General features: G+C 47.1%; 9 protein-coding genes and 1 long non-coding RNA gene across 18 annotated transcripts; 6 read left to right on the forward strand and 4 right to left on the reverse strand.

The window, feature by feature from the left end:
- Nucleotides 1-819: 819 nt before the first annotated feature.
- Nucleotides 820-17,163, reverse strand: DLST (dihydrolipoamide S-succinyltransferase). Its single transcript, XM_053944993.1, has 15 exons — nt 17,049-17,163; nt 12,619-12,652; nt 11,376-11,424; nt 10,272-10,327; nt 9,842-9,916; nt 9,357-9,412; nt 8,552-8,663; nt 7,847-8,002; nt 7,480-7,565; nt 6,738-6,835; nt 4,745-4,875; nt 4,106-4,179; nt 3,169-3,252; nt 2,484-2,651; nt 820-2,029 (listed from the first exon to the last, which is right to left on the reverse strand). The coding sequence occupies exons 1-15, from the start codon at nt 17,115-17,117 to the stop codon at nt 1,895-1,897; spliced, it is 1,383 nt and encodes a 460-aa protein (XP_053800968.1). The 5' UTR covers nt 17,118-17,163; the 3' UTR covers nt 820-1,894.
- A 2,000-nt stretch (nt 17,164-19,163) lies between these two features.
- Nucleotides 19,164-25,856, forward strand: PROX2 (prospero homeobox 2). The gene is made up of 5 exons (XM_053945763.1): nt 19,164-19,233; nt 21,240-22,843; nt 23,355-23,466; nt 23,912-24,106; nt 24,207-25,856. Exons 2-5 carry the CDS (start codon nt 21,312-21,314, stop codon nt 24,390-24,392), a joined length of 2,025 nt encoding a protein of 674 aa, XP_053801738.1. The 5' UTR covers nt 19,164-19,233; nt 21,240-21,311; the 3' UTR covers nt 24,393-25,856.
- Nucleotides 25,857-42,365: 16,509 nt separating this feature from the next.
- YLPM1 (YLP motif containing 1) lies at nt 42,366-78,118 on the reverse strand. Of its 5 annotated transcripts, none has more exons than XM_053944723.1 (21): nt 77,044-78,118; nt 71,813-72,046; nt 70,701-70,895; nt 68,798-69,540; nt 64,333-66,645; nt 61,880-61,985; nt 59,043-59,286; nt 57,785-57,877; nt 57,247-57,421; nt 56,974-57,119; nt 56,436-56,623; nt 55,754-55,816; nt 55,343-55,462; nt 54,862-55,038; nt 54,550-54,633; nt 54,236-54,319; nt 52,688-52,774; nt 49,680-49,731; nt 44,714-44,844; nt 43,137-43,316; nt 42,366-42,765 (listed from the first exon to the last, which is right to left on the reverse strand). In XM_053944723.1, exons 1-20 carry the CDS (start codon nt 78,079-78,081, stop codon nt 43,170-43,172), a joined length of 6,420 nt encoding a protein of 2,139 aa, XP_053800698.1. In that variant the 5' UTR covers nt 78,082-78,118; the 3' UTR covers nt 42,366-42,765; nt 43,137-43,169. The 5 variants fall into 5 exon arrangements, 4 of the variants coding, with proteins under 4 accessions (XP_053800698.1, XP_053800697.1, XP_053800696.1 ...); XM_053944722.1 differs by having other exon boundaries at nt 56,436-56,590; nt 59,043-59,523; XM_053944721.1 differs by having other exon boundaries at nt 59,043-59,523.
- A 2,795-nt stretch (nt 78,119-80,913) lies between these two features.
- On the reverse strand, nt 80,914-88,130 carry FCF1 (FCF1 rRNA-processing protein). Its single transcript, XM_053946380.1, has 8 exons — nt 88,084-88,130; nt 87,927-87,994; nt 87,697-87,768; nt 87,287-87,435; nt 86,803-86,875; nt 85,837-85,924; nt 85,289-85,383; nt 80,914-83,143 (listed from the first exon to the last, which is right to left on the reverse strand). Exons 1-8 carry the CDS (start codon nt 88,084-88,086, stop codon nt 83,095-83,097), a joined length of 597 nt encoding a protein of 198 aa, XP_053802355.1. The 5' UTR covers nt 88,087-88,130; the 3' UTR covers nt 80,914-83,094.
- A 26-nt stretch (nt 88,131-88,156) lies between these two features.
- Nucleotides 88,157-111,049, forward strand: AREL1 (apoptosis resistant E3 ubiquitin protein ligase 1). 3 transcript variants are annotated; one of them, XM_053946377.1, is made up of 20 exons: nt 88,157-88,236; nt 93,132-93,374; nt 94,529-94,588; nt 95,249-95,475; nt 97,088-97,325; nt 98,299-98,468; nt 98,547-98,727; nt 99,423-99,670; nt 101,393-101,470; nt 101,970-102,111; nt 102,500-102,621; nt 104,365-104,440; nt 104,858-104,967; nt 105,481-105,660; nt 105,810-105,935; nt 106,130-106,259; nt 106,336-106,394; nt 106,560-106,649; nt 107,547-107,722; nt 107,902-111,049. In XM_053946377.1, the coding sequence occupies exons 2-20, from the start codon at nt 93,284-93,286 to the stop codon at nt 108,002-108,004; spliced, it is 2,607 nt and encodes an 868-aa protein (XP_053802352.1). In that variant the 5' UTR covers nt 88,157-88,236; nt 93,132-93,283; the 3' UTR covers nt 108,005-111,049. The 3 variants fall into 3 exon arrangements, with proteins under 3 accessions (XP_053802352.1, XP_053802354.1, XP_053802353.1); XM_053946379.1 differs by lacking the exons at nt 107,547-107,722; nt 107,902-111,049 and having other exon boundaries at nt 106,130-106,228; nt 106,560-106,646; XM_053946378.1 differs by lacking the exons at nt 88,157-88,236; nt 94,529-94,588; nt 95,249-95,475 and having other exon boundaries at nt 93,310-93,374.
- Nucleotides 111,050-126,108: 15,059 nt separating this feature from the next.
- LOC128789990 (uncharacterized) lies at nt 126,109-127,065 on the forward strand. Its single transcript, XR_008431599.1, has 2 exons — nt 126,109-126,284; nt 126,399-127,065. It is a non-coding gene; the product is annotated as an uncharacterized LOC128789990 (long non-coding RNA).
- A 5,322-nt stretch (nt 127,066-132,387) lies between these two features.
- On the forward strand, nt 132,388-204,529 carry LTBP2 (latent transforming growth factor beta binding protein 2). The gene is made up of 35 exons (XM_053946376.1): nt 132,388-132,927; nt 140,942-141,012; nt 147,028-147,271; nt 165,164-165,345; nt 166,774-166,944; nt 168,519-168,719; nt 169,055-169,323; nt 170,863-170,965; nt 179,477-179,551; nt 183,338-183,460; nt 183,924-184,088; nt 184,889-185,119; nt 185,654-185,676; nt 187,374-187,413; nt 187,831-187,917; nt 188,942-189,067; nt 189,259-189,387; nt 189,786-189,905; nt 190,840-190,959; nt 191,164-191,286; nt 191,485-191,610; nt 193,990-194,112; nt 194,416-194,541; nt 194,638-194,760; nt 194,990-195,121; nt 196,076-196,201; nt 196,964-197,107; nt 197,383-197,574; nt 197,697-197,777; nt 198,386-198,514; nt 198,748-198,888; nt 199,134-199,301; nt 199,798-200,061; nt 200,276-200,425; nt 203,660-204,529. Exons 1-35 carry the CDS (start codon nt 132,473-132,475, stop codon nt 203,824-203,826), a joined length of 5,250 nt encoding a protein of 1,749 aa, XP_053802351.1. The 5' UTR covers nt 132,388-132,472; the 3' UTR covers nt 203,827-204,529.
- A 652-nt stretch (nt 204,530-205,181) lies between these two features.
- NPC2 (NPC intracellular cholesterol transporter 2) lies at nt 205,182-207,314 on the reverse strand. The gene is made up of 4 exons (XM_053945668.1): nt 207,170-207,314; nt 206,976-207,083; nt 206,613-206,785; nt 205,182-205,987 (listed from the first exon to the last, which is right to left on the reverse strand). Exons 1-4 carry the CDS (start codon nt 207,252-207,254, stop codon nt 205,901-205,903), a joined length of 453 nt encoding a protein of 150 aa, XP_053801643.1. The 5' UTR covers nt 207,255-207,314; the 3' UTR covers nt 205,182-205,900.
- Nucleotides 207,315-211,507: 4,193 nt separating this feature from the next.
- Nucleotides 211,508-212,935, forward strand: ISCA2 (iron-sulfur cluster assembly 2). Its single transcript, XM_053946736.1, has 4 exons — nt 211,508-211,609; nt 211,771-211,939; nt 212,079-212,194; nt 212,387-212,935. Exons 1-4 carry the CDS (start codon nt 211,524-211,526, stop codon nt 212,559-212,561), a joined length of 546 nt encoding a protein of 181 aa, XP_053802711.1. The 5' UTR covers nt 211,508-211,523; the 3' UTR covers nt 212,562-212,935.
- Nucleotides 212,936-249,968: 37,033 nt separating this feature from the next.
- On the forward strand, nt 249,969-266,046 carry SYNDIG1L (synapse differentiation inducing 1 like). Of its 3 annotated transcripts, XM_053946939.1 has the most exons (5): nt 250,031-250,104; nt 253,897-254,066; nt 260,918-261,376; nt 262,617-262,754; nt 264,296-266,046. In XM_053946939.1, exons 3-5 carry the CDS (start codon nt 260,948-260,950, stop codon nt 264,452-264,454), a joined length of 726 nt encoding a protein of 241 aa, XP_053802914.1. In that variant the 5' UTR covers nt 250,031-250,104; nt 253,897-254,066; nt 260,918-260,947; the 3' UTR covers nt 264,455-266,046. The 3 variants fall into 3 exon arrangements, with proteins under 3 accessions (XP_053802916.1, XP_053802914.1, XP_053802915.1); XM_053946941.1 differs by lacking the exon at nt 253,897-254,066 and having other exon boundaries at nt 249,969-250,104; XM_053946940.1 differs by lacking the exons at nt 250,031-250,104; nt 253,897-254,066 and adding an exon at nt 254,800-254,819.
- Nucleotides 266,047-266,662: the final 616 nt, after the last annotated feature.

The following is a 266,662-nucleotide window of genomic DNA, read 5'->3' on the forward strand; positions in this document are numbered from 1 at the left end:
CCTCTTTCACTCGACTTATTTGTGCAAGAATTAGACTCTCTACCCTTCCCAGAACAAGGAAGGGTTTTTTCCTTTTCCCCTAACCTATCTTAGCCAGGGCCAGGCAAAGAAAGCCGACTCTGCACTCTGTTTTTGTCCCTAGCTGCCAGGAAAATGCAGGCACCAGTACCAGGAACTGCCCTTGCTTTCATCTGCTTGGCAGCTGTGAGTGCAATCGTTTTCTGTTAGAAGGGACTGCCCTCTTCAGCTGTAGCTGGGAAGGGTAAACCATCTCTGAAGTTGATGTCAGCACTGGGAAAACCCTGCCATGATCCAGGAATGATTTTGTGTTGTCCCAACGAGGACAGCTTCTTAGGAAAACACCCAGCACCACAGACAGCTTCCACTCTTCCTTGTTCTTGCTTCCTTTCTCCCTCTGCAAAAGCCTTTCCACACCAGCATGAATTACAACTGTCCCGTTGCAGCAGCAAAAATTCAACTTCTGAAAAACTTTATGAACCTGTCCCAGGTCTCCCTCTTGGCCATCATGTCCTTTAGCTAGCACTGGGAATTCCTCACCATCTGCAACAGTTCCATTGCTAGAAAAGGATGATTTCCAGCCCTAAAAAACCTCCTCTTTCCTGGGAAGAGCCAATTCTTTGGCAGAGAGTTTGAGGCCAGCAGTGTTCACAGGCAGAGAAAACTCAATTTAGTACCAGCAGCAATGGGCTTAGCTCCCATTGCCTCTTTTCTCTCACCAACAGATAACAGGACTCTTGCACTACACTCACGATGCTGCTGATGCCAGTCCTTGCCCACGCAAACACACCCCACCTTGCAGTCGTTGCACAGTTTTATTTCATTTAAAATCCGCTGTGTTAAATATTTTTGTTACAAGTTCAGTGTAGGGGGTAAGAGTAATAGACTCTGCAGGCACTAGCAACCCCCTCACCCCTCAATTCATGTGTGCGCTATCAGATTAAGAACTGCCCCCCTCCCCCCAAAACCAGCACCCGTGGGCTGGGATATACATTACAGTGAAAGGCCTGGCCCCCCAGCTGTGTGTGGGCTGGGAGCAGGCCAAGCCCCCGCACGCAGGAAGCCAGCAGTCAGACCCACCACCAGTGAGCTGTGTGTCAGGGAGAGCTGCTGGGGGCTGGTTCTCACCCCCATGTCGGTCATGTAATGGTGAAAGGGTTGTCCCCAGGAACAGTGCTACCTCCACAGAGGTCACGGGCTCTGCCCGCCCCAACAAGAACATTCACGCCACAGTGACTGGGCTGGTGAAAGACAATCGCCAAGGGAAAGTAGGGGAGCTGCCACCCCGTGTTACTGTCTGTGGAGGGAGTGTAACTAGGGCACTGCCAGAAGCACAACACCTACTTCAAGCCCTGCTCTGACCAAAACTTTTCCTGCAAGTGGCCTCGGGGTCAGACCACCCTTGCAAGGCAGACGAATGTGAAATATTTTCAAGCAAAACATGGATAGGACAGTAGCCTTTCCTCTCCTCTCCCTCCCAGGAACCTTAGTGCTAGGCAATAAAGCTGAACCTGCCATGGAGGGGCAGGGAAGGGTACCCTAGCACAGCAGCAGCAAGCAGTTTCCAGTGGTATAAGACAAGCTAGAGGTGAGAGTTTGGTGCTCTGAGGGAGAGGATGCCATACAGATGGCTCTGGAAAGGCAGTGCCATTCAGTGGTTGGCCCACTGCATGGCAGCTCTTGTGAGATACTAAACCTTCATTAAACAAAATAGGAAAGGAGGTAGGAGCTATCCCTGTAATTCCCTCTGGGACAGCTCCAATCACAGCGGAGGGAGAAAGACTGGAATGACCCCTGCCAGTTCCTGAATGCCCTGCATCGTCCCTGCTGGTGCTGCGGCCCTGTCCTGGGTGGGTTGTGTGGGGGTGTGGCTGCCCTACAGGTCGAGCAGCAGCACGCGGGGATCCTCCACCGCTGCCTTGATCTTGCGCAGGAAGGTCACGGCCTCTCTGCCGTCGATGAGCCGGTGATCGTAGGTCAGCGCCACGTACATCATAGGCCGCACCTCGATCTGAGGAGGGACAGGGATTAGTGCGCTCAGCGCTCCTGCCTGCATGGTCCCCTCCTGTGAGGTCAGGGAAGACCTGGCTTCTTCCCACCCCAAATCCTGCGTTCAGGTGCTCCTGGATATGTCCTGCCTGGTAAAATTATCCACCCAGGCTGGGTCCATGCCACATACAAGATAAGGTCCCTTCCTGGAACCGTTCCCTATCACAAAGGCTACAACTTCATCCTTCCCACACCTAAGCAAATTATAACCAGTTTGCCCACTCACAGATAGGACAAAGTCCCCTGCACAGCTCAGGCAAGTACCAGGGCCAGCAAAGGTGCCCTATACCCATTAGTCTCTGCTTCTTTTTCACATTGAAGTGTTTCAGAAGTGACACCAACCCCTTAGAAAAATGTTCTCAGTCTGCTGAGCCCTGTCCTTTGTTCCCTAAAACCTCCTGTGCAGGTCCACCTACCTTGCCTCCCACAGCCACAGGCCTGTCAAAGATGGCATGCATGCCTAAGATGGCAGACTGGGGTGGGTTAATGATAGGTGTTCCAAAGAGTGACCCAAAAACCCCACCATTGCTGATTGTGAAAGTGCCGCCATCCATGTCTTCAATGGCCAGTTCATTCTTCCGTGCCTAGAAGTAAAAATAAGGTCTTAGAAAGCCACACAGACCATAGAGAGCAAAGAACGAGGGTTTGGACATCCACTCTCTTCAGGAATAAATACTGATTGCAAGAGCTTGCTTATTGATTTGTTCAGCTGAAAACCAGCACAAATTGCTCAAAAATGCATCCCGTGTTTATTAGAGTGAACATCTAGTGGCTTTGGGGAAGGATTCTCTCGCCTTTGCTTCCAACTCCTGCTTTTGCAGGAGACAGACACAGGGACTTCTACCCCAGGGCAGTTCAGCCTTGGCCTCTAAAGACAAAGGCCATGTCACTAATGCACAGATTGCAGTCTTCTGGACGGGCAACAAGTAGAACTGTCCTAAAAGGCAAAGGCACAGCCAGACAAGTAACTGGATCACTCCCCACAGCACAACTCAGTGTGTTAGAGGTCAGAGATGACGACACAGAGACCAAATCAATACATGACAATCCAGCATTTCCAATTTCCATTCCTCCAAACCCTCTTCAGAAAACTTTCCTTACCTTCTCCCCCAACTCGTAGATAGCACGCTCTATGTCAGCAAAGTTCATGTTTTCTACATTCCTAACCACAGGGACCACCAGACCCTGGGGAGAAGCAAAGTCCATGAATAGCAAATTCAGTGCAGCAACACACAGATAGCTGTCATGCAGCAGGAATCTGGACACAGCCCCAGAGAGCTCCTGCCTCCCCATCAGCCCACAGCAGCTGGTTGGCAGAGCTGCCTCACACCCTGGTAGCCTGACAGGAAACCTGGCATGACACACATTAAAGGCTGACACCTTAAATTGAGTCATCATCTTTGCCTTTGCTAGCCTATCTCATAAAATCAACCAGGTCTGTCTGGAGCCAGCTCCACATTGATAAATTCCCAGGTGAGGCACTGGGAGATTTCAGCTGGCAGCTCTTTCTCTCACCTCTTTTTGCTGGGCCTCCCCTACACTTTGGGAGAAGACAGTGACATAACTTCAGTCTTTGTCAAACCTCTGCTTCATAGCAGAACCTTCTAATCAAGAAGGTAATTCACTAATTCAACATCTGTAACTCCATCCCATACGCTCCCTGGACAGACACATCTCTGTGGAACAGCACAGCAAAATTAGCCAGAGGACAGGATGTTCAAAGCTTTTACTGCCTATGTCATGGATTCATGATAAGAAAGGGTTTCTCTAACCTGGCCCTCCTCATTAACAACTGAGATCTATATTGACCCTCTTACCAGATCTCTTATTGAGATGAAATTAGTGGTATTCTTGGTCCTCCACCTTCTCTCAAAAGCTATCTCAGCAGTCCATAGTGCAGCAAGTGTCTCATTTATAGAATCAGTCTTATCAGTTAATTTCTGCTGCAGCAGAGCACAAAGCTGAGCTGGCTCAAAGTATATGATCATCCTATACAAAAGGCTGCAGGAAGCATGGACAAAACATCCAAGGTACATACCCGGGGAGTTGCTACAGCAACACTGATGTCCACATAGTCCCTGTACACAATCTCTTTGGTCGTGTCATCAATCACTAGAATGAGAAAAAACTTGTGTTACATATGCAGAACCTAAGATCAAGGGTTTGACAGGTGAAAAAAATCGTAACAACTTGCTGATGTCTAGCTTAAACATAACTCCAAAGAGTGGTTCCTTGCTGTACCTGTGGGAGAGGCACCAGGATAGACAGAAAGAAAACAGTCCACAATGCTCAGTCCTCCTCAGTTATTCTCCCCTTGGTTAATCTGCTCTTCTGTGTTTCAGCAAGCACCTCTGACACACCCAGGAACTGCACTTTGCCTACAGCAGTCACCTGTACACCAACCAGCAGGCTCTGCCTTCTGCAAGCTGCATATGCATGGCCCCAGCCCCACTCCTGGTCACCCCTTCCTAACTGAGTCCCTCTTGGCAAGCTGTCCTCTACCTATGAAAGTGGCTTTAGCAAAATCAGCAGCAGCATGCAGGTCTGTCCCCATGTTTTCTGTGTGTTTGACTTGCTTCTCCAAGCTACTTCTCCTGTCATGGACTTGGCCATTGGCTTTCCCCCATTCTGCCATGTTCCCTAGACATGCAAGTAACCAGCAAGGGTCACCACTCACCTGCATTCACAACAGGCTGGTCCTGCAGAGCAAAGGCTGCAGCTTTCACAAAAGCTGACATGAAACCAAGCTTCAAGTTGTGCTTTTTCAGAAAGGTATCCTTGTGTACAGCTCTCATCTCCCGGATGTTGCTGCGAAACACACGGTAACACTGGTAAACGGGGAGTCCAAGAAAACTCCGCTCCCTCACTCTGTAACAGATTTCAGTGCCAGCCCCAAGGACGCAAATCTGTGCCACCGAGTGGGAAATCTCCAGTCTGCTGCAAAAGCCTTCACGTGTGATACAAACATGGCTCTAAGGTTCCTGCCAAAGGATCAAACAGAAACTGGTCCTGGACCACGAGCTCCACAGCCAGGGTAAACCTGCAAGGACCACACTGCCAAGAACAGAAGCAAGATGTGGCATGGTATATTTCCTGCTTAGGCCCGATGTTGCCACCTGTTCTCTGGAGACAATAGTGCTCGTACCAGTGTGGCATCACAGACAGCAAATGCAGGTGTGGCTGGACTGACACAGAAGGGTGAAAAACCACAATGTGGCAAAAGCAGTAAACATGCAGGAAATAAAATCAAAGTGATCAAAGGAAAAGACCTCAACCACTCTGCAAATTCAGCACCAGACAGCACAACACCACTTTTGTACCCAACTCTCTGGCTTTGGGAATTGAGTGAATATGAAAGGAATTTTCCCAGGAGCTATGGTAGTGGGTGCCAGTCCACCCATAGCTCTTGACCAGACAAATCATGTTTTCCCACTGTTTCTATTAATCAAAATTGAGGCCATTTACAAAACATCAACCAAGCTGTAGCTACAAGCTCTGCCTATTCTAGCCTAACATCAGATGGTGTGGAATTGCATGGTTCATCCCCTCCCCCTTCAGAGACCTTCAGTCTTTGAAGAGACAGTTTCACCAAGAAGCAGGATTTTCCACGGTTTAGAGTGTTTGTTTTCCTGTGTCTAACCTTGTTTAGAGTTAGGATTACTGCCCAAAGACATTAGTGCCTCCCAAGACACAAGGGCTGCAGCAATGAGGATACGACTTGCTGTGGAACTGCCTCATTAAGGCCTCCTCCTTTCAGACACTGACCCCCGTGGGAAGCAAGAGGCCCCAGCACAGGTCTTCACAAATCAACTTCACAGTAATCAATCCAAACCATATTACCAGATGCAATGAGAGCCCCAGGCTGGTGTAAAGCGACACCTCAGTGAGCCTCTGAGAGGAGATAAAGCTGCAGCACTTCCCTCCAATCAAGACTATTTTGCCAGCCTTATTGTTCTGAGATCCAAATATTTACATGTTTTGTCTTAAGGAGTAGCATAGGATTTCACAAGGCAATTTGATTTGGGCACAATTTCCCCTTAATGCACTGTAACATAAGCTGCCCACCCTTCAAAGACATTAGTGTGCTCAGTCCATGCAAGCACTTGAGTCAGGAGCCCTCCACCTGCTTGAGAGGATGGGGAAGGGTGCTGGTCTGTCTCTAGAAAGCTGTACTATCTGACAGCAAAGGCCTTAGGCCTAAGCAATGCTCACCTGAAAGGCTGATGAGCCCTGGAGAACCAACTCACTGGAAGTTAAACACCTCCAAAAGCAGTAACCTGGTGGAGTGGCAGAAAGCAGATGCTCCATCTTGCTGTCTTCTAACAGCTACTATATGCAAGTGATACTATCCCCTTCTGGTCTTCTGCTCAACATTTACCAGTCTTCCACCAAAAAGCCCACAAAAGAGGAATCAGAGACTACCTCTATTACAAGTAGCAGGTGACGCCCAAGGAACGACAGGCAATTAGGAAGCTGTGCACCCCTCATGCCACAACACCCACGTGGTCCTGAAGAAGCTGCGCAGACTATAGCACATATCTAAGAAAGAGGGCCCAAAAGACATGCTGCCAGCCTCTCCAAAGAAAACCTGCAAGGTTTTGACAGCTATTTAAAGATTACTGCCTTAATCTGTTTCTACTCATAAAGGGAAAAAGAGGTTTACTTCTCACCTCATATCAATCTCATTGAAAGTGGTCAGCATGGCACAAGTATTCTGAGCCTCTTTCAGCCGCTGAGCAATACGCTGACGCATCCTATTCATTTTCACCTGCAAATTAAGAAGGTATAAGCAGAAGCTGCCTAAAGCTCATCCAAGGACAGAAAGCATAAGAAATCCAAAAGGCCCTCCTCTTGCCTAGGGCCAAGGTTTTCACTCTAGGACAGGAGCACAATGGGTTGAGGAGTTTATTTCACTGCTCAGCTCAATGCACAGTTCACTTGAAAAGCAGTGCTGAAATGCATCACAGTATAGCTACTTCTGACCTCTGCATTCCTCAAGACCCCCAAGCATGCATAGCTTTCTGTGTGGCTAATATGAGAAGAGCAAGACTGCTAAGAAAGCAGGTTGCTCAACCATGCTCTCTTAAGAATGCACAAGGCAGTTTCAGCAGCCTCAACCCTTTGCTGATGGCTTGTGGACAAACCAAGCAGATCACACGGAGTCCTTCTGTCCTGAGTCAGCAGAGCTCAAGGCAAGACTTTTGCCTAGAAAAGACCCGTGCCAGATTGGTCCAGGCTCTTCTTCCACACCACCTGTAAGTGGTTCTCTCATGTAGACAATTTCCCCACCTGTCACAGCTCTACTAGCTGGCTGTGTACAGGTGGATACAGACGCATCTGGAAAGCTCAAGCCAGAACAGATTATCACCTAGCAACAGAAGTGCTGGCAAGGTCCCTGTTCCCACAGCTTACCCTATGCTCTGATCTGGCACCTTTGGTGGGCACTGCCTCCCCAGGAGGGGCTGCCGCTGGGGCTACAGCCGGCTTCACAGCAGACACTGAGGGTAAAAAACACATCAGTCAAAAACAGAAGCCAGGTAGAAAAAGCTCTGAGGTAGAAAGCACATTTGAGCTCTTTGCTTAAGTGACACACTATGGAAGCAGTCCTGAATTAGACTGGGAAGGTTCCAGGCATAGCTGAGCAATCCAGTCTGGAGCAAGCAGGGCAATACTGCAGGAGGCCTTCATCATAAATGCCTCTGTTTGATGTCTTTAACCTTACACACTCTCCCCCAGAACAGAGAGACTCAAGAACAGGAACAAATGGCTATTGCCTCACCTGGTTTGCTGTCGATAGGCTGAGTTGACACAGGCGGCACTGGTGGCATTGTAGTGGGAATTGGTGCTGCAGCAGGGGGAGGAGCAGGCGCAGCTACAGGTTCAGGGGCTGCAGGAGGAGGAGGGGCTGCTGCTGGTTTAGCCTTGGCAGGAGCAGCTGAAAGACAAGGAAGAACCATGGTAAGGGCACCAGCTTCCACTGGCAGAGATCTGTGAGTCCAACCAACCTAACAAAAGTAAACCCTCAGGCAGAGTGCCTTTATGTTCTCAGCACTACTGAGAACATAACAGCTCACTACTGAGCTGACAGAAGTCACCACAAGAGAAAGGCATTGTGAAAGTGTTTTACTCATCAACACCCTTGACCTCCTTACTGGAGAAGGCTGGATGCTACAGAGAAGAGGGCACAGAAGGGAGTTAGGGGAATTCTCAACTAGTTATAGCTAAGAGCTCAGTCTCCTCCAGAGGGAACAAAAGAGAAGACCCCCCCAGAAGGACTAAAATTATGCTTTTCTAATGGACAACAAAATAGGAGTATTTTCTTCCAGTTACAGAGGTAGATGGAAGAATTATTTAACCTCTCTCAAGATCCCTCTAAATGCTTTGCTAAATGCTAAAAAGCATTTTATTCTAAATGCTTAAATCTTCAGAAAAAAAAACGGGCAGAAACACAAAGGCCTATGCAAGTTATACATGCCTGACTTACCTCCAGTTTTCCTGAGTTTGAACAGAGGTGTCCCCCCTTCTACTTTGCCACCATCAGGTACCAGAAGGGCTTCAATCACACCAGCTGCTGGGGCTGGAACTTGTACTGATGTCTGAAAAAAAAGAAAATCAGTGGAATTCTCCCAAACATCAGTTGGAGAACAAGAGCCCAAGAGAAGATGCCAATATGTGCAGATAAACATTGTAATTTGGCGGACCGCAGCTATGTCTCACACTATTTGCACCAGTTTTCACACCCTCCACCGGGATTTTGTGCCAATAGTTAGAGGCTTTAGGAGATGCTGGCAGTGTAACGTATAGCCTGATCTCCAGGGTACTGGAGAAGAACTGACCCACTGCCAGCATCTTCCTGACAGCAAAGCTGAAAACAGAACTCAGCAGAGAATTCAGAAAGAACTTCAAGGCTTAACGGTCCTTTCAGGGGTGGATAACCTTAAAGTCTAAATTTAAAACAATCTGAAGACAACCTATGGCTTGCAGATTTCTCCTTTGTTTAAACACAAACAAGTCTCAAAACTCAAAGCACTCAAATTGGAAGGAGTAAAATTACAGCTCCAATAAACAACAACACTAGTGATGATTAATCAAATGGATGAGTAAAGGTTATCAAGAATTCTCACTTAAAGCACAGCAAGTTTTCATACTAGATGAGAAAAGCTTTTCTCCATGAAGAAAACAGGAGACACAGTCAGGGTCCTGCAGGCTCTAGGAGCTCTTAGCAAGAGAGAAGCCATACAGGGTACCTTCTACAGAACTAGAAAAAGTTTTGGTCCAGAAACTCCTACCTTGTCTGTTTCAATCTCACACACCACTTCATCTTCCGCCACTGTGTCTCCAACAGCTGAATGACAGATATGAAGACCACTGTGAGGAGGGAGGTGTGCTCTGGCCTCCCCTCTTTACCCACAGCAGTTTCCCACGCTAACCCATAACTTTTTCATCCCAGTTCTCCACAACTTCTAAAGAAAAAACTAGCTCAAGCAATCTACTGCACACTTAAGAGTCTGATTCCAGCTCAGACATCTCCCTTCATCCAACACTACCCCTGACAGAGAGGTGATGAGGCAGTAACTGCAATTCTCAATCCTTTTGAGGTTAAGAATGAAGCTGAGGCTTCAATTAAATGAGGCTGCATTTAAATGCCTCATTTGTCACAGACTGAAAGGCACAGAGCAGGATGTCAGCCAGTGAACTGTAATGCATCCCCAAGGTGTCTGTCCAACACAGCAGTAACAGCAATGACAATGTCAGGGAAGAGGCAATTGCTTACCTTTCTCCCACCTGACATCTCCTTCTGTGACTGACTCTGCAAAGGCTGGTGTGTTCACCGTAACCACGTCATCCCCTGTGAGAGAGACAAACAGACTTGACTGCTTTCAGAGCTAAAAATTTATGGTATTGCTTCATTCTTGTCATCACAACTCTGCTAAAGGGGGTAGGCCATCAGACATCAATTGCTGTCCTTCTCCTCACTTCAACATGGATCAACGTTTAAACACCAGAGAAATTCGCATTTGACTGAAAGCCACATTGTGACAGGAATGCCAGACAAAATCTTTAGGGCCCTGGGGATATAAACCCTGAGTCATCCATGCAGGTAGGATAGCAGTGAGCCTTGACCAAGGATGGAAGGTAGATATTGGCAGGACAGCAAGAGGAAGCAAAAGAAGCATCAGGCTGATTCTTGCCTTTTTACTTACTATGTACCGCAGTGGTTCTGAAATAGCGGACAGTGAAGACACTGGAGCTATTTACTCTGCAGAAAGAGAGAAAAGTATGAACACAGAAGAACACTCCTCTGCAGGCTGCCAGCACCAAGCTCAAGTACAGAATTTACACTAGCTTAACTGGTGTGAAAGGCCGCTCGGCTGTTCTGATGTGTTTGTTCCAAAGGACTCCTATTTACTGTTCAAGCTGCAACAATCCAGTACGAAAGGAAGCATTACATCATACCATCATTAGTGCTCTCAAAACTCAGTGAGAACTGATTTGTATGGAATTTCCATGTACACAGACAACCCTACAGAACCCTCATAGCTTAAATACTGATTAAAGGGTGACCTGGCCAGCCCACACAATGCCCAAGACTAGTGCAGCAACAATTTTTTTTTACCTCCAGATTAGGACCATCACCTCTACAGAAGTTGTTGGATTGCTCCAAAAAAAAAAGAAAAGCACCATAAATTGCCTATGGCAACACATCCAAAAACCAGCTATTTCCCTCCACCACGTTTCTTCACAGGGAGCTGTCAATCCCAAGCATTCCAAAGGATGATTTTTATATCTACTGACATCACATTTGGAAAACTGAAACAAACATGCTTTAGCATTTCCACTAGCACAGGCTACTTTGTACAAAGGATTTCAAAGTATTTCAGGCTTTTATGCATGTACTCTTATGGTTATCTCCCCAAAACATTTTTATAAGACCACCTCATTAGTGCAACCCTGACATATGAACAACAGCTCTGTGAATGACCCCACTTCTCCTGACAGAAAATCTACCAGGAGACCATCATAGAGCAAAGGACACCTCTAGCTGGATAATCAAAGAGTAGAAATCCATTTATTGCTGATTTCCTCATTCCTGTCCCTTCCCTGTCCCAGTATCTGGCTGCAGACAAAGCCTGTTTTGCGTTCCCAACCTGCAAAACCTAGATTTTGTTAGGGCTAACTCCATACTCCTACAATGTGCACAAGAATTTCATGACAGCCAACCATATTCTGATTCTCAGATCTCAAATCTTATCATGGCTAGAGCAGCCACAGTCTCCCCACATGACAGTTTTCCTATGGACACTTACACAAGCTTCCTGCTGTTTGTGTAAGCCAGTCCTTGGCTCCCAGACACACCTGTGAATGAGAAAGAAGTTATATTATCCAGCTGTCCAGCCCTCAAGTATCCTTGTCAGATAAAAGAAGGCAGAGGACACCACTGCCTGCCCTGAAAGAAGTTTGGGACCAAATGGGGAATATATCCATGCAGAGACACCTCAGTGTCATCAAACCTGCCCAGAGCTTGCCAAGAACAGTGGTTTTGTCTTCATCTAGATTTATAGGGATGGAGAAAACAGTTATAGCTTGACAACAAAGCTAATAAGGATAACTTTGAAAAGGGCAAAAAAAGCAGCAGCTACCCCATTCAGAGCAAAACCAGGGAAGAGCTATGAGGAACCACCTCCAGAACTGCTGAGTTATCCACACCCATACGAAGCATGGAACAAGGTATCAGCCCTGTAAGAGGCACCCCAGAAAGCCCCGCAGTGGCAGACAGAGCTAAGGAGGAAAAAAAGGACTGAAAAGAGGGTGTAGGGCAGAGTCATGAGCCACCATCATCCCTCTTCTCTGCCTACTCCCTGTCCAGAGAAAATTATTTTCCAAAACTCGCAGTAGGGAAATACTTGCACAGCTTCCCAGTTTCAGATACCCACTGTCCTCTTCCCACACTGCTCATGTGCCCTGACACTGCATTTTTAAATTATGAACTGGACTCCTGTCCTTTGTCACTTACAGGGCACTGGGCAGTTTTCCAGACTGATCTTAAAAGAGAGTCAGCGTAGTAAGTGGAGAACATAATTATCTCAATTACACAATGCCAGAGGGAAGAACCATTTCCCCACTTGATTTTTTAAAAAATCAGCACAATTTCTACAGTACAGCTAGAAAAACCAGAGCTCTAAGGAAAAACAGTTTAAGCCTCAAGGTGGAGTTCACAGGCACACTAGATTTGACATGTCACTTAAGTCATCCATCATTTTCAAAGTTTATTAGAAAGCTAGGGTTCTGCAACAGCATGTGCTTCGAGCACTGCAGTGCCTGAAATACACTGTGCTGCTGCTGTGAAATCTTCACCAGAGCCAAATGGATCAGGCAGCATTGTACATCAGGCAAGGGAGGCACTCCCATGGAAACTTAGTTCATGCCACTGCTTCTTCACTACATGACTGACAGAAATAAACCCCAATCAGACCTATTACCAACCTCCATCATCAGCTCTGTTCTTTCTAGGTAGCCTGAAATGAAATAACATAAAATTGTAAGACTCACCAGACAGAGGGCATCTTGCCAGAGTACAGTTCCCCTGTCAGAGAGAGAAGGATGTATCAGTATTGCCAGAAGACAAACCCATCCTAGAAGGACTTTGGTTTTTCCCTGAGATCTGAATCAGACACAGGACCCACCATTCTCATGCTCCAGTCTGCAGGCATACTACTTTCCCACAGTGTGCAAGAGCAGGAGAACACCTATGCCCTTCTTTATCCTTTGTCTTCTCCCAGGGTGCTTTATGATGCAGTGATGTTAAATTTGATGCTTGCATTTTCCAGTTCTGGATCCAGAAGTTTTGACCTTCTCACGCACATTTTTATCTTTAAGAAGGAACAGATTTCCAATAGAATTTGCTATGAATGAGAAGGTAAAGAGTAGCTACTGGATATGATGATAAAACATCTCATGATGTTTACTCCTACAGTCATGAATGCTTCAACTAGGGGTTTTAAAATTTTTTTCTAAAGCTATGGAGCCTTTGAACTCCAGAAGACCAGAATTCCTCTCAGTGGCAAAATTTGTACTGCTGTCAGTTAACCAGGAATTCCACATTCTTTGATGTTTCACTTCATACCTGTGTAATCATTGACTGCACTCCTAGCTCAGCATAACAGTGCTCAAAAGTAGAACACATTTCAAAATATTGCAATTACTTCCCCTACTGTTATTACATATTTCTCTCACATCAAACCTGCAGGATTGGAGAAGATAAGAACTCTTTAAAAGCAATTGGAAAATAGCACTGTAGCCATGATGGAAAGGCACTTGACTGGCTTAGAATGACAGCAACTCAAGAGCTCAAAGCACCCTTATCCAGCAGCTAAGGTAAAAGTTAGATTTCCTTCATGCCTTCAGCATCTGAAGTTTGCATACAAGCCCTGATTTCAGCTTTAGCAAAGGAAGCAGGAATGGGATATAACTGACCTTAAATATCAAAATAATTTGAGGAGCTGTGTGGCAAGACAACAGAGACCAAGGACCAACAATATACTTAAGCTCGGCACACCATCTATAGGACTGAGTGCTGCAGCATACAAAAATATATTCAATGAACACTTTGTATCAAAACTACTAACAGGCCTGGAATCCACCCCTTGGTCATTTAATTATCCAAGCTTATAAATGGATTTGACTTGTTGGATATTAACACAGAGACAACTCAATGATCAATGGGCAAGTCAACAGGGTTAAGATTAGCTGTGCCAAGGATGCAGGCAGCCAGTGTGAGTTACTGCTAAGCTCCAGCACAACACCACACAGCTACCCTGCTTGCCAGTTCAGTACAGGGATCGACGATCCTGAACCAACAGTCCTGCAAAACCAGCTTCTGGACTGCTGGAGCCCCTGCCCCAAGTCTGCCTGGGAAAGGGAAAGCAGGAAGTACTGTGCACATTTGTAGAGTCATCTTGAATGCAACCAAAACTAATCTTGGTGCAGCACTGGCCCCTGCTAACTCAGATCTGGTTTGTGCAGAGCCAGCTCTAAGTCAGGATCAGTAAGACAAACACCAACTTAACTCCACTGGGTCAGCTCTCTAGAGCACCACAATCCTCAGCACTCTGCATTGATCATATTTTTCCCACTTTTTTATAGTGTCCCAGATAGCATAGAGTCAATCACAAATTGATTATCAAGCGACCTGAGTTCCCCTCTATCCATTAATGCTTCCCTGGGTGCTTTATTAAAAACAGTGGTTAAAGGCATTCCTAGCATGCCAGACAAATTGTTAAGAAAGGAACAGCCTCAGACTGATGCTAAACCAGACAATTTTATTTACTCAAGACCAGTTTACTGTGGAGTTTAAACAAAAAGGAAAATTTAGAAGGTCTGTCCTAAAATAAATTGCTCTGAGAAAACACATCTGCAGCTCTCTTCCACCAGTGGTGTCAAGTAGCAAAATTAAGGAAAAAATTGGTAACACTCTACCCTTTGCCTTTAAGGTTAAGAAATTAGGGGAAGAGTTTAATGTGAGAAGGAAACCACTAATAAAAGATACTGTGATTTCTCTGGCTTACATTCTGCAGAACTGCTGTGTGTCTATCTCTTAACCACAGTACCTCAGAGATGAACATGCAGCTTCAGGAGACAGTGGACAGGGCCACTTCCTGTTCCCTTTTTCTCCTGAAGGAATCTTTCTGATTGCACCTCTTCCTGGATCACTTGGCTAAATCTGCCTTCTGCTTCCTCTTGGAGCTTTTTCAGTGAGAATGGAAATATTTCAGTTTTGCTATGTGGCATTAGCACTTTGGGTCAGTTTAGAAAGACAGCCTTCACTGGGGGAAAGAAGTCTTGGTCTAATTAGCCAGTGACTCATGTACCAAGTGATTAATATTTCCCTCTCGTTTCACATGACTTCTCAGAATTGTTTTTATAACTGTTACTACGTCAAAGTGACCCTGGTATGCACCATCCCAGGCCACACCTTTCAAGGAGCCATCACCTTCCAGCAGGTCACTACACAATGAAATAAAGGATGGAATACATCAGCTAAAGCAATAGCCTGTATACCAACAGTGAGGAACCAGTTCAGGTAAGGAATCTGATGAACTTGACAGTGCGGCTCATTTGAACAGAGGCAAACCAGAAGGCCAGTGCTGTGCAGCTCCAACAACAGGCAAAGCAGCAATTGGTTCTCCAGCCATGGCTTCTTGAGAGCAAAGCAGCTGCTGCTTCGACAAGGATGAGCACAAACCCCTGCTCCACGCGAAAACCCACTGCACAGTTTTCATAGGTATCAAAACAATTATATATAGCATGGGAGGGCAGATACCAAGATGGGATGCAGATAACAATGCTGAGTGGTGGATGCTGTTACTAAGACAACAGGCTCAGAACTCCCCCAGCATGAGGGGAGGATCAAACAGGGAAGAAAAAGTTCTTTATGAACTCCTGCCCAGATAAAGAGAAGGATTTGACTCTCAAAGCACTTTACGCAGCTCCTGATCAAACCTATCTTTTCCAGACTAGCTCTTCTCTGGACTTTTTCACATAGCCTTCAATGTCTGCCTGCCCCTGCTCCAACTCTTACATGCTACAAGCTATTGATGCACATTCCTGGTTTCTACTTTATATGAATTCAGGACCTTTTCTTCTTTTACAGTCAAAACCCAGTCAAGCCTTCCTCACCCCCACTGACTCCACTCTTCTCCCATTCAATCCTCCACTTCTGAATTTTGTACATGTCTACTGTTCTCACGTCTGCCATCAGAGGTTTGCCAAGTTCTGGAATTTCTTTCTACCTCTCCAAAAAAACCTGTTTTACATAATAATCAAAATTTACTTCCCATATCACTGTTCAAGTGGAAATCAAACTACTACTATAACTTTTCCAGTACATCTAACAGGTTAACTAGCATTCAGCCTAAAACCTCCTGATTTTCAGACTAGTTTGTAATAGGTTTGAATACTCCATCTGACTTCTTCCTGTTCTTTATAATTACACAGCACCACTGAGACCTGACAAAGGCTAAATATTATTAAAATGTCACTTTAATAAACTTGTTTGAACTGCATTATAATAATTTTTTTCTACATATATGTATAACAAACTGTAACTATACAGTTGCTTGTAAGTTGTTCATAACGCCGTTTTACATGTATACACACACATTTATAAACACAAAGGTGTCAGTACATTACAATCGGTTGTCAACACTTGCTCGCCCACATTTACAGAATGTCTAAAACCAAGTCTCATGCTCGAGGGCTCCAGCTGGTCACTGGAAGAGGAGTGATCTTTCTCATGCCGTAGGTGTGCACATATATGTGTGTGCACACGAAGCTGCGCACGTTTGTGTTTAAATGGAAGATGTGTGCAGCAGGACACAGGACCCAGCTGGCCAAGGGCAGCCCCAGGGTTAAGTAGCTATTGGGCTCTGTCAGCCCACGCTGCAGCCAGCAGAGGTTACCACCGTCTGCAGCGGTTCAATGACTGCCTGAAAACCGAGCACAGAATTTAAACAACAAACCGCGTACCGGTTTGTTGCCGATCCTGCACCGGGCGCACCCCGGCCGGGGGGGGGGTTCTGCCAGCGCAGGCCGGTGGCTGCCAACAGCGAGCGCCCCAAATGCCACAGCCACTGTCAGGAGGGGACGGCGGAGCCCGAGAGCGGCGGCGTTCGGAAGCCCTTCCCGCCGTTCAGCTCTGCCCGGTGCCGCTGCGCCGCCGCCCTTCCCGCGGGGCCGGGCCTGGCAGCGGGGCAGCGGCACCCGCTGGGAAGGGGCAGCGCCGCGCTCACCGCGGCCCCTGCTGGGGGACGGCCTCGCCGCCCCTTCCCGTGCCCGGCCCTGCCGTGCCCCCGGGGCGGCGGCGCCGAGCGCCAGGCAGCAGGGGACGCGTCCCGGTGCCCTTGGCGCCGCCGACCTCGCCCGCCCAGCCGCCGTCCTCCCTCGCTGCCCCGCTCCCCGCGGCCGGTGCCCGCGGGCCGTACCTGTCGGAGGGCGCGCAGCGAGCGGCCCAGCGCGCGGCCGAGGCAGCGGGACCGCCACAGCGGCACCATCGCGGCGGCGGCGGCGGCGGCGGCGGGAGGGGCCGCAGGGCGGACACCGGAACCAGGCCCGGCGCGAGGCGGAAGCGCGGGGGGCCGGACCAACCTCCCCAGAACGGGGGGAGCAGCCGGGGCGGGACCATCGCGGGCTGTGGGGCAGGGCCAGGCCGGGACGAGGGTCTGCTCCTAATGTTGCTATGTGTTACCAGTTAAGTAATAATAGAGGTATTAACGCATCCTCTATAATATATGTTATATTAAACACTATTACTTATAGATCACATACGTATAAAATATCTATGTATTACATCTGTTTATATAAACACGTATACGTATATATATAGATGCTATTATATGTAATAGTAGAAGTATATGTGTAATAAATAACCCTGTGCTTTACGAAGAGTGCCGTTTTATGACGCTCTTCTCTGAACCAGCTCTGGGTCGCTGTAGGGCAGCGATCCCGCGGTTTTCCTGCTCACCTTGGCGAACCACGGGGCTGAGCTCGTGTGGGATGATAGGAACTCGTGTGGGATGATATTGCCACAAGCATCAGCCAGTGGGATGCTGCATGGTTTGAAATGGGCAATGAGGTCATCTCACCATGGCAAGCAGGAAAATGAGTCCACAAGTAAGCCCTGTTCCTCAGGTGTGCTCTGTATGTTGAAAACATTTGAAAATTCCCTGCCTAGCTTTTGTTTTTTGCTTGCTTCCAGGCAGGGAACCACAGGTGGAAGAAAAGCCAAGGAACCTATTTACAGATTCTGAGAATCAGCCTGGGATAGTTATAAAGGGCTGTCTGGCAGCCAGGCATCTCTCAAGGAGCCAAGTCTGGGTTATGCACATGTGCCTAATTTAGCCACAGCTTAATAATATATGAATGGTTAACTGCAAGCTTCAAAATATGAGATCATTTTCAAAGGAAAGAGATTGAATAAAAATCAACAGGGGATAGTCTCTGAGGCTTTGAGGATGAGCTGACTGCTCTAGTAAATGGTAACGGAGCCAGAAAGGCTCTCTGCCAGGGATTTCTCTGTGATCTGTCTTTTGAAGGCTAATATCCTTGAACAATATTGGCCACCTGATGTCAACTGCCTTTAACCACAGCCTCCTGCCTACCCAGTGAATACACTAAGCACTGCCAGGCTCAGTTAGCGTGTGGAAGCAAAGCAGATGAAGCCCCAGAGGTGGCACGCATGGCTAGACTTTGCCCACCCACCCACAGCTCCTGCATGAGGAGAAGTTTCTGCCAAGTACATGTGCTGCTGGGCAGATAGGTTTGTCCTGGGGCTGGGTCAGGATGTGCTCAGCTGGGAGTGATGCCAGCTCTGCTGGTGCTGTCTGTAAAGCACCCTGTGACAAGCAAGGGACTCTGTGTTGCTGCTTTTCCTGTGTTGTCCCATTTCTTGGCCATGTCCTATGCTGCAGACTTCCAGGACGGCCGAATTGCCTCCGGGGCCGCATAGTGTGGGATGTGGGAAATGCCTGGCCACTTTCCGTGGAAGACGGGTAGCTGGTGGGATCTGGGCCAGCTCCTTCCTTGCTTGTGGCACTGCATGTCAGCCCGGTGTATTTGCATCGTCTCACCAACATTTCACTATCCTGGGTCCTGAATGAGGCTTCCGGCCAAATTCCAGCAGAAAATTGCTCCTCTGGGCCTGTGCCCACCTGGGCAGCCAGCAACTCGGCACCGGATAGCCCTTGCCTGCCTGGCCCCAGGGGCTCCGAGTGCGGGACACAGCAGGGAAGGTGGCCGGACGCTGGTGTTGGATCTGACCTCCTGGGTGTCCATCTGCATATTCAGAAGTCGTTCCCAGCTGGTTGGCTGCCTCCGGCCTCCCCACTCCCTCTTTAAAGGCCCCGAGCGCGGCGGGAGGAGGCGCCGGCGCTGCCCTGCGGCGTCCCGCGCTGCCGGGGCACCGCGCTCCCCGCGGCCCGGCTCGGGCACCGCGCCCGCAGACCCAGGGATGCGGCGGCTGGGGACGGCTCTGCGGGGAAGGGACAGCACGCTGCTCCGTGCTCGGCTGTCCCACCTAGGAGCGCCCATGAGGGGTGGCTTCAGTTTTGGAGAAGGCACACTGCCCTCGTCTTCTGAGCATCTTCGTTTCGTTCCTGTCTTTTTCTTCAGGTAGGAGGAGTCTCGGCTGCTTTTTAGTGTTCTGGAGGGTGGCACTAGTGAAAGCTGCCAGTAAGAGTGGGAACCAAAGCACGCACCTGCTAACTTCGTGGGGAAAGAGCTGCATCAGCAGGAGCAGTTTGCTTAGGGCAGCACCGTCTGGTTCTGCGGTGCCGGGGGTGCTGTGAGGGGGAGCCAAGGCCACCCACAGCGGGATGCCATGGCCTGGGTCGGGAGGCTCTGCTCCCTCCCTCCCAGTCTCCAGAAGAAAGGCGGTGGTGCTGGAAACCTTAACCAAGTGGAGGTCACCTTGCCAGCTCTGACTCGATCTGCTTAAAAGGGCTGTACCAGCCAGGTTCCAGGGGGCTGGGAAACCTCAGCCCAGGGGACAGGTAAGCTCCTGACCTTGCTGTTGAGCACAGCAGATGAGAGAAATTGCGAGCAAGTGTCAAAAGAAGGTGTTTCTATAGAAAAACAAGTGAGGTTACAGGACCACACCATTGAGGAAAGGATTAGGGTTGGCAGGAATCTATGACTGCAATGTGTTTGCTGTGTGACTTCGCTGGGTGCAGATGGCAGGCTCAGAGGCAGCTGCAGGCAATGGTGAAGTTTGTAACACAAGGGCGAGGCAGGATGTTGAGAGCTGCTGGCACCCCAGCCTTGTGCTGCCTGTGGAGAAACTGAGCAGTTTGAAAGACCCTACAGCAGACACTCAGGAAAATGAAACCCCAGTGGTCAGGACGGGTGGGGAGACAACACAAATCAACATGTGGTGTCAGATAACCCAGAAAGTACTTGGTTTGTCAGGACTATGACTCTGCAAAAGGTAGAGCTCTCCCAAGCACCTGCCTGGAATTCAGGGGTGTTTGAAGAAAGGCATCCTGCTGAAAACCCCTGAGAAGAAACCCATTTTCTACACTGCCTGGAGGACTTGGTGCAGAGCAGTTACAGGGACAGGAGACTGATGGTGTTGAAAATGATCAGGCATTTCTGTGAATAGCAAAAGAATATCAGACTTTAAAGGTGTCTGGAAGAGACAAGAGCTGTCCTAATTTAGTGGTGCAAAGCTACTGCTAATTAAGGTGGATAAGGAAGAAACATCCCACAGGGAGGGTTACTGTGCAATCGCCCAGGATACAATGTTTTACACCTTCTTTTGCGAAGCTGTGCAAGCGGGGAATGAGTGGAGGGGGTGAATCCCTGCTTGGAGCCAGCATGACAATTTTAAGCCTGGGGCTGCTGGCTCAGTATTTTTTCCCTTCCCTGATAATCCCCATCCTCATTTCTTTTATTCAGTGTTTAGCCAAGCACTTAGGAACCCCATATTATGTTAGCCTGAACATCTCAATGTATCCTGCTCACAGCAGGTCACATTGCACTTTTACCCTCTCTGTGCCCTCCTCCACCAGCCTGTTTGTGCTGGCCCAGCGCCCAAGTGCTGCCACCCATCCCCGTGCTTGGGGGCTCTGCTGGCAGCTGTTGGGGCCAGCAGAAGCCAGCAGCACCCATGGCCTAGCTGTGAATATCTTCACCAGGGACGCAGCTGCTCCTCTGTGCTCTGCCAACACCCAGCAGCACTCAAACCCACCCCTTTGCCCAGGTGTACGTGGCAGAGGGCTCTGCCTGGTGCTCCCTGCCCTCATACCAGAGTCCACAAGCCCAGAGGGCAGTTTCCCCAATGCACCAATGCATCTGGTGCAGATGCAGCTGGTGATGTGGGAAGTTTGTGCTGCCAGGCACTGCCAGGCCCAAAGCAGGTGAAATGTACTCCAGACATGATGAATGCCTGGCTGGTAGGTGGGAGGTGTAGTGGTGCCCAGGGTGTTGCTGCTGTCATGTGACATCTGACAGCGTGCTCACAGGTTTTGCAGTGCCTGGAGGTTTCTGCCTGGGTCATTCCCTGGTGAAATAGCTTTTGCAGGGCAGCAGGGAAGCCATGGAAATCTGGGAGAAAAAAATCTCTGGCCCCATGCTTGGAAAACTGCTGTATGAGGTCCTGTTTCTTGTTCTTTTTCCAGTTCCACACCAGTAGCAGGCTGAAACATCAAACACCTGGGAAATCTGCCAGTCTGTCCAGGCAGGAAGAAAATATGATGGACAGCAGGATTGGCTTTGAGCAGGATAGAGACTGTGCCACTTCAGGGCATGGCCAGGGGCTGAAATTGGAGCCCTGTTTCCAGACTGACTCTCACTTGCCTTCCCCCAGTGCATCCCTGATACCACAGCTCCTCAGCCACACAGTGGTTGGCAGGAACCTGGATCCCACCATTCTTTTCCCTTCCTCTCAGGCAGTGGCCCTGCCTCATGACTACAAATGTGGTGCATGTCCTGGAGAAGAAGCTCAAGCCCTGGCTTTCCCCAGAACCCGTGCCCCAGCTCCCATGCCCTGTGCTGGTGATGGGGACCAGCTCTCTAACCAGCACCCACGGGAGCAGCTCTGTGAACAGCACTTACGAGCCAAGCGGGCCAGGGTGGAGAGCATCATCCAGGGCATGAACCTCCCACCAACCCCACGGGCATTTGACATGAGCCTGGAGGCAGCCTTTAGGCATGAGAGGGAAAGGGGTGGTGAGATGCCCCAGGAGAGCAAGAGGAAGCCAAGGGTGCCCCAGCAGGGCATGGGGGCAGCTGGACGAGTGGCTCCCACAGGGGGCAGCTCCCATGCCAAGGGCTGCCAGCAGCTGAAAGAGCAGCTCTGCTTTTTAGAGCAGCAGTTGAGGTGGCTTCAGGAGAAGTTCTACCAAGTCTGTGACACTGAGGATACTGCCCAAATGCAGGAAGATTCAGAGAAAGTGCAGCCACTGCCTGGAAAGCCTGAAGACAGACTGAACAAGGACAGTGCTACTTCCACCAGCAAGCCACACAAAGTGCCTCTCAGGAGGAGTGTCCTGGAGGTGTGTGGACTGGAGGAGGCTGAGGACAGAGGTGACACAGGTGGTCTGCCCTCGGCAGTGAGGGTGCTCTCACAGGCACTGAAGCACGAGCTGTCTGCGGTGACATCCCAGGTAGTGGACTCTGTCCTGAAGACTGTCTGGCTGAAGGCAGACAGCCACATCCAGAAGCACCACAGTCTTCCAATGCTGGGGCCAGATGCCAGGAGAGAGTATTCTGCTGGTGGGAAATGCAGAAAGCCACTTGCTAAGCCATCTCCCATGAATGCACCAGGCTCCCTGGGCTCACCCCAGGCTGAGGTCCTGCCAAGAGCTTTGGGGAAGGGCCTAGGCTCTTATGCTGCCTCCTTCAGTTCAAAGGGGGTCAGAAAATCCTCTCGGGCACCCAGCATGGGTTATTCACTGGGCTCAGCCATCCCTGTCCAGCACAGCCAGCTGCTGAGCCAGCTGTTGGGCTACGGCCAGCACAGCCTCTGGGGCAGTGACTCTCATGAGAGCCCATCTGCTCTGGAGAGGGGCTGTCCAGAGCCCCTCAACTTGCCCTGGGGAACCGTTAAACTGAGGTCATCGATTGTGAGACAGCAGCAGCACCATCCCCTGCCCCTGAGCCCTGCCAGCACGGAGAGCCTGGCACTACTGCCGGCTGGCAGGGATGGCCATGGTGAGCTGCCAGCTGCAAATGACGGAGTGCCCTTTGCCTCGACCCATATATCCTTTGGGGGCAGCTGGAGGTCCCTGGGGAATGTGCTCCCCCTTGTCCTCTGCAGCCACAGCTTGGCACTGCCCCGCTGGTCTCCCCAGCAAGGCCAAGGTCCCTGCTGCTCCATAGGGGCTAAACAGGTGTGGGCAGGAAAGGGTTATAGAGGATAGAGCATAAGCCATGGAGGGGCACTGCCACTCCTCAGGGCTGGTCAGCTGCTGTAGCGTAGCTGTGGGTATAAGCCAGGAGCTACCAAGCCTCCTCTTGGGCCATACTGGGGATCCTGTCATCCTAAACCATGAACAGGAGTCTCATGGAAATTCTGGTTCTCACATGACTGTGAAGTGCTGTGGGGAGCACTAGCTTCCTCAGGGATTCTCAAGGGATAAAACAGTGGCTGTCCAGCCAAGGATGAACCCCCTCTGCCTCACTGAGAGGCCATGCGGGGCTATGAGGGCACTAGCCATGCATGTGTCAGGGGTGGTGCTCAGGGACATGCCGAGCTCAGGGTTTGCTACGTGTAGGCTTTCCTTGACCCCAAGGCAGATGCTGGAGGCGCTGACCCCTGGGCACCTGAAGAAGGCCAAGCTGATGTTTTTCTTCACCCGATACCCCAGCTCCACTCTGCTGAAGACCTACTTCCTTGATGTGCAGGTAAAAGAGCGGCAGCCAGAACTGCTGCTGGGCGGGGCTCCCGTGTGGTGTGGCACCTAGCCTGCCTCCCTGGGGAACCATGAGGAAAGGGCTGCTCTTGTGTCCCCTTGCCTTGCTGCCAGGAGATGAAGGACAGCACCCATTCCAGTATGGGCTGCCCAGGAGCAGGTGCACAGGGCTGTGGCAGATATGGGCTATCAGCTGTTCACTCTGTGCAATCGAGATATTCAGATTAAAGCACCCCATGAATGTGCCTTCTCACTGCAGGGCAGCTGGGATCCGAATCTCTGTGGAGAACACCTTGGACACCCTGATGTCATTGCCCCAGCTTGGGGCAGGGCTGGGTTTGGGCCACTCCAGCAGTGCCCGGCTGGGTTTGCAGGGGCTCGTGGGTATGGAGGATCCAATCTGGCCTAACACCATCCTCTGGCTCTCCCCCCACCAGTTCAGCCGCTGCATCACCTCCCAGCTCATCAAGTGGTTCAGCAACTTCCGTGAGTTTTACTACATCCAGGTGGAGAAGTTTGCCCGGCAGGCCCTGCTGGAGGGTGTTGTGGATGCTTGCACTCTCCAGGTCTCCCGGGACTCAGAGCTCTTCCGTGCCCTCAACATGCACTACAACAAGGGGAATGACTTCGAGGTGAGGAGGGGGATCGGGGGGAAGGGGGTGGTGGCGTTTGTGGGGGTAAGAAGGAACCATAACAGGGTGGTGTCACTGGCTGATGCCTGTCTTGCTGCAGGTGCCAGGGCGGTTCCTGGAGGTGGCCAGCCTGACACTGCAGGAGTTCTTCAGCGCCGTCAGGGCAGGCAAGGATGCTGATCCCTCCTGGAAGAAACCCATTTACAAAATCATTTCCAAACTGGACAGTGACATCCCAGAAGGGTTCAAAGCTGCTGGCTGCTCCCAGGAACTGCTCCACAGCTGAGTTTCTGTGAAAGCAGCCCTAGGTTGTGTGTGCAGCCACTATATGCACCTCATGGGCACTCTGTACAGCACCGGTTATTCGGGGTATTCTCTCTCTGAGGGCCATGCGCTCTCTGTAAGACAGCTCCTTAGGTGAGGCCTATCACTTGCCTCATGTGCTGGGATTTTATGCTGTGCATTGTATTCTGCTGCTCAGAACTGGTGAGGACCGCCAGAAGGGAGGGACAGAGATGAAGCCATCAGGTTGGAGCCTGAGAAGTTGCCCTGCCCCAGCTCTCCCTATGACCCTGACTGAGCTGCCTTCATTCTCTCTTCCAGAGGGTCACAAACCAGGGCAAACAGCCTTGCTGTTTATAAAACAGGAAGAGGTCCTAGTAGTGTAAGTGGGCAAAGTTTCCTTGGCACAGCAGACTAGCGGATGTACTGAGTCCAAAAGCATGACTCAGTTTCTGTCCAGATACAACACACCAGTGTCCAAAGAAAACAGCTGGTGAATTCCAGCACTTCAAGCACTCCATGGAGATAGTTGTTCCTGTCTGGGATATGTAAAAACTATGTTTGTTGTAGCCAACAAGAAGAACACTCTCTTCCACCCCCCTGCTCTGTTAGACAAGATGCCCCCATGCAGCTGTGTGCTGTGGCCAAGCAGGTGTGTGCTCCACAGCAGTGCTCTCTGGGATGCTGCAGGAGAGCAGGGTGCACAGGCAGCTCTGCTTGGCACTCCAAAAAGCCTCCATCAGCCCGTCACCTGGGAGGACAGCTCCATGTTAAACACCCACCCACATTCCCTCACACCATGTTCCTGCTGGTAAAACTGCCCCAAGCATCTCTGTTCTACACTCTGCCCTTGGTGAAAGAGGAGAATGCTGAGATCCATCAGTCCCTGTGGGTTTAACGTGAACTGAGGAAGAGCTGGACCTTGACATCAACAACCCCATTGCTGTAAGGGCTGTAAACACAGGGAGGTTTCTTTACCCTGTGGCCAAGACTTAGTGACCACTTTTCTACCTGAATGGAGCATGGTGAAGCATTTTGTGTTAAGGGCTCTCTAATCCTGACAGAGGTGGCAGTGGAGAGGAAAAGGCTGTGAAGAGGAGGGAGTCCTGATAGAGGCACTGGGAGGGCACTGGGAGGGCAGTGATGAGCAACAACAAAACCACGCAAAACCCTCAGGGAGAAGAAGACTGGGAAAAGGCCAAGGTAATTTTGGGTGTGCTGTAAGGTGTCAGCTGGTACTAGAGTGCAGCAAGTGACTCTTGAGAGGAGAATCACAGCTCCAGCATCAGACGAGCACATGGGGTGACCCACAGGCAATGCATCTACAGGAGTACAGAACTCGTAACATCAGGACACAATGGGGAGCTCTGAAATAGGAGTAGTTCCCCTGGTGTGCCCACCCAGATTTCCTGCTGCTTTTTGTATGTTTATTTCTCCAAGTTTGTATATTTTACAACCCCAACACCAAATTTATGTGATTCCTTTTAAAATAAACACATTGTTTAAGTTACCCCTTTACATCCCTGTAGACCTATTTGATAACATCTGTTCTAAAGAGTTATCCTAGAAAATTCTTGCTTTTTGTTGGGAAAAATAACACTGCAGCAAAAGGGCAGTCCTTCTGCCAGCATCTCTGTGGAGTCAAGCAGGCCCCACTAATCAACACCAGCTCCTTTAAACCTGCCCCCTCACCCCAATGCCTCATGGTTAGTCTGCTCTGAAGTGCAGCTTGTGAGGATCAGGAACAGGGGGGCTGGAGGCACACAGAGACATATCCCAAAGCTTAAGGGTACAACATCAGATAAATGCTGCTGGTGGTGCCATGAATGTGCAATTCCTGCAGGCAATAAAGACCTCAGAGCTAAAGTAATGCTTTGGATAGGAAAAACCAAAGCTGCTGGAAAGGGAAATGATGGGCTGGCTCAGGGAAGGGTCATCAAATTCAGCTGTGCGTAGCTAAATAATTAGGGAACATAAGGTTTACTGGAGGCATCCTGCTGAAACAAAGCCTTTTTTCAGAGTTCCTGCTGGGGTAGCAGTTTCTTGCTTTCTGTGCTAACACACGAGTCCATGAGTGTCAGTAAAACAGCAGGTGGGGGACCAAGGACAAGACAGTGCCCCAAATCCCAGTCATGCCGTGGCTGAGGTTGTAGGAGATGTCTTCAGGTCATCTTGTCAACCCCCCTGCTCTAGCAGGGCCACTGAGAGATGGTTGCCCAGGACCATGTCAGAGGAGTTTTAAGTATCTCCAAGTAAGGAGGGACTCTACAACCTGATCATTAATGAAGACATTTAACAGGATTGGACTATTTGCAGCAGTATTTTTGCTCCAGTGGTTGCCGTATAATTACAAGTGGGAACTAGAGAGCTGTGTATTACACTGTTTTTTGGGAAATGTGGGCCACTATGCCCACGACAAACAGCACCTGGCAGCGGTTATCCTTTGCCTGTGATGAGGTCTCACTACTTGTATCCATGGTTCAATTCTGCCCATGTAAATTTCCATCTAACAAAGACATAAAAAAACCAAACCCAAGAAATCCCAAAATAGACAAAACAAAAAAACCCCACACCACCACTCCAAAAAACAACATCAAAACAAAACCCCAGAAAACAAAACAAAAAGGCCCCCAGCATGGCTAGAGAGACTCTGCAAAGGACTCAAGATCACAGGGCACTTGTATTGGCTGGCATCTGCTTTGGCAGCTTTTTAACCTCTGTTTACCTTCAGCCAAGTGTGACAGAGACCACAGAAGTGTCAGAGATGCAGAGGTAGAATCTACCCACCTTTTTGTCACCCTATGGTCCTCCTGCAGGCAGAGATCCTGTCTGGGGAGCCTGGAGTGCAGCTGCCACCTCCAGGGCCACTTGTCTGTTTGCAAGCAAGGAGGTTGCACTCAGACAGGCACAACTCTGCTGCTGAAGTCGAGTGAGCTGAATCAAAAAGCCTTGTGCTCCTATGAGAGCCTTGGAAAGCAGTGAGAAAGAAGGAGCTCACACTGCCTTCCCTCCTATCCAAGTCACAGAATACTGATATGGAGAAGGCAGCACATCTGCTGGGAGGTGGGGAAAGCTGGAGTTACTCTAGGGGCAATGGAGCCTGAAGAGTGAGGGAAATAGGGTGTGAATTCCAACACTGTCCAGTTACTAGTGGAGTTCTGCAGGGCTCCAGTTCTCTTCAAACACCTTCATTAATGACTTAGGACTCAAAAGAATACTCAGAATACTAAGCTTGCCAATGTTAACTCCCTTGAGGGCAGAGAGGTCCTGCAGAGAGACCTCAACAAGTCAGGCAGATGGGCAATCACCAACTGTATGAAGCTGGACAAGGGCAAGTGCTGGACTCTGCACCTGGGATGGGGCAACCCTGGCTGTGTGTTTCCAGCATCCTCAGAAGGCAAAGCAGAGGGGCAGGCACTGATTTCTTCTCTCTGGTGACCAGTGACAGGACTTGAGGAAACGGAATGAAGCAGAGTCAGTTTAGGTTTGATATCAGGAAAAGGTGTTTCACCCAGAGGGTGGTTGGAAACTGACACAGACTCCCCAGGGAAGTGGTCACAGCCTCAAGCTTGGCAGAGTTCAAGAATTATTTGAACAATGCTCTCAGACACATGGTGTAGCTCTTGGGGTGTCCTGTGCAGAGCGGGGAGTTGAATGTTGATGATCCTGATGAGTCCTTTCCAACTGAGCATATTCTACACTTCTATGAAATGAATGTTTCACTACTTGTGCTGTGCAGGGTATGGCGTGTAACGTCATTTACGTTCTAGTCGTACCCAGGACATAGGAGCTAGTTTTCAAACAAAGCCTAATGGGTGTCCATCACAGAGAGAGTCCTCCTGAGAAAGTGAGTCTGCTTGGAGGGCTGAGGGGAGAAAGAAGAGCTGCTGCCCACACAGACTATGGTCATAACTCCCAGGTTTTGCTGGTCTCTTGCTTCACCATTTCCCACTAATTAGCCAAGGAAGCAATTTGGGTAGTGCAGTTACTACTGCTGAGTTCCACCTTTAAATAAAAAAAAAAAAAATCCTTTCCTTCCATCTATCCAAATTTCCATGGTATATGCAAAAAGCCCAGAGGCACCCATAACTATCTCCTCTGGGCTATCCTTTTACATTCCCAGTTGCACCCCCAGCCCATCCACAACAACACACAAGTCCATCCACACAGCTATACTGCAGCAAAGGCTGCTAAATATTTTAAATCACTGACTCCTGCCTCCAGGCTGTGGCTGCTGAAAGAGGGAGGTGTGACCACACTGACTAAGCTGGCAAGGGCCTTAGAGCCCTTACTTACACCTCTATGTTAATACTTACCATAAGAGCCCTTATTACTCATGTGTAGCTAATTAGAGCTTGAAGAAGTTCCTACTGAATGTTTGCTCTGCGTGCCAAAATAGCTTGGGGGAAATTGACAATAAAACATATCTGGTTTTTCTTTTCTTCTATTTAATGACTTGCACCTGTCTACAGTGACTGAACCAGCCCTCGAAGGTCCCAGCTCAAAGAATGTTCGTGAAAGGGTCCTTCCCTCAAATACACACCTCAGATGCTTATTTGACATCAGGGCAGCTCTCCATGTAAGTATTCCTTGGTGAACCAGTGGCCCATGTTCACGAAAACTCAGTATTTGCTGTCCCATTATAAGCACTGGAAGGACATATTAATCCAGGCTATAATACAATTACCACATTTGAGAGATCTGACTTTTCTCTGGAGAAGACAGCCCTTCCTCTGCCTCTTGTGCACAGAGCTGCCCTGTGCTGCAGACCCAGCACCACCTGGGGAGAAGGTGAAGCGATGCACGGAGAGACTGTGGAGAGCAGTCTTAAGGATAAAACAGGCTGTGGGGTCACTCAGGACAGACTGGTATGTCTAGCTGATAGCAAAAGCTTTTTCCTTTTGCACACCAGGAAATAATGTATTAGTTGAATCATGGACGAGGAGATGTGAACTGGGGCTCTGCCAGGTGCCAGCTTCATAGCAGCAGCCAGGTGAGCTGCTCTCCCTTGACTTACTCAATGAAAAGCCCTGTTTTGATAGTGGGAAAGGAGCCACACAGCCATGGCTGCCCTGGCTCATCAGCCTGCTCTAGCAGCTCAGGTGCAAGCACAAAAGTTCAGGTGCAGAGATGAGCATGCTGGAGAAGGGAGATTGGGAGTTTTGCCCAGACAAGACACCACAGGCTGGTGCACCATGACAGGGACGCCATCGTGTAGCGCAGGGGCTTTTGAGGCAGATACTCTGATCAAGGGTACACAAGGGAGTGAGAGCACAGTCAGCCTCTGCTGGAAGCTGTCTCCACCACCCAAACCCCAAAGGCTGATGCTTGTCTTGGAGGGGTGGTGGCTGTGGTGGGAGAAGATGACAGACAGGCTGCTAGAGGAAAAGCACACGTGTCCATGCAGACATAAACACCAAACCAATATATTCATTTTTAAAAGCAGGCCTGATAGAGAAGGATTGACAATGACTATTCAAGTAAAACCAGGGAGAGTTGTGCACAAATCTCAAGGAAAATCAGATTTAGGTCAGCACTCAACACTTGTGAGGATACAGTTCATATTCATATACTAATTCCTTCTCATCTAACTGTACAGGCTGCTGAGTGGCAGGTGAAGTCTCATGTCACTAAGGGCCATGATCAACATTTTCCTTTTTTCTGGTAACATACAAACATTAGAGAGACCTAAAATTCGAGAAAATTTCTGATTTTCCCCTTTTTAGGTGGCTTTTAGCATTTTTACAGCAAGCAATCCCACCCATCATCATCTTCTGCAGTATTTCTACAGGTTTTCCAAATTTAGTCATGTTATTTGGCACTAGGCTTTTAATTAAAAGTTTATGGGGTAATTTTCATTTTATGTACAAGGGTTAAACACTGTGCTTGTTTTTGCTAATCCAATAAAACAGGCACTACAGATTACCTACTAAGCAACTCTTAATGACACAGCATGAAGTCCAACTGGCATGAACTGAAGTGGCAGCTTCCCTCCTGGTGTTTATTGCTTTCTCACTAGTTGTTTTACTAGATTTAAAAGGATCATTTTTAAATGTGCCAGTCTGTACCCAACAGCATCAATCTTTTTGTCTTACTGCAATCATAGAAAATAAGCAGCTAAAACTAAGTGGTGAAGTGAAAAGGTGAGTATATGAAAACTACAAATAGAGGAAAAAACCATGAAACTTCAAGGAATTTTACTGGATTTCCCAAAGCACATTTGTGTCATCCATAGCTTTACACAGAGAGATGATAAAAAATACTTTGTATGTATCTATACATCTCAATAGAAAACCTCTCCTCATTTGGTTCTCAAGAGAGCAAACACAGAATATACAACAGCTTAAGTAATTCTTTTTCATGTCTAGTTTCCAGGGTTTTAGGAAAAAGTAACCATAAGGAGAACAATAAAAGCCACCAAGAATTCATGCTCAAGGGAAAAGTGAGCCCAGCCCTATACATCTCTGCAGGTACTGAGTCCCTATGATTGGCAATGCAACCTGTGTTGACATAAAAACAATTACAAAGGCTGGTTTTAGATATAACTCTTTTGGAATAGCACCTAGTTACAAAAAGGTAATGCTGTAAAATGTTTTTGAAACCCAGAGTGCTCGCCCCTCTTGCACAATCATTATAAAGCAGAACCTGTTCACGTTTCCCAATGTCCCAAGCTGCAACTGTGAGCCCACAGATTTTTCAGTCTGTTGTTTCTTTTGAGGAAGGCTGTGTCCATACAATGGCATTTCCTTCTGAGCACAGAACACCAGGCACTTTTTACTCGGCCGTGCTCTTCAAATAACCTCTTGGGAAAGCACAAGCTCCAGTGCAGCACCTGAAGTCACTGCTGCTGTCAGAGCTTCACTGCTCTATGACTTCAAAGAAACAATTTTTTCTGTGACTTCAAACAAACCACTTATTCTGCAGCTATCTAACCTCTGAGCTTCAAAGCAATCACCTCCATTTCTGACTAAGCTTTTAATAAGCAATGTTATCCAAGAGACCAGGGCAATTTTTACAGGAACTGGAAGCATCAGGAAGTAAGAAACATCATCTCGGTAACGGTCTTGTCCGTGAAAGCATTCATGGCACAGGTTCTTAGCTGTAACAAACTTGTAACAGACCAGGCCAAGGTGGGAGTGTGTGATCTGGTGAGAAACGTTCTGCTTCAAAAACTTCATGGAGCTTTGATTATTTATTGAAAGGCACAGAAGTGACAATAATATACTCACCCATATGTGGGCATGTAACTGGAGACACATCCATTAACACGGTATGATTTGCCTGTGTAAGCATCTTCCAAACTGCCATGTAACCGGATGCTGCCGGCAACATTTTCTGCATTTGAATAGTCATACTGACCAGGGAAACAAAATCCTTGCAGATCCTGGGCTTACTCATAAGACGACTGCATGTCATTTTTTAGAAGGGGTCACCTCATGCTAGGAGGAATTATCTTTGGACTGGTGTTTCTTGACAAGCTACAGTGGAGAAGATTGCAGCAGCACAGAGCACCTGTTTGGCGCAGAACAAATTGTTGCTGTATGAACTCTTGAGTAGCTAAGACAAAACTACAGAATCGGCTTTCTCCTGAGCTGCTGTAAGGCTGTTTCTATAAAACTGCTTTGGGTATTTCAAGCAAAAAAAAAAAACCAAAAAAAAAACCCAACCAATTTCTTTCCTTTACACCTTCACAACACCAATGACTACTCCATTCCCTGGTAACTTGGTGGTATTGATATACTCCGAACACCACACCACCATCTGTGATGAGTTGCCTCCAAATTTATTGGCAATGAAAAACGACTTTAGCTCTTCACTGTGTCATGAATCACAGGCCAACATTTATGTGGGAATACTCTAACTTGACAAATAATGAGTATGAAGGCCTCAGTCAATCAGCAGGCTCACAGTTACCACCACAGTATCTTACCTCTCTTAATATTACTGTGTGGCCTGTTATGTCAGCCACAGCCAAACATCAACCTCAGGGCCATCCAACTGTTTTTTCTGCAGAGGCTGTTCTCTGGCAAATAGTGGCAGTAGCAGTCCTTTGCAGACCAGCTTCTTATTGTAAACAATGCTGGAACCAGTGTGGGAGGTGTTCCTTGGGAGTACTGCACTAACATCACCTGAAAGCAGTGTGTAGTGCCCCAAAGGCCTTTTCAGAACAGTTTACTGTGCCTTGCATGATCCCTGAGACACAGTCATGATCCAAGGATCTTGCTGCTTCAGCAGTTCACAAAACTCAGTTCACCATCTCACAAAGCAGCTCCTATAAGCCTTTTGTGCTAGTTCAATTGTCTTTATTCAGTCTATTATTGAATGGTCATATGATTGCAAGCATTCAGGGACTTTTTTTCACTGGAAATAAACCACAGAATTACAAGTCCACACCCAAAACACAACATCTCTAGCACACTGGAAGCTAAAACGAGAAAGGATTCTCAGACATACAAAATAATAGTTAAGAAATCTGGGGGACAGGGAAGTAGAGAGGATAGAGAAATGCAAGTACTGTAGATGTAATTCAGATACCATGCAGGTATAAAACAGAAATCTGTAGAAGTAATGGTGTAATGACAAGGTAAATATGGCATTCCAAAAAATCCGGTTCTACATGGGAAAGGTCTACACGATAGCTCTAAATCCTGGTACAAATAAAGGAGCACTTAGAATTAACAGGGAGGAAGGTTTCATGCAGATGCCTTTCCAATGTCTGTTTTTCCCCATAACACATTTAAACACAACTGTAGCACTGGGAAAGTCTCCTGCCATGACAACTCATTTCTGCACTGATAAGATTGAGCACACAGTTATGTTATCAATATATATCAGCGTAGGATGGCTCCAGACATTCGGCGTGCCTCAGCACATGAATCCACATCATACACAGTTCCAAACTACAAGACATTCATCCACTATCCCGCACAAAGATGTAGCGTTCCCCCAAATGCAAAATGGAAGAGGACAGACTCATTAGGATAAACCCCCAGATAAAAATCAACTTAATTAGTCTATGAGGAGTTACAAGGTGATTTCTGAGAAGCACCCCTGAAGACATGCATCTTTGTGCCACTCCTGCTCACGTAAAGGGGCTTATCTGCTCCACATTAACCGTTCAGAGCTTGGCTCAGACGCATCCTGGGCACAGGACGGAATCCCTGCGTGCACAGGGTTCAAGGACAACATGTCAAGGACTGCAAGAGATAGGCTGCTGCTTCCAAAAGCAAAACTGCTCTTAAACTAAATTCTGTGACAATTACATCAGCAAAAACCACAGCCAAAGAAAAAAATACCAGTTGGTAACAGTGTAAGTAAAAAAAATGTGGTGCCTAATTGCAAAAGTGGTATTTTACATATTATCCTATTTTCCAAACCTTTATCTATTATCACAGTTAGAAAATCAGCGAAAAAAGAGGAATCTGACACTTAATGCTGAACTCCAATTCTTATTTTTTCACAATGTATTCCTATTCTTTTACACTTTCCAAAATTCCTTAGAGTATCAATCTCGATTTTGCTGCCAATCATACTCTATTTGCCAGGGGAACATGCCAACCATATGCATATTTGTAAAATATTTTAATAATGTTAATTATTTTAAACTCGTTATTTCCATTATTGCTTGTGTATCAAAGGTTTGGAACAGTGAAACTAGTAAAAAAAAAAGCACCTACATACTGCAGAAAGTTAGTAATGGCTCTACTACATATAGACTCCATGTGTACATCCAGCTACACTGAACTCTACTTGCCAGGTGTATGCAACTTGACCCCAACAGTGAGAAAAAAGAAATTACAGCAAAGTCTGAAACTTGAAAAATACCAGTGCAGAAGGCTCTGAAGGCCATGTACAGGTCTTAAATCTCTGTTGGATAGGACTAATCCAGCTGGAGAACTGAATGTAAAGGAAACCAATTTCATCATCACACATCTACGTTTTATATAATATACACATGAGGTGCATCACGCATTTGTTCATGACCTGTGCTAGAAAATGTATTAAAAAAATTATGCCCAAGTAAGTTAATTATCATAAGACAGAAGTTCTTTATTTGTCTCTCCTGTATCTCAAGGCTAGCAAGTAGCTTCCACTGTTGAAAAAAGATGTCCCTCATCTTGATGCATATAGCCAAGGACAAGTTAAGATAAAAGGAAATGTCACAACAGTCCAGAAAAGAAAAACCAATGTATTACACTCCTGCAAGAATGTAGTTGTCTCATTACTAACCCTGGACGTCATGCAGACTTGTAAGTAGTGTGCACATGAAGTTTTGTTTCACTAGAAATGATAAACAACTGCCCATGCACAAAAACAGCACCTGCATTTTCTGTTCACATAACTTAACACAAAAACGTCATATGCTAAGAAGAAATGTCTGAATGAAGAGAGAAGTGTTGCAATATTCCTTGATAAAGACAATCTGTATGAGATTGTTCAGCAATAACAGACACTGCTGAGGAACTTGTCTCCAAAACTCTGCAATGGCTGCTGCTGCATCACAGGATGTAGTAAAAAACAGCCTTTGAAAGAGAAATTCTCTGAACAACTGTAGCTTTTCAAATGAAATTACTTATATATATAATGCAAAAAACTATCAAAGCAGAGTGCAGTATGACATGATACAGTCAGCATTTTTGCATAAGCAAAACAAATTGTGCCAGTTTTAACTTCTAGAAAGTCCTTTCCTTCAACATAGCACATTGTTAAGTCTAGCCAAGGAACAAGAGAAGGATGGAAGTCTTTAGGACTCAGACAACCTTCTACAAGCCAGCACTGGATACAACTGATAAGGAAGGTGATGAAGAAATATTTATCACTGAAGGTCACAGGTCTCAACAGTTCCCCAAAACTGAACCAAAGTCAAACAGTCATTTCTGGTTTTACTGAGGTAAATCTAGCTTTTGAGTTAGATTTTTATTTTGCTCCAAGTCTGCCTTCAAATAGAACATAACTGGCACGCACTGTTAGCATACTGCTAGCAATGCGGCATACTCACCAATTTAGTGTCTCTTCCAAAAGATTAGTAAAATAATTGCTTAAAAGGCACCTGAATATTCTTCTCAAGCTGTATCTGAACCATATACACTGCAACGAGACTACAACAGGTAGGCTTTGGAGTAAAAATGAAGAAGTTTATACCCAAGTTAACATCAGGGCCATCCCTTCAGCCTTACAGCAAACTTTCTCTGGCTACTGAGAGAAGGGAAAGGAGATACAAATAGTTATATTCTTAATAAAGCAACATGTAGATTGCAAACTTCTTGGAAAAGAATATTCATGTTCCTCCCTAACTATAAAGTACCTCCTGCAAACTGTGCAGCAATCATACTGCACATTGTGGAAACCTATTTGAACAGTTTGCATTAGAGCTGCAAGTTTGTTCCATTATGACAGATCTTGGTAGTGCCTCTGGATCCAGCTGAAGTTCTGAGCCTTCTTAGCCAGAGTTTTTCTACAAGAAGTATGTATCCTTAGTGTTTTGGCTTCGATATTTCTCCTTACTTTTCTTCACTGCAAGAAGAAAAAAAACCCAAAAAACCAAAACCCACAAAAGAAGCAATAAGAAACTTTCGAAGGCTTCAGAAGCATTATTTCTTACTACAATATATTTAAAGACTTTACACTCCAAAAGCAGCTATTAGCAAGTTAAATCCCATTTTCCATAAGAAGTCAGCAGCTGTCAAGGTTTTAGGAGGATATATATGACCATTTATTTTTGATGCCTCTCATTAAAGCAGAAGAAAGATCTTATTCCATGTTAATACAGCCTGCAGGTTCAATGGAGCACAAAATCTTGACTGTGACCTGCAAGTGATATTCCACACAACAGCACAATGTTAATAACTGATTTTTTTTTTCATAGAAAAATGGTCACTTTCCTTCATGAAGTAGAAGTTACTATTTTATAACTGTATCAGGCAATATGAAACTACAAAAATCAAATTATTGTGTAATTAATATCACATTTTCCTCCCCAATTTAATCGTAATATTAATTCAACGCTTTAGTGCCATCTGGTTGTCATTACCTGAAAAATCTTGATTTCTGTGTGACCAATTGAGGAGTACAATCAGATCTGGTACCAGACTAGTTGATCTGTCCATGCCTTCAAAGAAAAGAATTTGGCAACTGTAGTTCAATAGAAATTGGACTGGAAAAACAAACACCTCAAAGCAGAGCAGTAAAGGCTCATGGCTTGCACGAAAGTTTTGAGCATTCACAGATGAATACAGTGAAACAATGTAGGTGTTTGTCAGCAAGGTTTTCTGTCCTTCCAACAGTAATATGGTCTTCTCAAAAAAACAGAAGCCACATATATACAAAACCTTGTACCTGGGTCAGTAAAAGCAGTCAAATAAAACTTTTATTTTTATTATTTGCATCAAACTTACCAAAACAGAAAAAAAAACCCAAACCCTGCTCTTTAAGATATCTTGTCATCCACATGCAGTGTTACGTTACCACTAAAGTAATCTTCAATACAAATATTTAGATTTTCTGCAGTTAAAGACTATTTACATTCTGATGCCAGGAAGACTTGCAGCTCTGTTCCCTTCCTGTGCTAATCCCAGAGAATTAATATCCTACAAGATTTAAACAGAAAACATTTTAGATTTGAAAGGCTTTTTTTTTTTCCTTTGGTAATGTTTCAGTTTATATGTAACCCTTAAAAAGCTTCTACAAGACAAACTGCTTTCTAAATCAGCTTGCTCAACTATACTCTTGACCTGCAGGCAAAAAATAGCAGGGATTAATTTACGATTCTCCTCCATAAACATATATGCAGCCAGTAGCTAAATCAGACACCTCAGACAGTGGAGTTGTTAGCACATTCTACCCACACAAGACAGATTCCAGCTCTGATAATTAGAGTAAAACTACCTGAACTCCTTTTCCTTCTTTGGGTTTGGTTTTTTCCCTCCATGGACCATTGCAGTTATAATTTTTCTCCAAGGACAGCAGCATCACAGGAATTAGTGATAACAACCTTGCAGTCTTCATGTATTCCTAACAGTACTAACTGTTCAAACAGTAACTTCATATAGGAATATACTGGTCTCAGCAGACAGTTCAGATGCCCTCCTAAAGCATAGCATTAGGAATTTCTTGTGTAAAGCTGAACATCCATTCATACAGGTGTATCTTGACCAGTTATGGAAACAAAAGTTGTCCCTGTACACGCGTACAAGGGAAACAGTATAGAGAAACACTTTACTGACAGACACTCCAGAGCACGAGCTGTAGGGAGAGGTTCTCCCCTCCCAAAAAGATTCAATCTAAGAGTTCCATGAGGTAGAAAAATCTTAGGAAAAAAAGAAACTGTGACATTTCCACCAGGACAACTTTACATCTTTGGTTTTGCATATTGAAATACTAAATCCTACAATTCAAGGAGACTAGAGCCTACTGTCTAGAAACCTAACACAGAATAGAAAATATAAGCAACTACAAAACACTTTTGCCTCTCCATTTGCAGTAACCTGCTGTGCCTTTGTTTGGTAACAGTACTTCAGCTTACCTGATTTAAGCAAAATCATGAATAAAAATACATTCTTCTTCCAAAGAGTATTAATCAGCTAGAAGGTGATAATTCACCTGAATGGAATATTGTCGTTACTAATTTTCCAATCTACATGCATGAGGAAGACTTAAGGCTCCAGGCTGCAGATTCAGTACCATGCAAATTTGGAAGAGAAATCACAATTGCTGGAACACTCCACAGGTAAGAATAAAACAAAACAGTTCCACCATGAAGAAGTAAGTGATTAATCTTAAGCAGAAATTATAAGTGCTCCTTGGAGTAAACAGTGCTTTAGTTGGCTGAAGGATTCTGACTCACGCATGTAGAAATAGATGAGCAGAAGAGAAAACAATTTTGATTCAAGTTTTATGAGAGAATAAAGATGATTGCTCTAGAGACTCAAAACCAGAAATGTGCCATTCATATTTTAAATTCCATGAAACTTTTGTTCTTTCTCTTCTCATTTCTGCTATGACAAGAAAACTAAGTATAACCACAGTTCAAGATTAGCTGATGCTCCAAGTGTACAGATCTCAACTGAGATAGCCACCTTTGCTCCGCAAATATTTTACCTCATAGTATGCAAGCTGTCCTGCTGCAGTTTGATCCCAAATTGTCAGTGGACCCAAGTTCAGAATTTAGAACTCATTTTCCAGAGGTAATCTGAGAAACATTAAACAGTGAAGAGAGACATAACAGAAAGGAACCATGTATCCATCATTATTTAGCTTCCTGAGGATGCATGCCATGTGAACATTTCACAAGCACAGTAAATGCAGTACTGCTTCTCCTTTCCAGTCCTTGAATGCTGAATTACAATACTCCAGGAGAGTTCCAGGCCTTCAGTTCAGTCAGCTCACAGTTACCTAGCTCCATGCTGCCAGAGACAGCACGAACTTCATAGCAAAAAAGCACATCCTGCGTCCAAACCCAGCTCAACCATGTTTCTTCAAATCCCAAGGACTGTCCAGTATTGTGTGGGTGGAAGCAACATGAATAATAATAAGATGGCATAGCCTGCTAAGGGAAATTGTGCCCTAAGGGCACAAAAAAAGCTTCACCATGACAGCTGCATTTATATAAATCAACAAAGTATTTTTTCTTCTGGTAACAATAAATTTGTTTATATGACAGCAAGGTGTCCCATAGGCAGAATTACTTGATTCCTTTCAAAAGGATTCTCAAAATGTTCTGATGATGTTGAAATCTCAAATTGGGAGAAACTGATTTTGGCTGGTGAGGTCATGTTCTTCTTTCTCATTTAAAAGCACACTACCCACAGACTCTTCTTTTGCAGGAATCATACTTTGTAACATGACTTGCAACTTACAGTTCTATGAACATTTTTAACTATTCAACTGCATTAGATGTGGGCTTTTTGGGGATAGGTTAATACATGTTTCAGTGTAATGTCACTACTCTTCCAGTTCAATCCTTTCAGAAAAGATTCTACTGAAATCCTCTCAGTATCTCCATGGTTGCCCAGAGATTAAAAGGTTTCTGAAAATAGTTAAAACAATGCCTTATAAAGAGAAAAGCAGTGATGTATTCTGTGTATTGACAGGCAAGGAAAAACTAATGGATAGGGTTAACAAAGATGACTGAAGCAAAGTCTAAATATGCCAAACCCGACTTGATGTGTGAAAAGTAAAACTAAGTTGTACCAATATCAATTCTTCCCTTCTAAAGACTGGGAACTAATAATGCAAGGTAAGTTATTTATCTTTGTTGATGTAAACATTCAAGGAAACAGAAAAATAAATTTCTAGAATTGACCTAATACTCTCAGCTATTATTTCACTCTTTCTTACCATAGTCAGACCATCACACCTACAGTAAAACACAAGGTGACTGAAGATGACAACTGTGCTCTATTCACATAGCACAGCATGTTGCACAACCCCTTGCAAAAACCACATGTACTTCTCTCATGAGACAGGTAGCTTCTATATAAAAAAAGCAAACTGATTTGAAAAAAGCCGAAGTGTTATAAGAAGCTATAATTCACAGAAAATACTGTTTTAACAGTCAATTTTGCTGAGAAGGTAGCAACACCATTCTGCAGCAGCTGATGTTTATTTCAGAACTGAATTTTTCAATGTGATGCACAGAAACAGCTCAACTTAAGAGTTAGCATAATTGCATGCATGGTCAAAGATGGATCATTACATGAGATGCTAGATGCATATCTTCCTATTTAGTTATCAATGAAAGTTGGTATTCCTTCTGCTCAGTGCTGTGAAAGGTTCTACTGACAATTTCAGCGAGCATAAGAGTAAGAGCTAAATCAGGATCAAGACAATGTATTCTGTACTGAAGGACTTCCCAGACAAAAGCAAAATTACTAATCACCAATCTCTGGTTAGGAGCCAAGCAAGGGACTAGCTAGCTATTCTCAGTTCTGCCAGCAGCAATGATGAATTTTTCCTTTTTGTTTGATTTCTTCAGTCACTGAATGTCTGGAGTATGTAGAATCTGCTATAGGTTGTAGTTCTGGCATAAGTTATTTTCTTTCAGAGCCACTTCCCATCAAGAAGTTGAAGAGTGATCTGCTAAACATTCAAACCAACTGAAACAAATGGCAAAGGTTATGGATATATTGATATTTCTGCACTAAAGAAGGGGAAGACTTCTGAACTTCAGTAAAAGAACAAAACTCAAGCCCTTCAGCCTTTTCAGGTTAAACAGTCTGACAGCAGTCTACAATGGTATGTTTTCATAACTGAATTTCGCTTTAAACTTCAAGATAGATATATTTTCGGTCTGTTCTCATCAGGGTAAAGTATAATTTTATGAGTATAATTTTATGTATATTCTCTGTTCGTTTTTCTTTAGTTCTACATGCACCACAGAATAAACAGCATGATATAGCTTCTCGGTATTATCTGCTAAAATAATTCCAAAATTTATAAAACCAGCAAACAATATTGTAACTTCTGACAGACAATATCCATTTGAATGCTCAAGAAGTCTCCTTAGTCTGAAAAAAAAATGTTAGAAAAGGATCTGGTACAGTTGTATTACCAAAAATACAGACAAAATCACTATCAGTTCTTAAGAGTCAAGAAGCAGCATCAACTCATTGTGTGCCACAAGAACTCCAGTTTTGTTACGAAGAACTGAGTATAGACTGAAACCCATTTTACACATACCTGAGAGTAACTTCTCCAAAGTGAAGCTCACTTGATTTCCACAGCAGTACACAGTACTCATTTCTTGTTAACTATTAGTTTCCCTTTGTCAACAATTCTCTGTCACAATTCAAAGAATACTTACTGAGCAACATTTTGAGAAGTATATATGCTATGTAAAGTAAGTGTACGCAGAAAATGTGCATTTAATACCTTCTATTTTAAAAATGCCGCATTCAGGGAGCTTAATTTTCTTGTATTAAACATATTCAGGGCATAATACAAGTTCAGCTATTCCCCTTGTTTACTGAAGAACTTTTAATCATGCACCACAGAGAAGGCTGAGAAGCAGCCAATAAACCAAAACATTAGAATGGCAAACAAACCCATCTATTACAACCACGCTCTCCTTTAACAACCTGAACTACCACCAAACCAGAACAAGCTGATTTACCAACCTAGATGCAAAGCACAATGTAATCACTCAACAGAGAAGGAAAATTCAGGACTTCATTTTCTTTCCTCAGAAAGATCAGGAGAAAAATTCAATTCACCATTAAAACAGCAATTACTTTCAGATTTAGATCTCTTTCCTGGTTACAACATCGTTAATGCAAAGCATTTGCTTTGAAACCTGTGAGGACAAAAGAAAGTTTTCATCAGCAAACCTGATGCTCTGCAGAAGTGATAACCAAGCATCTATGAAAAATCTGTACCACTTTTAATAGTGTGGACTATTATTAATTCTTTTTTTAAATCAAGCTTAACATATTTATCAAAGGAAAAGAAAGGTATAACTTATGGTCTTTGTCACTTCTTTTAATGATGTATCTCTATGACTGAGTAGACTTATGAATAGAATTAAACACCCTGATAGGGATCAGTGTTGACTAAAAAACATAGTATGACCAAAATCAATTTTCTAGGCTGCCCCTCAGAAAACTCTGTAGTACCTGTTTTCATATGGAGCATTAAAGACAAGTTTTTCATACACTGCTACCTTGAACATTACAGAACCACCCAACAGAATTCATACTCACGTAGTAATGAAAATTTGACATAACTGAGAAACTAGAATCCAAACATAACAATATTCCTGCTTTCCAGGAACATGAAGTCCTAAAGGCCAGCAAGACCTGGGGCCTTAATGGATCTATCTATGAGAAGAAGAGCAGGTGAAAAATCTAGAAGACAGGACATGTTCCAGAATACGAGCACAGTATGTCTTCCAGGTAAGGATGGTTCTGAGCACTAACATGTGAACACAGACCACATTTAAAACATCAAACAAAAACCATACTCTATGGTCCACCAAGAACACTGAGTTTATAGTGAAATTTATTCTTCTGCTTCCTAATACAATAAGCTACAAGGTACATACAGTATAAAACGAGAACATCCACAGAGCAAAGGTGATAAACATTCTGTGATGGTACAGTGGAGGTAACATCTGTCTAATCCTTCCACTTTATCCCACAAAGAGCAGCTAAAACTACCGACCCTCCCCCTCCCTCCCCTCCAAAAATATTAAAAAGTAAACTTTCTCTCTCACTTAGGAGTAGTGGGATTCAATGAGTTTTTTGAGGGCACTGGTTATCTGCCAGTATCTCAAGAAAATTGCTGAAACTAAAGTAACAAAGAAAAACTGTGAAGGTGGGAGTGACATGATCCATGCAAGATGCTCAAGACACCTTGGTTCACATCTCCGCAGAGCAAATGGCCTGTAAAGAAAGGAAAAGTTTGTTATGTAACATAAACCAGCAATTAACATGGTTAGAATTAAGATAAAATAAGCCACACCTGAACTCAACAGGATTAGTAGGCACACAGCTAAACTACTCTAAATGGAACCACAAGCTTCCTTGTAATAAGGTTGGGAGGTCTGAGAGCTGATAATCCTTCCCCCTTTATTGTCAGGTGCTGTACAGAAGTGTGCATGTTGACATAGGCACAGCTGACACCTATTATACAAAGTTCCAAATCAAATAACCTTGTCTGGGAGAACTCTAACAATGAGGTCAACTGCAGCCTCAACTCTTGAAAAACATCAAGGCTATAAATATTGATGAAACAATGGAAGATGAATATTTACCTTAAAGGCACAAAAATCCACTTAACCACTTTTTCATATATACTTGGTGCGGTTGAGGGCTCTCTCGGCAAGGTGGCCACTTTCATCTGTTATCTTCTCCCAGTCGGTTTGTCCAACAACAAAACCGATGGCCCTTTTCCTGTCAGCATCTTTTTTTTCTTCTAGATCTGCCCATCGCACCTATGGAGAACATCCTATCAGTACAATAATCTTCCAAGAAACCCTGATATGAATCTAGGCTTTCCACTGCAAGTAAGAATACAAGAATACTAATCTCTACTAATTTTCCTTAGAACAGGTAAGTATTATTTTTTTCTGATAGGTAAAGAGGAGAATTATTTTTAATTGAATATACCAGGTGCTCTATGGAGTAGATGAAAGATATAGATGGTAAGCTTTTTCCATTTCAGTGCTATAGTTCTGAGAGTTGAAGTGTAACTACTACAATTATTTCTCTGTTCAAAGCAACACTTTCTGCAGGAAGAATTATCCAAGACTCATTTACGGTTTTAATTTTCTGGGAAATCCGTCTTTCAATTGCACAATGGAAACATCTAGAAGATGACTATGAAACTACAGAAAGACAGTGTTAAAGAGTAAGTCAGCAACAAATAAATGAAGGAAGGACAGTTTTCTTCTCTGTCTTCCCTAATATATTTCTATTTAAATTTTTCCACTATTTCTTTACACTAAGTAACGTTTTCATACATATGTTATTTCCCCATCTTTACATCTCTTTATCTGCATTGCACCTCTTCGTGGTAATGCAGATTCCTTTAATTTATCCTGTTCAACATACACAGTGACACCTCCAAAACAAGACAGCAATGGGAGGGAGAGAGGGAGAGATGCAATGAAGAAAGGCTCCAGGCCAGAAACTCAGCTGAAACACACCATTGCAGGACAAGAAAAAACACTAAGTGAAAGAGTTCTTTGCATACTGACTAGTCTCATTCAGGCCTGTGTGAACATAGCCCTATCAATTTTCCGCCAGCGCATCCCAGTCCACAGTCTACCTGGATTTCTCCTGACATTTCTACTGATAAGCAATGTCAGCTTTCTTCCACCGTCATTCTCCTCCAATGCCTTAAGTACCTCCATTTCTCTCAGACACACTGTCCAGTGCTATCAGTTTACTATTTGACATTACAGAGCAAAACAATACCCAAACACTGACAATTCAAATTACTTCTAGTTGCAAAAGCTGGTCTTTCTATTTTGCAAAGAAAAAAAAAAAAAAAAAGCATTACCTCTTTCTATTACCTCTTTTGTCTCCCTCTATGATTTACCCCCTTTTTTCACAACAGAATTTAAACATGCAGCCCTTGGTATTCAGACCATGTCATGCACAGTTAATCTGTATTATCTACAATTCCTAGCCCTGTTATAACTGTTTACCTCTGGAAGACGCTACTTGCAAGCATAATCTCTTACTGAATCTAATGGAACAGCAAAATGAAAAGGGAGTCAATGAAATTCCCATATTCATAGACATTGAATGACTTGATATAAACTCTCTTTCACAGAGACCATTAAAGGGTTACACACAGACAGTAAGTCATTTGAAAATTTATTACCCTTTTCTTTCCAGGTTCAGAAGCACGTGTATCATAGTCATCTGGAAGCTGCAGATAATCTTCTATTCTGCTGGCAATTGCTTCCCAGTCACGTTTTCTTTTAGTGCCAGTCCGCAAACCGTCCAGCTTGTCTGAGAACAAACACAGAGCCTCAGCGTTAAGGGAGATTATTTTTCCCATTATTCACACAAACAAGACGAGAGTGGAAATTTTTTCAAAAGAATGAGCAGCAGAATTTGTACATCCAGTTTGTCTTGACAGGTGTAATGATAAGAGTTGAAATAAACTAAAGAAGACTCAACACAGTTTTCAAGTTTTATTGATCTTTCATGTTAACTGTGTGGCAATAACACTCAGTGTTGTTTTCTATATGAGGGAGAAAAAGTTTGCTCTTCTGGATCTACATGGAGTCTGTCCTTACAGGTACAATACAGCCAACAATAGCTAGGAACCACGGATCCATCTTTCTGTATTTGAACACAATACTAAAGCTGTAGCATTTTTCCCAAATTTGGGGATCAATACTGTGTCAAACATGACATACATGCAGTTTCAGAGAACAAGTGGCAATTATATAACTTAATGCATCAAAGACAAGTTTTTGAGATACTGCTTCTGCTAAACAAAACGCTCCTTGGAAAGCCTGATCCTTCCCTTTCTTTTTCTCTCCCCATAAGGCAAACCACTTAAAAAGTCTTCCAGGACTGGGAGAAAAATATCTCAGAATCTTTTCTTTCATGGTGTAAGAGGTCAGTCATAATTATTTGAGCAGTACGTTTGTCCAACAGTCCTCATTTTCTTCTTTTTCTTATTGAACCGATACATGAGGAGAAACAATTCCGTTCTTAGGTTCTAAAATTTTGTTCCACTTTAGACACTTATTCTTAGTAAAGAAAACAACACCTTCTTGAAATTATGTGGCAAACTGTCTTTGGAAAGGAGATGAAACATTCATTGTAAGATTATGAACAACAAAGCATGAAAGGAAAACCAGCTCTACAAGTCAAAGGAAATTCTGTTACTTCTGTCAATGTAAACTACCAATTTATAAGCCAACAATTCAGGTATGTGTAGAAGGAACACTAAAGCTTGGCAATTACATTCATTAAATCATTACCAGTGATGTTAGAAATACTGTTTCAAAAGTCACTGTTGTAATTATATTCACCCACAAAAGGCCTCAGAAATAGACCAAATACAAGGCAGCATTATTTTCTGGATAGCAGAAGATGATGTTCAAAATGTATGTACTTAAAGAAACTCAGTTCAGAGATGAGTTTTTTACTTAATATGAGAGAGAGAAGAGTAACAATGGAGATAATGAGAGGGAATGGTACTGTAGACATGCTAGTATAATTTAAAGTCCATAAACCAATTAAGTTATTTCTCCCTCATACACCTCAAAACCTTTTAAAGACTCCACCTCTGCCCCATTTCCCTGGAACAGATACAGAACTTTCTCTAATAAAACATTATAATCCCTCTGCTTCTTAAAATAGCCAACATTTAAGAAAAATGTTCAGAATATTTGTATCTATTACATTATTTAGTTAAGGTTCTTCTTTTGCTCTAAGTTACATCTGCCAAATTTGATGCTCAATCTCCACAGAAAGGCGACACTCCCTCTAGAAGACAAAATTGATTTATACAAAATTCCTCTGTTACTCCAGCTACATTCAATCAGTGCAGATCATTTGTGGCATTAAACATTTCCAGAAAAAAATAACATTGAAAAAGAGATCAACAAACTCATTGAGGAGTATTTAGGAACATGAAGAAGTGAAAATGGAGGAGCTCTCTGTTGGGAAGTACCTGTAGACAGACATATTCCTGCTGGAAAGAAGCCATGGTGCAAGCTCACCTCATTACCGATGTGAAAGTAAATTAAGTCTCCCACTCCTTGCTGCACACCAAACAACTGAAACCATCACCAAGGAATGTGTAATGTTCAAATGCCAGTAGAGAGCTCAGAAGCTGTTCTGAATATACAGTTCCCCTCTGTCCCTCTTTTTTACTGCTACACAGGATTTATTTTAAGAAGTTATGTCCTTCCATGTTTGAAGCTGGATTGCTTTTCCAGAGAGGTCTGCTCCCATCCATACTATTGCAGTTCAAGGTACATGTGTCATGCAGCAGGCACTACACAAATGTCAAAAACCTGCCATAAAGGATTATTTCAGAATATTCTTTTCTGAAAATGGGTCAAGGTGTTATTTTGTAACACTGGTGCTTGTGATTCAAGGTGTCATTTTGTAATACTGGTACTTGTGATTATTTATGGCTGATGATTATTTCGTGCTAAACTACTGAACATCATTTTATCATATCATACCATATTTAAAAACAACAAAGCAGAAGCATTTCTGAAAACCCACAAAACTTAAAAACTCACCTTTAGAATTTTTAAAGTAGCATCTGAAAGCAACTAATTTAATTAGCTCCTTCAAAACCTAAATAAATCAATCAGTTAAATTTTGCTCTTCTTATACAAAAGCCACAAAATTTTATGTAGAATCCCACTTGTATTCTAGAGCAAATTTTACAATGGTATCAAAGTTTCAGGTACACCAGAGCTCATTTCTCCATTCCTGAAAGTTTGTAGAACTTGTCACTAAGCCACACCTTGAAACAGAGTATTGCACTAAACACTACAGTCAAATTTTAAAAACTAGAGTCGGTTATTTAAATTTCAATATAAGAATCTTTGTGCACTAGCACTGAGAAGACCCATGAACAGACTTTCAGAATGAGACTGTGGCTGTGCACAGCACATAAGGAAATGATAAATCACACACATACTTAAGAGGAATGTAAGAATAAAGTAAATTTGTGCTGAAGCGAGAGCTCTGGGGCATATGTTTGGTGACTGTCACAAGTCAGTGTTTGCAGCTAGAACTCAAACTTTTCAGACATTTTCTGAGGTTTATTACAATCAGCAAGACTTTACTGTGCTCTCCTGTAACAACTTCTACTCAGAAAGAAAACAAAAAAAGGAAAACAAGACCCAGAGCATTGTTTTTGGAGTCTGCACTTACATCATTCTGCAAATGTGTGCCCTCTGGGACTAATGCAATAAACCTAATGGGCAGGCCAGCTCCCAGGAAATAACTCATTTTTGGAGTAACTCATGCACACCACAGCTTACATGCTTTTCCAGAAATAATTATAATTGATCATCTACAATGAAGCGTTATTGTGAACTAAATATAGTAATTCTTACTCACAGACTACAAGTACTTCTAATATACACCTTAAGCTAAACATTGACTGCCCTGGCAGAGTAATTTTCCAAAGAAACTGCATTCTTTACATAGGAATACCTGGTTTTTCAAAAAAGTAAGTTCTGTCAGAATTTACTTTTAATCTACAGACCTACATATATATGAAACTGAATCTAGAGGGTAGTTACAAAAGTAAAATTGTGAATACAGATTTAATAGAAAGCCCTTCTCAGCACCTGGATCTGTGTCTTGCAGCATGCTAACATCCTGTTTGTTAATGAAGTTTGACTGTTAAAGGATTATTTCAACAGCCTTGCAAGTAACTTCAGCATAAAAGTGACTCTGCTGCTTGCTCCCCATTTTACATTTAAGTGGAGACCGTATAAAAATGTTTTTTAGGTTATGGAGTTTTCATTATGGAAGGAAATGCAACACAGTTCTTAGCATGAACTTCAGAAATATTTTTACATTATTTAATTAATCATTGCTGGTAACAAAAATGCAGACCAATCCTAGCTTAATTGTGTAACTGCCCAGCTGTTTGGTATGCCAAAATCATTGAATACAAGGTGCCTCTGCTTGTACTGCAGGTGCCACAACATCAATGTAATCCACAACTATTCCTATGACTTAAAAGAGAGCACAGCAGGAGAAGAGATGGTGTAGCTAAGCCCTTAACAGCAAAAGGTGAAAGGCTGCTTTATGTAAACCAGATCTCCTAATGCTATTTCTATGGTGCAGTTGTGATTTTGGTTATTGGAAAGTTATGATGCACAGGGCTGTACCACACATGAAGAAGCAAACCTCAAAATGTTAAGAAATGCTGTGTCCAGTTTAGCTATTTGTAACTTCTCATGGATATGATACTAAAATAGCAGTTCTGAGCAGACTGCCTAGCTAAAACCTTCATTTAGAACTTTTACTGTTCAGTAAAAAAAAAACCACAACAAAACTGATCATAATGACCAGAAAACCCTTTCCATGAATAATGCTTTCATCACAGCCGTGGTGCATGCATTTCTGCCTGAAAGTTCCTTTTGACTTTGACAGAATCTAATATCAGCACTAATGAGAACAAAAAAGTACAGCAAAAATCATGCCCTTGTGCTCTTGGAAAGTCCATTTTTCATACTACTAAGAAGAATTCTATTGCTCTCCTAGAACTGCAAAGCATAATGAACTTTAAACTTTTCAATGCCTAAGATGTTGAAAAGATATACTGACACCTAATAATTCAGAAGCAATTTCAAAGCATGCCGCTACTTTGTCCTCACAGATGTCAATTTTGAAAAGTGAGAAACATCTTCAATACAGTTCAGCTATGAGGCATGTCGCCAAGAATGCAAAAAGTTACTAATGACGCTTAGGAAAAAAGGTATGCAATATGAAAAAGAGTACAGTGCTATGTGAGTTGACTCTTTGCTTATATAAAAATAATAAACACAGAAAGATGAAGAATATAAATACTGTTTCTTTCAAATTTGAAGACAAAGTACTTTCCTTGAACAGATGGAACAACAATTAATGAGTATATAAAACAGTGATGATTAGAAAGTAGTAAAGTCTCCTGCCTCTGGCAGAAGATAAATTCCTGTTCTGTATAGACGCTTTTGCAGCTTCAGACACATGTATGAAATAAACGCATTTATTTGTCTTTGTAAGGAGGCACAGTAAAAACAAAAATTCAAGTCTTGCAAACATCATTAGATAGCAACTATAAGAAACAGGAAAAAATAAATACCCACCTAGCTTTGCCTCAGAAGTGTCCATCTCCCATTTGCTTTTCGGAATGTAACCCTAAATCATACACAGAAAGAAGCTCGGAGGATTAGAGAGAGACACACATGCATATCACTTTTGAACTGGAAACAGCATTACAATGGGAGTTTAAGGTATTTCTTTTGGTAAGGCACAATTCTCATTATCAGATGGAGACCAGTTACTCGGTATTTCAGAACTTCTGCATCCACTTCCCATTCAGTGATTTCAGTAGCCCTTGCAAATCATTACAAGAGTGCTGCCCTCTGCAAACACAGAACTCCACAATGAGTCTGACAGACAGCAATGGCACTGTGTGCAGTTACTGTATTGTATTATTCCAGGTGGCAAAGTCACTGCAACACAACTTTCAGGCATAAAGAATATTCAAAGCTTTACAAACACAAATAAAAAATTTACCGTAAGTTTTTAAGAACACATTCCCAGATTTAGTACACACAAGCTTCACTTACTCCTTTTGAAGGGACATACTAAATTCATGTATGAGTGGTTAATCCACAATTAAACAATTTCTTTTGTTTAAATGAGAGTATCTGCTGAGTCACTAGGATTTAAGTATTACTTTTCATTTTAAAATGGTACTCTTAGCGCAACGATCTTATAAAACAATTTTGCTCTACAAATAATGTCACCATGTGTAATGACCTTTAGCCAGTTTATTCTTTGTAAATGAGCATAATGAAAATAAATTTGGCAAAAAGGTATTTATTTTAGTTAGCCTCTTGTTATATTTTCTTTTTATATTCTTTGACATAAGTAAATTGTTATTAAGTAACCCTTATTTCAGCTGTTCAGTTTTGGTATAAAAGTACTTATGTTCCTCTGCAATCACAAAGAAAAGCTCAAGGTAGTGAACGGAAGCCCTCCGAGACAATTTAATTATTTTTTAATAGAGAGGGAAAAGAACTACTCTAAAAGATTTCAAGACGAAAAGAAACAATCCACAAACCAGTTTTATTACACTAACTTCTTTCCTGCTTTATTTATAGGTTGCTTCCACTGTGGTAAAAATATATGTGTATTTGTTAATACTATGTGTTACTAAATTTGTGTATTTCACTAAATTCCAGAGAGCCACACTGCATTTGATTATATTCAGCATTGCTCTTAAAAAATCCTTGAATGACCTTTTTTCTACCAAGCATATATCAGTGACTTGAGGTTATCAGATCTCTGGATTTTCTTGGTTTTAATCAAAACTGTAATTAATGCAAACCAAACTAGTTTGTGCTGCAATATTTCCTTGTAACAAATAAACTTCATGTATATACATATGTTTATACATTTAAACCAAGTTGCACTTTCAAGCTTGCTCAAAAAGTTTACACCGCAGCATTAAAAGCCTGCATTAAACAAAGTAGTGTGGGATACTCTGGTGAGAACACTAAGTTAAATGTATCAATAATTCATACCATCAAGCACAGAAAAGCAGGAATTGTCTGAATGCTACAAACAATGGGAGTTGATAATAGCAAGAAGAGTGACTTTGATGGTGTGAAATGGCCTATTGTGTGCTGAATCTATACAATATCCTGGTCCTCAAATAGGATAAGCAAAGATTCAGACTTTATCCTTTGGTACAAGACAGTTGGGTATTTCAAAGGTATCTGCCAGATGGCAGGAGCTTCAGACCTCCCTTTTCTCACAGGATTAAATGCAGCAAAACGAATTGCAGAACCCTTATCAAATGCTCTCAAAAGGGCAAGAGATACCGAATACAGTGTCCTGTTCCACTTTCTGTCTGACATAATTCTCTGAGATTAGCCATCTGACTGAATTCCAGAGATTACACACAGCAGATAATGCTCTTTTTCATATCTTGTGAATCTGAATTGAACACATTCTAATATGCAGATTACTTTTTGCTTTCCCTTTGTCTCAAAGAAAAGGCTCAGTGTTATAAGTGCTGTACATTAGGACACTCCCCGGAACCCATAAACACACACATACACACACAGATTTATGCACAGATGTCTCAAAAGCTAAAGCCAACTTTATCTTTTAACTATAGCTCATGGAAATGGGTCTAGCAGCCATATTCTTGTAAACATGGATGCATCTTTCAAATGTTCAAGCCACACTTTATGCAGTCTCATATTCTGCACCAAAGAATAATTTAGTAAAGAGAATAAATGAGTCATGTTGAAAAAACCAGATGTTTATTAGAATCCACTTTTCCTAAGCTTTTTAAAATTCTGATTTCAACTGCTTTCTGACCTGCCACTCCTGAGTAATAGTAAATTTCCATCAAGGAAAAACACTTTGCTCAACTCAGTCATTTTTGGTTACTTCCTGTTTATTGAACTTTAACTACTTGGTTGTGGGCACCAAGATTTGAGACATTCAACTCATCAAGCACGGACCAGCTGCAGCTCCAACACATACCAAGAAGTTACAGCAGGAAGCCTTTCGTAGCTTTTTAAATACATACCTAAAAAAGCCAACCCTCAGGGCAATTCTGTAACCTTTATTTATCCAAGAGACCTAATGCCTCACCTTGGAAATACCACCTGACAAACAAAGTTAGTCAACCGTGGCAGAAAAAGCAGTTTTCATAACTGTTATCATATACTGTTATAGTTGAGGAGAGTTCTTTAGACATGTGAAAGGAAGTAAGTTAAATTAGCCTTTGCCCATTGTTCCCATCCCTCCACTTTGTGTAATTCTTAGATTATCTGGAAGACAGCACTATTATGTACTGCAATTTAAAATGTCTCTATGAAGCATGTTACCATGCTCTGTTGACAATACTGTCTGTAGCACATACTCACATATTCTTAGAAATAAATTAGGAAGAAATAATATGATTTATCATTAAAGTTTTCCTAGAAAGGTTTAAGTAAAAAACTACTAGAAACATGTTTGTTAAGATCACACTGCTAAGAACAGCAATGGGTTGGCATTTGTAAGACTGAGATTCTCTCTCAGACACATTAATGAACAATTTGTTAGGGATGGCTGATGTGTCTCCTACCAGTTCACTTTCTTCTTCCTCTGCTGTGTCCTTCTTGACTTCTTCTTTCTGGTCTTCAATATTTGCATCAAAATCCTCCATCTCCACCTGTTCCAAAGGACATGCACAGACTTACAAGGCATTATCTGGATTTTAATTATTTTCTTTTTAACAGAGTAAGTAGAGGTGTCCAAATTCAAATAGAAAAGAAAGGATTCATCTTTCAAAGTATGATGACAAAATATATATGAATTCTGTGTCCATTCTGGCTTTCCTAAGAAGTATGTTCTCTTCTAGCAACAGAATAACAAAGAATATTCTTTACAAAGATTTTCTGGGGAAAAGCAAAAATTGTTCATTCTCTTCCTTCACACGCATTCCTTGCGTTACCACTATCTATAACAGCAAGATACTTCTCTTGCTTCCCACACAATCATATTTCAAAACTTGCAATCTCAGAAAAAGTTCTTAAACTTGCCATTTATATATACCCGGAATGGCTGTCTCTGCATAGAACATCTCTACTGAGCCTTTATCTTTTATGTATTTTTAAATCATAATGAAGAATAATAGTAACCACAGAGTTCAGCATAACAAAATAGAAGAATGAAGACATAACATCTAACTCTGCTCATCTAATGCAATACTTCATGGGCTCCACACCTGTACTGGGGACCCATGCATATACTCTGGAATACATAAAACTCTCCAAGTCTGTACAGTTCTTTACATAATTTGCAAAACCTTGTAAATCCCAATCTGCCGTTCTCTGAGCCTACTTTAGAGTGGAACCTTTTGCTGTCTTCTTAAAGATTACTATTTTCCAGTACAAAGAATTTGGAGATGCAATAATAACCTGCTAACGTCATGACAAACTGCAAAGACCCTCTGTCTACTTCAGCAGTTCATCAGCTTCTATGGCCATGTCAAGATCTGTTCTGACAGCAGCAAGCTATGGTTCATTCACAAAGACCACACAACTAACACACTAATTTATGCCCAGAGCTCTTGACACAACTGCCAAAGAAGAATGCAACAATACAGTAAGCTGACACACCAAAGATGCATGTCACGGCAAAATGCAAATGAAGTGAAAAGGCAATTATAACCTTCTGCTACATGTTATTTATTTCTTCATTCTCTGCTAAACATCTGTATTTCTCAAAACAAGGACTGAGTTAAAATTTGTTTATTTCCTTATCTTATTTTCTCCAGCTGCTTTCTCAAAATATGATCTAAATAATTCAGTAACCTGTAAAAAGTACTGAGTTTCATTTAAGAGCGCAAAGATTCTCTTTAATCTCCTTAATTGGTATTCAACAGTTGCTAAGAGCAAAGTGACTTCAACTCTTGCTCAAAGACACCTAAGTCTGAGCTTCAAAAAGGTGATAAAAGGTAAAAATGTACATTCATGCTTGGGGTAATTCATAATAACAAAATACACTTTCCTGACACAGCGATTCTGGCTTTCTAAAGTGTCTTGCTGCGACCACATCTTTGTCTACTTCATATTTTCAGTATAGTCACATTGACCTAATCTGCAGTTTTAACAAGCACAGAGATTCTCACCTCTTCAATAGCAGCATCCTGCAACAGAGAACGAATGTCCAGGCGCATCATGTGGCGTGGTGCTGCCTCCCAGTGATCAGACATCTACCAAAACACACACAGAAATGAAATGCCTCTAAAAATCTAACAGATTCATTGGAAAATTTGGTTTCTGATTGCTAACAGGATGTATCCGTACTTCAGTTAATTTTAATGAATCCCATGAAATAATTACCAGTATTTCTTAGAGGAAAATTGTAAGCATTATGTAGTCTATACTTTTCAAACAACAGCGGGCCCAAAAGCACAGTATGACTCCAGATGTATGTAGTTACCCTGCTGATATCCTTGAGCTTGCGCCCATGAATATTCCTCTTGGAACACGTCTGGTTATCTGCACTCATTTCAGCTAAGTAGACCTAGAAAGAAAAAGACAATGTTAAATATTGTAAACCAATTTTTAGAGCTCTTTTTCTACCTTGTGATACACTCTGCAGTTGTACACTTTAAGAAAGGTAAATTTGTAACTGTAAACCATAGCATTTTTTCCTGAATGTGGGAGACACTTTCCAATCAAAAGTTTAGAAACATCAGCATATGGCTGATGTTCAAATGTTCAAGTTCAAATGCTACTTAGGCTCCATTACCTCAAACCCCTTTGTTTTCGCAGCACTCCAAAACTGTTCGAAGTGTCGCACTCTATCATTGATAGCATCAAGGATAATGAAGGGAAAGAAGCCGTCATCCAAGGTCTTTTTGAAAGTTTTAAACATGCTGGTACGATAGGTCTCCTCCATATCAGCTTCGTATTCGTACTCCATCACCTTTACCAAGGACAAAAGCATTAAGAAAGAGGACATCTGTAAAATGGCTAATATTCAACACCTGAATGGCATGACTACAAAGTACACTGGTGGTGGTACACTGGTGAGAAAAACACCTTTCAGGTCAGTTTTTAAGAATTTGCTCATACCACCCTAATATAACCCTAAGTTATATTGGCTTGATTTGAAAAACAGCCCACAGACCTCTGCACTCTTCCTAACCCACAGGCTGGAATTCTGATTGCCACTGTTTTTCCAGAATGACTTGTTCCTTTGTCAAGAAAAGCAACAGAATTAAGACTACCTTCTTTTTAACTTTTTTCCCTGTATCTGGGTCTCTCTCCTCTTTCTCCACTTCAGTGATAAAGTAGTCATCCAGGCTGAGCACTCTTGGCGCAGGTCCTCCACATTCTACTTCCTTATCCTGGGAAGAAAGCAAAAAGAAAGCATATACCTTTGCTGTAGAAATTCCATTCTGCTACACAGAATCTTCAAAATACTTTTGGTCAACAGCAGTTCCCTGCTCAATAGTAAAAACAAGAAGAGAGTAGTATTCCTCCTCCTTGCTAATACTGGTAGGAGATTCACACAGCACATGAAGACATGGAACATGAAATAACAACAGACTTGAATTCCAGGAAAACAGAAAGCAAACAGTAGAGGAAGAACATGTAAAAGACAAGCAGCACTACACAGTGAGTGCCTGCTTACATACCCTGATGAGTTTTGCTACATGTGTCTTTCCACTGCCAGGTAACCCTCTCATGATGATCACAATCTGAAACAAAGATCATGGAAGAAGATATGATACTGTACTACATTTAACAGACTCTCTTTTGCAAATGTTTTCTTCTGGAGAATTATGTGCTGTGGGTTCACACTTTTGCATATCATCAAGCACTGACCATATGTTTTAGAAACCAGGCTGTGAGAAATAGTAGTAGTTCCACATAATTCAGAGTTTTTGATGTTAATCATCTCAGCAGTTTAGGCTGAATGTTATGGATCTGGTTCAGTTTCACTAACTTCTTTCATTCAACTGAATGAAACTTACCTAAATGTTTTATAGCCTAAACTGTGTTCTTTTTTATATAACATGGTGCATTGCCAAATCTCTGTGTAAAGACAAGCCTTCCCCCTGATACATCAAAAACCAAAGTGAAGACCTCAGGAAAGGCCAAAACACCCTAATATTACCTACTAATTTGCTTTGAGCATTCCAATGCAGTTTATCTCTCCTGTGGACTCCTAATAGCTATACTACAACACTCCAGGCATTTGCTAAGGAACCAAGCTAATTTCCAGAGCTTCCTCAAATGTACACTTGCTCCCAACATATTACATCCACCAGCATTTATCTGAATACAGACCTTGCTGCTTTCAGAATATATACTCACCCTCTCTGGCCTGCTATCCCGTCCTGGTGGCTTTAAAATATCATCTACATTTTTAGATTCTGGCTTCCTTTCTACTCGTGGAGCAGGTGGTGGCTGACGAGGCATTGATGGAGCAGAAATAGGAATCCTTTCCTCAGGGTAATTTCTACAATCACCTTCAAATTCCAGTGTTTGGACAGAAGAATTTTCTTAGTTCAGTAAAATAAAAAAATTAAGATGTTCTGAGCTGATTTAAACAGACCTTCGTTATTTTAAGTTAAATTCACATATATGCCCTCAAAATAATTAACATTTCTAATTTTAAACCTATTGCAATGAAAGACAGTTTTTAGCAGAGTATATAACTGTTTCATTTATGATCTCAACACCAGTGAGAAACAAAACTAAATGCCACCACCCAAAGAGATTTTCCTGAGTTATATATTTTGAACAAACAAATACTGCAAATCAATTAATCTTTTACCAATTAATCTTCACCTCTTCAAGTCCATTATTTTTCGTAATATTCTAGCATGACTTTAAGATAGAGAAACTGTACCTCCAAACATGGAAGGCCCACGATCATATGCTGGACGATCTGTCTTTCGTTCATATGGTGGTCTTTCAAAACCACCTCGCCTGGAGGATGGATGGTCTTTCTTGTCACGGTAAGACTGAGTTCTTGAAGGGGTAGTAGGAAGAACCCTGCCAAAAAAGTATTTTGTGTATTTTTGTGATGGGAACATGTACCTCACAGGCCAAATGGATAGCCTGATGCACAACAATACAGCCTCAACTGTATTGATTTCCACAGTGTTCCAAAATCACGTACCTATCATCTCGGGGATGCCGCTCTTTTTCAAATCTCTCTCGTTCATAGTCCACAGAACCTCGGTCTCTGTGCAATTCTCGCTCTCTCTTGAAATCCCGATGATCTGTGTTGGAATTGCCTTGACGCTCAAAATAAGGCTCACGATCTCTTTCTCTATTGTAGCGACCTGGATGCTCTGAAGGGAGAAACCCATAGAAATCCAAACTACTATTTTGGAAAAAGAAGGCAATAGGCAAGAGTGGAAGAGAAGTATATGACACGTGAGCTAGGATGCACCTACTCAGACACTCTTTTTCAAATTGTAACAGAGAACCGTACTGTGCAGTCCTACTGAAAGCTACAAAACTGAATTTTTAAAGTGGCTAGGTTATTGACTGCAGTACTCCTCTTGAAAATATAAACTGTTATTCTTATGGACCTCTGAAGAGAATAAAGTGGTTGCAGCTTAAACAAGAGTTACTTAGTTTGACCAAGCTTTTAGCATCTTACAACTTTTCTTAAGAGCTAACTAACTGAAAGCTAGCCAAGCACCTCATACCTTTTTGAAATGTTTGCCTGTCTGGTAGAGGTTCTGGACGAAGGGTTACCCTCTCCCCATATGGAATCTGTTCCACTTTACTGGTGGTTATATCTGGTTGAAAATAAACAAAACAAAATTAATGTTTTAAAACACGTCTTGCATTTTCTTTCCTCTTCATGAAAAGTAATCAGTCAATGGCATTAAAAGTGACTATAACAAACTACCATAATTTCTTTTAATGGATAATGCAAAAAGAGCTTTACATAAATAAACAGTACCATGGTTTTTAAAGGCTGAAGTGGGTTTGTGTGTGTGTGTGTGTAAGTAAACCACTCCATCTTAACAACAGGACTTCTGCCTTTTCAGGTGAGTTCAGGTAGCATGCAGTGTCAGAAAATTATAAACATTAAAATGCTCTGTAAGTTTCAATAACTCACAGAGTTACTGTAATGTCAAGAATAGTAACAAAGTCTCACAACAATGACATTTTTTTCTAACAACTTTTAGTAAAACATCTACTTAATGGAACAGATATGGCTTCCAGTCCTGTTATGGTACTTTAGAGAGAGAAAAAATGGTCTTTAAATGACAATGCACAGTTTAAGAACTTATTTATGACATGATTTCACTCCTGTTAAAGGAGGAAGATTAATTCTATTTAAAAACTAGTGTTGAATTTTAGCTTTGGTAAGCTCAACAGTAAAAAGCAGAGCCCTCCACTACTTATGTGTTAAACAACTGTATAGGGTGTATGCCCTTCAGAACCAGACTCTGTCTCTCTCTCTGCCTAGAGGGTACCTCACACCCATTATGCAGTATATAAATAATGCAAACACCAGCCACATTCTGTTTTAAATCTAAGTCACACCTAAGAACTGTAACCATCTGAAGTACCTTCTAACCCAGTTATTTCCATACTCACCTACAAAGGGATTAAGGGAAAGTATCAGTATTAACCTAAATACAGCACATCATTTTGTATTTATTAGAAGCACCCATGGCTATACACCATTAATGGAATAGTAGCCATGGAATACACACTGTTCACCAACATGAAATAGCTCTTTCTAAAAGCATCAAGAAAAACACTAAACTCAGAGTCATAACTGGTTAAAGGTCAGAAACTCCTTATAACTGCACTGCTCAGCATTACATCATTAATGCACACAAGTCTACACATCAACTGCAGAACATGCATACTTTGCATGGCACACTCCTTAAAAAAAAAAAAAGTCAGGAGGACTAATTAGCTCTTTAAATACACTGTAATGCCCACCTCGCCCGTGGCCATAATCCACTGTCTGCTGAATGATGGGTGCTTTAGGAACTGCTGGAATAACTGAAGAAAGGGACACTGGTACAGCTGATGGAATGGAGGTGTGGACGGCAGGTACTTTCACAGGCGAAGAGACAGGTGGAGGCATCATCGACTCCTGCTTACACAACTCGTACTCCATATTTGCACCTTTATCCTCGTTTGTGTCCCACAGTCCATGGAAAGAGTCCTCATCCCAGCGTTCCTGTTCCACAGCAGAAGGTGATGGTTTTAAAGACTGACCATGACTTGGGGTTGTAGTTGGAGTAGAAACTGGAGCGTGTGGCCTTGTCATAGGTGTAGTAGGCCTTGCCAGTGGGGCACTTGGTCTTGTCACAGGGGTGGGCTGTCTGAACAACACGGGAGGCTTTATAATAACAGCAGGAGAAGGTTTAATAGCTTGGGCTTCTACTGGTGCCTCTGAAGATAGCTGAGAAGAGACCTAGATGCAGAAATCACTTTTAATGTAGATCTGTAAACTAACCTTCTCTCATCCTCAGTACGTGCAATGGCAATTGGTAGTCAAATCATACACATTTTCTAGTACCTCCATCAAGGTGCTACAGGTAGGAGGACTATTTTTAAAAACTGGTGGCCTGATTTAATTTTGCGTTTGCTCACTATGTGAAGGCTTAAACACTACTGATTTTCTTCAAAATAACCTTACCAATTTTAGCTCCAGTAGGCCTATCTCAGTTCAAAAGTGTCTACTGTTTATTCCCAAAGACTCCTGCTGTCTGCAAAGACTCCTGCTGTCTGTGTGAAGGCTGAAAATCTGAAAGTAGGACAGCTTGGTGAGATGCAAAAGGATTGATAAGGCCAGTTTCTTTGTGGAAACCACTGGAAAAAATTCAGAGAGCAGAAATACCTGGAAAAATCTTAATAAAATCAATATCAGAAGAACATATGAAATTGGAAGGTCTTGCCTAGTCGAAAACCAAACCAAACCAAATCCTTCATGAACCAAACATCCACAAGAAACTCCACATGTTCCAAGACTTTTCAGCATCAGAGCAGATGCCAAGTTACAGGCAGCCTTATTAGCAACATACAACAAAAATTGCAGGACAGATGTAGGTACAAAGCTGAGCTCTGTAATAATAACTCGAAGTCACAGCAGAACTATCTGGAGGCAAGAATTCCAAGAAAGACGAAAGTTGTTTGAAAACCTCTAGGCGGATGAGTGAAGTAGTCTGAGATACAAAATATCAAAATAGAGTAAAGTAACTTCCTAAATGCATCAACATACCTGCAGTTCTTGGTAGCAAACCAGTTCTATTATTTTACTTTACAGACACTGTAAACAAGGAAGAGGTCACCTAGGCAAAAAGAAAACTTGCAGTGCCTCATTCACTGCATAACACTTCTCTGGATGAAGGGACAAAGAAGGCTAGTCTGGCTAAATGTCAGACCCAGAATACCTTACGGCTAAATTTATTGGTGTGAGTAACTTTGGGGTTAAGATGTGATGAAGAACAAAGACGGTGCATCAGCTCAGATATCTCCTCCAATATACATTTAACAAAGCTGTTTACTCATTCTAGGAACGATCTATAAACCTGAGTTAGCATGACTGCACAAGTTCAGTCGATTTCTGAATTATCAAAAAACCCAAATATAAGCATCTGAGAACAGTTCCCAGAACTGCACAGGAAATTAAGCAGTTGCTTACAGGAGTAGTTGCATCACAACAGGATGGAGGTACACAAACATAGTTTCCATGCACTTCATGATATTCTAGAAGGTAATAAAAATTCCAATAAAAACAGCAAACAGAAGGCTAATGCCCATGCTACACTGAGATATCTCAATTTCTGATGGACATACCCTCAAGTTTTTCCAACTTGAAAGAGGAGATAATTCCTGAAGTAGAAAAAGTAGTGCAAATTTAAAGAACTTAAGCAAGGAAAAACAGGGTCTTCTTGTGAACCTTACATCCCTGTTTTGGGAGAGCTCACCTCTTTTTGCACATTATCCCACAGCAATCTAGACTGTTGAACCTCATGAGCAACCATGCCTGATGGGTCATACTCAGAAGACCTGGTGGACTTGTAGGTGTAGAAGAAGGGATCACAAATGACCTCGCCCCTGATAAGTCACAGTTATACCAATTACCAAAGAAGAACAGCCTTGCCTAATGGGCTCTGACTAATAAAGAAAAGTGTGATAGAAGGGATGGGTTGGCCAGTCAGGGAAAGCCTTGAGGAAGAGGACCTTGAGGAAGTACAGGAACCCTGAGGAAGAAGGAATGATCCAGAGAGACACAAAGAAGAATGAAACAGGGAAGAGAGTTGCTGCTGCAAAAGATCTGCTGTGACATCAGTCTGGGTCTGATAGAGTTGGAGCCTGCTGTTGGAGCCTGCAGTCATAGCTGAGCTAGGTAAAAGCCTGTGGTCAAAGGCAGCAAGGAAATACTTGCAGTCGAATTCCAGCAGGAAATAGCCAGCAGAGTCTGTCAGAGAAGCCAACAGCAGGAGTTTGCTGTAGTCAGAGTCACGACAGCTAACCTGTAAAGAAGAATAAACTGGGACCCTTTTCACATTGTTAAATGAGAGTCTGTGTCTTGGCTCATTTCCACCCTTAACGAGAGGTCTGCTGCAACACAGACTGAGTAGAAAATGCTTTGGAAAATTTAAAGAAATGAAGAAGTTATTTTGCCTCAACAGAAGATAGCTAAGGTTGTAAGGATTGCTGGGGAGGCATTCCACAGAGAAATTTGACCATCAGTGTGTAGAACTGGTCCAACATATATAAATAGTAAGTACTACCATCATGTTATCAGTGTAAGATGAATTTACCTGAAAGGCACCTGGCCTTGTGCTTGTGTTCTGTGATCTTGGAGAGTCCTGGGTGGAAATATCAGGTTTGAACTCCTTCAACTTCTGTAGCTGTTCTTTTTGCTCCCTGCACATGCATCATAAGAAAGTGTTATAAGTCTATAGTTTAAATGAAAAATTAAAGAAATCAATGCTCATGGTGAGAACACACTAGCATCAGAGAGAAAGCCAAAAGAAGAAAAGGACACAGCAGGTTTTACATGGGCAATGCTGTGATTCAGAAATCCCTGTTTCACATCCACCTAGCCATGGAGGCATTTAGTGTATTAGCTGCGTGCTTTTTGATCACAAGTTTCCTGAGACATGTAGTTATGCTTTTGTGCTTTGCATGAACCACTCCATTTGAACAGTAAAGAGAAAAGCTGGATTTTTAGCTTCTGTCAACACCTTCTGCAAGCAAGAAACCCCTTGGAAATGCATACCTAAGTGTTCTCAGTTACTTGCTCTGGTTCACATGGTAACAGGATTGAGGCCAACAAAGCACAAGAGATTACAATATATAAAAAACCAAACAGTGAGTCTAACTTTTGCTTCTTTGGTTTATATATCAAAATGCTATTTGATATACAACCAATATATAGTCTACAGAGCAGAGACCAGGTTCAGCTGTACGAACTACAATCACTGGATTACAAAGTTCTAGTGAATATGATTTCCTTTCTCTTCAGCTTTTGTTAGCATTTTTTAATCTAGGTTTTTCAATTATTAATAACTCTGTGTATTGAAGCAGTTTCTAAATGACAACTAAGAATGGGATCCCTCTGTAACAAGACTTAACAGAAACCACCCTAACCAGTAATGCATCTGTTCAGTGTTCGGCAGAAGGGGAACTTGGCTCAAGGAAAAGAATCCTCAGTGTTTTGTAAATACAAAGAGTAAACTGAGCACTACACTAGACCACAAATACAGAACAGTCTGCAACTGAGACCATACTGTTTTATACACATTAAAAACAAAGCCAGATGAAGGCTTTAGTTTTGGAGATGAAAGCAATTATGTACCACACTACTGGTATAACTCTTGGCTCAAAAAATCCCCATAAAAATTAAAAGTAATCTCCATAAAGTTTTTCCTACTGTTCAGACTTAAATCATCTGCCTATAAGAACTAATGAGAAGTACCAGTGCAACTAATTTGAAGATTACACTCATATTCTATTAAAAATCAGTAGCATGTTTATATTTCCCCTTTTTACTGGCCTTGAAAGATGTATATGTAACTACTTTTTACATAAAACATTTTAGTGACTATGTTTAAATTATTTAAGCCCTAATAAATTTCTCTCATAGTGATTCCCAAACTATGGTCCTTAGCCTACGTGACTGACTTGCAGCTAGTCACAATAAACAGCAAAACATATGCTGGGCAACTGAGGCAATGGGAAAAAGTCAGGAAGCTGAAAATAATGTTACTCCAAACTTTTAGCAAATACTACTTTATAAACACAGATTTCACAGTTAATAACACCATTGAATTAATCTAATTGCAGTAAATTTTAAAATTATTTAGAATAAAAGTCCTCCCTTAAAAAAAAATATTTTTCTTGCATTTTGGCATGCAACTAAGGCCTTCCATATGGGACAGGTGCTCAGCAATTTTAAGAATCTGAAAACAAAACAGCCTGAAGAAAAGTGCAAAACATCTCTATCATGAAATGGATTGGGTTGGAAGGGACCTCAAAAATCATCTAGTTCCAGCCTTCCTTTCAGTAGATTAGGTTGTTGAAAGCCTCATACAGTCCCATCTCTCCTATTACTAATTTCATAATAAACACGTATTAAAACCTTAGGAAGTCTAGCAGCTGTTTTCTAAAAATGCAGTCTTGATGAACTCTTGCATTCATATCCTCCTAATTGTTATATCCTTTTATGCTGAGTCCCAGGACTTAAGATCAAACCAATTTTGGCAAAATTGTTCACTGACAATATTGGGTTTTAAATGAGGAAGCTCTGTAAAAAACCCAAACAAATGAACAAAAACTCACCTATGTTTTAACTTAAAAGTGAGCAACATCAAAATAATAGGTCTTAAGAACCCCATTAATGTAGGTCTTGAGGGGTAAGTACTAAAATGCAATTATCACTAAGCTCATCTGATACCACCAAAAATACCGAAAAGCAATTACCCACAAGTATATTTGAGGATAACCAAAAGACTGGTCAGGTGATGGGACAGATTTTTCCTGGAAACTAACATACAGGGAACACCATATTCATGGGGAAAGGGACAATCATCTATTTCAGAAAAAAAAGGCCATCTACAAAAACTGTGCTAAAGGTACTCCAAATAACTTGTTCCACATGAGCTCCTACTATCATGGTGTGGGTAAAAGAAATGAAGCCATTACTGTGTTGATTCAAATGGATCCAATGGAACGGGATTCCTATTCAAAATCACAGAACCAGGCAACTCACCGAAGCATTTTGAGCTCCTGGGCAGCCTTCAGAATTATCTCATGCTGTCTTTGGCTTAGGACCATCACTCCTCCCAAGGACTGGTCAGAGTCCAGGTTTGAATCTGCTCCCAGCATATCAGACGAATGTGAAGGGGGAGGAAGGGATGCATCTGAGTGGTCATCCAAAGACCGCAGTCTCTCTCCATCATCTGGATACCACCTATCTGACAACCGTTCCCTCTCCCAGTCAGTCCTTTCAGGAAGGTAGTCTTGCTTCTCCCGCCATGTGTCATATCTCTCTGGATATTCTCGAATCCTAAGCTCCCCCCTGTCTCTGAGATCTCTGTCATAATGATCTCTATTCCTATCGTCCCTCCACCTATCTTCACGATACCTGTCCAGAGGTGGAAGGGGTGGTAATGGTGGTAGAGGGGGGATATCCAGGTCACGATTCCCCATTTCTCTGTCATCCATAGGTCTCATGTCCCAGTCTCTATCCCATTCTTTGTCTAAATCTTGATCATAACTATGTGAGGATCTTCCAGTTCTATCTAGATCTCTCTCTAGTTCCCTTTCTCTTGGCCTTTTCCAGTCATCCCACCATGAATCTCGTCTGTCGTGATCAGATGATAAAGGAGGTAGTGGTGGCAGGGGAGACAACGGAGGCAGTGAATGGTGGGATTGCAACCTGTCATCTCTGTCATATGCATGTACAGAATCATCCTGATAATCAGAGTTGTGATCTCTCCAGTATTGTTCTCTTTCCCACTCATCCAATTGCTCATGCTCCAAAGATGGGTCATCTTGACTATCTAAAGGAAATTCCTCCTGCATTGTATCATCTTCATGACCCCAAGAACCCCTGAATGTTTCATCTCGATGGTATGAAGGCAATTTGTCAGGGTCATCTCCTAGGTGAATGGGTTTACCCATATTGCCTGTTTCAGATCTTCCTGCTTCCCTCTCATGGCTATCTCCCCTTCTGATGGGACACCTCTCCCGGCTACCTGCCCGCCTGACCAGGTCCCTCTCACGGCTACCTGCCCGCCTCATGGGGACCCTCTCCCGGCTACCTGCTCGCCTGACGGGGACCCTCTCCCGGCTACCTGCCCGCCGCATGGGCTCCCTCTCTCGGCTACCTGCCCGCCGCATGGGCTCCCTCTCTCGGCTACCTGCCCGTCTGACCGGGCCTCTCTCCCGGCTTCCTGCCCGTCCCCTATCCCAGCTGCCCGCCCGTCCAGGCGGCTCTCTGTCTCGGTTAGAGAATACCCTCTCATGGCTATCTGACCGTCCACCCAGCCCCCTCTCTCGGTTGCCTGACTGTCCATCTGGCATCCTCTCCCTGCTGCCTGACCGTCTATCTGGCATCCTCTCCCTGCTGCCTGCTCTCCTGAACACTCCCCTGCCACGGATGGATGCCTGCCTAGCCTGCCCTCTGCCTCTGTATACATATCCTCTACCACAGCCATCGTCCATCCTGCCCATTCCCCGGCCATGGCCATCGTCCATCCTGCCCATTCCCCAACCACCGTCCATCCTTCCCATTCCCCGGCCACCATCCATCCTTCCCATTCCCCTGCCACGGCCCATTCCCCAGCCACGGCCATCCCCCTGCCCTCTGCCACGGCCCCTTCCTCTGCTTCCTGGTCCCTTTCCTCTATCTTCATGCATGAATGGCCCTTTTCCTCTGCTTTCTGGTCCAGGTAGGCCCTGGGTGCTATCTGAAGCAGTCAACTGGCCATCTGGTGAATCCAAATCCTGATTTCCTGTTGCAGGGGCAACTGTATTCTGGTTCTGAATAGGTGGGGTGGGTGCCTTGGACTCTTCTACTTGCTGGTTGGGATCGTGTGAACTCCATGTCCACTTTTTAGGAGGGTCTGAACTAGGTTCTTTGACTTCAGGTTTGGATGGTTCCTGTTGAGTGTCTGTCAGGTCCTCATTTGGCTCAATGGGACCTGCACTCTGTGCATCAGGAGTAGACTCAGTTCTGCTTACAGACTGCTGATTGCCAGCTGTGTCTGTAAAAGGTTCTTTGCTTTCTGACTGTGAGTCTATCTGTGTCTGCTGCTGTTGCTGCTGTCCCAAATGAGGCCTGGGCCCCATCCACCGTGGACCACTAGGTCGGGAACCGTGTCCATGTGATGCATTTGTTGTATAAAATTGTCCTGCTGGTCCTCGTGGGATAGAGCCCCATCTACTTGAAGACTGTCCATCTGTATTCTGTCGGTCAAAACGTGACCTGTATCCTTCTGAGCGCTGGGAGTCAAAACGAGGTCCTCTCGGTCTTGACCCTTCAAATTTGTCATACCCTCTTCCTCGAGGTCCGTCAAATCTACAGATGACACAATAGAAGTTTTAATCAAATGAACACGTCATATGAAAGTCCTATAGATTTGCACAAAATGGAGAACTCATGTCAAAGTCAAGTTGCTTAGATGTTTGGGATTCACAGTTGTACATCAGTGGATGAGTCAGGAAGGCCAAAACATGGCTGAAGCTGAACTTTCCAAGGGATGCAAAGAGTTCCAGGAAGGGCTTCTATAGGTATGTCAGCCAGAAAGGAAAGGTCAAAGAAAGTGTACCCCTTGGACAAACATGACTGGCAAACTGGTAAAAATGCATGAGGAAAAGACTCTTTTTTGCCTTAGTCTTCACTGACAACCCTATGCCTCCTGAGTGGATGGATTGCAAAACAGGGACTAGGGGTGCAAAGTCACTCCCATGATAAGAGAAGATCAGATTCATGATGACCTGAAGAACCTGAATATATGTGAGTCTATGGGACCTGATGAGATACATCCCAGAATACTCAGGGAATTTGCTACCATACTTGCCAAGCCACTCTCCATGATATCTGGAAAATGGTGACAGTCAGGAGAAGTACCTGGTGACCAGGAAAAGGAAAACATTGCACCTATTTCAAAAGAGGGTAGGAAGAAGGACCCTGGAAACTACTGACCTATGAGTCTTACCTCTGTGTCTGGGAAGATCATCCCAGAAGCTATGCTAATGCACATTGAGGACATGGAGGTCATTGGAGACAACCAGCATGGCTTCACCAAGGGCAAGTCCTGCCTGACCAGCCCGGTGGTCTTCTATGATGGAGTGACTAGTGGATAAAGGAAGAGCTATGGATGTCATCTGCCTGGACTTTTTTAAGGCCTTTGACATGCACCCCTAAAACATCCTTCTTTCTAAATTAAAGAGAGATGGATTTGATGGATGGGACTATTTGGTGGATGAGGAACTGGCAGGATGGTCTCATCTAGAGGATAGGGGACAATGGCTCAGTGTCCAGACAGAGATCAGTGACAAGTAGTGTCTCTCAGATGACTGGGATGAGCACTATTTTTATCTTCAGCAATGACATAGACAGTGGCATTGAGTGCACCTTCAGCAAGTTTGCAGAGGACACCAAGCTGAGTGGTGTGGGTGACATGCCTGATGGACAGGATGCCATCCAGAAGTGCCTAGAAAAGTTTGAGTAGGCCCATGGGAATCTCATGTGGCCAAGTACAAGGTCCTGCACCCGGGTCAGGGCAGCCCCTGGTCTCAGTATAGGCTGGGTGATGATGGGATCGAGAGCAGCCCTGCCGACAAGGACTTGGGGTTGCTGGTGGATGAAAAGCTGGACATGAACCAGAAATGTCTGCTCACAGCCCAGAAAGACATCCTGTGCCTATCATTGCATATCACTGAGCTCTAAACCAACACACATAAAAGACATGCACTAGCAAGTCATGAAAACAGTCTGTTTAGAACTGTACATCCAACAGATCCCCAGGAACAGAAACACTTTTTAAAAACTACCAGGAGGTAGAAAATTAGTCATTTATACAAAGCTTGTGTACATTGCTAGCAATTCAAAAATTATTATTCATGATTGATCACTTTGGAAGCAAAGAGAAGAGGAACAACCATGAAGACATTACTGTAAAGTCTAACAGAGTACGCAAGGATAGAAACAATTGAACAGAACACCACTGCCCTTTGATTCAGCAGACATCACATCAACCCATCTTGAACTAATGAGCACATGGAACAGATGTCGTTTTTGCACCCTGGTATCATGTATTAAAGAAAAATATTCAAAAAGTGAGATCTTGGATTAAATTATATAGCAGGTATAAAATCAGCAAAGACATATCAAATATTTACAACAGCTTTCCTATTTTCAAAGCAGGAGCATTCTGTCTTTATGAATGAAAAGGGGCAGCATCCTCAAGCACCTTATTAAAAAAAAAAACAACCTGCAAACTACTCTAGATTATGCCCAGGTGAAAGACATCTATGTATCCTTGCTTTAAAAATATAAATACAGAGAGCATGGTGTACGTACATTAAAAACAAAACCTCCACTGAACAAATACACACTTCACACGACTTCAAAAAGATTTGGGAAAAAGAAATATATTTAATTTCTTAATAAATCACTGAAAATCTTGTAGCCTGAAGTATGTATAAATGAACAAAAACATTCTTACCTAGGGCCTCTAGGGCCTTCAAAACGTGCTGATCTGGGAGGATCTGGAAGCAATCCACCTGACCTCACCGGTTTATCCTGCACAACAGGTGTGTGTGTTGAAGATACTGCAGAAGTGCCTTTCAGTTCCCCACACTGTTGTTCAGATGAAATATTTACAGTTTGTTTACTAAGATGACCTTGAGACTTTCCATGGTCAGATGAGCCAAAAGATGAACCTACTTGAGAATGGTAAGGTGAATAGCTAGTTGAACTAGCTATTTTTGATGCATAGGTACCAGGGGTGGGAAGGAGAGCTGGCCTTGGTGTTTCAGTAGTTTGACTGCTTTGAGAACTGGATCCTGAAGGGACAGAGGAATTGGATAACTGAGAAACAGAAGAGAGAGGCGGGGGGACCAGTGGAGGTGTAGTTGAAGGTAAAGTTGGAGGCATAATAGGAATGCCACCTTGACCAGTTTGGGAATATGGAATAAATGGAGGTGGCAGCGAAACATTTGCAGGATACTGATTCTTCAGATTTTGGAGTGAGGTCACTTTTTCCTGTAGATGTGACTGAGTAACCTTCATCTGTTCATCCCATGCTTTCCACTGTTTCTCATACTCTTGAAGCTGGTCTTTGTGAGGGTAGGTTTGAAGCTGGTGCTGCCACTGCTGGTTCATTGATCGCTCCCAATCTTTATGAAGCTGCTGGAACTGTTTTTGCTGTGCCTCAAAATGTCGCAGCTGCATGTCCACTGACATTGTCTGCAATGAGATGACAAGAATAGGTTCAAAATACCTTAGTCAGTTACTTTCAGAGCCATGTATTTCAGTATCAGTTGTAGTATCGCAATTTCTGATGACATGGGCACAAGCCTGAGGAAGAACTACACCGAAACAAAAGCAAACACCAACCGTGACATCTAAAGGTATTGTGAAAATCTATATATTTTATGATTATGTACTATATCTATGTATAGAAGACTTCAACAAGACAGCTGAAGAAACCTATAATCTGTATAAACTGTATTAATACTGCATCCTAACAATGGCTAAACCCCAAATCAATCTTCACATATATACATTATGTGACTACTTCTCAAGGTTTCAGTTTTTGCTATTAACCTGCTCAGAACTGCCTCAGCAGTCTGCAATTATTTTTCTCTAAGCCTTTGCCAGATCTTATTTGCACAAATGAAGCTTCTTTCAAGTTCTTTCATTATGTGAGGATATCGTAATATTCAAGGCTTGATTTTGCCCGAGATTTTTAAGGTTTACCCAAAGAGATTAAAAAAAAAAAAAACATTCAGACAGCCCAACCTACAAAGAAATGCCTAATGTATGAACTCTACCAACCCAGTAACAATTCTCTAATACAGTAATCAACTTCTTCTTAAAAGCTTAAAGGTTACAATACTGGTTTCAACTGATTACTTGAGTTAAAAAGAATGTGAAATACTGATCTTTTAAATTACATTTACTGTCTATTTTTGGCATCTAGATTTATCATTGTACATATTTATTTTTGTAAAAAAGAGCAGATTCCAAATTACGCTGTGCAATCATCTGTTTACCTGACCTTTCTGAATTGTTTCTCCAGTGGCAAAACATTCAAAGCTGAATAAATTCAATACTGTGTTCAGCTTTGCTCCTGTATCACCTAGGTACATCTGAAAAATCTTACAAGAAGTGTAAAATTTTGTATTTCTCATCCTACTGAAGCTTCATCACCATCTGTCAATACATTTTTCATTCTGAAGTTGAGTGACAGTAGGGAAAATAGATATAAACTTCTACCCAAGCAGAAAACATAGCTAGACAAATGAGCCAACCATTACAAATTATTCAACTATGTATTTTTCAGCAGACTATGAGTGCTGGGTCACCCAGGATGTGTATCAAACACCACCTCCTTAGTGTCTCACCTCTAAGTGTGGAGGCTGTTGCATGATCTGTTGATATTGCTGTACTATCTGCTGCAGCTGAGCGTGCTTCTGCATTATTCTCTGATACTGGAACCCAACCCGCTGATGGGGGTGCTGCTGCCATTGAGCTGCTGCTGCTTGCAATTGCTGTAATCTCAAATCCTCCTCAGGGTCATCAGGAGGTTCAATATTGAGCTACAGAAAAAGGCAAATACTATAAACAAAGGAAAGTTGCATCTGTCAGAAAAAAATACACTTGGTCACTATGCATTTTACAGGAACTTTCTCACTGTTCCCTACTGTATCACTCTATTTCAGTGTTCCAGCCACCCACAGCTTCTGGAAGGCTGATTTTTATCCTACCTTTTCTGAATGTGAACACATCTTTTCTTAATGTGAATAGTCTAATCTAAAGGTTAGGCTGATGGCAATTACGTTATTCATGTATAAAGAAACAACTTACAGGAAAGAGATTAATGAAATTCTGTTATCTTTCACTCACAGCAAATGTAATGAGAACCAGTGGTTTTTCATGATGAGGTAAAGCAACTCCAAGAGCATTATTTCTCCCACTTTGTAGGAACCTGCGTGCTGTAAGTTAAAGTGGAGCACATACTGTTCAAACATCAGTCATGGCCTCCATCTATTATACAGTAACTGTTACTGAGCATGCTGACGAAAAAACCTCTGTGCAAAATTCTTGGCTTTCAGACCAACTCTAACACACAGAGAGAAGGGGAGCCAGAATGCACAAAGTACCAGAGAGAAATGAAGAAACAGTGTCTTAAACATAGCATTCCTCAGCTACTGAGTACCTACCTGATTTTGCACTTCAATATCATGATGTGCTCTCACAGACAAAGATGAAAACGCTGTGGATGGTGTGGGAGAGTCAGCTCAGACTTGCTTGGTGCACATGTGGGTGAATATGTAATTTTATATACAAGAAGTGTATTTTCTAAATGGTGCAGCTTTAGCAAATTTTTTTTAAGACTGCTTCACAATATTTAGTAATTGTTACAAAGTATACAACAAAATTTGATGGCGCTGATTTTCCTGGGGTTTTGGCTCATCTAGGACACAAATGGAGTCCATCACTTTACAAAGCCTACCTGAGTTTCAGTGGATGTAAGAGAAGACTCATCTTTGGATGCTGGAGGCAGGGATTCATTAAGAGGTGGAGGTTCAGACTGCTGAGTTGAAGCACTCATTTTCTCTTCTTCAGGCTTTGCTCTCTGCTCATCCTTCACTACTGGACTTTTCATCTGCTGCTGTCCCTGAGCATGGGCTTTTGCCCTTTGCTGCAGGCTAAGCAGGTGCTGCTGGTACCAGTACTGCTGCTGTTCCTGTAATAGATGTAGATTTTCTAAGTTTCACAAGAAAAACAACAGAAAATCATTAATGATAGTCACTCGAATCATACTGTAGAAAAGTTTTTTAAACTGTTTTGAGGAAAAACTGACTTCTTCAGCAACAGTATTGCAATAGATGTCAGAAGATCAAATCAAAATTCAGAAACCACTACGTGATGCACTGAACCCACAACAGCATTTACTTTTTACCCCAACGAGCTTACTATTCTATAACTATAGCAAACAATACTAACAAAAATCTGGAGCACAGGCAATAATAAGCAAAATTACTACAGACATGTTATAAGTACCACGTTTATTGGTTTTACAGCTTTTTATATCTAAGAACTACAGTAAAGAGAAAAAGGAGGAAATGTACAGAAGAGATGAAGAGGATGAATAGAAATCACAGACATCAAGAAGTCTCAAAATGGCAGCTGAGAAATTGTGGTGAAGATGTTTGAACAAAGCTATGGAAAGTAAAAAGAAGAATCAGAACCTGTATATAGCGAAGATGACGTATCACCTGAATTAAGAGTACTCAAGGCAGATGACAGAAGCTTCAAAAAGTAAGCTGCCACTAACATAAAGAACAAAGACTAGAGATAAGTATCTCAACACTTAAGTAGTAGTGTCTTAAAGAGACCTGAATAAGAACCAATGGTTCTGTATCTCTTCCAATATGAGAAATATCAGGCATTAAATTAACAGAAAGACATCTGTGGGAGGCTACTCTTCACCTGACATGGTCTTGTGCCACCAGAATCCCTACTAGACACCTCTTCAAGGGCTAAAATTTTGTGGATTCAAGACATAGCTCAGAAAAATCTACATATTTTGAAAATAAATACACAATTTACAGCTAAGGCAGCTCCTGTATCCTAGGAAAGTATTGCTACATCCTTGATTTTTAAGCTGTTCTCTTAACATCTGCTTTTAGTCACTATCAAAGATAGAATGATAAAATACTCTAATTTTGGTCTAACCTACAGCAACCATTCTTGTGCTGTAAATTCCATTACCTCTGAGAATCTGTGACTGATCTTCTTCCTTTCCATCCAAGCATGCACAGTTAAGAAAAAACACCTATATAAAGCCCAGTCAGAAAAATAATAGAATCCAAAAGATGCAGGCATTTTAAAATAAAAGTGTGACAACATCAAAGCAGTAAGTGCTGTCTGATGAGATTTCTCAAAAGTGAATAACTCTGCCCATCTTTAACAGGTTTAAAAGAAGAGTAACTTTCTGCTAGAAACCTGCCTCATGCTCAGATCAGAAATGATGTTTTCTCTTGGTAGGAAACACAAATATGGAGCTGTATTTTTAAAAAAATACTTCTGTAACTTGGAAATGATGTCAATGAAATTAGAGACTGTGCTTCACAGACTTTAAATTGATCATGCAATTATTCCTGCCATGAATCTTTTTAACACGAATATGTCTCAGAAGAGTTCCATAGTTTTGGGTGGAAGAGATGCATTCACACTGCCGCACAGACTCTGTCAGAAACCTTCAACAACATGCTGAAGTGAGTGCAACTCAAGGGAGGAGCATACTTTCCCAGCTATACAAAACCTGATTCAATTATCCATCTCAAAAGGCATTCACTATAAGGTGATTTGCCATCATGGTGCTAGGTGCTGGATGATGGGTAAGCACATGTTCTACTGCCACAAAATTGTTGTCTCCACAGATCCATTTTGTTTCCTCCTCATTCCACCAACTGGACATAGGGCTAGAACTCATTATATGGCATGGGCTTTCCAGAGCTATGGAAATATAATTACTTACTATTTTCAGCAAATGAGCCAATGACATCTATTACTGTGCTATCTGAAAAGCATAAGAAAAGCAGAAAAGTAGATTTCTACAGCTTAGTCAGAGCAAAACAGAAGTGCTAGTGTAGAAAATTTTTCATGATGGAGAATTCAGTCATTGAGTGCTTACCTCCTCACAATGACTTGTCATTCAACTGAACTTGTCATTTTTCAAGTGCAATTATAATCTTTAAGCCCACGTAAAAGACGAGCATCAACACAGGCCTCTTCCTATCTCTGGCTGACCAAGAGACTAGGCCTGTTGCATTTACAGGAACTCTGAAACCAGCACTATCAGCTCCTGATCACAGGACATACCACCAAACATGTTAATGTGAAGTCCACACCAAAAGACTACTCCAAAGCTAATACAGGTGACCCTAGGCCATAACGTAATACATATTTTGGGGGACAAAATGTCCTTTCCAGGTGAAAATTGCAAAAGAATGGTTTAGCACCCTCTACAAAACAAAGGGGCTGTTTAAAGAGCGCAGCAGTCTGCTAAATGGTGACGTGGTAAAGCTGAGGGAGTTTTAATAGATGTAGATAAACGCATATTTATGGGTACAGATGTACCCATGCATCCTTGGAGTAGGAAGAGCATTGCCAGCAGGTTGAGGGAGGTGATCCTGCCCCTCTACTCAGCCCTAGTGAGGCCACACCTGGAGTGTTGTGTCCAGTTCTGGGCTCCTCAATACAAGAGACTTGAATTCCTGGAACAAGTCCAGTGGAAGGCAACGAAGATGCCAAGGGAGTGGAGCAGCTCTCTCTAATAAGAACAGGCTGAGGGAGCTGGGACTGTTCAGCCTCGAGAAGAGACAGCTCAGAGGGGACCTCGTCAATGTACACAGATATCTGAAGGGAGAGTGCCAAGAGGAAGGATCCAGGCTCTTCTTGGTGGTGCCAAGGAACAAGGAAAGGGGCAATGGGCAGAAACTGATGCACAGAAGTTCCACTGGAATATGAGAAAGAACATTTTTACCATGCAGGTGACTAAGCAGTGTAACAGATTGCCCAGAGAGACTGTGGAGTCTCTCTCACTGAAGATATTCAAGAACTGTTTGGAATACACAACCCTGTGTCATGTGCTCTGGGATGAACCTCCTTGAGCAGGGAGGTTGAACCAGATGACCCCCTGTGCTCCCTTCCAACCTTACCCAGTCTGTGACACGGTAAACAAATAGCAGCATACATTAGCCAACTATCAGATGGGACATTAAGGAAATACCACAGTTATTTTAACTGGATTTGACAAGAATCCAGCAATTTAATCCAACTCTATACCCATGGAAGAAACTACGCTAAACTCACGATACTGTCAAGGCAAAGATCAGTATCTTAGGAAAGGAAAATAATAAAACACCAACTCATACCAAATTGTGTAATATCTTCTGAGTTAAGAGAAAAACAATGATATATTTGTCTGCAGCCACTGTTACTGTGGGATGAGAAACAGAAATAATTGCTTTCAATTGCCAGTTTAAACAATGGTTTAATAGGATACTACAAATGAAAAATTACACTGTTTCTTTGCTCGGCTTTTCAGATTACTAAAAGGCATGAAAGCATCACTACACTTAGCTTTTCCTATTCCTACTTGTAATTCCAAATCCTGTTTTATTTTACAGCCTAAGATAGCCAAAATTGTATCAATCTGTTATAACAAAGTTATGATCAGGAAAATACCATATTATTTTTGAAATAACACTGAACTGTGAATGAGAGCAAGCAAACTACTCAAGATAGAAGCTGTTTGTATAAACACTTATAAACCAGACAATGTAAACTTCAGCAGTATTCTGCTGCTTCCATGAGTGCACCACACATTAAATAAAGCATTAATTGCAACTCTTCTGGAGATATTTTACCAATATTTTATCACTGAGCTCAATAATTTAAGAAGTCAATAAGCTGACTCAATACCAAATTAACACCACTTTCTACACATGACTTTTTGAGGTTTTGGTTTTGTCATTAAAAAATTAAGTCTTGTCATTATCACTGTAGAAGATTAGTTAGTACTGTCCAAAACCTTCATAAAATTAAGTGAAATTAACTGAAAGCACTAATTTGCCAGGCAGTAATTAGTTATATGGTACAAATGTAAAAATGGCATGTCCTAGCAATCAGCAAATTTAAAGTGTCAGTGACTTCAATATGACACAATAGGATTTTTGCAAACCTAGCTTCAAATCAGAACCCTAAGATAAATTTACCAAAAAAATAGACTTAAATAAAGAAATTTCAAAGTACGCAGTTCAATTTTGTTCTTGCAGGTAGATCCCAATAAGATAAACCCATGCAAAAGCCTCAGTGAATCTGCCTGACCCGTGTACATAGCTGAGGGCCTCAACACATGTGCCTTGCTGTGCATGCTGAACCTTAAGCCTGGATTGTCCCTGACAATGTAGATGAATGGTCCCATCAAGTTCACTGGAACTGGTCTCATTTAGGAAGTGAAGCATGCAAGCATTTTACAGTATTTTGGCCTAGTGTACACATAAAAATCACACAGCTATGACATTTTTCACTTCAAGGCATTTCAGAACATTTCCCTCCAATGCCCTATGCAATTTTATACTGGAAGATCAAACACGTGTAGCACAAAATGTGAATTGCGTCTAAGTAGAAGGCAAGTATGTACTTCAACAGAAACATTTCTGCAGCTGTGGTAAGATTAAAACAGTCACAATTCTACACTGATCAGGTAGAAAACTGCAACTCAACCCCTTAAAAAAAAAGCTGTAATAAAGACCTCACTGAAGACAAGTGACATCCCACAATGTGCAGCAAGGAAACAGACTGATGAATCTCACAACAGGCCAGACAAAGCCAACAGGGGTTAGGGGCAGGTACAGTACCCACATGCTGTACTTTGGAATACATTCTCCAGAGACCAGCGCACGCTCAAGAAAATTAAAGTCAGACAGGATTTACATTTTTCCCTAAACAATTTTTCTCGAGAAATGACAATTTGTTACATCCCTACAAACACCACTGGATAAGAAGGTACCCCTGAGTTGTGCCATTGCCACACTTACATGGATTGCGTCCAAATCCTTTCAATATTATGCAAATACGGTGTGTTTGTTAACTGCCCTTACTCGGGGACCTTTGCAACACCCCGTACCTGCCAGCGGCTCATCGCTACCGCTGCCAGCTGGGCGGCCTTACCTGGGGAGTCATGGTGGAGGGGTCCGGCTGCTCCGTGCCACCGCCCTCCTTGGCGGCACCTTGCGCGGCCTCCGGCTGGGCAGCGGCGGGCGGGGGCAAGGACGTCTGGGGCGGGGGGAAATGAGCCTGCGACGGCTTGACCGGGGGAGGGATGGAGGGGGCCAGGGCGGGCTGCGCGGGCTGGGAAGGAGAGGCCTGGGAAGAGAGCAGGTAGGGCTGGGGATGTGCCATGTAGCCCTGGGCAGGAGGCGGCAGGTAGGGCTGGGAGGCGGTGGCCGTCGGGGGCTCCAGGTAGGAGGGCGGGGGCTCGGAAAAGGAGGGGGGCGGCTGGGAGGGCTGCGCCCGGGGCAGGTAGGGCTGGAGCGGCGGGGACTGGGCTGGGGGCGGCTGGGCGGGGGGCAGGTAAGGCTCGGTCTGGGGCGGCGGCAGGTAGGGCTGGCCGGGGGGCAGGTAGGGTTGGGCGCCGGGCTGCGGGGACTGCGGCGGCGAGGACAGCTCCATGTCCATGGGCACCGACTCGGCGGGCACCGGCTCGCCCCAGTCGCCGTGCCCGCCCGGCGGCTCCTGCCCGTCGCGGTCCCGAGCCGCGGGGGGCGGCTTGCGGGGCGGTGGCTCACGGTGGGCGTACTGCTTCTGGTAGCTGCGGACCGGCGGCGGCACCGGTGGCACCGGTGGCTGCTGCTGCCAGTCGGTGAAGGAGCCGGGCAACGGCGGCGGCGGCAGCCCCGGCGGGGGCGGGCCCGGCGGCGGCGGGGGGCCCAAGAGTACGGACTGCAGCTGCTTCTGGTGCATCTGCTGGAGCTGCTGCAGCTGGGCCAGGTGCTGCTCCTGCAGGCTCAGGAACCCCGAAGAACCGGCGGGCGGCGGCGCGGCGGCGGGGGGCGCGGGCCCCGGCGGCGGATAGCTGGGAAGCGGCATCGGCGGAACGGCGGGAGGCGGCACGCTGGGGGGAGGGATGGGCAGCGGCGGGGGCGGGATGGAGGTGGGAGGCGGCGGGTAGTGCCCGGCCGCCCCGTACAAGCCCCAGGCCGGGTACATGGCGGAGCTCGGAGCGGACACAGGCCGCGGCGGCGGGCGGCGCAACGGCGCCTGCGCGGGGAGGCCCCACCCCCGCCGGGCAGTCGAGCCGTGAGCGCCGCGCCAGAGCGCCCCGCGCCCCGCTGGGCGGGTGGCAGCGCCGCCTAGCGGGCAGCTGCCTGCAGCGCGGGGCGGAGGCGAGCCCGGAGCGACACATCGCGCCCGCCCCGCCGGGGACAAGAGACGGGACGGGGGCTGGCGACACACGGGAGCCACTGCGGGCCCGGCGCCGGGGCTTCCGTTGCGTGTAGGGTGCCTCCCGGCCCCCCGCAAGCTAGGCTGTGTATGGCGGGCACGGCGCTGCCGAGGGCCGTGGTGTCCCCGGGGCGGCGGCGTCGATGCCCTCGGTTACCCACGCTGAAGCAGGAGTTAAACATACAAGTATGTTCTGTAGGCAGTTAGCAGTGATTTATGTCAAGTGCCGAACTCCTGTGGCAGGGCAGAGGCGCCTATGTGTGGATTCCAGCAGCTGGGCAGTGAAACCTGGCGGCTACGGGTCAGCAGGACGCCAGCACTGCCGTGTCTCTGCTCGGTCTCCTCTACAAGCACAGAAAGCCTGAGCAATTTCTGTCATGTTCACTCTCTAGTTCATGCCTGTTGAATCAAGGATCCCTGGCCAGGAGAAAGGCAGGTGTGGAGGAAAGTTCCTAAGACTTTTCAGTCAGGAGAAATATCAAGAAAATCACATTGTTAGGTAGAAAGCTTTATGCTCTCTGGTGGAAAAGCTGGACTTTATGTTCATTTGTTGTTAAATTTCAGGAAATCCACAGAGGAGCTACACCATGAATCTGCAAGAAAATATTTGACTAAATTCAACAGATGCAAATCTTTAAGAAAACTATCTTAATTTGATACTTATAGAACTGTCTTTTCTATTCTTTAGTATTCCTTTTCATTTAGAGGTGATTATTGATCCTGTTCTATTTAGGATGGTCTGTTTAGATTCCTCTTGCAGTGAATATGACTTTCAGATAGCATTTGTTTTTTTACCCTGCATCTACTGTTCATTATACTGTATTTAACATTTATATACCCAAGTTCTACGGGCCAGTTTACTCAATAAGCTTTTGAAACTCTGCCCTTCCAATATAGGGAATTCCTGTTGCAAACATCCTTTAATTTATCCTCCTGATCTATTCACTGTATGTGAGTTCTCTTGTGATCAGTTTACTAACAGTTATTTCCTGCAGGCAGGTCTCTCCTACTATTTTTGCTGTTTGTTATGCTTACTCAATATTGTCAAGAGACTTGTTACTTCTCTTGTGAGGGAATACATGTACCTAAACACTTTCAGGGCAATTGTTTCCCAGGCTACACTGTGGAAGCCAAAATATAACTTCCAAATAACTTGACAGATGCTTCTTCAATATTCAAATCTGGTCTGGGTTGCAGTACAGTTGACTCCCACCAGACAAGATACACTGGCTTTACCCAATCCTACAAAAGAAGCAACCCCGTTAAGTTCACATTATGCCCTATGATTCTTCTATTCAGAATATGTTATTTTTATTCTTTTATTCTGTTCAGTCTGTAACATTAAAGGGTGCCATCATGTTGGTTTGGGTTAATTTTTTTTTTTAATAGCTCATGTTCTTCCTGCTTCTAAACACTATTATACCACATTTCAGTTACCCCTCAATTAACCAGTGTAACATCTTGGATCAGCAGCTTAAATTTCTTCATCTGGTAAGCCTGTAGTAATCTTAAACCTTTTGGTGGCTCCAGAAAGGAATAGAAATTATTTTCTACCATTCTTTGCATATATTCAGATTTTCTTTATGTGGTGCTCCCGTATGTTCTGTCTTCTGAAGCTATGGAAACCGGCTACAGCAGGAGACAGGATGTTAGCAGGGAGGCTGAATTCTCTAATTACTAAGAAACACTGCAAGCATCTGATATCTAAGTCCTGTGCACATTTAAACCAACTGCCAGGGTTGAGTCAGGAAGGAATTTCTCTTCTGGTTTGCACTGACAGAGTTCTGCATTTGTGGAAACATCAAAATATTCTAGTTTACCAAACTCTTTCCTGTGACAATGATCTTTCCTCCTCTCATATACTGTAAATTGGATCAGACACTGGGATGCCGTTGTGTGCATGGAGTAAATATTTTCCTCTGAACCAAGTGTTTGGCACACATGTTGTGTGGCATTGCAGGAGAAGCAGCTGATCATTCAGGTGGTCCCATCCTGTCTTATTTATCTTCTGACCAGGCTCTTCGAGTTAATAGCCAAGTTTTTTGTCTTACCAATTATATTCAATTAATGAAAATTTCCTGATGGGTTTGCTCACTGCCAATACTTTCTTCTGCTCATCCTCCAACCCTCCTAACACATCTTTAGCAATTGCCTTATACCTATTCCAGATTCCTCCTCCTTTTACTAAAACAAGGCAGAATAAGATGAATAAAAGATTTCAGTAAATGAGCACATTTAGTTTGATGCCTACCCATTGTTCATGCTAAATACATATATTTCCATGAAGTCCCTGCAAAAGGCATTCTGCTGGCAGTATATGTTCCCCAAATTCATCAGGCTACTGTGCCTTTGACCTCTTCTGTGCCAGAAAGACTATTTTCAAATGCTATCCTAAATGTCCATTCCTTTCTTCTTTCTTCTCCAGTGTCCTTCCATTTAGGTTAATTCAAATGAAGTTATTTGCATTGGAATAATTCTAGTTAACTATTGACTCAAAGAAGTCTTTCAAAACTAGAATTATTCTGAAAAGCAAGTTACAGAGATCTAAACCTACAACTGTTTCTCAGTCCTCACTTGATTAAACATGGGCTTCAAGTGTTCATGACAATACTTTATCATTAGCTTAAAGAAATACAGATTGGATTGAGAGAACAAAACTAAGGATATTATTTTTGAAACATATGTATTATATACTAACTATAAAATCTCTCAGTTGTTGGCGACTTCCTGCCTAGAGGAAGAGAAAATTAACTTTAATTGTGATAGCCTGGAAGGGGCTAAATTTTCAAAGTGTCAGTATGCTGTTATTTCAGGGATGTTTAATAGGTGAGCCTGCAAGAAGCAAAGAGATAGCATGAGAGGAAGGTCTCATATGTTCCCAAAGTTTCCTGCAGTATCTGTAGAGGTATGGTGCTAGCAAGGAAGTTACCAGGATGTCAGAGCATTTCCCAGAGACAGGAAATTATCTTCACTGCATGCTGTCCAGCATACAGACAGCCAAGTTCAGCTATTATAGAGTTGTTAAGGTTGGAAGAGACCTCCAAGGTCATTGAGTCCAACCATTAACACAGCACTGCCAAATCCACCACTAGACTGTGTCTCTAAGCACCACATCCACACTTTAACACTTCCAGGCCCAGGGATTCTACCACTTCCCTAGGCAGCCTGCTCCAATGCTTGACCACCTTTTCAGTGAAGAATTTTTTTCCCAATATCCAATCTTTGCATGGCACAACTTGAGGCCATTTCCTCTAATCCTGTCACCTGTTATCTGGGAGAAGAGACAGACACCCACCTGCCTACACCTTCCTTTTTGGTAGTTGTAGAGAGTGATAAGGTCTCCCCTGAGCCTTCTTTTCTCCAGACTAAACACCAACTCCCTCAGTTACTTCTCATCCGACTTGTGCTCCAGGCCCTTCACCAGCTCCATTGTCCTTCTCTGGACACGCTCCAGCACCTCAATGTCTTGTCTTGTAATGAGGGACCTGGAACTAAACACAGGACTCAAGGTGCAGCCTCACCAGCACCAAGTACAGGGGGAGGATTGCTTCCCTAGTCCTGCTGGCCACACTATTTCTGATACAGGCAAGGATGCTGTTGGCCTTTGTGGCCACCTCGGCAGCCAAACCAGTGTAAAGGATAAAGCTCTGCTAAGGTTTGGAAATTTTCTTAATTATACCAAGAATATAAATTTTCAATCTTCTCCTGTACTACACCTCTAGCATTTTGGGCAGGGTAGGCTCCTGGTGACCCTCTCTGCACCACACAGTGGAGATCATAAGAGCAAATTATATTGCTAAAAATGAAGGAATAATGGAGGAGATATGAGAATGCCAAGTTATGGCTTTGAAATACTTTTCCCCCTACATTTCTTAATGTGGCTTAATAATTTCTTCTCCCACCCTCCCTGACCACTTCCTTCCCTGCAGCAAATTCTGCAGGTCTCTGGATCTGCAACCATTGTTCTTACTCCTCCACAACGACTGTGCTCCCAGCCCACATTAATTTTTTGCCCTTTAGGCACTTTCTTTCTTGGCCCTGATACATAACAGAAATGATAAGGCTTTGAGGTGCAGAGGACCCAAACAAACAGGAGCGAAAGACTTGTGCCGACCCAACCCTGCCCTGCCCTCCACCACTCTAAATGTAAGCAGAAGGACTGAGCTGCCAGCTAGCCAAGTACAGAAAGAGCAGTCTGAGAGGACACTTAAATAAACTTCATTCACTGTGCACTTGAATAAAAGCCTATCAATTCTGAATTAAAATCTAGACTGCTTTTCCAGAGAAAGCCACCAATGGGTGCAGATCTGATGTCTTTTCTGCAGAATGTAGATTCTGATTTGACTAAACAGGTGTGAGGTAGCTTCCCAAAGGAATACCTATCCCAGGTATACTCCAGGTGCAGCAGTAAGAAACTTTTAAAATCTCTTGTGGTTTCATTCTCAGTCAGAGTTGCATCATCAATATTTAATTCAAAATGCTGAAATCACTTTTTCCAATGGTCCTGATGCAGAGCTAGGCACATTCTTGGTCCTGCTGCCCTCTGTTTCCCATATGCTTCTCCCAGCTGTAGGTAATCAGACCAAGGCAGAGGATGGATGAATAAAACCAGACTCTTCCAAATAGCCTTTTCTTAGAAAAACAAGGTTAAGAAGTCAGTTTGGTGTTATCCACAGTCCTATGAGCAGAGTTCCAACAAAAGAAGGAAGGAGGAGGGTAGAGTCAGAAGGACCCTTATCCTGGTTCGCAGTCCTGGCATTGATGGCTTGACTGGACAGGTTAGAATCGAGGAGCTCCATAATCATCTGGCATCCTCTCAATATTGTACCTGAGAAAGAAGGAAAACTTCTGAAGACAATCTGCTCCACAATGCTCCCCTCCCCAGTGTGGTGGTGCATCTATATCCCCTCTTCCTCCTCAAGGCTGCACTACCATCTCAGGGATTCCTGCTAGGCCTTGGCCTTTGTGTAATGAGTTAGGTGGTGAAGCATCCCTTGAGCATACCAGGAAGCCTTGCATGGCTAAGGTGAGAACAGCACTGACTGTACTGGGAACTCCCATTGCTGGTCTGTGGTGAAGGATGAGATTGTCAGCCATCCTCTGACAATCCTGTCAAAGTTGTGGCCTCAGTGGAATGGTACCAATGTTACCAGAGTTTTGGAAACTCTAGTAGTTACCAGTCTGGATTGTGGCCAAGACGTAAAATTTATGCATGACTAAAAGCAATCATCTTGTGACCCTATAAGCAGTGGTCTTAAGGTGAGGCCCTTAGAGCTTTCCTGGACTGCCATGGGCTACACCAGCACCTCTCTCTGAGCAGAAAGCCTCGTGGTCTCAAGGCTGAGACACTTGAGGATTGTCACTCAAGCCTTGCCGGTTGAGAAATGCAGAGACATCCCACGTGTTTCACTGAAGCTGAGGGGAATTTTTAACTGGTACCTTTATACATTTACGTATACATCTTTGTGTCAGTGTGCATGCCTGTTGCCTGTGAATTGGCTGATATACTTTTTACTGAGTGTAGTATCAATATTGCTTCTTGAAACTATAATTAAGTCACTGTTATAATTGTAGTAATCCCTGTAGTAATAAAGTAACACTTTATAAATGTTAAATTAGTCAATGATTAAGTGCTTCCAAAATCTAACTAAAGACAGAGACTGCTGACCAAGTCTGGGACTAAGATTGGATGCAGCTGCACCTGGACTCCATCAGGAGGTTTGGAAAGCAAGGCAATCCTTACTGAACCTCATGACTCAATGAGAGGGTTGTCCTTTGCGCTTCTAGTCTCCATGCAAAACATTCTAAAGTGATTTTAAGTCAATTTTCCTTTGTATGTTTCATCCATGTAGTAAAAGAATAAACCTTGCCATTAAACTCTGTTAAAAGTCACACTGCTATGATCTTATATTAAAAGCTGCTTTTGCTAGTGTACCTTTGACAGTGATTCTTCAAGTGGACTAAAGTATTCATTTGTGACACCCATGCAGCAAGAGGCTTACAGGTAAACTGAATAGTCAATTGTTGCATTTCTATCTGCAAATCAGATCCCCAGGAAGAAAAACATTAATTCTGAAAGTAAAAAGTCTTCTTAAGGCTGCTGTTATTCTTCACCTTAAACTCAGCAATCAGACATCTCAAAAACTCACCATCTCCTGAGAAGGAAAAAAACCTGCAGTTTTGTGTGATCTGATTTAGTATTTAAGAGCAGATCACCACAGAAAATAAATGTTTAGACATTCAACTTATAATTCACAGAATCACTTAGATTGGAAAAGACCTCCAAGATCACTGAGTCCAGCCTTTGACTGAGTATCACCATGAGAATTAGACCATGGCACTAAGTGCCATGTACAGTTATTTCTTGAACACCCCCAGGGATGGTGACTCCATCACCACCCTTGGCAGTCTTTTCCAAAAGTTCATGGCCACAGTGAATAAGGAGAAAAGGTGCTTTGAGAGAAAAATCTTTTGAGCCACATTCTAATTATAAATCAGTTAAAACTTTACATATCTACAGCAATCAAGCTCCTAATTTCAAATGTGCTGCACTAGTATCCTCTGAGTTGGTTTGGTTTTTAGTTAAGAAGCAAATTCAGTCTCTTAGCTGAGGGTACACAAAGCTACCAAATAGAATATGGAACAAGAATGGTTCTTTTCTTCAAGAACCTGTAGAATGCATTTGCCTCATAGTCCTGCTGCTGCTGGTAAGCAAAACTGATCTATGAAAACGCTAGCCTTAAGAAAAAACCACTTCGTCAGGTAAAGACAAGTGAACATGTAGACTGCAATAAAAATGGGTCTGTGACCAGTCTCTTCCCAGCAGTAGCTGTACTTTAACTTCTGTGTAAACACCAGGCCCTTTACTGCAGCCTGCACTACGGACAATAAAGTAGAGAAGTACATGGTGACAGAGTCCCTGTCAGTCAAGGATTGCACTGGGCAGGATTCCTTCCTGCCAGGGGGCCCTTACCTGTGCCTGGAAATATACATTATGGGCACTCCAGGGATTTTTCGTATTCTCCGCTTGAGCTCTTTATCCACTGTGGCCACAATATAACATTTGTGCTGTAAAAAAAAGAAGGCAAGTCAGATTCAACAGCAGCGAATCTCAGAATCAAAGGAGTCATGGCTGACCAAACGTTCCTATTCAGTGAGCTCACTGAACAGGAGGCTGAGTGTCCTTAGCAAGGCATTACCAGGACTTGTACAGAATTCCACAGCAGACTACTAACATCCTTCTGCCCATCAAAATAGACTCAAGAAATCTCTGAAACTCTGTCCAGCCTTTCAAGCTGACAACTTTCCCATCCTAAGTGCTTCTTGATGCTGTCCTATACAACAAGAATGCTCAGGGAAGATAATACCTTGCATCAAATAAAGTTGTGCTAGAACTGAAAATGCCCCTTGGTGAGATTTTTATAGTTACTCAATGGGAAATTTAAGTCAGTCAGTAATTAGGAGGGTTCAGGAATTTTTAGTATGTTAGCACAGTATAGAAAATATCAGAAAGGGAAATACCTGAGTGACCCTCTGCACCAAGCAGTCATCAGCATAGGTTCCTTTGTGCATACACGGCAAGCGTTCAAACCGAGGGTCCTTGGCAATTCTGTGGGGACATAAAAAGCAGCATCACAGCAAACAGACCAGAGGGTACAGTAACACCGTATGGAGGAACAAGAACACTTCCTTCTGTGATATACAGAACACTGTTCTCAAAACAAGGGATGAAGTGGTAGAATAAACGGTAGACAAAGGTCAACTGAAATGACCTGCAAAAAAAAAAGAATGCAATTTGTCTAGTTATTACAGGTTAAGTATTTCTTATTACTAGTTTGTTGGATTCAAAATCTGTATGATGTTAGGCCATTGTCAAACAAAATAATTGGAAGTAAGTTATCTGGGAAAAACTAGAACTTCTGGCATGTGATCGTTTGTACCATGCGTAAAGGGACATTTCACCTCCTGTCTGAAGGGCAACATCAAAGCTGTTGAGGGTATGCACTCATATACTTTACAACACAGCAAGCCCAAATAAAAAGAACATTACATCTGAGTGATGTACATGAACTACATTGGACTAGTTTTGTACAGATCACACTATAACCTGGCTCTAGATTATCAGTACTTGGTACCTATTCATCCAGGAAGTATGAATGAAAACTTCTGTAAGACTTGGGTCACTTTATTCATTTTTAGAAATTCTATAATTATTTTTTTTGAGAAACAGGAAAAAGCATTACTTTGAAAGTCTTAGGAGATTAAAAGATATACAGATTAATATTGTGCAATCATACCTAGCATTTAGTTTCTAAAACTTGAACCATTGTATTGATCTTATAGAGACAGAGAAATACAACCAAGTTCAGGATCCTGCAACAACCTAACCACTCTCTAGTGCAGGAGCACCAGGCATAGCAAGTGTTTTTCCTTTATTTATGTTAAAGCATTAAGTTCTAGAAACAGAGAAGAATACCCTCCACCTACCTTAATGCCACACGGTACTTCTGTCCTAACTTCTCGATTTCACCCATTACGCAATCTGTGATACATGGAATACCTAAATGCAAAAAAAGCCCGCATTAAAACAAAGCAGTATTTATTCCCAGACCCCTACATACTGCCCACATGCCCCAGAAACATCATGGAACTCTATAATGTATTACTTACAGTGTCAACTGATAATGTTGCAAGGTGATGAAATGTAGAGCCACCAAGTTTAACTCTGCCACAGTAATTTTAGATTTTTAAGTTATGAGTACTCTAGCTTTGCTGAGATTAGCATTTTAAAACTGTTACTTGACTGAAACCAGAGACATTGCTAGGATTACCACAGCTCCATGATTACAGCACACATTCTTTTTGCAAGATTTCTGTTATTCTCAGCCAGTGGCATGAGGCTGACAAAGCACATTATGAGCACACTGGCACTATGTGGTCTGAAGAAGCTGTGAGTGGTGCAGAAACTCACATTTGGCATAGAGACAGTCCATCATCGACTGCACTAGGTCCAGTTTGGCCTTGATGGAGAAGTTGATGAAGTTAGTGTCAACCAGGATGTGGTAAGGGGGGCCCAGCTGTGTATTATATTGGAAGAACAAGCAAGAGGGATGCTGGGGGCTGCCAGGAAGACAAAGAATTCATATAAGTTAATTGCATTTAACATCACATCCAATCCTATAATTTGCATAGAATGAAAGAAGAGTAATGAACAGAAAGACCCATCAGGCTTCCTACTGCCTCCCAAGGACAATCCTTCGGTTTGGGGCACCACTTCTTCTTCTGAAAGTATCGCTCACAAACACCCTCAGTTCCAGCCTGCAGCGTGGCCGGCCCTCCCTCCTTCCTTCTCTCCCTCGCCAGTGCCTCGGCAGCACTTACACCTCCCGCTCTTTGATGGCACTCGGGTCCTCCTTCTTCTTCACGGGGGCTTTTGCGCGATCCTTCTCTTTACTGCAAAGAAACACAGACACTTCTGGGGTACAGCGGTAAGGAAGAGCTACCGGCGGCGGAGAGACCTGGGCCAGGACCTCCTCCGGCCTCTCCCGAGCGGGACACGAGGACGCTCCAGGCCCCCGCGCGGGACCGGGCCCAGCCGCAGTCACACTCACAGGCGCTCATCCCGGAGGCTGATCATGCGCTTCATGACCGCGTACTTCCGCGCCTTCTTCTGCTTCCCCTGCAAGGACACGGACACACAGCCGCGATGAGCTAAGGAGAGACCCGATCCCAGCCGGACGCACCCACCCCGGCCCGCTCCCGGCTCACCATGCCGCTCCAGCCGGTCCCGCCGCCGCCACTGCCGTGCCCCTGGTGCGTCACTGGGCCCGCCCCAGGAGCGCGTCATCTCCGGCTGCCAGCGCCGGGCACCGGCGGCGCGGGGCGGCGACAGCGGGCTTGCGGTCGTCGTCGGAGAGCACGGTAACAGCGGTAGCGCGTTTCCCTCCCCGCCGCGGGGAACGGGCTCCCGGGGCGAGGGAGCTGCATCCGCAGCCCGGGCGCCTCGCTGTGACGGGCGTCCCCCGGGGTGACGGCCCCGCTGCCGGCCCGGAGCACCCGCGGTCGGCCTGGTACAACCGCGGCGGGGTCCCCGCGCTGTCGGCGCGGGATGGCTCCGGGAGCGCCGCGGCGGGGCCGGGAAGGGCCGGGGCTCCCGGCGAGCGGGAAGGGCCGGCTCTGCCTGCCCGGCGGCGGCCTCTGGCTCTTCACTTCGGCTTAGCCTCGCCGTCTGCGCGGCGCTGCGGGGTATCGGGGGCACGGCGGGTAGGTGGGGCGGGCTGGCGCCTGGGGAAGGGCCGTGGAGATTGGTGGCCCCGCCGAGCCCACCGCTGCTGCGGGCTGCAAGGGGAACCGCAGCACACCAATCGCCCTCCTCCCCCTCTTCTTCTCTGTTTAGCAGAGCCGGGACGTTATGGAGGTCTTCAGCCCACTCACTCGAGCTTGCTGGACTGTTTTGGGTTTTTAAAGAGTTAATGTAGTAGTGGTTTTGTCACGTTCTAGCTCATGAGCTTCTTAATGAAAAGCAGTGGGTTGTCATTATCTTTAGATCTTACCTATATTTGTGATCAGAAATCTTAGCGAATGAGCATAATTTTAGCTGTACTTTATGCAGCCATTATGGTGTAGTCTGACCCAAAATGTCTTTTCTGCACATGAACAGAAATGTTCTCCAAGTTCTCGGACTGGTCTGGGACACTTGGTTTCTTGTGCCCTGTGCAGGGAAGGGAGAAAGAAAGGCTTTTATCATGAAAGCTTCTGGGATTAGTGAGATCTTGTAGCTGTTGCTATCTTCCAAATACAACCGGTTTTATCTGGTGTGCTGGTCAGAAAAAGCAGCCAATGAGGAATCACTCAGAATTTTTTTCTCTCAGGAGTGGTGACCTCTGTAGAACTGTGACTGATGCTCTGACAGTAAGAAAATTAAGACTGAAAGAAAAACTGTGTTTATTAGGAAAACTATAGCTGAGCTTTCTACCTGAGTGATCATACCTAGCTTACATCTTGGTCAAGGAAATGCAGTTGGTAGAGCTCACATGATGCTGTTCAAGTGACCCTCAGTGGTTTGGGAAGAGAAATAATTGAGGAAGAAGGGGTGATCTGCTTTCCCCACCGATGTACAGCATGGCAAGTGGCTGAATTTTGTCCTGGCTCAGGAAGCAGATTTAGTGGCAGGATGAGACTGGCCTGAAAGTTGCCATCTGGCTGGCTTGCTGTGTTTGAGGAGGACGGGAGGAGCTGACAACACTGGTGGTGGTTCATTTGCAATGAAAAGTCTTTAGACTTAAGCAGTTGACAGAAGTTTTTTTTTTGTTTGTTTTGTTGGGTTTTTTTTGTTTGTTTTGTTTTCCTGTTGCTACTGTTTTATATGACTTGTATGTAAACGTATATGACAAATTCCATCCCTATTAAGAGAATGACTGTTTTGTGTAGACACTGATCATTGATGCAGCTTTTGTCCTTGACAGCTGATACTGGATCCTGCTTAGTGCTTTTTGTGCTGACTTTTCAGTTTTCTGTGAATGTTTTTTAAAGTTAGGTTCTCGTGGGCATTTGTTGGTTTGTGCCTGCTTTACTTAGTGTAAGAAAATACTGTCTCTTTTGCTGGAGTATGGTCATCTGCGTGTGGCAAGAGACAGACATGCCATTTGTGATAGACATTTGTTGTCATGGATTGAGAGAGATTCTGCACAGAGATAAATGATTCTCTTATCTTGATTGGATGAGGTAGTATTAACCTGAAAAAAGGCTTTAAAACAAAATTAAAGGTTTGTTGTTAAAAGAATGGCAATTTTATCAGTGCACCAAATAAAATCAAGAGGCACAGTAGATTTCCTAGGAGCTCGGTACATCTGTTCTGTATAGCATGCCCCAGCTGGTTTTGTAGCTGTAGCCACATGAATGTGCCATTACTATGTTACAGTTCCTTTTGTGTGTGTTACACTTGTGCTTCCTTCTGGAGCTCTGCACTGTGTTCCTCTGGCTTCAACAGCAACAGTAACACAAACTAAATGTATTCCCATTAGTGAACTTCCTTTCCTTGCTCACTTGAGGAAGCAATGGCACTAATGCAGTTTGTTTTATGATTCCATGCTGTCTACCCTGATTATGCCAGTACCTCTCCTTGAGTCAAACAAAGGTGAAGCTTTCAAATCCCCATTTTCCCTGCAGGTGGCAGGAGACCATCGCTTACTCTGTCCTTGGATCAAGATTACTAAGACCTGTTGGATAATTCAGCATCTTTTTTTCCAGCCTAGCTATGATGGCACCTTATATTGCTGCTTTTCAGAATTTATTTCCCAGATTGTTACCCAGCAGTTCTTAGCAGAGATACCATTTTAGTTCACATCTGCATTCTGTTAAGTGAGTGGCAGTGAATCTTGGATACCACCTACTTGCAGCTAGGTTCTTCACCTCAATATGTTCCAGCTGCAAGAGCACCTTTAAAGTTGCTGGCAGTGAGTAAGCTAGAAGGAAGGTGACTGTATAACAGCCACTTCATCTCTGGTGACCACCTGAGTTGGTATATTGTTTACCACATCATGTAGGGATAATAAAATGACAAGTTACTGTGCTGATTAATTAACATAACTGACATAACTGATGTGTCCAGCAAGTTCAAAAATTCTGCAAACCAGATTGAGAGATTCAGATTCCAATAGACTTTAAAAAAACCATGAAGTTTAAATGGTGGATCTTTCTCTTTCTATGCTTAAGAGAGAGAGGCTGTGTAACCTGTAGTATGCCTCACAGAAGGGAAGCAGTTGTGGAGTGAAGCAGAAATAGCTTGAGTAGATGAACTCACAGAGACAGCTTTGTGGGGTTTTTTGTGGTGTGAAGATACTGGTTCTGGAAGATGCTAGAGGGAGATCTTGTAGATATCTAATATTGATTAGTTTCTGTGAAATTCCTCAGCTGTGTGGGGAGCAGTCACACACCTTCCACAGACAGGCCAAGCTGGAGCAGAGCTTCAACCAGTCATTTGTAGCACATCTTGGATATGTACTGTGAAATAACTAAAATACCAAGGAAGTTGCTAGGTCTGTGGTCCTTAACACACATAAATTTATGAGTTTAGAAAGCTGATGCTTTACCTAGGAGGAGAATGAGAATTTATGCCCTGGGGACTGCAACACTGTTGCAGTGAGGAAAAGTAGAGGAAGGAGGAAAATAGATGAGTGGGTGGGACTTTCCTTGAGATGGGGATGAGGAAAAGACGGTGAAAATCTGGCTGTTTCTGCAGCGTAACCAAAAAGCTCTGCACAGGTTTACTGGTTGATTTTCATGTGCATTAGAAAGGTTAGTAGAAGTGTGAAGGCAGCCAGATCTGTATGATTATTGGCATGGGGGGAAATAACAGCCATCTGAAGAGGAAGGCAGAGGAGGGGGGACTAAGGAAGAAATAACAGCTGAGGTGGTGGCATGGCAGATGGGAGGAGCACATCACATCCCCAGAAGAGGTGACTATCTTAACAGACAGCTGCCTTGGTGAACCTGGCTCTGTTGTTTTCATTCTCACTCCTTTAGGTAATCTGTGTTCTGAATGAGCAGATACTGATTGTGTAGGCTCTGTGGTGTTTCTTCTGGCATGTGTCCTGGTTTTTGTGGGCTGCGTTAATCCTTGCTGTTAAATTTTAATTTTTTTATTTCAATCTTGACAGTAAACTGTAATTTAGTGAATAGTGCTGCTGAAGCTGAAATCCCTTATAAGGATCTCAATTTCCTGAATACCTAAAAGAACAGTACCAAACCCAAAATCTAGTTTGCTTTGTGGTTCAAGAATTCTGAAAACTTTCTTTTCTTTTATTTTGAGGCTTGACTACAAATAGCCCTTTAAATCTGGGCAAAATCAGTTTAAGAATAGTATATAGCATTTTGTTGGGTATAAAGACTTGAAGTGCTACCTGATTATAGAATAGTTTGGCTTGGAAGGGACCTTAAAGATCATTTGATTCCAACTCCCCTGACATGGGCAGGGATTCCTTCCACTAGACCAGGTTGTTCAAAGCCCCGTGCAACTTGGTCATGAACACTTCCAAGGATGGGGCAGCCACAACTTTTCTGGGCAACCTGATCTGGTTCCTCATTACTCATATTGAAGAATTTCTTCCTTATATCTAATCTAAACTTACCCTCTTTCAGTTTGAAGTCCTTCCCTTTGTCCTATCACTACATGCCCTTGTAAAAAATCCCTCTGATCTTCTAGTACAGTGGGCAGTTCTTCATTCTCTCAGTCCCTGCATTTGTCTTCTGTGACTTGGTTGATGTGGCTGGAGCAGTTACTAGTGAAGACTGAGAGGAAAAAGTTGTTGAGTACCTCAGCCTTCTCATTGTCCTGGGTAAGCAGATCTCCTGTTTCCTTCTGGAGAGGGTACATGTTTTCCCTAGTCTTTCTTTCTCACTAATGTACCTATAGAAAGTTTTCATGGTGCCCTTGATATCCCTGGCAAGGTTTAGTTCTACCAGGGCTTTACCTCTTCTAACCTGAACCTTGGCTGCTGAGACAATCTCTCTGTATTCGTCCTAGGATATCAGTTCTTGCTTCCATCTCCATGAAACCTGTGGAGGCAAGGATATGTTTTGTTCCATCTTGAATGTGTTCATTTCAGGGGGTTCTATAATGAGATGAGATTGTGACAGATAGAGGTTGAGGATATGGTGAAGCTTTGCACCTCATCAACAGTGGTACATTTATAGCACCTCTCCTGGATTTGATGTCTAGTGATGCTCTTGCATCTTGCACCTCTCATGTGTTTCTGCTTGCTAGATTTATCCACAATGTAGACATCTAACGTTTCTCTTTTTTTTTGCTTTTGCAGGCTAAAGGAAACAGCACTGCAGGGCAACCCTTTTTCTACAAAGAGGAAGAAACTGCTGTGCTCCAGTCCTTGTTTTGCAGCAGTGATTCTGTGATGCAAGTTCCAAGAGTTACTCTTTCTGTGATAATCTTCTCTATGGCCTCTTCTTGCTGATGTTTGTCCCAGATCTGGGCACAAAGCAGAAGGATGCTGAAGAATGGGTACCCTCTTTTTGGCTTTTAGAACATGGGCACTTCTGTAAAGGTATGTGATTGCTCTTTGGTTGAAGGGCTGGACTATGTGCCAAGGCCAGCAAAGGGGATTTGCTGGGCTAGAAAGTCATGGCTATTGTTGGGGGGAAATACCTCGTTTAAGCTTTCTGCATGCTGATGTTTGTTATTGCTGCTGTCGAGGTGGCTGATGAATAACTCCCCTTTTGTGTTTGTTTAAAAAAAAAAAAAAGGCAGCTTGAATGCACAATGTAGCTTCTCATTAACTGAATGGTGACATGGTGAGCTATATTGTATGCATTACTGTATGCCAAATCCTTTGTCTAATTGTCACACACGTTCTTGCTGCTGCTCTTGTTCCATGTGTCAGCTATGTCTTACCAACCCTACAGCATGTTGTTCTGGGTGTGGTATTTTTACTACATGTTTGTTTAGCAGTCCCCTCAGTGAAAACTTGAGTCTAGATTGCTGTCTCTTAAAATTGCTGTAAACTTAATGGTATACAAAGAGAAGGTTTTAGCTTTTGTGTTGATCAGTGAGAGTTTCAGCAGAGAGCCTCCACTTCACAGAAGTGAGAAGGGGACTCTTTTCCAGTTGCATTTGTATGTTCTGTAGTAGACTTGCAGGGTAAAAATAGATTCACTGCTGCCCTAGAAGGATTTTGTTTTTTCTGAACAAATGGGGATGGTCTTATCTGCAACTCTTTTATTCCATAGCTTTTTCTTCCAAGGTTGCTGGCTAAGGTTTGGCTTCTGTCCATTTTGGTGGTGGCTCTGTAATGTATGCTTTCATATCAGAATAGAAGATAACTTCATGCTTGCATGTAGGTGTGACAGTTTGGATGAGTGGCTTTGGCCACTGTTGTTGGAGTTGGTGATCCTGCAAAAAATATCTCCTTCCTGCAGAGCCTTACCCAGAGCCTGCTCTTACTGTTTTCAGAGGGATGATATGTTGTCCGTCTTACAGATCCCTGAATCTGAATGGGAATTCTGTTATGGAGGGAGAACTGTTAATTGTAGCATGTTATGCTGTTCACATATTTCAATCTTATGGAATAATACTTTAGGGATGTCTTTGGAAAGGAAGACAAGTGATCAGTAGGCATTTTTTCTGAGGAGCCATAGATTAAATTTAGGCCAGTGTGTGGAGGAAGTCACTGGACTGGACGTGGCCTATTTTGTGTTCTAGATGCAGCTGTGATCCTCGGCTGTGTGTCTCACCGAAGGGACCTGATGTTTTACATTATTGGTAAGTGAAGGGAAGGCTGCCACTGTATTTGATGACCTCTCCATAGGCTTTAGAAGGGTTTTTTGAAAACCTTTGATTTAATTTTAGTTCAGAGTTTACATGACAAACATGAAGTTACTGTCACCCCACATTGTGCCTTCCACCTGGCAGACTTACCTCTTGACCATTCTTCTTGATCCAAAAGTCCTTTCATTGGCCTAATTCCTAAGCCATCACCTTACTTTTTGTTCCGAGAACTAGTGGAGGGTTGTTGCCTCTGTGATGCTTCTTAATCCAGCCATAATGTGATGTGCAGAAGTTGTCTGGTTATCTGTTTCCCTTAAAGGAATCTCTGTAGTTCTAACTTGCAACTTGAAGGGAATTCCATGTCTCTGTTGGGATGTCCGCAAGCCTTACCTGAGACTCTCTACCACCTTTAACTATTTCCTTTGTTTGCAGTCATTTGCAGAATTTTAAGAGACTTGGTATTTTCTAACCGTACTTGTATCATAACACAAACCATAAATGTTCACACAATAGCATCTGCCTTAAATACCTAATTTGCATTTGAGTAGAATACCATTAACAGAAAGGCATCTTTGGCTGATGCAGAGGGGATTTTAGAGCCTGACTCAGCCACCTTGGCTTCTGCACCCACCCTTTGTTCTCTCCCTGCTGCAGGTGGGATCACAGTATCTGTTGTAGCTTTCTTCTTCACCATTAAGTTCCTCTTTGAGCTTGCCGCACGTATAGTCAGCTTCCTTCAGCATGAGGACCGGGAGCGCCGAGGGGAGCGAACTATTTATGACTACGTGCGAGGCAACTACCTGGATCCCCGGTCCTGCAAAATCTCCTGGGATTGGAAGGACCCCTATGAGGTGGGCCATAGCATGGCCTTCCGAGTGCATGTAAGGCAATATTTTTGTTTCCATGCAGCTTTGTAGGCGGGAACAGAGGTCTGAGTTAGGAGTGGGCTCCTCAAATGTTTGGGGTTTTTTTTGTTGGGGCTAAGCCAGATGTAACTGAGCAGTGAGTAACTGGCAAGCTATCTCTTTATGCCTTCTGGTCTGTTACTATGTTGCAAAACTCTATAAGTGTATATTTGAGGTTTGCACTTCTTAAAGTCTCATCTCCCTCTCTTCTGAATCCTCTGATGAGCCAAAGGAGACCAGGCTTATCCTGATTGCTGCTTCCTGTACTGGGAAGTGAGTAGACTGAGCCTTGTGTTCAACAAACGTGGTGCTATCTTTTGGTTGTACAGCTGAATTTGGGGGTGTGGGAATAGGCATTTTACCAACCCAAGAGCTGTAAAGCTTCATGGCCACTCCCCATCAACTGCAAAATGGATTGTTAATCTGTCAGACCTGGAAAAGCCTGCCAAGGACTCTTGTTTCCCTCTAATTCCAAAAAGCCAAGTCTAGGGGAAGTAAGCTGAGTGAACACAGAGAGTTTGGAGTTATGTGGAGAACTTGAAAGGTTTTGCTGGGCTAATGTGCCTTTCTTTCTATCCCACCTTCCCATCCAGGAGGGTATCAAAATAAGAAGATAGGTTCAGCTAGGTTGCCATACCCGTCCCTCTTGGGAAGGCCTAACTCCAGGGCACAGGCAGTGAAAAAAGCTGGGGGGAAAGGGACTTGTTCTGTTCCTACTATTTAAATTTATTTCCTTCACCTTATTGACACTCATGAGCTCCAGAAATGTCCCTTTCCATTTCATGCTTGTGTGCCATTTGCTTAGCCCTTTATTCATCAACAGTAGTTTTGCATACACTAGTTTCTCCTGATGTCAGTCAAGATGCAAACTACTTCAGGCCCCACACCCTCCCTTACTTAGAAACAGGGAATAATAACTTTTTCCTGACTGCAGGCTGATTGCAGATAGTAGGAGGCTCTGGACAACAAGCTGCTGGCTCTTGAAGAGCCATGCATATAGAGTTTCAAGGTGTAATTCTTTCCTTGTAAGGAACTAGTGGTTGAGGTATGTTACCTTCTGATTGTCCAGGAGATCACTTTGGTGACTGAGCTGCCTGTGATTTTATCTAACACGTTGTTTTCATTATGATGCTTCTCAGCAATAAAGACTGGGTCAGCACCTTAGGTCAGCATCTTCATCACACTCTTTTCTGTAACAAATTGGTAAGAGTTTTTTCAGAGCTTAGCTGTAGAAATGAACAAGATCTGCTAGTTTCTCTAAAAGGGTATGGCTTTACTTTTTTCCTTTTGCTAGTGGGTTCGCATGATTTCTGCTCTAATATTGCACTACAAGTGCAGATGGGAAATGCCTAGAGGCATGTTCTTTTCAGGGCATGCATTTGAACCCCAGCACAAAAGAGAATGGGGCTGTTCAATGCCCACTTGTCCTTGTTCAGTTTGGAGAACACAGCCTGTGTGACAGAGCTATCTATGAATTATTTTTCCTTTTTTGAGCTAAGGTACTTGCCCTTCTCTAAGGCAACTTGTTTTCTCTTCCTCTGTGTGCTGTATGTTTTTGCTGACCTGGACTTCTCTGTTTCCCATGCAGTTATTCTATAAAAATGGGCAACCCTTCCCTGCTCACCGACCCGTGGGCCTGCAAGTTCACATCTGCCATGTGGAGTTAGCAATTGATATTCCTGTAACCCAGGAAGTTCTTCAAGAGCCCAATTCCAATGTGGTGAAAGTGGCTTTCACTGTGCGCAGGGCTGGGAGATACAAAATCACTGTAAAACTCGGTGGCTTGAATGTGGCCTACAGCCCCTACTACAAGGTTTTTCAGCCAGGTAAGATCTAAGTGGCCCTGTAATGATTCAAAGTAGATTTAGAGGTATTGGAGGCCCTTAGGTAAATGTGTTTCCTGCTAAAATAGGTAGGTGACAGGGAAGGGGTTACCCTTCACCATTTTCCTCCTGCCATGTGTGGATCCCAGCAACAGACCCATGAGTAAAACATACTTGTGACTACTAGTACATAATAAAAGAGAAACTGCTTTACAGAATAAGTCATTAGTGCTACTTAAAACTGTCACGTCCTCCATTTTGCAGTAACTTCTTCATAATCCATTTAGTAGTCAGAGAGTGCCTTTTGTGAAAGTATTGAGTTATTTGTATCTGAGTTGGAGATGCTGTCATAATTTGCCTCTTCTTTTTCTGAATACCCTACTCTATTCTTGTAAGCTTCTGGAGGAGTTGATACCTTTGATTACACACTTTGGTAAAACATTTCCTTTTTATCTGTCTAAAATTTGTTTTCTTCTACTTTTGTTTTTTTACCCCACTTGGCTTCTTTTGTGTTTTATGTACATTTCATTGAAAGGACCTCTATTCTTTGCTTTGTGAATAGATACAAAGCTTGCTAAAATATCTCTTCAGAAAGAAGAAGCTCAGGTTTAACCCAAATAAATTTTGTTTGGTAAGCTGCATTTGCAGGTTTTCTTAGGTGTCAGCTAGCTTATATTTTGTATGCATAGTGGGAGCAAGTTCCTGAGCAGAAAGTTAGAATGGTGGAAAAGCATTCTTTAGAGGACTAGTAACTTAGTTTGCTATATTATTGTTAAGTCTCTGATCCAAGGCACACTCTGTGCACTACACCATATTCTTCAGTGCTCAGATACTTTGCTTTTTTAATGTAGGAGCATAGAATGTGTTTAGATTTGATCCATTTTCAAGGATATTATGCCCCTACTTGCTTTTCTTTTGATTTGTGTAGCTTCACTTTGGAATTTATTTGACTCTAAATTATTGTTGTCTGTTTCAGGAATGGTGGTTCCCTCCAAAACCAAAATTGTCTGCCATTTTTCCACTCTGGTGCTGACCTGTGGGCAGCAGCACACTCTGCAGATAGCTCCCAGAGATGAATATGACAATCCCACCAGCAATTCTGTGTCTTTGATAGATGAGCACAATTACAGCCTCTCCATCCATGAGGTGAGTACAACCTCACTCCTTGCTGCTTGACTTCAGGTGAGCTGGAGAGCTCCTTTTATTAATTTGTTTTCTGTTTAGCTGGGGCCTCAAGAAGAAGAGAGCTCTGATGTGGTGTTTGAGAAGTCTGTGGTGTCCAATCGGCAAACTTGTGAGGTGTTCTTCCGACTCACCTTGCACTCGAGGGGGTGTTTCCATGCCTGCATCTCCTACCAGAGCCAGCCCATAAGCAATGGTGATTTTGACATCATTGTTCTAAGTGGTGAGTCAAGACCTAATCAGTATTCATTCTTCAGGTGTCCTCTTGCAATGTGCTTTGCATACTCATGTTGCAGAGATATTTGGGGCTTCTCTGCAGGCAGGCCATGATTACTTGCTAAAGGAAAGCCTATTCATTTAAAAATACTAAGGTAAATGAATTTGCTTCTAACAGGGGAGATCTCTGGGAGCTCATGCTCTCTGATCCATCAGCAGATAAAAAAAATGTTTTTCCCCTATTTCAGAAGGTTTACCTCTGAAATTAGGCAATGTTTATTGCTTGCTAGTAGTTGGCACCTGAACCAGACATGTATTGTATGTTAAGTTATATGGAGGAAGGACATTGCATGTAACCTATGTGGGTTTTCTTTTTTTTTTTACAATGCTATAATTCCTGGTTTCTTCAGGGGTTAGCCAGACTTCAGTGTGGCTGTCAAATGGCTATACCTTCAGGCTGGTGCTCTGAAAGGGAGGTTCTCTATGCCTTTTTTCTTCAACCAGTCACTAACAGACAAATAGCCATCTTTCATCCCACTCTTGGGTTCACTTTATCAAAGTTTCACTTGACCAGGTTTTCCTTTGGATGTATAACCTTTTCTTTAAAATCAAAGTCACTGATTTGGTGGTGGCCTGTGCATTCTTTTTTCATTCTTGACTCCATTAGGATTTACACAACTCTTTCATATCTATTTCCCTCAGAGAATGAAAAGAACATTGTAGAACGCAATGTGTCCACCTCAGGTGTCAGTATTTATTTTGAAGCTTACCTTTACGATGCTCCTAGTTATACCAACACTCAGTGGCAATTTCCACCAATGCACCCGAGCTCCTCCCAGCGCCGTCCTTCTACTGCAATTGAGGATGAAGATGAAGATTCTCCTTCTGACAGCCAGACCCCTGAGAAAGTGAAGAAGCCTAAAAAAGTGTACTGCTATGTGTCACCTAAGGTAGATATCAGAAAGCTGCCACACTGGAGTGCATGTTTAAAGTATGCTGTAACTGAAGAGCTTCCTTGTGCTCTGTATCTTAGCTCCAGATTCAGGTGCCTCAGATGTGGTTTAAAAAGGGTTTGCTTATGGCAAACATGGAGCTTGTGACTGAGAATAATGTTAAAATGAGCCTTGGAAGTTTTAGGAGTGTGTTTTAGAACTTGAAGTTTTAGGATTGTGTTTTTAGATTTTAGGATTTTTCTAGGTCTGATTCAAATCCTACTGGAAATTCTCTTGCTGATTGTTCAATAGATATTCTGTTTGCCTTTCCTTTGCTTTCTTCAGGTCAGACCTACAAATCCTATTCTCAGTTTCTGACACCTGTACATTTCAACTTAAGAGAATGTCACCTTCTCAGATTTTATGTCTTTGTCCTGTTTCTGGAATGTTTTGCTGAAAAGAAAAAGGGAAATAATGGTCAGAGAACAAAGAGTAAATTCATAAGCAGAAGAAACAGAAGAAACTGAGAGTTCTCTTATAATAAGAATATGTTAACAGTAACTATTTTCCATTATTATTGCCTAAAAGCATTCAGAACCTAGAAAGAAAATTCCTCTAAATCTAATAATGAATTTAAATTCATTTTGTTCATCTATCTCTTCAAATGCATTCTGAAAAATGCAGTGATAAATACCAAAGTGAAAGGCTAATCCAGGAATTGCTTTCTTGCCAAAGGGAAAAAGAGGGCTGTGAAACAGTTACAGGATGGAGGGAGCTGCTAGAGATTTCTAAATCTGTGCTGCGCATGGCTCTAAGAACTGACTTTGAGTGCTATGTCCTTGTGAGCTCAGCATCCTTTCACCCTTGGTGTATTGTTTTGGACTTCCATACTCTTCTCTATTGCATTACTTGGTAAAGTAGATCATCAGAAGTGGGTACTGTTAGAAGCTCCCTTTAGGTGCCAAAGTTGTTAATGTGATTCTTAGGCTTGCATAATTGTATCCCTGGATGTCTCTATGTATAGAAATAGAAACAGTAAAAAACTGTTACCATGCTGTTATTTTAAAGAGTTGCTGCTCGTATTTGGCTTGTTTGTAGACAAATGCTGATTGTCAGTTTTCCAATCATTGAAGCTAGGAAAGGTTTGTGCAGGAAATGGTTTTCTTTTGTCTAAAGATGCTAAAATTTCATCTTAACTTACTCTTCAGAAGACAGCAGTTGTGCAGTTAGTCAGTTGTTCTGGCAGAAATACACTGAGAGTAAATTTCTGCAAATCTCATGGATTTAGCAATTGCAAGTGCTTTTTAAAAGATGTTTAAAATGGTCGTGAAAACTGGGGAGTGATAGGAGCAGTCCGTTGGTGTGACTTTTGGTAGAACCTTTTTGTCAGTGCATTACAGTCTTGTCCTGAATTCAGCTTCTCAAATGTGCTTAAGATTACTTTCCAATTGGACTGGTGACATTCTGCTGAACACAATAGCTTACTGCTGTAAAATCTGTGTCATGCTGGCATCCCACATGCGTCATAAATGCACGCAGTGAAGTCCCACTGACAAGTTGCTTACGGTTCTGTGGAGCTTTAAAGGTTTTCTCAACTATTGTGCCAAATGCTGCAGAAACCTGTTCCTGGGGTTGAAGGGAGGTCTAGACTTACAGATCTGTACTCTGCCTCATGTGTTTCAGGGACAACCCTTAACAGATATGTGACATTAACATTTTCTTTTGCTTGTCATTACTCAGCAATTCTCAGTGAAAGAATTTTACCTGAAGATCATTCCATGGCGCCTTTTCACCTTTAGAGTGTGCCCTGGCACAAAGGTGAGCCTCTTTCCATGTACCTGTCACTGCACTTCCATGTTGTTAGCTTGTCATCCTCGTGAATCACAAGTCTCTTTTTTCCTTTTGGAGAGAAGGGCTTCCACTCACAGAACAACATTGTCTGGCATGAATTTCAACTCTGCAATTCCCTCTCAGTGCCTAAGTTTTTCTAATATTTGTGACTAGGAGCCAGTCTTATCACTCTTTCCTGCCTTTTGTCCCAATGCTAGGCAAAAATCTTGATTCCTTTGCATTTTTCTTAGTTATTTTCCTCATAACCTTCCTAAAATGCTGTGATTGTGTCCATTGAAGCCCTCAGAGTTGTCTGTGAAGTTTAAAGCAGCCTCCTAAATGGAGTCTGGATGCTTGAAATAGTTTTCCTCTTAACATGGGGGAGCAGAGAAAGTCTTAAAAGCACAGGTGGTGTTGCTCCATCTACTGAACATACTGTGCCTTCTGCATGATGGGTTTACCCTTTCTTGCATCTTTTTGCTGCTAGTTTTCATACCTTGGTCCTGATCCTGTGCACAAATTACTGACACTGGTGGTGGATGATGGGATCCAACCCCCTGTGGAGATCAGCTGCAAGGAGAGGAACATCTTGGCAGCCACTTTCATTCGCTCTCTGCATAAAAACATAGGTAAAGGGACAGTGAGGTGGGTACAGTAGTCAGGAAGTTAGCACTTGGGTCTGCTAGTTTCCCTGGGGATTGCTGGCACTGAATGACTTCTGATGAGAACTCTGGTTCCTGGAGTATCATGCTCTGTTCCTATTCGTGCTTCCAGTGAATGTACTTCATCACAGCAGCTGTTTCCTTTTCAGCTTGGTTTCTCTGTTAGGCTCTTTGTGAGTATGAATACCAGCAAGATTAATTGCAAAACTACCTTGAGAGTTCTGTCTCCAAACCTTGCTGTGGTAAATGCACTTTTGGGCTGTAAAGCTGATCTGTGCAGTTAATCTTAGGAATGCTCTGTAGATGTTTGAGGTGTTGACATCTCAGGCCTCACCCAAATTGTCACTCTTCTCAGGAGGCTCTGAAACCTTCCAAGACAAAGTGAACTTCTTTCAGCGAGAGCTGCGTCAGGTGCATATGAAAAGACCTCATTCGAAGGTCACGCTGAAGGTCAGCCGCCACTGCCTGCTGGAGTCGGTGAGTGAGTGAGTCATTTTACTTTAGCCCAGTGCTTCCTCCATCCTTTTGATTCTGCTCAGTGCCTAAAGAAGTCCAGACTGGAATGTGCTAGGGCAGCCATGCTAAAAATGGTTAGTCCCTCTGTTTCAAGGCAGATGCCAGCAGGCAGCTTTAGGAGGAGTTGTTAAACATAGGAAAGGGCTGCTCAGGGAGGCTGTGGAATCACCATCCTTGGAAGTGTTCAAGAAAAGCCTGGATCTAGCACTTAGTGCCATTGTCTAGTTGACAAGGTAGGATCAGTCAAAGGTGAGAATTGATGATTGTGGAGGTTTTTTTCAACTTGAATGATTCAGTGATTCTGTAAAGAGATTCATAGCCTGTAAAAGCAGGAAATCTGCTGATGCTACTCTGTCCCTACTGTACATTGGAACTCGAGGCCTGGAGAGAGACTGTCTACCTGGACTAGATTTGAGAGCAGAACATAGAGCTCCTGAGTCTTTATCTATTGTTTTTCTGGCACAGAGCCATTCAGCAAGACAAGCTGTCAAGTCAGATGTTCCTGAGCTGCATGCAATGAAACTCTTGCATCAACAGGCTACTAGTAGTGGTTCACAGTGATGATAAAATATTCTGTAGAGTCCCTTAGTAAAATCTTCACCATGCCTGACCTGAACTGTTGTGTTTCCAAAATAGAACTTAGTCATTCATATAATATAGTTCTTAAGTGACATTCTAAATACTTTGTATGCTGGGGAGGCAGTTATCCTAACTTACTGTTTCCACCTGTGTCTTCTCACAACAGTAATGTTGCAAAGATGGAAAAAACATTTCTGAGGAAAACAGGAGTGGCTGGGATTTCCCTTGATTTATACTCAGTAAATCTGTGTTTCAGAATATTTTCTGCATGTACCAGCTTGCAGTGTTTATGAGATTATATTTCAGTTAATAGCTTGGACAAAATTACTTCATTTCTAACCAGTATTTCCATGACTACTTTTTCCTGTTATTTTGGAAACTCCTGCACTGTCTTGAGCATTGTTACAGTCTAGTGAGACAAAATTAATCTAGTGCTATAATAATGATGATGATGATGATATTAATAAAAATAAATATAAGCTCTAGTGACCAAGGTTGATAGGCACAATAAACATGTTTAGTCCAGAGGTGTAAGAAGTATGATGTTCTAACCTGTTTGAGGATAAACTAAGCCAAAACTACCTGTATGACTGAAGACTACCATGTAGCTTTTAAAATTTTCTTTAATTGGAGTCGAGAATCAGGGCACAGGAAATTTTAGACACTTGGGGTATTTTATTACTTTTTTGCATCGTGACTTGCTGTAAGTATGAACTCAGTAATTCTCTTCAAGCTATTTTGTAGTGCTCTTTGAAACATTCCTATTTTAAATCTAATTCGTGGGCTGAAAGTGCTTTTCAGAAATTGCTCCTTCCCACAGGCATTTTAAAACTTCAAACAATACTTTACTGCAGCCTTGAGAGTGATATTTCTGTGCTAAGACCTCACACTGGTTTTAAGATGAGCTGTATTTTATGTGGGTAATGTGTCTCATAACAGAAAATGAGGAACTGGCTTCTGTCAGGTAAGAATTAAACCTTAGGTGTATCTAATTTTTACTTTTATACTTTCAAGTGCTAGGCTATTGGGATTTTGTGTTTGCCCATTCACATGTACAGGACTGCATATTGGGTATGGCGTGTCAAGCAGTAATGGTTGTTGCTATTTTCTTCTTCTATTTTTCAGTCATTTAAAGCAACACGAAATTTTTCTGTTTCTGACTGGAGCAAAAACTTTGAAGTGATTTTTCAGGATGAAGAAGGTGAGTTATCCTGTGAATATATATGCAGAGGAAGCAAAAGGAATGATGGCGGAATAGTTTTAGTCTGAAATTCTGGTTTCCTGTCGTATGTCCATTCTTTTGTGGCTTTCTAGCCCTTTGATTTTCTCACAGATGCTAGTGAATCATCCTGCTGGTGCTATTCTAGAGCTACTTCACATAGGGACTTTATGTAAATCCTGCCCCTCTAGCCCTAAAAAAAACCCCAAACAAACAAAGAAACCAACTAGGAGTAGGTTTGGGAGAAGAACCTATATTTTTGCAGTCCCTGTTTACTGCCACGTTGCTACAGAGCTGTTCATTGCAATGAACTCTTGTGTTGGGTAATACTGAGCAGCATGCATGAAACTCTTGAACTGATAACCCAGTTTGGATGACCAAGCTTGTTTTATTTTGTAGCTCTGGACTGGGGAGGTCCACGCAGAGAGTGGTTTGAGCTCATTTGTAAGGCATTATTTGATACCACCAGTCAACTGTTTACCCGCTTTAGTGATAACAACCAGGCCTTGGTGAGTCTGTAGTTCCTATGCTGAATGCACAGAAATGTGACCATTGATGGCTAAACAATGCTGCTAAGTGCTGTGCTACCTTACTCTTCTTTAGCTTGCCTTCATAGTCACTTCCAGTGTCTTTCTCAAAGCTTTGCTTAATGATCTTAACCCATTGAAGTGTCAAAGAACTGGCTGGATGAGCAGTAAAGGGTGGCAAGTCAGCAGGGAAGGCTGGATTTTTGGGCAAGAGGAGATGACACAAGAGTGTTTAGAGGTTTGGTTGGGTCTGAATATTTCAGAATCAATTTCTGATTTCAGAATTCAATTTCATACAGCTTCTTTTCCGTGCACGTGAAACATGTTCTTCCTACACAGGCTTAGGCATTTTATTTCTATTGCTTGGCTTTGAGGACATTACACTAAAGCTCCTTGGCCAGCTTGAGAGATGTAGTGACTTGAAATGGTCCTGTATTTGCTATGTGTGCTAGTCAGTCTGGTACCTGGATATTTCATTTTGCTTCTTCTTTGCAGGTGCATCCAAACCCAGGGCGTCCCACATATTTACGGCTCAAAGTCTATGAATTTGCGGGCCGCTTGGTAGGAAAGTGTCTTTATGAATCTTCTCTGGGAGGGGCTTACAAACAACTGGTTCGAGCTCGCTTCACTCGGTCCTTCCTGGCTCAGATCATAGGACTTCGTATGCATTACAAGGTAAAGCTTCCCAGCCCTATCTGACGTCTGTGTTGGTTTGGGGAGAAGTTGAATGTTGGTGTAGTAGCACACCCAGAATTCTGGCTAACAATGTAAGGGGTTTTTTTGTTCTTCTCTCTATGTCCCTGCTTTCTTATTCTTTCACACAGTATTTTGAAACAGATGACCCAGAGTTCTATAAATCCAAAGTGTGCTTCATACTGAATAATGATGTGAGTGAAATGGATCTGGTCTTTGCTGAAGAGAAGTATAGCAAAACAGGACAGCTGGAGAAGGTGAGGGAAGCAATTCCTGAAAGTGGGAAAGTTTAACCCCTACTGCTTGCAGCAGTGGGGACCGAGAACTCTGCTATGCCTCAGAAAATGGAGCTTACTCTGGGAAGTAACTCCTTTCTTGGTTTTTTTGTGGATGAGAGTTCAGGTATGGGAAATGCTACTGGTCACACTCATGTCAAGTGTTCTGTTTTCAGGTGGTAGAACTAGTGGCAGGAGGGGCTCAAGTACCAGTGACCAATGAAAACAAAATCTTGTACCTGAATCTGCTTGCACAGTACAGGCTGGCGAATCAGGTTAGAGAGGAGGTGGATCACTTCCTGAAAGGTAACGTGCTGCCTGCTCCCTGCTCCTCTCTGCCTTTATGTCCCAGGGCATACCACATGCTGCTCTTCTCTTCCAGGTCTTAATGAATTAGTTCCTGAGAACCTCCTGGCTATTTTTGATGAGAATGAGCTTGAGGTAATTGCTGCCTCCCTAAGCAGTTCTACATTTACTTCCCCTCCTGTCTGACAGGAAAAACCTAAAATGTTTCTTTTCTGAGGACTTTAAGTATCTGCAATTTGCACAGTAGCTGTTGCCTTTCCTGGGCTCCTGACTTTCTGACTGCAGTCTCTTGCCTTTCAGCTGCTTATGTGTGGTACTGGAGATATCAGTGTCTGTGACTTCAAGGCACATGCTGTAGTGGTAGGAGGATCTTGGCACTTCCGTGAGAAGGTAAATGAAAGGACAAACTGAAAAATTCAAGGGTGAGATAGGACTGCACACATTATGATATAATGTTTCCTCCTAGAGAGATCCCTTCTGACTGACTAGAGCTGATGCTTAATCAGATACCAGCAAGTAAAAATTGTCAGCAGTGGTCTCTTTAAAAAAATCCAACACAGCTCTATTTAAGAACAGTTCAGCAAGGAGTCAGGAGGAGTTGGTGGGAATTACTGCTACTGAAGATGTTCATGGTGATATACTTATCTCTAAGAGATGCTTGAAAAACATGCTTGCAGCCCACATGTAGTGTTTGGAGTTGAGTGCTGGGGTACTACTGATGCAGTAGCCTAAATTTGTAGCCTCTAATGGTTCTCATCCCTTTCTGCATTTCCCAGTGGGAGGGGTATGGGAATAGTAGCAGCTTTGTTTAGAAAAATAATGGAAGCTGCCAAAACACCCCAGATGAAAACAGACTGAAAATACCAGTTTCTATCTGTAAACACTGGGATGGTTCCACTTGCCTGTAGAAGTACCAGATGATGTGAAAACCTAAAAAAATAATACACATAGTGCAAGAAGGAAGTGCGCTTTCTGCATTGTAAACCTACCTCATTGCCTATGCAGGTATTTCTAAAAATAAAATCTCTGTGGGGAGAGCAGAAGCAGAAGAAGCCTTTCTGCTTTAAGGGAAAGGATTGGTGGGAGATAGTAGTGTGGGACATCTCTTAACTGATTAGGAACTATGTAATACTTGCCTCTATGTGTCAGCCTGGTAAAACAAATCAAGTCTAACTGTTAATAGAGCACTTGCTTGTGACTGCCATTGACTGATATTCTTTTAAGTTGCTGATGTGCTTGCTTGATTTCCTTGGCTGACCTGTCTTTACTTTTCCTGGTTTGTAACAGGTCATGAGGTGGTTTTGGACTGTGGTCTCCAGTTTCACACAGGAAGAGCTGGCCAGGCTTTTGCAGTTCACTACTGGTTCCTCCCAGCTGCCCCCAGGAGGGTTTGCTGCACTCTGTCCATCTTTCCAGATCATTGCAGCTCCAACTCACAGTACTTTGCCGACAGCCCACACTTGGCAAGTATCCTGGGCTGGTAGCACTTTCTTCCTTGTGCTTTTGGGAATGACACCAGCCAGCTGTAGTGGGCAAACAGTGTAATGTGTGTGATGCTTTTGTCAATCCATCTAAAGGCAGCTAATGGGGATGGTTCCCTCTCAGACCTAGTTTGAATGGAATTTTTCTTTTTTTTTTACAGTTTTAACCAGCTGTGCCTCCCTACTTATGACTCCTATGAAGAAGTGCACAAGATGCTGCAGCTAGCTATCAGCGAGGGTTGTGAGGGATTTGGCATGCTGTGATTTCCCCTTCCCAGGGGACCATTTAGCCTCTTGGCTCTTTGTGGCAAGACCCAAATTCAATCCTCTGCTTGTTCTCCTTCCCTTCACTTGGGCAGTGGAGGCAGAGCAAAGACTCCATGTAAAGGAATTTGTCATCCAGAAGATGTCATGTGGCCTTTCTGTATCCCAAATATGTCATCATGAGCTCATTTTTTCCCTTTTCCTTGTTCTCCCTTTGGTTTAATGTGAAAAAGCAAAAGGACTGGTGCATTTGTCAAGGAGATATTGCACTTGATTTCCACACACCCTGTATACCCATTCTTCTGTGAGAAGATGAAGTTCATAAGCAGAAGTTACATTGAGGTGCAGGAGATCTGCTGAGCTACCTTTACCCTAGCTCTCTAGCAGGAAGAGGGAAGACCAGCATGGAGCTCTGCTGGAAGCCTTGGCTCATAGGAAGTCTTAGTAACTTCCTTTACCCTGGCTCAACTCACCCAGTGATACTCCCTGATATCTCACTATGATTCGTGAGGGGAATAGAGTTGTCCATCCTTTCAGCACCTGACCCAGAAGGGTTTCTGGTTCTCCTTCTCCATCTTGCTCTGGATGCTGTTGTTGCCTGTGCCACAGAGAAAAAAGGGCAGTATCCACTGGAGGGAGTAACCCAAAGAAGAAAACAATCTAATTGGAGCACAAGTGCTGGCCCTGACAGTGATCCTGTACTACCTCCACCAGGGTCCAGCAGCAGAAGCGCCCTTCTCCAGCAGTGGCTGGTAATTAGCTTCTGCAAACTAACTGGAAGAGGAGTTTCTCCTCCATTGAATGTTTCTGACAGTTGATGTTGCACAGGAAGCTATTCCATGCCCTTGCCTTCTTTTCCCTTCCTCAGGAGAGAGTGTATGGGCATGAGTGTGATCCCTCAATGCTGAGCACCAATGCCTATCCCACATTCACCTTCAGGGTATGTATGTTATGTGCTAACAGTGACAGATCAATGAGCAGCTACAGTGCGCACTGTGCTTGCATTTGTTGTTGGGATGATGGTACTGGGCAGAACATGGTACCTCCACCCCAGCATCCCACAGGATCTTGGCTTCTACCTCTATCATACAGCAGCCTGAGGCTTCTCTTTCTCTATTGCATTTCAGGCAGAGTGTCCAGGGAGTTACTGGTGCCTGCAGAACAGCTAGATTTCTGCCCTTCCAACCTTCTTGCCATCTTTCTTCATCTTTCCTTTCCACATGTTCCATTCAGCGCTGTTAGCTTTCCAGCACAAAATGTTAACTAGAATTTCACTTAAGTGGTCACTCAACAGCTTGCACCCACCATTGTCTGGCTTGTGGAGAAAGGAGTGGATAGACCAGAATGAGAAGTAAGCTTATGACTGGGGTCTGTTGTAGTTGGCAATCCATTTAGCCCTTCCCAGGGAAGTAAAGGGAAGGGGAATCTGGGAATCTCGATGTGTTCTTCAGTGAAGCAAAATTCAAGATCTTCGCTTTCTAGAGTCTACAAGTAAGTCAAAGGCATGCAGGAATCATAGTGGGAGAAATTCATTGCTACTACCTGCAATGTAAGCTTTCACTGGATTATGGAATTGCTGGATTTCTTCCAGAATGGATTCTCAGACTGGCATCCCTGAGCTAATTTTAGAACACTGTATTGGATAAAATGTCACATCATCCTCTTCAGTCCCCTTCTGCTGTCCTCAGGCTGATCCGGTCAGACCTGAGCACAGTATGGATATTTTAAGTTAACTGTGTGTGCTTTTCAAATATAGCTTAGTTGAATTGACTGGGAATTTGTGGGAAATATTCTACATCTATAAAATGTTTTTAAGGCAGCACCTTAGTCATTCTTGGGCTGAGTGTGTTACTTCTGTACAGAAAAAAAAAGCCATTTTGGTGCCAAAAAGGCTGTCAGCTGAACATTGAGACTACTCAGGGGGATTTCTTTGCCTTGTGAATTCATTCCCTCACTGGCACCGAGGTGCTGCCAGGCTGCCAGCTTGATGGTTGCCACTGTTGTGCTCTGACAGATCACATTAGTAGTGGCTGTTCTCCCTTTTTTAGTGCAGGCTGCATTCTGCAAGGTTCTGACCTTCTTTGGGTGGAGAGTATGGTACCATTTTATTTATACTGCAGATGGCTTCCATGGTCAGTAGAGGTACAGCTCCTGTGTTCACCATGCCACTGCTTCAGTGCGTTCCCCAGGGATTGAGAGGAGGTGATGGTGCTCAGCTTAACTCAGTTTGTTGAGAGGCATGGCTTTGTGTTTTTTCCATATTGTAGCATCACCTGCTTGAGGATGTTTTCAGTCCTGTAGATATGGGCCAGCTCTGACAGCGACATCTCCCTCAGGAATCTTCTCCCTTCTTCTCTTGAGCTGGCCTTTTTTTATTCTGAGGATGCTGACCACTGAGTGCACTTCTACTGGAAAGAGCTCCTAAATGCTTCTCATTTCATTGCAGCCGGCACCCAACACTTCCCAGCAGCTGTGAAGATGCCAAGGACTTCCTTCCTAACACAAGTGCAGTCAGAACTGGGATGGGTACTCTTAGTCAACTAAACCCATCCCCTCTGTTTGCATAGGCCCCTAGGCTGCCCCCATGTTCCTGAGTTCCACCACAATATTTCTAAACTTATCTCTAGCTTTACGCCCTTTCCCAGTACAGTCACTTTTAATGCTGCCCTTAGCGCTGGCAATGGGGATGTGCTTTGGTCACCTATACTGTATGTTGCTTCTTGCAGAGGTTCATTACTTCCCTTTTTTACTCCTTATTTATTGGCAATTAATAGAGGCTCTTCTGTAGAAATCATTAGGATCCTGATACCATCTTAGGTTCCCTGTTTCCTGAAGCTGCTTTGAGGTGCAGGGGGCCTGGCTTCAGCCTGCACCTGCAGGCCATGTTGCATGTTTATAGAAACCAGGAGCTGTTGATGATACAGGTCAAATCCTACTTCCCTCTGGTGAATTTCTGGCAGAGTTTAGCCAAAATTTGGAAGCCTGTGGTTGTACTAGCTGATTTTGTAAATAGTTTGTATAATAAATAAAATATTTTAAAAATGATGCATTCTCAGCTCAGCATTCTTTCTGGGCTTTACAGAGAGAATCAAACTGGTGCTGTCTGTGGGCAAGGGGCCTCTCCAGGTCTTCAGATGTCTAGCAGAAATCTGGTGCAGGGGGGAGGGTATGGTTCTCCACCTGCGGCCCTTCAGGATGACTGACTGAAGCCAGGACCTGTGAGTTTTTGGGAAGAGGCAGGACTCTGGGCTGGGGCTTGCAGGCTACTGCGAGGCCTCACTGCAGGTAGGCTGGAGAATGCTGTGAAGCAGCTAGTAATGCTAGAAAGAATTCTAAGGACTCTTTTATGTAAATTAATAATGCAGTTAGTGCAATCACTTTTCTGTCTCATTGTATATTACCTGACTCTTTGAGCTTCATGTACTTGAAGAGTTGGTGCTTCACAGTACTGTCAGGATTAGGTGAAGCCAGGAGAAGAGGGGGCTTTTGAGTCCTTTACACCTTAAGGATTAAAATCATAACTTTAAAACTTGAGCTGATTCTGCAAGATGATTCTGTGTCTATTAGGATTTCTGCCTGTAAAATGATGAAACACTATTTCCTGGGCTGTTCAGATGTAGCCTGTCCTCAGCCAGCAGAGCATTGGCTGGCTGTGTGTGTTCCACCACGTAATTAGGTAGATGTTCTCACACGTGAAACCAGCATCTAGTGTTGATTCTGGCTTTCAGGCCATAAGCACTGGCTAAAGAAGAGAGTGAGTGGTGAATGCAATCCTTAGGGATTGCCTCTAATGTGTTAGGTCATGCTATTACTTAAAAGCTCCTGTGCTGGACTCACATGAGGGAGGTTCCATAAAGCAGTGGTGACATTATGAATACAGAAACTGAAGTTCTAGTGTCCCCTGAAAATTGCAGAGGTTGTGAGTAGAGCTGCTGGAGTTGGGGCCAGGGTATTAAAAGGTGGGTGACTTTGCCAGCAAACCTGGCATGAGCAAACTGATACACAGCAAGCCATGTGGACATGCCTTTACAGGCCACAGCTGGTACAATTCATAAGGGGGCCAAGTAGAGCCTGGAGTTTTCAGAAAATATCTGTTTGGGTGTGAAGGAGAGAGCTCAACATGCTGGATTACTTCAGCATGAAATAAGTTCTAAAGTTTCAGCTTCTCTTTATAGGATGCATGATATCATCTGGCTGCTCACATTGTCCATCCTGATCTCCAGTTTCTTGTGATTTCTTGGAGTGATGACAGTGCCCTGTTGCTGACTCCACAGCCTCCATTTATCCTGGCATTTGGCATGGAGTTGGGGCTCTGAGAGAAATCATGCCCATGCACTTCATGCTGGAATCCTACATGCCCCAGCTTGTATATTTGGCAGTAGCAAAGAGTTGATATCTTTGGATCCTTGATTTCGTACACAGCCACTTGACCTGAGGTGTATCATGATGAGCTGCTTGGGAAAATGGATTTTTGTGCTTTCAGTTCCTCTGCTCAACTTGCTTTGCCTCAGTTGTGGAACTACAGAGAATTAATTTCTTCAGATACCTAAATGAGAAAATGGGGAAATTATGCTTGATTTGGTTAAGATCTGTTCTTACTTTCATAGTGTAATGGCTGAGTTGGTCAGTTGAACCAAGCTGTAATTCCTGGTTCCCACAGTGAATTACTACATTTTGTATGGTTTGAGCTGTTTTGCTACCATCTTGTGTCTGACTGATCTGGCACATGAGCACAGAAAGAGTTTGAATGTGTGATTAGAGGACCTCTAAAAGGGAAACACTTATGGGAAATAGCTAAGCTGATCAGAACCTCAGCCTGTCTTGGCATCAGTACAGCTGTCCTGTGCAGAATCTAAGATTTAGAATCTTCCTCTTAAAGTCTTTCGTTTTCTCATTGAATGCATGAGAGATGCTAATCTCTGCTTTCCAGAACATGAAACTTGATTGTAGGAGAGGAGGTGTTACTGCATGAACGTGTTCATTTTTAAACATAATTTGGTGTAACTTCTTTACAGTAAAACAAAACAGCTGTAGCTGAAGTTCACCCAAAATTCCCAGTGAGTTTTTTTCCAGCTACCCTTCTGCAGGAATGGAGTGCTACAAAGTGTGCTGAGACATGAGCAGTTGCACACAGGGTTGGAAGTGGAGAGTGAGGCTGAGAGCCAAGCCTCTCCACCTTGGTATAAAACTGCAATGATTACAGGCAATGGAAGTGGAGCTCTTGCAATGTATGGAGAAACTGGAACCGGCCTAAGATTGTTCCAGAGTTTTCTCTGAGGCATGTGAAGGCCAGAGTGAGTTTGGGGGGAGTGATTCTGCATGGCCAAAACCAAATTCTTCCCACCCTCTTGAGGCAATTTTCTGCTAGGCTGTGAGTATGTTGACCCATATCCGCCCCTTATTTTAGGGATTTGTGCTAACATAATAGTGAAGGCTTGTAAACCCATGCAATTTTCTGAGTAATTTTAGAAATCTCATCTCTTACCAGAAGGAACAGCTGTTTGGGGCTTTCTTGTGCTCCAGTAGCTGAAGTGTGAGGTTGCCTTGAGATAAGATAGTGCTGCTTTTACAGCAGTGGTGAAGAAATGCAAGGATATAAATTTCCCTACAGTCCTGTTGGAGGAGGATGAAAGTAGCTGTGGGGGTTTCAGGTTTGTCTGAAGAAGTGGCTTGCTGAATAGAAGCTAGCTAAGATTTGCAGAGGACTTCATTGCTGGTGTGGAACAGACTCAGACCATCACTTAAGGAAAACTGGCAGCCTCTTCTTGTCTGTGACTAGAGCAGTCAGCAGGGGTATTCAGCCTTCTCTCTCTTAGGTCCCTTTACATTGGGAAGAACATTCAATACACTGGTAGCAATTGTCTACATTGTTGAAACTAAAAATTACAGGCCAAAAATGTTGCCCTGGTGTCTTCCAGTAAGACATTGAATGGTTGCCTTTGTGCTCACCCATTGAGAGCATCTCGCTGACTGCTGTCTTCTGTGCTGACCAGTGCTGTCTTCCTTCTGCTCACTCATTTCCTGTCCATCTTCTGTTCTTTCTCTCCATCTTATTCCCCATCCTAAATAGCCTATGGACTCTCTGTGTCCAGATGTTGCATAGCCCCATGCACAATGGGGCTCTGTTTCAAGATGGGATGGAAGCTCCTAGTGCTACACAGTACTGCTATTAAAAACCGAGGGCTTAGTTATAGATAGGGCTGTCAGGGAGGAGGGACTGGGCAACTGCTGGCTGTTCTTTTGATGAATCTTTTCGGGTTTAGAAGGCTTCCATGACATCCTTCCTGGAGCCCAGGTGTGCCGCGCTGCCTGACTCAGCTCCGTGCTCTGGAGCCTTGCTGCCCGGCAGCTTTCCTAGCCGAGCCACGCTGCCCCGGCGCTGGGATGCTCGGGTGCCTCCCTCGGTGCAGGGACAGTCGCCATGCGGCAGCTCTGTTATGCCGTCAGAGCCTGATTGCGGCCCGTCGGCCACCAGAGGGGGACCGGTAGCTTTGTTTAAGAGTGGCCAACTTCAGCTCTCTTGAAACAGTGCTGTTTGACTTAATAGTTGTCTGGGTTTGTTGGTTGGTGGTTTTGTTGTTGTTGTTCAGCAGACCTCTTAATCTAGCAAACAGGTTGGCTGGTAGAGTCACTTGCTGTGCTTCTAATCCTCAAACTGGCGTGTGTGAGAAGTGAGCATCTAGAAAGCATCTGCTGGTTCTGCACAAGTCCCTGTTGCACTATCCCCCTTGCCCTTTTGTTTTCCAACAGGCAACACATTTAAAGTTCGTGAAAGGAAGTTGGATTTACATATGTACGATTAACCTGCAGCATTCTCTCAAGAGACTCAGCACAAATAGCTTAATAAGAATAATGTGCTTAATATGAACAAACAACAGCAGTAACACTAACCAGATTAGATGTGCTCCCTCAGGCTTTAAGACACAGGTTAGTCATCAGTATGTGAGGAGAGAGGGAGTATTAATGTGCGGACTAGGAAAGCAGAATTGAGCTGGTGCACAGAAAGAACTGATATTCTCTTTTTAGGACTCATTACAGCATAATGGAGTTCTTTAAATTAACTGCAGGCACCTCTAGCCATTCCAGAGAACCTGGGAGAGTGGAAGCTGACGTGAATTTGGATGAGTTGCAGTAAGTGACTGGAACAGTGCAGTAGCTCCAGGGACAGGAGAGAAAAAGGACCCTGTTACAACCCTCGGGAGGGAAACTGTCCTGAAGTGGCCTCTGCACAGGCTAGTGCCTTCCTTGAATACTCTTTGCATCAGGTTGTTTTTGAGTAGAGGTGGCTTGGGCCAGCTAACCTTACACTTAGCAGTTAGTGGTGTCAGTAGCCTGTTGGCAGTGCCTTTGGAAAGTGCTCTAAGAATGTCTTCCTAGGAGTTGGCTCTGCTGTGCCTCATCCCCTGTGGTTCTTCCTCCTGGGCAGGGCTGAGCTTCATTTCAAGTTTGAAGTGCAGAGTGTCAGAGGAGCTGTAACAAAGACATTACTGAGGTGTAATGCACTTGATGCTGTGGAGCTAACTCAGGCCTGAAGCTCTGACCTTGACAGGGCTGCTCCCCAGCAGTGTAAGGAGCAGAGGGAAAGGCACCAGGTCGGTCAACAACAGCAGAAGGTTGGAAGGTGGTAAAGAGTCATGGGACTGGTGATGTTGGACTCAAGAGGCATCTTTGGATTCTAGTGCAGAAATGCTTCTGGGTCAGAAGGTACCTGGACCTTGTGACTGTATTTCTCAGCAGGATCCCTGATTCTTAAGTGCTCACTTGAGTGCTGGAGGGTTAGGATTGTATGAACAGGTAGCTCATGGAGATGGGGAGAGGAACAGGGTTTGATATGAGGTTGTGGTATTCAAGTTTATAAGAGACCGAAGGAAACACACCACTTCTCATGCCTTTGCCTTGTTGAACAAGGTCAAAGTGACAGCCAGCAGGGATTGAAAGGCAAAAAGCACATGGCTAATCAAAACTGTCTGCTCCACATATGGAGTGAGGAAAGCATGAGCTTTCCTTCCTATCTTCCTAAGGGCAGATAAAAGAGTGTGACATGCATGTGGATAATGAAAACATCCATGGCTAAATAAGATTTAAAGCAAATGAACATCCCTGCTTCAGGGCCAAAGCCTGTCTCTGACAGACAGAAGTTAGAAAGGAGGTATTTTTCTGCTTTTCTTGAAGCTATCTACTGTCCTATGCTGGATGCTGACCAGGAGGAGTATTTGGTAGGCAGGAAGAAGAAAGTAGGATCTGCTTTAATCCTGTCATGGATATTGTGCTAATTAGGCTTGAGCCAATTTAATACATGAGTAAGGAGCAGGCACATCCTTCACAAAACTGGGTGTTAATGTCTTTCCAGAAAAACCCCTCCCATCTAGGGGAGGGCCACCCTCAGCATTCTGCTGTGTCTCTAAGAGGGACTAAATGGAGAACTGTCTCTTCCTCCTGCCCTGTGGTCCCAGTGCAGCACTTACCATGTTCCCAGTGGATGTACACCAAATATGGTGAGAAGTCTTTTACATGTTTCCAGAGTGTCTAGGAGTCTGCTGTTAGTCAAATTTCAGTATTGTTGTTCTGTTCATTGGATAGCTTATTTCCTTTTCACTCTCTGAATTGTTATATGGGTGTGGAGTGATGACAAAGCCTGAGCCTAGAAGAGAACTGTGTTGTGGCACTGCATTAGGGAGCCCCACACCTGTGCTCTTACATGTCCTGGAGCTGGCAGATTCATGGCAGGGAGTGTGCACTGCTCCATGAGGCCAACACCTGCCCCATGCCCTTCTTGAGCTGTGAAGCCTGTTTGTAGATAAAAGAGTACCTTTTGTCCTCTGTGGTCTCAGCCTAGCACAGGTTTGAGGAGAAGGAAGGTTGTCTCCTGAAACTCATCCTTGGTAAGCCCCATGGAAAGGTGGATGCAGCTGTAATTTTTTTTCTGCCTCCTCACTTTCATGCCTCTCCCTGCATCTCATCCTCTGCCTTTCTCTCTTCCACTATTGCTCTTTCCACTCTGTTTGCCAATATGGCAGTGGAGAAGATGAAGTACCCTGATGAACTCTGGCTTGGCCTTCTCCCATCTGCCCAGGGAGAGCACTCTCCCCAGTTTTCTCTGTCTGCCTTTTGCCTTTCTAATCAGTCATGGTAATTTACCCTGGCACTGTTTGGCAGGGGTTGTACCTTGGCATCATGAGCAGCCAGGGTCAGCTGTCAGCCTCTGAGCCATGAGCCTAATGCAACAGAACAGATGTAGGTATTTTTTCCAAGTTTTTCCTGGGCAGCAGGATTAAGGTCTCTGTTCTCAGCTGGGGTCCCTGGTGTAGTCACTTCCCTCTGTGTTACACAACACCCTATTAAGAAGAACAGCACAAACATGTTCATTGGGATCCCTTCCCCCAACCCTACAGGCCCAAGGAACAAAGGCAAGGGAGGTTTCCAAAGGCTGAAGAGCTGTCTGGTCCAGGAGCCCTGGGATAATCTTGCCCAGCTATCCCCCTGTGAAAGGGCTCTGCCTCTCTCTGCTGTTCTCCATCCTTGTGGTGCCAGGGGTAAGAAGAAACACAGAGGGTGGGGGTGGTGGTAAAAGAGCAGTGGGGTCATGTTGTTCTTACATACATCTGGCTGTATACCAATGCAGGGAGAAACTATTGTGGCAGCAGCATTCCTGCCAGGCCTGGTGTCCGCACCATCCTGCTGAACTGGAGGCTTCTGAGTGTGAGTGTGTGTGTGAGCACCAAGCAAACAACAGCGCGTGATGAGAAACCCCAAGGGGATTCTTGGTGCTAGCAAGGAAGAAGGGGAACGTGCAATCCACGGTCTAGACTTGCTGGAGTTCAAAGGTGTCATGTCATGAGAAGATCTGTGTCTTCTGATTGCAAAAGTACTGAGAGAGCTTGCTGGAAAGGGAGGCACTGTGCTCTCCATTGATGATCCTGAAGTGGCTGGCCACAGAGAGGGACTGCAGGCACCCTTGGTGAGCAGGAGAGGGCTTCCCCAGCAGACCAAAGGGAGCAGTCAAGTCCACGTGAGCACACGAGAATCTGCTGCCTATGTGCACCAATTACTTGCTTTAGTGACAAAAGACCATAAATGAACAAGAGAGTTAATTAGGTCTGCAGCAGGCGAGGTCTGGAAGCCTGCAGAGCCGAGAAATTTGGAAAGGGTTCAAAGGCTCTGGGGGAGGAGAAGGCCCTTGAGCTCTGGGTCGCAAAGGTTCTGCTGGTCTTTCCCCTCAGAGCACCAAGAAAAAACATCTCTGACCTGAAGGATGGTCCCCAGGACGGGGAGAGACCAGGTCTTGGCAGCATCTGTTTCTTCAGGCCTCCAATGAAGGACTTAAAAAGCTTGTTAATTCACTGCTTCGTACAGCTGCAGACCCTCCGTCATTGCAAGCAATGCCTCCAGGGCAGCGTGCGCAGTTGTGAGCCAGCTCCTTCACCGTGGCACTCTGCACTGAGGGATCCAGTGAGCTGTCAGCAGGGCTGGGGGCATACTGCAGCTGTCTGGCCCGTGTCTAGTAAAATACTCACAGCAGGTCCTTTCCATCTGCTTTGGCCCAAAAGTGACCCTTGCAAACCTCGTCTCCCTTGCAGTCGCCTCAGCAGATGGTGAGAAGGCAGAGGGAAAGAGAAATCCCTGAAGCTTTAGCAACAGAAAAGTCTGACCTTGTGATACCTCTCAGCCCACCACCCACAGGTACTGGGTTCTTGCAGTGCCACCTTAACCCCCTGAGCCGTGGTCTCTGTGTCCCTTCTCCCACTCACTTGGAGCACCTCCTGCTCCCTTCTCTGGATCTCAGTGGAGGCCCTGGATGGCATCCAGTTGGAAGAAAGCCTGCCCTAGCTCTGCAAGCAGAGTGGGAAGGGGCAGCCATGTTATGAGGGAAGCTCACAGCATGACAAGATCTGATGTGCTCTAGGTGATGTCTTGTTGGGGTCTCAGGGTTTATGATTTGGGGCTGAGGGTGTTCAGCTGTGGTGAATCACGGCAAACCACTTTGAGCAGCTGGTCTTGACTACCCCCTCTTGTACCCTGGATGCATAAAATCTGCTTTGGGAGTGGGGCCTTTCTCTACCTGCAATTGTGGCGAGTGCAGGAGTTCAAGGAGGTGGACGGGACGCTTGGCCTGTGGGAACAGTAGAGGAAGCTCCAGCTCAGCAAGGGTGTTGGGGACAGCTGAGTTGTGTATTGCCTGCCAGACTGCACCAGCTGCTCTGGAGTCAGGACTCAAACCCAAGCCTGGTCCCCATTCCAGACATTTCCTTCACCTCATTTGTTAGTGGCTTCAGATGCACATTCAGTGGCCGGTATGTGGAGGCTTGGTTGGTTTTGCAGGGCTCCTGTCCAGCTGCCCTCATTCAATCTGCCTCCCTGGTGGGCCTGGCTGGATGTGAGCACTGCAAAGGTCTAGGAGGGAATGTGTGGGGCATCCAGGTTATAGCGCTGTCACCTTCCTCTCTGTGTGATGGCAGTGGTTGGCTTGGACAGAGGACAGGCCCTTGCCATAACACCAGCTATGTTGATGCATCCAAGTATAACACAGAAGTGGAAGGTTTGCTCTGCAGTGGCTGTTCACCCCTCCTCACATTACTACAACACAGACAGCTCCTGAGAGATGACCCTTCTTCCTGCAAAATAGCTTGTGCAGGCAGTGTGGACAAGGAGCAAGAAGCAGACTGAAAAGGAATAGCAGGGTAATGGAGAAAACCTTGGAAAGGTCTCCAGGCCTGCAAATACAAAGATGTCCAGGGGCCGTGTAGAGGGGCTCAACTGTAGTGTTTGGTACCATGCCCAGCCTGAAGCTCTAGCACCATTTAGTAGGCTGGACCAGCCTTGGCCTCAGTCTTGTTTGGCTGGATGAAGCAGTTGTCATCATGTCCCAAGTACAGTATCGTTGTCACTTCTTAATTCCTCCAATGAGGTGTTGCAAACAGATATACATGTCTTGTAGCTATAGTTTAGAATTAGACTTGTCTCTGGGGGCAGGCAGTGATAAGTGTTAAGAGCTGTTTGGTTCCCAAACTCTTGTGTTCCTGAACTGGTTTCTAACAAGAGCAGAAGTCTAAGCTGGGAAGAGGCTGTGTTCCCCTCCAGACAAATCCTATGGTCTGGGAAGGTATCCTAAGCTGGTGATGCCCTCCCAGTAGTTGGGGTTAATAACCAGTTTAAGGTCATTGGTAGTGTTACCTGACAACTGCTAATTGGGTTTGCCCTTGTTCAGTGCCTGCCCCTGGAATTTCCTTGGCAGTTGCAGGGGCAGATCTGGGTCTGTGGACATGGGACCCCTGTGGGAAGAGGCTGCTGTGATAAAGGACCACTGATGAATAAGAGGACAAGGGGTAGGAGGAGAAAGTTGCCAAAGCTTTAACTCTGGTGAGTGCAGAGGTTCAGCCTGGTTCAGATCTGCTGGCAGGCAGGGAAGGGTCCTTGGCCAAGCCAGGGTGTTAACAAGCCAGAGGTGAGGTTGGGTGAACACCACATCAGGATGTATTGCATAAGTCAGACTTAAAGTGCCAGAGAAAGCCTCCAGGGAGATTAAATGTCTTAAGTGTCATCAGCTCTGCAGAGATAATGAGAGCCAGAAAACAGCAGGAGGTAAAATGGCACAGACCTGTGAAAACAGGCTTGTGGGTCTGGGATCATCATGGATCTGTGCTGACTGCAAGGACTGGAAGGGAGGGTGGCCATGGGGTAGTCTGGTGTTTATGGAGAGGCTGAAGAGTTAATCCTCCTAAATCTTAGAGGCAATCAACTCTGAAAGAAGAAAGTCTTCCTCCCAAGTGATGTCCTCTGTTCCCCACTCCTGCTTCTTCAGTTGTCTTGAACAGAAAGCAAGAAACCGGGGAAAGGGCAAGGGCTGGATCTGCTGTCACTGTGTTTGCATGATCAGGGAGAATGAGGCTCCAGGCTTAGCCTCTTGACCAGCTTGGGGGTTGAGGAAGCCCCTTGGGACTTAAGCCAGGAGGTTCAGCTTTTTGCTGAACCTGTGGGTCCACAGGTGTCACATCCCCAAGAGGGGCATGTCCACCTTCTCTGATGGGTGACCAAACCCATTACAGCAAAGTTGGTGGATGGCCACCTATGTTAGAGGTCATGAAAGAGTTAACAATGCTGGAGCAAGTTGCCCAGGGAGGCTGTGGAGCCTCCATCCTTAGAGGGGTTCAAAAACTCAACCGAATACAACTCCAGCATCCTGGCCTGAGCAGGGGCCTGAGCCCTTCTCCAGAGGTCACATCCCACCTCAACCAGTCTGTGAGTGTGTGGGAGAGCACCAGAGAATGATCTCCACTGCCAGGACAAGCTGCTTGCTTGGCTGTGGCTGAGAGGTTCATAGCTGGCTGAGGCAAGGACAGTAGGAACTTTTTGCTCCTTACCTCCACCGTGAAACCAGAGTGATGGAGTCCTTCACCACTCCCTTGCCTATGCCAATCCTTGCAGGGCTGTGGCTGAGACCTGCAGGGCAGGAGCACTCCAGGGCATAGCAGAATGCTTTTGGAAGCCATCTCAGCTGGGGCCCACAGTGGTAAAACTGATTTGGTTCCACACGTGCCAATGGGAGGCAGGGCTGTAAAGCAATGGTGGAAGTTAGGCACCACCTGGCTGTCTTTGTCATTAGGCCTGAACTGGTGAGGCTGAGGGCAGGGCTATTTCACAAAATAGTGATGAAGTATCTGGTGGGGTTTTGTTTTCCTAGCTGCCTTCTTGCTGGTGCCCTGAAAGCTTTTGGTAAAGGACAGATGTTTGCTGCTGTGCCTCAGATGTGTGCCTTCCTCTGCCCACAAAGTGCTCCCAGGCTTGAGAGAAGCTCTGTGTTGGCTGTGAGATCTCAGGTTGGATTAAGTGGCAAAGACAAATCCTCAGCTTTGGGAAGAGTACACTTGACCTTTGCCTCTACAGGGTTATGTTCTCCCTTGGGAGGAAGTGTTGGCTCAGCTGCTAAACAAAGCGCTGGCTGTCATGAGCAGGACCTGCCTGCCTAAGGGAGGGAGGGCCTGGGGTGGGGGTCAGATTTATAGTCCAGGGTGGAGGAAGAGACAACACACCCATTGACCTGTAAGCTTAGAGGTGACCAGCTTAATTTAATGAGAAATGTGAAGCTATGCTGCCTCCTCTCTCAGTAAAAATATACCATCTGGAATGGTCTGGGCAGATAGGCCCACTGGCACATACAGAAGCAAAAGGGAATTTTGCTTGGCAAGATCCAAATGATATTTTGAATCCCATTCTCTTATTTTCCAACCTGTTCTTCTCTGTAATGGCTTGCAGTGCCTCTTAACCTGAATTCCTTCTAGTCGGTTCTCAAGTCCCATGGAGAAGTATCCAGTAGCAGAACTGGGCCCTGGCATGGACTTCAGACAATGTTATTTGTGCTCAGTGGTAGGAGCAGCTAAACATGGTGGTTCCCTCTAAGCAGTGACCTGTGTACAGCTCTCACATTAATTCAGGCGTTTTCTCCTGCCCTTTGTTCTGTGCAATGTGGCTGACTCTAGCACCAGAGGGCTTAGCAAGGTATATGGGCAAACACAGAGTGGGTGTGTGGGGTGGTCTCTTCCACTTTTCCCCCAAGTTAAAAAAAAAATAAATAAAGACATAGAAATTGACTGAGTGCAAACCACAGAAATGTATTTGTATCTTCATCACTACAGGTACACTGTTTGAAGGTTTGGGGTTACCCCTGACTTTCACACCTTTCTCTCTCCCCAGGCTCCTCTACTAAATCCTCTTGAATTTGGAACCACTTTGAATTAGTGGCTCTAAAAAGGTAGTTCAATATTACTGAGAGCATGTGAGTGTGGGAAGGAAGATATTCACTGGGGTGGAGCTGATGGAAGAATCTATGTTTACCCCAGTCTCCAAATGGCTCAATGGTCTCCAACGGTGCTCAGACACTAGGTTGGCAGAGTGGTTGCTCTTTCAGGGGTGATGAGAGCATAGAGTAGTACTCAGTACTGCAGGACAGGAATGTTGCCTTCACCTGCAGGTGGACTGTCAAACTGGAAGGAGATGAGAGGATTGTTAATCAGCTGCTGATTAGCTTTGGCCCAGACCATCTGAAGATCTTGTGGGAAGCAACCACCACATTACCAAAGCTCTCCTGCATGCTGGGAGTAGAGCTACCTCCTGCCCTGGCAGCTTTCCTGGTTGTGTGTGTCTCTTGCCTCTGTCACTCACACCCCAAAGTATCGGCTGTGTTTCTGTTGGTGTGGGATGACTGGAAAGAGACCAAAATCTGTAGAGTATGTTACTGAACACTTATGTGGGAGGTCTGTTGTTAGCAGCAGTGTGAGTGCTGCACATCTGAGAAACAAATATGATGAGAGGGGCTGTGCACATGAAACAACTCATGACAGTGGGCCCCGGTCCTCCTTTAGATCTGCTTGGTGCTGACAAACCCGTTAGTGGCAGCTTGGTGTTGCTGCTGATCAGGACTTTGCTGAGAGCAAAAGCCCTGGAGTCTGTTGGCAGCTGAGCTTTGCACAGGACCAAGCTGATGGAGTCAGTTACCCCCTCCCAACCCATATGGTGCAGATTCACAATCAATTTTCTGAGCACGTGGAGTTTCTGGGAGATGTTTGGCTGAAGTCTAGGCTTTGTGTAGCTGTGTCAGCAGGTTCTGGGATGGAAGGGCACTGGATCTCACTTCCCTGTTTCCTTCCTAGAGCCTTGCTGACACAGCTTCCTGGACCACTAGTGTCAGGAAGGGGCAGTTCAGTTTCTAGAGGAAGGTGGGAGGGAGGAGAGGCTCAGCCCAACCTGCATGAGGCATAAGAAGGGCACCAAACCATCCTTGTAGCCCAGCTGCTTCCTCCACTAAAGCGACCAGACAGAGTTTCTGCCATACTCAGACTGTTCGGAAACATGTTGATAAACTTCCAAATGTCTATTTTACAATCCAGATGTGCTAGTCTTGGCTGTAAATCCTCATCTGAAGAACAGGTGTGCTATAATGTTTCTAGCAGTGGCTCTAAAGCCAGCTGGAGGCTTGAACTGAACAGGAGCCAAGGGGCTGATGCCATATAGGATATGGATACTAAGGCAGGGACAGGTGAGGCAGAGAGCTGTAGGTCAGCTGTAGTTCACATCAACTCAGAGTCAGACTGTGAGGGAAGAAAGGGACAAGCCAGAATTTCCCTCAGCCCCCAGGCTCTGCAGCACTGGCGCTGCCACTGAAGAGGCTGCCCTGCTTGTATGGGTAACACAGATGCATCCCTGCGGTGCATTGGCCTTGGTTGGATCTGTCCTGGTGAGGAGGCACAGGGCTAGAGCTGGCCACCAGCCTCTGTGATTTCTCTTGACATCCCCAGGAGCTCTGTGGTCTGGGAGGAACTGCAGGTCAGAGCCCCTCCCTGCTGGCATTGCCATGGGAACTGAAATAAGTGGGGCGGCTGCTTCCTTGGGCCAAACTTCACATGCACTTTTCTCCTGAAAAGCAAGTGTTCCTTCTGGGCTGGGAAAGGTGTCTTGCTGGGCCTAGATCTGGTTTCTGAAAGCTGTGCTGGGGAAAAACACAGTCCCAGTGGAAGGACTGGTGGCAGCAGTGGGCAGTTCTCTGGTGTGGGAAGGACAGCCAGCCCTAGGTGCAGGCTGACAGGAAGCTTGTGGACGGTGGGGATGAGGTGCTGATACCACACCACTCAGTTACATATGGTGCCTGCGAACTCAGACACGAGGTCCGTGCTGATAGCCTATTGTTCAACTCCCTAGGTCCCCAGACTTGCTCTCACATAGGATTTTAGCTCCACTGTTACCTCTCGGTAATTTGTGTAGCCTAAAGCTTTTGTCAGTGATGTTCATACCCTGCACAGTTCCCACAGATCCAGCCAAGCTTGCAGGGAAGCAGAGCCTGTCTGAGAGCATCCTGCACAGGAGCAGCTGCTTTTGCTGAAAGTGGGCAGCAAGGTCGGGGTGACTCAGGCCAGGGCCCATATGGGTACCATCTCCTCGTGGAACAAGAAACCAAAGTGGCATTGACAGGGATCCCCAGAGACAGCACTTTTCCTGCCACCTGGGGTGGCCCTGGTCATGCTCTGTGTCCAGCCAGGAGCATTCAGCATCCCCATGTCCCTTACAGTGGGCATAATGCTAGCTAGTGCTATTGCTTCATTTTCATCTGCTCCCAGATTGCACTCCTGTCTGGGGAAGAACTTTCCTGCTCTGTAGCCCTGCCTGCCTTCCTCATGGTCCTCTTCAGCAGGAGCTGCCCATAGAGCAACCCAGCTTGCGCAGCTTCAAAGCAGGCAGTTCTGACCTGATGCTGTTGATGCAAGGATGTTCCCCAGAAATATCAGGAGCTCCCCACCTCCTTCAGTCCTGCCACCCTCCAGGAGCTTCCCTTGGCTCAGGGATGCAGAGGGCCTGGCTCTGGGAGAGAGGAAGGGGAGGGTCTCTCCCACATCAGTGGTACCAGCTGCCTTCCTCAGCTGCCACCTCTGCTGTCAGGGCTTGCCAGCCATGAGAGAAAGCAGGTGGCCGCCTATGCTGTTGGCACTGCTTTGGGCTTGAGCTGTGCAAGTCTTCCTTGCCTGCTCAGATAGGCTGAAATGGGGAAAGGGGCGAGGCTGGGGAGGCAGAGGCATAGCCTGAAAAATGCATGCTAGAGCTGAGCACAGAGGTAATCATCATCATCATCATCAGAGAACATCATCCCTGCTTTTGTCTTTAGCTCCAAACTCCTTTGGGAGAGGTAAGAGAATCACAAATGCTATCTCTTTAATCATATTATGGACTTCAGTGCCTGGCATGGCCCCTGTCTGGGTGGGAAGTGGATGCTTCCCCATCTCAAGCTCCTTGCATTTCTCAGAAGATTATGACCTGATGTGGTGTGGCAAGAAAGGGGGCTTTGCTCACCACCTCTGCAGCTGACCTGCATTTATTTCTTTGTTAGACTCTCATTCATCATTATTCTTATTTCCTGTAAGAGTGTGGGTCCTTTCTTAAGGCTGTGTGCCACACCTATATGTAGTCACCACCTGACAGTAGTCAGCATGGCAACTGTGAGGGAGACTGTAGAACTGTGATGTCACCAGAGAGCAGGATTCCCAGCCTATGAAGTCATAGCTGGGAAATTGGGTACTCAGCCTAATCCCAATAATTACCCAATGGGACTGTAAAGTGTCAATGCATTAGTCTCCTGTGTGATGATTATTTAAGCTCTAACACATGCCACCTAATAATTGCCACTTTTTTCAGTTCCCTAAGATTCACTTATTAATAAGCTATTAAACATCCTCTTGAAATCATTGCATTGTAATGGGCTGAGATCATTGCTCACACAGTGATTGCAGTGCCCAAACTGGTAGGAAAGCACCTAAAATCCTGTGATAGATGTGAGCCTACAATCTCAGGATGGCAGAGTAATCAAACCAATATGCAGATATAACATCACCCCCACAAATCATTCTTATTTCAGGACCTACCATCATGAGTTTTACTCAGTGATGCAAAGCTGAAGAACTTGAAGTCCAAGTTCCGCATGCCCTGGGCAGCCACGATGAGGTTCTTAAGGAAGGAACAGCAACCTGAAGGAAACAAATTGCTTTTTAGGAAGATTGCTTTGGAATCAGAAGTAGGAATAAAGCTACTTTAATTGCAAACACTCTGTAGAATTCGAAGTTTGATTCAGGTTTGTTTTTTTCTCATCTCTTTGTTGTTAAGAAGTTCAGCATGGGATGAATTTCTCAGGAAGAGCTTCTTCATCGTAGTCTGGCATTGCCTGGTTTCTTCTGTCTTCACTGCTGGATCAACTGGTTTGCATCTCTGATATTTTCTACAGGTTGTGGTTTCGTTCAGAAGCGCTGCCTGTGAAGTTGTGCCAGACACCAGCAAGGGAGACTTTTCACTTAGGAGAGCACCTCAGGCTCTCTGCGTACCCTCAAGCTGCAGTTCCTGCTTCCCTGTTCCCTTCCAGTCTGTGACATGCTGATGTTCAATAGCTGCCACAGGAACAGCCTCCTGGCATTGAGACCCCAGTGAAAAGGGGAAGAGAAGGTTATGGTAATTCACACTATCAGGGCCCTTTCCACTGTTTTCAGCAGCGCCCTGACATCCCAAGAAGAGGGTCACAACCCATAAAAATGTCAAGATGTTCTGCTTCCTTCTTCCCTTTCCATTTCCCTTTCCTTCCTTAGTGAGGACAGCTGACAAATGAGTGGAGCAGCTGAAGTCCCCTATCCGGCTGATGTCCTGAGCAAGTTTGTTCCACAGGGAACATGTGATGGAATGGATTTCCTGGTCAGGGCAGCCTCTGTGCTCTTAGGGCATGATCAGGCTTTCCTGATTTTCAGGACCTGTTCACTGCCACGTGCAGTTCCAGCCACAGGTATTGAAGAAGCAGAGAGGCCAGACCAGCCTCTTGGGAAGAGGGAAGATTGCAGTCAGATCATTTCAAACAGGACTTCATTAATTATAAATGAACAGACTCCCTTGAGCTGCTGTAGCTCTGTATGAGTCACATTCTAACGGAGAGGGTTTTTTTCTCCTGAGGAGTTGCCAAATGGGCTCTAAATAGTGTGATGGATAAATAAGGAACCAGCTGTGCTCTGCAGCCAACCCAACCAGGTCCTTTCTACAGCAGTAGCCCACAGCAATCTCCTCTCTGCCTCACTCTGCACTCCCATCCCTTGGGTTTTGCCACCTGATCATTTTCTCCAGGTTTATTTTTCCTAGTAGCATGTCTTTGTTTTCTCTTGTAACCTCTTTCTCAGCATGTGGTCTCAGCCCTTGGTAATTCATGGACTAATGCTTAGACAACACCATGAGCACAAAATGCAGTTGTAGGACACCAGTTGCCTGGTCTGTGCCTCCATCTCAGAGATTGCCCTGGTTAAATGAAAGCAGAAGGAACAATAAAAACAGCAAGCCTTGGTTTTAGACCAGGAACTGGACAACTTCTCTTCTGTTTTCTGACAACAAACCACTGCTTACACAGCTCTTAGCTGCCTGCTGGTGGCCTCCTCCCAGGGAGAAGCCAAGATGTCCCCAAGGCTCTGAGGCACCATGAGTGTGTGGAGGTGTCTGAAGGGCCAGGCTGTGTGTCTGGCTGTAGTGGCTTGTCTGTTGGGTGGGAATGTCTACTTCCCTGGGTGCCCATAAATATGGGTGTCACAAGCTGTGGGTATCTCGCAGCAAAGGCAATGGGTGGAAATGCTGTCCATAGAGGATTTGCTGGCTGTGTTTGCAAATTCAGAAGCTGCTTTTCCTGCCTCTCTGATGCCCATGGTTACAGAGATCCTTTCCAGAGATCTCTCTGTATTGCTACCTTTAAATTGTTTCTCTATCCAGCTCTCCACAGCTGCCATGTTGTCCCTCCTGGTGTGAGATGGCTCTTTTCAGAGAAGCTGTGAGTCCTACCTCTACAAGGCTGGCTCCACACCCCGATTTTTAAGCCAGTGAACCTGGCCAACCTTCCCCTGCCCTTGAGCCCTGGGCAATGGGAGCACTCCTTCTTCCTCTGCAGGAGCTGCAGGCAGCTTCTGAATCCATGGAATGTGTCCCATCTGCAGTGTGTTACGGGTATGCTCTCAGCAGAGGAAGAAGCACATGTGGGCTGTGAACCCTTCTGAAGAGGAAGAAAAGGGGCTAATTAATCGAAGAGATACAGTGCCAGGAGCCACATCTGGGGGCCAACTGGCCCTGGAAGCATGGCTCCCAGGTGTTAACCACCCCAAGGGAATTATGCAGAGCTGGTGTGGACCCAACGGATGGGGTAGTGTAGGTGTGAGGGGGCCTAGCACAGAGGGGCCCCCATCAGCACAGTCTGGAAGAATCCCTTCTCCCTATCCTTTGAGAGGGCTCAAGATGATGTGACTTATGCTTGTCCCTCCAGGTCACAGCCTGTTTTGACCCCTCTGCCTTTGGCTCTGTGGCTTTGATCCTCAGCTGCCCAAGCACCCCACCCTGCCTGCCACAGACAGAGCAGGTAAGAAGTGTCATCAATGCAGGTCACATTTGTTCCTCTTCTCTTCAGGGTCTGATGAGCCTCTTGCTTTCTGAACTGGCTGTGAGGTCTGCCTCATTCAGCTCAGTGCCCTGGCCCTAGAAAGCATGGACTTGTAGAGGTGCTGCAACTATGTCTGCCCTCAGATTCTCCTCTGGTGCCATTTCTGTTACCTAGAAGGTCACATGGTGAATTAAGGGAAGTGAAGGCAGCAAAAAGCACTTTGAACTGCCTGCCTGAAGGTCATGTCCCCAGAGATGCCCTGTGCTCCCTGCTGCTGGGGGCTGGGCTGTCAAACCCTGCTTGCCGGCTTATTGCCCCATCCTCAATCTGCTGCTGCTGATTTCTCTTCCCAAGTAAGGGCTTGACCTCAGAAGCAAGCAGCCCAGCCATCCACTCCCTGCCTGTGTGAGTTCCTGAGCAATGAGGTATTTCATGTTTGACTGCTGAGCCCCCACTGTGCCGCATGCTGAAGCCCAACCTGCACTAGGACACCCCACACCCCCTGTCCTTCCCCTTTTCTAATGGATTTGGTTTTGGGAATGGCCAAATATGAGCCATAGAGCACCTGCACATAACTCCTGTGCCCTCAGCTCCTTGTGCCAGACAACCCTCAGGTGGGGGGATTGGAGGCCACTGGCCTCAGCTGGCCTCTGTTCTGCTGCAGCACTCCTGTGGGATCAAATGGCATCAGCACATCCCTGAAAAGCTAAGGAGTGTTTGCCTGTGTGAGGCAGCAGGGAGCTCAGTGTCCAGCTTCAGGGGGTTACTGTAAACACAAAGCTAAGCTGATTTGAGAAGGGATGCCAACTCCCTGGGCCAGGCTCCACCGCAGCCAGGGGTGGCTGTGAGAGGTGCCAGGGGGCCATTGATGGCTCTCTTTGTACATTTCATTGCTCAGCCCCATTAGGCAGGCACAAGCTCCTGGAGCCCCACTACTGTTGGTACCCCAAGTGCAGGCTCCTGTGCACATGTTGTCCCCTGGGGATGCTGAAGTCATCGTCTCTGGGGTGATCCAACACCTCTGGGAAGGAGGAATCCACTTGTGCCCCTGTTCTGGGGTCTCCTGTTCTGGCTTTGAGCTCTTGGCTCAAAAGGCCAAGCTCCCTGGCTCTTGGCTGCTTTGTTTATGGCTTTGTTTATGGCATTGATAATTTTCTCATGTCAGGTTTAGGCACAAGCATTCTTTCCACTGCTGCATAAGAAAGTAATTAGGTGAGGATGGAAAGGACATTCTTCTTCCTCAGAACAAAGAAACAAGCCACGGCTGTTAGTGAGCATTGCTTATGACATCCACTGCCATGCAAACTCCTGCCCGAGGGACTGTCTCTGCCCTGATAGGACAGAGAGGCAAGCTGATTGCATCCCAGGAGGTGCCAAAGCACCCTCTGAAATTTCTGCCTGCCCTTCAGCTGCCAGCACCAAGGTAAAGCCTGAACCCACTCTGCCCATTATTCTGGTCACACTTGCTCACCTGGGGTTACCTCCCATCTCCCTCACTTGCCATCCCCAGCCAGAAGGAATGTGCTGAGGTCCTGCTCCACCCTAGACCAAGCATGCTTTCAGTGGGATTCATTCCCTGTGCTTTTGCTCCTTTCCCAGCTTCTTTGCATGCTGGAGGGTAGGTAGCAGTGCTGCTATCCCAAGGAGGTGGCTGTGGTCTGAGAGAGCATAAAAGTCGAGGGGCAATGAGAAGAAGGGAGGTGGAACCACTGGTTTCACATAAGAGAGGCTTTAGGAGCACAACTGCTGGAGGCTGGAGAGATAGAACTGGGTGAGCTGGACAGACCCCTCTGCCACAAAGCTGTTGGAAAGCAGACAGCTTGGTGAGGACCAGGGAAGGCAGCACCTGTAGTAGGAGGTTGAAGGGAGAGGAGCATCAGTGGGATAGGGCTGTAATGGGCTGGGGAAGCAGTGGGCACAGAAGAGGAGCCAGTAGTCCTATGTTGCAGTCACCCCACAGAACAAAAGGAACAAAAGAAATCAGGTAAAATCATGGACTGATATGACAATTTGCCTTTTAAACCCAGTGGCTGAGCTGCAGCAGCTGGCTGAAGGAGCCCCTACCCTGCAAGCTGCTGGAGGATGAAAAGGTGTTCCCGAAGAATCACTCTATGCACATGCAGAGTTCCTTGTGTTCTCCTGCAGACATCCAGCTGCTGTGCTCAGGGTCACCACAGGATCCACTGCAGGCACAGAATCCAGTATCTCCTTCCTGTGAGCATCTGCTCTTATCTATCTCTTTGCATGTAGAGATGCAGCAAGAGGCCTTTAGTCACCCACTAAGGTAACAAATGCTTCTGTGGGTTGAAATGAGTCCATCCCAAATAAAGGACAGTGTCTGCAATCCAGTGGGAGGATTTGCTCCTTGCCCAAGACGGCCAAGAGCAGCAGAGATCTGTAGAGATGTGGCAGACCATGAGGTTAAGATGATGTGTGTGGCTGAAAGGGGATTTGTGCCCCTGTTCTCCCTCCTCCTACTCTTCTCTCAGTCTTTTTCAGCGCATATAAAACAAAGCAGTCATTGAAAGTCCTCCCTCGACCTCTTGGTACTCAGGCAGAGGTAGATGGGGGGAAGGATGGACATCTCTAAGCTCCTGGAATATGTCTCCTGAAGGATATCTCAGGCTGAAGGACCTGGAGCTTATAAGTGGGTCCTTTTCTAGCCTGAACTTATACAAGGAAGATTATAAACCCCTGAATGGGGTTGAGAAGATCTAAGAGCTCTGGAGCCAGCGTGGGATAGCCAGTAAGGCTCTCCCCATTGCTGTGCCTTTCTCCTGGTAGATGCGATCCAGAACAGCGAGAGGGCTAGTGGCGCTGATGCAGCTCCAGGAGTCCCCAGATGCTGAGGGGCAGCGGTGTATTCGGCATCCGTGTCTTCTGCTCCGTGCTCTCAAAGCCGGGGTCGCTCCACCTTTCCTGAGCGTTCCCAGCTGCGGCGGGGCCCGGCGGGTCGCTGCGGGCCGGGCGTCGGGGCGGGTTGCGGGAGCTGCACGCCGACTGCCGGGTCGGCGGCGGTCGGGTCTCCCTGGCCAGGCAGGGGTTAAGGCTTCTCTGTTGTAGTTTGTTTCCCTTTGCCAAAGTGGGTGTTGCTGGAATGTCTCCTCTCCTAAGAAGGGGGGCCGAGCCGTGTCCTCTGGAGAGGGGGGATGTCAGCATCAAAAAGACACAAAGGGGGAGGTTTCCAAAAATAAAACCCTCCATCCCCTCCAGGCGCTGCCAGTGCCAGAGGCAGGCGCGAAGGTGCTTGGAGCTGCCTGCGGAGCGCGGGATCTCGCTGGCAGCCCGGAGAGCGGGGACGGCCGCCCTTCTCCTCTTCTTCCTCCTGCGGGGGCCGCCCGGCAGCCCTCTCCCCTGCCTCAGCACTGCTCTCTGCGCCCCCGGCCCCGGTGGGCGGCAGGTCCCGTCGGAGTCCCGGAACGGGATGGGGCGGTGAGCGGGGGGCGGAGAGCCGGCGGTCCCCGCTGCCCCGCGCCCGCCGGGGGATGCCAGGCGGGCTCTGAGCGCTCCGCACCGCCCGTCTCCCCTCGCCACCGGCTGACACCATGAGGGGCGCTGCCGCCAGCCTCCTCCCGTTCACCTTCGCCGTCCTCCTGGGCTTCGCCCACTGTCGGCCGGACTCGGCGGCTAGGCTGGAGCCGGGGGCCGGGGGAGCGGCGCGGCTACGGAGCCGCGGGGCTGCCCTGGGGGCGGTGGGCACGGCGAACGGCCTGTCCCCAGCGTCCCGGTCCCTTCCACCGTCACGGCCCCTCCCCGCAGCCCTCCACGTGGATCGCGGCTCCGCGGCCGCCGCGGGGAGCCCGAGCGGTGCCGACGGCCGGAGGCATCGTCCCGACCGAGGGCTGCCCACGCCCCGGGGCCAAGCGGGAGATGCCGGGCTCGATCCCGGCATGGGACAGAGGAGCAGGCAGGACTCATCCCGCCAGCGGCAGGGCAGCGAGCTGAAAGCGCGAGTGGTGCCCCGGGCGAAGGAGCCAAGCGGCAGAGGGAGGATGGCGGGGTAAGTGCTGCGGCCGGGGGGGATCCTGCCGGGAGCGCGTAGCGTGAGCCCCGGTGCTCCCGGCGCTGGGGAGCCCGGGACGGAGGGGCAGAGTCCCATCCCGAGCCCCGTGTTGCATCCCTTTTCCCATCCCACGGGCGCTCCCGGCGCTGCCACGTCCCCTGCGGGACGGGGGGCAGTGCTTCCCCGCGACCGGGTCCGGAGCAGCGTGGGAGCCCACTCGATGCTCCCTGTCCTGCGGCGCGTCTGTCCCGCACTTGCGGCCTCGCCGCTCGCATCCACTCGTGGCTGCGTGTGTGTCGGTGTGCACGCAGGCGTGGCGTGTGACCCGAGTGTGCGTGGGCCGCCAGGCCGCCGTCTGCCGGTTGTGGGGGCGCGTGGTTCAGGCGTGGTCGGATGTAGTGCCCTTCTAGCAGATCGGGGCCACGGCTGGCAGACAGCTGCGCGGCAGCGGGCAGAGTGTCCCAGTTGCCCTCTGGAGCGGCCCACGGCCGTCCTGGGAGGCATGCAGGGTGGGGAACTCCCGAGGGGGATGTAATATGATTTAGGTGGTGGAGAAGCTGGAGGGGCTTGCTTGGCTCTGCGGGACGGAGTCTGTCTGCTGCCGCTCTTGCTGCAGGTACCTGGCCTCTTGGCTCCTTCCTCCCATAATGGGCCCCTTGTAAGCACTCCACGCCGGAGCTTCCCATGGCTTGAGTTGGCTCAGCCGATGGAGGCTTCCTATGACTTGCCTGGCAGGGCTGCTTCCAGCTCCAGTCTCTGGCTACAGCCCTGTGGAGGTGGAGGGGATATCATATGGCGAGGCCAGCTGCTCGGTTGTGGGGGGAGCCTGCGAGCGGGCCGTCTGGTGCACGGCTAATATACTCTTCAGCCCAGGGCCCCTTCCTCGGCAGCTCCCTCGCTGCTCCCCCGTGGCCGATGCCCTTCGAGATTAGCTCCTTTGCCATTTGCAGGGCTACCAAAACCATCACGCAGAAGTTCGACCAACCCATGTGGCACTCTGTGCGTCTGCTCTCATGTGAGCCTTGCTAGGAGGATTATGAGGGCATGCCCTGAGTTTACAGCTCTCTGACATGGGCAGAAATGTCTTCTTCTAACATCTGGCGGGGAACTTCACTAGAACACAAAAAGTCTGTCTCTGGGTTTTCTCTCTTCCACACTCATCTCCTTGTAAACTTTAGAGACAGAAATGTTTTCTGTGCCACTCTGTGTACTTTCCTTCAACAGATCCACAGATGCACCAAGTTCGCTCTACTTCTATTATGTTTGATACATAAAGTATAACTAACAGCTCGGCGTATAGGTTCTGAGCTTACCCAGCTCATTATCATGGCTTGTCAGCCACCCAGAGATGGAGTCTTGGGAAGATTAAGTCTTGCTTAGTCACATTTGGACTTTTTTGGGCTCAGAAAGATTTTACCCTTTCTGCAGTTGGAATGTTGCTTTGGGATCATGTAGCAAGTTTGGTTGAATTTGAGTCATCTGATACCTAGCATGTTTGTTTTCAGACTGCAGCTGCCTCTGGTGACAACAGCTGGCCTGTGCTGCTGTCAGGAGCATAAGGGCAGCCCCAAGGTTCACACTGTGTTCAGAAGAGTGCTGAACCTTTTTGCAAGTAGCTTTCATGCCTTAATCCAGGGTGTAAACAGGGATGTTTGGTCCAGCACTTACACACAGTTTACCTGTTATTATCTATATCTGAGAGTGCCACTGCCTCCAAGCTTAAAGGAAGAGCTGTGTCCCAGTGCTGTGTTTCTCACACAGACTCTGCTGCACTTTCAGCCTCTGCTCTGCACTGGAAGATCAAGGCTGGGGATACAGAGTTTTCTGCAACCCTCAAGAACTTCTGTTCTGCAAAGTGCCTGTAATGGCTTTCTGTCTGTTCTGGAGTCCAAAGCATCACTTTTGAAGCTTCTCTATAACTTACTGTCTCCGGAGCTTAAGAGAAAACCTAGCTGAAATAATTGTCCATAAGTAACCACATGGTGCTGCTCCTCATGGAAAGCTAGCTGCTGCTGCCTCCAGCCATTCTGGGAGACTCTGTCCTTCCACCTCATCCATCTTCTTACACCCCTTGCTGCACCAGACACATTTTCATCCAGGAAACTCAGGGCCCCTAAAAAACTTCAGTTTGTGATGTTTCATTTTTTTGCCAGGTGGGATATTTTCTGTTCTGCTGTTTACACTGAACTCCTGCTAGTATCTGGTATGACAACCTTCATTTTCCCTTACTCAGGTAACTTTGCAGGTACACTAAACCCCGGTACTATTTATTTATACAATTATTTTGCCTAAAATTCGCAACTCCTGCATGTGTTGCCTTTCCAGATTCCCCAGTCAGAGCTCTCTGCTGGTACCTTCAGGGGCCCTGCGGAGTTCTGTGGTTGCAAAAACCCATTTATTGGCACTCTATGTTTTTTCTAGATAATTATTTTCTCACCTTGTCTGATAGCTGCATACCCAAGACTGAGTTTCTTTCCTGGGTTTTTCTTTCTTTTCTTTGGATGACATCCTGCTCATGTCTGACCTTTTTGCAGGTGTGGCTTGTACAAACAATTTCATGAATGCATCCAACTTTAAGACTTGCAAGAGCTGGGTTTTAGTATTTTCCCCAGAAGACTTGCTGTGAGGTGACTTTTGATATCCCAGCAAATATCACAGAAAATTACTGAATTCTGACACTGAGTGAAGAAAAACAATCCAGCCCTGAAAACATCACTGCTTTGCTCTGCTCAGCTTAACATCCCTATTTCTCCAGCTCCCCTGACTAGAAGGATTTTCCTCTTGAGTGTTGTGGGATTAGGGTAGCCACGACACATGCCAACTATGACTGCACTTGTATGCTGGATGCATCCCTAATTTGGGCTGGCCAGTCCTGCTGTGAGGACACTGTGGGCATCTCCCTCTATGTCAGTGTCCCTTGGGATGTGTCCCCCCTTGTCCCTCTGCCTTGTGGCTGGGAGGGTGGGTCACAGTGATGAGGAAGGTGGGTAATGGGAGAATAATCTGGGGAAGCCTCTACTTCTGGTACCTGCCTGGACAGTTTCAAGGGGCATGTGAGGCTTCCCAGGTAGCAGGCAGAGAGTCCCAGACTCATTCTTTCTCACTCCCATTTTCTTTTTGGGCATTTTACACCCCAGTTCACATTTAATTGCTGTTGTCGACACCATCTGTGGCTGTATAATCCTGCTTTACCCAGGCTTTGTGGCATAGAGGTTCTTGCTGCAATGTGTTTATAGGATTGCTTAGGAGTGGAGGTAGTTAAATGCTGGTCTGAACTTGGCAGAGGGTTTTCAGTGACTCATCGATGCCAACAGCTTTTTGCTAATGTTCTTCACTGGGTCTGACTGCAAATATTTCATATGCATTTGGATGAAGTTCATTTTCCTGCAGTACAAAGGCAGACCTGATGATCTAATGGTCCCTCTGGCCTCCTGTTAGGATGCTGCACATGGTCGGAATGGAGTCAGCATATCTGGCAGCACAGAGTTCTCTGTGAAGCTGAAAGATGATGCATAGGTTGCTATTAAAATAAGTGGTGAAAAAAAGGGTTCTACTGAATGGTTCAGAAACAGTATATGATCATTGCTCTAAAAGCCATGATCTTACTACTGTTTTCTTGTTTTCCTTCCCTCTGGTGCCTGTTATGGTTGCTTGCTCTTGTTTAAGATAACACTGCAAGATCTTGCAGGCTGTTCTCATCCTGGGTACTTCTGCACACCTGAGTCTGATCCTGTTGGTGGCCTCTGGCTGCAGCAGCAAAGGAGGGGATGAAAGAGTGACTTGCAGCAGCTCCTTTGCTCAAGTCCAAGGTTGTGCCAGTGCATCCAGTCAGGCCTGTGAATGGTTCTTCTGGGCACAGGGAGGCTTCATGGCACTGGCTTCAGCTCTGTGGGGAGCTTCAAGGAGCTGTCTGTCCCAGAAAAGGAGCAGGTCGGTGAATAGTGCCTGGGAGCTCCAGTACACCAAGCTCAACATGCCAGGGATTATACCTGGGTATGGATGATGCATTCTAGCCACAGAATGAAGAAAAAGCTTGGTTTGCAGTGGCTTGCTGCTGCCTGTGCTCTTTGGAGACCTCAGGGTGTACCTGGTACTTGAGGCAGAGGCTGAGATGTGAATCCAGTGCCCCACTCTGCATCTTCCCAGAAATGCACTGAGTTGTGCCTTAGGGTTTTCTCTGATACTGTGGATATTTAGCTGTCTGAGATATTCAATGCCCTTTCTCTTCAAAAAGGGGGAACTGGCTACTGGAAATGGTCTGCTTTGGTCTGTCTGCTCTGTCTGCTTTGGTCTGAGCTGGGCTGGGAACTATTTTGGAAGGTGCTAAGCGGCCCATGAGCCCTGTAGCAGCGCAGTGTTACAAGCAATCAAGTCTCAGTGTCTTTGAATGTTCTCAGCAATGTTTCATTTCACAGGATATGTGCTAGTTGACCTGACTCTTAGGAAGGCAAATACATTATTAGCATCTTCCGCTGGTAAGGAGACAGAGATAGGAAAGATTGATCGTTTGCTGAAGGCTTGTTTTGGCATCAGTGTTATGGCTGGGATTAGGGCATCCCATGGAACGTGATCTAGTATGAGGTTCAGTGGAACTTCAGTTTGCAAGACCTACGTGTGGACATGTCTTCCCTTCTGCTTTGACTGTTGAGAGTTGAGTTGCTTTCCATTTGGGACAGCTGCTGACCTCTCCACATGCCGATTCATCCTCTGGTCCCCCTGCAGCCCAAGCTGCTCTGGATGAGGGTGTGAGTCATGCTCCCATTTCCTTTCTGCTGTGCTTCCTGTTCCAAGGAGTGGGTAAGCAGGAGAAAACCTGGATGCTAAGCTCAGGCAGCTGTTGAATGCTTCAAAGTTACAATCATGGCTCTGGCTTATGTCACTGTTAGGTCTGCCAGGGGCTCGGTGTGTCACGGCACCCAGCAGGTCCTCTTGCCGGGCGGTTCTGCCCAATGCCTTAGAAGTCCTTGTTCCCTGTGCAATGAAGGGTGATCAGAGGCTGCTCAGTGTCTGCAGGTAGCTCCTCAGGAGACACCCCCGTTGTGGTGACACCAGATCTGTAGGGACCCTGCCACTTGTTTGTTCTCCAGAAGCAGCACTGGATGGAGAGGCTGAGGGCTGGACATGTCCCACAGGGGGCTTGTGCTTGAGCCACGTCTTTGCCTAAAGTGTTTGTGGTGTCATGTGCAGCAGGACAAATGGATGTGGAAGCCACCACTCTCTCTCAAGCACCATCCCACAGTGTTGTAAACATGTCATGCTCCTTAAATTTAATGGAATTCATTCTGAATTCTTTGCAAGGCAGCACAAACTCCATGGTGCTCAAACCAGGCAAATGACAACAAAATACTTGAAGTAGAACCAGAAGTGCCCAGGAATGGGTCCCCTGCAGCAAAGCTCCCATAGCTATTTTCTTGCAGCTGATACTCTTGCTTACCTGTGCTTCATGTTCTGTGAGGTCCTGCTCACTGGGCTTTCATCAGGAAATAGTTGTGGTTCTTCTCTACCCTCCAGCACAACCTACATGTTGTTCCTTCCAACTGTTCATTTCGAGTCTAGGAGGTCCTCCCTGCCTCCATCTGTTCCCATTCTCTCATCCAGGACCTTATGGCAGGAAGGAACATTCCCATCCAGGTATTCCTTCTGCCCCTGCCTCTGAGGGCACCCCTGCCAGGTTGTCCTCCCTCCAGGAGCATCGCCCTGGTTGGTGCTGGCATCAACACCAACCCCTTCACCTGGGGCTGGCAACTCATGTCTGGGGTTGGCAGTGACACAGAGTGGCTCTACGAATAAGAGATTTGTGCTGAACCCAACAGGGGTTTCATGACTTGAGGAGTGGTCTTGTCTGCTCAGGCTTGGGCCTCGTATCTTTTTTCCTATGACCTCTGCCTTGGTGTTGGCATTGACAGCAGCTAGCAACATGCTCCCTCCAGCATGCCTGTGAGAGATGTAGATGAAATTTAAACATTAATCCCACAAAGAAGTAATAGTATGATTCAAGGCCAAAACAACTCCTCTGGAGAAGGTAGCTATTTTGCCCACAAGAAATATGATTTTCTGGATAAGCTGAGGTGGGAAAGGGCAAAGGCTTTGCTCATTGAAGAGACTGAATATGACTTATGAGGTGTGTTTCACCTGTGCCAAAGGAAGAATGGGAGCTGCGACAGTCTAAGCAAAGCTGCTTATGTTGCTGCTTGGAGTAGAGTCCCTCTCAGGACTTTAATTATCCAAAGACCTGCTCCAGCTCAATGGTTTTCTCTTTTTACTGATCGGGATACCTTAAAAGTGTTTAAGGCCTTGTGAGCTCTTATGCAGTAAATAAAGGAATTTTTTTTTAATTGTATGCTTTCTGAGGATGTCTTAAGGAAGAGACTCATACATCTCTTTGAGTTGACAGACAAAATGCTGGAAATTGGTGCTCTTGCCCAACCAGAGCAGATATGAGTGGGTGCTAGAATTACTTTGGCTTGTTCTGCTTGCAGGAAGTTACACCAAGGGAATTTAAGTGCTTTCTCCCTATAAAAATCTGCCCAGATTAATAAAACACTGATCCTGAAGGACTAGTAACACTTCTAAATGATGTGGCTTCTCAGACCACTTCCCTTTCCCACAAGGAGTAATTGTACCTCTGCAGGCAGCTTCATTTGCGAACACCAGAACAATCCTTGGCATACCTGCCACCCACTGTCCTTGGCCCTCCTAAAACATGAACGCCACAGCTTGAGCCTTGGCATTTCTGGAGTCTCATCTCAGGCCATGTGGATGCAGGAGTCAGAAGGATGCCAGTTTAGAGCAGGATCTTCCTCTGACCCTGCTGTGTTCATGTTAAAGTCAACCCAGAAGACAAATGTGCATGTTTCTGTGGTTCCTGTAAATTCTGTCAGCAGCTCTGACTGCCTTGTCCAGCATTAGAAATAAACCATACCCTCCACTTCTTTTCCAGAGGATTTCCAGAGCTTTCTGGCTATTTCTAAGTTTCTATCTTTTGACAACTGTTCTTTCTCATCTACCTCGACATGCAAAGGTTACCTATTTCTAAAATCTTCCCTCCATGATGATTAATACTCTTGGAGAGCACCCTGGAACTTGTTATTCCTTCTCATTATAGACACTTAAATATGATGTGACCAGAGGAAGCAGCATTAACTGTCTGCTTGGGCATTGCAGAACACCTCTTAGAGGCCCAGCACTGTCTATGATAGCTGTATGTTGACAGTCATCCCCACCTGAAAACACATAAGAAAGGAGAGGTGGGGAGCATGTCATTTATGTAAGGGCAGTCAAAAAGTAACTAAATCCTGGCTTCAACACTCATGGAAATTATTTCAGCATCTTGGAATTAGTGTAACTCTGTGCACATCAGGTAACATAAATTTCATAGCACTAGAGAGTCCTCAGCACCCTGGGTCACTGCACTAGAGACAGATCACAAATGCAAGACTGGGGTGCTTGCAAAGGGAGAGCAAGCTGGGGAGTGTCCCAGAGTGCAGCTTCTGACGTGCCATCGCTGCCAGGGCAGGGCTGAGCAATGAACAGCAACAGGCAGCAGCACTTAGGTGGAGAATGAAGTGTTGTCTTCGGCTGGAGCAGCTCAGGACATTGGCAGAGGCAAGATACTATGACCAAAGTTGAAATTGGGCCCAATTTACACCCAGTACCATGAAGAACCATGAGATCTTTAATGATCTTTGGCTACTGGCCTCCAATTGCTCTCAGGAGGAAAATGGTTCCTCTGAGTGCTGTGCCAGGAATCCAGCATAATGCCAGTTCAAAAGGGAGCTCCTCTCTCAGGGATCGCTCACACTGCAGCATTCACAGTCCTTGGGGGTTTCTTTTCCAAACACTTAAACAACTCAGCCCTTGTCCCATTGGTTTTGATCTCAGCTGCTGGTCCATCTGGAAGGAAATATCAGATGCTTCAGGAAATAATTTTGTGGGTGACTCAGAGGTGATGGCTGCAGCAAGACCTCAGCTTCCCCCTCTCCTAACCACACTGCTTTGTCTCTCTGCTTAGGCCAAATGTCTGTGGCAGACAGTGTTGCCCAGGATGGACCACAGCTCCAGGCACAAACCGCTGCATCAAACGTGAGTATGACAGTCTCAGCCAGTGCAAGCCTCAGGATGCACCTCTAAAAAGTGCTTCAATACTTCTGTGACCCCACACACTCCCCAAGCACTGTGCCAGGGTAGGAGATAAATCACGGGGTCTGTGCAGGCAGTGCCACAGCCTTGCTGTGGGACTGCCAGGCTATATGTCAGCTCTTCCTGTCTGCCAGCAAAGTCTGAGTACGCAGAGTAATTATGGGTTTATTTCATTATTGTTATTAGTGTCCATCCATGGCAGGATCTTGTTGGGGCAGGGCATTGCAGTAGAAAATGTGTGAGTTTTGAGCCTTGGGCTCTCACTTGGAGTCCTGCTTGGAGCAAAGATGGGTCTGTGAGAGTCCCAGCAGCTGGGAACCGGCAGACTGGGGCTGTGCTCATGTGGGTGAGCGTTGCTGATGCTGAGCGGGGAATCAGGGCTGCAAATTTTCTGAGTGCTATTAACAAAAGCAATTAATGGATTTGGCACAAGGGCTGGGATGGGTGGGGCTGGAGTATGGGGTGCCTAAAATGGCAGTGAGGTGTAGAGCACTCCTGCAGTGCAAAACTGCCTGGCCAGGACCCTCCTGCCTACCCACAGAGGAAGTATGAAGTGTTCTGCTCATCCAGGCAGCTCTGGAACAGCCCTGTGGGCTGCAGTCATTGTGGGCTCCCTGACACGGCACTGGAAGAGAAGATGTTTGGGTAGGCACCAGTGCAATGCACACCAGGGACAAGAGAACTGTCACCTCCATACTCAATAGCTCTGCAGCTCTGACTAACCCCTGTAGATACCAGCCTGGTCAGGGAGAGAGAAACAGCAATCGTTTCTCGCAGTAGCTTGTGAGAATTTTTAGAAAGTTGTAAGAATGTGATAACTTGTTAATCTAAACAATCTACAGGTGGTGTTTTTCCACCTTGCTATTTTGTTCCTCTCAAAAACAGGGTGTGAGAAAGATGTTTTTATTAACTAACCAATTGAATAAAATGTATCATATCCGTCTATTTAAGCCAAAGTTTCCTTTCCATTAAAGCGTTTTTCTTCCTTTTTACGCTGCGCCTCTCGTCTGTTCTTGTGTCACTCTTGACACAAGGGTAACAAGCCCCTGCTGTGATCCCTGTCCCTGAACAGCAGGGCTGCACCGCGCAGCTCATCTGTGGGCCTTTGCCAGGGCCTGCTGGCCCCGTGTACCTGCTTGGTCCCAGGGAGGTGCGGGGCTGCCTCTGGCGCTCGGCCAGCTGGGAGGGCAGGAGCACAGGCAGCGGCCCGGGTGGGAGCACCCAGCCCAGAACAGGCGAGAGCATCTGCCTTTACTTGAGCGGCAGCAGCTGCCCAGATGTTAAGCAGGGAAGGAGGCTCAGCTTTGTTTGCCGCGGGATCTCACGGCGCTTTGGCCATGCTGGGGTAATTGCATTAGCAATCGCTGTTTGGGAGCAGGGGGCCAAGGGCTGACTCACCTCCCTTCTCCCTCTCCCCCATGCCGACAGAAGCCAAACGGTAGAGAGCGTGCTGTGCTGCCAGACAGTGTCTGTAAACACAGCGCGGGGCCAGCCATGGCAGCATCTTTCTCTCATTAGGGATTTTGGTAGGAGCAGTAGATCTGGGCTTGCAGCCACTCAGGCTGCCTAGTGATTGCTCAGGTGCTGAGCTCTTGTTCCCAAGGATTCATTAAAAGGACAGTGTCAACATGATCAGGCCTGAAGTATCCCCCTGACTGGGGATGGTAAAGCTCAGGCAGGTCTTTGGTGGAGACTGGTGATGTGTAAACATAATTTAATTCCCAGCTATCTCCCTCCCTGAACTTTTCTGCTGGAATTCGAGCTGCTGGAGACATACAGCTGTTTTTAAAGCTGCCAAGGCAAGCTGGACAGCCCATCCCTGTTAAGTTTCTGCACTGTAATGCTGTTTAATGTCTGTTCCCATGGCCTTTGATATGTGGCGTATCAAGGAAGTCATTGAGGTAGAAATGCAGCCAGAGGGAACCTCTTAAGAATGATGAAACATGGAAGAGTGGGTATTCAGGTGTTAGACAGATACTTGTTTTTCAAGGATTTGAGCCTGGGTACAGGAGAGAGGATATGTCAAATTGTTGCCATAATCTACTTTCTCTCATCTACCAAGGGTGGTGGTTTCTTCCTTCACCCATGTTTTTGTAGGCGCTCTATTCTTTCAATATCCCTGCATATGACTTAACTCCAGCCTTAGGGAAGTGTCTCTTTGTATGTTTCAGATTTGAGGACCAAGGTTGCAATGAGGACTTGTGGAATTTTCAGACTGTGACTGAGAAGATAAAAAGAGAAATATCTTTCCCTGGAGCAACAACATCTCCTGGGAAAGCAGAAATGAGATAAGGGGGCTCAGGAGGAAGATCTTGCCTGTTTGCAGTGGGCTTGATTTCTGCCCACACACTGCCAGGTCATCACATTGAGCTGCATACAGGGGCTGTATGCAGTGAGGCTCCAGAGGTCTTCTCTCAGAAGGGGCCATTAGGGACAGTGAGCTGCATCTGAATGTAGGCCTGAAGGGTTCAACCTTCTGCCTCTTTAACTTTGTTCTGGAGTGAGACTCTGGCCATTATGTTTTTAGTTTGGTGGAGAAGAAACCTATACGTACCTGTAGATACACAAGTAGCCAGATGCCCCCTTGCACTGCCCTCATTTTCGGGGCTGTAATGGCTGCAGTGTACACTTGTCAGCAACTTAGCTGCTGCCTATTAGCTCATCATGCTCAGCCTCCCCATGTTAGTTTATCAGCCTCCACTTGCATCAGCATTATTCGTGATGGTTCTTTGCTGCTTCCAGAGATAGTACCCTGAGCTGGGCTGGGAATACAGCATGAGCTTTTTTCCTGACATGAATATTTTAAAGTTTAAAAGAAACATTTTTAATCAGTGTGTCAGGAAGGACTAAATAAACTAATGTGCTTTCCAATCTTATACAGATGGTCTTGCAGTTAAGATGGTGAATAAAGGTGCAGGGATTCCAGACTAAGTCTCTGGCTCTGCTGTGGCCTCACAGTGTGACTTCAGACAGTCCCATTAGCATCCCTAGGGCTTTTCCACATCTGCAAAATGACATTCACATGCCTCTTCATTTGTCTTTCTCCTGAACAGTAGCTATAGGGTTTTTTGAACCCTGGCTGTTCTTCACTGAAGTTCTGTTTTCTCTCTGTTATTCCTGCATTGCTGTTGATTTACCTCCCTGTCACTCTGCACGGATCTCACTTTTGGTAAACTGTGCATCCCTTCTGGGTGTGCTTCCACAGTCAGAGCTATAAGTTAGAACTGAGTTTACATACACAACTTTTCCATGAGAAAGTGGACTAAATAACCCCAGTGGTACAAGTCCTTCAGCACCTTCTCAGTTTTCCTATGGAGGCCCTAGCTGATAGACAGGTTCCCCTGCATTTTAAATGGAACTGCAGAGGAGCTGCTTACAGTGAAGATCTACATCACTCTCCCAGACGAAGAGCATGAGCAGAGCTTCAGGGACTCAGCAATCGAATGTTAACCTTGCATGTCATTGTACAACCCTGGGCCAGGTGTGCCTGCAAAGCAAAGCAAGGCTGAACTTGGTGGCATTCCCCTCTGACAGGCCTGGCTGGGTGGTCAGAGTCATGCCACAGTCATGTCTGCTGTGTGACCTTGCTGGGAAAACTTACCTCATGCACTAAAGACTAGACTTGATCTGTGAGGGCACTGCTAGGTGTTCTTGAACAAACCACATTTTCTATTGGGGACACTTCAGCAGTGCTCCAAGTCTTACTCTTTTATTAAGAATTTTGAGATGACTATTTTTGTTTCCCCTAATCCCCAGCTCCTGCAACAGGTGACTACATGAGACTCCAGTGAGGAGAAATGAGTGACTGTCATCTTAACAGAAACTGCTTATAGTACCCCAAGCTGGGGAGCAACACCTCAAAGTAACCCCTGAGGTCAGAAAACAGAAAGCAAAGTGAAAGATTTCAAATATATATAAGTATTTTAACCATCTTGTTTCTTCAGCTAATGTTATGGTTTTGGGGCCCTGACTAGTGATTTCACACACTTGTCACTGGCAGTGCTGCCACTGACTGATCAGCTGCTCTCCTTATATTGCATAGCTGAACTGAGTGAAAACCAGCAAATTTTAAAGCTTTCAAGCTCTCCTTGAATCTGTAAAGGCAACTAGGAAGGGGATTAATCCTAGAGCTGATATATTTCAGCTAGGGCAGCTCCCCATTCATCCTGCTTGAAGAGACCAGAAGACTAATCCCATTCCCTTCTTCCTCTTCTCAATGTAAACTGCCTTAGGGGCTTTTTAGAGTGCCTGGTCACTTATCACCGCTTTCCTGCTGAAGGGTACAGTCTAAGGTGACTCTGTTGGTGGGAGAGGTTGTGAGAACTGCTGTGGTTCCAGGTCCCAGCATCGTGGCTCTGCAGTATTTCAGCATCTGAAGTGGTTGTTTTCAATGGCAGGCTTCCTGGGCTGGTGGCCTTTGTTAAAAACCAGGCATTTATTGGGAGATAACAGTAGGGACTGGCAGCCTATTTAAATCACAGCTGAGTTTTGTATTATAAATTACATCAACTTCTGGAGTGCCAGACTTCCCAGAGACGCTTAATTCCTGCCTGACTGGGACCTTGTCCCTGTTCCAGAGACTGCAGTGTTGGCTGATTTATTTTACTGGGAGATTTCATCAAAACCTCTGGCTTTAACCTATACAGCCTTACGTGACTTGGGGTCTCCTTTTCCTTGAGATCTCCTTCTCTTCCTGTGTGTTAACATGGTAATAAATGTCACATGAAGCATTCCAGTGAGCATATCCTTGATCTAGTTAGGAAAAACTAATGGCAGGCTAGTTTGGGTTGTGGGGGCTAGACTGCTGTGAAAGGAATTCAAGTGTCTGCACAAGGACTTCTCTCACTTGATGACAGCAGGATGATGTAGGGATGGCACATGAGGAATGAGCCTCCCTGCTCATTCCTTTGTGTCCAGAAGCAGTGTTTCTCGCAGGCATGCTTGAATCTCACAGGAGTGGAGAGCACAGCTGGAAGGGGAGGGACACCCTGTATCTGTGTGTAAAGGTGGTGAGATGCCCCTGCAGTCCCCCCCCGGGGCAGTCCTGGGAGAGGGGGTTTCAGCAGAAGCAGTGGCTTCATGGGTTGAAACCCATTCACAGGGTTTCAAGAAGGTTAGTGGAGGTTAGCTGTGGACCCACAAACTCACAGTTAGTGTCCACCTTGTGTTGGCCAACAAGGTTTCATTACCCTTTGACCAGCTGGCACTTTCTTTCTTTGAAGGACAACACTGTTTTCCAGTGCATTTTCAATCACCCTTGCTCAGAACAATGAGCCCAGTCCTACTGGAGCAATCTGTGGATTCCTGGCTGCCACTGCCTGGGTTATAAACCCAATTTGGCATCTATTGACTTGGGAAGTGTTAGGGTCCTGTGTATAATTAATAGCACTTTCCTGCCGGGGCGCAAACTGAAGCTGATGTGCTGTAATTAGGAACACACAGGCTCAGAGGTTGATTCAGGCATAAGGTTAATGAACTGTAAGTCCCCGGAGCAGTGGAGCAATTTGAGTGTCTCCAAAATCAGCTGTGGAAGGAAAGCTGGAAGGGGAACAGGGGGGAAGGAAGGAAAACTGAAGGAGACAGGCCAGGGACACTGTGCAAATCAGACCCCAAAACAGACTAAAGGTAACATGCAATCCCTTGCTTTGTGAATTAGGACCTAGTCCTGTCCAGAGCACTCTGGCCAATGCTGGCAGCCATGTGCTCTCTGTAGGCCGTGCTGCTCATTTCTGAACTTTCTGAAATAAGTATTGCTGGAGAAGAGCTCTGCAGAGACCAGTGTGGAGTATAGAGGTGACCTTGTGTTAGGAGCCCACAGCAGTTGTAACACCAAGACTCTGAAGGTCACCTGCCTGTAGAGATGAGACGGGACTGTCCCAGTTGTGCTGCCCCAGCTGGGTGTCACCACCATGGGGCTAAAGTCCTGTGTCCACTAACTGCCTTTCTGTGTCTCCTCAGCTGTCTGCGACCCGCCATGCCAGAACAAGGGCTCCTGCAGCCGCCCCCAGGTCTGTACCTGTCGCTCAGGCTTCCAGGGCTTCCGGTGTGAAGAAGTTGTTCCTGAGCAGGAGTACCACCCGCCTGGTGCCGCTGCTGCCTTCCAGCCCCCCACAGGCTCCCTCCGGAGGAGGACCAGCACAATAGGGCGGGATGCCTCCCCGCGAGGGGCTCAGGCACCCATCCCACGGCACGTCCCAGCTGTGTAAGTCAAACCTGAGTCCTGGCATGATGCTCTGCTGATCCCTCAGGCAAATAACACCTTGGTCAGCTGGGTCACAGTCTCTGCTTCAGGAGACCAGGCAACTTAGCTCTTGATAAAAACTCCTCCATAGGCTGTGGTAGCTGACATAAGGGGGTCAGGTCCTGCTGTCCCTCCAAGGGACTCAGTTTGTTTCCAGCACTTTGTCAATGTCCCCTGGCATACACAGGAATGAGACGGGCTAATGATGATCTCATGAGGAAGGAGAACTGTGAAAGTCATCAGTTTGCCCTTGTCCTGTTGGTGAATAGCCTTGATGGTAGCAGCAGGGTAGACAGAGGAGTGGTGGGTAAATCTCTTTCCCAAGAGGATATGTTTAGAGCAATGTATCCAGGTAGTACCCACAGAAGAGTACATACATCTGAGGTGTGCTTGTAAGTGCTGGTATTAGCAAAACAGTGACACTCAGAGATGTCTCCTGGCAGACTCTAGAAATTATTGAGCCATTTGTTGTACATTTCTGAGTAATTTTGCTTTGGTTTGAGTAATTTTGGTACCCAGGTGGATGCCTGTATATTGGGTACAGAAGCAAAGATGGAGCTGTTGGAGCTCAGAGGTTCATGCAGGAGGGACTCTGAGGAGTGTATTAAGCTCAGGATGAACTGTGGCATCATCTGGTCTTTTCAGAGAGGAAGGACCTAGCACTTCAGTGCACCTCCCTCAGAACAATGCTGAGATGCTCCTGTGCCTGAGCTACCACTCCTTCACAAAACTTTGTGTTTTGTGATGTCCGGCTGGAGCTGCAGCTGTTTTTGCTGAATGTAGCAATAAAGATGGGAGAGGTGTCTTTCCCTAAGAAGCACAGCTAGTGTGCCAGCAGCTTTTTTGGGGATGGAGCATTGAGAGTAGTGCCTGCTACAACAACCCACACATATTAGGTTTCTTTAGACTATCTGCACTTCTCTGTAAGAGTCTGTGAACATGGGAGCAAAGTGTTAGACTGCATCACCCCTAAAGGCTCCTGTATTTCTTGGAGCTGTTCACTCAATTGCTGGCCCAGAAAGGCTGGTTTTGTTGGTAGCTATTAAGCAGAGAATTTTCTCATGGCTTCCAGCAGGAGCCCCTCAGTCACAGTCAGGAAGACATTACAACAGTTTACAGGTGCTTAACCAGGATATAACTTCAGTTTTTCCTTTACTTTCTCTGAACTCTTGGCTTTCTCTGTCAACATCATTGGAGCTGCACGAGGAGAGGGCAATTTGGCCTTTGTTTTTCTATTTTCCTGCAGGTTGTTTCCAATGTGCCCATTGCTCCTACAGTAGCTACTGCCTTTCTGTCTCTTTTGAAGCAGAGGCAATGCACGGGCTGGAGACAATTCTAGACCCTTGGCTGTCAACAACTTTGGAGAAGCTCAAATGACTGGCAAAGATTTTACTGGCACCTAGTTCACTGAAGCTGACATATCTTGGTGCCCAAATGGAAGACTATCTGATAGAAACCAAATTCAGGAAATGCAGAGGTGATGCTGGCAGGGAGAGGTGGTCAAGCCCCTGTCATTGCTGCTGTAAGAGAGGCTTGCTGCCCAAGTGAGCATACAGCCCTCTCGCGTGCCTGTAATCCTGGGCATTGCTGGTGAGTTTCCCTGCGGTGATGACCTCCTCCTGCCCCTCTGTGCTACCACTCTGTGCAGAGGGACTGGAGGGGAGGCAGAGCAGTGTCCTTGGAGATACAGCACCTGTTGAAAGCTTTCCCTGTAAGGAACATGACCTCAGGCTCCACACAGAGGACGGAGGGCTGTGCAGGCACTGGCAGAGTATTCTTGTCCAGTCAGTCAGACATAGCGTCTAGTGATCATTGAACTGGGATTGCTGAATGCCCAGCTGCCCAATGTACCTTAAATCCTCTGGCACTATCCCAAGGAAATAGGACTCCATTAAGGACTGTGCTGGGCTGTTCCTACTTCTCTCCCTATGAAGACCATAGGATGTCACCTTTATCTCATGCTTCAGCAAGAGAATTTGACTATCATCCTTTGCAATGTCCACAGGTAGGACACTGGGACATGTCCACCACTGACTGCCTTCTGGAGATGTCCTGAAGGATTTGCTGAGGCCACTGTGTATCTCTCCAAGAGGGAGTTGTCACCACTCCTCTGAGTGCTGTGCAATGTTTACCGCAATGTTTACCAGCCCTGCTTTGCAGGCAGGTGGAGGGCTGCCTGCACCCTGGCACTGATCTGCATTGAAATGCCTCTCTTCTGCCCCTGGGTGTTCTTCTGTACAATTCAGACACTTGGATTTTTTCTGTGGTCTGTGGAACTTAAAACATGGTGTGGTACTGCATGACTTAAAAATCTTGTTGCTGTTAGAAGAGTTATTTCCCAAAAGTTTTTGAGTGTCCCTTTCAGCATGCCAACTTCTGGGCTAGCTGCAGAGCCTGTAAGAGGGAGCATCTGCAGCTAAAGGCATGGTCTTGGCCACGGCCTCCCATTGCTTCACTTGTTGGTCCCCATCTGGTCCTCTGGGTGAGTTGGCTCAGTTCAGTAAACCAGAAAAAAAAATGAACACAGCAAAACCAAAGACAATTTTCTGCCACTTCAATGGACTAAATTGGCTTATTGGAAGATTATGAGACCAGAAGAACTGGACAGAACTGCAAGTCTAGCACTGAAGGGGAGGAAAGGAGGAGTGGGGAAGTCACTTCTCTAGGTTGGTTATTTGTCTCATGAAACCAGACTCTTAGATTTGTCTGAACTTGCAGTGACAACATCATCTCTTTCCACTGAAGTACTTTCTGTGCTTTTGCGTGAAACTTTCTTCATCCAGTTGGGCTGGAGGAGCAAAAGCAAGAAGTTTGTCTTAAAAGAGCTAGGTAGTGGTTGTTCATGTTTGCAAGTATGAGGATTTGTTCTTAGGCACTGCAAACTCAGAATTGCATTCACTGGAGTTCAGTTTACACTGTCAAGTGTGAGAGGAGCGGCTTGGCTTGTCAGGTCCATGGTCTGCACCAGGATGAGGGTGGGTTGTGCTGGTGGACACTGACTTTTCCCAGTCAGCCTTGCATGATTTCACAGGAGCTGGCTTACTTGTCTGATTTGTCAATAAGGAAGATGTAGAAGAAGTTCTTGAATGGTTCAGTGAATGGAGGACACTGGTGATTCTAGGTCAGTGTTGTGGGAAGACTCTGAGTTCCAGGACAAATATCCAGTCCCCAGCCTCCCTCTATATTTACATTGCTTACAAGCAGGAGTTGCACAAGAGTAGGAGTTTATAGACATCTAAGCCTTGTCTTGCTGTTCCAAGACAGGAAATCAATCCTCACATGAGTGAATTTGCATTCTCTTTTTGTTAATTTGCATCTATATTGGCTTTATTTGTGTTTGTTTATACAGAGCTAACTATCAGAAGCTCTGAAGCCATGCACTAGAACAGTACTATATTAGATTCCCTATAAACATGCAACAAAACCTATGAATCCTCCACAGAGAGCTGGTCTCTAAGAAGTAATTGGGTTGCTTTTGGTTTCAATGTGTTTTGAAATGAGTCTTCAGAGAGAGAGAGAGAGTTAAGGCAGCAGCCAGCTGAATTAGTTAGGAACTGCCTGGACCAAAATATTCCCCACTTACCTGAGTGATGGGACTGCTTTAACATTATTTATTGTCCTCACCTAGTTGGACTTGCTGCTTATCATGACTGCACCTTCACTGTGGGGAGTAACCTGGTCTGGAGGAAATCTTTGGGAATCTGTAGGAGCCCATAAAGTGTTTGTGAAGAGCATGCCCAGACATGGTCATGTTTTCATGGTTCTGCTTCTGGTATGTATGTGCTTCTGCTTCATGCCCTCCAGAGCCACAGTAGCCTTCTGTGGCTTCCCTGCCAGGAGAGCCCAGGAAGTGCAACTGGGACAGCAGGAGACGTTACTGTCAGTCCTCTGCCCTCAGCACACCTTCTCACCCTCGGTGAAAAGTGGCAGCTCCTTGAGCAAGAGGGCTGTACCAGTCATATGCATCTGGGTGTACTGGTTGGTTGGTTGGTATTTTCACCTATCAGATGTGAGGGCTAATGAATGGACCTGTGGGCATTCCCACTGTAGCTGTCATAGATCCTTTTCTGGGTGTGCTGGCAGTCTTGGAAAGATGTGGATGTGAAGGTCAGCTTGAATGTTGTGCTGAGCACAGGCATGGTGCTGTGGAGTTACATGTAGCCATCAGTGTTTCTGTTTGTAGAGGTACTGGGTAAAAACCACTCCATCCTTGGCTTGCCTCTATGGTGTGCATTCTCTCTTCTTCCTGGGACTAAAGAAGAAGATGTATTCAGTCTCACTTGAGCTCAACTCTTGTCCAGGGAAGGACTAGGCTAGGAGAAGGCAGCTCTGGGTCTACTTTGCTGACACCAGAGCTGGTGATGCTCCAACTGTCATCCCTGGAAATACAGGCTAAGCAATGAGTGCCACTTCCCAAATCCCTTCAGCAGTCTGTGGCTCAGTGGAGATTTGGAGTCAGGTGTCCTGAGAGCCTGTGGAGAGTTGTTAGCTGCTGCAGAAGCTGAGAGGCCCCCCATTCTGTGCTAGTTGGAACAGCAAGTGCTCTGGAGAGCAAAATCCTGGGGGTGTTAGAGACCCTCCTGGCGTGGACTAGCTGCAAATCCCCCCTCGTTTTGATCTCAGCCTGAATCTCTGCCTGGAGAAGCAAAGCCCTGATGGATGATTGTGCGGGTGGAGTTGCACCTCAGCCCAGAAGCCGAGCTAAATGGAAACAGCTTTGTTTTCCTAAGGCTGGAGTATCAGCAGAATTCATGTTTATTTAGCAGGGAGTGGAAAGGGTTTGTTCCCTTGCCCCTTACCTTCAGGATGGCTGACCAGATGTTTTTGACTCTGGCAGTGTGTACGGAGGGTCCTGTTGCTGCCACCTGAGAAGGTCCCTTCTGCCAGTAGTGTTGTGCATAAATCTGTAGCCAGCATCTGTGCAAGGGAGCTGTGCTGCCTGGATGGGAGGTATGTGCTGGGTGATGGCTGCTTGCAAAGCAAGGCATCCTTCCTCTGGGATGAGAAGAAGAGATGTCTGGGACCTGCAAAGCATTTCCCCAGTAATGCAGGCAAGAGAAAGGGACATAGCTGTGCTGTAAGGTGCTGAGACATTGTGCAGACAGCTTAATGCAGCTAAGCTCTTGAGGGCAGGGAGCTTCCTCTGAGAGGGTTCTGTTTAGGCAAGGCAGTTGCTGGGAGTTGCCTGGTGTTTTCAGGATGGAAAAGGAAGAAGGCTGAGTTGCAACATGCCTGGCCCACTGATTTCTGATCTCAGACTCTCCTCTGCAGCACCCTGGAGGAGACATCTCCTCCCTTCCTGATGAGAGGAAGTGCTATATGCAGCCCTTGAGGAGCTGTGCAAGCGCTCCTGGCCTGGGAACACTGGGAACCTCATGCCAGCAGGCAGGCTCTGCCAAAATCTCTGTTCTCTCTCCTGGAAGCAAAGGATTAGAACAGCAGGGAGCAAGCAGATGGGAGGATCTTGGGTATGTGGCAGAGGTTGCTGGATGAAGAAAGTGTATTTACCCCCATTTGAAAATTGTTCTCTTTCATTTGAAAATCCTGTCCTGGTGGTAGTCAAACGTCAAGCATGATCCTTTGCAAAGGGGAATGAAGCCCATGGATGGATACAAAGCTGTCTGCCCTGGGATCGCCACTTAAAACACGACATTGAGAACTGTGGCTTGGCAAAATCAGCTTGATGAGCTTGTTGTGACTGAGGACTAGCAGATAGAACAAAAAGTTCACTGCAAGGTCACTTGCTTTTTAAAGATGCTGCTCCAAACAGAGGCAGATTTGTCTTAATTGTTAAAGCAGGATCTGGAGCCTCCTGTCTTGCCAGCTTTGAACTTTCCATATTTATGAGAAAAAGGGGAACTTGCTTACTGCCTTACTTGGGTTGCTGACGAGTGTCCAGGACTGTTTGTCCACCATATGTCTAGCACTAGGAGGAGGTCTGTACTAGCTGTATACTTATTGAATGCATCTTTGCTCTTCTGCTCACTTATGACTGTCATTCAGTCCACTTTTATGAGGGTTACAATTTATCAATATCCAAATATCAGAGAAAATAAAAGCCAGCCCTTGATGAGAAGCATCCCCCTGTTTAAGTGCATTCCTGTGGCATGGCCTGTGGCAGCTTTCCCACTTCATCTGGTATGGGACCAGCCCAGGAGATCCGTAGTACATGATGTTGAATTCCCGGGGTAAAACACCGGTGCCAGCCTTGTGCCACTACAGTGTCTATGTTTGTAACTTGAACAGCATATTTTCTCAATGCAGATAAGCCCTAACTGCAGCTTTCTAAGGTGCTTCCCTTTGGCAGTACGGTTTTTACAAGGTGGCCGAACATTTACATTCCTTGATCCAAAGCCAACTTTGAGTTGATATCTGAGACATTGTTAAAAAAATTGAAACTAAAAAGCCAGTGCCACTCTGGGTGAGAATATGTGAAAAGGAAAATATGTCACTCAGGACAATGAGATCTCCATAAGCTCCAGATCTCGGCCCCTTTCCTGCTTTGACATAGTCAAAAGTCCTTGGCAAGCTGGATGAGAAGCCTAAAGGAAAAATTCAACCTACTCAAGAGGAGTGTAAATGCCATTTTTCTTATATAAAAAAACCTCCTATTTTTAAATAACATGATATACCTTCTCTAGTCTGGCACCAGATTCAGTTGCTTTATTTTCTAGTGTTTTAAAGCTGTCAGCACCATTCTGGTTTATATGTTTTATGTATTTACTTTCTGGGGGGTTGCATACCCTTCCGAGCAGCAGGAGAATAGCTGGCTTTCAGGCCCCTTTTTAAAACTCCAAATATGGTCTTTACATTAGACCTGTTTTTTTCTGTACCTCCTTGGGAGCCATCCCTATAGCTTAATGCAGCCTTTAGGCAGTTCAAATGTACTTTTCCTTCTAACTGAAAGAAGAGTGCTGCTACTTAATCTGAGACTCCATGCAAGAGAGCAGGGTGCAGGGCAAATACATTGTACATGTGGTAGGTAAGGTAGTCCAGAAAATCCAGTTTATAGCCTATTTTATACACTATACATATATCATTTGGGACATTTATGACAATACAATTTATCTAGCAGTTGTATAAAAAAGAAAGTTGCTAGAAGAGCACTAAAGCCACATGATCAAATGCTGGGAAGAGTTTTCCTAATGCCTGAATTTGGATTGCCATCTATCTTGCTTTCAGCTCCCTTGTGCCTGTGGATTGCTGCAGTTTCTCATACCTGACTGTGTGTTGCCTTTTTTGGTTTAAACTGGTACTTCACTAAAATCAAAGCTGTTCTATTTAGTTGTGAATGTTTCACATAAATCACCAGTGCTAGCAGGAAACAAGGGATTAATTGAAGTTGATTTGATACAAGAAGTGGTTGAAATGAAGATCTAAAAGTCTCCATATAAAATCTACTTGTTTTCTTTTCCTTTCTTCAGAAGCACTCTGAGAAATGCTGCCCTGAGTTCTTGGTGCTTGGTGGGATTGGTACCTTGCTCTCCACACCACCTCATTTTTTTTTCCACCTGTGTGAAGGCTCTCGTTTAGGCAGAAACGAAACACCTAGGCAGGAATTAAGAAGACATTCAGGCTGGAAAAATCTTATCTGTTACTGCTGAAGGAAAAATATCCTCTGTGGAAGGAAGAAATCTGAAGGAGAGGCTAAGATTTTTCAGAGTAGAAGTGAAAAGAAAATTAGTCAATGGAGGGTAACGCATGTGGTGCATACCAGGGGCTGACTGTGCTTAGGACCCAAGTCAGATGAGTTTTTTTTCCTGTACACCCTGAGCTCCTGCTCTGAGTATTCTTTATTGCCAGAAAAGATCTTGACAAATTGGAAAGAATTCTGAGGGAGGGAGGGAGGGAGGAAGAGAGCTGAGGGGAATGGTTAACAGACCCACATCTGCAAAACTGAGCCAAATGTTGGCCTCGGAGGATGAGGAGCATACTTGGAGGCTGAGGCTATCAGGATGGGGCAGAGTGTATTAGGTTGCCTGTAGCCTTGGCAGGGTGGCCGTGGTAATTTTTCAATGGTATGGCTTTCTAAAAAGCAATGTGCCAAACTATTCCAGGGATGTAATGACAGGTTGATAATGACACTGGAGCTTTGCCTTCTCTATGACTTTAGAGCTCTGCTGTTGCAGAACTAGAGTCCAGGCGCTGCCAAAGCAGGTGCAGGGCTCCACATCCCTTCTCATTGAGGAGTCTGTGAAATCTGTTCCTTCCTTACAGCCCTTGGTGTGCGTACTGAAGGCTGTGTGAGAGAGGTGTAGAGCAGATTGATGGTCATGGTACTCCTGAAGTCACTGGCTTTGCCATCAGGCATCATGCTTACGTGGCCAAGAGTGTTCCTGGTTCCCAGACAGCCACTAGCCATTCGGCTAGTAAGCAAGTGGAGGGAGGGAGCCAGTGCAGAACAGTACAGACTGAAAATCACCAGGATGCTCATTCCCTGATCCTCAGCAGGGATGAGACTTCAAGAGTGGCTAGCAAAGGTTACATCCCAACTCAGCTCTCGTGGATTGAGCACTGCAGGTGCAGGAATCCCGTGTGTGGCTGGGGATGGAGCAATGTGAGAAGACCTAACAACACTGAGGTAATAGATCCAAAGGCCAGGACATCCTGCTGGGTGTTTAACCATTATTTTAGCTTAAAATATGTCTTAGATCTACAGTGTTCCCAGGATGAGTGGGAGACCACCTGCTGTAGATGAAAAGCCTTCACTTCTTCAGATGAGAGCACTACACACATCTCTTCACGTTGTTACTCTCATGCTGTGTGTGTGTGTTCAGCCACAAACTCTTCACCCCACTCACATGCCTGGGATGAGAGAGGCTTTTCCAGCCCTCTCTGTGTCCTGTGTAGAGCAGTGGGCAGGCAGCTGGCTCCCCCCACTCCCAGGGGTACATGTGGGTGCAAGGATGAATAGGCTAAAGTGCTTTTCCAGGGCTTTGAAGCTGGCAGCCTAGTGAAGGGGGTGGGTGTTGCTAGTCAGCAAGCTGGAAATGAAACTCAAGCGTGCTTGTTTTCTCACTGTGTTATGAGGGAGATGAGTGACCTTCCTGCAACCAACACTGAGCTTTTCTCTGCTAATGCCTCTGCAGCAGGTTTCATTAGATGGCAGGCAGGCCCTCAGCTCACAGCTGTTGTGTCTTGTGGAAACAGAGGGCCCTTTGAGATGGAGATCTGTGTGCTTGTGTGTACAAGCACAGGTTGATATGTTGTCCTCTCGTCTTGTATGCCACTGCCCTAAATACAGATCCTTCCCTGCCAGGTAGGACCCTGTACTGGGGAGCATGGGGAGTAGGAGAGGGGCAGAGGAGGTGTTGCTGTGTTTGGTGGGAGGTTGAAACCTCAGTGGGGTGGTCACATTGCATGACTGACAGCCCAGCTCTGACTATGCCTGCAGCTTATGCAGGGGTTTGTGATGGTGCACAGGCTGCAGCCATGGGGTGATGTGTGCAGTAAGATGGTGACATTGATGGAAACCTGCCTGTGATGGCAGCTGTTAGGATGCTTCTGGACGTGTCTCTAATCACTAAGGTGTGACACTGCCTGTGTGACTGTGTTAGGCAGCAGTGCTGTGCCTGTTGATCGTGCTGCTCAGCACCAGCCCCTGCCAACTGAGGCAGCTTTCTCATTGTTCCAGCCCAAAGGAGTGTGCAGCTGAGCACCACAGGCCAGCCTGAGCAGTTCTGCCAGAGAGGTGGTAGTTTCTCCCTCACCATCTAAATCCCTGTTTTAGTCTATGGAGTGTTCAAGGTATGGCCCAAATGTGGCATTTTAAATCAAGTAACTTGGCATGGTTCCTCTGTTGGCTCCACTTGGAGCTCAGAGCAGTTGCAGGCTGCATTTTTATTTTTGGCATTGGCCTGCACTTCAGCTCTGGAGACAAGCAGATTGCAGACAGCTCTTTATCACATTTGGCATTTGGAAATCATGATTCTGGCCATTTTATGGATCAGCACTAAGGTCTGATGGATCCAACCATGAGCACAATCTGCAGCTCCTGGTGACCACCTGATGCCATGCCCTTGAGCAGGGCATGTTTCTGCAGCCTTGCAGGGCCAGGCAGGTGCTGTTCCCATACTTGGAGAGTTGGACTTCTTCCAGGGAGTCAGTTGCTCACTGCCTAATACATGAGAGCAAAGAAGAGAATTCAACAGAGTGGCAGGTGGCACGTGTGGCACATGTGGCAAGGGAAGGGCATTTAATGTCAGCAGAGAGCTGTGTGGAGGCATGTGAGCAGCCACTTTGGCTAAGGAGCAAGTTGGATCCCAAGAGACTGGTTAAAAAGAACTTGTTAGTTGTCTGTGAGCTTAGAGGGGTTCAGTTATGCATGAGGTGTCTGGCAACTCTGAACAGATAAAATTAGAGTTCACAGCCCTCTCCCTCTCTGTTCTCATACAATACATGGCAAGCTGGGAGTCAGCTAGGATGGCTCTGCAGCACTAGCACTGCTTTGGGGGCCAGAAGAAGGAAGATGCCATGGTGATGGTGGTGAGTCTGAGCTTGGTGGCATGAAGCAGACAGCTGCTGACTCTGCTGTCCCACTGACTTGCACATCTGTTGCTACAGTTTGTAGTGAGAGGTTCAGAGCCACTGGCACATATGTCAAGGGGAGCAGGCAGCTGGAGTTACCACTGCAATATGGCACAGGTGAGAGCCCCAAATGAGAGCCATGTGAGCTCTGTGAGAGCTTCTTAGTCACTGTGGTGAGGGATAGGGCTGGCACTTGGGTTCTGGACTGACATGACTCTTGGCATGTGCCAGTGACAGAGTATAATTTGCAGCAGGGAGCCTGACACATGTTCCTGGCCCTGCAGCCCCACTTTGTGAGTGCTGTTTGTGCCCTCCCACACAAAGGCAAAGGGTGTCATCAGCGACACTCTGCCAACGGCAGCTCTAGAGCTCTTGAAGGGGAAGAAAGATTTGGATGACTTGCACCTTGATGTCCCTGTGATGGTCCAGGTGCCTGTGTCTTGTGTCCCATCTTGCGTGACATCTGGCTGTAGGTGTCTGTGGATCTGGCACAAAGGCACCAAGCGGTCATTCTTGTGGCCTTCATGGTACATAGATTCTGCTTGGCTCTCCCAAGAAGGTCTTAGGCCTGTGGGAGGCTGGCAGCTGCTTCTTCTGTGCAGGAGACCTTCCCTGGCCTTCCATCAAATGCTGGGGAGCATGGTCTGCAGACTTCATGGTCTCCCTCATTTCAATGGGAGGTACCAGGGCTGAAGACACCAGCAGGAGGGACAGCAGGCAGGTTTCAGTGGTATTTCTGCTGCCCATGGAGATAATAAACTGAGCCAGGATTTATGGACCTAATGTGGGTGGGCTTGAAGTCAGGTACCTTGTATGGTGTGGCTTTCCCTCTCCTCCCTGAGTCTTAACAGAGCTGTCTTCCTCGTCAGCATGTTAGTGAGCTAATTGATAATAAACTTGAGTGCTCTCTAAGCAATGCCTTTCCTGTGCTCCAGGGTCTGCTGACTGAGCCATGAATCCTTTCTGCCTGCTGAGGAACCTATTTGGAATCCAAGAATGGGGAAGTTTCTGGTTTGCAGTCAATTTACTGCTTTCCAAGGCTGGCTGCTTCTCTTTCCCCCATACACACAGATGCTGGTGTTAAGACTGCCCATTCTTCTGTTATGCTTTAGTGGAAAATCAGCAACTGCTGAGCATTACCAAGGGGGAAGTGAATCACTGATTTTGGTCCCTGTGGCCCCAAGCAGGGAGGGCATCTTGCCAGAGGGAAAGGCAGATGGACAAGACAGACACCAAGTATATTGTTCAGCATTTAAAATCCAGGGGAGAACCTGTCTGTTGCCCTGGCAGGTTATCAGGGGCTGAGCATGACTCAGGCCCTGTCCTGGCTGAGCCCACTCATCATGGAGATGCACATGCAGGCTGCAGTCTGGAGTAGCTGGGGTGGACTTACCAGTGGTGCAGTGGCTGCCCTCCGTGGGACTCTGCTCCCAGCCCCAAGGGCAGCACGTGTCCTTTCTGGGTACCTGGAGTCAGCAACTGTATGCCAAGCAGCAAGCTGGTTATATTTGGAGAGATGGAGCTTGTTGGGCCCTGAGATGGGGTTTTCTGGACCCTGGGAAGATAGTTTTTTTCTCTGAGAGCTGCTTGTCTTCAGATTTGTTTTGGCCATGCTATTGTTGCCCTTCTGAGAATTGCTCCTTAGGTTTCAATAGTCTCTGTCATCTCTCCCTGATATTCAGCATGAACATCAGAAGATTTGTTTCCAGCTGGAAGAGTAAATTTCCAATCCTCATCTCTCCAGCCCCTGCCTTGTCTGGGGTTAGTGCCCCTCCCTGCTGACCACACTGCCCAGGACTCACTCTCTCCACAGTGCCTCAAGCCATCCACCCTGCTGTGGTCTGTCAGGCTTTGGCTGGGGAGAGGGTGAGGCAGGCTGGATGAAAAACCAGTAATACTCTTGTGGTACTTGGCTCTGCATTTCCTTTACAGAAATAGAAAAAAAAAAACCCACCGTTTCCCAGCTCACCAGCAATCAGGCCAAAGTCAACAGTTGGATGAAGAGCAGCTGATAGAAGCTAAATCCAGGAAAGACTGAGGTGTTGCTGCTGGGGAGAGGGAAGTGCTTTGAAGAGTTTGCCACCTTTGCCTCAGCTCCAAGGAGGATGCCTGGTGTTAAGTCACTAAGAGAACAGTTTGCCCACCTGTACTCCCTCTGGCATTTGCTTACCCAGAGAACTATGGTCATCAGAAGTGATCAGAGATTTGAAAATGCTTTCTATATCCAGTGCGTTAGGAACAGTATTGTTTTCTGGATACCTCAGTCTCAGTGATTTAGACTTGGTTATTGTGACTCTGCGTATCTAATTTTGAAATTGCAGGCTTTAAAAAAAAACCTGTGGTTGATTCAGAAAACAGAGATCCTCCTATCCATCTGTGCAGTTTCTGTGAGTCTGCCAGCTCAGTCCTCAGTAGAGTGACAGGAAATCACTCACCTGCTCCGTTCAGAGAACAGGCACCTTGTAGGTTCATCTGGGACTGGCAGGAGAGGCACGATATCCAGAGCGTACAATATTTTTGTACCTTCTCTACCATGCTAAGACTAAAGTAAATATAGAGCAGAGTGCAAGTGGTACCAAAATTCATTGAAAATAAAATGTTTACACACAAAAGTGCTGTGGCGATGTATGGGATCCCTTGCTGAATGAAATACAAGTGTTATTTGGGTCCTGCAGGGATATGTAGCACTAGAATGTAGGGGACCAGACTTCCCTTAGTTCTCTTGACTTCTAGCCTGTGTCCTCAGGCTTATAGAGAATCCATGCCATTGACGTGCACCTCAGAATAGGGCAGCTAAAAGTGCTTTTTGGATAGTTTTGAACCGTTGCAGATGTGGGTCAGTCTGTCTGCACAGCTCCTTCCCGTCCCAAATCTCTTAATTTTGACAAGCACCTAATACCTATAGCTATTTCCATGAAGGTGAAGGTGACTGAGGTCTCTCAGTCCTCAGCTAGACCTTTCAGTTGGTAGAAATCAGCAGGAGTGCACACAGCCATGCTCCTGGAAGGAGAACTCTGCTCCCTTCCCTTCTTGCCCCATGTTCTGTCCTGGACCACTGCTACTGTGAGCTCCAGAGGCAGGTGCTACAGGACAGCCCAGAAGGAGAGGTGTCCTAGGAGTCTGCATGCTCATTTTGCCCTACAGGCTGTGCCTGACACAGAGAAAGTTGTCAACTGGTCTGATGGATGAAGAGCAGGCAGTTGTCTGTAAAAGAAGAGACCACTGCCTCTTTGCAGAGATCTGTGCTGGCCATGTGCCTGGCTGAAAGAGTGGAAGTGAGTGATACCATGTTGAGGGAGGCTGTAAGACTGAATATGAGGCCCTGGGACTTTAAGTGACTGGAACATAGTGCTTGAAGTGTCAAACTCCTCTGCCTCTTCATTGTCTCTTCTCAAGCAGGTGGAGGCATGGAGCATGGTAACACAAACTCCACACTCTGCTAATTTGGAGCTACCCCATCTGTTTCCCATCCTCACTTTTCCCTCTAGGACAGCCACACCACTGAGAGAACCTGTGGCAGTGCAGATCCCTGGGAACTGGCCAAGCTCTGGCCCTATGTTTATTAAGATCCGTCAAATGGATGGGGATTGCTAATGGCTTCTGATCAGATCTGTACTGCTGTGGTGAGCTCAGATGTATTTCCTGAGACACTTCAAGGAAGCCAGTTCCCCCAGCATGGACTGACTCTGAAGGTTTGGAGGGAAAAAACTCTGTTTTGTTTTCCCTGACCATGAGCCAGCTGCTCAGCATGACAAATTGAGATGGAAAGATGCCTTTTGCCATTGACTTCTGTGGCCCAGGCTTGAATGGTATTACTCAACTCAATCCACAAATCCCAGTGCTCATCTGCCTAGAATAGAACCAAATAAACAAATTAATTCAAAGCAAATCTGACCCCCCCAACACCTCCTCCCTGCTTCAGCTCACACTGGAATGCTTTGCCAATGGGATCTCAGTAGGATGATTTTTCCTCAAGCGTTGCACACCATAGAGTAATGTTCCTACTCTGTTTTTCCTTTGTGAAGTTGGCACTGCCCCTTGTAGTAAGGTCATGTAATCCCTCTTTCTTTGGAACTGAAATGCTAATGATTATTTTATTTAAAGCCCTTCACATGTTGTTGTTACGGGGTTTTGTGGGTTTTGTTACAAAATTTGGTAATCCTGGGAATGATGAGATGTTCCTAAAGACAAAGAGTGAAGTTCCTTCTGGCAGGCAGTGCGTAGAGCCCAGCCAAGCTCTGCTACTTGCACATAGCATGCTCCCTTTTCTCAAGGGTAGACATGATGTGAGGGTTTTCAAGCAGAAGAGCTGATATCTCCCCGTGTTATGCTACTTGTCGCCTTCACCCAGTGACTCTTCAGATCTCAGGGCCAGCACTAAGACAGTCACTGGTGTTTGGGGGAATGCACTTCTTTTCCTCAGAGTGCTTCCATCTCTGCAGTAAAAGACCTTGGAATCCCAGCCGTGTTCACCCATAGGACTCTGCTTGGGATCTTTTACTAGAGATCGGAGAACAAATGTGCCTGAGCTTCCAGGGCTTGGTAGCTCTTCCCTAGCCTCCCTAGAGTTCCATATGGCTTTTCCTTTGTCACTAACAAAACTAGAATAGCACACCAGGTGACAAAGCAGTACATAACAGGCATCAGAAGTTCCTTTTCTGGCTGCAGGGCTAAATTAGCTCAGAAGTTTGTGGGCAGGTCATGCCTGGCTGCCCGGGCAGTCTGGGGTAGGTGGTACTCTGCAGAATCTCAGGGGAGCTTCTGAAAGGGACTGAGGCAGAACTGAAATAAGGTTCATTTCTCTTTAATTATTCTGGCTAGCCTTGCTGATTATTGAAAAACAAGCATTGCTTGCCATCCTCATCTCAGTATAGATCTTGATTTTAACAAGACAAGAAATATTTTTGTCAGCACACTCTCCTCTCCTGAAGAGGTTGTATCGCGAGTTTGGGAATCCACCGCTGAGGTTTTTGCAGAAGGAAGACAGCTATACTGCTGCATGTAGGCATGCTTTCTAGTAAGGAATCATTTGGCTTCAGTTTGCAGATGTTGTTAGCTCTTTACACCTGGCATTTTGTTCCTGTGGAGAAACCTGTGCTCTCTAATCAGAGCACCTCTTCATCTTTATCCTAAATTGAAGAGATTGAATACTTTAGGTTTCTTACAGAAAGGCATTTTCACCCGTCCCCCAATTATTCTGTCATATTTTTTCCTGTATTCTCTCCATATTTTTGACATCCCTTAGAAGATGTGACATACTTTACATCACAGCTAGGATGATATTATAGCATGTATACACCCTCCTGTGATGAGGACGTGTAGGGAGGCAAAAATACCTCCCTGTTCCTGCAGTGTTTCAATGTCCTAATGTCAGGGCATTGAACTGACAGTTCATATTTAATTGCTTGTCATTAGCCCTGAAATCTTTTCTGAATTGCTGTTTTCCAGGATCATCTCCAACTATCTGCAGCTGCTGCCTGCATTCCTTCTTCCTAGAAGTGTAATCCTGCATTTGGCTCTATTAAAATCCCATGTTGCTTGGATGTATTTACCCTCCACAGAGATCCAAACTGCTCTGTGTGATTGCTCTGTTCTCATCACGATACACCACATTGCAAATTTTTGTGTCAGCAGCACACATTATCAATGTCGATTGTATGTTTATTTAGATATAAAAATATTTATTTCCAGATGAAATTCTTGAATTGTGCCAGGCCTCATACTGATCACCCTGGAACCCATCTAATTCCCTCCCCAGTGACAACTACTTCTTGTGTTCTGTTTCACAGCCAGTTTGTTATTAATTTTGCATGTGCCTGATTGACATCGTATTGCCTGTTTATTTTTTTTATTGAAATAGCATAGGCTCTCAGATCGTTGGTGTGCATGTGTCTAATTCTATCAAATTATGAAAATGGACTCCTTTGGTGAGAGTGGTTCTTCACACACCTCCTTGACTCAATGTCAGTTTGTATTCCTTTTGTTTAGTTCCCAGTTAATTGACCTGTGCATCATCTTTTCCATTGTTCAGGGCTGATTTTGGGCTTGCTGGCTGACAGTTACCTTGTGTGTTGTTCTTGACCTGCTTGAATACCAGCACAGCATGAGCACCCTTTCCATCTCCACAGATCTTATTGTTATTCCAAGCTATCCAAGGAATGTCTGCAAGGCAGAGCTGCTGTCAGCCAGTTCTCATTGAATCATCCAGTCCTGTTTGGTTTAGAAATTTGCTTCCCTGTAGACACTGTAACACATCTCCTGTGCTGACTGTGACAGAGAAGATGATAAAAACCACAGAATGGGATAGACCCCTTTGGGTACTTCAGTAGGAAGTGCCACTCTTTGCCTCAGCCACTTAGTCAGAGATGGAGGTGTTGGACAGGGTATGCAGAAGAGCTGTCAGTACTGAAGTTCAGTTACAGAGGCATCCAAGGCTGGGACTCTCAAAGAAACCCAAGGAGCATGTGGGCAGCCAACTTATTTTGGCCATTGGCTGTACCAAGCCTTTTTCCTTGCAGGTAGTGCAGGTGAGAGTGAGATACTTTTGTTGAAAAGCAGAGTACCCTCTTGGAGGCTTAGTGCTGCAGTCAGGAAATGGGAGCAAGTGCAGTAGATCAAGATCTTTAACACAAAGAGCTCTGCCTTGTGATCTACATGGCTTTATAAAAGAGTGTGTAAGAGATATGACCTTGAGAGCTGGATGGCTTCTCTATGCTTAGTCCCTTGAGAGTACCAAAAGCCATAAATGCAGTTAGTGCAGAAAGTTGTAACTGCTCTTACAGACTTGAGTTCTTGGTCATTCTCTCTTGTTTGTGACTCTCATGGGCCAAGTTTTGTGTATTTGCTGGCCTCTTCTCTGACTGTCTTACTATGTTTTTAGTGCTTGTTTGGGGCTGGGAAGGCAGGTCCTGAGAAAACTTCCACCGTAAGAACAAACGTATTTGGAGCTGCTTATGTTTGCTATGGTCAAGGAACAGACCTTGAGTGTGATGGGCAGAAGTTCTTCAAGGCAGCTGAAGTATCCCTGTGGAAGGACAGACTGATGTGATGGTACAGAGAGGGTGTCTTGGCGAATACTGTGTCCTGCCAGGCTCAGGACATGGGGCATGGTTCCTAGAGGGAAACAGTGTGCTATGGTGATGACTGAAAGTAGGGGAGGAGTGGGATCCTGCACAGGTAGATAAATCTCTGTGTCCAGGTGGCAGCTCAGGCAGCTTGGCAGCGAATGTTGCTGCAAGGTACATTGGTGGACAGGCACTGTGGGTTAGTCCACATTGTTGGACAGGCACTTGTGAGGCATATTGGTTCATTTTTTCTCTTCTACAGGATTCAGAGCAGAATTGGCTCTCCTGTCTCCCCTCAGCACACAGGGTCATCAAGGACTGTCCGGCGCTACCCAGCCAGCAATGGCCAGCTCACCTCTAATGCACTCCCCAACGGGAATGGACATGAGCAGAGCAGATCTGGCTCACATGCTGTTTCCCAGGAGCACGCCTTGTCTACAAAAGGTAAGGTCTATAGGGCAGTCCCTCTTTTGGGGCTTCTTGTTGGGGTCATGGGAAAGGGCAACACTTTGACTGGGAATCCCCAAGAAATCATGGACTCCCAGGACTGTGCTGCTCAGTGGAATGAAAAGAGAAGGTCAGCATGGGCATTTCTGGGCTTGGCAAAGAAAGGGGCCCTACTGAAGGAGGACACATCAGGGAAGCAAAATGCTGATGGCCTGAGACAGGAGCCAGGGGATATGACAACTGCATCTCAGAGATGTTGAACATCACCCCAGCACACTGCCCTGAAGAGGAATTGCCTCAGTCTATAGGAATGGTGTCTTCCAGCTTACTCCTCAGTTTGAGAAGCTCTCAAGGTCAGATTGTGCAACCAACATCTATTTCTTCCCTTTGGCTGCTGCCTTGATGCCTTCTGACATGAGCAGGGATTAGGCCGGGCTGCTGGGACATGCAGATGCTGAACTCAATGCTTTCCCAGCTAGGACAGATGCCAGTGGTCTTCTGCAGCCTGGTTCACTCCTGAAGCCATGATTCCCCAAGGAAGCCCCATGTGGCACCTCAGCCCCTATGAGTAGGGCCATGAACCTGGTTGAAGCTGTAATCAGAAAGTGGGGATTGAAACAGGGAGTGGGGTGAGCACAGCAAGGGCAGCACATGACAGTTCCATCGGAGTGGGATGGAAGGCTCTGGTGTCAAGCCAGCTGGTTACACAACAGTTCTGTCTGTTGACCATTTTCCAGAAGTCCCAAAGAGCTCTGAGTGTGATTTCCTGTCATATGGGAGGATGGTGAGGGACCAGAAAAGGACCATAGCTGCAGGAGGTCAGGGGACACTTGTAGGGTGACCATGGTTTTCTTAAGACCTGATGCTCTCTCTTCTGGATGACAGTGTGTTTATGTGGAAAGACTTACAGGTTTAAGAGCAGCCAGTCTTCTGACTACTGATGTGGCTGGAGAAAGAATATTACTTAAAGTGGAAAAACTCCCTATATGATGGTTAGTTAGTGCATGTGTGTCTCTTCATACTGTTATGCCACTCCAAATGGGCAGCTTGCTGCTTGCCATTGTTCATGTGTTGACAAACTCTTACAGATGCTGGAGCAGAAAACAGGCTGGAGTAAGCAGGGGCAAGGAGAGACAGAATCACAGGATTGCAGAGTCAGCTAGGTTGGAAAATATCTTTAAGACCGAGTCAAATCAATGATATAACACCACCTTGTCAGCTAGGCCATGGCACTAAGTGCCACATCCAGTCTTTTCTTAAACACCTCCAGGGGTGGTGACTCCACCATCTGGGGGAGGGACATAAACCCCTCTTTGCACTGGGAGTGCTTTGGAGCTTGAGCTGCGAATAACAGCTTGAGCTGCGAATAACAGCTCCCCTGGCCTGGAGATGCTGTTTCCACTTAGCACTCTTTTTCTTTCCTAGGGGCCAACCTGACAGAGAAGATTAGGAAGATAAAAATTGTCTTCACACCCACCATCTGCAAACAGACGTGCCAGAGTGGGCGCTGCTACAACAGCTGCGAGAAAGGAGACACCACGACTCTCTATAGCCAAGGGGGGCATGACCACGATCCCAAATCTGGCTTCCGCATCTGTGAGCACACCTATGTCCTTCCACCTACTTTCTTGCCTGTCTCCTGCTTTTCCTGACTTGATAGACTAAGGACTTGGGCTGCTGTAGAGAGGGGAAGCAATGGCTACTCTCAGTGCCTTGGAAGATGTCTTCTAGGGTCTTTGGGGCTTACTCTCTCTCTAGGGGAGGAAGACAGACTTTGCCTCATTGCTGTCTTTCTTGGACAAGCAGATCCTGTTTCCATCTCACCCTGGGTAGAGGGGATTGTATGTATTTGAGTCAGGTTTGCAGCCAAGCCTCACCACCTCCTTCTTCTTAGAGCCAGCTCACTGCTTTAGTTGGCATCCAGTCTTGGGGCTGACTTTCATCACCTAATTTCCTCCTGTTCTCTCCTTTCACTCACATGGCAGCCAGGAGAGCTGGCTGCAGGTTGCAAACTGTTCTTATAAGCAGGGCTTGCTGAAACCACTGCTCACCTTTCAGAGCCACTGGGATTGCTCACAAGTCACTGGGATATCCAGATGTGGGTTGGTCACTTTGTCTTGGAGCGAGCTGGTGGAAGAAACAGGCTGGACTTGTTGGGACTTATCTTCTGAGTGCCTCTGTATCCCTCAAATTCTTCTAACACTGAGAGAATTAAAAGTCTTGCTGTTGTGGACACTGATGGAAGATTGTGTTCACAGAAATTTCTGCCTAGGTCCCAGTTCAAAAATGTGTCTCCTCCCCTTAAACTGGGTGCTGGGCTTGAGCAAATGAGCTTGAAACAGGATGGGTGTTCATCCTCTGGGATGAACCTGACAAGCCATTCAGGAATGTGGAGCAGCAGTGTCTCATCTCATACTGAAATGAGTCAGGATAATCTGTCAAGGAATCCCATGCGTTGCTTGAGTTTAGTTCACATTGAACCCATGCTCTGGGTTGTTCCAAGCATGATGAGGTCAGAAAGGACACGACTTTGGTTTCATCTGTGGATGCTTTTTCTGAGCTTGTGCACATGAATTGCTCCTCATTCTTTTGTCCCACTCCACACTTCTCCTACATGAACTGCTGGCAGGGCCAGGGCTGGATGTGAGACAGGCTCTGAGGATGTGGCTCTCTGCCTGTTCTGTCTGCCTCTCCCATCCTGCTGAGTTCCCTTCTAGGCTAGGAGTAAAAACCCTGCCAAGTGGGGAGGGGGCGATTCAGAAGTGAAGAAATTGGGCAGACTTGGCTACATATAGCTGCCATGGCTCCTGACCCATTCTAAAAGATCCAAAAGATCCTGCTTTTGGTGTTGTCAGCAACACCACCTTGGCAACCCCTCAGGACATGGGTGGCCCAGCCTGGCTGTGGCCCCAGAGCCCAAGGGAGGGTTCATCTTCTTCAAGCCATGACTCCAGTTGTGAGCAGAGCCTGGGGAAGATGGTGTTGCCCAGCAGGGACCTGAGCCTGCCTCCAGGCTGCAAGTGCTGACCCCAGCCCAGTGCTAGACGTAGTCCTTGGGACATCATGGGGTTAGTGCTGTCCAGGTGCAGCTGTCTGGCGTCCTCCAGCTGCCCTTGGCTAGAGCCAGTGTCTCAGTTTCCCCTCTAAGCAGACCTCTCTCTGCCTTGCAGATTTCTGTCAGATCCCCTGCCTGAATGGAGGGCGCTGCGTGGGCCGGGATGAATGCTGGTGCCCCTCCAACTCCACAGGGAAGTTTTGCCACCTGCCAGCTCCCTCTTTGGAAAAGAAGCAAGGAGGAAGAGGCCCAAAGACCCCAGCTGGCAGCTCCATGAGGCACTCCACATATACCCTGCCCTTGTCCAACCAGCTTGGTGAGCATGGCCGATGGCTCCAGACTCCACATTTTACTCCTACTTGGGTGCTCCTCAGATCTTTTCTAACAGGCCTGAGGAAGCCACTACCTCCTTATGTTTGCTATTTCAGGCCATTGTTAGACAGGAGGTTTCCCTAGTTTCTTGTGGTGATTTTGGTAGGTTTGTCCTCTTTTTAGGCCAGAGAAATATTTTCTCTTAGATGCAGTCTTCCTCTAGATTTCCTGGTGGGCTCACTCTACCTCTCCTCCCATTTGACTTTGTTCATGATGATACTCTTTGGGTGCCAAACTGTTGCCAGATTGTCACAAATGTGGTGTAAACTCATCTTCCAGCTTCCCTAAACCCTTCTCTGGTGAACGTCCACATCAACCACCCTCCAGAAGCCATTGTGCAAATTCACCAGGTGGCCAGGGTGCGGGCTGATGCAGAGGCGTCGGAGGAAAACAGTGTGGAGGCAGCCCTGGTGCCTCAGCTGGCTGCTGTGCCCTGGTACTCCTATTCCCATGGGAATGGGAACAGCATTGCCACTGAGAGCAGGCAGCAACAGCAGAGAGCCCCAGGGCTGCTGGGGAGGTGCTTTCGGGAGGCTCTCCATGGGCAGGTAAGAGGTCATCTGCAAGCGTTGGTGTATTTCTTGTTCTGGGGTAGGGGAGCGTTGGCTTTTGGGGTATAGGGGGTGGCTTTATTCTGTGAAGCTGTTCAGCATCAGCATGGGCATCATGCAGGTGCCATGGGCACAGGCAGCAATGTGTTAGTACTTGGGAAGAAAAAATTTCCTTGTTTTAATCCAACAGAGAGACCTCACTGCCTTGCCCTGACCAGGCTGTGCCCTGGGGCAGCACAGCCCAGACTTGATGGCTTTCACACACAGTCTGGTTTTAAAAGGGTGCCCTATTTATAGCAACATTTACAGCCACGCTCTGCGATTATTGTAGGAAACATATAAAACATAGGAAAATTCCTTTGCCTCTCAGACGATAAATGGAAGTCTGATTTCCATGGAACCATGCCTTCCTGGAGAGCTCGACTGGGGCTTGGGAAGCAAATGCACGTGAGGGACTTTCTCACCCCTGTCCCACAGTCATCGTAATTTCTTATTTTGTCTTTCCCCATATGTTTCTCTTGCGTCACTGGAAAAGCATTGGAGGTTTTTGGCACCCACAGGAACACCTGTGAGCTCCCTCAGAGCAGTTCATGCTCAGAGAGACCCCCAGCCTGGCAGGCTAGGACTCAGTCCCCTCCCCACTGCTCCCCAGCCTTTTTGGGGGGGCTGCTCCCAGTTCCCATCCCATCCTTTAGACACTCCCATCCAAGTAGTTTCTAGCAGGAAATATGCTTAGCCATTCTCTAGTGCAAAAATAGAGGAGATCAGAACCTGGGGCTGGAAAAGCCCTGCATCTCTGTGGGGAGATGGCAGTGCTGCGACCTTAGGAGCAGAGGATGATTATGAACGGAGATGCTTATGGATGCCTGGAGAGGCTGTAAGAGATGCTCTAGGGGCGGCAGGGGTTACCCTTGCTATGCTCACAGCTCACCCGGCTGGGCTGATGCCGTGCCTGGGAGAGGGTGAGGAGTTCGGCGGGGAGTGCCTGCCTCTCCCGCTCCGCCACAGCCGAGCCGATCGGTATGCGAGTGCTGGGCAGGCGGCCACGCGTGCCTGGACGGGCGCCAGCTCCAGCCTGTGGCCCAGCGGCTCCGCTCTAACGGGGAAGCCTCTAATCCAGAGGGCCTTGCCGAGAGTGGGGGGAAAGAGAGACTCATTCAGCAGAGGAAAGTGCCTGAAAACAAGCTCCCTGCCGGGCTGGAGTGGTGCACCCATTTCACTGGCTAATCAGTCAGGCAAGGGGCTGATTCTGGGGCTTTGCCAGGTGATATCATCTCTGGTTCATCTCTGCTCTGTTTGATGGCCCCTTCCCCTCTGAAGGGTGCAATCAAGGGAAGTTCTGTCTGCACAACTTTTTACTATCTTAATCCACATCCCTGGTCCTGCTGTGTCCCAGTGCAGAGCTGTGCCAAGAGGGCTGTGCCAGCCTCTGACCCCAGACGGTTGTTCCCTGTGCTGGCTCTGCTGCTGTCCTACCAGCTGGGCACACGTTTCTTCTGCATCCCACAGAAGCCTGATCTGCTCCTCTCTCCACAGTGCACCAACCCCCTGCCAGGGCTAACCAAGCTGGAGGATTGCTGCGGCAGTGTGGGGCTCTTTTGGGGCATGGACCAGTGCCTGGCCTGTCCCCCCCGGCCAGGTGAGTACTGCTGCTGGCCAGGAGCTGGGACACCGTGAGGGACAGCCTGCACCCTCGCTGAGCAAAGAAAACCGGCTGCCTCGTGTAGCTGAGGGAGGGAGCAGAGCTCGGGGTCTTGATACATGGCTCTCCTTGGCCCAAGATCCTCGGGGATGGGCAGCATGTCCCAGGTGAGTGCAGGGTCATGCCCCAGCCCACCAGGGAATGGTGCTCTGGGTTGGGTGCTGGGCCCAGGCTTATGTGGCCAACGGTTCCCACCATGCTAGCCCCATTCAGAGGGAGAAACAGGACAAAAGCAGCCGTGGTTTTAGGAGGTGCAGTTCTAGGTTGGAGAAGGAGGCTGCAGACTTGGCCCTATAGAGTTACAGGCTTGCTCTGGGCCCAACACGGGTTTGGCAGGGGCTCTGGAAATAACACTACATCAAACAATTGGCAGGAGCACACCCGGGGTCCGTTCCAGGGGCATGGGCGTCCAGCTCTGTTTCTGCTGCACTTGGGAGCTGGACAGACTGATCTAGCAGGAGATGGGGATTCCTCATCTGCTCTGCTCAGGGTGCCTCATGACAAGCATGGCCCCTTGCACCACAGTCACATCCTGTGTTGCGGTGGAGAAGCCATACAGGAGGACTCCTGGCTGGAGAGGAGGCAGTCTTGTGGGCACAATGGCTCCAGCATCCAGTGCTGGCTGGGTGTGGTGCAGGGCAAGGTGCACTCCCCTAGTGGAATGTGCGCAGGGACTTGCTCACCTCTTCCCTGCCTGTCTGCCTGCCTGCTCAGTCACATCCCTTTCACAGATCAAAGAACTAAAGAAAACAGACCCCATGGTTCAGGAGACTTTGGACTCCTGAAATACAGTGTAGGTATCCAAGGCAGCAGGTTTTGCAAACAAGTGTGGTGTTGTTGACTTCTAGCTCTGCTCGGAGTTTTTCCTGCTCGCTTACACACACATTCCCAAGAGCTGAATTTGCGTCTCATTATCCTCCCTCAATTCAATTCCTACTCAGCCAGGGGTAGCGCTGACTGGAGCCAAATTCCTTGCAATCACAGACGAGGTTGTCAGCATCCTGGAACCCAGTCCAGATCTTGGGAGCTCTGATTGCTGTCATCTTCCCAAGCTGCATGGATGTGCTGTGGCCTTGGCCATGCTACTTCTTGCCTGCCCTTACCCATGTGCCAGCCCCAAAAAAGTCTTAAGCATTTGTGGTGTGGGGGTGACCCTGGGGTCTGCAGGTTCAGTACAGACAAGGAAATGCCCCACATAGGCCTCAGCCCCTCTTCTTTGTCCCTGACCTTCACAATCCCAGTCATGGGTTTCTCTTCCCCATCCCACAGCAGTCTCCCTGTTTCTCAACCGTCTTTCTGTGGCCCCTCCATTAAAAAGCAAGGGAGCTGCTTAATACTTCAGTTGGGCTGCAGACTGCTGCAAAAACTCTGCACTTCTTTTCTCCTTCTCCATGCCAGGATGCAAGGTGATTGCAGAGAATGCAGCCAAAGCTGCAGCAGTGATTTGCTCCGCTGCATTTAGAGCTTCAAAATGTGTCTAATTTCAGGCTTCTAAGATGTGAAAACAGACACAAAATACCCCCATGTGCTCCTCGCAGTCAGCCAACCAGTAGAGCAAATGCACTTAAGACATGACTCCTAGCTGCCAGCAGGCTCCACAGCTCACAGCTCAACGCATGCTCTGTGTCCCAGGAGCAGTTGCAACTCAAGGCAAGTTGTCACTGTTGGTCTTTACTGAGTGGACAGATGCTTGTCTGGCTTTGTTTTCAGACTAATTCCAGGGATATATGAAAAATGTATCCATGTGTGTCTTTTGTATTCCTGTGCCACAAGAAATTCTTTCTGGCTTTGGGTGATAAAGTTCCTCCTTGGAGACTTAATGGCTCTTGTGATTTTGGCAGGAATTCAGGCTAGCTGAAGGAGCCATTTTCATCCTGTTCAATGGTATAAAAGTATCTTCCTGCTTTGTAGGAAGCTCCTGGTAAGGAGCTGCAAGGCAGACACATGATGGAGACAGCCTAAGAGAGCTCAGGTGTTTTGGAATGAGAAGCCCAGGTAGATGGCATTCCTTTCTCTGGCATGTCGTCTTCATACACAAGACAACTGACCCCAGAGTGGAGTCAGTGAAACAGATCTTTCTCAGTGACCTTACTTCTTTAACAGAGCCGCCAAGCACTGTGACCTGTCACTGCCTTGTACCTTGTCTGCCAGGTTTTCCAGTTCCATGCCAGTGTGAAGGCATTGTTCCATGTACTTCCTGCCTGTAGACCACATCCCACACTCACATTCCTTCTGCCTTCTGGTCTTGCTGGCCTGTATTGTGCTCACTCAAAGTCACTGGGCTGTAGTTCAGTGATCTGGTGTCTCGTGCACAGAGATAACATGTCCAGTGTATGTTTCCAGCTTTCTTCTTAGCATTGTGATCTTCAGAGACAACTCCTTACTCTCATGTGTTCCAGGGAAGCGTGCACCAGAGCAGACTTGACAGCATTGGGAATTTCATTCCAGCAACTAGAGACAGAAATGGCAGAAGCTAGTTCAGTGTAAACACTTACAAACGTACAGAAGTGCAGCCAGGCAAGAGCTAGACAAATGGGGAACTTGTTTGGATTGACTGTCTGCCCGAGACACTGATTGTTAGTAGAGTCTGGATACGTCCGGATGTCTCCATCGTCTGCAGCTTTCATGTTTGGTACGTATTTGTGTGCAGAAAGACATCAGAGAAGATGAATAGGAGGCAGGCATCTGTCCGAGCAAACTTACCATGACCAAGCCTCACTATTTTTTATGTTTTGCTCAGCATCAGAAAAGCCAAGGCACTCAAATGCTTTGTCTGCATCCTAATGAGACCACGTTAAAAGCTGTGTTCAAAAGTAAGGGTTGACCTAGACAGGACTCTCTGTAGTGAGTGTTACTTTAGTCTTAGATATTTCCTTAGGCCATGCTCAGGCTGTATGGTTTGCTGCTGGGGGGCTGTATATTGTTAAGTGTCTTCAGAGAAGTGGGCGCAGAGGTGGGCATTCCAGCAGGCTATAGTAGAAGTTCCTGGGAACTGCTGTTGCTCATGCAAGTGAGAACTAAAGATAGGAGCCCCATGACATGCCAGAGACAGCCCTGGCAGAAGGGGGAGAGTCAAGAGCTGTTGGAGCAAAGGCTGGTTGTTGCCTGATCCATGAAAGAAAGAGATGAGCCAGAGACAGGGCCCTGGAGGGTGGCAGGACACCTGCATGCTGCTATGCAGCTGCAGTCCTTCAGCTCTGGCCAGAATTTGGTGGATGAAATATGTTGTGTTGCAAGACAGGATAAATCAGGTGGAGACATTCAGTGACTCCCCTGTGTCTTTAGTACTTAGAGAAAGCAATGGAGCATACATTGAAAGGCTAGAACAGAAGGGTAGGGGCAAACAGGAGCTGGAAAGTAAAACCTGGAGAAGACTGATAGTAGGAAAAGGGAATTAGAGGCTGATGAAACAGCTGAAGTAGAAACACTAGGATGTGACTGAAAGGGAGCTCAGGAACCAGCACGGTAGCTGAGTGGTGCGGGTGAGGAACCTGCACTGAAGAAATGTCCTGTCCTCTGGCAAGCTCAGGATGTGGGGCTAGCAGCAGTTACACTGCTGGGCAGAGCTACTCCTGCTTACCTGCCAGACCATGTGTTATTTTGGGGGATACAGTGGTCTTATGGAAAGAATGTGTTGGAACAATATTAAGAGATAGTCTGTAGAAATTAAACCCAGTGAGACTGGAGCTACAGGTTGACACATACCCCGTGGCAGGTGTGGATTTGGATACTGGTTTTCCTAAAGCCTTGGCCCTTCTCAGGCACATGGGGATAAAGGAAACCGGTAGCAGAGAGTTCTGTCCAGAGGGGATCACAGCCCTGCTCTTCTACCTTCTCCCTGTCCATGAGACCACACACCTCTGGAACCAGCAGCATTCCAGGAGAACATCCATATCACTGGACACCATCTGCAGTACTGCCAGAAGCTACAAGTCTCACCCTTCTGTGCAAATGACAGACTTTCTGGGTGCAGGAGTAAACCTGCATTTTCTAGGTCCTGATTTTTCAGTGCCCTCTGTCCCTTATTTCCAGCTACAGTCAGCCTGGGCATTGGCTGAGCTGTGCACCCACTCATTGTGCTCACTGCAGATCTTCCTGGGCTGCTTTCTCTCCTCCTATGGGTTTTAACTGCATTAAGAAGCAAGTCTTTGAAGGCTATTGTTTTGTTTTTATTCCTACTCCATGTGTTTTTTCAAGTTTTTTGTCCTAGAGAAAAGTCTGAATTTCACTGGAAAGTTGGATCTTGTAATGTCTGGCTTGGCATCCGCAGCACTCCCCTAACAGACCTCCCACTGTGAGAGGGGTGGCAGCTCACCCATGGAGCCGTCGTCGACAGAAACGCCGAGTGGCTCTGCAAGCCTCACACTCCCCTGCGCTGTGCCTGCAGGCATTGAAACAGCCACAGGAAGCCCCATGAAAATCAACCCCCTGGTCTGCTCCTGGGAACAGATGGGGTAGGATACAGGAAAAAAATCCCTGGGAAGGAGGCTATAGAGGCCACTGTTACCATGTGCCACAGGGAGTCTGTGCAGAACAGTAAAGAAAGGCTGGAGGTGGGGGAAGAAGCTGAAACCTCTGCAAGGTTGTGCCAGGACCACAGAAAGCAATGCTTAACCTGGGAAAGCACAGCATTTTCAGGACTGCTTTGTTCTGCATAGTGCTTGTTTTGCTCATCATTCACGTACAGCGTTGTCACAGCAGCACGCAGCAGCACAGTGTTACAAAACTAGGGGTTTTTAGGTACAAGGTATCTTGTTGGAGTTGGAAGCTGCCTTGGGAGCAGAATGAGGATCTCTCTGTTGAAACACCAAATGACAAAAAGGAATTATCAGAGTCTTTTTCCTTCGAGCATCTTTTGCACCTTCAAGATCTTTACTGATCATGAGTAGAGCCAGAGGACTTTGTTTTCTATTGCACATGTAGCACTGGTGCATGCCCTCCCCACCACTACTATCCTAACCCTTGTTGGGGCATTGGAAAAAGTCTTGCTGGAGCCTCCTTACAACAGTCCATCCAGAGGAGAGCAGCCATGATAGACCTGGACAGAAGGATTTGTCTCTTTCCCTCGTGTCCATTCTGCCTTAGAACTCATCTGATCCCCACAGCCACAACCTACTTCTTGCTGTGGCACCTCTAATACATCTCTGAAGGCTGCTGTGGGGCCCAAACTGCTCTGCTTTTCTGCCAGTGAGCTCAGCAGCTCATGCCCTCTGTGCAGTGGAGGCTGATCTTCTCTACTTTACACTAAACCAGGCGGAGGCTGGACTGAGTCCACCACCCTCGTTTCTCCAGATGTCATAAGACCATTTACTCCAGCTCCTTTCACCTCCCAGGACTAGCAGAGGCACCACAGCGACCCTCAAGGTTTCTCAGTGAGTTGGTATCTTTAGTATGGTAGATGGAAAGAGTCAAAATAAATGGGCTAGCTTTCAGGAAATGGGCATTTTCTCACTTCTCATCTGGCCACAGGCTTGCTTCTTCCCCTTTTAACAGAGTCATATTGTATGGACTAATGTAATGTAATATTTCATCCAATAAACATTGTCTCACTTCATACCCTTGTGCCTACCACCACTAGGAGAAGTTTTCCACTTCACCACTACCCTGAGCTTCTCCAGACAGTGTTTGGGGAGCCAGGGCTATTGGGTAAAATCTCTTCTCCTAAGAAGCGATGAAAAATTAGCCTAATTGCTTAAAGATTATCCTGCTAGGTGACAAAATCCCTCTTCCCAATTTCCATATATTCATTTTCTTTCATATTATGATCTACTTGAGTATTTTTCTAGCTGGGGACAAAGATGCTGGTGGGAATACTGGGCTGTGGCTGCTTCACACTCACCTCCTTTCTGAGTCTGTGAGCTTATTGCATGCATGCTCCTTTGTATGAGCCCAGCCCTGACAGGGATGTCTGGTGCCTGCAGAGCTTGCAGAGAGCTAGAGGAAGCAATGAGGAGAGCCAAGAGGGACTCCTAATGTGCAGCTACCCGGTGACCACATTGGTTTGGCACAGTGTCCTCAGGGCTGAAATGCCCAGGAGGCAAGGTTCTGAAAGCACACTCTTGAATCAGGAACCAAGGCTCCCTGCCCTCAGCAAGCCTGAAATCTGTCTGCCTGACAGATGCAACTCAGCTGCTCCACCCCTAGCCTCAGGCTCTGGGAGAACCCTTCTTGGAGAGAGTGTAGACAGACACAGGAGACTGGGGCCTCCTCAGCTCTGGATGTGACAGATTTCTGCCCTCTTTGATCACTGGATTAGCTTTTTCCTTTTGGTGGGTTCCAGAGGAATAGCCTCCTACCAGCTGCATGAGAGAAGGTTGGATGCTAATCCCCTTTGCAAGAAACCTAGGTGTCCTAGGCTGTTTTTTTCAGGAGGTTTTGGCCATCTCTGTTGTCATTCAGCAACATCTGAGCTTGTGGAAGGAAATAGTCCTCTATTCAAGAAACCAAGCACAAAGCTGAGAGTTAATAGCTTAAAGCCTCCTGCAGCCACACGCTGTCTTCCCTTGTGGACAGATCCTGGCAGCCTCTATCCAATACTTCAAAACTCTCTTGGTTCCCCTCTTGGTACAGAGAGATCTGCTCACATTAGAATTATTCTTTCCAGGGAACATGGGTTTCTTTGCAGAGTTAAGATGATTATCCGTAGCCTCACAAGCAATTTGCTGAAGTAGAGAGGTTTCTCCAAACTGGAGTTTGGTAAGTGCTAATGTGGCACAGACACAAAGGTGCAACTCATATGCCCACCACTGGCATTTTCTGCCTTGCCCTCTCCCCATCATCATCTGTTGGAGGGATGCTGCAGAATCTGTTTCTCTGCAAAATTTTCAGAGGGGGAGCATGGCTCTGACATGTCATCACTGTTTGATCTCCAGCATGCTTGGCTTCTGCTCAGAGAGTTTGCACATAACAATGGTGCTTCATTTGAATGTCTGTTATCACATTAGGCTGAGGTTGACAGATGCTTCCAAGCACAGCTAATGCCTGTCAGCAGCTGGCAGCCCCGAGCCCACAAGCTATGGTGTGAGAGGACTTGAAATCCCACTGGCATACTGAACCTGGAACCCATAAGCCAGAGGGCTTTTTACCTTCCCAGAAGGTTGGAAAGGTACCCAGGGATTCCCAGTATCACCAGGAGCTCTCTCATCCCTAACATCCAGATATTTGTTAGCACCTGCTGCCTACAATTCATGACTAAACTGTAGAAGATAGATTTTTTGTCTTTGTCATTCACTCAGCTGCTGAGGATCAATGCAGACATGGAAAACCTTGTAGCTTCATTTAATATACCTGAGAAAACCAAGTTTGCTGTTCTCCTTCCTGGTACAGGCTGGTAATGATGTGTTCTCCTGTCTTTTATTTCCTAAGCACCTTTATCTTAGGAGGCTGATCTCTAACTTTTGCCTTAGAACTGTCCTAGAATGGCTTTAAATTGCTCTATAGAGTTCAAGTGTTCAGGACAAAGAGTTATGGGCATGCCTGCTCTCTGGCCCCAGAATGTGTTTGCAGGCTCTTTGTGGTCTTGAACTTTGCAGGGTCTTGCCAAGCATATCCTGCTGTAAGGATGGTCTCAATTTGTCCCTGGTTCTTGAAGTTGCAATGTGTAAGGAATCTGCCAGACCCTTGATATGACTATTGCCATGGAGGGCTTTCTACGTATGATACCAAGGAGTGAGCTTCTGATGCCAGGCAGGAGAAATCAAGAGTGGTTGGATATGCCTGGGCAGTCACTTAGCTGTTGCATGCACTCCTTGTTCCCAAGGAAAAGATCCAGAAAATTTAAAAGAAACCCCACCCTGGGAAAATCCCAACCTTAGGCAAAGTACCCTTCTTTCTACCCCGCCCCATTCTTACTCACTTCCCAACCCATCCACTCAGATTCCCTTTTCCTTGCTCCAAAATTCAGTGCCTAAATGTGACTTCCTAGGAATTTATGGGCCACATTTTACTTGCCTTTAAAAAATTTGGAGAAGTTTAATTGTGCGTGTTACAGAACATTTTGAAACCCACAAAACTATTTAAAGCAGAGATCTGAATTTTTCTTTGATGAGAGGGATTGGGGCAGGAAATCACATGCAGTATAAAAAGAAATGTAATAAACAGGGCCTGAGTTGTTATTTCAGCAGCATGTCAAGGACCTCAGCCATTCCTTTCACTCTGATCTCCCTTGTCATGTGCCACCTGGCTATCCAAACTGACCTAGAAGGAGACAAAGTGACACAGAGGTAGATATGAGACACAGGCAGCACCTCTGGGTCACCAGTTTGGCACTTGCCAAGAAGCAGAAGACACTGCATGAATAACGTGGCTGCTCTTACATTTCCCTCTGCCCTGGGACTCATCAGAGGCAGGCCGAGGGACCCTTTCCCTTCTGGAAGGAAGGCAGAGAAGGGAGGACACTGGTGGCTGGCTATACTGCCAATGTCCCACACTGTTTGCTTTTTTCCCCAGCACACCCTGTGATTGAGAATGGACAGGTTGAGTGTCCCCAGGGATACAAAAGGCTGAACCGGAGCCACTGCCAAGGTAAGGCTGCTGCTTTCATCTGTCTCTCTCCTTCTCATATCCACTGTTAGAGTTGAAATTATCTACACAAAATACATTTATCTAAATCCCTGGTATAGGTCTGGAAAGAATGTGATTTATAAAAATCTCCATGTTCTCATCAAGAATGAAAGAAAACCAGGTAACACAGGACTACGTGACTCTGCTGACAAGCACAGTGAGCACATAGTTGGGCCAGTACAAGAAAACTCCCCTGTTAAGTCCTACTGACCCAGTAAGGACCTCTGTTTATGCTAAGTGTGAGTGTAGAAACACTTCTTCCATGGTCTGAAGTAACAGAAATTCTGTTTCCTAAAAATATTTGTGAAGGTTATCAGATTGATTATTTATTCATTTACAAGCAGAAGAGTGCCAGTTTGAACATTGACGAGTGGGAGAGTGCCATAAAAGTGATGCCTGCTGTTCTGACTGTGTCACTTGTTCATGCTGCTGGCTCCCCTGCCTGCCCCATGCTGCCAGGATTGATCCATTTCTCACTTCTGTGGTCCCTCAGTTCCATATGAAGAAGGCACCGATCTCTCCCCTTTTCTCTCTGATTCATGTTTATTTAGCATTTCTTGGACCTACACTGCTTGTGTTTTTCTGTCCTCTGACTAAAGAGGAATTTTATTGTTCCCTTCTTGTGATCCCCGATAAACTGAGAGGTGTCATCTCACAGATGCAGCATGGAGCATCTGCTGAGATGCCGATGCCAGGGCTGGCAGTCCAATGACTAATCTCTTTTAGCTGGGACTTTCCACCATGCTTACTTAATTAATGATTCAACCTCCCCACATTGTCCTGAGGGAGAACTTTTAACAACACAACAACTATTCAGCTTGGTGCTCAGATCTCATCCCTTATGTGGCCACAGACAGCACTGTGGTTATGAGGAGCTACCCAGAGACATCAAATACAAGTTGGAGGAACAAAGCAGCTGGAGGGACTCATGATAGAAAGCAGAGATCTGCAGTGCCTGCTCTGGATTTCTGTCCCTTGTGGATCAGGGAGGAGCAGAGGGAGATGACAGTGTGGATTTGGCTAGAAAGATGTTTTTGCACAGGAAAAAGCATGAACCAGAGATTTGTGCCTCTGGATGCTCCTCTGTAAGCTGGACTGGAGAAATTCTGTTCTTCAGACACTACTGCTTCAAGGTGCTATTCCCATCTACTGTTGCAGCAGAATGTGTGTCAGGAAGCCTTAGCACCTCACATTTGGCTCCAGAGTGAGCAATTTGGTGGACAGATGTAGGAGAGGCTACATGGGGTCTTCTTTTGCCAGCCCAGGTAGGAGGGGAGACTACCTGGCTTTGTGGGCTATTGTTAAAGAACTGTGACTGGAGGAGGACCCTGGCAGAAGCCTACTTTCCTCTGTACAGTATGGACATAAAGGGTTTTCTCTAGTGCCTTCCAACAGAGGAAGAAATGTTTCACCTTTGCAGTATCTCATTTCCTTTCCTTGCTGCATCCTAATGAGCAGAACAAGGCTACAAGGAGTCTGAGCTGAGTGCCTGTCAGACCCAGCCAGGGATCCTCCCAGTGCTGCTGGGATTAGCAGGAAGAGATAATTTGGTTGCTAGACATGAGGAAAAGAGGTCTTGGAGGCTCAGGGATAGGGAGGTGTGCATGCAGAGCAGTCACAACACATGACACACCCTGGCACCTTGATGTCCATAAGTATATTTGGTGTCTGTTGCTGACCTGAGTCCTTTCTGCTGACCAAGCACTGGGGTAAACCAGCCCGCACCTTTCCCCCACAGGCTGCCTGACTCAGTGTGGTTGTTTCTGAGGAGCACTGGCAGGCTTGTGTGGCGTGGGAAAAAGCAGCTGAGGCAGCACATGGATCTCAGTTTGTGGTCCCTGAGGCCTCTCCTTATGGGCTAGCCCTAGCCCTGGCATGCTGCAGGGGGTAGGAGTGTGTAGCTCTGAGCATACCTGCCTGCTTTTATTCCCAGTGGGGACTTCCACTGTGGCTGACAGCAGAATAGAGGGATGTGGCCCTATTTTAGATTAAGGATATAAAGCCTAGCCTTTGGTGCTTGTTTGTTTTGTCCTCTCATTACTCTAATCCCTTCAATCTCTTTGTTCATATGGAGTCAAAGACTTTGTCCAGTTGGTCTGTCAGAATGATATAACACTCTGACCATACTGTGGGCTGACAGGGATGAGCCACGAGGCTCCTCCAGAGAGCTCTAATGTCTTTTCTGAGTGGGGTTCCCAGCATATTTGGGGTTGGCCACTGGTTGTTCTCATTAACTCTGTCCTGTGCTCGGTACAGAGCAGGAAACACTAAATTGTGCAGCCAAATCCTACTCCTTGCTGTCCTTCTGCAGATCCCTGTAGCGTTGGTACCCCTGATTGACTTAACTTCTGGCCTGGTCTTCATGGCCCTCGTATGTCTCAACTGTGTATGGAGCAGCTGGTGGGATGAATGTAGGAGTTTTAGAGCACAGGACTGGTGAGAACCTCTAGGTCATTAAGTCTGAACTTCAGCTGTCATTGCTGGTTGTGTGTCTCACAAGACAGCCCCCTCCACCAAGCAGTAGTGCTATGGCTCTGAGGAATAAGGCAGTGCTGGGAAAGCTGTTCCTGAGTCTTCGACCCCATCTATCTTGAAACAGCCCCTAGAGCACCACTGGGTGCTCTAAGGGCACTTGAAGTCTCACCAGGGCCATGTACACTGGCACTGGAACTGCCCTGTGTCTTTGCCCTAGCATCATGTTGGCATTTCTAAGTCTTGGCAGCTCAGAGCTGTCCTGTGAGCAGTGAGTGGGCCCCAAACCCTCTCACTGATGGCTTTCACCTCTTAGCTTTCAGTATATGTTCCTGTGGTTTGTCTCAGGATGGTGCTGAGGCTGCTCCCAGTCCTGCTTCTCTGCTCTTCCTGCTGCTCTGCTCTTCCTGCTGCTCTGCTCTTCCTGCACTGCTTGTGCCTCCTGACACAGCACATTTCATCAGCATTCTGACTTTTCTGGGCCAAGCTCTTTAGTGAAGATAGAAGGCTACATTATTCCATGAGGACACCTTCCTCCTTACTGTCCATCTGAAAACTGCCCTCAGCTCCCCTTAATGCGCTTTTTGCCAATCCCTGTCTTCTCTGGCTTAGCTCATACATTCTTACATGGTGCTGTAGGAAAGCCTTTATTACAGGCCAAATGGATGAGCCCAATGGTGTTTCCCTAGGATAAACCCAGCTTCCTTCCCAAAGACTGTGTCTGATGAGTGCTGAGTTGGGGCAGAGGCAGAACTTGAGGCAGAGCTTGAACGTGGTGACTTCATTTCTTAGAAGAGGGTGCAGTGAGCCACAGTCTGGCTCACTACCCCTCTACCTCTGGATGGGATCTGTCAGTGCCCTTCCTGCATGCTGGCACTGAGTTTCTCAACAAGGATCCTCTTTGGATGATAGCTCTATGGAAACAGTACCAGGAATTGGGAGAAAGGACTCACCATTCCTGGCTTGCAAACAACCATGATAATAGTGACCCTGACGGAGTGGCTTACCATAGGGGCAACATCTGTTTTCCACAAGGACCAAAAAGCAGAGCAGTCATCCACAAGCCATCCTGCAGCTGCAGCAAGCAAGCTCTGGAGATGTGGGACTACTGTCACCACAGAGGTCCCCATTGTGCTGCTTGGTGTAGAGGCTGCCTTGGACACCAGCCCAGCTGAAACCCCTTTGGTTTGCAGCACCTGAATGGGAGGCACTGGGTATGGAGTTTAGTTCACCCTCGGCTTCTTCACATCTCACAAGGTTCTCTTCTCTCCACAGATATCAATGAGTGCTTGATGCAGGGCCTCTGCAAAGATGCTGAGTGTATGAACACCCGTGGCAGTTTCCGTTGTACCTGCAAGCCTGGAACCATGCTAGACCCATCCCGTAGCCATTGCATCTGTAAGTGCTCCAGGGAACCCCTCAGTCTGGGGAGGGACTTGAGCAGGACCCCATGGCTGAGTGGAAGCCACAGCGTGCTTCACACCTCCTTTGAGTGCACCTGAGTTGGGCTGTTCTGCACTTGTGTGCAGAATGGGTCCCAGTCATGCATTATCATTCTCCATGAATATTGCACGGTCCCTGAAGAGGCTGTGGTGTGGCAGCAGAGGACACAGCCCCCTGGGATGAGAGAACTCCCACATGAGCTGGATTTTTCTTGGGGATGACACTGTTGGGGGAAAGGCCCAATGGTTGATGGCCTGGTTGATGGCCAGGGGGTGTCCTGTGGAGAAGACAAGGGCAGCCCTTGGGCAGGCTGGGAGGCAAAGCAGAGAAGGAGCCAAGGGGGAGAGCTGAGTGTCCCCCATTCTCTCTTTGGAGAGCTCGGGGCACCTCCGGCAGTGACACGGCTGTTGTGTTTCAGCGGACAAAGCGGTGTCGATGGAGCAGGGGCTGTGTTACCGCTCGGCAGCCAGAGGCGTGTGCACCTTCCCCCTCTCGCACCGCATCACCCAGCAGATCTGCTGCTGCAGCCGCGTCGGCAAGGGGTGGGGCGAGAACTGCGAGGAGTGCCCCACGCCCGGCTCAGGTGAGGTGTGCCTGCTTCAGCTCTCTTCTGGTTAGACTGGGGTTTGGGTTTGCCTGAACACAGACAGCTGCAGGACCCAGAGCTGAGCAGTGCAAATGCTGTCCTGTGAGATGGGTACAGAACCCAGGAAGCAAACCTGGATAATACTGGGAAGATGGAGAAGTCCCTGATGGGAAACCACCCTGCACCAGAGGGAGAACACAACCATATGTGTGCCTGGCTTTATTCAACAGCCCTTTTCTGTCCTACATCTTTTGCTGGGAAGAAAGACAGGTGAGGATGAGTTTGAGTATCTCAGCATGGGATTGGGTGGAAGGGAAAGCACAAAAATCCTCAGGGACCGGAAGAATGTTCAGGTAGTTTGTGCAGAGTATCTTGAGTGCTGTGCAGAGTGCTCAGTGCTGAGGTACTCCCAGTTTGCTTTTATCTGCTCCGTTGTTCAGGTTGGACCTTCCTGTGGCATGATCTCTTTCTAGCAGTACTGACCATGGGAAGGGATTTCATTTTGGGGGTCTGGGAATGCCTGTGAGAAACCCACAATGCTCTGTGAGTGCATTCCTTCTGCTTGAAGCATCCACCCACTGCAATCGAGATGTGTTTCTTTAAGAATTTAACCCTTAGAAATTACAGAAAATTATAGGACTGCGGAAACTGGCACCTGCACTCACATACATGCCTGCCCATCTTCACTCCTTTATTCCACTGCCCCACTATCATGTCTGGGAATGGTAAACCAGGTGATCCCTCCACCAGTCTCCAACCTCTGCTTTCTAAAGTTTTGATTTGATTTTCCTTCACAGAGGCCTTCAAGGAAATTTGCCCAGCAGGACATGGCTACACCTACTCCAGCTCTGATATCCGATTGTCAATGAGGAAAGCAGAGACAGAAGAGTTGCCCCTCAGCTTAGAAGAGCAAGGGGAGAACAGCAACTGGACTTTGGACTGGACAGCGAGGAGACAGCAACTGCAGGACAGCCTGCGCGGCAGCATCCTGGAGGCATTTCTCTACCCTGGCACCTCAGCAAGACAGGGTAGTGTGGGGTCTACTGCTTAAAGCTGCTCCATCTGGGCCCCTAGCAAGGGTGGAAAACTTCTCAGGTCCTGCCATATACCATGGATGGACCTCTGGCTGCAAAGGGCTCCCTACATCTGTATGACTGCAGTGTTCCTGAGGCATGAGGCACGAGGTCTTCAAGTCTTTGCAGGAAAGGTTGAGTGTTTCAGGCTCCTGCAACTGCATCTTTGCAGTTGGTGCTGACTGGCCAGGCTTCCTCCACCAGGACCTCAGGCCTGCGTGGCAAGCCTAGCACTCCAGTCCTCGGGCTTCTGTCCAGCCCAGCTGGAAGGCAGTGTGACCAACTGCTCGTGTCAGTATTTGCTGGAGCAGTTGTTCCTGGGGTCAGCACAGGAGTCCAGGTGTGTTGGATTTGGGAACAAGTTCTTGTAGACAAATGTGAGGCACTGAATGGTAGTGTCTTGGAGGTGGGGTGAACTTAGGGCAGTCAGGGTTTGAGGAGAACACCTATCTGTCTTCTCTACTCATCATGCACTGTTTCCTTTTCCAGGTGAAATTTCTCCTGCTGTGCAGGTGAGTAAAGTTTGTCTTGCTACAGTTCAATGCATCTGTGGTAACTGGATGAGCTGGAAGGGGGATGTCATACGAATTAACTAAAAGAGTGGAGATTTAGATTAGATATTAGGAAGAAGGTTTTTACTGTGAGGGTGATGAGTCACTGGAACAGATTGCCCAGAGAAGCTGTGGATGCCCCAGCCCTAGAAGTTTTCAAGACCAAATTGGATGGGGCTCTGAGCAACCTGGTCTAGTAGAAGGTGTCCCTGCCCATGGCAGGGGGGTGGAACTAGATGATCTTTAAGGTCCCTTCCAACCCAAAACATTATATGATTCTATTTCTGCTTACACTCTTTTACTGTTCATCCAGGCAGGTATGAGTTGAGGCTCCAGCCATGTCTACACTGCATCTCACAGGGATTGAAGCTCTAGACAGGAGGGATTATCCACTATAAACTCAGTCCTAAGGAGCAAAAGGGTGAATTACAGCAAGGATCTATCCCACTATAAAAGGACATCAAGGAGAATTTTGGTTTGAAATTCTGGTCTTTGCTGCATATTCAAGTTTGCTCTGCTTTCACTAACTTCAGTTAATATCAACTGTACTTACACAGCTGAGGTGTGGGCACTCACTGTCAGACTGGCCTGGCTGTAAGGCTGATGGGCAGCAGGATAAGGGGAACTGATGTAGTCAACTTTAGGCATGCTTCTCTCATGGACCCCAGTGTCCTGCTCAAGCCCTGCTCACAACCAGCTCTCCTTGTGTTGAGGTGGATGCAGCAGAAACACCACTGCAGCAGTCAGGGCAGAAGTGTCCAACACTGCTTGTGTGAATTCACTGTGTTGGGTGGAAGCAGCTTGGAGACTGATCTTCTGCTAGGCTCTCTTAGGGCTGTGTGACTTTATTTGAGTCTCACTTGAAAAATGTGTGCCTCTTGAGCTGTGCTGTCAGTAGAAGTTTGGCCATATCTCTCCTGAGCATATCTCTCTGTGCCCTCTTGCTACATCAGCTCATCCCTCAGACATGTGCAGCACCTCTGAGGGAAGGGACAGCACTACCATTGTCACTGCTTCATAAACATGAAGTAACTTGGCTCAAGTACATGTGAGAAATCTCAAAACAGGGCAGAAATTTGAACCAAAGCGTCCAAATGTGAAGTCTGGAACTTAAATTGTTCAGTTGCCTGTTTTCTTCATCCATTGTGGAAAGCTTCACGGAGCAGGGACTTGGGACTCTGGTTGTGCTCCAGCATTTCCTTTGGCAGCCATAGGTTTGCCTGGAGGGGATGCTGAGGAAGAGCTTCTAGCAGAAAACACCTTGACAGGCACTGTTGATGCAGGTCAAAGCAGCAGCTGTCCTCAGCCCTCCAGAGCTGCTGGTGACAGTGGCAATATTTACCGTGCCTGGATGACCTTCCTGGCCACCTTGAGGAGGTGCCTGCCTGGTAGCACTGCACAGTGCACAGTGCACAGGTGTCACCTGCACAGTGTGCTGCCACAGACGTTCTGTGGGTGGCCCTCGGGGCATGGCCTGAAGCTGTGTTTTGCCCAGGATGACCCAGAGTGGCCCTGCCAAATGCACCCAGTGGGGGCAGCTTCTCCTCCTAGGATGGCAGTCTTGGGGAGAAAGAGGAGCCAGGAGGTGGGTGGGAAAATGTCACAGGGGTGCTGCATCCCAGTTCCATGCACAAGAATCCTATGTTTCTGTCCCTCAGAGAACTGCTGATGCCACTGCAGAGCCTGCTGTGCGCAGAGGTGAGTGCTGTGCTGGTGGGAGGGCAAGGCACGTGTGGGGAAGGGAATGGGGCAGTGAGGAAAGTGGGGAGACTGGGAGCTCAGGCCATGCCCCGAGGGCCACCCTTCTCTGCATGACAACCCCCAGTGCTGGGCAGGACAGGCTCCTAGTTGGACTGGCTGTGGGCAGCATGGAGGACCCCATCACAGTGGGTGGCTGATGCGGGGCTATAGGAATGTGAGGAGGTAATGAATATCCAGCAAGATGAAAGAGGCTGTGTTAAATAGTAAGATGACAGAGTTGCAACCACCCTGCAGCCTCTTCCTATGTTCTCTTTTGGTGCTGTGGTTGCCAGGACAGCCAGCACAGGTAAATCTTGGGTGGTCATCTCTGCCTGGGATCAGGTAGCTTGACTTACCTCTCTTCTTCTTCCACAGCAGAGGAAGAGGAGTTCTGGCTTGGTCCTCGCCAGCCTGGCCCCACTACCACCTGGGATGCTGCTGCTCCAACACAGGTGCCAGCAGGTGGGTGTGTGTCCACCAGTCATGAGGATTTCATGCCTCTCTTTGCCTAGTACTACAGTGAAATTATGTCCTAAATTCTCCCTCAACCAGTCTGTTAATCTGCCCAAATGCCTCCTTTGACTTCCCAAAGAAAAGCCCTTGACCTGCAGCTCTTGTCCCAGCCTGGGCCCAGCTGCTGCCAGCCAGGGAAACCTGGCCGGCCTGGGAGTCCCAAGAGCGAAGCTGTATGGGGAACAGAGCGCTTGTATCTCAGTCCTTCCCTGCCTGCAGCTGCCTTGCCGGGCGCAGCAGTGCTGCCGAGAGGGGGAATCACGCACCCGCTCCGGTGGCTTTGGCCCCGCGCCCCTCCCGTGGCGTGAGCTGACTCATCGGGAAGGGGGAGCGCCGGGGGAGGCTTGTGGCTCCCGGGGCGGCTTGTTTACTGCGCCGGAAACAAGGGTACTGTTGTTCCAGGGTTGCTTAAGTGTCTGAGAGTTTGGTCCCTGCCCTGCGCCGGGGGCTGGAGCACCTTGGGGAGCAGGCCTGGCGGAGGCACCTTGCTGAGGAATGCGTCTTCCTCAATAGCCTTTTGTTTGGGGTTGGGCTGCCCCCTCACTCCCCCCGGCTGGCTTTATGCCGAGGGGTGTGTGGTGCCTCACTGCCCCTTCACTGCTGCCTGTGCTCGGCTTAGCAGGGTGGTGCGAGGCGGGGGGCCCTGCTGTCACCGCAAAAGGAACGCCATCACAGGTGTCAGGCTCTGCTGCCAGTTCTAGTTTAAGGCATGGGGCTGCAGTGCAGGTGATCAATATACGGCACTGGGGCGTGCCCGCTCAGGCCACAGGAGCCCGAGGAGATGTCAGGGTCTGCTGTGTCCTCCCTGCTGCCCCGTCGGTGCAGGCTCTGAAAAAGGAGAGGAGCAGGCTCAGCATCACTCTCCAAGAAGGGAAAAAGCAGCCTCCTGGTATGGCGCTGGGGACACAAAGCAGACACTAGATTCCATGCACCCTTTTGGTGCTGCTCCCAACCCTGTGCTCTCTCTTTGCAGGGGTCAGTGGCTGTGCCTCCTCACCCCTTTCCTGTGGAGCTGGTGCTTGTGTTCTGACTCCAGAGGGGTATAGCTGCTTGTGCCACCCTGGTTACACCTTGGACCCCAGCCGCCTCCACTGCATTGGTGGGTTGGCAATTGATGGTTTGACTGCTTGGCTTTCCAGGCCTCAACAGCCCGTTCAGTCCTTCTGGCCCTTGGGGGACGGTCTTCTGGCAGCTCTGCTGAGGCCCTGCCCACTGCGGCACTGCGGGGCTGGCAGGGGGCTGCAAGCAGAAGGTGGTGATTGCTGGTCTTCCTTCCCTGCCTGGTTGTAGATGAAGATGAGTGTCTAAAAGACCCTTGTGCTGGAAAAGGTCGCTGCATCAATAGTGTGGGCTCCTATTTCTGCCTCTGCTACTCTGGGTACACCCTGGCTGTGTCGGTGGGCAAGCAAAGCTGTGAGGGTAAGTAGTGTTCACCTGACACAGAGTTGCCATCTCTCCAGGGCCTCTTTGTTCTCTCAGCCTCACACTCTCTCATGAATGTGCACGTACATGTGCATACCTGCACATCCTCTTTCCCACAGGCCTGCCCATAGACAGCTTAATCCATAGCAATCACTCTCTCCTGCTTGCTCAGGGATAAGACCTTGTCCATGATGATCCAGGCAGGAGTCTGTGATGCCAGCCCTGATCACTGCTTCATGGCTAGGAAGATGCTAGGGCAGGTGGGGGATAGAGGAGAGCCCCAGCACAGATCCCTTGGCTAGAGCCTGCTGCAGGGGGAGCAGGTCCTCTCTTGCACCAAGCCTTCCTGACACTGGTGGGGAAAGATTCAGGACTGTCTCCCTGTGTGTTGCCAGACCGAGATGAATGTGAGCAGCCTTCTATCTGCCGAGGACAGCAATGCATCAACACACCTGGCTCCTACCACTGCCAGTGCAGGGAGGGCTTTGCCATGGGCCCCAGAGGACAGTGTGAAGGTAAAGCTTGCTGCTCCCAGTTTCCCTGCCCCTCCAACCTACCCTATGCATGGCTAAACACTTCCTTTTCTCATCACTCTGTGTTTCCTGTAAGGGAGGTAGGACACCCGCACATTTGTCTGCCCTGTGCCCTCCCCAAGGACTGCCTGTCCTCTCCTTTGACTGCTTTACTGGGCAGAGGGAATGGAGTTCTCCCAAGATTCTCTTCCATCTCTCCATGGAGTTCCCCAATGACCAGCCCATTCCAGCTTCCCATTATGGAAGGACATGCCTATATATTTTCATGCCACCTTGGCTTTGTCACAAAATTGTCATGCTGGCAGGTGGACTGCAGGGAGAGCAGGCTGCAGAGACTCAGGCCACCCATCCCCACAGCATCCCATTCACATGGCAAGACCTGGGCCCTTCAAAGCTTTCACCCTTGTCAACGTATGTTGTGCTTGATCAAAGATTTCCCTTTCTCAGTAGCTCATCTCCATCACAGAGTGGAGGCTATTTTAGGAGGCAGTACAGGAAACAGGGCATGCACAGAATGCTGCTTCCCCCCACACAGCCTCCAGAAAGCACTTGCTTTAAGGACAACTGAGCTGGAGGTTGCATCCTAATCACAGTTATGAAACGCCCTGATGAGACGGCCCTGCACAGATGTTCTCTGATCCCTTTCTCTGCCCATGCACATTCTTGGCCTTGGCAACACCCTGCAGCCATGAGTTTAGTTGCTGACTTATGTCAGCCCTCAGATGTGGGTGTAGGATCCTGAGGGATAGGTGGGGCCGTAAGAGATTTTGTCTAAGCCCCAACAAACTCTTCTCAACTCCTATTGGGTATCACTGTGCCCTGGAGGGAAACTTTGAGGATCCAGCTCGAGAGGACACATTGGAGACTGCTGCATTGTTTACTTTTGGGAGCCTGAAAGAACTGTGTTTCTTGGCAGATGTCAATGAGTGCATGGATCCCAGCTCTTGCCCCAGTGGGAGATGTGTCAATACACTAGGATCCTACAAGTGTGTCAGCTGTGCGGCTGGCTACCGGCCCAGGAACGGACGATGTATTGGTGAGAAATTGCTGCTCTGGACGGCACCCTTGCCCGCCACGGCAGCGCTCCCTGTAAGCCTCAAAAAGAGCAGGGGCACAGGCAGCGTCCTTCTCCTGCAGTCAGCCAGCCTGTTTGGCCAGGGCATATTGCACTCATAGCTTGTGTGGAGGGACTGCCCTGAGCACCCTCCCATGCCATGTTGCTTTCTGCTGTATCACACAGATGTGGATGAGTGTCTTGTGGAGGGGACTTGCGCTCATGGACAGTGCGTCAACCTGGACGGCTCCTTCCGCTGTTCCTGCTACCGGGGCTACGAGGTGGCACCTGATGGGAAGAGCTGCCAAGGTATTAGGGAGCCGTGTGTCCAGACACTCTGAAGTGTCACACACTCAGTCCAGAGGGTTCCCTGGGCTATCCCTAAGCACTTGGCTCTCCCTGAGTCCTGGCCACCATGCTGGCTGGTTCCCCCAGCACATGTGCCCCTGGTCATGGTTGCTCTGCATTTTTTCCTCTTATCCCATTCTCCCTCCTGTGTTTATGCAGACATTGATGAATGCTCAGCCCGGGCCCCCTGTCCCTCCGGACTCTGCCTCAATACTGAGGGCTCCTATTCCTGCATGTCTTGTGACACCGGCTATGCTGTCTCCAGAGATGGCAGCATGTGTGAAGGTATCCCTTCCCCAGGAACAGAGGAGTGGGTGCTGGAGGAAATGAGGGAAGAGACATTGCCAAAGCTGGGTTACTGGTGGGGCAGGAGGGCTTCTTTAGCCTCAGGATCCTTTTCCAGCTCTTTAGCTTCCTGTTCAGTAGAGTGCATGGAAGGCTGCATGCACATGTCACTTGGAGCAGCAGGAAGGTGATTTTGCTCACACAGCAAAGGGATGGGGGAAGGACTCATGGACCAATGATGATCTAGAAGATGCTGACAAAGGCCAGAGGAGTACGGGAGGCCTGGAAACATTGGCAGAATTGTGTGCCTTTTAGTTCAGAACTGTGTGTATCTACTTCAAATGTAGGTCTTCAATGGAAGGAGAAACCTTGGGTCCACAGCCCATGGAGAGACTGTGAGCACCCAGCTTTCATAATTTTTCCCCAGCCCCTAATATAACTTGGACATATTTAAAAGGGAAAGCTTAGAACAAGGTCTCTGCTGTGCCAGATATGCTGGCAGAGACTTAACAGCAGCACTGATTTGTGTTGGTTGCAGTGCTGAGACATGGGAGTTCTCAGTCCCAGCTTTACAGCTTAACTGCCCAAGCACAAGCAGGAAAACTCCATCTCTGGTGGCTGACTGTGGGGAATATCCTGGGCTTGAGATAGCTTGATGCAAATTCCCTGTTTGGAGCAAGGGAAGGGAAAGGGCAGAGCTGGCAAAGGTATTTGTTTAAAGAATGGCCATGTGCTGAGAATTTCTCTCTGGAGCACTGCAGAGCCCTGCAGCCTGCACGTAGCTGGCAAATAGAAGATCTTGTCTTTGATGTGACTTTCAGAAGGATCCCCCTGTATGGGGGCCTCCAGGAGGGGAGGAGAGGGAGGTTTTCCTCCCTTAATTCTCCTCTGATTTGCTGTCTGAGAAAGTCAGTGTGAAATGAACTTACTTTGCATTTGATTTTCGGGTGTGATGGAAGAGCCGTGGTTTGATGCCTTACATCTGCCCTCCCCTTTTCCCAGGACTCCACATGAGCTGCCCCATCTCAGCCACCTTGCCCCAGCCATTTCATGAGGGCATCTTATCAGGGTTTGATATCGTTTGGGTCACGCTGACCTGATGGCAGGATGGTATGTTCCTCCCTGCCTTGGCTGGTGGCCTTGTCTGTGGATTTAGGTTTCATATTTGAAACATGATAAGGGTTTCATGATAGTTTTTGTGTAAATAAACTAGATTTTTGGTTCCTCTCCAGAAGGATTCAATAATACTGCTTCTTGCAACCCTTTGAGACTGAAAAGCTGGGAATCCTGCCCTGAGGTGGTAGGGAGCGATGCTCTTTGTGCCTGTGGCATGCTCAGTGCTCTGCAAAGAGGAAAGTGTTCCTCCCTACCTTCAGGAGCTGCCAGTCTCACGGCTTTACCTCCTGTCAGTGCAGTGTTCTCCCGTGCTTGCCTCCCGTGCTTGCCCTCAAGGGCTGCAGACAGTCTGCTGTCATCTTGCAGCCTTCTGTGCAAGGGAAGGTATCCCTCTCTCCTCTGCTGTGAGCAAAATCCTCAGAGTGCCAGTAGATTCTGGCCAAGGCCTGGGAGAGTTGGGTGAGAGAGGGTTTGTGGAGAGCTCTGTGCTTTTGAGGCTCTTGTGCAATTGGGTAAGAGTTGTTGTAGGCCCCTGAACAGCTCTTCCACAAGGACATTGCAGACAAGTCTGGCAAGTGAGAAAGCAGAGCCTCAGAAGGTAGGGCTGGTGCTGCGTTGCACTGCTGATGTTTGCTCTTGTGCAGTTGGCTGAAGGGAGGATTTGTCAACAACTGTGACTGCATTGGCCTCTTGGTGGTTGTTGTATGCAGAGCAGAGTTCTGCTGGAGACAGACGCTGGGGTTAACAGTATCCCTGTGCTCACAGAATCACTGAATGCCTAAGGCTGGAGGGGACCTCTGGAGTTCATCTCATCAACACAATGCTCAAGCAGAGCCACCAACAGTTGTCTGCCCAGGGCTGCATCCAGATAGTTTTTCAGTATCTCCAAGAAGGGAGACTCCACGTGTCTTTGGGCAACCTAGACCAGTGCTCTGCTACTGTCACAGAAAGAGAGTGTTCAGGCAGGACCTCCTGTATTTCAGTTTGTGCCCCTTGCCTTTGGTCCTGTCACTGGGCACCACTGACTTGGTGCTGGGATAGTGTTTTGCTGGTCCCTATGATGGAAGGGAGTGAAGAGTCTGGGCTGAACCTGCACACCCCGGTAACAGGGAGTCTCTTCTCACTGTGATGGGATGGTCTGGGAAGACAGCTCAAACCCACTTTGCAGGCCAACAGCTGGGTGATGCTTCTGTGGATGGAGATCTTCTCCAGTGGTGGCAAGAGCTGGGGCCTCACTCTATGCTGTGCCCTTCCTCTTGGCAGATCTGGATGAGTGTGAGGACCCTGCTGTCCAGTGCCTGGGGGGAGAGTGCAGAAACACACTGGGCTCCTATGAGTGCAACTGCCAGACTGGCTTTGAGCTCATCAATGGCACTGTATGCGAAGGTATGAACCCCATCCATGCAGCCCTCTGGGTCCAGGACATACTGGATCCCCCTTCTTTCTCAGCAGGGAGGATGCTGGTGCCTAGGCAAGTGATGCCACCATGCATGGTACATCCATAAGGTTATAGTCAAAGTCAGGCTCACCATGGACAGGGAAGATCTCTGTTTCCATGATGAGGAAACAAAGGGCCAGGAGCCCTTTGAGGGCTGCCTGTAAGAGACTGGGTACAGGGAATCTATGTGGCTTTGGTGAAGGATGTACCCCAGGGCTGGGTGCATGGTCCTGATTCTGCTCCCTCTGCAGATATGAATGAGTGCCTGAACAGTGAGATCTGTAGTCCCAATGGTGAATGTCTCAACAGTCAAGGATCCTACTTCTGCATTTGTGCCCCTGGTTTCTCAAGTGTGGCTGGCGGAGTCAGCTGCCAAGGTGAGTTGAAGGGTGGCAGGATCCACCTTAGGTCCTGCCCTCTGCTTCCTGCCCTGCTGTGAGATCCAGGTTGATGTTTTTGTCTTGATTTCACAGATGTGGATGAATGTGCAGACAAGTCCCTGTGCTCGCAAGGCCAGTGTCTGAACACAGAAGGCTCCTACAGATGTCTGTGTGAAAATGGATTCAAACACTCCCAGGAGACTGATGATTGCGTGGGTGAGAGCTCTTTGCTGGGGAGATCAGCCTCCCAGGATTTGAGGGGACAAATGAAGCCAGTGCAGGAGGGAAGACAGTTCTGCTCCCAGCAATCAAAGTTGCTGGTGACTTGTAAGGAGGACTAGCACTGGTTCAAGGCCTCTGGCCAGCTGAAGCGGATCCAGGTGCTGCAGTGAACAAACAGGGTCCCCATCTGACCATCCTCATCCCCTTGCTCTCCTCCCTGCAGATGTGGATGAGTGTAAAGAATATGGGGATGCCATCTGCGGCACATGGCGGTGCCAGAACAGCCTGGGCTCCTACCGTTGTATCATGGGCTGCCAGCCTGGCTTCCACTGGACCCCCTTGGGTGACTGCATTGGTGAGTACAGCCCTGGGTCCTCCTGTCCCTCACCCTGGCAGGCACAGGGTGGTTGTGGGACATCTCTGCCAGAGGCGCAGGGGAGAAGGAGGAGGAGGAAATGTGTGGCTGGTGGAGAGGCAGATAATGCTGAGAATTTGTTTTCTTGGCTGCACTGCCTGCTTGTGTCTAGACTTCTCTCTTCCTGGCATCTGGAACAGACACCGCATTGTGCTGCTTTCCGCTTGGGGAGGGTCCTGGGCAGGTTACAGCCATTCCAGGCTTGGGGCTGGACCGCAGCTCCCTGTAAGCTGTGCTTGCTGGGGCCAGCGCCAGTCACCTGCCTGGCAGGCCTGGGTGAGTGGAAAGGCTGCTACCAGAGCATGCTAGGCTAGTGAGTCTGGGTTTGAAGCCCAGGCTCCAGCAAAAAGGAAGGAGCAAAGGGGTTTTTGCAGTGTTTGAGGCTCCCCCCAGCTCAGGGAAAGTTGCAGCAGGGAGGAGCTGCTGCCAGCCATTGGGGTCTGGGCTGCACTAAGACTCAGCCTTAGCACATGGAGCTGCTCCTGGCCTTGGAACCGTGGGTTGTTGACACATAGCTGTTCTGACTGCTCCAAGAAAACTTCCATGCAGCAGCTGGAGCTTGTAGGCTCTGTGTCCCTTTACCCCTCTGCAGGAAACTGCTGCCCTCAGCTACCCCTGCCAGTCACCTCCCATGCTTCCCATCAATTTCCCATTCCCACCCTGCCCCTATTGCTCTATTCACATGGTCTCTTTGTGGCTCTCAGTGTTGCAAGAAGCTTCTCTTAACATGCACACTCATAGGTGAGTAACTGGAGCAGCCAGACCCAATCCCTCACATCAAGGGAATGCCTGTCCCAGTCCCAGATCTTGGGGTCAGAGCCGAAAGGCCTGAGTAAGGGTGCCCACTGGGAGAAGTGGGAACTAGGACAATTCTTGGTTTTGGCTTTGCTGCAGACATTGATGAATGTGCCAATGAAACGTTGTGCGGGAGCCACGGCTTCTGCGAGAACTCAGATGGCTCCTTCCGCTGCCTCTGTGACCGTGGCTACGAGAGCTCACCTTCCGGGCACTACTGCATTGGTGAGTCTGCCAGGATCACTCTGCCAGTCAGGAAAGGAGAGCCATTGGCAGATGCCAGGCTGGCGTCCCTGCTGTATGATGGCTCCCAGACCACAGACAGGGACTGCTCTCATGCACTGAGAATCATGCACATGGACAGGGCAGCTCATGGAGTCAAAACCCCTTTCCATATCACAGCAGATCTTTGGGCTTGCAGAGGATCAGGCTCTGAAAAAGTGAGTGTTTAACAGTGAATATGGAGTCCTTTTCTGTCCAGGTGGAAAGGAGTCCTTGGGAGATGGAGGCACTGAAGGTGCTGGAAAGGTACTTTAATGGGTGCCTATAGAGAACAGGCAGGGTGTATTATAAGGAAGAAAATTTTCATTGTGAAGACAGGCAGAGAGTGGAACAGTTGCCTGTGATGTTTGTTCAGTTGCCATCCTTGGAGATTTTAAAGACCCAACAAGAAAAAGCTTTGAGCAGCCTGATGGGATCCTGTAAGTGAGTATGGCATTGGACTGGAGTGATCCAAACCTAGATGATTCTGTGATCCAGCAACCGACTGGATTTCAGTAAGCTGGAGTTCAGGCTCTGGATCCACTAAGAGCAGGGCATGAGGGTCCTGCCAGACTTGTGTTGAGCCCCAGTGTGAACGTAGTTCTTAGCTCGTCCCTAGCAGCTTTTGTCTCCCTACCGCAGGGTAGCTTCATGCTGCAGACCATGCACAGGCTGCCCATGCAGAGGCAGGGCTCCTGCTGCCCACTGCTGCTCTTTGCTTTGCAGACGTGAATGAGTGTGAGCTGATGGTTGCTGTGTGCGGAACTGCGCTTTGTGAGAACGTGGAGGGATCCTTCCTGTGCCTCTGCCCCAGTGACCACGAGGAGTACGACACAGAGGCAGGGCAGTGCAAGCCCCGAGCTGCCGTAGGTGAGTAGGCAACTGCGATAGAGCGTGGGTGACAGCTAGAGCAGGAGCATAGTAGCTCTGGCTGGGGTGAGATAACGATGAGGGGCTGCTAGGGCTGTACAAGCCTCCACAGATAAATGGGCAAGTTTTTGTCTGGGGAGATCTCAGAAGCCTGAAAGTGAGGACCTGAGAAAGCCACACTGCTGGTGATGGGTGTGCTCTGGGACCTCGTAGGTATGGGATGCTGCGTTGGGGTGCCAAGGACCCCATCCCGTCCCTGCTCTGCTGTCTTTTAGAGGGTTCCGACACACACGCAGCCCACCTCTCTGACAGCGCAGAGCGCAAGCAGTGTTACTACCACATCAGTGACGTTCGCCTGTGTGACAGCGTCCTGGCCAAGAACATCACCAAGGAGGAGTGCTGCTGTACTGTGGGGGCAGCCTGGGGTGACAACTGTGAGACTTACCCCTGCCCCATCCCAGGCACAGGTAGGACTGTGACCCCACCACACCAGTCAGGGCCAGTGCTCTGCCTGCCAGCTCCACCATGATTGCACTAATGAGCTGCTTATTTTCTTTCCATCTCCTCTTGGTGTCTGTATCTTGGTCAGTGGAGTACCAAGAGATCTGCCCTCTTGGGAAGGGCTATATTCCCCAGGAAGATCTGCTCTCAGGAAAAGTCTCTTTCACAGGTACTAGCACCATTTTCTTTCATTTCTTCCAGGGGGAAGAGGGAGAGCACTATGTAAAACCCTGCATGAAAATGCATTGACAAAACTATCTCCTGAGGCCTATTGTGGGGGATGCTAACATCATGCTGCTGTTTTCCCCATTCCAGAGAAATCCCAGACTGCCAGTATTGTTGAGCTGCAAGTGCCCCTGCCTCCAGTCCTGCCTTGTTGCTGGCAGTTATTCTTTCTTGGTGCAAGTTTCTCATTAAGAACCAGGGATGGGGACCATCAAGACATAGCTCTTCCCGTTACTGATCAGATCTCCCAGTGGCCAGCTCACTCAGTCTTTGGCACTTCTCGTCCATGGGGGTTGTGTGCTTAAGATACACATTAATTTCCTATTTGTGAATGTCCTGCTCACACCATCCCTCCTCCTGCTCTGTCTGGGGGTGCTTCTCCCTCTGCTCCCAAGCATGGCACCTGTGGGAGAGGTGGGAGGCTCACTCAGGGACCTGTCAGCAATCCAAGCAAGGTGCTGTGACAGCTTTTTGCAGGTATAGCACCCAGTCCCCCTTGCTTCCATGGCTCTGCTTCCTGAGACACTTGCCTTCTCTCCATCCCTCTTTCAGACATGGATGAGTGTGAGATATTTGGCTCCGAGTTCTGCCGCAATGGACAGTGTTTGAACACGGTGCCAGGCTACAAGTGCTTCTGCCGTACAGGATACTTCTATGACTCCAGCAGGCTTGAGTGTGTTGGTAAGATGGCCTCAAAGAGCAGTGGGCATCCCACTGCACATGGGGGGACAGCTGTGGTGCTACACCCAGACTTGTCCCTGCTGAACCAGGTCTAGGTCACAGACTTCTGGGACCCTCCTGGGGAACAAGGGAGGAGGGCCTGAGGGTCATGAGGTCCCCATTTGTGCAGGGAAAGGGTCACACTGCTCATGTCTGCCAGCCTGAAACGTTGCCCTGTCCTTGTGTGTGGGCAGATCAGGATGAGTGTCAGAATGAAGTGTACTGCATCAATGGCGAGTGTCTGAATACAGAAGGTTCCTACCACTGCTTCTGCAGCCTCCCTCTTGTGCTGGATGCCACTGGCAACCGGTGTGTGAATTTCTCCAGCAGGGCAGGTGAGCTTAATCCCCCACTGCAGCACACCTTTGCCCCACACATCCTGCCCCATGGCTGGGTCCTCCAAGAGGGAGCAGTGGGTGGGGACTTGGTGTCTGGCTGAGGTGTGTCAGCACCAGCACAGGGTGCAGCCAGGGCAGGGAGGGGGCAGAAGCTGGGGCACATGGTCGTCTCTCTTGGGACAAGATGGACAGGCACTCTTCTGGATTATTTCCATGGCATCCTTTGCTTGTGTCATTCACAGATGCCTTGGAGGAGTATGAAATCCACCTGGATGTCTGCTGGCAGACCGTTGCCGACTACATCTGCCAAGACCTGCTGCATGGCCAGCAGACCACGTACACTGAGTGCTGCTGCCGGCTCGGGGAAGCCTGGGGCCAGAACTGTGCACTTTGTCCCCACAGGTCCTCTGGTAAGTTGGGTGGCATGAGCAAGCATCTTCCAGCAGAGGTGGGAATGGGCTGGGCTGCCACTTGTCATGTCATGCAGGTCTGCTGCATAAGATCTCTGCACTGCTGGAGCCAGCCCAAGGAGTAGGTAACCCCACACACACTTCTCCAAGGCTGAACTGCCCCAGTGGGTAGAAAGTACCTGAAACTGATTTGCAGCAAGTCCAAGGTACTTGAGGGCAGTGTTGCCCTGTGCATCCCACTGCTTCTACACATGTTAGGAGACAGTGGTAGCCGGAGATGGGAGCACCCTGGGAACTGGGGTTCTTGCTGCTCAAGAACCTGCTGGCCCCAGACGGGAGTTAATCTTCTTGACAATCAACAAACTACAGAGCTGCAGCTTTGGAGGGCACTCAGTCCAGGCTGGTTCAGCTGACCCAGTGTGGACGCACACCCTCTGCCATATAGTGGACCTTGAGCCAGGCTGCACTGACCCTTCCTTTTCCTCACCACCTGCAGCTGATTTTGCTTTCCTGTGTAATGGGGCCAGTGAAGACAGTGAGAGAGGGGCTGAGCTCCGAGAAAGACCTAGGTATGAGTACGGACCGGGCTTGGAAGACCCCCACTATGGCCTTCCCAGCCCCTACTACAACTACCTGGAGTCTGAGTACGGAAATCCCGACGCTGGTTTCCATCGGAGGGAACCCAGCAGTGAGTTTCATGGTAGCCCTCTCCACCATGGCCCAGTGCGGTCTCCACCCCGCTACCTGCCTGGCCAAACTGGTGAGTACTGGAGACACAGAGAAGTGCTTCCCCACCCTGTGTCCATGTCCTCGTAATACCCGCCCTGGCCGGGCTGCTCCAGGCTTGGAGCAAGCTCTGTTCCTGGCTGTTCTGAGTCAGTCCTGGTCAGTCACTGTCTTGCTGCATGCCCGATATTCCCTTAGTGACTGCGCGGAGGCTCACCCTGCTCTGACCCCACCTTGCCGCCCTCCAGGTCTCTACGAGGGCTTCGAGGGGCTGCAGGCGGAGGAGTGCGGGATCCTCAACGGCTGCGAGAACGGGCGCTGCGTGCGCGTCCCGGAGGGATACACCTGCGACTGCTTCGACGGCTTCCAGCTGGACATGACCCGCATGGCCTGCGTGGGTGAGTGAGCCCCGCGTCCCCGGGCCGCGGCTGCTCCCTGCCGGTGCCAGCCGGGACGGCAGCAGGAGCAGTCCCGCTCTTCCGATTCCTTCCCATACGGCTGGGAGGGCCCTCGTGGAAGTTCAGCCGGCCACTTTCTGCGGGCAGCTAGGTAAGAGCAGCTCGAGGCATCACCGAGAGCGGCTGATGTCTACTGTCTTCTCATACCACTCTTGTACATCACAAGCCATGGTTACTGTGGTTAATGTCCTCTACATTTGCCACTGCCCTGGTGAAATTCCTCACTTTCCACCCTGCCCTATGAGACATGGTTTCTAAATCTTCTCTCTGCATTTCCTCTAAATCCCTATGCCATGTCTCCATCCTTTTCACATTATATGTCTCCAAGCCAGCTGAGATCTCAGGCACTCATCAGAGCAGATGAAGACACTCTTTTTCCTTAGTCATGGCACTTACTCCAACTCAGGGCATCCTTACTGTACAAAACAATGGTGCAGCTTCTTCATACAGAACCCATGGTCAATACCACCCCAAATGCAGCTGTGCAAAATGGCAGCCTGCAATGTTACTCCCTCTTCTGCATTTGTGCACTGTTTTCCTTTCATTGGCCATAATGCTTTGCATTTGCCTTCAGTGAATTTTGTCTGGTTGAATTTGGACCACTACTCTATCAGAGTAAGTCTGAACCCTGCTAAGTGCCTGCAGTCTGGCATCACACATATATTTTATAAGCATGGGGGTTCTTCCTTTGTCTACCTTAATGACAACATTTGCATGGAGTAGGGGTAAGAACAGACCACTGCAGCCTGTGCTTTAAAGGGTTTTTGTTGTAACAGCCAGATATTGCTAATTGTCTTTGGAGTGCAGCTGTTCAGTCCATTCTGCAATTGCCACAGTTTAATCTAGAGAGTATTTTCTCAATCTGAGTGTGTCATGTGAGAGTGTGTTGAAATCCTCACCATGGTCAAGGCACATATCCACCACTTCTCCCTTATCTGACAGGCCAGTTATCAGGTCAGGGAAGAGAACCAAATTGGCTTAACGTAATCAGGCCTTAACTGATCTGCACCAGCTATTTAATGATCCTGTTATTCTTTAGAGGGTTATGACCTAATCACTCACAAACCTGAACTGCTTAGGGGTGAGCAGACTGTAATTCTGCATTTTCCCTTCTCTGTTTTTAAAGATCGTTTTGAAATTTATCTTTTGTTGTTTTTCTGAGGCCTCCTTTATGCTCCCATTTCAGAGAGAACGGTCACCTTTTCAGGGACTGCAGGCAGCATTAAACACATGAATTTGCATTGCAGCAAACCTTTATGGATGTAACTGCTTTATATCTGATTGTTGAACCTCTCCATCACAGTGTGACCTTTCCCTCCCTGTGCTCCTGCACCCTTGTTTAAATACTTCAAACGTGGTCTGTGCTCTGTCTGATCACCATGAGTGTTTTTATGATGGCTGGAACAAAACCCGTGTTAGCTGCTCCAGCCAGCTCGACTGGCTTTTGTTTTCTCTGTTGATAAGAAATAGACTGACATTCCCCATTGTTTCCTGCTAACATATTTAGGGAGCCTTTGCTTGTTGCCTTTTCTATCCTGAACTAACTAGCCCTCATTTTACACTGGAGCCTGTTTTTTTCCTTTCAGTTCTCCTGCTTGGTTCTTAGTCATCATCATGCTTTTACCTTGCTGACTTCAGGCCTTTAGAATATTCCTGCAGCTGCTGCAGCACTTCCCCTCTCACTTCATATGGCAACAGCTAACCCATGCCCTGAAAGGTGAGCTGGGTGTCCCCACCCCTATCCAAGTGGGCAAACTCCAGGACTCGGTGCAGACTGCTAGCAACACTACACTGTCGCTGCTGGCTTTTGCGTCTCTCTGGGCTAAAGTGTTCTTGTTTCATTTCTCCTCTTGATTTGGTGGCCGGAGCAGCCTGTCTGCTCTTTCAGCTTTTACCGTCCCTTGCTTCTGAGGCTGCAAAGCACATCTCCCTTGATGTGCCTGACTTCTCCTTGGGCTTCCGAGCAAGCCATCCTGTTCATGGCAATGTCTGATTCTGAGGTTTAGGTTGAGTCCCCAGTGTCAGTTCAACAATTGGTTTGGCTGTGTGTGAAGACTACCTTGTTCCTCAAGCTCTGTCTTCTCATGTTTCCCCTCTCCATCTTCCTCCTGTGACTGCTGTGCTTTCTCTTACCTCCCTTAAAATTTTGCTTCCAGCACCCCTCCCTGGGGTTGCATTTCTCTTTCTTTGTCAGATGGCCCCTCCACCTATGTTAGAGATAATCCAAGGTCCCTGGGGTGGCAGAGCACTTTGGTCCTCCCAGGGTCCATTGGCTACTGCTTGGGGTCTTCTTTCTCCCTTGGGTGGCCAGCTTAATCCATCATCTGCTCCCCACTCCCTGCTGATCAGTGGGGGTTGAATCTGGAGTTTGTGGTGAGAGGGGTTGGGCCTGCCTTGGTAGGTGAGGATTTGGGCTCTGTTTGCACCTATAGGTGCCATGGTGAGGATTTCAACACACACACTGCACCTGTGGGTGCAAACAATGGTTCTGAGGTTGTACATGGGTGCTCTGTCCTGCTCATGGCCCCACCACAAGTTGGTGTATCTCAGGCAGAGTGTCTGGATGAATACATGTAGCAGAGCAGACCTGTCACAGTAGGGCAGCTGCTGTAGGGCTCACATGCACACTCCAGCCTGATCAACTGGCCAACTGAGCCCTTTGGCACAGTTTGCAGGTTAATAAAATAAGCTGTTGTTTGTGCAGCACGAAGTCCCTCTGTGTTTTGGTCCTGGAGATGATAACCGGCCTCTCAGGGCCACCATCATTTGCCTGGTTGACCTTGCTGGATCAGAAAAGGGCATTTTCCAAGGCTAGAAGTGGCCTTTTCCCCAGATCTTGGGCTATTATAACTTGTTAGCCAAAAACTGCTAACCAGGGGGTGTCACCAGCTGCAGAGCTTGGAGGAGCTCTTATTTGGTGTACATGGGGCAGGGTTCAGTACTGTGCTGAAGGATACTGGGGATGCCACCCTTGGATACTACAGATGCTCTGCAGATATGCTGAGGGCATGGGAGGCTGGTGGGGTCACCGTGGACATCCTGAAGGATGTTGGGAGACAGGGCAGGCAGAACCTGTGTGGGAGGGCCAGGGGGGACAGCAGTGGCACAGGGAGATAGCTGTGGGTTGGGACTACTCACTGTGCCACCAGCTCAGCCCAATCCTTCTCCTTGCAGATATCAATGAGTGTGAGGAAGTGGGCAACCCTGAGCCCCTGTGCCGAGGTGGCACCTGTGAGAACACCGAGGGCTCCTACCGCTGCCAATGCCTGCCGGGCTACGTGGCCCTGGCCCGGTCACACCACTGCGTGCCCCAGACAGCCCAGAACCCAGCAGCCGCGTAGCTCTAGGAGAGCAGGGGTGAGGGTGCTCCCCTGCACATGGCTCTGGAACCTGGGAGCACAGAGAAAGGCCTCGCACAGCTGTGGGTGCTTCGAGGCTCTTTGTTCCTTCGCCTTCGAAGCGCACAGCTTCCCCACCACCTCTCTCTATGGGTCAGGGCTGAGCTCCCAGCCTCTGCACCCCTCTTGGCCCTGCCAGCCCCTGCTCTTCCTGCAGCAGAGCCCACTCCAGCCCTCAGCACCTGTCACATTGTCCTGTGTCATGGAGGCTCACAGGACACCTTCCCTTGCCACACAGCCCCTGCCTGTCCCACTCACCCTGCCAAGAAAGGGGGTTCATCTCCCTGCCACTGCTGCACTGACAAAGTGACAAGCTTTACCCACACCACGGGTGCTGGCCCCACTCCTTGTGAAGCGTCCAGCCCCCAGGCCAGAGCCTAAGATGGGGGCTCCACCCCAGCTTTCTAGAGCTGCTGCCTAACCTTGGGGCTTGGGAAAGAGGCCTGAGGGGCCCTAGGGCCAGCTCTCCCTGTGGCCTTTAGCCCTATACTTTGTGCCCCATGCTGGCTGGGCAGGGGAAGGGGGAGCAGGTCCAGCTTCCTTTCTGTAAAGTTGTTGTTGGTTATTTTTTTTAACTGAGTCTGCTGGAAACTTCTCTCATGTTGTTAAATAAAACATTTATTTTGGGCCCCTGTGGCTCAAGACACTGGGGCTTGTCAGAACTGTGCTTGTCTTGCCTCTGCCAAGGGCAGAGCCATCCCACTTGTGAGCCAATTCTTAGCCCTCTCAGCTGGCACATGGCCTCCTCCTGTTCCCAAACCAGAGTAGAGAGCTTTGCCAGGCCAAATTCCCAGCCCAGCACCAGTAGCAGCTGGAGTTGGTGGACCAACTCCAGTCCCTGCAGACAGCACAGAAGTTGTAGCTGTTCACACTCTGCCTTGTTCTCACACAAGGGGGCTGCAGTTCCCACCTGAGCAAGTATAGGTTACTGCAGTTGGTAAGAGCTCTCTAGTGGGTCTGGGAGTTGTTTCTCCAGCCCCAGAGCCCTCAGTATGAAGATCTTTGCCTATGCTGCAGCAAGCAAGGCTATGTTCTATGCTACCATCTCTTCAGGGAGCCTTTGCACAATTTCAAGCCTGCATAGGACTAGCAAGGCAGAAGCACAGCCAGCATTGCCAGCTGGATACCAGCAGCAGAGATGTTTGGCTGCTTCCAGGACACCCACACTTAGGCCAGCATACCACCTCTATTCATGCCTTCAGCTAAGAAGTACGACCAGCTGAATCCCAGCCACTCTGGGTGCCTGGGCCACTCTGCTTTTCCTCCTGATCCTCTTCACTCACAGAATACAACACAAGCAGAATTTGTCTAGCCTTTATTAAAAGGAGAGTTATAAAAAGAGATTCAGGAGCTTGCAGCAGCTCCAAGTTAGTAGTAGTGCAAACCATTGGTTAGAGAAAGAATCATCCCTGCAGAGACACTGAACACCATTTGGCTTTGCATCCACAAAACAGGAGTTTTCCCAGCTGGAGTCCTGCTGGCTTGAGCAGAAGCCCAGGACATAGCAGGCTGTCAGCTCAGGGAAAGACTCCTCTCCTTCCCTCTGCTTCAGCTGCATGGATAGCAAATGCAGGTCCCAGGGGCATCCCGATCACAACAGAGCAGGAGAAACACAGGAGGGTGGATGCAGCCGGCATTCCAGAAGAGGCACTGAAGGGTTACCAGGTAGCAGCTCAGACAATAGCCAGGTTCATCACTGAGAAATTCCTTTGTGAGGACAGACAGCTCCAAGTCTAACAGATAAAGTGCCTCCACAGATTGGCTGGAGGATGATGCTCAGTCACTCCTGCAGCAGATACTGCTGCCCTTTGAGCTGCTAGGAGAACACCCCAGGGGTGTCACCTAAACACAGTAAGAGCACTCTGCCAGGGGCTGATCTTGCAAGGAACTCAGTGCTGGCTGCTCAGAGGCTGCAGAGCTCTGAAGAAAGCAGTAAGAAATGTTTATTATATAAAAGAATTTGGCCTGTGTTGTTTCTGGTTTTCCCCTCCCTAAGCCCTACTAATGGCAGAGCTCCTCAGCTAGTAATCTGCACTGGTATCTTCCAGCAGAACAACATCTGGTCCTGGTCGTCTACCAGCTCCCACTTCACAATCAGTTTAATCTGAAAGAGAGAGAAGTAGAGGGAAATAAGAACATTCAGAAAATCTTATAAGGCAAGGGCATGGGGAGAAAAGTTATCATTTGTGTGGAACAAGGAGGTCCTGGGAGTTCTGCACAAAGAGGACAGAGCTGGGACCTTGCCCTTGTGTGCAGTAGGTGGACCACGCTCATGCACTGATTCCTGGAGCACCATCTGTGGATGGAGAGCTCCCAGTTACATGACAGAGGAGACCTCCACATGCTGCACTCAAATTCCCACTCCCGGTGAAAGCAGAGTGAAAACACCCTGCAGCATCCCTAGCTGAACTGCACTCCAGAGTCAAGCACACTCAGTCTGGGAGCATTCAGCTGCATGCAGCAGGCTCTGGTGGGAAGCATGGCGCAGGAAGATACTGGAGTGGCTGAAGCTACTTGCCAGCAGTTGAGCTAGGCTGCTTCCTTTGCTGGGCCTGTCCCAAAGTGGGAACTTGAAACTAGAGTCATACAGCAAAAAGAACACCAGAATGTCTATGGAGTCTACTCTGTCTCACCAGAACAGAACAAGCTGTCTTCCCTTAAAGGCAGCTGGTGAGACTACTCCAGTATAGGCAGTAACTGAGAAGCCGACCAGCTGCCTGCATACTTACACTGGGGTACTCGCTCTTCACAGGGAGTTTATTCAGGTAGCTGTAGGAATGGCCCTTCTGAATGGGGCACTGGATCCCGGACTTGCATCCATCAGGCTCAGGAATAGGGAAGGGTATGTCCACGTGCAGCATCTCCCCGTACACCTTTGCTTTACTGCCCTGGCTCTCGATCTCTGCAAAACACAGAGAACACAGGTATACCACACATCACCTTCACATACCCCAGAGGCTACAAGAACACAACTAAGGGACACTCTTCCTCCCACCCAGATCCTTTTCCAGCCGCCCTTCTCCCCTCCCAGCAGTGGGACACAGAGGGGACCACCTGCCCCTGCCCACTCCCGCTGGGGATGTGCTCCTTACTGCTGGCGAAGGTGACGTTGATGCTGTAGGATGTCCCCTTGTGGAGCAGGCAGGGCTGAGTGGGGCAGGGGCTCACGTTCACCTCCTGGATGCTGCCGTCTATGGAACCTGCAAAGAAGAGTCGGGATTACCGGGCCGTCTCCGCCTGCCTCTCTCCTCCCGCTGCCCCGCGGCCGCGGGCCGGAGCCACTCACCGCAGTCAACGAAGCGGAGGGGCTCGGCCAGGGCGGTGGCGGCGGCGCCCAGCGCCAGGAGCAGGGCGAGCGGGGACGGCACCATGGCGGTAGCGGGCGCGGCAGCGGGCACGGCGGCGGCAGCGGCGGCTCGGCGGTGTCACATGAGCGCGGCGGCCCCGCCCGCCGGTCAGCTGGGGCGGGCCCCGCCCGCGGGGCCGGGCCGGAGCCACCGCGCGCTCCCGGGGGTGGCCGGGGGGAGGGACCGCCCGCCCCCGTGGCCGAGGGCAAGGTTGCAGCCGGGAAAGGGGCGGTGGGAGCGCCGTGGTGACAGGGACGACAGGACAGCCCGGGAATGGTGGTGGTGTGCTGGAACTACAGCCCTTGGACAGACAGACGGACACCGTCTCCAAAAGCGCTGCTACTGGACATCCCCACTCCCGGGCTGTCCTGGGACAGTCAGTGTCAAAGGCAGCAGCCGGAGGACAGACTCAGATACAGGCAGTGCCATGGGCCGGGAAGCTCTTTTGCTGCCCCTAGTGAAAAGGGGCTAAAACATAACGCCCACAAAGTTGCTGTAGTAGACTTGTCCATGGCCTTGTTCATACATGTCCCATAGCTCGTGTTCTGCATGTTGAAAGCTGTTTGTGTAACATGAGCGCCAAGAGTTACATCTGCTGAGTACCTGGCATGGCTGCCACCTTTCACAGAGCACACACACGTGAGTTCTGTTTCTCAAACTCGTGAATTGCCAGAGACTCCCTGCTTTGTGCTGTGGATGTCAAGGCAAACCAGATGATGCTTCAGAAAGCATTTGACCCAAGCTGAAGTTTACCAATTTCATATGGTAGCAAATTTTAGCCTTTCTGGGATCATGTCAGAACACAGTAGAGAGGCACGTGAGTGATGATTTGGTAGGAACATGGCAGAGCTGACACAGCATGCCCACTTCAGACCTCTGTCCCAGTGAGGTGTCTGCCTGCTCAGCTGCAGCTGCACAGCCAAGTGACTCAGAGGTGGCACCCCACGCTTTGCTCAGGCCCTCTGCAAAGGGTGTCACATCAGAAAGGTGTGGGGCTCTTTTTTTTTTTTTTTTTTTTTTTTTAGATTTCAGCTAAGCATTCAGTTTCCAGACACATGCATAACAGGATGCTTACCAAATCCCTATAAAAACAAACAAACAAACAACAAACCACCCTCAAAAAAAACCCTGCTGAGACTAAGCAATGTATTTAACACTACCTAGCACACTTTATAACTGACCCAGATAAAGGCTTTTCCTTGCACATGGAAAGCATGCCCTTCAAAAGGCTTCCCTTATCCACATCCTTCAAGTCTTACAGATGGTAAACAAAGCTGCCTTTGTTCTGGTAACAGAACTGCAGTCAAGTCAGAGCAACACCATAAAGTGCCGTCACACATTCACAGGATAAGCAGTGCTTGGAATTTGCTTGGGAACAAATTCCACAGTCCATTAAATCAGGATGCCTCCCTGTGAAACAACTCACCATGTCTCTTTGCTTCACAGATGCTTTTACACAATGGCAGTGACTATGTACTTACAAGTCAACACATATTTCAAAGACTTTGAACTAAAAATCATTGCATCCAGGATCAAAATTAACATCTTCCCTCTCCACACCCCAAACTGGGGTAGTAAAAAGCCTAATAAGTCTAAGTCTGTAAATCTACAGCCAAGGCCTTTACAGAAGAAAGAATCAGAAACCTTCTGCCCAAGGTTTTTAGCTGATATCATACATTACTATAGTGTCAGTTTTGCAATAGCATTACTAAAGCTTAAATTCCCCAGGGCAGCACAAGCGTCTTGGGCCAAACAGACCTTGATTTTAGGCACATGCCCCCTATGAAATCTGATAACATGCATAAGCCTCCAGGTTCCCTTGGAGCCAAAAATTGCTTAAGAAAGATTCAAATCAACTTCAGGCTGATCTCATTATTTTGCGGATGGAGGTCCTTTCCGATTACCATCGTAATTACGTACCGTGATTAGCATCACGGGGAGCTTATGCTGCAGTGCAGAAACACCAGTGGAAAAGGCTAAGAAAGCTAGCAAATTCTCTCCAGCAAGACTGATACTGGATTTGTTAATTTTTGTAGTTCAACCAACTCTATTACACGAGGAAAAAGCCTGAAGTTCCACTTCATCAGCTATCGACACCTGATTAATCCAAATCCCTCTAACAGCACAGCACTTGCAGCTCAGTAAACAGATGCGCTTGCAGGCACTACAGTGTCAGTGAAAACAGGCAGGTTCTCAAGAAAATCCACATACAGAGACTAATCAATTTAACTTTCAGCCAGAACATGCACCTTTTGCTACAGATCATCAGAATTCACATTTAAATTCATCACATCCACTCTTGCATTCAACATCATGCCACAAGTTTTATTATCACCAGTTGCTGAAGCACTGAAACAAGTTTCATTTCCCTTCAAAATAGATACAAGATGATTTTAGCATCATATTGCAAAGGAGAAATGAGCAAAATATCTAGAAAATTCAACTCTCAGATAAATATCTTCAATACAGTGCTTAAAGAGAGCTAAAGGAACTCCCCAAACCAAGACACCACAAACCAGAATAAAAACAGAAAATCAAAACACAAACTTAAAAACAGATTATGTCTACCTATCAGAAACAAGATGGCCTACAAAATCAGAACCCAAGAAGGAAGAAAAACTAGACTATAACTCCATGGAAAAAAAAGGGACCAACCATCCCTGTACCCCATAGCTGACTGAAGGAAAAAATGGCCAGTGATAAGAGATGCAAGGGAATAGCTGTTCTCCTTAGTTACCCCCACCTCCCTTTGTCACACCAAAAAGTTGTCCCCAGAACATGAGTCTCTCCTCAGCACAGAAGATTATTAATTATATTAACTGTGAGTGACGCTAGCTGGCCTTTTCTTCATTCTTTCAGTCTGCAGTAATCATTTCAGCAATGTCTCAAAGACCCTTGAAGCTGCTTGCCACACTTCTGTCACTTAACACCTTTCTGTCACTTTAACACAGTAAAAATGAAGGCAACTCCAAAGTAAGTGTCTGTTTTTGGGGCTACATCCATTCTCCAAAAGGTGTTCACAGTGAATACAGCCACAACATGGAGAAATGCAGAAAGATCAATCTAATACACCCTACAGGAGTGAGAAAGAAAGCTAATGCAATATGGAAAGAAATCAGCCATGATCCCTCCTCATCTTTTCTCCTAGGAGGTTTTCATTCCCACCTCCAAAATTGTCAGCTTTTTGGGATGCCACATTGATAATAATCGAAAAACACCCCCATATGTTTTTATTTAAACATTCAGTGTTCCGATGTGCCTGATAGGATTCATCAACTATTGCAGGTGCCTGCATTAGTACCATTCCTGCTGGGACCCTGCCTGTGGTACTTTCCTGGCTTTATCCTAGCATCATTAAAGCTAACCCAAGAGTAGGCAAAATTAGGCAGCTCAAACCAGTCTTTACGTGCTCAGGGTGGAACAAAAAGCAAAAGCCCGTGGTTACAGAAGAATCACTTTGTTTGGAGCAGGATGGTGAGAAAGCAAACTGTGACAAGTTCCTGAAGTCCTCTGAGGGTAAATCATCCCCTCCTGCTGGGATGACAGGTTTTCTTCCACCAGTCTTTGACACAGTCACTGTATGATTTTCCACAGGCCTGGCTAGAGCTGAGGAACAGGATTCCTCCCCCAGAAGCACATGAGGAACAAAGAGATAAAGATTCTTTTAACCTCGAGCTCATCCGTGATCGACCGGCCAGGCCACTGTCACACGGCAAACGATCATGAGGAGCTTAAACCACCGTGGGAGGGCAACGTGCCCCGAGTGGCCGTAGGGGCCTGCCTGGAGTCGGGTGAGCCCTCGGGGGCCGGGGCCTCCTCCCACCCTTGCTGGGGTGGGAGGCGAGGGACGGTGTGGGTGTGAGGCTGAGCACAGCCAAGCGCTCGAACTAGGGAAGACTGGCCTCCACCTGATAAAGGAGAGCAAACCAGAAAAGCCGGAATCAGGGAGAAATCCTGAAACCCCTCATCCCTGGCCCCGTGTTTGCTCTTCAGCCTACCCAACTCCCCTGCAACGGCACCTTGAGCCTTCTCTGGATTCTGCTCAGTATAACTTTGCGGCTAATGCAGGACAAGCATGCGCGGACGGACAGCGCTCGCTGCTTATTTTATTACTCTTCACTGCTTTATGGCTGCAAACACCCTCAAGAGCGAACAGCAGTTTCGTGTCCTTGAGCGCCTGTAACGCGTTCGAGCACTGCCCGCGAAGGGGCACCGCCACCGCCGCCGCCGCCGCCCCGGTGACGCCCCGCTGTGGGCGCGGCCGCTCCCGCCCGCCGCGGCCGCACTTCCGCCATGGCGGCGGGGCGGGGCTGGGCTGGCATGGCGGCGCCGGCGGCCCTGCGGTGGTCGTGGACGTTGGCGCTGGGCGGCCGGACGAGGTACCGTTCCCTTGGGCACTCGGCCCCTTGGACCCTCCCTCGGGGGCACAGAACGTCCCCGCTGCGCGGCAGGGGGTGGTGGCTGCAAGGGCCGGGCCCGCCGCCCACTCCGGCGACGCGGACCCCTCTGAGGCGCCCCCTCTCCTTTCTTCCCGAGGCAGCCGGTGCTCCGCTTCACCGTGCCCCGGCCGAGCGCTGCCGAGGCCCCCGGCCGGCCCTGCCCGCCCAGCAGGCTCCCTGCTGCGCTGGGCGTCGTCCTTGTCCGAGCCGGGCCCGACGGAGAGCGGCCCCAGCGAAGGACAGATCTTCCTCAGCGAGAGCTGCGTGAAGGTGGGGACTCTGGGAGGGGTCCGGTGTCTCTGCGAGGGTTTCCGCACTGCCTGCCCTGCCGTCACGCAGAGGAGATATTTGAGTGTTCACTAGTTTGTTCAGCAGGCCTTTTAATCCTCTTCCTCTTATTTATTTGCAGAGGCTGCTGGAGATTGCAGAAGGATCAGAGTTTCTCAGGCTGCAAGTTGAAGGAGGTGGCTGCTCTGGCTTCCAATACAAGTTTTCCTTGGACACAGTTATCAATCCTGATGACAGGCAAGGACAAAGGGACGTTTTGGTGGTCAGGTGTTACTGTTCTTGGCAAAAATGGAAGGAGGGGTATGCATAACATGATAGTATCTTGCATGGAAGGGAAGAAGCCTGTGAGATAAGGAGTATGCTGAGGTTCTGCTTCGCTGTAAGGTCTTTGGCATAGGTAATGGTTTAACATGCTGCTTTTTTTTACAGGGTGTTTGAACAAGGTGGTGCCCGTGTAGTTGTGGATGTGGACAGCCTGGCCTTTGTGAAAGGATCCATGGTGGATTTCAGCCAAGAGCTGATCCGAAGTTCCTTCCAGGTGGTGAGCAACCCCCAGGCAGAGAAGGGTTGCTCATGTGGGACTTCCTTCTCTGTCAAATTCTGACTGGACTTACCATGGATAGACAATGTTTGCAGATACTTTTGGCAGTCTCCAGAGAGTTTATGTTTGTTCTTTTCCGTGCTGCTCCCTCTTATCTCCCTTAACCTGTGACACAGCTGTTACACAATACTGCAGCTGTGTGTGTGTTTGCACTGAGCCTGTCTCCAAGACATATTGGCCTTCCCTTCAGAAACGATGAAGTAACCATGAGCATGCACACAGGAGCATCTTCAACGCCTTGTGAACCACTGGCCAGGTGGTGCTGACTGGCCTGCCCTGTCCTGATTGTGGAACTACTTAACTGTCTCTGCAAGAGAAGGCTGTATATATATGTGTGTGTGTTTATTGAAAGGTCTTACTAAAAAAAGTCTATGAGATTCATTGGTACTGCTTGTGCATTTACATGTGGGTAGAATCTAGGTTCTTTCAGGCTAGTGTTGCTTATTCCTTATCTTCCAAGCAAATGGGACTTGAAGTCTTTCTCACATGTACTGCTGACACTCCACTGCCCACCTTACAGTGGGCTTTTCCAGATACTTTTCTTTTTTCTTGCTGAACAGGATTTTCTTGGTCCCAGGAACCTATGGTGACTTTGCTGTAAATTCCTGGGATTATGGTTTTTACTTGTTCAGAGTAAGTGAAACCAAAAAAAAAAAAAAAAAGAGGTAGGAAGAATTAATAACTTGTGTCTCTTATATATAAAAAGAAGAAAAACCTTGTGTGTATATATATATATATATATATATGTAATACACAGCTCTCTATGCTCCAGTGCTATTTAAACCTGACTTGGAATTTTAGGTCATATGGACTCTCAGGTTTCGTAGTGTGGTTGCTGCCTGCTCTTGCCAGCAGGAAGGGAGGTTAAGGTGATAGACAGAGGAGAGCAGGAGTACTGCCTAAGAGTTCACAAGTCCTTTTGACTTACAGTTTTCTGGGAAGCTTTTCCATAACTTTGTTTGCCATTTTATCTCTGTCTAACGTGCATAGTTTGATGAAAGACTGGAATAGCTCCACTCCTTTCTAAGACTCCCATGGATTGGGAAGTCTAGAAGTTTCCAGAATAACATGCTTTTGATTAGTCATTTTCTAAAGTTTTTTAATCTGCCACTAGATGTCTTTTAAGTCAGTGATTCACCTGCTTCTCAATGAAAGGAGGGATGGGGAAGCTATTTTTGTTCCCTCTTCTGTGTTTTAGCTGATCATAACCAAATTGTTTAAGACTTGAATCTTTCACGTGAGTGTGGGAGCACTGCATGACTTTGGTCTCAAGGGAACCGCCTGTGGCAAACTGTGAGCTTTTCAAGGCCATGCCACAGGCATTTTTTGTTAAGCTTCCTAAAAGCCTTTTTAAACTATTTAGTAGGTCCTATGTTCAGCACTGTTTTGCCTATTTATTTCTAGTGCTCAGAGCTGATAGCCAGCTAGTTTCAGTTGCATCAGCAGATGTTACAGGAGCTGGTATATGATCTATCACATGGGGATGCACATGGATAGAATGTGGATCAATGGCTCTTTCAGTTTAGCCCTTTTTATTTCCTGTAGCAAAAAACTTCTGCCTAGTTATGTTGGTATCAGAAAGAGCTGTCACATTTTGTAAAAGGGACTAAAAGAATGTGGTTAAAAGATTTTTCTAAAACCCTTCAGGGTGTTTTAACCCTACCTTTATGCTCCCAAATCTTGAAGGTAGTGTCAGCCAGAATTGCCTTTGAAAAGTGTAAGACCTTAAAGCTTGTGTAGGTAGAATACATTAGATAAAATCAATTTCTTTCAGCTGGGATAGCTATAAGTAGGTCAGAGGAGTTGCTTTCTGAACCAGGAAGATCCATTCTTGATCCATTACACATAGACTGACCTAGGTCAAGCCTCTTTTGAGATCTTTTATGGGAAATAGAAGTGCAGCAGTAGTGCTGGAGAGGTAGCAAGCCAGCAGCTACCAAGGCTTTTCTTCCCTGGACTAAAGCCAGCCTTCAGCCCCTGTAAACATGCAGGCTTCATCTTGGATTGCTGTTCTTGCTAAGTGTAGATGTGCCATGTCTGTTCAACCTAGCCAGCTTCCACTTGCCTTCACTTGCTCTGTACCGATGCAGTAGATGGAGCTAGTGGTGTCCACGTGGGGTGCTGCCCCTTGCAGAGGGCCTGTTCCTCGCTCCAAGGGACTATGCAGAGGATGGGGCTTTGGTGCCCACCAGTGTCACGTGCAGCGTTGCTGTGAAGCTCGCATGTGTGATGTGCTCTGCCCGCGGTTCTGGCAGTACTGCTCTGACTGCACTAGGTGGACCCCTTTCTCCTTGGGACTCACTGCACTAGACATACACAGGCATTCTGGGGTGAGGTTGGATTTGCTCCATGCAGGACCTAAGCAAGAGCAAAAGTTTCTTTGCAGCTGTCTGTTTTGGAGGCAGGCTGGTATTGCTGCAGTGTGGTCTTTAGATCAGAGAAACTGCTAGGAGCTGGAGAGATTCCAGCCCATACACCTTGTTGCTCTTGGCTTCCTAGACCTGCTTCCTGGGAGAAGGTGTAATGTATTGGCGAAAGCTACTGATTTTCCAGTTCCCATTAGGGAATGGGTGCAAAGGGCTGTCTGTCACCTCCAGAGTTGTCCTGGCTCTTTAGAAGTCTGTCAGTACCTCAGAACTTCTGTCAATGTTAGGAAGTTAGCAAAGGGGCTCTTGTTGACAGAAGGGTACAAAGGTGATCTTGGTGCATTTTGGCTGTGTAGGCAGAAAGGCTGGATCTTGGTTCCTACTGAAAAAGCCTAACCTGTCAAGTTTTGTGCACTGAATAGGTGACAAAGATGGCACCACATTGTAGCCTGTGGGGCAAGACTTATGGTGCCAAGAGAAGGACACAGAAGATTAGACAGGGAATTTGATGCTGCCTGGACCATGAGGGGCTGCCAAGGCATGTCTGCAGGAGGTCTACAGTGTGGGAATAGTTGGGAACCCTTGTATTGAGCCACTGAGAAGAAGCTGAAGGAGCTGGAGCTTCATGCCAAATGAGAAACTGCAGTGGAAAATCTTTCTCTGCTCCCACATAAAGAAGGAGGATTCTCTCAGTTCACCCACCTGACAAGGAGTGAATGATCAAGAAAGATATTTATGGAAACCTTAAGATGAAACTTCAAGGGAAAAGGGCACAATCATCAGTGTCACTGACAAGAAGGTAGAAGAAGGTGGAATAGAAATTCTCCCTTTGGTGAGAGCTTCTGGGAGCTCTGTAGAGACTTGTTGGTAGATGACCAGCACATCCTCAGCCTGTGACTGGCTCTGTTCTTCAGATTCAGTATCTATCTATCTGTCTTAACATAAGGTCCCACTTCAAGGCCTCAAGCCAGGCAGTGGTAGGGAAATAGCAGATCTTCATTATCCCTTTTATTTTGTGTTTTAGAGATATGCATGAGTGCTATGCTTGTGTTGGTGGGCCCCTGTGTGGTATCATTTACTACAAAGAGCATTTTGAGGTGAGTAGCTACAATAGGACCAATGGCCAACCTAAGGTGAATGTTAGGGGAATAGCAGTCCTTCTCACCCACAAATTTTCATCTGCAAAATTTCACTAATGTCAGACCTTTCTCTTGTGTCATTATACATCTGTATAGAGCTATTGGGTGAGTCAGGAAGACAACTAGGGTTGTGGAACCAGTACCCTCTGGATGACACCCACTGGGACTTCTGCTTCTCCCACACAGTAGTGTCATTTCTTTCCACTTCAAGGGCTTATCTGAATCCAGCACCTGGGGGAGGAATCATTGAACAGTGGAGGAGGCAATAATGGGAAAGTAGAGATGTATGAAAGAAGGCTTCTCTTGTCTGTTTCCCACGCTGGGAAGGCACATGCTTTGTACCAAGACTGCCTTCAACCTTACAAACATTTCAAACATCTGGTGGCAGCTGCAAGTAAAAATCATAGTCTTTAAAATTGAGTTTTTACATTATGAATAGTTCCACTGTTCACACTGTAAGCTGGGACTGATCAGTGGAGTTTATTGTATTATAGGATGTCCTGAGTTGGAAGGGACCCACAAGGATCATTGAGTCCTACTCCTGGCCCCACACAGGATAGCCCCAAGAGTCACATGTACCTGAGAGCATTGTCCAAATGCTTCTTGAACTCTGGCAGGCCTGGTCCTGTAATCATTTCCCCACGGAGCCTAATCCAGTCTCAGTCACCCTCTGGATGAAGAATCTCTTCCTAATATCTAACCTAAACCTCCCCTGACAGAACTTCCTGCCATTTCCTTGGGTCCTGTCACTGATCACCACAAAGGAGACCAGTGTCTGCCGCTCCTCACAAGGAAGTTTTAACTGCAGTGAGGTCTCACCTCAGTCTCCTGCAGGCTGAACAGTGACCAAGTTACCTCAGCCACTCCTCATATGACTTCCTCTCAAGGCCCTCACCATCTTCATTGCCCTTCTTTGGACACTCTGTAATAGCTTTGTATCCTTATATTGTAGCAGCAAAACTGCCCCCAGCACTCGAGGTGAGGCTGCCCCAGTGCAGAGCAGAGCAGGACAATCCCCTCCTTTGCCTGGCTGGCCATGCTGTGCCTGATGCACCCCAGGACAGGGTTGGCCCTCCTGGCTGCCAGGGCACTGCTGGCTCAGATTCAGCTTGCCATCAGCCAGGACCCTGGTCCCTTTCCATGGGGCTGCTCTTGGGAGTTCAGACAAAAATTTAGAACAAGTGTGATGTATTTCCTGATAAGCTGCTACAACACATGCTTAAGGACTGAACCAAACATTGTCTCCACAAGCAAACACCACCATCAAACTCATTAGCAGAGAGCATGACAGCATGTGCAGTGTTTTGATAGTCCCTTTTCTTTGCCTGTTCTCATGCACACCAGCCAAAGCTCTGACCATGCTTCTCTGGAATGGGCCATAGCTGCCAGAGAGACTGGCAGTAGAGGACAGGATAACCTTGTGTAATGGTGTGTTTGATACAACTGTCAGCCAGCCTGGAAAAAGAACCACCGTTCAAGGACATGGAGCATTGGCAAGAATAAACTGCAGCCACCTGTATCATATCAAACTTCTATTTGGGAAGCTCTTTATTGGCTTTTTTTTTTTTTTTTCCTTTTTTCTTCTTTTTCTTCTTTTTCTTCTTTTTCTTCTTTTATTTTAGAATTTTCTGCTTCCTTTTTTTTTTTTTTTTTTTTTTTTTTTTTTTTTTAAAGGATGAATCCTCAAACCAAATGCCATTAGGGGCTAGGTAGAGGATTAATGGTGCAGTTCAGATCCTGCTGGGTTCTAAGGAATATGTTTGCTCTGCATGGTTTCCAGGATTAGGCTGCAACTGGCTTTGATCTGTGCAGATACCTGCCCAGGAAGCAGCTCAGTAGATCATGAACTTTGGGTTGGTTTAGTATCCAGCTGTGGACAGAAATACTGTGTGAGTCAGCTGAAGCTGTTCATGACAGTGAGATGGGCCATTACACCAAGGCTGTGATTCCGCAGCCCATGGGGAGCAGTTTGTGTGCAGTGCTTCCTGCCACCGGCCTTCCCAGAATTTGTATGGCTCTTAATATCTCCTGCTTGAGCAATAAGAGTTTATGGTCCTAGTCTTTGTTGTTGATTAGAACCCAAGTTTGTGCCCCTGTTTTAATCAGTGCTCATTTACCTTTGGCATCTTTCAGAGGAACAGCATGGTATGTCTTTCAGTTGCCATGGAAACAGTGAGACTAAATGCACATTTCCATGGCAACCTGCCATTATCTTCAGCTCTATCTGTGGGTCTCATTTTCTGACCATGGGGGTGGGGTAGTGAAAATGGAACTTCATCTCTTAAAAAAATAAAATGAAAAAAATAAAGAAAGATGCTACCAACAGCATCATCACCACCCCCTTTCCTCTGGCTCAGGCTTGGGGCTGAGGGAGGCCCATAACTACTGCCACCATGCCATGCACTGAGGCTCCAAGGTATTCTCTTCAGCTCCTTCTCTTCTCCCTCTAAAAATAGATACATTCAGAACAATTTGATGGCAATGTTCCAGCACTTCTCTGAATTCTTTGTTTCCTCAACTAATGTTCCTAGCAAAGGCCCTTGAAGTTAATTGAACTTTCCAACAGGTTCCAAAGGTCAAAGTGTCCCGACTTCTTTTGGTTTGAAGGGCCAAGGGCTAATTACAGGGTCTAAGACTCCAAGGAGAAGAAGCTTTTGTCTGCTGTGACTGGAGGCACCAGGGCACATCACATTAACCTCGGGAGTGAGGGATGTTCTTGCAAGGGGGGCAGCTTTGACTGTTGCAGGAGGCAGCACCCATCAGGGAGTTAGGGATGAAAGGCAATGCATATCTGTTTTGTGTGTGACTCGGGATACAGGGCAGAGAAAACAGGTATATGCTTATGATGCATCTAACAGTCCACCACCCAGAAGTGCTTTTGGCCACTGCTAAAATTTCTTCCTCCCCCAGACACTGAGTCAGGAAAAGGACAAATTCTGCTGTACTTTGAGCAATTGCACACAGCTGTTCCTTAAGCCTGCTTTCATTATTCTTGTTCTAGCTGGCATGACCTTTAGCTAATTCCTTTTATTCATGGTCTAATCTTGGTTACTGAGGGAAAAAGCTTGTGTCTTGCACAGTTCTAGCCTGATGCAATAGTTATCCAGGGAGAGGATGTGGTAGAGCTCTCCTTCTGCCCCACTAGTCTTTACGAGATGCTGAAGCAGAGGATGATAAAGCTCTGTCCATTCAGAAGTCAGCATGGAGACAGAGGTGATCTTCACAACAGGTCAGCCAGGTAAGGCAGGTGCTGCTCAAGCACGGTTTTCCTTGCTCTAGCAGACCATACATGACAAAGGGCTGTCACAGTCAGCCTGGGTTTGTGTTGTTTCATCAAGGAAAGAACAAAGACCAGTGAGTCCTCTACATTGCTGACCTCTACATTTTATCCTGGAAAGATTACTGCCTGGACACATTGCCAGGGTTTGGCTGGGAGTTATTGCTTGAAAGCACTGAGAATGTTCTCTAAGTTGTGGGGACCTCTTTAGGTGCTGAACACTGGGACAAACTCGGTGTGATTTGCATGAACAGAAGCTTGCTGGAGGATATGCTGCTGGTGCTGGACCAGGCTGGCTTGGCCCCATGAGGTGCCAAGGCAGAGGGTACAGAGAAAGTTTTGCTGTACATGCTCTGTCTGCTGTGGGGAGCTAACCTGCTGTGCAACAGCCTGAGAACAGAAACAGCCTCTTTCTGCTGAGGGCTGCTGTGGGCTGGTGAGTCTGTGCTGTGGGCTAGGACCTACAGTTTCCGTGCTAGCTCAGTCCTTGCCCTGCAGCTATGGCTCAGAGCCACACAGCCAGGGTGGCTTTAGGTGCTTCCCCTTCTCTTAATAGCAGCTGAGCAGGCACTGACTGAGGGACTGGCAGGGCCCCCTGTTCAGCTTCTCCTTGGCATCCTGTGCTGTGTCCAGGTGAGCAGGTTGGGCAGGCTGCATGGCAGGCTTCCCTTCACCTCCCTGCCTGTCCATGTATGATTGCCACGAACTTCAGACATGGAAGATTTACATTAAATATAGAAACTTTAGAGGGAAGAGCTAATAGCATTTGGAAAAGAAAATTCAGTAGCTGCCTTTGGAGACAAAGGCAGAAGTAATGGGGCAATGCTATTGTTAGCAGAACTTTATCTACCAATGTCTGCGAAAGCTTAGTGGGGAGCAGGAAAGCAGTAGGACTGTGTGGCAGATACCTTGGCGTCTTAATAAAATGCTTCCCCCTGCTGCCACTGTCCTATGTTCCCTGATAACAGGCACAGGCAAAAATAGGACTGCCATGGTGAAAGAATTTACTTAATCCTCTTCAAGCTAAGCAAAAATGTATCAGTGAAGAGGCGATTCACAGGGCAGAGCTGAAATGCATGAAAGAAAATTGTGTCTGCAAATCAAATAGAGCTCAAAGGATTGTGAGAGAGCAAAGGCAAAACAGGATAGTTTGGGAGAAGGGGGAATAGCCCAGAGAGATGCTTACAGGTGGAAGGCAACTGGATGTATATGCTGAGCCTCCCCCAGCTTTGCTATAGAAACACAGTTTGGTGGGTGAATGAACCTCTCAGAAAGTGGAAGGGCACTTAGAGCTGTCCAGATATTGTAAGAGGCAAAAGAACCTGGTAAGACCCTTGAGACTCTGAGAAGACAAGAACTGGTGAAGGGTTGGTGTATAGTTCAAGTAGATAAAAATGAAGGGGATGGAGGAACAAAGAGTAGGCAGATGGACCAAGGGAATGAAAGGCCTGAGGAGAGCATGTGCCCGTGCCTGCTGGGCACCTGTCATCCCAAGAAACAACTGTTGGGGGTGCCAAATCCATGAAGTCACTTACCTGCTCTTCTCTGCCTTGGCTGAACTTTGAATGGCAACAGTGTGCAAAAGGACCATCAGCAAACTGAAACTGCCAACGTCTCCGAGGTAAAAACCTGCCAAAGGACTGGAACGTTACCCACTTTTCAAGAACTGGGCCCCACTGGCCTGGAGAAAAGGCAGCAGATCTGAAAAGCAAGGGTGCACAGAGCCTTGGTGATTGTTTTATATACTATAAAGAGCAAGGGCTAGTTCTCAAAAGCAGTAAAGGCTCCTCTTGTAAGGATTAGAGGAACAGACTTCTGCTGCTTGAGAATGCCTACTTTTGCGGTATCCTGGACTTTGCAGGTTGATGTCCTTTTAATCTGTGCTGGATGAGATAATTTTACAGGGCAGATGACACTACTCAGTTTGGGAGACTTCGTGAAGACTGAGCCTTGGGGATGGACAGGGAGGTCCTAGCTCCCCTGGAGGCACTCTAAACACCAAGTACTTCAGCAGAACAGCTTATTGAAAGAGTTGTTTATCCCGAGACAAAAGGAAGGCACATTTGGCACAGCATGTTCGATGCTGGGCACAGAGAGGTCTCACTTACTGCCTGAGCTGCTCACTTACTGATCAGATGTGAAGGGCTTGCTACTCAAGCCTGCAAGCTACCTCTTGCCCAGAGGGACCTGGTCACATCCTCCCAGGGAAGCTGATTTATGTAACTTCTTTTGGAGTCTGTGCTCCTTTTATCCCCTCTCCTCTTGTTCATGTTTTTCAGATACATTTGATTTATACATGCTCGTTCCCTTCCTCGCAGGAATGAGTTTTGGTGTGTGTCAGTTGCGTGAGAGAAAAATTTATAGAGCAAGCTGCAGAGGAAAGCAGCTGGGATCTTTCTTAGGAGAGCTGCAGTCGTTAATTACAGGAGTCTAACTAAACCTCAGCTCAGGCAAGAAGCATTTTCCAGATCTCCCTGCTTTCTTTTGTACCTTCCTGCACAAGTTGTCACATCAAAGTCAGGATTCAGGAACGAATGAAAACAACACCCACCTTTTCACATAAAAAAGGCATGCTGAGTGCCAGGGAGCATCTCTCTTTTTGGCTCCCTCTTCTCACAAACTGGTGTGAGTGGCACTGCACCATTCCTCAACAAGGGCTGCAGACAGCATTTGTCTGTCCCTTGGGCTTGCTCACACTTCTTCCCTGCCTCAGGCAGCATGGTGATTCAGCTGCTACCTTACAAAGTCTCTCAGGTCTGATCTAAACACCTGCTTTCTTTCTCCAGCTCAATTCTGTGCAGGCAGGCCTGTTCCTTGGGACAGCAGGTTTCCCAAGAATACATTTTTTTAGCGAGGTCACTGTAGAGCTGGGTCCCAAACATCTTCACGTGTGCATCACTGGCAGAGCCAGAGCCAGCAGCACTGCAAAGGATTTTCTCTGGATGAATTTACCCCAGGGGAAGAGAGGGAGGAGACATAACCTGGACATCCTTAAAAACCTAATAATTCCTATGCATGTGCCTCTCTGATATGTTTTTGGCTGATGATCCCAGTACAGGCCATGCTATTCAGAGACTGTCTACACAGATAGCTTGTCTTAACTTTGCCAGCATGACCTTTGCTCATGTCACCTCGTGATCTGTAATGCTGAGATAAGACTATCAGCAGGAGTCTGCATTAACAGGTAAGAAAGAGATACTAAAAGGAAAGAACTGAGAACATGCCTAGGGTAGATAAAGCTCGTTTGGTGTCTTTGACAAAGAAAGTTGTTACATGTTTTCCTCAGAGTTTCACAGGGCTGCCAGGACACGTGAGTGTCTAACCAAGGGCACTGTCATCAGAAGCTGATTTTGGTGCCCCAGATGGATGTTCATGGCCTTTTGCTGGGCTTGGACAGGGAGAGAAAGGAAGGGAGGCGCTGGCTCACTAATTAAGAGGCATTCTCTCTCTGCTGTCTTTCTGCTGCTCAAAGGGGAAGGCAGAACCCGTGCCTGATGAGAGCCTCTTGCCCGTGCTGAGACCCCTCTTAAAAGCTGCTTAACATTAAAAAAATGAGAAAGAAAAAAATTCTGTGAGCACTTTGATAGTCCTCACAAGAAAGTCAAACAGAAGAGCCTTTGAGCTGCACATAAGAAAACCTCTGTGTATTGGTAGGGGAAAAAAAAGGCTGGTGAAGCTGAAATCTGGCAACAGTTCCCAGCTGGTGAGGGAGGTGCTTTTCTGCTGCAAGCTCCTGTCATGACTGATGCAGAGACAGAGAGAGGAAAAGCACAGAATCCTCTGTAGGCAATAACTAGCACCTCAACCCCCCCCCCCCCCCCCGGGGTGTCAGTGGGATGGGGAGGCCAAGCCAGTGCTCATCCTCTGCCTTCTTGCAAGGGCTCGGCCCTGGGCTCACCCCAGCAGAAGCACCCAGCCTCGCCACATCAAGCCTTCTCCTGCGGGACCCCTTCCCACTGCGGGAGCCTCCCAGCCAGGCAGCTTTCCCCTGCTTCGCCTCCTCCCGGGTTTCCATAGCAATCGGTGGTGGCAGCTGTGCAGGGAAGTCAATGGAGGAAAATGAGGGTTTCTTCCTGTCCTGGGCCAGCTGAAGGCTGGGAGAACAGGACATTCCTGATGCTTCTGATGAAGGTAGCAACACCCAGGCTGCCCCAGTTCACCCCCAGCCAGGCCAGGGAAAAGAATGTGACGGGAATGCGCAGGTCCCAGGGCTCTGCAGGGCAGGTTCTGGGGGACTGTGTGCACTCGAGAGCCATCCCCCCACACACCCTGCCCTGCTAGAAAGCTACTGATATGGAACTGATGCCACCCCTGATTTTTTGTCTTCTTCCATAGCCTCCATGTCTCGCTCCTCAGCCTGCACCATTTTTTCCCCCTTGGCACATTGTCAGTCAGCGAGGTCAGAAATTAATCTTTAGCTTTAATGGAAAACACTTTGGATGGAGACAGGGAGGGTGGAGAGTAGAGAGGCACTGGCAGTCTTGACAGCAGCATTTTTATTTTCAGGATGGAGCAACAGGGCAGTAGAGTAAAGCCTCAAGGAGGGAGAAGAGGGTAGGGAATACAGGCATTCAAGACAGTGCTCCAGCACAAAGAGAAGGAGCATCCTGTAAGTTCCCTGTATGCTTGGCTCCATGGGGAGACTAAATTTCATCATCTGCTAACCCATCCCTATTCCTCCATACAAAGATAGGAGGAAGGGGGAGCCCTGCCCATTCAAACCAAATGTAAAAATTGAGAGGGTACTTGTAAAAAATAGAATTAAAATATCAATTTGAACCCCAAATAGTTCATATTATTTAGCTTAAAAATAATTAAAAGGTAGGTTAGTTTTGAAATTGAACTGTCATGTTGAAAGAAAGCCAAGGTACTTCATTTGTAAAATGCCCAAACATAATGTTTTGACATTTTCAGGAAAAAAATTGTTCCATACATTTTCAGATAAATCTAGCTACAAATGTGTCTCATAAGTTGGGCATCCTGAAAACTGAATTTTGAGGCAAGCTTCGTATGTGCCAAGCATGTTTCACATGTTCCAGGGCACAACCCAGGCATCTGAAGCACAGCAGTGCTGGGCAAACCCCAGAGAGCTGCGCAGGGAGCAGAGCGGCTTGACACAGTTTGGGCAGGTGCCATTTGTGCCTAGGGCAGCTCCATGTGGCTGCCTTACAGTTTCCCCCTGATCCAGCTCCCACCAGCACTTCTCTGCCTGCTGTAGGAAGCATGGCACAGGTACTCACAGGATAATGTGCCTGTTCTTGCCTTTGGCTCAAGCCTCAGCTCTGCTGTTGGGGTGAAATCTGGGGCCCTGATTATATTTAATATATGATAGTGGGGAAAGGAACTATAAATAAGCTAGAACCATCCTTCAATTGTTCATGCAGCATGGGGAAAGAAACACGGAGGTTTCTGGCATAATCATGTTCATAATCAAGGGGACTCTTGGAGAGCTTGAATGCAAGATTTATAGATTGGAGAGAGGGGAGCAGGCACAGACACTGAATGCTGTGTCCTGTGTAGCCTATTGAGAGATTTATGTGCTTTTCAGCAGCAAGATTAGATGTCAAGAGGAGATTACCATTTACAACACAGTGTACCACTGCACGCTGAGACCTCTGGTCTCACACAGCACCTCTGGGCTGGGCACCAGCTGTGGTACAGCTTTGACCACCTACACACCTCTCACCAATTCCCACCCCAGGCCTCAGCAGGCTGGAGAGGCTAAGGGCACAGGTTTGGAGGGGGATTTCACAATTGCCCATGCCAGCCAGGGCTCAGCTGTCTGGGGCTTGTTTTGAGCTCAATAACACAGACCTTTACGAGATATGTCCTTGAGTCGGGAGAGTGACAAAAACTGGTGCCAGGCAGAACCCTCTGCCTCATTTCATGGCTTACATAGCTTAAAGCTTGCCTGTCACTATAACCTGTTCTGACGCACTGTGAGACCTGAGAGTCTCTGACCTATTTCCATGAGTTCAGCATTTTCCTGTCTTCACTGCTTCTTTTCCTGCAGCCTGGAGGAGGGAAAGAGAGGCCTGCTGGAGGAAGTTTGAGGAAAATACATCTGCAAAGGTAAGAGAGAAAAAAAGAAGCAGCAGTTGTGACTTGAGCTGCCTGCAAATCCCTAGAGGGACTGGAAGACTGCTGAAAGCATCTCAACTGAAGCAGCTCATTCCTGAGAATGCCTTGTGTCACTGCAACAGGCTTGACACCAGCACTCCCAGACCAGAGCCCTGAGGACCTCTCAGCCCTGACAGCTGCCTGAGACATTTACCTTAAGCCAAAGCAGGTTTCAGGGTTAACATCCTTCCCCTCTGGGGGGCTGAAAACATTCCCTGGAGCCTGATTCCTTCAAATTAGGCCATACATAGCAGCAACAGATAAAGTTTTGTCTCGGGGCACAGGTCTTCTCTGTATATATTCCTGCTTTAAAACAAAATAGCTCAAGAAATAAAGCTGTTTCCTGCCTGCAGCTGGGGCCAAGGCTCCTTGCAGCAGCCAAGGACCATGGATAGGTACAAGACGGCCCCTGTGGCAGCTGTGTAGTCCAGAGCAGACAGATGGAGCTGCACTCCCTGCCCACCTGGCTCCCAGCACCACTGCCTGCAAGCTTTCAGAAGAGAATTCAGTTGTTCTGACATTTAGAATAGATTAAAAATCGTTACAGGTTCTTCTGGAACATTTTAGAAGGTGAAGCTATTGATTTAAAAACTCAACATCAGTTTTGTAAGAGAGTTGAAACCTTCCTGGTTTCCACCTGTAAACACCAGTGCCTGGCCCTGGCTGACAGCAGGAGTACATTTATCACACTGCTCTCTATCCCTGTTTCATCTCTGCCCTATGCATTGTGCAGGGTTTTCTGACAGAGCAGTTAATTCCCCAAAAGCCTCTCAGTATATGAAGGGTGCTTGATCTCTTCCATTTTGTGGATCAGCTAGGGACTGGTGTACTTTGAGGTCTAAAAACAGCACCATGTGAACCTGCTGCTCTTTGCTGCCTGGTGTTGGGAGCATTTTGGATGCTCCTGGATCCCAAGGACATGCCACCTTAGCCAAACCACTCCTATTTCCTTCATAAGGATTGCCTCTAATGCAGGATGCAACACTGCCAATGTTTCCTAGTTGTATAGTCCACCTTACACTGTAGCAGGCTAGAATTTTTTTTTTATTTTGAATATATAAACAATATTAAAAATCTATGAAAAATTTTATTTACAGCTCACAGAAATATGCCTGAAGACACTGGCCTCAAAGGAGGGGTGTCAAACTCCATGGCCTTAGGAATGATGTCGTGAAGACTGACAGCACTGTCTGCATGACAAGTGCTTGTGCTATCAGGAAACAAGTGGCCTGGTCCTCAGTGCTCCACATGTCTCCTCCTCCTCTGTCCCCCCTCAGAGGACCCTGTGTTCAAGGAGTAACTTCACAGCTGCTGTCATTTATATCTCCTCCTGACTTCGCTGCCTCAATCTCAGATGCTGCATCCCCCAGCTAAATGTAGCATCCTGCTCTGGCTCACCATGCTGATGGCAATTAATAACTTCACTGGTTTCACTCTGAGTACAGGCAAAGGTCCTTCTCTTCATGCCTCCTGTTCATACTGGAACACTCACCTGCTCCAGCTTTGGCTGCAGAGTTGGAGAGCTGCCCAAATTTTCTCCACTTGAGCTTTGCCCTGTTGGATGCTAGGACTACTGAGACCAATTTGGTCCTGGCCAGCTGGCCTCTCTGGGTCATGAAGGACATCCAGCCTACCTTGGTGAGTACATGGACTTGCTGCGTACCTCGGGCCACTGCTGAGGACAGAGATGCTCAAGCACATGTGCCCCTGCCATGACGTGATTTGTGTTCTGGCCCATGTGCAGAACTCACTGTGCTGTGACACAGCCTGTTTCGTATGGTCTGTGGCAACAAGAGAGCCAGAAAGCAGTAGAGACTTCAGTTCCAAGAGAATTAGGCAATATATCTAGTAAAGACATTTTGTCATGCTGAGGTGTGAAAGACATCACAAAAGTGCTACACATCTGACACAGAGTGACACCAAGCTTAAACACATCATGTGCTATGATGGCTTCAGCCTGACTAAGATTTTCTTTACCAGTCTGGATGTTTTGTACTTATGATGAAAGAGCAGAGGTGATGAGGTGCCAGGTACCACCAGCACAGGCAGCAAGGGCCTGGGAATCCTTTGCCCTCCAAGTACTGAGCAGGATGAACATTTCACACTGCCCCAAGCCCTCATTTTGTGTTCACTGCCAGATGACAACCAGCTGGCATGACGCCTTCCTGGCCAAGCTCCTCAGCATCCCTGAGCTCCTCAGTACCCCCATGCCCACTGGGAGCAGGCAGGTCCCTCCTGTGGTGACATTAATGCAGCAAACTGTAGCAGTGCTCAGCCCCTCAAACTTCTTTCTCTGTCAAAAGGAATGAAATGAAATTGCCTCTGCTGCTGGCTCTGGAGCCAGCTCATATCTCCTAGCCGTTATTCAGGGCAGAGATGAAATTTCTTATCTATTAAGTAAAATGGTGCTGCATTTCAATCCGTCCAATTATTTTTTCCAATAAGTGTGAGTGAGGGGGCTGGCAGGGCCAGCTGTAGGAACTTGTACTGTCAGCAGTGAAGGGGCCCTGCCTTGGCAGGCACTTCAACCAGAGCAGCCCACACAGGATCAGTTAAAAACATCCCAAAACACATGTTCTCCTGGGTTGTGCGACCCAGGAAGGGGGCTGGGGTGGGGTGCTGTGGAGGCAGGTTGGCAGGCAGGTCCTTTGCAGCTTGTTGCCCACCATGGTGATTTCCAGGAATCCCCCCACCACGTGGCCACAGCGTGGTGTCTCTCTCTTTGGCCTGGAGAGTGGGCACTGCAGGCTGTGGGCACTCTGCTTGGCGCTTGTAAAGCAGAGATAACAGGTTCTCTGTCAAACATCAGTCTGTCTACAAGGCCAGCAAAGCTGTCATTGAAGACCTGCACAGAGGAGACCCATCCACCTCCAAGGGGATGTCTGTGCTCAACCCCAGAGCCTGAGGATCACCTCTAGTGAGCACTCAGCTGAGACCATGGAGGCCAGCCCAGCAGAGACAGCAAAAGTCAATGGCAATGAAACTTTCCCATCCTGGATCAGAGCGGAACCCTTTCCAACAGATCCAATGCCTGGGTCACCCAGCTCAAGCATTTCTCCATTCCCAGGAGGGCAACTACCTTTTCTTTCTTGCCTCTTGGAAGTCAGCAAAAGTGCGGCTAGGTGTGAAGGAGTATCAGAAAAGTGACCTTGTCACATGTAGCATTGATGTGTTGGCATCTGGAAACTCCAAACAGGGATGGGGGCACAGAGAAAAGGGAAGTGTCAGAAAAGGAGGAAAAAAACTGGGACCAACCAGAAGGTGGGAGAAGGGATGCAGGAGTCCTGGAGTAAAAAGAAAAAGGAGATGAGTCAGAGAAAGAGGTCTTGTAGGAGAAGATCAGGCAAGGTAGCAAAAGAGAGATAAAAATGAGACAAATGGAATTATCACAGAAGAGTCTTCCCTGCATCATCCTGCTTGCAGTCATGCTGAGGGGCAGGTCTAACATCACTTTACTCAGTGTGGCAACAACTGCAGCCTTCTGCCATTTCCCTTGTAGCTGTCCCTGCATCTCAAGGCACTAGCTGGGTGGGAGTAAGGCCTCCTTTCTTTAGCACTCCTCTGCAGGCTGGGCAAGCTCCACAGGAGGGGTACCCAGAGCTTGGGCTCTGCAGCAGTGAGGCTGAAGACAGGGTCAGGGACAGCACTGTCAGCCACTGCCTGGACTTGGGTGCTCCTTGATGGTCCTTAGGTGCTCAGAGCAGCTCTGGTCAGGTTTTGCTTCCCTTCACCTTGCACCTCACTGTTACATTTGTCTGGCACCTCCCTGTTACCCCAAGTCCTCTGCATTGCTGCACTGACTTCCCCAACCAGTGCTCCCTCATCCCAGTGGCTGCACCACAGCCAGTCTTGGGCTCTGGTCCACAGCTCCTCTAGCCCTTATGGGATCAGGGTGCTAGTCCTCTCTGCAGTCTTATGGATCCCTCACAGAACCTTGCTGAACCCAAATAGTTCAACCAAAGTCCCTCTTTTGGGGAGGGGGGAGTAGGCACCAGCCTCAGCTTTGGCCGGTGAAATCTGTATTTCCTAACAGAGTGATGATAGAGGCTTCATGGGGCTGGAAATCCTGGAAATCCCCTGCAACAGTAGTTCCTATGGCAAGCACCTTTACAGACAGACCTCCACATCAGCAGCAGAAAGAGGATGTTCAAATGGGATAAGGGAAACAGTTCCTGATAGTTATGCTGCCCTTCCCAAGCCATCAGAATGTGCTGCTTCACCAGGTCCATGCAGTTGCCTGCGAAGATGAGCAGCCAAAACACTGGGAAAGTAGAAATCAAGCCTCAGCTTCATGAGATGGCAGCTAAATTTTACCCCAACTTTTAATAATGAAAATATAAAGTAATAATAATTTAATGCAGTTCAGCAGTTAACATGCATACCATCCCCAGTTAATTGGGAAACTGTTTTGCAAGTTTCTGCATTAGCAAGAGAAGAAAGAGAAGCTCATTCAAGGCAGAGAAAGATGATCTGTATCTAACTGATAAAAATAGCAATTGACCATTTTTTTTCTCTAATCTTCTGAATTTCTGACTTTGAGTGAAACAAGGAGTCTTTCCTTTCCAATTGAGATTGTAGGAAAGGTTTTAGGAGAAAAACCTGCCATCTTTGCTCTTTGAAATAAGGCAAGAGGGTAGGAACTCTGCCCCAGACTAGTAGCTCCAGTGTAATGCTCAACACTGAGTTTGAGTCAGCCCCATCAGTGAAATCTCTGTTTAGTATCTATTGCTTCCAAGGACCATGAGAACAAGTACCAGGAGATCACCCTGGAAAGGTAGCCTTGTTCCTGAGAAAAGCAAAGCTGGGTGATGCAGACTTTCACCATGGTGATACTGGTTCCCAACATTTTCTAAAATGTTTTCTCTATTTACATGTTAGTTGCAAAATGGATTTGCTCTTGAATCCTCTGACTGAGTAGCAGGGGAATTAAGACAACAAAAATATGGTTGTGTAGAGCAGTTCTCCGCTGACCTCTCAGCCTTCCTCTGATGGTAGGCTTTGAGTGTGAACAGGATTCACTCGGTTTCATTTCCCATTAAAGAGGACAGATCCAGCTCACCCCCTGCCCGCCAACAGCAGAGCTGAGTTTTTACTCTGTGTTCCACCCAGTGCTGCAGACACTGCCTGGATGAAAAAAACAGGCTGCAAAAAAAATCTGATTTTAGGGAATAGGTGGCTCCTGATTTTCTGTGATGAAACTTCAGCCAAGAGTGCTCATTCAGAGCCAGGGTCGTGCATCATCCCCAGTCTTTTAATACCACTGGGCACTTCACTAAAGCACCTCACAGGGATGAAGGATTTTCTAAAAGGAGGATATAAGTGCTAAAATCTGTCTTTAATATTTGGATGTGGCTGTTTGAATCACAAATGGACTTCATCACTTTTTTTCCTCTCTTTTTTTTGTCCCCATTACTTTGTGACACATTTTTAAAGCAAAACCACCCATGTACACAAGGGAACAATTCAATACCTTGAAACCTTAGGCTAGTTTCCCTTGTGGGAGAGCACTTCACATCCTGTGCACTGGCTTTGTTTCAGACAGAAACCCCATATTCGTTATGAAAAGTAATCAAACAGTTATGAACTGCCTTGACCCAGAGAAAACAGACAAAAAGTGATGGAAACAACCCATTCCCCTGTGACACCAGCCCCTAAAAAGATCTAAAACACATGCCTCCTTCCAAAATGTCTTTTTTTCAGCAGTTGCTGGTAAAGGTCCTTCTGACATGACATTTCAAACAATTGCATTTTAGAGCAGCCCAGCTCAAGAGCACTCAAGGGAGAGGTCGGTCTGGGCTCTGCTTTAAATAATGCATATGCAGGTGACCTCCTCTTTGCCAGCCTGGCAGTTCTGTGTGTGTGATGGCCCCTTGATGCTTCTGGCAGGGCATCCTCCTCTGAAAGAATTGAGGACACAGTGTAAGAGTGTCTTCATCATCAGGGAAAATGGCATGCTGAGAGCTGTGGTCCTAAATTTTGAAAAGGAGTCTTAACACGAAAGAATTTGTTTTAATAAAAAAAAAAAAAAAAAAAAAAAAAGAAAAAGGATGTGACCTCTGGCTAGTAGCCATTCCTAGGTAATTCTCAGATTAGGAAGCCTGTGGGCCTAATGCTCAATGCTGAGACCTCTTCTGCTGTGCTTAGACGCTATTCAAGCCTCACACACATTCTTCCAAAAAATAGGATGCTGACATGGTGGACAGCCCCAGCACACTGGCTGTCATTATCTCTCACCAACCAAAAAAGTCTTTGGCAAGGCAGCCAGGGCTTCCTCCTGCCAGCAGCAGGGCACAGCAGCCAGATCAGAAATGGTTCATCCTGCAGCAGTGATGCTGGAGAGCTGAGACCCACATCCCATCCTGGTCAAGGGGATGATCCCCCTAGGTCTCCAGGAACCTGTGTTCATGGGCAGAAGCTGTACTCCTCCTCCTGTTTGCCAACAAATGGGGGTTTTGGGAAATGCTAACCAGTGGCTTGTCACTTTGACAACAATGTTTTCTTGATGGCCTGTCGACTGCTGATAATAGCAACATCCTCACACTTAGGAACACAAATCCCAGCATAATAAATCCCATGCTCTTGTCTAAGGTTGAGTGGTGGAGAGAGAGGAAATTGGGTCACTGCTGCTGCAGATTTGTCAGTGGAGTTGGGGGCACATTCAGCCAAAAACTGGTGTCTTGTGAAGGCCCTAAGCCCCAGCTTTGATGGGCCTCGCAAACATCCCATGACATTGACGAGCTGTCGGGCTGGGGCAGTGAGGTGTGTGAATCTCTGACAGCAGAAAGCAGAGGGGAAACAGCAAATACAGCACTGAGGAGGGGCTGCTTCTTCAGTTGCCAAGATGGATCTTCAGGAAGCACCAAGTGTGGTGCAAACCGCTTTGTGAAGCAGATCCAGGTAATGTTCTGCACACCCCAAGGAAGTGGTGTCAGGAAAGGATGGCTCCAGCAGGGGGGGTGGAGGTAGAAACAGTATACCAGGGGAAGAAATCCCTGCTCTGCCATCTGCACCACAGAGCCACAGGGGAAACAGTGCCATGAAATGCAACCTGGTCAGGCACATTTTCACAAAACTGGGGACTCCCCAAGGATTCAGGCTAATTCTGCTTTGAGAGGCAATGACTTTGATTAGAAACATCTCTCAGAATAAGTTGTGTCCTACCTGCTGGACCCCTTTGCCTGTTAAGACTTCCACTAGAGTACAAGGTAAATCAGTGAGTGAGAAGATGCCCATGGACACAGAAAGTAGTTTTCTGAGAGATGAGAGTGCATTTTCAGGTCAAGAGTGAAAATTAGTCTAACCAGCCCTGGAGCTAGCACCTAATTAGCACCAATCCTAATCAAGTAATCTGTTGCTGCTGCAGAACCCAGATGTAAAAGTATCCGGGCTAATGTGTCCTGCCTTAACCTAGCCCCAACTTCAGACACCCATCTTTCTACTACACTGGTCCACCCCAGGTTGGCAAGAGTTAAATAATTTTTTTTTTACATGACAGACATGTCTGTTTCTACTTGCCATAGCATGCTTCAGAGGAAATCCAGAGACCACACAGTCTCTTATGGTCTATATGGACTTTGAATTTTATGGGCTCTGATCTATAATAAGGGCTCTGATCTATAATAAGGGCTCTGAATTACAAAGCTGCTCCCACTGTGTGTAGAGGCTATTTCTGCTCCTTATAATTGTTTCCTGTGCCACATGATGTCCATGACTGAGTTCACATCAGACAAAAAGGAATAAATGTAGGGAGAGAAGTGGGACTAAAAACTAGAGCTTTGGGTGCGCAACCTTGAAGAAAAAGAATGGGCTGGGTTATAGCTTCATACACAAGCTATACATGCTTGTACCAAATAAAAGAACTGCAATACAAGATAGCCTCAGAGCTGTAAAAACAATAGAAAGACCCATACATTTAGGAGAATTACCTCTTTTTTTATGTATTGGTGCAAGTGGCCAGGATTCCAGCAGCACAAAGCTGTGCTAAGCCTAGAAACAAGACCCCATGGAGTGAGCAGCATGGGTCTGTGCTTGATGTTTAAAGCTTTGAGAGGCTGGACAAGAATAAATGGCTAGAGCCTGACAGATACTAAATAAGGGTCCTGAGAGCCTGGGTTCATCCAGACCCTGTGTGAAGATCTGTAGCTTTTGGATTCACAGGCAGAAGTATCAATTTATCAACTTTTTATAGGGAATTTGATCTATGTGAATGAAGCCACTGAGCCTCCAAAATCAAGTGTTTGCTTTTATTCCAGAAATGTGAGTTGTTTGGATACACTCCTTTTTTTTTTCCACAGGGATTCCTGATACACAAAAGAAAATCTATTTTATTCATTTCTCCCTATAGATATCAGGTGAAGCTAGCATGGTTTTGTATCATGTGGTTGAACCAGCACTGACCTGCTTTTTTGAGTTGGCTCTCTTGAGAAGACATTAAATTTCTCACTCATTATTGCAAATGGACAGAAATGCTGGATCTAGGTGTCTGTCCCCGATTGGGTATCCAAACCTTTGGGCCACTGCCATGAAGATGACCCACCGTGAAGATAACCCTCCATCCTCATGTCACACTGTGCCCTTGTGGAGAGCTGTGCATGCTTTCCACAGAGGAAAGAAAAGAGAGGACCGGTCTATGTGCTCCTCAGAACCAACACAAGAACAGCCACTGGCTTTGTGGATCTCACACGTAGTGGCCAAGTGCCTAGTGGTGCTGCAAGAGGAGTGGTGGGGAGACATTGAAACGAGGAGGCCACCACTTTCCATGTGGTGACCTCCTGGACCAGGTCAAGAAGTTTTCTTTCCATCTACTGAAGGCACTTGCTGCAAAGTGCGTCTGACTCAGCCAAAACAGCCCATGGGTGTCGGCAGGCTTCAGTTTGTAGCACTCAACTTGGAAACTGTTATGAAGACAAATGGTACACGTCACATCAAATCAGCACCTTAGCTAGCAATGGCTTAGAAGAAAGATTTGTTCAAACAATGAAGTGAGCCCTGTGTTCTTCAGAAGGAAGAGCATCTGTTCATGAATGCTTGACTAATTTCTCATTATCTTATCGAAACAGCTTATACCACTGGAAAAGCATCTCCAGCATGGCTAATGTTCAGCCAACAGTTGGTTACCTGCTTGATTTACTGAGATCATCAAGAATGACACAAGCAATATAAGAATAAGTGCAGGTATTTCAAGAGGTATTTCAGGACAGCCAAAAAGCACTTGAAGAAGAGAGGTAACTAAAATCTCTTCCTTTAAACAAGGAAAACAGGATGAACAGGAGCAGAGCTGGCGGCTCTGTGGGCCTGGCCTGTAGCTATGGCCAAGGTGAGATGATGGTCTGGGTTTGTCCAGGGACTGCTTGGATCAACTTCTAATAAATCTGTCTGTTCCCTGGGGTCTGGGTAATGAGAAGGTGAGAGTTTCTGTGAGGCTATGTGAGCTATGACTGCCTCTCATGGCATTTGCTGTGCCTGGGTCATATCCATTGCTGTGTTCAGATTCCCTGCCAAAGGGCTGCTCCCCTCAGCTTTCTCCAGCAGACAGTGTCCTGCAGTCAAGGTCCAGCCTTGGCATGGGCTTCGAGTCAGTCAGCCCTCTGCCACCTGAGCATCAAGATGGAGGCAGAAGAGTGCCAAAATTTAGGCTGAATTTCACATTGCAGATTCCAGATTTGCAGTGAAAAGTTTGCTACCACTCCCACTGGGAGAGTCAAGCTCAGCTATGGTTGGTCCCTGGGGCCAGGGCACTTGAGTGATATTTTCCATCACAGCATAAAGGGAAAGCACTCTGCCTGTGTCCTTCTCATTCATTACAGAACCCAATGATTTGTTTCAACTTCTCCATCTGTGTCACAGAGATAAAGCAATTTGCCTATCACTGCAGAGCACTTGGTGATGGCTGGGTGGAAAGCACTCCAAAGCCAGCCCTCACCTTGCTCCAGCTGTAATATCACAGCTTCCCAAAGGAGCTTAGCCAGGGGAGATGGCCCTTTCTGACATCTTACGTCAGTTTTGCATCTGCTGGCACGATGTGGATGCTCCCCAGCCAGGCTGGATCTGTGCTACTCTGGCTGTAGGAGACCTGGAAAAAGGAAATATGCCTGGGGTGTGAGGGGAGGAGGGAAGGCACAGGTAGGAAACTGATGCCTGATGTTTCTACATCTCTGGTCTTTCATCATCATTATAGTTGTAAATGACAGTATATAATTTATTAAGAGATAGAAGTAAGGAGAAAGCAGAGTGGAGAGGCTAGAAGAAGAAAGCAAGAAGAGGTAGAGAGTAAGAAATAAGAGAATTATGGACACAGTTTAAGGAAAGGAGCAGAAGGAGGAACAGTGCCAGACTTTGGAAGCAAGACGGGGACAAGGGAGTGATAGAGAGAAACAGAATCTGGCAGGGTGACAGGAGAGGCAGGAGGACAGTTCTCAGGAAATTAGCTGGAAGAAGCAGAAGATGGCTGCTTCCCTGGTGTTCAGGAGTACTGATGGATTATCGACCAAGGGAACCTAATGTGTTTCATCCAGCATATTTCATAGCTGGGAAAAGTAGGTGATGTTTGGGAGAAGAGGGAGCAGGGACTGTGGGCAGCCTTCCTTCTGGCTTCAGACAACATTAGCACTCCTAGGATTAAATCTGGATTTCAGAATGTAGAGAGAGAGAGAGAGATCAGGGATTTAGGAATCATTCAGCCTGATGGGACAGCTTTAGAAATAAAAATAAAGGAATTAAGAGGTGCAGAGAAACACAAGAGACAGTGAAAAATTGTTTGTCTAACATGTAGCAAACCAGGGCTTCTCATAGAGGTCAAGCAACTACCTAAAGCTGCAGCCTGTGAATAATGTACTGATACTTATTTGATGAAGAAATATTTTTTATTTATATGAGCCTCATGAGAATGCATACAAAATTACAGCACCTGCAAACACAAGCAGAGAATCTAGGATGCCTATACTGAAATAAAGTGACCAAAGACAGACCCTAGGCACTTTGGTTCACATATGAGGGCCAGAAAATACTATGATATCTGGGATTCAGCTCCTGACTGAGGTAACTCATTAGCTTTTTGGCCAAATGTCTCTAATGCTGGGCCTTGATCCCAGCCTTTGGTCTGGAAAAAGATCCTTGCAGAGTTCACCTGGCCAGCTTCTTCCATTTCATTTCTCCCTCTTTCAGCCTCCAAGATATTTTTTCTTTCCAGTAGGTTTTTTATCCCAGAGCTAACGTCAGGTCTGCGTGCACTGGCGCTCTCTGCCAGCTGCTTTCTCACTGCCAGAAGAGGCTGCCTCTCCAGGCAGGTAACAGCAAATCTTTGGGCAACTTATTAGGGTGTTCTCTCGATGGCTTGGTGAGTGTTGGGTTTGAAGGCCAGAGCAGCATCACATGCCAGCATAAGTCCAAGCAGCCCGTGGGACTTTGCACAGGTGTGCAATGAAGTGAAGGCTGTGGTGGGGATGAAGGGTCTCACTGAGTGAAGTGCAAAACCAGGGCTGGTTTTCTTCAGGGATATGGTGGCCCCTGGATTTCTTGGCATTTCTTGGGTGACCTCCTGATCCGCAAGCAGAGGCCAAAGTGCCATGAAGAGGAAGGAGTTGCACATGGCTGCTTAGCAATGGCAGGCAGCGTGCTGGAGGAGGGTGGGCAGCAGCCAGCCAAGATGGTTCCCATGTTTGCTTGTCACCCTTATCCTTCTTTCACACAGGCATTGAAGTCTGCTGGCAGTCTGTGAGTTGGAGGCAGTGTCTGGCATGCTTGCAGCCTGGAGAAGTCTTGGGAAGCTGAGAACCAGCACAGCTCCCTAGGTAGATGCTGTGATATCCCAGAGTCAGAAATGCAGCTGAGGTCCTTGGAAGGGTCAGCTGTGACAGCCCCCCCATCTGGTAAGGAGCTGGGCTCTGGGTTATTTCCCTCATGAGCACAGAGTGTCTTTTGCATCCATAGCCTCGAAGAGTGGTGAAGGGTGGATGATCACCACCAGACCCCTAGATGAGCAGAACTGTTGGCTTCTCCCCAGTGCAGAACAGGCAACAGCTGCTCCCCACTGCTGGCTGCACTCTTTGAAGGTTTTTCTGCAAGAGGCTTTAGAGCATGGCAGATGGACACAACACAGGATAGCAAAGGTGAGGCCTGCAGCATCAGAGACCAGACTGCCCTGTGACCACAGTATGGCTGTGGGTTGAGCTGCTGGGGATGGCAGCTGGGGGAAGCACCCATGAGCAAGATCATGTCTGTGTGGATAGATACTGAAGGAGATTGAAGGATGAAGAGAAGGTGAAGCAAAGGCATTAGCTGGGCACTTCCCAGCTTCTTTAGCTTCATGCTGCCTCCTTCACCTGCCCTCTTGTGCCTCAGCACTGAGACCCTTGGAAAAGACAAGGAGCTACAAGAGCATAACCATGGGAAGCTGGAGGAGTTCCCATCAGCTCCGTAGCCACTCACACCCAGGGACGTCATGTTCCCAGCGGGCTCCAGCACCAAGTTGTCCCAGTTTTCAGACCTGGCCAATTTAAGGTCAATTTAAGATGGCATTCCTTAGCCTCTCAAATAAGGCCCTTTTCCTGACTGGTCTTTTCTGCTTTTTATACAAGTCTTAATGAATTTCAGGGTTTGCTCCTTGCAAAGCTAGGCTTAGACAGAATTTTAATGAATATTAAGAGTAATACCTTTAATTGAAAGATAGGGTCCATCTGAGGTGAAATCTTGGCTCTGCAAGAGTCAGTGAGAAGCTTGCCAATAATTTATTAGAGCCAGGATTGTACCCATTAGAGTCCAGGGCAATTTCAGGGCTCTGGCTATTCCACAGGTTTAAAGAGAAAATGCCACAATTTTTTGTAAGAACCCAGCTCCCTTTAATGAGCAAATTAAAGTAAATTGGTGCAGAAGAGGAGGGAAAAAGAAGGTGGCAAGGAGAATGCTAAAAAGCTACCACATCAGCAGGGTGACATTCTCCTGGTGATGCTCCTCACACTGCAGCCAAAGCTTGAAGATGGAGTGACCTTCATCCATCCTCCATCCCTCTCCTTGCACATCCAGCCCATGTCCAAGTTGTGCCAATTGGCTGTGCCTGGCCTTTCTAGAGTCTGGTTTGTCCTCAGTGCATGGACAGCTCTAGCTCTAATCGGGTGCTGGCCAAAATCATGCTTTGATAGCCTCTGCTTTTCAGCTCCCAACCATGCTCTTTTATCTCTGCCTTCTTCAGGCCATGCCCAGTAGCACCTGCTTCTGTCGCCAGGATGTGATATCAATTGCTTTCTCTCTGTTGGCTTCTTCTTGAATCAAGTTTGAACTTCTCATCCTCAACTCCCTAACTCTATCCTTCCTCTCCTTTCTGTTTAGCTTCTGATCATTCTTCCTGGTCTACTGACCACTCTAGCTCTGAGCTCTCTCAAAGGCACTTCTGCTGAGTGCTATTCTAAGTCCACTTCTGGCTTTGTGCTATTATGTGCAGCATCCCAGATATGCCCTCTATATTTCCCTTTTTCATGTCCATGCAATACCTGCTGCCAGCATACTGCCTGTCACTGACATCTCTGGGTGTTAGAAAATGGTAATTACTTCAGTAATTACCATTACAAATTACATTGCAGCTGGGTGAGAAACAAGAATAATACCAATCGTGCAGTGTATTCAGGGCCCCGCCCTTCCCTCTCTATAGCAGCACTGCTGAAAGAGCAGAGAGGGCTAAGGTGAGGACAAGATTTGACAAGATTTGACAGGCTGTTCCTGTGTGGATGGAGAATGGGATTTTAAGACATCCACAATAAACATTGATGAAGGCTTTAGGGACTAGCAAGACCAAATCAATCAATCCACTGCTTTACAGGTGGCAGAAGTGAAGATGATATGATAATGAATCTCCAGCCAGTAAGCCAGTGTGCTGCTGCTTCCAGAACAACCTGCAAGGCACAATGGAGAAGCCCCGTGGAGAGGGAATTATAATAATTGAGCCAAATGGCCATGTAGGTATTTACTGCTCTTGCATGGTCATCAGGGGGTGCAGTAAATCAGAGTACAGCCTGCGCAAATTGCACTACTGGCTGAAAACAAAGAATGCACTTTGGTCCCCCACCTTCCTAGTTTCTAGAGCCAGCAGAGGTGCTGCAGGACCCTGGTGCTTTGAAAGCACACTGGTATGGGGTGCAGTGCAGGGCAATGATACTCAGTTGTGAAGAGCTGAATCAGAGCAACTTTGCAAAGTTGGCACATCAGTCTAGAGCAGAGGCTTATTTTTAAAAACATGGGACCTTTGGACCACTGAGAGATGCTGCAATAGGGAATGATGTCCAGCCACATGTCCTGGACATGCTGCTGTGAGATGATCCTGGCTGGGACACCTGAATCCAGAAGCTACATCATCATTTTGGTGCTCAGACTGTACCAGAGCCGTGGCCCCGAGCCCACAGGGCTGCACATGTGGGTCTCACCAGCTGGTGGAAGGAGGTGAAAGAAAAGGGCAGGCAGGTCTTTGGTGCAGCAATGATGCCATTTGTGCTGATGGGTTTGACATGCTGTATTAGAAATGCTGTATTAAAAATGCATCAATGAGAGAGAGGTTTGTAAAATATTTTTATTTGTATTCTCAGCTTTTAGAACTGTTTTTATGAGATTGTATCTGTGTCTCACAGATAACAGTATCCTGAGACAATTGATTATAGCACAGTCCTTCCAAACCATACCTATTTATGTCATAGCCTGGCACATTCAACACTTGAAATACTTTCCTGTTTATAAATGATCTCTAGTCTGAGGTTGAGGCAGTTAATGATATGGGTAAATCTATAACCATGAGAAGGGACCCAAATAAAAAACAAGTAGCTGTATGGACTTCATACACAGTTTGCTTTTACAACCAAGCATCCACAAGAAAACAAATATATTGGCCACTTCTTAGAGTCAAGCTCCTCACCACGGCCTGTCTGCTTGTGAACGTACCTTGGAGCTGGTCTGCAGATGCTGCAGCCTTCTCACAGGTCCATCCTGGGGGATGGATGTCCTGGGGTTAGGGAGGCAAAGCTGAATGGGCTATTTATATGACTGCTGTTTCCCTCTGGACCCCATTGCTATTGTATTTTCATCTCTATCTCCAGTCAATCTCACCTCCCAAGGTTTGTAAGACTCTTCCTCCTGCCAGTCTAGCCTCTAAAAGGTATTTCAGCAGCTGATGTGAATGATTATTGGCCTGACATGGATTTCAGATGGTGCATCAGTGCCACCCATGACAGCACTTGCTCTTCAGCAGGGAGAGTACTGTCCTTGTCCTGCTGCAATGATTGAGAGGGAGCTTCAAATGTAAGCAACTTGTTCTTGTAGTTCATCACTTTTTCTATAAATATTTCCCTTTGAGATGCACTTTCTCTTGCTTCCTTCAGTCTATAGGTAGTATATTTTGTAAAGTTTGATAATCATTTTTTGGCTGATCTGTTTCTTCAGATAGCAGGGTAATGTGTGTTTAGCACTGCAGGTATCTTCCAGATTGTGCTTTTTCTCTTCCTGCAGTTTGATACAATAACTCCAGCATAGCCCTCAGCTCACACCCAGATTTGATGTTGTCATTACGCTGGAGGACAATTTGGTTATGAGAAGCAGTTTTAAGCTGATAGCACAGTATTTAGTAGGTCCCAGTGCCTGGAGGAGCCATTGCCCTGAGAACATGAGACCGACCCCAAAGACATCCATAGGAAGTCCGCCTTGCTGTAGCACATCTGCTGCTGCTCTGCGCCAGGGCTTCTCACCCATCTCTTCAAAGCCTTATCCCAGGGCAGATCTCAGCAGGAAGGGTGCTTCCCAGCTACACAGAGGCTTCTGAACAACCTCTGAGCCTGTGACCTTCTGTAGGCTCCAGCAGTCACTTTAGGACTGCTCATTGTAATCCCCCACAGAGGACTCCATCCCTGAGTGGGTGTCGTAGCTCTACCAGCACAAAAACAAGGCAACCGTGGCCACCAAGTGACATCAGTTGTGCTTCAAAGCCCATGGCAGCCCTCTGGGAAATGGAGTTATGCTACCATCAAAACATAGCTGTGGTGTAGGCACCCAAAACTGTTCCCCTGGCAGCTCAGTGCATCCTTGGCTCATATCCCAGAGCTACATCTCTCCCATTTTTTCCTGTGACAGGTTGTTCCTGGGGATCTCCTCACCTTTACCTCCCACCGCCTGGTAATTTTCTCCCGCCACTCATCAAATTTTGGTATAATTTGAGTATTTTGGCATTGGAACAGAGGCAAGGTCCATTGGCATTGCCTTGGGTATCCTTACTGTCCTCCAGACCCACCCCAACAGAGTGCAAGCAGCCCCCAAAACAGCCTGACTGACCTCATGGGGCAACAGCAAGGCTGAAATGGTGGAGAGGACTGGTCTGAACAGATGAGCTAACATCATCCCAGAGACATGACACTTCCCCTGGCCAAGTGTAATGGACTGAGCCCACAAAAACTGCAGATTCTGCTCTCAACATATTGAGGTTTTCCTCAATGAGTTGCCACTATTTCATTCCCCTAATCCCCTGCATTTGTGGCCCCCAACTCATCCATCTTTGGATCACATCTCTTGTGTAACATTACCCCTTCCCCTCTGACACCCCAAACTCAGCCAGCCTCCAGAACCCTGTTTCACAGGTTGAAGGGTCAGTGCTAGCTCAGGTCCCTGGCAAGTACAGACAAACAGAGGCTTGGTGACACACGGGCTTCTCTGGGTGATGTTGGCTCAGCGGCTTGGGCTGCCAGAGCTGATGTTCATGCCTGACTAGCATGGATTTGCTCATCAAAAAATTTGTTGGGAGGATGCTGAGGGGGTCATAGGGTTATAGAAAAAGAATCCAAGGTCTTTCTGTGGAGAGACAAAAATGGAAATTTTGACCTTGTCTGAAAACCAGAAATGGGCTGAAGAGCCTGGTTTGACATTAATGAGCTGAGAGCAGAAGAATGGCCTCTCTGGAGGTGCCTGCCCTCAATTTATCCATTTTCTCCCTACTAAAATCATGGCACTCTTGAGGATGACAGCTACAAAGCCCATCTCAATTTGTCACTTGAATGAAGTGTTTGATCTGAGAATTATTGTTGTTATTGTTGTTGTTGTTGTTATTATTTTAATATTTGGAAGCCGATAATGCCTTTGACACTAAGACAGAACTTATGAGCAAGACAAGTTCCCATCCCAAGGAGCATAATTTGGGAGCACAATTCTAGCTTTCAGTTAGTCACAGGACATCAGAATGCTGCTCTTAATGAAAAACGATATGACGCATATGTGGTATGAGTCATTATAATGTTAACTACAGTTACTTCAAGCCTAGACATCGCCAGAATTGCTTTCCTCCCTGAAGATGATTCATGTGCCTCATGTGTGACAGCTCAGTCATTTTTTTGCTTATTCTAGTGAATTTCAATACTTTTTAAGAGTTTGGGGGGCAAAGTCCTTCTGTTCCTGTTTGACAAGTTGAATTTCCTTAATATGTTCACAAGTCAGTTTCTCAGAGATTTGATACCAGAAATGAAGAAGCAAGGAGAAATCAAGAGATTTGCAGGTCTGTGTGCAGGGGGTTGCATCAGGAGGCTGCCCTGGTGCAAGGCCCACTCCCCAATACAGCCATGAAGTGGAGGGTGCCCTCAACTGCTCATGAATTGAGCACAAGCCCCCAGGGAGGGCAGAGGGATGCTAAAGGGTCTGCAGGAAGCTACAGGATCCCAAGGACTGGGATGCAGCCCACCACTGCCCCTCTGAGCCAGCAAGGGACTGAGCACAAATGGAGAAGGTCCCTGCGGTGCTCACACAGCCGCTCGTTGATATTTTCATCCTAACCCTGCTGCCTGCCTTTCATCTGGGGCTTCAGCAGCCTGGTAAAGCTTCATTTCCAGAGGCATTGCCCCCTGCTAATAGCTGCATAAGGAGGTCCCCAGGGATCATTCTGCCAGCCTCTAAAGAGGGTTTATTCAGCAATAAGTCAGTGGGAGACCTGCTATCATGCAAGTGATGGCCACCTCAGGTAGCAGCTGTATTTCCTGGGGTTGGACTTAAACCCTCTGCCACTACATCACAGCATGTGGACAGTCTGAGAGCCCCTAACTGCTGTGGCTGTACGTGTCCCCACATGCATAGGCTGGGACATATCCTCACCCAGCATGGGTTTTTTGGGCAGAGCGGAACAGCTTTGAAAAATGAGAGGGAACAGGAAAAAACAGTAAGTAGAAGAATCTTTAATGAAGTGAAGCACACACCACAGTCTAGGCCCTTGTGAGAGAATGGGATTGAACTCTGTTGTCTCAAAGCCAGCTGTGGGACATGAGGAGTTTTCTCTTTGTCATCTCCTCTGAAAACATGGCTGAATCCTATCCTGATTCACATTTCAGTGATGACCTAACACTGGCTCTGTTCTGGTCATTTCTAGGGGACCATTCCCATTTTACCACATTGTAGAAATGAGAATCTGTCTCACTGAGTTGAATGTATGAGAACTTGCAACTATGAGAGGATGCCACCATGTCCTGCCCCCTTCATCTCCTATGCCTGAGAGACAAGCCCTAAAGATGAGTATCTGCCAAAGAGCCTCCACCTCACATCACGTACCATAATAAAAAATACCAGTGCTGCCAAATTAACAACAATGATCATCAAAAACTATCTTGGCAGTGTCTAATAATAAGCTTTTTAGAGGCCTATATATTTTGCCATATCTGCAACTCTTCAAAAATATAATGCTTTGTTTTGACTTGACTAAGGGCTGGGGTGGGTAGGTGGGTGGCCTGGAATTATTTGCTCCATGCCCTCCAAGGCCCCAGGGACTAGTGGCTGCAGTCTGTACCAGCAGTAGAACCAGCCCTGGTAACTGGAAGGCTGGATCACATCTGTCAACCATTGAACTCACTTCTCTCACAATCAGAGATGGGCAAGATTTGCCAGGCAACCACATGTCACAGACTTCTATTCTTGGGAAGAGTTATGTCAAAGTGAAGTCTTCAGTTTATGACTTAAATTCAACATAATATGGTGCAGAAGTGCACAGACAGGCCTCAAACACTCTGCCCTGTCCCAAGCACATCTACATTTTTACAGCTGAAGCTCACTGAGCTTTTTTTTGTTTCAGGCTACATGGGAATAGAGATTCAAAGTCGTATGGTTTTCCCCTTGATTTTCAGCCCCTTGATTTTCTTCATAACTCAGAGTTTTACCTTCAGCAGTTGCAGAATCACAGTGAATCAGGCTGGAAGGACTGTTCTGAGGTCATCCATGGAGGACAAGTAGTCCCACCAGCTCAGCATTTTTAAGAGACTGTTATCTTTCATGGCCAGATTTACCACAAAGCTCTGGCTGCGGGCGAAAACAGCCAAAGCATATGGAGCAGCTATTCTGGGTTTAGAGCTGCTTTGCTTTTCCAGAGCAATGAAAAGCAGCTAGACAGCACACAGGGTTCCCTTCCGTATCCCACTCGTCCTCCAGATGTCTGCTGTTTCCCTGAACATATCCCCTACATGACGTGACTGCACCCATACACACCACCTCCTTCTCCCTCCTTGCCCCCTTCATATCCTTGAAAATCTCACACTGCTCCCCAGCTCTCCAGCCTACACCGCAGCTGGCTCTGGTCCAGGAGCATCAGTTCTGATGGGGACACTTGCCCTCATGAGGACTTGCCCTTTTCCATAATGACCTCCATGTCCTGTCCTCCTAAGGCAACTGTCCAGGAGAATGGGAGTTTCTTAGCTGTGAGGAGCTGGAGATTCTGCCACATACTTTAGACATCCAGGAAGAGTTCATCGTTGGAGCAAGGAAAAGGTCACACTGAATGTCTATTCACAGCATGTCAACTGGGAGCTTAATAACTGCAGAATTCAGGTGCTTTCCAAAAGTAGCTCCTTCCTCCATCCAGCACGTGCCAAAGAACAGTGCCTGACACCTGAACACTGCTTCAGCACCACTCACAAGGGATAAGAGGCTCTCCCTTTGACATGGCTACATGAGACAGGGCCATTGGTGATGGGGAGCAAGGGAGGGATAGGAAGGGATTCCCTGTGGATTTTACTGCACTGAAGCATTTTCATCTCCAGGCTCCTCAGAAGACAACGTTTGCTAAGAAGGAGGAAAATGACACTAATTCCAGAAGGATGCTATTCATATATATTGCAAACACAGGCTTCTCAGGAGCTTTAACTACATGTGAGGTTGGAGTTATCTGTGTTATCAGGTGCTATTCACATAATATCAGAGTCCTGACAAGATCTGATGGTGAGTGCTATGTTTCATAAGGGAACTGCATCTTATGTGTTGTTTACTGTTGCCTCCTAAATGGCTAGACTTCCTCATAAACACTTTAAAAACTTCATTCTGCCCTCCAGGGCTTAATGCTTCACTTTTACAGAAGACTTGGGGTTTTTTAACTGTATTTTTCAAAATAAATTATCTGAATCTGTCTTCTAATTGAAAAGTCTCAACTTATCCATAACAGCTGAGTCATTACCAACACAGTACTGAAAAATTTTTATTATTTTCTGTATGCCTCTATGAAAGCAATCTGACAGCATGTTCAGGGTTTTTTTCCTCACCACTGTACATTAACCAGATGGTTTTCGCTCTATTGTCCACAGATACACCCACGTAATTTTTTTGCCTTCATGCTTCCAGTTAATTTAGAAATCACTAGTGATTATGAAGCACTGAACTTGTTCCTTCCAATATGTTTTACCTTCCCCCTGTCCACGCTTAATTTCTTCTCCCATCACGCTGCCCAATTAATTAGCTTTGGCTCATCCCTCTGAAGCTTCTCTCTTGTCTCTAGATTTCACTAATCTGATCATTTTTAATAGCTGCAAATATAACTTTAATCTGCTCAGTGGTCCCTTCAGCCATCATAAATAGGTACTTCAAATCCCCCCACATACCTCACGGGCACAAGGTGCGCTGAGTGCCTTTAACAAGTGAGTCCTGCCTGATGTTCTCTTGTCCTGCTGATGCAGTCACCTAAGCAGCAATGACCAGTCATCTCAGGTGTGGTTTGTTTCCCTTTCATTGTGTTTTCACTCTCTGTTTCTGCAGCTGAGCCCTCACCTTTGCAGACACCTTCCAGTTACTGGGTGTTTTAGTAGTGTCTGTCCATTTCTGGCACCAAATCTTTCATCGCAGCACTCCGCTTGTGATTGTTTGGCAGGAGTTCAGGTTTTTAGTCTTGAGTGATCTGGGGGTTTTTTTTGGCTGTCAATAAAGTAATGTTACCAAATTTGTCATGGCATATTTATCTGTTGCTATGTCTGTAGTTAAATGAAGCATGTGAAGCTCAGAACATATTGGCAGGCAGATTTTAATGTTTGAGAGAACATAATCAAAAACAAAACCCCACCTTTCCATGCCAAGCAGGCCTGAAACACAAGTATAGCCTTTTCCTTTGTATTTTATGGCTCCAGCAACATTTTTTCTAATTATTTTTTGAAGAGGTGCATCATTTGGATTGTATAACAAGTCCAGTGGGATAGTGCATCAGCTAATATTTAATGTAATAAGATCTCATTTCCTTCTGTTGGATGGGTTCTCAACAGAGTCTCCCTTGCAGCTGAGAGCAAAGGGCCATTTTGATATCCATTTTAATTTCATGCATCCCAGTGGATGCATAAATACAACAAGAAGTTTCAGTGGAGTGGGAGGCTCTGTGCATTTTGCTACATTCCTTTCAGAGTCTGTCCCTTTTCTTTTTCTGGGCAGGAAAGTTTCCAACTGGCAGCTTATCCTCAGTGCCCCAGAAGTGTTTTATCTCTGGCTGACTCTTCTAGGTCACACAGCCTCTTGCCTCATGTCACCTCCCAGGGACACTGCCTATCTCTAATCTGGACTGAATGGCTGTGGTTATAAAAGCAAAGCCCCAAACCACATTACTTTAGGCTGATTTTCACCATACCTCCACAAGCATGTACATATCTGTATATGCATACATTTCTCTCAGAGTTGCTCAAGGTTGGAGAGAATTTGATTTGGGATGCTAGTGTCACCTTCTCATTGTTCAAGCAGGAGAAACAGTGATGCAGCTCTGCTGCTAAGCAGTATATCTGTAAAAGTTGGTGAGGGCTAATCTTCTGCCTGGCCAGGCAACTGCTGCACCTGCACATTACTCCAGGGATATGTGTGGCTCTGGTGAAGGATGGAGCAGCCATCCCCAGCTGATGGAAGGAGCTGGCCAGAACTGAGCAGGGACAGTTGTGGTGGAGGTGACCGTGCACACCTTTGTGGCAGTGATGCATGCCCCTGTGCGCTATCTTCCGTGCTCCCAGCCTTTTGCATGTGGAAAAGCCAACAAAGCTCTCTGGGCCTCAGCAAGCCATGGATGAAGATGCTTCATCCAGCAACTCAGTTTTTCTTTTATGCTTCCCCAGGACAGGGAGAGATGGGGTTCTGAGCATGTCTTGCTTCCCTATAACTCCACAGCCTCTCCATCCTTGCCAAGAAGCTGTCCTTGAGGAATGGGGCCTCTTTGCCTTTAACTACCCCATGCTGCCTGGACAGGGCTGCATGGGATTTCATAACTGTGGCAAACAGCAGGACTGGGAAGTAGGCACATCCCCACGAGCTCCCAAGGATGTGAGCAGGGCCCTTATGGGGACTTTGATTCGGGAAAGGCGATTGCCACCAAACCTCTTTGTTCCCACGCATGTGACAGCAAGTCCCACTGACTCCCCCACTTCCTCACAGGGCTGCAGCTCACCCCATACCCACACCATATCCTGAGGTGTGCACAGCCAGGGCTTTACTTCACACCTGCTGGGACTTTGCTGCTCTTGGAGTCAGCAGGCCTGAAGGAACCCCTACAAGTCATCCGCTCTGTTCCTGTGTCCCAAGTCACATCCCGAGGCCACTTCCAAAGTCTTCTTCTAATCTGGATTGACAGACCTAGGATGGCAGAGATGCAAAACTTCCTTACTGTTCCCCTAGCCCTTTCCTGTCTGTCCCACTCCCTAGGGACATGGGGACAACTGTTTCCTTCTTTGATTCCCCTCAAGCTATGCTGGCTGTGTCTGGCCACAGGGACTTGTTTTCCCTGGAGATTAGTCTGATCATAGCAGAGTGCTCTGCTGACATCCTCAAAGACAGCTTCCCTCCTGAGGCCCCCAGCCTGGGGCTAGCATTCTGGGCTCAAATCCTCCCAGGACCTGCTGGGGGTTGCCAACAGTGGGACACAGATATTACTCCCAGGGAGGGAAAGCTGGCCACCTGTCACTGCTTCTTTGGGGAACACATGCACTCAGTGATGTTGTTAGCCCGCATAATTCAGGCCTTTCAGCTTTGCAAAAGCGCGTCTCTGCTGCTACTGGAAAGACGTGCAGCTATCTGAGAGAGCTGGAGCAGAGAGGAGGCTGCCCTTCCCATCTCCTTCCCTAGCCAGTGCCCCAGCCCCTTGGGTAGTGGGACCTTTAGACCCAGCTGCCGTGGTACATAGCCCATCAGCTGTCAGTTCAGCTCCTGGAAGAAGCTGGGAGGTGTTAGAGACAAGCCCGGACCTTCAGAAAGTCACGTTGTTCTGAGAAGACACAGCGTAGTCCCAAGGGAGCCTCACTGTGGGCTGCAGAGGGTGACAGCTGGGTAGTATTGCTGGTGGACACGGGCGGCCGTGGGTCGCACCTGGTCTGCTGTCACGGACTGCTCCTGGCAAAGCAGCACCGAGGATGGCTGAAGGCAGGAGGCTCTCTGTCGCTCAAGCAGGTCGCTGTGGCTAGACCAGGCTCCAGCCACGTGTGTATCCGCCAACAGTCCTCTCGGTGCTGGGTGGTCCTGAGGTGGGGAAAACTATTAGGGGAACATCTAGGGAGTTTAGGAACTGCAGGGCATCGGTACAGGGCTCAGGGAGCTGTCGAAACGTGAGGGAGCATTACGAGCTTCCCGGGACATTTGAGGGAGTGGGGGGGGGGGAAACGGGCTCGAGAAGAATGGGCTCTTGGGGCTGTGGTCTTGACTCTTGCCGTGCTGGTGCAAATCCGGGTTACCTCCACTAATCAGAATGATGCCCAGATGTGTGTGGGGCAAATCAGCCTGCCACCCTGATTCTTAACGGAGAAGGGCAGAAAAATACCTGACTGAGCCAGCAAACGAGCTGGCTGTCCCTGGGGTGCAGCCCCCAGGCCGGGCTGCCTGCCCCTTCAGCACCGGCTCGGGCAGCGAGAAATCGCTTTTATCCTTTTCCTTTAAACTCTGCTCACTGGCACTGGGTCTTTCCCCTGCTGGAGGAGTGGGAAGGGCTGCGCCCTGGGAAATGCAGCGATCCGAAGAGAAAGGAGAGAGTTTGTGCCGTGTTATCGGAAGCAGCAGGAGAAGCAGTCACGTCGGGAGCAGCGGCGCGGCTCCCCTCAGCCAGCCCTCGAGCCGCTGATCGCACCAGCGGGCGAGCGCGGCTCTGCGGGCGCGGAGGTGAAGCGCGGTCCGGCCGCAGCCGGAGCGCTGCGCCGCTCCCCGCCGGCACCGCGCCGTGCCTCTGCGCTGCCGCACGCCGGCACCGGCCGGGGCTCCGCCGCTCCCGCCGCTCTCCGCGGCCGCGGCCGGGCCCGCCGCAGGGCCGCCGGGCGCCCACCCGGCCACAGGCCGCGGCGGGGCCGCCGAGCCGCTGCCGGCCGCCGTCATGCCAGCCGCCGCCTCTCCACTCCTGCCGCCGGTGCTCCAACTTGGCGGGTGAGCCCTTCCTCGACACGCAGGTAAGGACCCGCGTACGGCTCTCGGGTGGGGGCACCCCCGCTGGCACCCGGGCGGGTCGGCATTCCCGGGGGGTTCTGGAGCTCGTCCCCGGGGTCCCCAGGCTGCTCCAGTGGGGTGGCAGCATGTCCCCAGGGAAAGGCAGCCTCGCGCCGAGCTCGAGTGGCGCCAGAGGGGTCAGAAAAATACGTTGGGGAATGTAAAAATGAAAGGCTACAACCTGGAGAAACCAGGACAAATTATCTCGTCAGAGGCTCTGGCGTGGCCAAAATGTAAGGATTTCAACCAAAGTTTTGGAGGCCAGATATGTCGGAGCAATTGCAATGACACCTTGGACCCAGCCTGCCTTCAGGACTCCCTCCCCGGGTGGCAGCTCAGCCACCGGCTGAAGTTTGGGGGTGGTTTTCTTCTTCTGAGAAGCCTCAGCAGCCGGCGGGAGCCACGCCACTGCCGGTCATCCGCGGGATGCAGCTGGGCAGGGGAATAGTCCGGGGACCTCGGTACATACAGCTGTTGAGGATGCCGTGACTTGTGCCAACGACACGACTTCCCTGAGCAGCACCATCTCCCTGTAGCCCTGAGGATGACCTCCCATTTTGTGTCTAGGGGAAAAAGCCACTCGTTCAAGGAGTTTCAATGGGAAGCACTTTCCTTCTCTACCCAGTGCCTGTTTATAATTCCTTCTCCAAAGCTGCTGCAGGTTTCACAAAAGCCACACTGCTCTCCCAAATCCATTTTACTGGGCTGCTTCCTTTGCTTCTAAAAAAGATAAATTCCCCTTTCATTTAGCTTGGATCTGCCACCAGTAAAAACCTTTTTCCCAGGAGGAAGGTAGCGCTATATAAATACCAGGGGAAACCAGAGAAGTGGGGTCTGAGCCTGCCTGCCACGCGCAAGGGAAAGAATAGCTTTGGTCTCTGAGGGATAGTTGCTGGTTACTTTGTAGATTGTCATGAGAAGAAATTACCCAAGCCAAAATGCAGTGACTGCATTTCTCTGGGAAAAGTTTCTTGTGTCATAAAAACAGCTGGCAGAGCTAAAGCTTTGGGGAGCTGAATCCACTTCACTTTGTGTCCCTGAGCCCCCGTCAGAGGCAGGTAATAAACACCATTATTAAAGAATGACTAATTTGCTGCAGCTCTAGCACGGTGGATTTGTACAGCAGATCCCTGCTTTTGCATGGTACCCAACTCCTTCATGCCCTCAGCCCAGCCTGCAGACATCACCATCACTTGCAGAGAAGTGACCAAGTACTCAGAAAAAAATTTGCCTTTAAAATCTCCCTCTACCACCTACAAGCTCCCTGAAGGAAGCCCCAAAAGGGCCAATCCTGGCCGGCTCAGGAGCTTATGGCAGAGCAGTCTGTGGGCCCCTGGCATGGGCATGGGCACTTCAGGCCATTTTGGTTTTTCTGCCCCCCTCACAGACCGTCTGCTTGTGTTGGGACATACTCACATCTTCCCAGGATCATCTTTGACTTCACTAGGTAGTCCAAAGCTCTGCCCTTTCTGCTCCCCTTTTTCTGCCTAGTTTCTAAAGGTCTGGACCTGAGCCTGTGACTGGCAGGTACCACTCGCAGGAGCTGCAACTGCATTGCTGCTTTCAGGGTGGTAATTTCAGGCAACATCTTCAGACAGAATTTCTCCATTTGTAGAGTTGGAGATGGGCAAATGATTGGCTTTTCTGAGTGAAGGGCCAAAAGGGGAAAAAAATTGTTACAGGTTTCCTCCAAATTGTCTTTCTGTGGCAGTTTCCCTGTCAAGTGAAAAAGGCAGCAAATCAAACATTTTGCTCAGCCTGCAAGGGAAGGCTACAATGATCCCCAGTGTTTCTTGGGTGCATCACTTAAACCAGCTTCCTTTTGGAGTAAAACACTTCGGGTATATTTTGAAAACCAGAGTTGGTTGCAGGATTTGTCCCTAAGCTGTGTGTCTGGAAGCTCAACAGCTGGTGTGAAAAATTGGCCCAAGGCACATCAGAGATTCAATGCCATGTGTTTCCATACTATATTGAAGAAAATTTAGCACTATCCTCTGCATCATCTTGGAGTCTGATACTGTGGTGGACAAGGCTTGTGGGATGGCTGGGGGCAGCTGCTGCCTTTCCTCTCATTATATTCCTGACAATAGAATAAACCAGTGTGAACTGCCCCTCCTCAAACTCAGAGGGCACATCTCCACTTGAGTATTCTTTGGCAATATAGAATTTTGGAATATGGAAGGGACTCTCAACATCTTGTTTGGATTTTACTTTTTGACCTTAGTAATAATTTTAACACCTTGAAGTTTGTCTGGGCCTGCAGATGTTTGCCAGATGGGGAGACAGCAATCCACTTATTTGCTGGACCAGGAAGTCATCTTACTGCTGATAATTGGAAACTTAGGGTTTGGAAAAGCTGGAAAGGTGTTGTCTCCACAACTTAAGTTCATTTTTAAAGAGAGGGTAGATCATTGGCAGATGAATTAAACATCTGAACTACAGAGGAGTCTTGTGAACCCCAGGAGAATCAGGACACGGTAAGCAAGGTGGAAATAGCCCTGAACTGAAGGCAGAGAGACATGGATAAAATAAACAGGGCAACAGGGAAAGGAGGGTGCTGCATGCGCTAGCCTTCAGGGTGCTAATGAATCATTTGAGTATGGATATGTTCTAAACAGAGACAAATGAGCAGTCATTAATAGACGCTTTACATTGCCAGCTTCAATTGATAAGAGGGCGATTTTCAGGGAGATGTGAGGATGGAGTTAGGTGCTGTGGCTAAGCCACTCTATCAGCAAGCCACAGCTGTGAAGGGGAAGACATCTTTCTGTGCCCCCAACAACTGCTGCTACCTCGAGTGCTATGTCCCTGTCCCCATTTTGGTCTCGGATGGTGCAAGTCTCTCACCTGGAAGAAAGCCAGGTCCCATCTGCCTGACCCCTTCTGTGCAAGATGTTGAAGGGAGATCATCCCTGGGATGCAGACCTGCACATGGTCCCAGGCTGGGCTGCAGGGCAAAAGGGAACATGGTTGGTCCTGGAGGGGAAGATGAGGCACAGGTCTACTCCAGCACAGGGTATTGATACTCTCAGAGTGGTCTCTGGGGGGGATGGGGTGCAGGGTCCCATAGTAAAAACAGCCATTAATGGCCTGTGGGACCTCATGAGCAGAAAAGCCTTGAAGCAGAGATAATGGGACTGGAGAAAAGGGTATGAGTAAAACTGCCTACTTGGAGAAGAGCATGAAGACATTTAGGATAACCATTGTGTTCAGTTCAATACTGGGTATAAATAGTGATGGAGAAAACCTGATGTGAAATTGAGGACTGTAGTCATTAGCAGAGGAAAATCAGCCATGAGCAAAATTACAATCTGCCAGCAAGAGCTTCTGTGCATCTTCCAGCAGCAGAGAGAATGTCTTGATAGAAAACACATCTTGAAGGACTTCTGTGAGCAGGCCAGTGGGATACTTGTCCCTTTGGGCACTCTGAGCAAGGAGCCTGACCTCAGGCGAGGGGTTTGGCTGCCTTTGTGCTGGAAGCATTGGAGCCCAGGTGTCAGTGAGTTTGGCTCTCAGTGGCTCTGCGTACATGGATTTTTCTAAGTAGGTTTTCTACACTGAGGGCAGAATGCCAACATCCCTCTCTTCAGAGAGCAGTCTTAGTGTAATTCCTTAGGATGGTCCTGAGCTGAGGAAGAGAAGGTTGAAGCCCAGACCCAGTCTGAGCTCATGTTTCTCCAGGACAGTGACTTAGATGCTATAGCAGGCAGGGGAATTAATCTCCTCTGACCCTTGACTTTTATTTTTTGGCTCAGATGAGAAGTGAGAGCCCAACAGCTTCCAAAAGTGTCTTCACTGGTTAATGCCTCAAAGGGCTGGAGATGCTGACAGTCCCAGCAGCGACACCTGGGAGTCATTGCCCTGACCTCCACTGCCTCCCAGCAACCCTGCTGGGTCCCCATACAGGAAAGCGAAGAAGTCTCTGGTGAGAGCAGTCCATCAGTTTTGTTTGGTGTCATGTGCCACTTTAAAGCCCCTCACAGGGGCTTCTTGTTGAAGATGCTGCAGGGCTACTGTTTGTTTGGGTGCAAACCCATCAGGAGTGCTCTGAGGCTGAGATGACTGTCCCACTGTGGTTGTTGGAACCTTCAGAACTTGCCCATCCCTGATCCTGTCCTGGTCCACTTCCCTGGCTCAGTGCTACCAGTCAGGTCACCCACTCTGCTCTGCCTCAGCTTGGCACCCCATGGCCACTCTGCTGCCCTCCAGCTCCTGGCCAGCCGTAGGAGCAGACCCCTGACACTGCCCACTCTCCTCCCTGGTCCCCTGTACACGGGACAACCTGCAGAAATTTCCAACAGCAGCCTTATTTACTTGTTTGCGTCTCCAGCTTAAAAAAGGGCACGCTGAGAGAGTCCAAACCTGCTAATTATACACCTAGCCACCCACACCACCATGTGCTATATTTCCATCATCATCCATGCTTCCATGAGCCCTTCCCGTACCTCTCGTGCTGAGGGGCACGGCGAGGTGCATCCCGGCAAGCTCGGTGAGCTCAGACCCCGGGCCGGCGCCGTGCTCACGCTAGACGAGCCAACGCCAGCCATGGGGTGCTGGGGCGCCGTAGCGTGCCCAGCGATTTGGACGTACAGGCACCGGACCCAGGCTTCGCCCGCAGGCACCGTCCCAGCCCCGCGACGCTGAGGGTCGGGAGCGGCTGGGCCCCGCGGCCGAGGCGGTGCGGGCTGTGCGGGGCTGTTCGGGTGGTGGAGGGCTGTGCGGGCGGCGCGGAGCTGTGCGGGGTTGTGCGGGCGGCGCGGATGGTGCGGGGCTATGCGGAGCTGTGCGAGGGGTGCGGGACTGTTCGGGCTGTGCGGGGGGTGCGGGACTGTTCGGGCTGTGCGGAGCTGTGCGGAGGGTGCGGGGCTGTGCGGGGCTGTGCGGTGGGCGCTGCGCGGCGCGCCGGGGACACCTGGTGGCCGCCTGGCGAGCGCCGGACGCGGCCGAGGCGGGGGACACGGCAGCCACGACCACCCTGCAGGCGCCGCACAGCCTGTGTGCAGGCACTCCCGGTGTGAAGCTGAGAGTTATGGGGATCCTACTTGGAGGCGATGGAGTTTCCACTGCTCCCCTGTTCATGTGGGCACGGTCAGTGTGTCCAGATACCTGGTATCAGAGCTGGGGACCGGGAGGGGTGGGAGCCCCAGCCCTGGAGAGCCCCTGGAATGGCTTCTCCAAAACCAGCCTGGCTCTTACCTGCCAGCCACAGGGATGGATTTGCTGCTCCCTACCATTAGGAGCAGCACCCTAGTTCTGAGCATAGATGGGTCAGACCACTGCTGCAGAGAAACATTTTTATCAGAGACAATAAAGACCCGATTTCCACCTGGAAATTGCCCAGTTTGACTTGTGATCCTTGAAAAGCGGCCCATCGCATCCCAATTCTCAGAGCAATTTAGTCTCTGTTGGAGCCAGCAGCCCTTTGGTACTGGCTTTCCACCTGTCAGGAGATCAGAACAAACATTTTATTCACTCCTTTCCAGCTCTATCAAACCAGCTGTATCAAAGGTGTGAATCAGATTCTCTACATCACAAATGCCTCAGCTATCCTCCTTCTAATCCAAGTCCAGGCTTTGTGTCACCTTCTTCCTTCCCTCCTGGTCTTCACCAATTCTTTCCCCTCCAGCAGCTTCCTAGTCCTTTTCTTCTCTTTGTTGGTGGCCAGGGTCCAGCTCTCTGTCTGACTCAGATGTCACTTTGCTTCCCCTGCCCCATGCTTCTTGCCCACCACTTGCCTTCCCACTGCTGCCCCTACTGTGCTCTTTTGTTTCTCTGGGTACCATCTCCACCAGCCCCATTGGGGCCATCATGTCTCACCACCCTTCCCTCCTGCCCCACACTGAGACCTGCCTCCCCCACATCACCCCTCTGACCTTTCCAGCCCCCAGGCCACCTCACCTGATGCTCGTGCCACAGCAACCTTTCCCAGGATTGGTGAAGGCTTTATGACACCCCGGGGATGAACAGCCCCTCAATCAACATGCTTGTGCTGTGCCCAAGCCAGAATCAGCGGTGTCGGACGAGCATCCATGGGAGTGCTTCAGTGTAGGCTGGAGTGAAACTGCTTTCTGCAGTCATGTCTGTGGAGCTGATGAAAGCACTTCCTTCTCCCCTTGAGCTGTGGTTCACCCTGCAGGGCTCAGGGCTGAGACATGCCAGGGATCCATGCTGCTGCACGGGCTCCTATGGCTGAGAGAGGGCTTGGTCCATGAGCTCTCACAGCCCTTCCTTCACCCCCCCCTTTCCAAAATGACACCTGCTCAGCCAGTGCTGTGCCTTTGCTTCTCAGCAGCTTTTGTGAGATGTTTTTCTCTTTGTCAGAATCACAAGCTTGATGCCCTGAGGCAGAGGTACTGTGTCCTGACTGGACCTGGGCCTCTGTTTAGAAGGTCCAAAGCACATCCTGAGAGCTTCTAGGAAGGTCTGGGCTCAGGGACAAGTGCTGGACAAATCTCCTATGCTTTCCTCTTCCATCAGGAGTGGGTCCACATCTATCCTGGGGCATGGCAATTGTACCTGGCCACGGTGCTGCTTAACATCAGCTGGATTGGGAACAGGCATTCACACTGTCCCCTGCCCTCAGACCAGCCAGGGGATGGCAGTGCAGTAGGACACCAGTACCTGAGGGCACCGACCTCCACCGGTGCTGTCCTGAAGGGGAAAGCCTTCAGCCAGGGTGGGCCAACCTTCTCACTCTGGAGTCTGGGGACATGCACCACAGCCACAACCTGCTAATGAGCCTGGGAAGCAAGGCAGAGTGTTTGCTTGACAGGGCAATTAAATGATGATTGATTCCTAGAACAGCTACTTAATTCATCATTAGCTGGCTTATCATAGCTGGCATCTGTGCCAAGGGTCCCTCTGCGAACTGCCTCAGGGGATGTGGTGTGGAGGTGAGATCTGTGAAATACAAAGCTAAATTTGCTACCTCTTTATTTTCATGCCTTATTTTGGCTCGTTTTCCCCAGTACTCGCCTTAAGAAGCTGAGAGTACACAACACAGCTGTGCATTTCCCACTCTGCTGGGGACTGCTGCAACCAGGCTGGGGAGTGTGGGGGCCCGCTCAGCCAGCTGGTTACAGGAGCAGCCGTGCACAGGGGGAGGCGGTTCGGTAGGGAGCGAGCAGCTGTCAGGCAGCAGTAGAGCTGCAGCAATGGTTCAGCTCAACTAGGGCACCGCAGTCTGCCTCCTCCCAGGTGTGCCCAAGTTGTGTGTGTGTGCTTGCACGTGTGCATCCTCCCCATGCACCTCGCAGCACCTCTGTGTGTGTGCATCCCCCCGTGCACCTCACAGCATCTCACCACCGTTACCTGCTGCCAGTACTGCCCAGACTAGCCCCATGGGGCTGATGGATATGCACACTATCCAGTCTTGCTGATAATAAAGACAGAGAATGGCCACTCTTTGACAATTTTGTCTTTTACTGCTTTCTTGCTTTCATTTTCTGACTACATTCCTCTTTCCCCAAGCCACGTTATTAACAGTCTTTCTTTATCATCAGGTGTATTTTATTACTAGGCTTCCCTTTTTAAGTCCCTGTGTGGCTAAATTCCCTGTAGGATTCAGATAACCCTAATGGGGTTTGGGGACAGGGCTGGTCCGACTCTCCCCTTCCCTGCACATGTGCATGCAGGGCTGGTCCTCACCCTCTCTGCCATTTTCTCTCTAATGTCATCTCTAGAGGCTTGATGGCCCTTGTCTACACCAGCAAACCCAGATCATTCGGTACACGGCCTCTATGTGATGTGCCAATCTTGGTGACTGAGGAGTGGGAAGCATCTCTAACACCTCTGGTACTGGAACCCTTTCACATCTTCACCATTATTGGAGAGGAAGGTTTCAGCCTGGCTGCTTTCAAGCAGGGCTGAGCACACTGCTGCAAGTGTGTTGTGACACTGGCCCTCCTTGACCCCTCCCCACTGCTGACAAATGCCAGGACTGGGCACAAAGGATGCAGTTGGTGGCTCCTTTGCTTATTTATCAGAAGCACTGTGAGATTTTCTTCTTCACTTTTCCCCTTGTCCCTGCAGTCTCCCAGGGAGAGCATGAGCCCCAACGCCCAAGAGTGGAAGGCAGCAAGGAAAAGAGACTTTAGTACAGGTAAATATTTTTAAATTCCAGAGGGTACAGGACTAGCACAAGCTAAATCCTTCTAGCTGTAGCCCTGCCCTGTCCATGCTTTGTGCAGCAGCTCCAAGATCCTGCCTCTGCTCTAAGGACAGCTCCAGGACAATCTGAGGGACCAGAAAGGTTTGAGCTTACCCCACTTCCCTGGGATGAAGCCTCAGCCCTGCCCTGCCCGCATTCACAGACTTCCTCATACTTCAGGAGTTTTTTCCTGTGATTTCTTTTGATACCCACACTGTTACTTTCCCAAGGTATGTTCACCCTAGGATGTTTGCTGCCTGCAAGCCCTCGCTGCCTCTTCCCCACAGCCCAGGTCAGTGAGACATCCCCCACTAGCCCTTCTAGCATCCTATAAGACTCAACAGAGTCCATGTACAGCAGCAGTCCAGCTGCATAGATGCACTCTTCCCACACTCGTTCCCTGGCACCTCGCAAACTGCCTTTTAGGTTTCCAATTCCTCCCAGCTCCTTTCCCTTCTTTCCCCCTCCCACTCTCTTGTTTCCCAGCGCTAGCTGCTGTGAACATACAGCTTTTCTGTGCAGCTCTGTTCTTTATCCAACCTGTTGCTGAGGACCCAAAGTGAAAAGCACAGCAACTTCCACACCAGCAGCACCTGCTGCCCAATGGCCAGCAGCCTGCCCGAGGTCTGTCTGCTAGTGTTTTTCAACACATTTGGAACTGACTGCCTTCAGAAGTTCTCAGCAAGATCCCATTCCTTCCTACCCTAGCTTGCTGCCAGAATCATTTCTTGAAATAAGGTGTGGATGCTGAACTAAAACCGTCAATTTTCTCTCGCTAGTGCTGGGCTCCTGCTTTGGCTGCTGCTCTCAAATGGCAACACTTGGTGACTGGTCTCTCCTTACAGTTTTGTTAGAAAATATGTTATTTTATTAGAAATCTAATTTGCATGTTAAGGTAAGCAAAGAAGAGGATTGTGGTTTCCTTATCTGAAAACTGGGATGTAGCTTTGAGCTTCTCTGTGTCTGTGCAGAAAATAAAACTGTCTTTGCTATAAATATGCATCTCCCTTAAATATTTTGAATATACGTAATGGCCATCTGCTGCACGAGCCACTACCAGCTTTATAAGTAAGGTGGGAGACTGTGGAAGGCAGGGAATGGTTTTAGGAAGGGAGAAGTGAAGGGCATTCACCAAAATGCACAGTGTTTTAGCAGCATGTTTTAGCAGTTCCATTTTCCTGAGCAGATTTCCAAAATGTGATGGCTTTGCCCAAACAAAGCCAATGGACAGGTCCATTTAAAACCATACACAGCTCTCCATCTGCATGATCTTGTAGAGTTTGGCCAAGGAAACAGGACCACTTGAGCTTTTCAGTTTCTAAAGTCTCCAGTTTCTCTATTTATATTTCCCTCTTGAGATTTAAAGCCAATGTGATGTGCTGTCTATCAGAAAACCTCAGGGATTCTTACAGCAGGAGGAAGTGTGACCCTGCTGCATAGCATCCTGCAGAGGAGTTAGTGACCCAGGTCTCTTAAGGAGAACAAGAACATTTGAGGTTGCAAGGCACATAAGGTGGCATGGTCTGGGAGTTGGGAAAATGCTAAAGAGACTGTAAAACCTGGGGCTTAGGTAGTGAAGAGGGCAAAGTAGCTGTTTCTCTCTCCTGAGAATGCACATATTTCACTGTACTTTTTCTTTGTTCCAAGGTGGGTTGGGAAGCCAAAATAGTAAATGGTCCTCTGAAGGAAAGGAGTGGAAATATTTCATCTGAAAAAATTTCGTGGGAAAAAAATATGAGAGCAGTACAAGCTTTCAGTACTCTGAAATGGAGGAAGGGAGAGGAAGGTGAATTTCCCTGAGGAAGAAACCCATGTTGACATTTGTAGCTGAGGATCTCCTTTGGACTCAGCATTTTCTGAAGCTGGTGGCCCAGAGCCAAGGCTGTCTGGCTGCCACTGTACCCAGGGGTGGAGCTGGTTTAAACAGCACTTTGATGTGATGGATCATTTACTTAAAATGTCATCATTTCTAAGTGGACCAAACCCCATGGAGTCTCCCCTTTAATCTCCACATCTTTCAGTTCCTCCTCACAGCTGGATGATCATCCAACACTCCCACCCCAGCCTAAACACCACCTCCATGTCCTCACAGCAGCCCCCTGGCTTCTCCTGGTGGCTCACTGCACTTGCCTCAGCCCCAGTTCAGGCTTGGATGAGTCCTAGAGAACTTCGTGTGCACCTGAAAGCCAGTTAGGTGTATGTGTAATGTCCAGGGATATAATTCATCATGCAACCCTCTACTTTGGGAAGTCAGGAAGGCTCCTTGAATGATTGTCAGTCTCTTATCTACTTCTGTGCTGTCAGTCTTCATCACAGCACACATTATGAACCAGCAGAAAAGACGCAGTAGGTCCTTTCCTGTCAGGCTGCACTTGGCCAAGATGCATTATAGATACAGCAAGTCCTCATGTTAATCCAGCCTGAATCAGATAACCTTATTGCAGGGTTGCATCCTTATCTTGCTACCACCTGGGGAGATAGCATTCAGAGGTGGGGAGGGGTCTTGTTTTCTCCAGTATTGCCAATTTTTTCTGTTCCCACTAGCCTCTTGACATTGGCTGTGCTTTTCTGCTCCCTTGCCTTGCTGAAATAACAGCCTACTCCCTCCCACCCCTCTGCTCCTGCAGGATCTCCCCACCACCACCGCTGCCAGCAGCATGGAAAGCGTGCGTGAGCTCCAAAACCCGCTCTTGGCCAAATCCAACGGCCACCTTCGCAGCAGCTATTCTTACCACCAGCATCACAGCCAGGACTACCCCAGTCATCGCTGCCAAGGGAAACTGTATTCCTACATATTCCAAAACACTGGTGGTGCCAGGACTCACCAGCTGCTGGATGCCAGTTCCCTGCAGCTGGCTGTTGAAGCTTTGTACGGCCCCAGTTTCATCCTTGTGAAGGATGAGACTGCTCTCAAGGCCAAGGACAGCAAGATGGAAAGCTGCGAGACCACTTTTACAGAAAGCAAAGAGTCTTCATCTGAAGCTCCTGAAGGGCAAGAGGCACAAGGGTCCTGCCTGGTAGAGAGTGACATCTGTATCCAAACTGTTTCCTATGAGGTGGAGGAAGAGGAGCTCCAGGAGTATGAGGTGAGCTTGGACAGGTAGGATAGCACTAAACTCCTGTGGTCATTCTTTCTGTACATTGGCTCAAATTCTTGTTAAATTATTCTCCTTTCTTTACCCAGAACTCCCCCCCACCCCCAATCCTACCATCTCCTGCCTCACCAGCCTCCCTGTGCACCCACTATTTCTTCTTCCTCCTTATCACTTCTGCTCCTTTTTCCTCACTGCTGACCTCAGAAGGAGGTCAGCTTCCCTAAGAGAAGCCTGGCTGCCTACTGCTGGGAGCAAAAGGGAGCTGGGTGTCTGCGAGACCCTTGGGAAATGGGAATGCTTTGAGAAGGGCAGCCTGCCGCTGCTGTGGCACTCGAGCTAAAGAGAAACAGCAATTCTTGCATAACAGCAAAATTCACATGTGTGATGGCAGCAGCTGAGAGAAAGCTTTATATATATATATATATAAAGACAGGATGAATCCTGCACAAGGAAGAATGAGAGCTGACAAAGCAGCCTCGTTGCTGTGCTGTGCCCCACTATGGCTTGAACAGTGGTGCCATGGCTGGGAAACATCATCCAGGATCTTGAGAGGTGGGAGAGGGTCCCAGAGCTCACTGGAGCTGACGCCTGATGACCCAGCATAGCTCTGCTTCTTTTGGTGTTGGTGATGTAGCCTGTTCAGATGGCAGCAGGGATCTCCCCACCTCTGCGCCCTTTCCCCACCAAGACACATCACTTGCAGGGTGGTCTGAGGCTGGCCCAGAGGTGCCCAAAGGCAAGAGGGCTCACCACAGCCACTGAGCAGTTACTCACTAAGAGGACAGGGCATGTTGCCCCTGCAACAGAGGCTTCAATTCAAATGCCTTCCCTCACTTCCTAAATTAGTTTAGCAAGATATTGATCTCCTAGACTCTAATGGGGATAAGTCACTCTGTTTAAGTTTGGTTAAGCTGACAAACAGTCAGTTCTGCCAAAGCTGAAGATATTTCAGTTTAAGACTCTCTCTAATGCAGGGAAATCCCAGACCCCCAGCATTTGCTCTGGCAGGGAACCAAGAATCCAATTTGCTGAGCTACGTTGTTCCTCATCAAACCATACTGAAGAGTCTAAAATATTTTTGAAATTTACTCCTTGAATTTGCCAGTGGGAATTGTATGAGAACATGTGACAGGACCAGGAGAGAGTGGGAGCTGGGAGGCGAGGTGCTGAGATGCAGCCTGCAGAGCGGCACGGGGAGGTGGGCATGTGCTGAATCCATCTGGTTTTGCAGAGTGACTCCTCCAGCGACAGCGAAAGCGAGGATCATTTCCTGATGCTTCCCCCCCGGGACCACTTGGGCTTGGCCCTTTTCTCGATGCTGTGTTGCTTCTGGCCCCTGGGGATTGCTGCCTTCTACTTCTCCCAAGGGGTAAGGAATCCCTTTGCTTGCCTGCATGTGCCAATGTTACAGCAGAGGTCCTGAAAGCCTCAGCAGCCCATGTAGGTGACCAACACCTTTCTGAATCTAAGGCTCATCTCTGTGCCATGGCCATAACTCTGAGGGTTGAGATAAAGGGTGCTCCTGGATGTCTCCACAATTGTTGTGGGGTTGGAACCCCTCCAGTTCTGGTGTGGATTACTGGAGGTCAGGCTTTTCCTTTGGGCTTTCTGGCTGTTATTTAGGGAACTGGGGCTCCTCTTAGCCCATTGCCCAGCTTCTCACCCTCCAGACAGGTTCAGGAAAATGGCATTTTACCACCTGTCCTCCCATTCTCCAGTAATGTGAAGGTTCTACACCATGACCCAGACTAAGGCAGCTTATGCCACAGGAGCCAGGCTGCTCTGGAGGCTGGACGCAAAGGGGAGCTTGGTGTCCATATCACACAACAGCTCCTTTCTTGCACTTGTTTCTGATGCACATTGGAGCTCACAGGAGCTGCTGTGTCCCTGAGGGCTTGGCCTGGAGCCTGGGCTCACTTACATCACTGTTGACTCAGAATAATTCATGCAGAGCCAGAGGAGTTACTCCACATTTGCATAGATGCTGCTGTACGAAGAATAGAAGAAGAGAGGCATTAAGAAGTTAAATCAAGAGGATAGAAACAGAGGTGGAAAAATATATTACATGAGTTCCTGGCATAGAGTTGGTGAGAGGCAGGGGAAGCATTAATTGATTAGGACCCCAAGGAGCAGTTGATTTCACATTTTTCCACGTAGTGCAAGATAGCACAGTGCACTCTCCATGTGGTGATGTAGGTGGGGCAATTTATATCTAACTCCATTTTCTATAACTACCCCCTTTGTTCACTCACTGAGGCAAGGACCATATCTTTGTTTGGTGTCTTTGTACATTGAATGCACTGATGCCCACCTGGCAACTTGAACTCAAGTAGTAGGTAATAAGAGATATTGGAATATGCCCTGAGCACTCAGAGAAGCTGGAAGTTGCCATCCTTTTCCAGAGAGATGAGGATCTGTCTCCACTGCTGGTTTCATCAGCCCTTCAATAGGCTTCAGCTGAAAACCCCATGCAGGGAAAATCAGGTGGCAGCACAGCTGGACCAACAGACCATGCCATCAAGAGTCACCTCCCTAAGCCTAGGCAGTTCTCCTTACATCTCTGTATAGGATGCACTGATATCTGGTCAGTACCACAGCCATAACCCCATGCACTGAGGTCTTAAAAGAGTCCAGCCACCCACTGACAGCTCTGGCTGTGTGCCCAGATGGGTGCTTTCAGACAAGTAGCTGAAGCCCATGTTTCCCTTGGAGGCAAAATCCACAGGGAAATGTGTGCAGGTGGCACTGCTGTTCTGAGCACTCCCAGACTGACAGACACCTTGCTGTCTGTTCCCAGCCTCCATGGGATGCAGTGGCCAGAAGCACTTGACTCAGTAATGAAACAACTGCATGCTGGTTAAAGGCCAGGTTGGTACAGCTGTGAGCAACAAGCTTTTCTTCTCCTTCCAGACCAGCAAGGCTGTCTCCAAAGGAGATTTTCATCTGGCCAGTTCAGCTTCCCGCCGAGCTCTCTTCCTTGCCGCGCTCTCCATAACCATTGGCACAGGAGTGTACATCGGGGTGGTGGTAGCACTGATTGCTTATCTCTCGAAAGGGGGCCACGTGTAGCTGCCACCTGCATGTCACTGCCATCCCTGGCTGCTGACCCTTCTGGGACTGAGCTTTCCTGCGGAGCACAGAGCACCAGTGCCTGCGAGGGCTGCTTGCACAGCAAGCAAGGGCCCCAGCATGGATGTCCTGTGCAGGTTTCTTCCTCTTTCAGACAAACAGTAGACCCCTGTTCTCCCTGAGGCTGTGACATGTGACCATCTGACAACAGGGAATTGAGCACCAGCCTGGCTGCTGGGAAAAGGAGGAGCACATTTGCCTGGTAGAAGATGTGCAGGAGAGAAACCACACGCTGCTGCTGGGCTGGTGCAACAACCCCAGTCTGGGGCTACAGCTTCCCTTCTCAGCCCCACAGCTGGGAGATCCATCACTTGCCCAGGCTTGGCCCATGAAGGGTACACACAGGGAGAAGAGGGAATATGGTGCCAGGGAATGACTGCTGCTGCTTCTGGGAGGCCAGAGTCCTGGTGGGGTCACCAGACTCCTGTGATGGGGACAACATTCTCACTTCAGTGCCATGGGGTGGCCTGACCCCTCAGCTGCAGTGAAGTAGGAGGACAGAGCATGGACAAGACCAACAAGCATGCTCTCTACATCCCTCTGCAGACAGACCCCTGATCCACAGGAGAACATCCCAGTTGCTGCTCTATCCCAAATCAGAAACATAGGAGGAAGACAGGCTGGTGGTTGCACACCATCTCTCCCATTGTTGGTGCAAGCTGGTAGAGACAGCAAGGTTTTCTCTGTGCTAATAGTGACTGCCATGATGATCCCAAGTCAGAGCCCTCGTAAGATTGCCGTCCCAGAGTGCTGGGCCCCCAAAAGATTTGTAATGGAAATCTCTACCTAAGAAGTGTCCTGGGAGGGGTGCTGGTCTTGAAGGATTCCACTCCTTGTGCTAGGTCAGGGCCCTGCACACAAAGAGAGATGGAAAGAAAAGGCTGACAAACCCTGCAGAATTTGGGGTGGGAGTGCTGTTTGTGAGGGGATGAGATCCAGAGAACGAAGAGACGTGGAAGGAGCCTGAGACACAGGGTGACCTCAACACACTCCTTCCCGTGCCTTGGAGAGAGGTATTTCCATTCATCCAAAAGCCTCTGGTAACAAGGAAATACCAAGCAGCCCCCCTCATACATCTTACTTTTGCTTATTTGTATATTTTCAGCAATACATTAAATGCTTCAGAAGTGGGTATAAAGGCAATGGTTGCCCCAAAGAGCTGGCGTAAAGAAGCCCTGCCTTACCCCCCACTCTCCAGCATCCGCCTTTAACCATCCCTCCTCTCTCTGGCTCTCCTGTTGCCTCTTTTCCCTATGTGCAGGAGACTGCAGGCAGACTCTGGGCATCCCTCACCCCTTCCCAGAGTTTCTGGACAGGCTGCAGCCAGCTTTGCAAGAGATGCAGCATGTTCCTTCAGCTGGGTGCCATGCAAATGTACATTTCATCCTAAAGAAGCATGTTAATGTCTGCGATTGCCATTGTACTTGAGCCATAAAAGAGAGAAGTGCATCAGAGACATGTACAGAACCTGGTCTGAAAGTTACCATTATGTTTTTTAACATGGAAGAACTAATAAAAAAAGCAGGAGAAAAGACTCTGTTTATAATAATGTGGAGTTGGCTATCAAAGAGGCGAGCTTCACACACTTAAACCTGGAGGTGTTTATCCTGTTCCTGAAGGAAGTTACAATCTAGCTGGTGTCTGGGTATCTTGGAGGGAGGTGTATGTCAGTGTAGATCACATTGGGAAATGCCACCGAGAGCAGGATGGTGGTGTAGGGTTTTTTTTTACCCTGTGTAGTTGGACAAGAATTAGGGAGAGAGACTGGAGACTAGAAGCATAAAATCTGCTTGAAGAGGGGCAGAAAAATACAAACATCAGGAGGAAGTAAGCAGATGGCTTCTGATGTCTTCTGTTGGTGGACAGAGAGGCAGAATTTGCAGGGAAAGGCTGGCATGTCCAAAAGGAATGAGGTGGCCTTAGAGAAGAGTAATAAGGGGCAGACTCATCTGGCAGCCATGTGATGGTTTTCATTTCCCTCTCCTGCATGTGCTCAGCCTTCCTGGATGCCCATCCTTCCAAATAACCAAGCAAGAGCCTTATTTCAGGAGAGGAGATGTCTGTGGGTGCATCTGCAGCAGGGGTGACCAGCCCCACCATGCCCAGCTCAGTGCTGTTCCAGCTAAAGCCCTCCTCATCCCTCCCCTT

The sequence above is a fragment of the Vidua chalybeata genome, chromosome 6 (assembly GCF_026979565.1).
Source record: "Vidua chalybeata isolate OUT-0048 chromosome 6, bVidCha1 merged haplotype, whole genome shotgun sequence".
Taxonomy (NCBI): domain Eukaryota; kingdom Metazoa; phylum Chordata; class Aves; order Passeriformes; family Viduidae; genus Vidua; species Vidua chalybeata.

Coding starts and splice junctions, on each gene's coding strand:
- DLST (XM_053944993.1), bottom strand. CDS start 17,117: ATGGTGCCGCTGTGGCGGTCCCGCTGCCTCGGCCGCGCGCTGGGCCGC. Junction 9,413..9,841: donor AGATGTCAGGTGGGAGAAAG/GTAAGCAATTGC, acceptor TCTGTCATTCAG/CTGTTGGAGACACAGTGGCG. Junction 4,876..6,737: donor TTCAATGAGATTGATATGAG/GTGAGAAGTAAA, acceptor TGTGTTTCGCAG/CAACATCCGGGAGATGAGAG.
- PROX2 (XM_053945763.1), top strand. CDS start 21,312: ATGATGGACAGCAGGATTGGCTTTGAGCAGGATAGAGACTGTGCCACT. Junction 22,844..23,354: donor TCCTTTGGGGGCAGCTGGAG/GTCCCTGGGGAA, acceptor CTTGACCCCAAG/GCAGATGCTGGAGGCGCTGA. Junction 24,107..24,206: donor ACAAGGGGAATGACTTCGAG/GTGAGGAGGGGG, acceptor GTCTTGCTGCAG/GTGCCAGGGCGGTTCCTGGA.
- YLPM1 (XM_053944721.1), bottom strand. CDS start 78,081: ATGTACCCGGCCTGGGGCTTGTACGGGGCGGCCGGGCACTACCCGCCG. Junction 57,120..57,246: donor CGGCATCCCCGAGATGATAG/GTACGTGATTTT, acceptor CTTTTTTGGCAG/GGTTCTTCCTACTACCCCTT. Junction 56,624..56,973: donor TGGGCCTTCCATGTTTGGAG/GTACAGTTTCTC, acceptor TACTGAACTAAG/AAAATTCTTCTGTCCAAACA.
- FCF1 (XM_053946380.1), bottom strand. Junction 87,436..87,696: donor GCCATCAAAGAGCGGGAGGT/GTAAGTGCTGCC, acceptor TCTTCCTGGCAG/CCCCCAGCATCCCTCTTGCT. Junction 83,144..85,288: donor ATGTATATTTCCAGGCACAG/GTAAGGGCCCCC, acceptor CTTCTTTCTCAG/GTACAATATTGAGAGGATGC.
- AREL1 (XM_053946377.1), top strand. CDS start 93,284: ATGTTTGTCCCAGATCTGGGCACAAAGCAGAAGGATGCTGAAGAATGG. Junction 102,112..102,499: donor CTCTCTGCATAAAAACATAG/GTAAAGGGACAG, acceptor CACTCTTCTCAG/GAGGCTCTGAAACCTTCCAA. Junction 102,622..104,364: donor GCCACTGCCTGCTGGAGTCG/GTGAGTGAGTGA, acceptor TCTATTTTTCAG/TCATTTAAAGCAACACGAAA.
- LTBP2 (XM_053946376.1), top strand. CDS start 132,473: ATGAGGGGCGCTGCCGCCAGCCTCCTCCCGTTCACCTTCGCCGTCCTC. Junction 187,414..187,830: donor AGAGCCTGCTGTGCGCAGAG/GTGAGTGCTGTG, acceptor CTTCTTCCACAG/CAGAGGAAGAGGAGTTCTGG. Junction 200,062..200,275: donor CTACCTGCCTGGCCAAACTG/GTGAGTACTGGA, acceptor GCCGCCCTCCAG/GTCTCTACGAGGGCTTCGAG.
- NPC2 (XM_053945668.1), bottom strand. CDS start 207,254: ATGGTGCCGTCCCCGCTCGCCCTGCTCCTGGCGCTGGGCGCCGCCGCC. Junction 207,084..207,169: donor CCTCCGCTTCGTTGACTGCG/GTGAGTGGCTCC, acceptor TCTTCTTTGCAG/GTTCCATAGACGGCAGCATC. Junction 205,988..206,612: donor TGAAGAGCGAGTACCCCAGT/GTAAGTATGCAG, acceptor TCTCTCTTTCAG/ATTAAACTGATTGTGAAGTG.
- ISCA2 (XM_053946736.1), top strand. CDS start 211,524: ATGGCGGCGGGGCGGGGCTGGGCTGGCATGGCGGCGCCGGCGGCCCTG. Junction 211,610..211,770: donor GCGCTGGGCGGCCGGACGAG/GTACCGTTCCCT, acceptor TTCCCGAGGCAG/CCGGTGCTCCGCTTCACCGT. Junction 211,940..212,078: donor TCAGCGAGAGCTGCGTGAAG/GTGGGGACTCTG, acceptor ATTTATTTGCAG/AGGCTGCTGGAGATTGCAGA.
- SYNDIG1L (XM_053946941.1), top strand. CDS start 260,948: ATGGAAAGCGTGCGTGAGCTCCAAAACCCGCTCTTGGCCAAATCCAAC. Junction 261,377..262,616: donor AGGAGCTCCAGGAGTATGAG/GTGAGCTTGGAC, acceptor CTGGTTTTGCAG/AGTGACTCCTCCAGCGACAG. Junction 262,755..264,295: donor CCTTCTACTTCTCCCAAGGG/GTAAGGAATCCC, acceptor TTCTCCTTCCAG/ACCAGCAAGGCTGTCTCCAA.